Source organism: Dipodomys spectabilis, unplaced genomic scaffold (assembly GCF_019054845.1).
Source record: "Dipodomys spectabilis isolate Male_0828 unplaced genomic scaffold, ASM1905484v1 ptg000187l, whole genome shotgun sequence".
Taxonomy (NCBI): Eukaryota; Metazoa; Chordata; class Mammalia; order Rodentia; family Heteromyidae; genus Dipodomys; species Dipodomys spectabilis.
The window spans coordinates 458,970-702,827 of record NW_024870864.1 but is presented as its reverse complement, the minus strand read 5'-3'; the positions used below and the strand labels follow the sequence as shown (position 1 = coordinate 702,827).

The window sequence follows — 243,858 nt, the reverse complement described above, 5'->3', positions numbered from 1 at the left end:
CCAGAGAGGGCTGGAAGGTGGCTCAGTGGTAGGGTGCTTGCCTTGCATGCATGAGGCCTTGGGTTTGATTCCTCAGTACCACATAAGCAGAAAAAGCTGGAAGTAGCGCTGTGGTTCAAGTGGTAGAGCATGCACCTTGAGCTGAAGAGCTCAGGTACAGTGAGTGCCCTGGCCCAGAGTTCAATCCTCACAACCCCTTCAAAAAAAAAAAAAACTGAGAATATTAGTTGGAGATATTTTTCTTTCCAAGTTTTATTCCCTACAGAAGTCTACAAAATTATGTATTGAATAAAAACATAGCCAATATGCAAAATTCCTTTTTATTTTTATTGCTAAAAAAGTAATTAGAATGCTTACTTAACAAATCTTCAGCAGTTATTTAACAAATCACTAGATAGGTGATGTGTTTAGCAGGAAGATTTTCAGTCATTAAAAAAATAATAATCCTGATTTTTAAAAAAAGCAAAAACACTTTGCCGCCCAGCTGGCCTTGGGTCACAGTTCTGTTCAGCTTCCCAAGGAGCTAGAATTACAGGGTGAGCTATAAGCTCATAAGTTTTGAGGAATACTGATAGGGTATTATATAGGATATCCCTTATCTGCAATTTGTGTGATGTTTTTGTCATGATTAAACTAGATATAGATTTGAGGAGGAAGGTAGAGTACCATTTTTCATCCATGTTATCCTTGATCATCTGGCTGAGGTAATGTAGGTCAGTTTTCTCTAGTGTAAAGTTGCTTTTATCTCTTCTCCCATGGTTCTCATTGGAATAAAGACATATGTGAGGCCCATGCTTAAGGAATTGGTCCCATTGATTTTTTTATACAAACTTGCAAAACTGATTCAGCAGGGAAAATAGTCTTTTCTGGAAGACTTGGGTGTCCCTATGCTACTTAAAGCTTTAAAATTGGATATCCTTGAGCAAAGAACAATCTTTTTTTTGGGGGGGGTCCGGTCGTGGGGCCTGAACTCTGGGCCTGAGCTCTGTCCCTCAGCTCTTCAGCTCAAGGCTAGCGCTCTACCACTTGAGCCACAGCCCCACAAAGAAGAATCTTGATTCATACCCCATACAAAAACATGCAGAACTTTGCCAGGAGTCAGTGGCTCAAGAGGTTGGGATCAAAGTTCATAGTTTGACTCCAGCCTAAGGAAAACTGTCCACTAGACTCTTACCTCCAATTAACCAGCAAAAAGCTGAGCTAGAGACATGGTGCAAATAGAGAACTCCAGCTGAAGCAAGAAAGCTGAGCAAAAGCTGGGCATCCATGGTGCATGCCTGTAATTCCAGCTATTCAGGAGGCTGAGATCTGAGAATTACAGTTCAAAGCCAGCAGGAAAGTCCATGAGACTCTTATCTCCAATTAACTACAGAAAGGAAAGTCTGTGAGACCCTTATTCCCCAATTAACCACCAAAAAAGTCAGAAGTGGAGCTGTGGCTCAAGTGGTAGAGTGCTACCCTTGAGTAAAAAGAGCTCAGGGACAATGCCCAGGTCTTCAGTTCAAGACCAGGACTGGCACGCGGGGGAGGGGGGGGGGAAGGGTGTAGGAGAGTGCTGAAGAAGGTTGGTCTGATCAAGGCCTTGAACATGTCAAAATGAAACCCAGTTTTACAACTAATTGATGCTAATAAAAAAATTTTACCAACTAGCCACTTAGATTTTTAAACTAATCACACAAGACAGTAAGATGAATTATAAACTAGTAAGTAAAAATGTATAATAAGGATTCTGTTATATGTAATGACATTGAGTTTGAACACATATGAGTTATTGTCTCAATGTTGTTTGTCTGTTTTTTGTTGGTTTGGCAGCTTGAACTCTGGGCCTGGGCTCTGTCCCTTAGCTCTTCAGCTCAAGGCACGCACTCTACCACTTGAGCCACAATGCCACTTCCGGTTTTCTGGTGGCTTATTGGAGATAAGACTCTCACAAACTTTTCTGCCCGGGCTGGCTTTGAACTGTGATCTTTGGATCTCAGCCTCCTGAGTGGCTAGGATTACAGACATGAGCCACTAGTGCCCAGCTTGTCTCGGTATTTTTATATGCTTATTGAAGCACAATGTTATCCATAATTCCATCAAAATAAGGCTTTGTGAGTTCTAAAGTTTGCGCTCTACTTCTTAACTTTGTTGGCCTTTTTTTTTTTCTTTTGTCAGTCATGGAGCTTGAACTCAGGATCTGGCCGCTGTCCCTGAGCTCTTTTTGCTCAAGGGTAGTACTCTACCAGTTTGAGCCACAGCTCTACTTCTGTGTTTCAGAGGTTAATTGGAGATGAGTCTCATGAGGAATTTCATGCCTGAGTGGGCTTCATACCGTGATTCGCAGACATCAACCTCCTGAGTAGCTAAGACACTGAGTAGTTAAGATTAATGCCTGGCTAATTTTGTTGGCTTTTGAGCTAGCGTCTAAAGCCTGCTCCATCCTCCAGTACAAGTAAATAACTGTGTGCTCCCACAGTATCCACTTACATAAGAAGGTCGTACCTGTGCTTCACTCCAGAAGTACAGTTCTGATGCTTCTTCCAATGTTGTGCTTGAGCAAGCTAAGAACCAAAAGTTGAGCAAGAGAGCTACCTAAAAGTACAAAGATTTCCTTCACTGGACACTGTTGACTCATGCCTATAATCTTAGCTGCTTAGGAGACTAAGATCTAAGGATCATGGTTCAAAGCCAGACTGGGTAGGAAAGTCTTTGAGACTCATTTCATCATGGTAAAAAATACACCACCCCCATTTCCTAACAAACTGTAATGCTTAGTTAGATCCTGTATTTATCATATGTCTTCTACTACCTCGAAAGGATTCATTTACAACCACTATATCACTTTCCACTTCCCTTAAGAAAGTACAAAATGTCAACAATGACCTTGTATACATCTTTAGTGGTAAGGTCTTATTTCTAATGGCATAAGTTACTAAACAATTTTACTTCAGTACATTTTCAGCCTGCTGAATGGAGCATCTTTCAAGAGTGAAAAAAAAAAAAAGATAAAAAATCTACTGAAGGAAACAACATTATTTCACTATCACATTCACTGTGCTGAGTGAGTTCTTTTAATTGTTTCATTTCATTTTGCAACAACTACAAAAGCTTCATTTTGCTGTGAGGATTAAGTCCAGCAGGCCTAGCATTAGCCTGAGCTGTTATGCCAAAGTTCCTGTGTGACACTAACCCCCAGCCAAGCACGTAAGGCAAACCCATTTTTAATGTTACTTTTAATCATGGGTCTGAGGAGATTCAGGGAGAATTCTGTACAGTCTTCTGCAGCAAACAATGACACAGATGGTATATACCTGGCCTAGTGAGACTCACAGAGCTCTTTTATTATGCCTTAGAAGAATGTCTATCATCAAAGTGTCATAATCCCCACTGACCTCCATTTGGGCTTCCTGTTCATCGACTATTCCTAATCCCAGAGAGAAAGTGCATCTAGTCACATTCCTTACAGGTAGGAGGACATGAGCTACACTGGGCCTTCTGGCCCTTACCATGAGTAGCCTTTGATTGTTGTGCATGTTCCTCCATTACTGCTGTTTGCTATATTATATTCTTTTCCTGTAACCAATTGGATTTTGGAGAATATTCAAAGGTAGAACTCTCTTTAACTCCCATTGCACAGTTGTACCACGGCAATTGTACTCAATTCAATATTCCAAATAGATGGCCTTGCCTATAGTCTACCACCAAGGGCTAGTCACTGCACTCTCCTCAGATGGCTCAGCATATTGAATGAAGTCTCTTCTAGGCACCATTTAAATTGTTCAAGAAGCTATGAGATGCTTACATTTCCCTTACAACTTTGAGCATTCAAAATTGACTTTGTTTTCCAGTTTGGAGCTGGAACTCAAGGCCTCATACTTGCTAGGTGGGAACTCTACCACTTGAACTATGCCTCCAGCCCTTGAGTTGATGCTCTTCTTGTTACCATCCCAGTTTCCCAGCAAACCAAGAATTTGGCACTTATAAGCATTTCCCACATGTTACTCAGCATTCTAACATGAGAACAAGAGATAAGGTCACATTTCAGTGTCATTAATATGGTACAAACCCACCAAGATCATGACAGAGATAAAGTGAAGGGAGCAACATAATGCAGGCACTGAAATCTTCATGGAAAAGAAGGAGCTATGCAGAGATCTGAGTGGTTGCATCAGGTAGATTCAAATGCAGAGAATTCAGGGGAAAAGGTAGCAAGGAAAACCTCATTCCAGGCTCAGAGACAGAAGTGAATGTGAGTGTGAGAAGTGTGATTCACCAGAGGAAAATCAGGGTAGAGTTACTAGAGGATGATTGCATGGACCTTGGGGAGTAAGGAGGAGACAGATCTTGAGTGTCACTAGGCTCCATGAAATAAGAAGCCCCTGGTGAGGATGCTGTGTGAAGTCCTAGGGATACATTCTAGGTATCTGCTTAATACCTGAAATCCAGCAGATACCCAGCTTATTTGTGCACAATGGGAAATGAGGGACTTGCTCTCTAGCACACTGTCATTCCAATACTATCCTGAAGCCAATCCAGATATCTAAACACTGGGTAGTCAGTGGGACCTATATAATGAAAGGCAAAAGTATTACAGGACATTGCTATGACAAGGCTAAAAGGGAGAAGGAGACAGTGACTCACAGGACAAAGAGCAGAATGTGGATGTAGAATGGGTCAGTGAAGAGTGTGTCTGATCATTTCATGCCTTCAGCCTTCAGCTGGAAGTCTTTTGTTTTTTTTTGGGTCCGGTCGTGGGGCCTGAACTCTGGGCCTGGGCCCTGTCCCTCAGCTCTTCAGCTCAAGGCTGGCGCTCTACCACTTGAGCCACAGCGCCACTTCCAGCTTTTTTCTTTTTGCTTATGTGGTACTGAGGAATCGAACCCAGGGCCTCAGGCATGCAAGGCAAGCACTCTACCACTGAGCCACCTTCCCAGCCCTCAGCTGGAAGTCTTAAGTCCTCACCCTAATATGTTTAACATGATCTGTGCAGAGACCAATGGCAACCATGATACTACTTTACTTACATCGAATCAGTGAAGTTAATCTTCCTTAGCCCTGGATGAACACCACTACTGGCCTTAACACTCCCTCTTTTTCTTAGATAATAACCAGGAGGAACTCTTATTGAAACACACAGGTCCCTGACTCAGGGAACACAATGGGCAGACTGTTGAAGATTCACAAATGTAGCCTCTTGGGTGGAGGCGGTAAACATGGAAGTGGTTGTACAATGAGGTTTAGTTCTTTTCTTTCTCTTCAAATTCTCTTCACATGTTTTGCTCACTGGAGTAATCAGGACATTGCATTTGTCATTCCATTTGTATGCATGGCAAGTGTGAAATTAAAACAATAGAGCTAATATCTTGTGTTTGAGTTGTTAGCATTTGTAAAGGTTTGAAATCATAGTTACAAGCTAGGCACTGGTGGCTTATGTCTGTAATCCTAGCTGCTAAGCGAGAACTGGAGGATCATAGTTCAGAGGGTTTCATATCTCTCCCTGGCATAAAAGTCCAAGAGATGTCATCTTCAAAATAACCAGCAAAAAAGCCTAGGTTGGAGTCATGACAAGTGGTAGAGTGCCAACTGTAAGCAAGCCAGCTGAACAAATAGGTCCCAAGTTTCAACCTCCGTACTGACAAAAGCAAAAACATAGCTGCCAATTCTTTGACACTTCTTTTATGAAGCACTTGAGTGATTCCTTCCCATGAGTATAGGTTGTACTGGTATCCGCCAAGAGAGTATAGTGAAGCAGAGCCACAAATGAGGCCACAAAGTTTCCACCTTGTACACAGGGATTTCTGTTCTCAGGGTCCTAAGCTTCAATCTAAGCTTCAATCCTTTAGATCCTCTCCAAATTACCCCAGTGTAGGTGGTAGCTATGTGTGTGGCCAAATCTTTAGAACAAGTCTAGGCCAACATTGGAAAGACTATACCATAGGGTTTTATGAGCCATACAGACTTTGTGACAACTCAGCTTTGCTGTTGTAGCACAAATTCATCCATGTGTGATGCAGAAACAAATGGCTGTGTTAGAATAACACAAATTTGTAAAGACAAGGCACAGAACACAGCAAGCTACAGTTTGCTGACACTAGGTGCCAGCCATTTGAAGGTCTCAGGCAGAGATTAGGAACAATGTCAATTCTTCTCCCCTATGCTCTGTTCAAATCTCTGGACCTCAGTATCCTGGAATAAAAAAAAAAAATGGCCAAAGCTTTAGTCCATTTATGTTTGGGGTGGCATGACACACAGCAACAGAGAACTAGAACAGTTTTGTACAAGGCAGACTTCACTAAGAAAACGAGAGCCAGGTACTGGTGTCTCATATATGATCTCAGAAGGCTGAGGGCTAAGGAACACAGCTCCAAGCCATCCCCAGCAGGAATGTCTATGAGTCTTATCTCAAATTAACCACCAAAAAACCAGAAGTGGAGCTGTGGCTCCAGGGACTAGTGCCTAGGCCCTAAGTTCAAGTCCCAGTACTGGCACAAAAAAGTGCCTGTGGTCTCAGCTACTCTGGAGGCTGAAGCAGGGGCTCCCTTGAGCCCACGACTAAGCAACACAGCAATATTCTCTCTAAAAAATCAAAGTACAGCCACTCTCATAATTCTAGTTACTAGGGAGTCTGAGATCAGCCCAAGTTCCTTGGCTCTTAAGCCGAGAGGAAGCAGAAGTCACTGAGGAGTGAGAATTTGGGAAATTCATTATTGTTTAGTGTTTGTTTATTTTGGCAGTGTTACGGCTTGAACTCAGGGCCTTGCATTTATTTGCTAGGTAGATGCTCTATCACTGAGCCAGACCCTTTTACACACTGGTTTTACATACACACATACTCACACATATGCTAAGATCATACAAATATGATTATACATATTATACATATTCTAGATGAGCTTAGTTTTTTTTTTTTTTGGGTCCGGTCATGGGGCCTGAACTCTGGGCCTGGGCGCTGTCCCTCAGCTCTTCAGCTCAAGGCTAGTGCTCTACCACTTGAGCCACAGCACCACTTCCAGCTTTTTTCTTTTTGCTTATGTGGTGCTGAGGAATCGAACCCAGGACCTCAGGCATGCAAGGCAAGCGCTCTACCACTGAGCCACCTTCTCAGCCCATCTAGATGAGCTTAGTTTTTGCTGGGTGCAGTGCATTTAGGAAGCTGACAGGTGCAAATGTCACTGTGTGCAGCTATTGGTCTTACAAACTGTCCCCAAACCACACCCCCTCCCCCACCTCCCTCACACTTGGACTGGCATCCCCCTACCTCAGCCTCTCAAGCAGCTAGGATTACAGATCTGAGTGTCCCCAATCTGTCTTTGCTTTGTTGTTGTTGTCGTTGTTGTTGTTTTCTGCCAGTTGTGGGCTTGAACTCTGGACGTGGACACTAGCTCAAGGCTAGTGCTCTACCACTTGAGGCACAACTCCACTTCTGGCTTTTTGTGGTTAATTAGAAATAAGAATCTCACAGCCTTTCCTGCCTGGGTTGGGTTGGAACCACGATCTTCAAATCTCAGCCTCCTGAATAGCTAGGATTACAGGAGAGAGCCACTGGAGCCCGCCTCTGTCCTTATTTTGAAATTAGGATCTGGCTAAACGTTTGCCCATGGAGTTGAGATTACAGATACAGCAAAAAGGATGGTAGTCCAGTCCTGCCAGATCAAACAAGGAAGATCCTGACTGAAAACTAACAAAAGCAAAAAGGGCCGGAGGGGTGGCTCTCCGGGTGAGGCTGCGCTTGCGAATGTGAGGGCGTAAGTTCAAACCCCCACTCACCAGCAAAACAAACAAGACACCACATTCTTGGTAAAAAAGTTTCCTTTTAAAAATACTTTGTTACATGGAAGGCACTGTTGCAACTGCTACCGAGAGTGGCTTCTTGTCCCGTCCGCACTCGCGCTCTCGGGCACACTTCATAGCTACCTCCTCGCCAGCTCCTCCTCGCCCAGCACTTTTTCCTCGACCCCCTTATGGGGACGCCGCAGAGTTCCTCCCCAGAACCCGCTGGGCTGGGGGCTGGCAGCTCTGCGATGCCAGGGCCAGTGTGGCCCCTCGCAGGCCGGGAGGCCGCGCTCCGCTCGGGCCGCTGCCTCCGTGGCCAGCCCCTCCGGGAGCAGAGCTGCCCGGTCTTTCCGGCCCACGGAGCCGCGATGGCTGGCACCGCGGCGCCCAGGCGGCTGGACCTCGGAACGGGTCTGGGGCTGCGTCCTGCCCTCTCCTCTCCCCCGCTCTCCTCGTGCCCACCAGGGAGGGACGCCAGGCCCGCCAGGGGCGCCCGACGACCCTGCCAGCGCCCCGCCTCCAGCCCGCCCTCCCTCCTTTCCCACTCCCTCGCGGGCCCTTCAGTGCCCGCGCCCCTTCCCCACCGCGCGGCCCCCGCCAGAGGCCTCCCTAGCCTGCAGCCCCCTCCCCTCGGTTTCCTGCCCGCCCTCACCGGCCCCCTCTGGCTGAACCCAGGCTCCCCGCCGCCCGCCCCCTCACCTCCTCCACTCCCTCCCTTCCAGCGCCCCCGGGGCCCGGCTCCTCCCCGGCCCACCCCTCCCCGGCCCCTCCTCCAGCTCCCTTCCTTTCCTTCCCCCCCCCCGCCCCTCCTCCTTCCCGCCCCTTCCCGCCCCGACCTGCTCAGTGCCGCCGGGACTCGGCCCCCGGCCCGCCCCTTCCAGCCCTCCGCGTCTGGATCTGCGACGGCTCGGCCGCCGCGGCGCCGCTGTCCCGGCCGCCGGCCCGGGCTGCTGTGCTGGCGCTGTGCTGTGCTGTGCTGCGCTTGGCCGGCCGCTGGGCTCGTCTGGGACGTGCTCCGTCGGTCCGGAGAGAACCTGCAGATCCGCAGCTCCACCATGGGGCTGGCCCCGCCACGGCTGCTGTTGGGGCTCCTTCTCCCCGCGCTGTGGAGTGGAGGTGAGTGCCTCCCGCTCCGGGCCAGGCCGGGGTCCGAGGGCCCGCAGCCACCGAGGGGGATCGCGGGCACCCGGCGCGCACCGCTGCTGGCCAGCTTGCGTTCACCTCTCCCCCACTTACCTACCCATGCCTACCGGTCACGGAGCGGGCGAACCCAGCCAACTACGGATCGCAGCTCTCCCGCGAGCCCTCGACTGCCCCGAGGGCTCCCGGTCCGGACCGTGGGTGCAGGCTTCGTGGGTCCCTCATGAGTGGCACAGGCGCGCGGCAAGTCCACCAGCTCCGGGCTGTACGGAAAGTAGGGCGCAGGTCTGGTCCAGAACGCGCCAAGAACTTCCTCCTAGACAGCCTTGCCCGGGTGGACCCCTCTCTAGGGTTTCTTGGAGCCCCAGATTTGAGTCTCCCTTGGGACCCATGCGCCAAGGAAGAGCAGGCTTCGAGGTAGAGATCTGCCCAGGTTGGGCGTGCGACTGGGGCGGGAGGCGTCCCGGCCGCTCCCACTGGGCACTTAGGGGCAGGTTTGGCCCTCTCCTTTGAAGGAACCCCAAGGGAGTATGGATACCTGGGGGGAGCGGAGCGTGTTTCTTTCCCGTTGCGGTAGGACAGAATCTAGTATGCCAGGGCAGGGCGCGTCTAGGTTTAGTCTGATTCTGCCAAGTGCAGTGACTAGTAGTAAGAAGCCTGGACTGGTCAGTGCCGGCCAGGAAGGTTTCTCTGTGTTTGCTGGGGAGGGCTGTTTCAAGTATGATCCATGGTGTGCTTCTTGAAGAGGCTGGAGGAAACTCATGAGGTGTTAATGATAACTGGAGGACATGGGGACCCCGAATAAAGTCATCTCAATGACTCTCCCTCCTCTAAAAGGTTCCATGTCCATTTAGAGTGGGGCTTTTAACTTTTGCTCATAATTGATTGAAGTTAGGGTCTGGCCAAATGTTTGCCCATTGTAGTTGAGATTACAGATACAGCAGAAAGGATGGTAGGCCAGCCTTGCCAGATCAAACAGGGAAGATCCTGACTGAAAAATAATAAAAGCACAAAGATGTCTTTTTTTGGGGAGGTTGGGGGGGGGGTCAGTCGTAGGCTTTGAACTCTTGGCCTAGGCACTGTCCTTCAGCTCAAGGTGGGCATTCTACCACTTGAGCCACAGCGCAACTTCCGGTTTCCTGAGTGGTTTATTGGAGATGAGAGTCATGGAATTTTCTGCCTGGGCTGGCTTTGAACCGAGATCCTCAGATCTTAGCCTCCTGAATAGCTAGAATTACAGGCGTTAGCCACCAGCGCCCAGCTAAAAGATGTCTTTTTAAGAATACCTGAAAGTTCAGTTTATAGTCAGTCTTCACATATTTCCATCGTTTTGTGTGTGTGTGTGTGTGTGTGTGTGTGTGTGTGTGAGAGAGAGAGAGAGAGAGAGAGAATCCACGGCTCTACTTTGGTGTTTTGGTAATCGAGATCAGAGCCTCACAGACTTTAATGCCATGGCTGCTTTTGAACTTTGATCCTCCTTTTTGTTTTAAATATTTTATTTTTTAAAAAAATATTTTATTTTCTTGTAAAGATGCTGTACAGAGAGGTTACAGCTACATCAGTAAGGTAATGAGTACATTTCTTGTAGAGCATTGTTACCTCTGCCTTTGTTTTTCTCCTGCTATCCCTTTCCTACCCCACCTCCCCCACCCACTCCTCTCCCCACCCCCCCAAGATCTCAGCCTTGAGTAGTTAGAATTACACTGTAAACCATCCCTGGCCTGCTTGTTTTCTTTTACTTTTTCTTTTGAAAAAATTGGAAAAAACGAAAAAATTCTCATAGTGCATTTTCTGTTTTGCACATTGGATTACGTGATAAATTTACAATTTGAGACAACATAGCGATTGAAAACAAACATCAAGAGGAAAAACAGCAAAGAGCTCAAAAAAAAAAAAAAACAAACCCCAAAAAACAAACCAGCAAAGAACTCCGATAGTCCTGGTCTCCTGTTCTTCATAACTTCCCTCCCTAAAATCCTCAAGAAATTCTTAGCAATTCTGCCAGATCCAGTCTTCTAATCTGTAAATCTGGTATATTTTGCCACAAGTATTAGCTGGCTATAAATAGTCGGGCATTGAATGTAGTAAACATGGGAAAACAGTGACAGGAACAATAGCTTTTGGGGTTGAACTTGCGGGCTGTCTCTGAGCTTTTCTGTTCAAGGCTAGCACTCTACCCCTTGAGCCACAACTCCTTTTCTGGCTTTTATTTGGTAGTTTATTGGAGATGAGAGGTTCATGAACTTTCCTGCCCAGGCTGACTTTGAACCACAATCCTCGAATTTTAGCTTCTGAGTAGGTAGTATTACAGGTGTGAGCCACCACCTCCTGGCTAAATTGCATGTTTTATTTTCTGAATTTTGAAAGCTGTAATTAGGAACTAGTTGATCATCAGCATTAGCCAGATAAGTATATGTCTTTTGAAATCTACTCAGCAGGAAGAATGAAGTTTCTCCAAGTTTTCTTTGCTTTTAACATTGAAGTGTACCAGTGAGATATCTTCAATATCCTAGCTTACTTTGTGAAAAACTGAAAGGATGGGATTGTTGTTTGGTTCTGAGGATTGAACCCAGGGTCTGGGCATGTTATGTTAAATTCTCTGTCACTTGGCTATAACCCCAGGATGAGTTAAATAGCAGGATTAGAAATGAGGGTAGTGTAGAAAATAGAGTGCAATGGAAATTAGAGTGTCCAGTGTTAATATTTTCATATTGCTTATCATGGTTCTTTGTGGTTTTCTGACCAGAGAGAAGAAAGTGAAGGTATGACTACATACAAAGTCTACATTGTAAAGAAATAGATAAACTGTTAAAGTGTAAGCATTGTTTTGACAGAAGAATTACACACACGCGCACGTGCACGCACACACACACACACACATAATTTAACAAAGGCATGGACTCCGAATCACTGCTCAGCCAAGGTTATTTCAAAACTTTCCCTTCCTGCCTTTCTGCTCAGTTTCTGATGGGGGCACCAGTGAGCAGCAAAAGTTGGCTGAGGGTGGCTCTAGGAAGGACCAGGGAGAGGAAAGAGAAATACAAATGTTGGTAGAAGTGAAGTCATCCTAAGAACTCAACTAGTGAGTTAGATGTGTGAACCCTCAGAACACATTTAGCTTTTAAAATTGTCCAAATAATTTTAACTGTATCTTTCAAATTGATAACTGTAATATATTCCAGTATGTTGTAAACATTCTTCCAGGGAGAACTTTTAATTTTTTTTAAATTTTTGCTTTTGCAACCTTTACAGTGGTCTTAAGTGATTTGGGGGAATAAGCAGAGTATATTTGATGAACTAATGAATTTTTAAAGGTCTTAAAAGTAACCAGGCACATAGTAATCAAAACAGCTTGGTACTGGCACAAGAACAGACCTCAGGACCAATGGAATAGGATTGAAAACCCAGAAATGAACCTAAAGACCAATAGCCATCTAATCTTCGATAAGGGAGCTAAAAAAATAGAATGGAAGAAAGACAGCCTCTTCAGTAAATGGTGCTGGCAAAATTGGTTTACTACTTGTAGAAAACTAAAGCTAGATCCTTAAATATCACCGTGCACCAGAATCAACTCCAAATGGATCAAAGACCTCGGAGTCAAAGCAGACAGTCTGAAAACATTACAGGATGGAATAGGAGAAACCCTAGGTCTCCTTGGCACGCCCAAATTTTCTTAATAAAACACAACGAATCAAAGAAAGGTTGGACAAATGGGATTGCATAAAATTGCAGAGCTTCTGCATGGCAAAGGACATAGCTAGTAAGGTCAATAGAAAGCCCACAAATTGGGAGATCTTCACTAGCCATACAATGGACAAGGGTCTCATATCTAAAATATACCTGGAACTCAAAAAATTAAATCCCCAACAACAAATCTTCAAAGAAACAACTGCCCAATAAATAAGTGGGCTAAAGACTTAAAGAGAAACTTCTCTGAAGAGGAAAGAAGGATGGCCAATAGACACATGAAGAAATGCTCAACCTCCCTAGCCATAAAAGAAATGCAAATCAAAACAACATTGAGATTCCACCTCACCCCAGTTAGAATGGCTAGAATCAAGAACTCTAATAACAACAGATACTGGAGGGGATGTGGACAGAAGGGAACCTTACTGCATTGTTAGTAGGAGTGTAAACTTGTTAAACCACTTTGGAAAGCAGTATGGAGGTTCCTCAAAAGTCCACATAGAGCTCCCCTATGACCCAGCAATCCCACTTTTGAGCATTTACCCAAATGATCACAAACAAGACCACACTAAAGCTACCAGCACAACTATATTTATTGCAGCATTATTTACCATAGCTAAGATATGGAACCAATCCAGATGCCCCTCAGTAGATGCATGGATCAAGAAAATGTGGTATATATACACAATGGAATTCTATGCCTCCATCAAAAAGAATGCCATTACCCCATTTGTTAGGAAAGACTTGGAAACAATTATATTAAGTGAAGTAAGTCAGGCCCCAAAAAACATAGGTCCCATGGTTTCCCTTATTTGCAATAACTAGTACATGTCTGAGTCAAGCAGAAAAGGTCAGATAAGTTGATGTTAGGGAAATGAACCCCAAGATAACTATTCAAATGTTTTTTTTTTCATGCGATTGTTTTTAATATATTTATAAGATGATTTCTTTGTTGCTTCGTATGTCCCTCCCCCATGGTATAACCCCTGCTTTCACTGTATTTGATGTTGGTATAATTTGTGGAGGGGAAAGGAAAAAACAAATCATTTAAATAGGGATACAGGTGGACCCATTGCAACAATGAGATGTATAAGTCGTTATGTTGAAAAACAAAGTTTACAACTTTGGTGGAGGGGGGAGGTTTGGGTGGGGGGGGGGCGGAGGGGGGATGGGAAGGGATGGGAAGGGGAAACAAAGGAGGAGGCAACAATGCTTGATAAGAAATACACTCATTCTCTGGCCCATGTAATTGTAATCCCTCTGTGTACAGTATTTTCACAATCAAAAAAAACAATGTAGCCAGGCATTAGTGGCTCATGCCTGTAATCCTAACTACTCAGGAGGCTGAGATCTGAGGATTGCAGTTGGAAGAAAGCAAGAGAAGGAAAGTCAATGATTCTTATCTCCAATTAACCACCAGAAAAACAATAGTGGTGTTGTGGCTCAAAGTAGTAGAGTGCACCTTGAGCAAAAGAGCTGGGATACAGCGCCTGAGTTTAAGCCCCACAACCACCCCCCCAAAAAAAAATGTGTAAAGTTTTTAAGATGTTTCTTGGAGCACTTTTTTTGTTCTGTTTTGCGTTGTTTTGTTTTTTGTTGGTCATGGGGCCTGAACTCTGGGGCTGGGCGCTGTCCCTCAGCTCAAGCCTAGTACTCTACCACTTGAGCCACAGTGCCACTTCCAGTCTTTTCTGCTTATGTGGTGCTGAAGAATCGAATCCAGGGCCTCTTGCAAGCAGGGCAAGCACTCTACCACTAAGCCACCTTCCCAGCCCTGGAGCACTTTTTTTTTTAAATGAGTAAAACCATGTTTTAAATCATATTTTAAGAAATAATTTCTAGAGCCAGGCACCAGTGGCTTACTCTTGTAATCCTAGTTACTCAGGAAGCTGAGATCTGAGGATCACAGTTCAAAGCCAGCCTGGGCAGGAAAGTCTATGAGAGAGACTCTTATCTCCAGTTAATCCCCAGAAGACTGAAAGTGGTGCTGTGGCTCAAGTGGTAGAGGGCTCACGTTGAGCTGAAATGCTCAGGGACGGCGCCCAGCCCCAGAGTTCAAGCCCCACAATTGACAAAAAAGAAAAAGAAAATTCTAGATAAAACTGGGAGAAGGGCCAGTGATTTACTAGTGCCTGTGACTTGGGAACAGACTGCCAGGTTAAAAAAAAGAAAAAAAGTGGAGCCAGAGCCTTGAACACATGTGCCAGAATAACGTTTTTGATAATGAATGTGATTATATTGTCCTCTTGTGAAGCATCCTCTATTAGCTTTCCTTTCCTTACCAGATTTTTCAGACTCACAGGGCCTCCCCCACCCTCTTTGATTCATTTTTAGTCATTTTCCCCCTTGTTCCTGCCACCTGCATGCTTTCTTTCTCATGCTGGAACAGCTTTGGCAGTCCCCATTTCTCTGGCTCTACTCTCTCCCTCAAATCTCAGTATGCTAAGTTCCCTTTCTTTCTTTGGGCTTCAGCTGAGATGTTCTTCTGGGAACACTCCTACCACAGCAGCAATCCTCTTCACCCCCTCATTTAATTTCTACTTTCTTTTTATTTTCCTTGTTTCAGTTCTGGAGTTTGAATTAGGGCCTCATTGCTTACTCAACTGATACTCTACCACTTGAGTCATGCCTCCAGCCCTGCTTTGTTCTGGTCCTGGGATTTGAACTCAGGACCTAGGTGCTGTCCCTGAACTTTTGTGCTCTACTACTTGAGCCACAGCTCCACTTCTGGTACTTTTGGTAGCTAATTAGAGATAAGAATCTCATGGAATTTCTTGCCTAGGGTGGCTTCAAACATTGAACCTCAGATCTCAGTCTCTAAGTAGTTATGATTACAGGCATGAGCCACCCAGCTCCCAGCTTCAGCCCTGCTTTTTTTTTTTTTTGGGTCCGGTAGTGGGGCCTGAACTCTGAGCCTGGGCGCTGTCCCTCAGCTCTTCAGCTCAAGGCTAGCACTCTACCACTTGAGCCACAGCGCCACTTCCGGCTTTTTTCTTTTTTCTTATGTGGTGCTGAGGAATCGAACCCAGGGCCTCGAGCATGCAAGGCAAGCACTCTACCACTGAGCCACCTTCCCAGCCCCAGCCCTGCTTTTTGATGGTTGTGTTGGAGACAGTATCTCAGGGACTTTTCTGCCCAAGCTGACTTCAAACTGTGATACTCCTGATCTCAGCCACTAAAGTAACTAGGATCACAGGCATAATGCCACCCAGTCTCCTCCTTACCTTACTTTAAAAAAATTTTTTTCCCCTCACTGTTCCCCAATAAGCAGTAAACTTAGGATGGCAGGGGCATTGTCCCCTATACTTATATTGGCCTTTACAAGTCATTCAGAGGCTTAGTGAGTATGTGAGAATAGGGTAAAAGAATCATGCTGGGCTGGGAATGTTGTCCACTAACACAGCCTTGCCTAGCATGTGCAAAGCACTAGTTTAATTTCCACAACCCTGCTCTCTCCCAAAAGAATTAAGCCCCTGTACAGGTGCGCATACACACACACACAGACACACACACACACACACACACACACACACACACCCGTCGTCGTCGTCATCATCATCATCATCATCATCATCATCATCATCATCATCATCATCATCATCACCATCACCATCAGGTGTTTGTTTCCTGCATCTTCCTTCTGGCTTTTCCAGAAGCAGACTTGTTGGACCTCTCATCCTGTGCCACCTCCACCACCAAATGATTTAATTCCTGGAAAAGTTAGGATTTTTGTTTTAAAGGTGGGGAGGTGGAGAGTGAGAGATGTGGGGAGAGGGAAAGAGAGATTGTACTGAATGCAAGGCCTGCCTTTTTTTTTTTTTTTTAACTCCTCAAGGCTAACACTCTACTACTGGAGCTAGAGATCCACTTCCTGCTTTTTTGCTGGCTAATTGGGGATTAGAATCTTGCAGACTTTCCTGCCTAGGCTGGCTTTGAATTTGGATCCTCAAATAAAGATTTACAGGCATGAGCCACTAGCAGCTGGCTAAAATATTTTTGAACAGTGTTAACCTCATTTATATTTTCCTAGTTATTCTAATTTGGAAAAAAATGGAAGCCTGATTTTATATAAATAATTAAAAATACTTTTAGAGTCTTAATTCTCATTTTCTTCTTGGGGGAAAAGGCACTGATTCCCTTCTTTCCTTCATTCCTTCCTTCCCTCCCTCTTTCTTTCTTCTTTCTTCCTCTTTCTCTCCTTTCTCACGCTTTCTCTCCTTTCTCTCTCCTTCCCTCCCTCCCTCCCTTCCTTCCTTCCTTCTTTCTTTCTTTCGCATGTTAAAATAAAATAAGTCCTGTAAAACCATCCAAAAACTACATAAATCGATAAGCTCCTAGGTTTAACAGCTCCTTGTCCAGGAACAGGTTGACTTTAACCCATGACTCCTACAGTTTAATCTTAATCCAAAGCATCTGGCTCCAGATTGCTCTTCATGGAAGAAGTTAATTATTATAAAAACTACAGAAAAAAAATAGTGTTCCGTTAGTATGCCTTCTTGGTTTTTGGAGCTACTGTTTTATCAAACAGCTCCAAAAATTTCATAAACCTGTTAGGAATGATGAATGGAGCCAGTGACACCTGATTCCTACATAATCACTAGCCATGATTACTGATTTAATTGTGGAGGTAATGGATCTTTTTTTTTTTTGTTAGACAGAGCGTTGTGTGCAGGGTTCTTTTCTCACTAAGTGTATCCTAATTAAAAACCTTCATAATACTTTTGTGAAGGGACTGTGGGACATCCTCCTTTAAGTGCCAAAGTCCTTTGCTCCTAGGATTTTGTTGCTCAGTAGTCTGTCAGCAAAACCGACTCAGATCCTGTCCAGTTCCTAGATGAGACTGGCACTGGACCTTCCCTCCCCACCCCATACTTTCCCCTGTGGAGTGCAGGCTTGACGGTGTATAGGAATAGCTTCCTGACATGTGCCTCTAAGGAAGGCATAAAAATGAGATCCAGTTCATATTCAGTTTTTCCCAACTCTGCTCACAAATGGGGGTACATTTTGGTTTATTTTGGTTTCATTTAAGCTTTTTGAGTGGTAGCCTCTAGGTTATTCTCCTTTTTACCAGCTCAAACTTGGCTTTCCAAATAAAGTCTTTTGGTGTGTGTGTGTGTGTGTGTGTGTGTGTGTGTCTGTCTGTCTGTCTGTCTGTCTGTCTGTCTGTCGCACCGATCCTGTTGCTTGAATTCAGGGCCTTGGCACTGTCTCTGAGCTTGTTTTTGCTCAAGGCTAAAGCTCTACCACTTGAGCCTCAGTTCCACTACTGGATTTTTAAAATGGGAGATAAGAGTCTCACCTTTCCAGCCTGGGGTTGGCTTTGAACTGCTATACTTAAGTCTCAGACTCCTGAGTAGCTAAGATTACAGATGTGAGCCACCAGAGCCCAGTTGAACCACTATTATTTTAACGAGTGATAAGTTCTTCACCCCAGCAGGTACCCAAATTCCCCATGTTGGATAATACCCAACAGCTTTTGGCAGCAGATCCAGTGGTTGTGGCCTCATGTGAGATTGCAATGTCCTGGTCACCTCCTTGGGTTTCAGTGTTTTAAAGTCAGAAAGGAGGAAAGGATGATTATGTCTTGAACATTTCATTGAGAAATTACGTTCAGCTCTGAACTGTGTGATTCCCTCCTTGTCCATTTCATCTGTCACCAGTACCTCTTTCAACTCCACAGTAAAATGGATTTCCATGAAGTCCTGAAGGTGGCCTTGTGGGTGAGGGCACACTGGCCGAGAAAGGAAAAGAGAAAACAGATGTTGCCTTTACATTAGAACAAAAGTCATATATGTGAAGTTTTACACCAAAAGCTAATTCTACTTGGGAATTCCACTTGGAGAAAGGCATTTAATTTCCTAAGCTTGGTGTTATTGGTTTTTGTTTTTAGTTCAGTACAGAGACTGAACTCAAGGCTTTATTGCTTAGTTTGCTTGCTCATGGCTGGTACTCTGCCTTCTGAGCCACACTTCCAGCCCTGCTTTTTGTTGGTTAGTTGGAGATGGATCCTCAGAGAATTTTCTGCTCATGTTGGCTTCAAATCAAGATCTGTGAGATATTAGTCATCTGAGTATCTAGGATTGCAGGTAAGAGCCACCAAGACCTGGCTAGATGTTAGATTTTTGTGCAATCTTGCAGGATTGAGTTTCTCTTTGTACCTGGTCAATATAGTCCAGATTTTTCTTAGTTGCTTCCTTCAAAGGAGCTGTCTAGCATCTGTGAATGAGCCACAAACAGCAAGATCTGGTCAACACAGGGCTAGTATCCTGCCCAGCCAACCCCAAGAGGGTCTGGTGCTCAGCACTTAGGTTTTAGGTTGGTCCTTAATCAGGCAAATGTTTGGGGCTTTAGTTACCTCAATATTCAGGGACAGTAAACATCTTGGAATGTGCCTTAGCTGTGGTCTCTCCTCACATTAAATATACAAAGGAAGCCTTGTTTATTTTGGAGAAGGGGTTGTTTAGCTGTTTTAAGCCATGGGGATATTTTGTTAAAGCTATGAGTGGCAAATAGGCGTGACTATGGTTTTGAAAATGGTCATTTTTGTAAGTAAGAACAAGCTGTCTTCATAGGGAATATTAGGATGAGATTCACATTGGCTGGAAGTTTCTCATCCAGTGCTGCTTAGTGAACTCTCTGGGAGGTGATAAATATGCATGGCCTTTCCCTCTTCCTCCCCCTCAGCTGCCAGTTTCTGGAGTATGGTTTTCCATTTGTGTAGTGAGTTTGTGCAATGAATAGCAGGCTGGTGCCCTCCACACAGGAAGTGAAGCTAGTCTGTAAGCCTTTTTTTGCAATCCTGCCACATTATTTGAGAATGCATGGATGAAAACAATCTTCTTTGAAAAATTGAAACAAAAAGAAAGGAAGCTCATTAGCTTTAGCTTAAAAAAAGTGACCACTTTGGGAGTGCAAAGATAGTTTTCATCTCCATTTTGATTTTAACCTAGTGGGACACCTGGGATGTGTTGCTCGCTTTGTAATAGGTACTTAACCACTGCTTTTGTTGAGAAGCACTGACACCTTACTTGAGCCTATAAAGTAACTAAAAGCAAGATAAAAGTTAGGCATCCTGGCCTTTACTTTGCATATGTCCTTTGCCCTGAACCATTCTCTCCTGCAGCCGCTTTGCAGCCATCTTTGAACCCAGGAAGGACCAGGTCACCTGCCAGGCATCAATAAAGACCAGATCTGAGACTTAACCAACCCACTGCCAAGGCCACTGCCAGCCATCCTGGATCATCTAAACACCACCAATGACTAGGCCTGTTTGTCAGTTACTAATACCTCTTCCAGGCCATCAGTTCTTCCTCCCATAGGAGGAACATTTACTATAGCAAATGTGGGTTCAGGGAAGAGGGAGGGCTGAAGTGCTTTCTTCCTTTGGTACAATAAATTCCTTTTCTGCCCTTCCATGTTACTCACCTTTTATTTGGTGTATTGGGGAGAGAGGCTACACCTGACCTGTGAAAGCCAGGAGTTTGGGCCTAGGCCTAAATCTCCTGTAGCAATCTTTCCAAAATTTGAAGTTCCCATTTGTCAAGTAGGAGAGCAGATAACTAAATTTAAGTCTAGGGAGACAATTACACTACCTAAAGGGGCAAGAAGTGGTAGGACACTTTTTCACAATAAGGTTCTAGACACAGGGTCCTGACTCTTGATATGAACAACCTTAGGCAACAGCCTAGAACTGAGGACAGAGACTAAGTACAGGGTAGTGTATGTATGTGTGTGCGTGTGTGCTCAATAAGAAATAAATATCTCATGGACTTTTATCCTCAAACTGGTTTTGAAATTTGATTTTCAGATCTCAGCCTCTTGAGTAGGTAGGATTATTGGTGTGAGCCACCAGTGCCCAGCTCAGAGTGTGTCTTGAAAAATGATTTGTGCCAATGGATTCTTTGTTATTGGTAACTTGCATTCCCTGCTGCCTCTGCAGTCTGTTCTTGTAATAAAGTATTCATTCCAGCTTTATCTGGAGTTGTCTGAAGTATAGAGGTGTCCTTCTGAGAATGTAACCAGTTCTGGGCCATAGGCCCAACTGCAGGGGTTCCACATATCAGGTCCAACCACTTGCCCGATATATAAAATAAAGAGATGAATAGTTGCAAAGGGCAGAAAAAAAAGGATAATTATGGGCAAAGTAAGTATTTCAACCCATCTTCAGGGTACAAACATAAGTTTTAGGTTTAAGTAGAGAAAGAATAATTGGGGTGTAGTAGAAAAGTATGCATTATTATTAAATAGTCTTGGGCAAAGTGTTGATCACTTCGTCTAGTTTGCCCAAGGCCCCAGGTTCAGTTTCTAGTACTGTAATGACCCCAGTTCTGATTGATATTTAGAAGAAGTTGTTCTGTTGTCATTTGAGGGGAGCAATCTGGTCAGGATAAGCAAGTCATGGTTAACTTATGATCGTCTGTCCTGTCAAGACTCTGTTGTTCCTTTCCTTGAGGGTAATTTCTGTCTCTAATAGTAAAGTTATTATCCATCAGTCCTGTACTCCCTGGAACCCAAGATGATTGTGGAAGAGATGACTCAGAGTAAAGCAGACAGATACAAATGGAGGCAGAGATGCCAAGCCTTTATCCTGCTTTTAGTTACCCTTGTGACATTTGCAGGTCTCAGTGAGAAGTAAATGTTTTCAGCAAAAGCAATCCTCAGGGTCTGAGGAGAAGGATGCTATTTTTTAATTTTTGTTTTTTGCCAGTCATGGGGCTTGAACTCAGGGTCTGGACACTGTCTCTGAGCTTCTTTTTTTTTTTTTTTTTTGGGTCCGGTCGTGGGGCCTGAACTCTGGGCCTGGGCGCTGTCCCTCAGCTCTTCAGCTCAAGGCTAGCACTCTACCACTTGAGCCACAGCGCCACTTCCAGCTTTTTTCTTTTTGCTTATGTGGCGCTGAGGAATCAAACCCAGGGCCTCATGCATGCAAGGCAAGCACTCTACCACTGAGCCACCTTCCTAGCCCTTTGAGCTTCTTTTGCTCAAGTCTAGCACTCTACCACTGAGCCACCTTCCCAGCCCAGGATGCTATTTATAAAAAACAACAACAAAAAAAAACAAAAAACACAATTTATCTATACTATGATAGAATTTTATATGTGAGGATTTTAAATGACTATTTTGTGCCAGGTAAAGTAAGTCATACCTGTAATGCCAGCTATGCCAGAGGCATAAATAGGATTGTGGTCTCAGGGAGGCCCAGGCCAAATCACAAGACCCTGTCTGACAAATAACTAAAGCAAAAAGATCTGAGTGTGGGACTCAAGTAGAGTTGTGAGTTCAAACTCCAGTCCTGCCAAAAACTAAAAAATTAAAAAAGTATTTTGTGATATAAATGATAGAATATAAACTTATTGAATGTTTTGACTTTTTGTGTTTTGTTTTTGCCACTTCTGGGGCTTCAAATCTGGGCCTGGGTGCTGTCCCTGAGCCTCTTTGTGCTCAAGGCTAGCTCTCTATCACTTGAGCCTCAGCACCACTTCTGGCTTTTTTGAGTAGTTATTTGGACTTCTCTGCCTGGGCTGGCTTCAAACCACAATCCTCAGATCTCAGCCTCCTAGTAGCTAGGATTACAGATGTGAGCTACTGAAGCCTTGCCCAGGCTGGCTTTGAGCCATGATCCTCAAATCTCAGCCTCCTGAGTAGCTAGGATTACAGGCTTGAGCCACCGGCACTCTGCTTTTTTTGTTTTAATTTGTTGCTTTATTTTGTTTTGTTTGTAACACTGGAGATTGGACCTGGGCCTTTGGCTTGTTGGCAAGCATTGTACTCCTGAGCTATGCCCAAAGCATAAAAGATTCCACAGGGTTCTTAATAAGCATGCTTTAGGTCCACCTATGGAGACTTAATAATCCAAACAACCAGACTTTGCCTGGAGCCTATGGACTTGAGAGTATAGGCTTGCTCTGTGTGAGCTCTTCTGCCTCATATCTCTAATTATACTCTAAAGGGCCCATGTGTGTCTGACAGAATTCTCCTCAGCTTCCTGTCTTCATTGGTCTACCCTCCTCCCCTTGACCTCCCTCCCACACCTTTCAAGTGCCAGCTCCTGGTTTTCTTTTGGTTGAAACATGGGTTCGTTTTCTAAGAAATTACGCCACTTGAATTTTCCATAACTCAGTTAATACATTTGTATACATTTGCATACAACCCTGTATATGTTTACTTGTGCATTTATACATTTGTTTTATTTTTTAGTTTACACCTGTAAGAGAAAATAGGCATCATTTGTTACTCTAGACCTGACTTACTTTACTTAATGTAAATTTTTTCCAGGTCCATCCATTTCTTAGCAAATGATGTAACATCATTCTTCTTAAGCCATTATTTCTTTTTCTTTTCCATATTTTTTTCTGCCTGTCCTGGGGCTTGAACTCAGGGCCTAAGCTCTGTCCCTGACCTTTTATGCTCAAGGCTAGTACTCTTCCACTTGAACCATACCTCCCATTTCCATTTCTTTTGGTAGTTAATTGGAGATGAGTCTAGGATTTCCTGTCTAAGCTGGCTTCAAACCATGATCCTTAGATCTCAACCACCTGAGTAGTTAGGATTATAGGCCTGAGCTACTGGTGCCAGACCTAAGCCACTGTTTCTTTATGTGTTCTTCTAGCCTTGCTTTCATTCTCCTCTTCTTCCAGGACCTCAGTGGTATGAATATTAAATCCAACGGATCCCAGATACTTAAGTTCTTTCCCATACTGACTTTCTCCTCCCATTGAACCCATCCATTAAATATATTTTTTATTTTGGTTATTACATTTTTCAGTTCTAAAATTTTCCTTTCATTCTTTCCCCCCTCTTCCCTTTTCCCTCCTTCCTTTGCTTCTACTCTCTTCTCTTTTCTCTGTCTCTCCTTCTCTTTCTTACTTTTTGGTTAATGGGTTGGTTTTTGGAAACAGTCTCACTATGTCACCCAAGCCTGGAAATCAATATCCTCCTTCCTCAGCCTTCCCAGTGCTGGAGTTGTTGTTGTTGTTGTTGTTCTTCTTCTTCCTCCTCCTCCTCCTCCTCTCCTCCTCCTCCTCCTCCTCTTCTTCTTCTTCTCCTCCCTCCTCTTCCTTTCCTTCCTCTTCCTCCTCCTCCTCTTCTTTTTTTTTCTTCTTCTTCCTCTTCTTTCTCTTCTTCCTCCTCTTTCTTCTCCTTCTCCTTCTTTTCTTTTGGTCATAGGGCTTGAAATCAGGGCCTAGGCACTGTCCTTGAGTTCTTTTGCTCTAGGCTAGCACTCTTATCACTTTGAGCCACAGTGCCTCATTTGTTTTCTAATGGTTAATTGGAGATGAGAGTCTCACAGGGACTTTTCTGCCCTGGCTGCCTTTGAACCATGATCCTCAGATCTCAGCCTTCTGAGTAGCTAGGATTACAGGCCTTGGTGCTGGCTGTAGTTCTTTCTTTACTTACACCTTTTTTTTTTTGGTCGGCCGTGGGGCTTGAACTCTGAGCCTGGGCGCTGTCCCTCAGCTCTTCAGCTCAAGGCGAGCGCTCTACCACTTGAGCTACAGTGCCACTTCCGGTTTTCTGGTGGTCTATTGGAGATAGGAGTCTCACGGTCTCTCCTGCCCGGGCTGGCTTTGAACTGCGATCCTCAGATCTCAGCCTCCTGAGTAGCTAGTATTACAGGCGTGAGCCACCAGCGCCCACCACCTTTTTCTTCTTTTTTTTTTTTTTAACTGAGGCTATTATTTTCATGTTTGTAACTGTGTTGAATTTTTTTTTTTTTTTTTGCTAGTCCTTGGACTTGAACCTTGCTTAGGCACTGTCTCTGAGCTCCTTTTGCACAAGGCAAGTGTTCTACCACTTGATCCATAGTGCCACTTCTGGGTGTGTGTGTGTGTGTGAGTGTGCATGTGTGTGTGTTGTTGTTGTTGTTGGTTTTGAGTAGTTATTTTGGAGGTAAGAATCTGATGGACTTCTCTGTCTGGACTGGCTTTGAACTGTGATTTTCAGATCTCAGCCTCCTGAGTAGCTAGGATTACAGGTGTGAGCCACTGGTGCCTGGCTTTGACAATTTTTATTGTTGTTGTTGTTTTTAAATCATTATGTCTTTGATAGTTTCCTTTCCTTTCTTTTCCTTTCCTTATTCCTTTTCTTTCTTTCCCTCCCTCCTTTCCTACCTTCCTTTATTCCTTCCTTCCCCCCCCTCCTCTTCTTCCACCTCTTCCTCCCTCTCCTCCTCCTGCCTCCCCCGCCCGCTGCCACCGCAGCCACAGTACTGGGGTTTGCAATCAGTGTCTCATACTTGCTTGCCTTTCTTGCTCAGTGGGCACTCTATCACTAGAGCTACGCCTTCAGCCCGGCTTTTTGCTGTTAATTAGAGATGGAGTCCAGTGGACTTTTCTGCCCTACCTGGCTTTGAACTGCAGTTCTCTGTCTTTTAGCTTCCTGAATAGCTAGAATTATAAGAGCCTAACAACTTTGAAAACTTAATTTTCAAATAATTCTGTCATCTTGATATTGCCATTTCTTTTGATTTGAGATTTTTGTCTATGTGTGTGAAATCTAAATATTTGGGGTGTTCTGAGACTCTGGGTCTAATTTAAACCTGCATCTTCACCTGTCCCCTCTGAATTGCTCCAACTGGAGAAGGGATGAAGGGATGCTGCCTTGTGATTGACCATTGGAGATAGAACTTTGCATCATTCACTCAGCTTCCACTGACATGGGAGTCTGTAGGGTCCCTCCTGCTGCTGGTTGGAGGCAAAGTAGGAAGTCCATCTCCCTAGCAGGCCTCACTGACACTTCCTGGGCAGGGCAGGGACTTTTCATTTCTGTCCCACAGTTTCCCACCAGGCCTCTATTGACACTAAGGGAAGGGAAGTTAGTGGTGAGACCTGCTGCTTGACAATGGAAGTGTTCACTCTCTGAAGCCTCAGATTCCACCCTTGGGCTACAGAAGGCTGCTTCTTTGCTCTGGTGGAGGTGGAGGCTCTGCAGGTGGTCCTTGCTAGGTTAGTCCGACCCTGGTGGTTACTATCCAGCGGGGGCAGTTGTGGCAGATCCCGGTAAGATTACAAGCCAAGGTCCACATCCTGCCAGTGCTGGGTAGGGATGGGGTCATTGGTTCTTCTAGAAGTTGGTTCTTCTGGAGTAGAGCAGTCTATTATTTAAGTTTTCTGTCTGCCCCTTCCTAGGTCTTTTAGAGAGGGTAGGCTTTTGTTTGGGCTTTTTATTGGGCTTTTGGAGAGCTGTTCATTCACTTTTCTAGGTTACTGGCTTCTTCAGTTCCAAGATTGGAATGTATGGGGGGAAAACAATTCTTGGTTCTTAAGGTCCTTAGCTAGTCTGTTCCTTCTTTTCAGAGGTTTCTTTTCCTTTTCTTTTTTAAAATTGAAGTAAAGTATATGTAACATCAAATAATTTACCATCTTAACTGTGTTTAAATGTATACTTCATTGGTTTTAAATACTTTCATAATGTTGTGCAATTGTCACCACTGTCAACCTCCAGAACATAAAACTGAAACTCTGCCTCGGTTAAATGCTTTCCCATCCCCTGAACCCAGGCCCTAGCAACCACCATGCTATTTTTTGGACTCTTTGGTTGTATATGTGTATTTGTTTGCCAGTACTAGGATTTGAATTCAGGACCTCAAGGTCATCAAGCTTGCTTGTTCAAAAAGTGCTCTACCACGTGATCCATGCCTCCAGCCCGGCTTTCTGCTAGTTACGTTGAAAACAGAATATAAACAAACTTTTCTGCCAGGACTCTAGTTAAATCATGATTCTCTGAATCTCAACTTTCCCAGTAGCTAGGATTATAGGTGTGAGCTACCAGCACCCAGGGTCTCTTTGGTTTTGACTATGACGTCTTTTGACATTTAATTTTTTTTATATAATACCCGCCTTTTAAAGTATACTTAATGAGAAAAATAGTGAAAAGTATATGTCTTCTGCTTTCGGAGAGAATTCTTTGCCCTCTGTCACTTAAAAAAAGATTTTAGCAAACCATTTGTTGCTAAGGGATTAGTCTTTCAAAGGTAGTCATATTTTATAAGGAAATACTTACTTCCTTAAAAGAATGGTTTTTTGTTAATAATGCAGGTATTGGTGGTCTATATGTTTGAAAGTGGCATGATGGAGGCTTTAAACTTGGATTCTCAGAGACTCTCAGAAGAGACTTTCTTATATAGCCACATCTGGGTCTTGGGGGAAATCAACCCTAGACACCCCCTCACTAGTAGGGGGAAGGTGGTGGAGGATGCTTCATGACCTTGGCTAGAAAGCATTGCCTCAGAGTCTCTTTGCAACACTTGGCAGGCTGACAAAGGGGAAAGCGAAGGAAAACCCTTGGTTAAGTAAATACTCTGTGTTCATATTTCTCTGTGAGGGGTTGAATGGGCTAACTCAGCATAATCGGTTCCATATGTCTGGTATTGCTGATCCAGGCATCACTAGTTGCATTTCTGAAACAAGTCAGATCAGATGCTCCATGTTTTGGAAATAATAGCTGGGTTTTGTTGTTGTTGTTGTTTTTGCATGTTTGCACCCACCAAACTCTTTAGTGTTCTGCCTATAACTCTCAGCTCTGGTCTGGAGATTGAGTCTTGGATGATAAGTGATTTACATGAGATCGCCTTGCCACTGCATGACTAAGCTGGGGTCAAACCATGTTCCTGTGGCTCTATAGTAGTTGTTCTCATCATGTTCCTTCTTCAGGCCCTTACCTCCCAAGTCACACAGAAATGTAAGCCTTTTTCAGGGAATCCATGTCAAAAAATGGGAGACTCTCACCAGATATGGTAGCTCAGCTACTTGGGAGCTGGCAGTAAGGAGTGTTGCAGTTTGATGGCAGCCGAGCAAAATGTTAGCAAGACCTAATTTCAACGAATAGTTGGGTATGGGGGACATGCCTGTGATCCTAGCTACATGAAAACTTGTGTAGAAAGATCATGGGCCTGGCCAGCCAGAATACAAATCCAAGACCCTATCCCCCAAATAACTAAAACAGAAAGAGTTGGGCTGTAGTTCCAGTGGTAGAATATATGCCTAGTAAGTGTGAGGTCCTGAGTTGGAATCTTAGTACTGCTCCCCCTTCAAAACAAAAAGTAGGAGTCAGATTAAAGGCATCATCTAAACCTTTGGGAGCTCTTGCTGAGGAGTATGATCAAGGCCAAGGGGAGAGGCACATTGCTCCTTCTTTAGCCAAAAGGAATGTGTGGAAGCAGGGACAGCAGGGGTGTCACCTCAATAAGCCAGCTCTCAGGGAGGTCAGTAGCTTGCGTGGCGTGCTAGTGTTAAAAAATGTATGGCTCTGGTGTCTGAAATGAATAGACACACAAGAGTTACTGGAGATTTCCTCAAGGCATTTTACTTTTTCGCAAAAGGGTACAGACAGGCACACCATGTAGGGCAGTTTGCTGTTTTTTATCCCAATCCAAACTGTTGCTCCTCCTTGTTAAGGAATTAGGTTCACATTCTAAGTACAATTAATTACCAAGGTTAGAAAAGGGGCCATTCTCTAATTCCTATCAAAGGCTTTTTTTATTTCTTCTCATCACCTCTGGCTGGGAGGAGGACAGTTGGAGGGGGTTGATGTGGTCAGTGGAAAGCTCCCACTAACATTCCTTTTAACTCCACTGATAAATATTTCTCTTTTTAACAAACAACACACACTTGGTAAATACAGTTTATTGTTTTAACTCCTTCAACACAAGACATACCTCCCTAACTAACATGGCTAGCTGATCACAAGTGTAAGAGGATCGGACACATCCATCCTAGGGGACCATGCAGAGTCAGGCAGGCACAGGAGAAAGATTATTATAAGGTTTATTAGAGGAGCCATATTTCCCCCAAGAGGGAGCAGATAGCCTCCATCCCCATCCAGGTAGCAGGAGGGTGGGTCTGAGGGACAAGGAAGTGAGGTAGATGGAAAAGGCTAGTTTTTCCTCACATCGGGGTCTTCATTTGCCCCTTCTGATTCACTCTCATGCTCTAGGTCCAGAAGGCTGACCTGTGGCCCTAATAGTCAGCAATGAACTCTTTGGAGCTCTGGCTTCAGATAGCTTTTTATGCCACATGATCATGTGTATCTGAAATTTAAATGTCAAGTGATATTCTAGTTTTCACCTGGCAACCCTGTGCTGACTGTGGCCCTGGTGAAAAATCTTCCCTTACCAACGCAACACTTTCTAGGCTACTGCTTTGCTTTCCCACTGTGTTCATCTCTGGGCTTTCCCTGGTATGGGGGACTTCTTGTATGGCAGCTGGGAGTGCTTGGGGCAAGTATGGCTCCTGACTACTTAACTCCTCTGTCATTGTTCTAAGCCCCTGCTTTCTGCTCAGTTCTATCCACTGCTTACACAAGGCCAAGGTCTTCTTGTCAGGTGTTGCTAGCTACACATGTACACAAAGGCAGCCCACAGGGCTCATTTACCCCACAATGGCCTTTTCTTCCTTTAGCTTTTTCCAAGTATATTGCCTTAAGTTAATGATTACCATGCACTGTTTAGGACTGCTTGAGTAGGTCAAGTGATTATTGCTGAAATATTATACTTTTTTTTCTCAGTGTCTATCATCTAGAAATTGTTGTGTTTGCATAAAGAAAAAGCTTCCCTAGGTAGACAAATAATGTTCATGCCCTTAGATAATGTAGTAGGGAATTTAAAGATGAAATATAATATTTGATTTAGGTTATATAGAAATTAGAAGTTCCTGCTTATTAATAATGGATAATTTGGGAATATAAATGTAACTGTGCTTTTGTAAATTGTAAAACCGAACTGTAGCCACCACCAAAGTGTTCTACCTTTGCCCCTAGATAGGACTTGTATACTGACTAACCACCTCTTTTAGCTTCTGTAACTCTGCTACTTTTGTTTGTTTATTTGTTTTTGTCGGTAGTGGGGCCTGAACCCTGGGCCTGGGCGCTGACTCTCAGCTCTTCAGCTCAAGGCTAGAATGCTAGCTCAAGGCTAGCGTTCTACTCAGGATGCTGAGATCTGAGGATCACAGTTTAAACCAGGAAGGAAAGTTTGTGAGACTCTTATCTCCAGTTAACCACCAAAAGCTGAAAGTTGAGCTGTGATTCAAGTGGCAGAGTCCCAAGCCTTGAGCAAAAAAATTAAGAAATAGTGCCTTGGGCCCTGAATTCAGGCTCTATCAGGAAAAGAAAAAGAAAAAAGATCAAAAGAGCCTATGTTAAGAAAGACGGTCTGAAACCATCCCTGGAGAGACTTAATTCCTAATAGCTGAGAGGCCTTTGACATGACAAACCCAAAGCACACTTCCATTCCCATTCCAAAGCACGCTCCAGTTTCATCATTCTGCATGCCTTAGCTCTGATGGACATCACTAGTCTCAGTCCTCACCACCACAAGAGCTGGTGTCAGAAATTGCTAGGGGTCAGAGAAAAGAAATTATAGTCATCCTGGCCAGTGTATGTTGTGTGCTAGTGGGACTGGTTCATGTCAGCCCCTGAGTCCAAGGCTCTCTTCCCTTTGGGGGCTCAGAAAAGTTATAGAGATTCTTGGGGTTGTGTCTGAGGCAACAAAGGACTGGGTAGCCTTTGGCTATCCGGATACAGAACTGCTGGCTAACCACTATGCTGTATTCACCTCACCTCCTGCTGCCCTCACAGTGTGCTCAAATTGCTCATGGATTTAGGGATGGGATGCACTGGTTCATCCTGTGTGTGTGTGTGTGTGTGTGTGTGTGTGTGTGTGTGTGTGTGTGTGTGTGTGTGTGTGTGTATTATATTTAAATTAATCAATTAAAATTTGTGTGTGTGTTGGTTATAGGAATTGAACTCAGAACCTTGCTTTCTTCCTTGGCTTTTTTGCTCAAGGCCGGTATTCTATTACTTGAGCCACAAGCCCATTTCCAGTATTTTGGTGGCTAATGGGAGCTAAGACTCTCATGGACTTTTCTGCCTGGGCTCACTTCAAACCAAGATTTCAAATCTCAGCCTTCTGAGTGCTAGGATTACAGACATGAGCAACTAGCACCTGGCTAGAAAAAAAGCTCTTTACTGGCATCTCTCTAATTGACCAATTTTGAATCTAAGAGTCTGACTTCCCCAAACCCCCAAATGCGTGACATACAGCTAGCTGTATGCAGAGCAAAGGTGCCTATACCACATGCCAGTTGTCCTGCCGCTGTCCCCCTCCCAGTCACACAATGCCCTTTTCTGGACTGCTCTCTTCCCAGTATACCCTGTAGAATGCTGCACACATCTCAACCCCATTCCATAGATGTTCAGCTCCACACCATGCAGCGTGCTGGGTTCAGAAATGCTCCCTAGAGCTGCTGAGTAAGCAGAAAATGTGTTCAGAAAAACAAGGCACAATATCCCTGATTTATGCTAATTATGGTCCATGGCCTGTTCCTGTGCTGAGCTCAGGGAGAAGATGGTAGTGGCAAAATCCTTGATTTTAGGAAGTCAACAGTTGGAATTTATTCAAGGCTGATTGGTGATTGGAAATATTCAGATTCAGGACAGAGAATACCAACTTTGGGACTGAGTGGAACTGGTGCTCTACTACTTGAACTATGTCCATTTTTGCTTTACTTATTTTTCAGGTAGTATCTCTTGCTTTTCCCTGGGTCATCCTGGGCCATGATCTTTCTATTTATGCCTTGTATTGGGATGACAGGTGTATGCTACCACACCTGGCTTTTATGGTTACTTCTGACCTTTGCCTCCAGAATAGCTAGGATTACCAGCATGAGCCAATGCACTCTGCCTAGCAGCTTCTTTTAACTGGGTAAGCCAGAGGCTGCTTTGGCTGAACTTGCTATAACACATTACTCATCCCACTTAAGCTGCTTGTCCAGTCCCCACAATGGAACAACCTTGGGAGAAGTGGGAGAAATGACTTCTTATGCATTCCACCCAAATTACAGCCAGAAGCAGTCAACTTTTCCACATGTAGAAAGGACCATGTTCAGGTAAAGTCTCTGATGTGGGCTTTTAATATGTCTTTCAAACAGACTAACCATTCTTTGAAAATTGTCTCCTGAAATGGCCATCATCTAATAAGCCACCTTCATTATCAAAAGGTTGATGAGAACATGTTCATGTCAATTAGAAAGGCTTGTAGCTGGGCACTAGGGGCTCATGCCTGTAATCCTAGCTACTCAGGAGATGGAGATCTGAGGATTGCACTTCAAAGCCAGCCAGGCCAGGAAAATACGTGAGACTCTTATCCCCAATTAACTGACAAAAAAGAAAGAAAGAAAGAGAAGGAAGGAAGGAAGGAAGGAAGGAAAGAAAGAAAGAGAAGGAAGGAAGGAGGGAAAGAAAGAAAGAAAGGAAGGAAGGAAGAAAGAAAGAAAGAAGCCAAAAAGAAAAAAGAAAAAAAAAGCCATAAAAGGAGCTGTGGCTCAGGCAGTAAAGCACTAGCTTTGAATGAAGAAGCTAAGGGATAGTCCTATGCCTTAAGTTCAAGCCCCAGAACCAGCACATAAATAAAGAAATAAATAAAGTTTACTATACTGCTGAATCTTTTTGTCTGATTTCATCCTTTACCATCACACCCCAAGAAATAATTCTAAAAGTGTTCCCCATCTGTAGAAGGGAAGGAGTGGTGGTTAGAGAAAGCATTATAATGCCAAAATTGCTGGAATAACAACAATTTATCACCTTAAGATAAGTTCTCTAACATATTTTCATAACACACATACCCCAAACCTCAAAATGGCATGTCGTCCTCTGCCAAAGCACCCAGAGGGCCCTGCAGTCTCAGCCACTAAGGCCTTGGGACAAGGAAAAGCAGTGAAGTAAATCTCTTACCAGCTACCATGCATTCATCCTTACTCCTTAAGGAGGCAGAACCTAAAGAGAGGACCCATTACAGAACCCGCCCGGGAGGGAATGGTTCTGGAGTGGGAAACAGCCGTGCTGTGAGGTTCTTATGATCTGGAGCAATGGCCAGAGTGGAGGGATAGAAATATGTTATCTATGCCCCAAAGTGGGATTGCTGGGTCATAGGGGAGCTCTATGTGGAGTCTTTTGAGGAACCTCCATACTGCTCTCCAGAGTGGTTGAACAAGTTTACACTCCCACCAACAATGCAGTAAGGGTCCCTTCTGTCCACATCCCTTCCAGCATCTGTTGTTATTAGAGTTCTTGATTATAGCCATTCTAACTGGGGTGAGGTGGAATTTCAATGTTGTTTTGATTTGCATTTCTTTTATGGCTAGAGAAGTTGAGCATTTCTTCATGTGTCTATTGGCCATTCTTTTTTTTTTTTTTTGTCGGTCATGGGGCTTGAACTCTGGTCCCTCAGCTCTTCAGCTCAAGGCGAGCGCTCTACCACTTGAGCTACAGCGCCACTTCCGGTTTTCTAGTGGTTTATTGGAGATAGGAGTCTCATGGTCTCTCCTGCCTGGGCTGGCTTTGAACCGCGATTCTCAGATCTCAGCCTCCTGAGTAGCTAGGATTACAGGCGTGAGCCACCAGCACCCGGCTTCTATTGGCCATTCTTATTTCCTCTTCAAAGAAGTCTCTCTTTAAGTCTTTAGTTCACTTATTAATTGGGCAGTTGTTTCTTTGAGGATTTGTTGTTAGGAGATTTAATTTTTTGAGTTTTAAGTATATTTAGATATGAGGCCCTTGTCCGTTATATGGCTAATAAAGATCTTCTCCCAATCCGTGGGCTTTCTATTGATCTTGCTAGCTATATCCTTTGCCTTGCAGAAGCTCTTCAGTTTCACGCAATCCCATTTGTCCAACCTTTCTTTGATTTGTTGTGTTTCTGGGTCTTTATTAAGAAAATTTTGGCCTGTGCCAGGAAGCCCTAGAATTTCTCCTATTCCTTCCTGTAATGTTTTCAGGGTTTCTGCTTTTACTTCAGGGTCTTTGCTCCATTTGGAGTTGATTCTGGTGCAGGGTGATATATAAGGATCTAGCTTTAGTTTTCTACAGTTGTCTAACCAGTTTTGCCAGCACCTGTTTACTGAAGAGTCTATCTTTCTTCCATTCTATTTTTTAGCTCCCTTATTGAAGATTAGGTGGCTGTAGGTCTGTGGATTCAATTCTGAGTCTTCAGTTCTATTCCATTGGCCCTCAGGTCTGTTTTTGTGCCAGTACCAAGCTGTTTTGATTACTATGGCTTTGTAGTAGAGTTTGAAATTTGGTATTGATATTCCTCCAGCGCTGTTCTTTCTGCTAAGGATTGTTTTTGCTGTACTAAAGCTACCAACACAACTATGTTTATCACAGCATTATTCACCATAGCTAATGTATGGACCAACCCAGATGCCCCTCAGTAGATGAATGGATCAAGAAAATGTGAGATAGATAGATAGATAGATAGATAGATAGATAGATAGATAGATAATAGATATGAATGCCTCCATCAGAAAGAATGGCACCACCTCCATTTGTTAGAAAATGGAAAGACTTGGAAAAAATTATATTAAGTGAAGTAAGCCAGACCGAAAGAAACATAGGTCCCATGGTTTCCCTTATTTGCAATAACTAGTATATGTCTAGGATAATCTTACCAGACAAGCAGAAAAGGTCAAAAGCTATGTACATATGATCATATAAGATGATGTGGCCAGGTGCTGGTGGCTCAAGCATGTAATCCTAGCTACTCAGGAGGCTGAGATCTGAGCAGCACGGTTCAAAGCCAGCCTAGGCAGGAAAGTCCGTGAGACTCTTATCTCCAATAAACCACTAGAAAACCCAGAAGTGGCGCTGTGGCTCAAGTGGTAGAGCACTCGCCTTGAGCTGAAGAGAGCAGGGACAGCACCCAGGCCCAGAGTTCAAGCCCCACACCCACAAAAAAAATGATAATGGGAAGTGAAATGAACCCCAAGATAGGGACACAAGAGGTTTTATCTTTGTTGCTGTTGTTTTTAATGTACTATGTGATTTTTTTTGTTTCTTTTGTATGTTCTTTCCCCAGGGTATAACCCCTGTTTTCACTGTATTTGATTCAGGTGCCCTGCATCTTGTATATACATTCTTTCTAATTTGGGGAGGGGAAGGGAAATAACAAAACGCTGAAACAAAGATATAGCTTGACCCATTGTAACAATGAGATGTACAAGACACTATGTTTAAAACAAACTTTATAACTTGGGTGGGGGGAAGGAGAAGTTGGAGAGATGGGGAGGGAAGGGATGGTAGGGGGAAAACAAAGGAGAGGGTAACAATGCTTGATAGGAAATGTACTCATTACTTATGTAACTGTAACCCCTCTGTACAGTATCTTTAAAATAAAAAAATTAAAAATAAATATGCTATCTAGAATGACATGTTAAGACAAATTTCCCAGATCCCCTTTCTTTTTTTCTTTGATCTCTATATCTCAATGGCCACTTAAGTCCTTTATTATATCAAAAATTTGTTATATTTCCTGAAATTCAAGTTAATTGGACATTCTGGGTTCTTATTTACTAACCTTTGCTTCGCTCTAAGCAGAAGCTATGCTGTCCTCTGCACATACACACACACTCACACTCACGAGCCTAGCAGAGTGTGACATACTGAGTAGGGCTGGGGGTCCCTCTGTACTAATCCATAGCATAAAGTGCCAGGCCTGTGTCTCTCTCCCATTAACGGCTCACTGACAACCTGTTTGAATAAATAACAACCAGCATAGAATGAATGCTCCATAATGGTGTTTAAAAAGGCTGAAAATACAACTGATGCGAGCCTCTATTTTTAGAAAGACTCGTGGGCCAGATGAAATAAGAAATATTCTGCAGTTCATTCCAGAAGGCAGGCATTTACTGAATGCTCCAAGTCTGGTAACATAAGCTACATTCATTTCCTTTTTTGAACCGTAGCAACTTTTTGAAAACTATTGACTAAATTCATGCCGTAGTATGTGCAGTAAGTGATCGTTTCCCACCTCTTGCATTTAATCACACAGTTGGACACATAATGCTTTTGAGCATAAATATTGCTAAATCCATATACCTAGTATGTACCTGAAACCCACTGGTGTTTTTTGGTGGAAAGCCCTTCTGTACCATCACCTTCCTGTAGAGTTGGGTATGAAGGACTTGGAATGAGTTACCATTAAAGAAAAAGAATTTTTTCTATGTAGGAGAAATTTTATTACTTTTTCTTTTCTTTTCTTTTCTTTTGCCAGTCATGGTGCCTGAACTTTGGGCCTGGGCGCTGTCCCTCAGCTCTTCACCTCAAGGCTAGCGCTCTACCACTTGGGCCACAGCACCACTTCCATCTTTTTCTGCTTATGTGGTGCTGAGGAATCGAACCCAGGGTCTCATGCATGCAAGACAAGCACTCTACCACTAGAGCCACCTTCCCAGCCCCGAAATTTTATTTCTTTAAAATTCCTTTTCTCTTATAATTAAATGTTTAAATTTTTGAGTTTTTAATTCTTTTTTGTTGTTATTATAAAGGTGATGTATAGACGGGTTACAGTTACATATGTCAGGTAATGAGTACAGGTAATGACCATCAACCCCTTCCCTGGTCTCTCCCAGTTTTTTCCTTCCATCCCCATCCGCAAGTTTGTTTATTTGTTTTTTGATCAGTCGTAGGTCTTGAACTCTGGGCCTGGGAGCTGTCCCTTAGCTCTTCAGCTCAAGGCTAGCGCTCTACCACTTGAGCCACAGCGCTACTTCCAGTTTTCTAGTAGTTAATTGGAGATGAGTCTCATGGGCTTTCCTTCCCAGGCTGGCTTTAAACTTCAATCATCAGATCTCAGCCTCCTAGCTAGGATTATAGGGGTGAGCCACCGGTGCCTGGCATCTCATCCACAAGTTTTATCGTTCATTTTCAACATAGTGTCCAGTGAGTGCCACTGCTACATTTGTTCTCTCTTTGTCCTTTCATTTCTGTGCCACTCTTTGCCTTCCCAAAGACAGATGAACAAACACACAAGACAAAAAGAAAAGAACAAAGAAAAAAACCCTCTTGTTTCCATTTCCTGAAACTCATTTTGATGAATATTATTTTATGTGATTGGAGGCATATGTACATTGAGCTTTTGTGTTCCTCCCCTATGAGTATCCTCCTTTGGTCTCACTGTGTAGATTTTGATTCTTTTATAGTGTTTAAAAATATTTCCAAGTAATTGTATAAAGGACTTTCAATTCAACATATTAGCTTATGACTAGGTTGTCACCTCTCCCATTGTTCTCTACCATGTGTCCCCATCCCATCATCCATCCCTCAAGTTACCTAGTTACATTTTTACATATGTACATTGAGTATTATGACTGTATTTGTTCCTCCTCCCTCTCTCCATTTTTCTGCCAAAAAATTTTTTTTGAGGGGTCTCACTTTGTAGTCCAGACTACCCATAAACCTGAGGTCTTCTTGCTTCATCCTCCTGAAGGCTGGGATTACAGACATGAGCCACATGCCTGGCTTATTGCCTGGGAACTCTTCAGAAGGAGACAAGTAAACCAAGAGTTTGGTAATGAGACTACATGACAAATGTGCATAATAAGAAGATTCTACTCATCCTTTCTGAGAGCACTGAGGATGCCTAAGAAGTAGAAACTCATCCTGGCCTAAGAAGTAGAAACTCTTCTTCATGATATGAGGACTAAACTCAGATGTTCTGTTTTGCAGTTATTGTTGAAGTGGAAGGAGAAACCAAGTTGCACCAACCATCCCCAGGACCTTTCCCAGGGAGCCTGCCAGTCAACCACAGGCCACTCCCCTTTCCTCTCTCCAGTGGAGACCAGCCTGCCTTGATGTCACCAATCCAGACACAAAGACCACATCCAGGACCCAAAGTTCTTCCCCAGGTGCCCTCTGCGGTCTCAAAGCTTCTCCCGCCTCTTGCATTTAATCACACAGTTGGACACATAATACTTTCTGAGCATAAAGATGTCAAGTTTAATTGCTCAATCAATATACCTAGTATATACCTGGAACCTACTGGTATTTTTTGGTGGAAAGACGGGAAGGAACTACTTGGAGCACATCATTCCATCACACAGTTTTATCCTGATGATGAAGGGACATCAATCATATCATCCTTCAGGTATGCGCTCTTGCTTCCTTTCTTTTTTACATGTTATTATGCTAATACTGCCCCAAAGCAAAAGCCTTCTAAGTAAAACACTAGCCTTGTTTGCTGTTAGGCATCCTGCTCCCTAGAGTGTGTAGATGAAAAGCTGTCTGTTGGTGTTGTGAACTTCCTTCAAGATGACCTGGGCTCCACTGTGTCTGTGGTAACAGAGCATGTGGAGTCTGGCCCTAATGGTCTCCAGTACAGCTCTCCTGAAGAGCCACACCAGTGAGCCCACCAGTGAGTGGAAAGGTGTTTTGGGCAAGAGGTGGGATGAGGAGAGATTGTTTTTATAGTGCTAGCTCTCAAACCCAGAGCCACTGAGCTATACTCCTAACCCAAGGGAAACATTTTTTTTTTCAAATTCTTTATTGTGATTAAGTTATTACATAGTTTCCCAAATTTCACAGTATTGTGGGATAGTGATGCTTAGTTAAAGTCACGAACACATTCTAACTTTCATGGGGCAAATTGTCTATCATGGTCAATAACATTTATGAGTTCTGTGAGCTTTGACGATACAGTTATTTCTTCCATATTGGGTGACATGTACATTTCTTTTGTTTTGCATAGCATCAGCTGTTCCTTCCTTCCCATCGCTGCCATTGAGTTGCTTAGTTCATTTTGATCAATGTCCAGTGCAGCTGACGGGTCCCGCTGTTGTATGTTTTTCCCTGATTCCCTCTAGTTCTGTGTCCTCCTCCTAGTTTCCCTCCTGTGTACACATATGTACCAAATACGTTATCAGCAGCATGGGGTTATTTAGTAGTGATTTGACTAGATCAGTGGAAGTCCTTTGTTTCTTAAACCTTGTTAATTTTGTCGTATCACCTTATATTTTGGATTTAACATCCACTTATCAGGGAGACCATGTGCCATTTGTCTCTTTGCTCTTGGCTTACCTTGCTCAACATGATTTCTTCTGGTCCCATCCATTTCCCTGCAAATGCCATTATTTTGTCCTTGCTAATGGTTGCATAAGATTCCATTCTGTATAGATACCACAATTTTTGGATCCATTCATCTGTAGTGGGATATCTGGTTGCTTCCATATCCTGGCTATTGTGAACAGTGCTGCAATAAACATGGAGGTGCATATGTCCTTGTATCCTGGTTCCTGTTGTTCAGGATAGATGCCTAGAAGTAGTATGGCTGGGTCATAAGGGAGGTCAATATTTAGCTTTCTGAGGACAAGGGAAACATTTTTAAGGACTATGAAAAATGCCAAAATCACCTGGTGGGTGTGGGGACTTTTTTTTTTTTTCTGGTCTTGGGGCTTAAACTCAGGGCCTGGACACTGTCCCTGAGCCTCTTTGTGCTCAAGGCTAGGACTCTACCACTTGAGCCACAGTGCCACTTCTGGATTTTTCTGAGTGGTTTATTGTAGATAAGAGTCTTACTGACTTTTCTGCCTATGCTGGTTTCAAACCACGATCCTCAGATCTTAGCCTCCTGAGTAGTTAGAATTATAGGCATAAGCCACTGTGGTGCCTGGCCAGATATGGGGACTTTTAAAGCAGTGCAGCCCTCCTAGCTTCCCCTTTTCTTCGTGTGTGTGTGTGTGTGTGTGTGTGTGTGTGTGTGTGTGTTGCAAACGTGCATGGGCACACGCTAGTACTAGGTTTCAGACTTAGGGCCTTGCCTCTTGCTTAGCTTTGTTGCTCTACTACTTGAGCCATAGCTCTACTACCCCTCTCAGGTTTTTATTTGCCTATAGCCTCTACACCTCCATATCTAACCCTTTCTTCTGCTTTCAGTTGTGGTACTGATGTAGCCCTCACGCATGGCAGGCATGAGGAAGGAGGAGCAGCTATCTATGGTCTGAGGAAATGACGTAGCCTTTCAGCCACCTGGGTAACCATTATAGTATTCTGCTTTGTTTTCCAAGAGTAAGGTTACTGAGTTAGTGGTGACAAGGAGTGGGCAAGGCAGGAAGTGTTTCTAGAATATTCCATTGCCCTCAAAGTTGAGTCATCTTGTTTCAGATACTTTAGAGAACTATTTTCTTCTCCCCACTACTCTTTCCTCTTAACCTGAGGTGGGTTTTATTTGCTTCCTTACCCCCTTTTTTGTTCTTTCTTGACATATTTATTTATTTAGGGCTGGCTTGAATTCAGGGCTCTAAACTCTCATTTGGCTTTTTCTGCTCATAGTTGGTGCTCTGCCACTTGATCCATAGCTTTCATCCAGCATATTGCTGGTTAGTTGGAAATAGAGCCTCTTGGACTTTTCTGCTTGGGCTCACTTTGAACCATGATCCTCAGATCTAATCCTCCTGAATAGCTAGAATTATAAGCATGTGTCACCAGCATCTGGCACCTTTATTAGCTTGTATGTATTAACAGGGTACAGTGTGATGTTTATATACATGTACACAGTGTGCACTGATCAAATCAGAGTAACCAGCATTTGCCTGTCCTTATCATACCTTTATATTTGGAGTCCTTGAGCTCCTTTTATGAAGATCTTCATAAAATATCGGATACGTTATTGTGAGCTGAGGCTATCCAGTATGCTGTGGAGCCCCAGATCTGAGGCTTTTGATCTCAGTACATTTGGTGCTGGAGAAGCAGCCCCCACCCTCTTCCTGGCCTCCATTCAGATGGACTTTTTTTAACCTGAAGGTTTGTTGGTTTTGTATTTCGTACCAGATCTTTGTGTATACAATTGTACAGATGGGTTGGCCTGTAATCAGTACCTCAAAATGAGGTCAGAGCCACTTGGAGTAAAAGCAAAAGCCTTCTCTGCAAAACCTCTACCCATGAATGGAGCCCTCTTTGATCTGGTCTGTTTTCACTTTTTCTGACCTGACATTTGGCACAATACCATACTCTGTCAAGCCTCTAGTAAATCATTTTATGTTTCCTTTTTAGAAAATGAATTTGCAGTCAGCACAGACCTAACAACCTCTACCATAGTTTGCTCTGTCAGAATTTGCTCTCTCTCTATTTCCTTGGGACATACTATTTATTCATTTATTTATTTTTCCTAGCCTGTAGTCTTGGTCACTGGGTAACCTCTCAGAGGGCAAAGAACAAACTTCCATGATTTCCCTGGGTAGATTTAACTATGCTGGGTCTATCAAGATGGCTGAGGCCCCTCAGGAGTTTTTGTCTATTGTTTTTTCCTGCATCTAATAAAGAATTTGATGCTGTACCTTTCTATAGGCACAACATCTAAGGAAAACAGTAAAATAATCATTTCATAACAAATGAATCAGGGGTCATTTAATGACAAAGAAATACATGGTCTCAGGTGTCACTTGGGTGAATTCAGCTGCCATCTAGGTCTGCTCTAAGGAACTTGTGTGTATGTGGGGGCGGGGGGGATGTTGGGTGTGGGTGTGCCAATAATGTGTAGGGGTGTGTGTGGGTTCCAATGGTGGAGCTTGAACTCGGCCCACATGCTGACCCTTAGCTTTTTTGTTCAGGGCTGGTGCTCTACCACTTGATCTATACCTCCAGTTCTGGCTTTTTGCTGGCTAATGGAGACATTAGCCTGTCTTGGCTGGCCTTGAACTTGGATCTTTAAATCTCAGCCTCCTAAGTAGCTAGGATCACAGATGTGAGTCCTTGACACCTGGAAGGGGCCATTTTAAAAGTTGGAGACTTGGTAAGCTTAGCATAATTGGGTTCTTATTTTGGATTTTTGTCTTTAGAGTTCAGAAGATGAGCTGGGTGATAGTTTGAGAACCTTAGAATAGAATTCATTCTTTTGTTTGTATTCAGCATATTGTACATGAACCCATTCTGAAAGAGAAATATCTAAACTCCAAATGAAGCCCAAGCAAATTTAGTAGTCAGAAGTCTTACAAATGAGAGATATTCACCTGAGTTTGGTAGCACTCAGAAAATATTAAATCCATCTTTACATTTTCTCCTTTTTTTTTCTGGCAACTGGGCATAAAGCTTGAACTCGGGGCTTTAAGCTTGTTTGGCTTACTTTCTCATGGCTGGTTCACTACCATTTTAGCCATGCCTCCCACGTAGCATTTTGTTGTCTAATTGCAGATGGTGTCTCACAGACTTTTCTGCCTGGACTGGCATTGAACCACAAGCCTGTAAGTCTCAGCATCTTCAATATCTAGGATTACAGGCTTGAGCCACTGGCACCCTATCTATTCGTCTACTTTATTAAGGAAATATTCAGATGGCACAGGAGTTTTCAGATGTGATTCAAGGAAGTAAATTATAGTGAAAGTAGCTGGGCGCTGGTGGCTCACACTTGTAATCCTAGCTACTCAGGAGGCTGAGATCTGAGGATCACAGTTCAAAGCCAGCCTGGGCATGAAAATCCATGAGACTCTTATCTCCAGTTAACCACCAGAAAACTGGAAGTGGCACTGTGGCTTAGGTGATAGAGCACTCACCTTTAGCTGAAGAGTTCAAGGATGGTATCTAGAGTTCAAGCCTCATGATAGACCAAAAAAAAAAAAAAAAGAATGTAAGTAGTTGTGGAGTTTCTGGCTAGAGAAGAAGATGCTAAAGACCCTAAAGTTGATGCCTTTTAGATAAAGACATTGAATGAGATGACTTGCCCAGAGTTATGATATAGGCAGCTAGATTTGCCCTACCTTAGTTCACAGGTCCTAAGGAAATCCATCTGTTCTCAGGACCAGTGAAAAAATAACAAATAGTTTTAGGCCTTTAACATATGCTGCTTACAACACCAAGTCTGGGAGAATCACAGTTTCAAGTCAATCAGAGTAAAAAGATACCCAGACACTGTCTCAACACACAGGCCTGGTATGGCTCACATTAGTGGTTCCAGCTACCTAGGAGACAAAGATAGGAAAACTGTTGTCCAGATTAGTCCAGGAAAAATGTGTCAGATTATCTGAAAAATAGCAAAAACAAAAACAGCTGGGGTATGGCTTTTATCTGAAAAATAGCAAAAACAAAAACAGCTGGGGTATGGCTTATGTGGTAGAATGCCTGCCTAGCAAGTATGGGGCCCTGAGTTCAAACCCCAGTACTATCCAAAACAAAAATACGTAAGTAAAACTATCATAACTTGAGGACCATCTATATTTAACTTTCTTGACTCATGCTCATGCCATGCTTCAGATCCCAAACTCCTCAGTGTCCAAATAAGGACTGATCATGTATGTGGTCTTAGGTCCTAGCTGAAGGTGGGTATGGTTTAGGAGGTGTCTTAGTGAACCAGAGCTTTTATTTCTGTTAGCCCCTTCTCCTGCCTTTCCCCACAACATCCCGGAGCTGTTGTTCTTCCTTTTGTTCTTCCTTCCCAAGGGAAGAAAGGGATGTGATAAATTATACTAAGAAAACTCTAGCTTTTATTGGTGGTATCATTTTAGATAAAAAGGAGAAGGGGTTTCCCCCTGAAAATCACAACAGTCAGACAGGTACACACTAGTTATAAGAAAGGCCAGCCCTGCTTCTTCCTGGAAAGCTATTATCTGTTGGACACATGAAGCTAACAGAATGACTGGTCATTGCGATAAGGATGACTGACTCGGTCTTATGGTGGCTGTGAAGAGAGTCAGCAGGAGACACAGACTCAAAGGTCAGAAGTGGCAAGGGTATGTTAGTATGCTTAGTTTTCTTCAGATCTTAAGTGTGATTTGGGTGAGGAGGGACCAGCATCAGGACTAGGAAGAAGCATAACTTCTGTCACAGAGGATTTCCACACTTGGCAGCCAAACTTCAAGATGAAACAGAGGGAGAAAGGATGGGAATGATGGGAGCTCACAGCCATTTACATACAAATCCCCTGTGGTCTGGAAACATGGAAGGAGATGTGGTATCATGTATGAGAATGTCCCTGAAAGGTTTTCTAAACTTCTGGGTGACTCACGCTTGTGTTTATAGCTATTTGGGAGGCTGAGACTGGAAGAATCATGGTTGGAGGCCAGCTGGGCAGAAAAGTTCATAGAACTTTTTCAAAATGTAGAGGTGCAGGCATGATGCACACCTGTTAGATTTGATAAAATAGAAAAACTAACATGTGGATTGTGCCCAAGCAATCCTAGCTACTTTGGAGACTAAGTTTGGGAAGATGTAGGCAGGAAGTGAGATCCTGTCTCAAAAACCAGGGCTAAATGCATGGGTTCATGGTAAAAGTACCTGCTAGCAAGCACAAGTACCGGAGTTCAAATCCCAGTACACTCTCCCCTCCCTATCCCCAAAAAGTTTTTTTTGAAGTACTTGGTCTTAGCTTATGTGTGTTAATTTTTAATGTTAATATGTGTATTTAGAAAATGCTAAACAAGTACGAAGAATGATAATAGCCCCAAGAAAACTTTTCTAAGGATTTGTAAATTTAACATTTTTGAAACAAATTAATAATCTATTACATGGATGATTATATATCTTATTCATAAATAGTAACATTCTTGTAATATCTTCTATTCATTGTATTTATTAACACATTGTGAACATTTTTCTATTATTAAAAGTCTTTTTTTTTTGGTCCAGTTGTGGGGCCTGAACTCTGGGCCTGGGCGCTGTCCCTCAGCTCTTCAGCTCAAAGGCTAGCGCTCTACCACTTGAGCCACAGTGCCACTTCCGGCTTTTTTCTTTTTGCTTATGTGGTGCTGAGGAATCGAACCCAGGGCCTCATGCATGCAAGGCAAGCGCTCTACCACTGAGCCACCTTCCCAGCCCTTAAAAGTCTTTAAAGCATATTTGTGGCTGTTATATGGCACTGCAATCTGCTGTTATGAAACAACAGAAATATAAAAGAATTAAAATAAAATTACAAAAGGAAAGCGTTTTTATAATTTTTATTGTGATTAAGTGATTGCATAAATTTCACACATTTCACAGTATTGTGAGATAATGATGCTTAGTTAAAGTCACAAACACATTCTAACCCTCATAAGATAAATTGTCATTATCGTGGTCTATAAAGTTTGTGAATTCTATGAGCTTTGATAATACAGCTATTTCTTCCACACCAGGTGATATGTATATTTCTTTCCTTTTGCTTAGTGTAAACTGTTCTCTCTTTCCCACTCATTCCCTTCCTCCTATCACTGCCCTTGAGTTGCTTAGTTCATTTTCATCAATGTCTAGTGCAGCTGATGGGCCCCTCTGTTGTATGTTTTCCCATTTCCCTCTGTTTCTGTGCCCTCCTCCTAGCTTCCCTCAGATGTGTATATATACCATTTATGTGGTCAGCTACATTGGGTCATTTAGAAATAGTATGACAAGATGAGTGGAGGTCCTTTGTTTCTTGAGTCTTATTTACTTTGTTGAATCTCCTTGCATTTTGGCTTTAGCATCTACATATCAAGGAGACCATATGCTGTTTGTCTCTTTGCTCTTAGCTTACCTCACTCAAAATGTTCTAGTTCCATCCATTTCCCTGCAAATGCCATTATTTTGTCCTTTCTAATGGCTGCATAATATTCCATTGTATATAGGTACAACAATTTTGGGAACCATTCATCTGTGGTGGGGCATCTAGGTTGTTTCCATATCCTAGCTATTGTGAACAGTGCTGCAATAAACATGGAGGTGCACGTGTCCTTGTATATTGGTTCCTGTTGTTCAGGGTAGATGCCTAGAAGTGGTATGACTGGGTCATAGGGGAGGTCTATTTTTAGCTTTCTGAGGTACCTCCAGTCTGGAAAGCATTTTTTTTAACCAGGTGCTAATGGTTTACATCTGTTGTCCTAGCTGCTTTGGAGGCTATGAAGGGAAGATTAGGGTTTGAGGCCAGTCTGGACAGAAAAGTTTCTGAAACTCCATCTCAACAGAGGGAAAATGGACATAGTGGCACAATCCTGTCATCCCAGCAACGATAGGAAGCCTAAAAGAGGTGGATTGTGGCCCAGGCATATGTGGGAAGCAATATCCAAAAAAAAAGAAAGAAAAAAGAGAAAGAAAGAAAGAGGGAAAGAAAGAAAGAAAAAAACAAAGAAAGAAGGAAAAGAAAGAAAGAGGTGAGGGAGGTAGGGGGAGAAAGAGAGAGGGAGAAAGAGAAACAGAAAGAAAAAGAGGGCACCCAGGGCAAAATGGCTGGAGGAATGTCTCTGTAGTAGAGTTCCTGACTAAAATGTATGAGGTCCTGAGTTCAAACCCCAGTACCTCTAAAAAAATGCTTTAAAAATGTCAAGGTTGAGAGTATAAATGGAAAGAAATTTCCACAGTTGCTCTTGAGATAGATCTATATTCTCTGACAATAATTTGCTCTGTTTTCCCCCATTTCCATTGATGTCTGGTATTATTGATATGGCCAGGACTCATCTTTCATTAATAGATGTAGAAAACACTAATGGCTGCTAATAGGTTGGTGTATTAATAGCTTGGGTCATACATAATGGCTCATGCCTGTGATTCAAGCTCCTCAGGAGGCAGAGAGCAGAAGAATCAAGGTCTGAGGACAGTCCAGGCAAAAAGTTAGTGAGATCCGATCTCAAGTGCAAACCCAGAAGTGCTGGCACAAGCCTGCCATCACAGCTACCCAGGAAGCAGTAGGTGGGTTGTGGTCCAGGTTGTCCCAGGCAAAATTTACAAGACCCTACCTGAAAAAAATAACAGCAGTAACAAGGGATAAGGCTGTGGCTCAGGTGGTAGTATACCTGCCTAGCAAGTATGAAGCCCTGACTTCAAACCTCAGTACTGCCAGAAATAAATAGCTTGTTGGCTAATACTAAAAGTCCTCACAGCCATTCTGTTTTCCTGGTCTAGAGCTGATTGGTGTGGACTCAGACTGATGAGCATTTGCCTATCTCCCTCTGTGGGACTTGATGGTGGGGCTGCCCTCCTCGGCTCTCCCTTAACCAATATCCCACTGCATCTACCTCCAACATCCTCTGGACATCCAAGCTCCAGGACATGGCTTGATCAAGGACTTGTCCTTAGACTTTTCAAAGGAGACTATAATTTCTGAGATATTATTAGCCCTAATATTTGGATAATGTGTAAAAATCCCATGGCTTTCTATGTCCTTCTCAGATAGAGCAGCCTAGAAAGGTAGTAACCTCAGACTTTGAGACTGGAAAGAACAACTCTCAAGTACAAGCAAAAATGGAAGTTCTTTGAAGCTGGCAGATTTGTTTATCAGGGGATTTATGAAGAAGGAAAAGAGGATTTGTTGTTTGTTTTCTGTTTAGTCTAGGGATTCTCAGAACTCACCTGATTCTGGCATAAGTGTCCATTGACTAAAGCCAGAATGATTTTACTTTCTCAGTTAACTTTCTCTGTCAAAATGTGAAGTTGAGTGCCTGGCTCATAGTAGAGTGCAAGGCTCTGGGTTCAATCCCTGATATTAGACAAGAAGGTGAGTTGTCAACTTGGTTCCCCCCAAATCCTTTGCCCATTGAGGACCCTATTTCTGAACAGGCCACTGCCATCATGAGATGCCTACAGGTTGTCACTGAATTTTGTGGTTCAAGGCTAGCACTGTACTACTGAGTCATGGCTCCAGTTTCAGCTTTTTGGTGGTTAATTGGAGATAAGAGGCTCATAGAACTTTCCTTCTTGGGTTGGCTTTGATCTACAACCTTTAGATCTGAGAAGCTTAAGATTACAGGCATGAGACTCCAGCACCCAGCTTCAGCCCTGTGTTTTGTGAGTTAATTGAAGTTGAAGTCTCAGACTTTGCTGCCTGGGCCGGTTTTGAACTGTGATCCTCTGGATCTCTTTGCCTCAAGGGTAGCTATTACAGATGTGAGCCACCAGCACTAGGCCTGTTAGTTATCTCACTTCTTTGGGTGGCTGTGAAACAAATTGGAATCATACATGAACAGCTAGCAGAAATCTAGAAAAGAACATGAGTTTTTTTAGCCAGACCATCTGTGGGCAAAGTACTTAATCACAGATGCCTGAAAGTTACTGACTTGCTACATTTTCCCAGCCTTGCTCTTAGCTCAAAGTTCCCTTTACTTGGTTATCCATTGAATCTTCCAGTACCAGCATTATTTGAGCGGTAGCTGGTGAAAACAGGGAGCTGATCAGTGGCTATTTTCATTTATATATTAAAAAGAGGTTTACATGTGGTAAACTACTTGTAATATGAAATTCACCACTTTAATATATATGGTTAAAATATATTGTATAAAATATAAACTATATATGGGCTAAAATGGTGAATATGTGTGTATGTGTACATATATATTTGTTTATATATGTTTTTGTATTGGTGTTGGGGCTTAAACTCAAGGCCTCTGGCTTGACTTTTTACTCAAGGCTGGTGTTCTACCATTTGAGCCACACCTCCATGTCCAGATTTTTGCTGGTTAGAGATATAAGTCTCTTGGACCAGTCTGTATAGACTGGTTTTGAACCACCATCTTCAGATCTTAGCCTCCTGAGTAGCTAGGATTACAAGCATGAGCCACCAGCACCCAGACAATTTAACCCTTTTTGATTGTACAGGACAGTGGTATTATATACATTCACACATGCATAGCTGTCATAGCCACATCTATAACTTTTTCATCTGTCCAAACTCTGATCCATGAAAGATTAACTTCCCATTCTTCCCTCTCCCTCGGCCCCTACTAGCTCTGTCATTATCCATCACTGGGAGTTTGACTGCCCTCAGTACCTCATGTAAGTAGAATAGTATGTACAGTATCTGTACACTCTCTTGAGCTGCACTGCTGTTTACCAGCCCATCCCAGCAGAACAGGCAAGCCCAGTGGATGCACAGTAGAGGGGTATAGACACAGGGGTACAGGCTTGTAGAATGACCTGGGCTAGCCTGGCCATGGCTGTTAGGGTTTTGCAGATGTCCTGGGCTAGCTCAACCAAGGCTGTAAGAGAGATGGGCTGCTACAGTGCCAACTTTGCAAGAACCAGGTGGTTCCTGTCTAGACACTAGCTGATTATGTAATTTTACTCAACCTCCATGCACCAGATGTTTGTATTGCACCCGAAATCTGATGAAATTTTTGTACCTTTTTTTTTTTTTGGTGGTTGTTATTTTGGCAGTGCTGGGGATAGAACCCAGGGCCTAGTATACCCTAGGCAACTGTTCTACCTTGAACCTCATCCTTAACCCCCTACCATTATATTTTTCAATTTAACTTTTGAACTAACATGCATTTATATGAAAAGGTTTCATTTTGATAATTCCACAGATACATGCAGTGTCCTCTGAACTAGTTTACCCCCTCTATTATATTTCCATACTCTGCCTCCCCTCCTCTCTTCTTTTCTCCTTTTTCAAACAGCACCTAGTGAGTTTCATTATGCTATTTGCTATCTATCTATATGTATATTATGTATACATAAATTATATATTCATGAATAAATATGTATACATGTGTACATATATGTAAATGTGTATACCTATATATGTGTAATACCCCCTCCTCTTCGCCCCTTTCCTTTCCCACTTTACACTCATGTCCATTATCATTTTAGGTCTAGATTCCACAAATGAGTGACATGTGATATTTGGCTTTTTTATCTTGTTTTGCCTCTATCTATCTATCTATCTATCTATCTATCTATCTATCTATCTATCTATCTATCTATCTATTTATTTTGGGGTCAGTTGTGGAGCCTAGATGCTATCCCTGAGCTCAAGGCTAATGTTCTAACACTTAGAGCCATAGCACCACTTCTGGTTTTCTGGTGGTTAATTGGAGATAAGTATAACACTGACCTTCCTGCCTGGGCTGGCTTTGAACTATGAGCCTCAGATCTCAGCCTCCTGAGTAGCTAGGATTACAGGCATGAGCCAACAGTAACCCTGCCTGTGCTTTTGCTTAATCTTGCTCAACATGATGGTCTACAGTGCAATTCATATTCCTGAAAATAACATAGTTTTATTCTTCTTTTTCTGAGTACCGCTACATTTATTCCTCCCTCTCTCCCTCCCTTCCCTCCCTCCCTCCATCCCGCTCTCTCCTCCCTCCCCCCTCCCCTCCCTCCCTCCCTCCCTCCCTCCCTCCCTCCCTCCCTCCCTCCTTTCTTTCTTTCTTTCTTTCTTTCTTTCTTTCTTTCTTTCTTTCTTTCTTTCTTTCTTTCTTTCTTTCTTTCTTTCTTTCTTTCTTTCTTTCTTTCTTTCTTTCTTTCTTTTTCTTTCCATTCCTGGGCTTGAACTCAGGGCCTGGGCACTGTCTCTGAGCTTTTTTTCTCAAAGTTAACACTGTACCACTTGAGCCACAGCTCCACTAACTTTTTGGTTGTTAATTGAAGATAAAAGTCTCAATAGACTTTCTTTCCTGGTCTGGCTTTGAACCATGACCATCAGATTTCAGCCATCTAAGTATCTAGGATTCCACTGATGCCCAGAAAGAAGACATTAGTTTTTAAAGTAGGGCAAATACCTAGTCACATAGTCACTGTGTAAAAACTTCACCCTCTACCTCAGCTTTCAGGCCCTTCCCTATGGGGAGCTAAGGTTATACATCTCTTAGGCATCCTTCCAGAAATATTCTATCTACATAAAATCCTTGGATGTTTGTGTGTGTCTGTCTGCAAGATGGGTGTGCTCATCTAATAAGATATTACTCATAGCTGTGGTTAAATGGTTAAATCAACACCTAGGCTTTGTGTGTGTGTGTGTGTGTGTGTGTGTGTGTGTGTGTGTGTGTGTGTGTGTCCATGTTCAGCTGAACTATGCACTATCACTATATTTTGCTTCTTCAATTGTTTTTTGCTTTCTCTTAATGCAAGAGTTTCCTTGCTTGCTGGCTTAGTTTTTCTAAGTATCAACCACATCCTCCCCGAACTCCGCAGGAAAACACTGAGCCCTTCTCTTACAGTGATGGAACTATCAAAGCTGTTTTCCTTCTGGAAGACGTGACCTGTTCCCCACATCCTGCTTCAGCCTATAGTGGCTTTCCCTCAGGTCCAGCCCAAACCCTTCCTCTTCGCTGTCATTCTGGGGACCCCTACACTTCTTCTGTCTCCTGGAACTCACCTTTCCCTCTTTCCCAGCTTTTCATCCCTCACTTTGGCATGGAGCCCTCTGTCCACTAACTTCTTGAGCTTCACATGTTGGAAAAGGCCCTTTTCAGCATCCTGACCTTGGAGTAGTTTGGTAGAATACAAGGAAAATAATTATCCTGTGATAATTTTGAAGCCATTCACATATTTCTTTTGATTCCCAGAATTACCCTTAGAAGTGTGATTCTGGTCCAATTCACTCCTAAAAGGTGTGCATTCCATCTCTCTGGAAATCTCTGTGATTTGCTTGGTCTTAGAGATGTAATCTTTCCCCGTGAAGCTCCGGGGTGGAGTTTTCTCTCCCACTGTGCTGCCCACTGCAGGTCCTTGCTAGGAAAGTCCAAAAGGTCTGTTCTAGAGCGATTCCCTCCTTTTCTTTTCTTTTTCTTTTTCCTCTTTTTTTTGGACAGTCCTGGGGCTTGAACACAGGGCCTGGGCACTGTCTCTGAGCTGCTTTGGCAAAAGGTTAGCACCACTTCCAGCCTTTTTTGTTTATGTGGCACTGAGGAATGGAACTCAGGGCTTCATGTCCTAGGCAAGCACTCTTACCACTAAGCCACATTACCAGCCCATTCCCCTCCTCTTCTTTCTATGGTCTGCTTTCCTAGAACTGACTTTGAATCTCCCATTTACTATTTTGAGTTCATAGCTTTTCCTCTTGAGTCTCCACAAAGAGGTGGTCACAGATTCTGCAGAGAAAAGATAGACTTAAGACATTTTCCTGTACAATAAGAGGACTATGGCAAATCTGAAATCAGCAGGTACTGGTTAGAGACCCAGGAAAGAGATAATGTAGCCTTGAGTTCTAAGGCAGTTTGGAGGCCAAATGTCCTCTTCCTCAGAGAACTTAACTTGCACTGATTAGATGAGGCTCATCCATGTTGGGGGGAAGGTGTAGTCAACTTTACTTAAAAGCTGCCAATTTCATGGTAGTGGTGTGTTTTGGATGGAAAATGCCTTTATAGCAATGTCTAGGTGGTGTTTGAACAACCAGTCAGGTTCCATGGCTGCCAGCATAGCATAGCAATAAGAAGTTGATGAGTCTTCTATTGCTGTTACATCAACTCAGGATGGTCACTATAAATATTTTTATGTATTTTTCCTTGAAGCATAACCAGTGTGCAGCGCTCGGACAATGGGTCATATATCTGTAAGACCAAAGTAAACAATGAAGAGATTGTGTCTGACCCCATCTATGTCGAAGTTCAAGGTAAGTCCAGAGGTCCTGTGACCTGAGAGCTGTTTGTTTTAGAGCCTGTGTTACATGTTTTGTGGGTGACAGTCAAGATTTTCCCTGTTTATAACTCTACAAACCTTGTAAATACATTTGACTGAAATTTTACAAGATGATCCTCCTTTTAGATAATAATGAAATTACTTCTGTTCTTAAAGTTTGAGCTCTATACTAGCACCATAGGTAAGATTAAAAGGGATCATGGCTGAGCACCAGTGGCTTGTGCCTGTAAGCCTAGCTTACTCAGGAGGCTGAGATCTGAGGATCTCAGTTCAAAGCCAGCTTGGGCAGGAAAATCCATCAGACTTTTATCTCCTCTTAACCACTAAAAAGCCAGAAGTGAAGCTGTGGCTCAAGTGATAGAGTGCTAGCATTAAGCAAAACACACACACACACACACACACACACACACACACACACACACACACACACACACACACACACACACACACACACCATGGACTTCCTTGTCTACAGTTACTTACAATTTGAAAAGAAAAAGTGAAAGACTTCTTGTGAAGCAAAGTATCAAACTGTGGCATTAGCCATCCAATCCGGTGGCATTACCTGCTATTCACCATCCTTTGCCATCTTGCAGTTGCAGAACACAGAAGGCTCAGTGTGTTCCCAGCTCAGCTTGGGGACTGCTTTGGTAGCTTAAACTCCTCACTAGTTTTCCCACATGTGTAATGGAGAGGAAACTCCATCACACAGATACCATGGCATCACACAGAGGTGGGTTGGGGGTTGGGAGGTGAGGAGCAATGAAGGACCTGACAGTGAGAAATGTGGGCTGAAGTGCCTATGAACCAGGCCTTGAGTTAGCTCCCTGAGTCTAGGGGTTTGCATGCTTGGTTTTGCTGTGACCTTAGGGCTTGTCAAAAAAAGAAAAGACTGTAAGGAGGAATGGCCTTGTTATTTTCCCAGGTGTTGCTCCTCATGCCCTGGATGCTGTCCTCCATGACATCTGCAGCCTTCTCCATGATGTTCCTGTCAGCTCAGCTATCCAGTTTCCTTCTTGTCTATTTTCTCTTGTCGAACTCCCACTGAAAGGCTTTATACCACCGATCCTTTTGTGAACCTAGCTTCGATACCCACCAGCACTGCAGGGGAACTGAAGGAGGAAGTCTGGGAGAAGGAGGCAGGAGTGGGAGAGTTGGGACACAGGAGCTATAGGAAGGGAGACCCTCCAAGGACTCCCTATTAGACCTTTGCTCTGGGCCCATCCAGGCTGGACAGCTTGTGCCCCACTTATATCAGCAGTAGCCAGAGGGAGAGAGGGAGGGAGGTTTGCTGCTAATCTGGACCTTTTACTTGCTAGGATCCCAGAAAAATAGCCAGGACAGGAACATGTTAAGTCCAAATAGAGTTTAGAAAAGCTCTGAAACAGGAAAAAAAGAGTCCTAATTCACATACTTCGCACATCATTCCTCCTGGAACCAGATCTGTGAGTTCCTAACCTCAAAAGAACACATTTGAAATGCTTGAGGACAGTCGGCTTGATTTGTTAAAAGTCTGTACACATGCCCCAAAGAAGTACTCACTGATTTTCTCTGAAACGTTCCCAAGCTTCCTTTTGGCCTGGGGTTTGTAACCACAGTAGGAATCTTTAGGATTATAACTGTGCAACATGACTCCTTCCGCTTTGAAAAACCTTCATCCCTACACAAGGTTACAGATGTGTGTGTGTGTGTGTGTGTGTGTGTGTGTGCGCGTGCGCACGCACATGAATACACTCGTGTGTGTGCATGTGCATCGAGGTTTGAACACAGGGTTTTGCGTATGCTAAGCACTTGCTTTACCACCAAGCCACACCCCTAGCCTAGTATACAGATTTTTAAAAATTCATTGTCACTCACCTAAAATCACATACCATAGATTGTCCCGAAAATTCAGGCAGATCTGTTACATGTCTTTGTTTTTCTTTTGTGCTCGTTTTGTTGAAATGTTGAGTCTGCCAACCAGTCTCAGATCTTCAAGACTCCCTTCTGGCAAAACCAGTTTTGAAACACCTTTTCTCTTTCTGGAAAGTGTCCTAGAAAGCCAGCTCAGGGTGGACTAGTAAGAATGAGTCTCTATACTTTTTACCTGACTTCATGAATGTGGAAGACTGGCCACTTTAGAACCAAGGTGATATTTAAAAAACACCCTCAGTGGCTTATGCCTGATTACCTTAGCTACTCAGGAGGTTGAGGTCTAAAGAATCAGAATTCAAGGCTAGCCCTGTCAGGAAAGTACTCAAGACTCTGTCTCAACAGGAAAAAGCTGGGTTGGTGGCATATGTCTGTCAGTCCAGCTATTATAGGAAGTATAAATGGGCAAAATCACAGACCATATTGCAAAAATGACCAGAGTGAAAAGGACTAGAGGCATGGCTTAAGTCACAAATCACCTGTCTAACAAATGTAAAGCCCAGAAGTCAAATCCAAGTACAGCCAGTTTGTTTGGGGTTTTTTGCTACCATATACTAGTCCCTTTCCATTCGCCCAAGCGACCTGCTTCTGGTTAAGGATCTGGGGCTTGCTGTAATGGAATCCTTTCTCTGCAGGACTTCCTCACTTTACTAAGCAGCCTGAGAGCATGAATGTCACCAGAAACACACCCTTCAACCTTTCCTGTCAGGCTGTGGGCCCACCTGAGCCTGTCAACATTTTCTGGATTCAAAACAGCAGCCGTGTTAATGAATGGCCTGAAAAATCCCCCTCCATCCTAACTGTTCCTGGTAAGTGCAAGCATTGTGCATATTCATTAAGTTGCTTCTCTAGCAGGGGAAGGAACCCGCTTGGTGAACATTGCTGTGAGCTACCAGCAGGTGTGGGAGAATGAAAATACAGTGTGGCAATTGAGAGCAAGAGACCAGGTAGATAGGAAAGCAGGTGGGACTCACAGGTGTGAGAATTTCTGGTCGAGTTGGCTGAGTGCCCTTCAATTGTGTGGACGGTTGAGTTGGCCACAGGACTAGAATCCTTGAGACCAGGTGGCTGGAGCCCTGCTTACCTCTCTCAAGGCAGCTGTGGTCTTGCCAGCTGGTCTTGTCAGGTCTGCACTTACAGAACCGCTAAGGTGAAGACCTCAGTGAAGTTGAATGGGTAGCAGGAAAGTCGATTGGTCATAGGGCACTGCTGTGGCAGGAAGTTTGTGAGTCACTGTGGGATTGTGGCTGAACTAGCATTTCACAGTCATCTTGACTTGCATCCAAATGAGAGTGTGATAGCTCTGTTCCTACACTCCTCCACCAGGATTTTGTCAACAATGCCACTGACACTTTCCACACTCTTAAAGCTGATGGCTTCCTGTACCTGCTCATCCAAGCACTCCTTGCAGCCCCACTCCCTCCCTCCTTCCTCTCCTTCTGCATTTGGCCACTGTTTAGGAAGATTCTAATCCAGGAGAACACAGCAGTGGAGTTTGGGAAACTCTATTTTGGCTTTCTTCTCTTTTGTCAGAGGAGGGTTTCTGAATGTCAGGTGCCTACCCTGCTTCTTTTCATGCTGAGATCCTCCTTCCTGGCAGAGTTCCTTGGCCGGCTTCACTATCAGCAGTGTGGTGATAACCTAGAACTCTCTATCTTCTGTCAAACCCTCTCTTTTTTCTGAGTCACAGGTTCAGGTTCATGTACCCAGCTGCCTCCTTGACATTTCTATTTGCTGAGGGCTTAGAAATCTTCCAGTGTAACTCCTAATTTCCCCCTAGCCTTGTGCCCACCCAGATTTCCCCTTCTTAGGAAATCATAGTTCTATTTGCCCCTACTTCCCTTCTTCATTTGTCACATTGAAAGTGTCAGCAGTTCTGAGTTGTGCTTCTGCAATACAGCCATTTCTGCAGTTGACCGTCAACTCCACACCATCCCCAGCCCTTGTCAACACTACTGCAGTAGTTTCCAGCTTTGTCCCTGCTTCTGTCCACCCCCCTCACCTGCAGAGGGCATCACTACTTGCTCAGAGCTCTCAGTAGCTTCCCATTACTGTCACTCACAGCCTTCCGTGGCTTGCCATTTGCTTCAAATGTCACCTACAGTCCTTCCTGCCTTTATCCATAGTCCCTGCAAGTTCTCCCACCCAACCCCATTTCACACCTCCTCTGTGTCTGTTAAACCAGTCACAGGATTCTTCTTTCTTCCGTCTCTTCCCAGAACCTTTGCGCTGCCTCTCCTATCAGCCTACTCTGTTCTTCCATCTGCCCTTTGTCCCGTAATACAACTGCTGGACAGAGGCCTTCTCTGATGGCTCCTTACTATTTTCTGTCCTCCCTAGCCCATTATTGGCTGCCAGTCACATATTCTGTGTGTTCCCTTCAGTGTACGTGGTACTGCCTGCGATCACTTGTTTACTGGCATGGTCTCCTAGTGTCTGCTCCAGATGTAAAGCTAGCTTTTCTCCTTCCTAAATAACTAGAATTCCCAATATGAGCCATGGGTGCCTAGTCAGAAAAGCCAATTTTTTTTTTTTTTAATAATAAGTAGGCACGCTGATTTATTAAAACAAAAACTTCTTTGAATTTTTTATAGTACTGAGATTTTTGAACTCAGGGCCTCACACATGCTAGGCAGGCTTCCTACCAATTGAGCCATAAACCATAGCTAGAAAAGCCTATTTTTAAAAGCTGAATGTGGTGACCAGTGCTTGTAATCCCACAACTTGGGAGGCAGAGGTAGAATGATTCAGAGTTGGAGGTCAACCTAGGCTTTCTAGCAAGATCCAATCGAATGAAAGAGAGACAGATGGAGACAGAGACAGAGACAGACAGACAGAAATGAGACAGAAAGGAGAGAGCCAGAAAAGAAAAAAGGAAAGGAAAAACCAACTTATTACTTGGAGGTAACACTGACATATGGTTAGATGCATGGAACATAAGTGAACAATTTGTCTTTGATAGGATACCCACATAGCTATCACCTCTGTCAAGAAAGCGGGCATTGCTATCACCTGGGAGGTTCCTTCTTGGTCCCTACCAGTCAGGCACACCTCTAGTAGACAGTGCTCTTGATATTTGTCGTTGTACACTGGTTTGGACCCTTCCTAAACTAGATAAATGGAATGTGAAGTACATGTGTATGTGGCTTCCCTTGCCCAGCATGATAAATTTTGGACATACTGGGATTTTAGTTAACTTAGGACCTCGTGCTTCCTAGACTGGCCCTCTAGCACACTTGAACCATTCACTCAGCCTTTTTGTTTGTTAATTAAAGATAAGACTCTCGCCTATTTGTCTGTCTGGATTTAGCTTCAAATCATAATCCTCCAGGTCTGAGCCTCCTGAGTAAGATTACAGGCATGAGCCACTGGTGCCTGACCAACATATGTTTGTTTTGTTATTGCTGATAGTTCTTTATTGAGTGAATGTGATATGTTTGTTTATACACTTACTTAGTGAACATTTGGGATGTTTTTGGGTGTTGGCTATTATGAGTGAAATAGCTATAAATATATGCATGTAAATCTAGTGACGTGTGTATGTGTGTGTGTGTGTGTGTGTGTGTGTGTGTGTGTGTGTAAACGTGAACATGCACGTGCCAGTTCTATGGCTTGAACTCAGAGTCTGGGTGGTGTCCCTGAGCTTTTGTGCTCAAGGCTAGCACTCTACCACTTGAGCTATAGCTCTACTTCTGGTTTTATTTTTGTTTGTTTGTTTGTTTTCTGTTTTTTGCTTTTTTTTTTAATGCCAGTCCTGGAGCTTGAACTCAGGATCTGAGCATCATCTCTTAGCTTCTTTGCTCAAAGCTAGTGCTCTACCACTTGAGCCACAGCTCCACTTGTGGTGTGTGTGTGTGTGTGTGTGTGTGTGTGTGTGTGTGTGTGTGTGTGTGTGTGTGTGTGTGTGTGTGTGTGTGTGTGTGTGTGTGTGTGTGTGTGTTTAATTGGAAATAGAGTCTTCTGGTTTTTTGGTGGTTACCTGGAGATAAGAGTCGCATAGACTTTCCTGCCCTGGCTGGCTTTGAACCAAAATCCTCAGCTCTCAGCCTCCTAAGTATCTAGGTTTAAGGCATGAGCTACCAGCCTCTGCTTGACATTTTTTTTTGTTTTTGTTGTTTTATTTTAATGTTATTGTCAAGGTGATGTACAGAGGAGTTACAGTTACATAAGTAAGGTAGTGAGTACATTTCTTGTCTAACTTGTTACCCCACCCTCATTTTTCTCCCTCTTTCCCTCTCCCCCATCCCCCCCCAAGCTGTACAGATCATTTCCAACATATTGTTTTGTGAGTATCGCTATTGCATAGGTTCTCCCTTTGTCTTCTGTCTCACCATTTTGTTGCTCCCCTTCACTTCCCTAGTTCAGATAAATGTCTATACAGTACCAAGTACCAAAAGCAACTACAGTAACAACAGGGGATAAACCATAGGGGAAAAATCACAAAAGAAAAAAAGAAATTATATAGTACATTAAGAACAACAACAACAAAGAAAAAACTCTTGGAGTTCATTTTGCTTAGCATCATCTTATATGGTCATAGGTACATAGCTATTGAGATATTCTGCTCATCTGCTAAGATTATCCTAGATGTATACTAATCATTACAAATAAGGGAAACCATGGGGCCTATGTTTCTTTGGGCCTGGCTTACTTCACTTAATATAATTTTTTCCAAGTCTTTCCATTTCCTAACAAATGGGGCAATGTCATTCTTTCTTATGGAGGCATAGAATTCCATTCATATACATACATATATATATATATATATATGTCTGTATGTATGTATCACCTTTTCTTGATCCATTCATCTACTGAGGGGCATCTGAGTTGGTTCCCTATCTTTGCTATGATGAATAATGCTGAGATAAACATAGTTGTGGGGGTAGCTTTAGTGTGGCTTTGTTTGTGGTTATTTGGATAAATGCCCAGAAGTGAAATTGCTGGGACATTTGTTTTTGTCTAAAATAAATATGCAGTAGAGGAATTCTGAGTCATTGATGTATGCTTCTTTTTTTCACCCCCACCCCCCAGTTCTATGGCTAAAACTCAGGAACTTGCACTCTTACTCTGCTTTTTCACTCACAGTTGGTACTCTATCACCTGAGCGCTGTTTCTAGTCTGGCATTTTGCTAGTTAAATTGGGACAAAGTCTCATGGACTTTTCTTCCTATGTTGGCTTTCAACCATAACCCAAAGACCTTAGCCTCCTGAGTAGCTACAATGGTAGTGTAAGCTGATGGCACCTAACTGTTTTCAAATGTGGTTTTACCAGGTTACATTGCCAGCCGTAGTAGGTGAGTCTAAGTTACTCCATCAACTCCTTGACAGTGTTGAATGTGGTCAGTCATTTCAACTTTAGATATCCTAGTATCCATCCTCATGAAGTGGAAGATGAGTATGCTGTAATTTGTATTTATTTCCCTAATGCCAGTTTTACATTATATTTAGAAAATATTTTAGCATCTTTTCTTATGTTTAAAAATTATTTTGATAGCCTTTTAGGTGAAGTGTCCTTTCAGATAATTTTCCCATAACAGTGTGTGTGTGTGTGTGTGTGTGTGTATGTGTGTGTGAGGGAATACAGGGAAGGTTAAAGAAACTTTAATCTATATTTATTTCAAAATTTAAAAAAGCTTTCTTGCCCTTTTAACTCTCAATTAGTTTAGCTAAATGTAATTACAGATTTTAGCTCTAATCATCTGCTGGTTATCTGAGATTTCAAATAGAACTCTTAGAGATGAAACGAAAGTTAAAATTTTTTATTTTACATAATTAATGGATACTTTTGATATATATTTTTTGCCAGTCCTGGGGCTTTAACTCAGGGACTTGGCACTGTCCCTGAACTTCTCTTACTCAAGCTAGCACACTATCACTTGAGCCATAGCACCACTTCCAGCCTTTTCTGTTTATGTGGTACTGGGGAACTGAACCCAGGGCTTCATGCATGCTACGTAAGCACTCTACCACCAAACCACCTTCCCAGCCCTGCTTTTTTTTAAAATATTTTTTAAAAGAAAAATTATCTTTAGGGGCTGGGGAGGTGGCTCAGTGGTAGAGCGCTTGCCTTGCATGCATGAGGCCCTGGGTTCGATTCCCCAGCACCACATAAGCAAAAAGAAAAAAGCTGGAAGTGGCGCTGTGGCTCAAGTGGTAGAGCGCTAGCCTTGAGCTAAAAGAGCTGAGGGACAGTGCCCAGGCCCAGAGTGTAGGCCCCAAGACCGGACCCCCCCCCAAAAAAAAAAAAAAAAAAAGAAAAGTTATCTTTAATTGTACAAAGGAGTTGCTTATAAAGCAGTTTATAAATAAAATATATTTTGATCAATGTCACCCTTTCGCTTTTGAGTTTTAAAATGTGAAATATTCAGAAAAGTATTTGACATCTTGTGTAGTTTGTAGTTATACAGAGAACACTGGTGTTCCATTTCCTCTAAGTTTTCCTACAACTATTTATATGTGTACATATGTGATTTTCCTTCAATTAGAATGATAACACACAGGCCAGTTAATTTCATCCTTTTTATTACATAATAGTCTGTGAATAAACCCACATCCATTGTAAAAACCTTTCAAGCCACAATGACAGGCCAAAACAAAACAGGAGAGAGTCTTTTTGTTCTCCATACTTTTGCTCCCTGTACAGAGGAAACTAACCTTCTCCACTACTCTGGCCCTTCTTGTCCTCCAAGCTTACTGGCATGTGTGTATACTCCAGGATCTTCTCACCACCTGCCACAGGCCTGCCTCACTGTGATGTCACACAGTGCCTTACTGAGTGGAGGGGCCCTACTGCTCTCCTGTTGATGAACAGTTGGCCTGCAATGAATTGTTGTTCTAAGTGATATTTGGACACACCCATTTTTATACTCATCTGCTTTTTTTATTCTTTTTTAACAATATTCCAGTTTAGCCAGGCTCTGGTAGCTCATGTCTGTAATCCTTGCTACTCTCATGAGGCTGAGATCTGAGGATCCAAGTATGAAGGCAGCCCATGCAGACAAATCCAAGAGACTTATCTCCAATTAACAAGCAAAAAGCTAGAAGTGAAGCTGTAGCTGACATAGAGTACCAGCCTTGAGCATGAGGCCCTGAGTTCAAACCCCAGTATTGGCACACACACACAAAAATTCTAATTGAAATGTATGTTATGTATCTATAATGTATACTAATGATTTGATATATGTACACATTGTGGAATAACTAAATTGAGCTACTAATATGTGAATTACCTCATGCACTTATTGTTTCTTATGGTAGACTATCTGTATTTAGAAGGAATGTTTATGGGGGAATTGGAAAACTTTTTCCTCCTGAAAGGGAAAAGCTGCCACACTTAACATTTTGATCCTTTCTAATCCTGTTCCAAGAAAACCAAATGACATATTTCAGTGTCCCCAGTTTCCCCAGTAGACAAGGGATAATATGTTCCTTGTGTCATGTACATGAAGAATTAAAGGTCTGACCTTTTTTCCAGTCTGATAACAAATACCCTTCTCTGTAAGAATGCAGTAGTTAGCTGGGCACTGGTGGCTCACACCTATAAGCCTAGCTACTTAGGAGGCTAAGATCTGAGACTCATGGTTCAAGTCCAGCCCAGGCAAGAAAGTCTGTGAGAATCTTATCTCCAATTAACTATCTGAGAACTGGAAGTGGAGCTGTGGCTCAAAGTGCCACAGGCCCCAAGTTCAAGTCCCATGACTGGTCCTTCCCCCCACAGTCCCTAAAAAAGCAATAGTTCCCTTTATCTGAAGTTTTGCTTTCTGTGTTTTCTGTTATCTGGCTCCCAAAATTTTAAATGGAAGAAAATTCTAGCAATAAGAGAACGTTCACAACTATATATTATTAGAGTTACTCAGTTTTATCATTAGTTATCATTACTGCTAATCTCTTATTATGCCTAGTTTATAAATTCAGTTTTATCATTGGTATATGTATTCAGGAAAAAACCACTGTGGCAGGATTTGGTACTATCTGTGGTTTCAGGCATCCAGGAAAGACATGGGAATGTATTGCCTGTGGTTAAGGGAGGATTACTGTATCTGCCCATTCTCTTCACGAGACCCCAGGGAAGGAACTGCAGATTCTTTGGTCAGATCTTTAGGGTTGAGCTCAGTGCTGGTATATGGGAAGTATAGAAATAACCCATAGGAGAGTGCTGACTGCAACATCTTCAAGAAATGCTAGCATCCAAAAGTGTGGGTACTCCCCTGGTCCAGGGACCACCATGGATCAGAAAGGAAATGGCAGTGGGAATTCTCATTAACATTTCATAGATATCAAGTAAGACTCAGCTTTCCTGGAACTTCCAGAGTGGAGACCAGTGTGTCTGTAAATGAAGAACTTTTATTGAAACTGCTGAGGTGACATTCAATACCTGCTTTCTAAATGACTGCCCATGTCTGCATTGGTCAAGCATTTGTCCCGCTTCTCTAAGATTTGAAACATGGGCTGCTGACTCTGGTTTTCTTAGTAACAGTGCTTTTGTTTCTTCTTCTTTAGAAAAATGTGCTTTAAAATTATTTTAAATTTAATTTTAGTTCTGGGTGCTCAGCCCTCAGGCTCTGTATATGTTAACCATGTTTTACCATATTCCTAGCCCTTATTTTTTTTTAGTTTATTTTTTATTGTGAAAATACTGTACAGAGGAGTTACAATTACATGGGCAAGATAATGAGTACATTTCTTATCAAGCATTGTAGCCTCCTCCTTTGTTTCCCCTTCCTAGCCCTTATTTTTAATAACATTCAAAATAACAAAATAGCATGCCAAATTTACCATTTCAATCAATTTAATTTTGATTTCTATTGTTACAACACAAAGTAACCTCAAGATGTAGCTGTCCTATTGCTTTGGCTCCTCCTAGCAGTGGGAAAAAGGCACCTCTGTTCCCTGCAGGGAAGGCCTGTGGAGGTAATAATGTTCTCAGGCCAGAAGCCTGGAATCTCTCTAGAACCTTTTCTCTTCCCCCACCCAACAGTCATCTACCAAGAGATGAGCTCATCTCTCCCTCTGCTTCTTTACTATCTGGCCTTAGTTCAGACTTTTTTTGGCTCAGTGCCAAGACTGTAGCTATCCCATCCTAACTGTGGTCCTGAGTTTCTTGTCCTTATATTCCCAGCAACCTGCCACCCACAGTGAGTCAATATCCACTTCATCAACAGAGAGACAGCTAAAGAACAGAGCTGGTCTTTATACAGGTTAAAATTTACCATTCTAACCCTGATGCTCCACATCCTTTTTTGTTTCTCCCCCCGCCTCACCTGCAGAGGTGCCTACTCTAGCAGCTCTATAAATGCCCTATCTTTTCTTAGCCAGGCATTTCCACATGTTATCTCTTCTGTCCAAGCTGCTTTCCTTGTGTGTTTTATCTGGCAAAGTTGTCTGTTCATCTTGAGACATTGGGCTCATAGCTCTTTTGTAAAAAACATTCCTAGTCACCCACTCTTTGTATACTCACAGCACCTCTTCCTCAACCCATGGTCAATCAAACCATAGCCATTTACATGTCAGACTTCTAAGAGGGGTTATTAACCCATGAGATTATTAAGTGTGAATTATTAATTAGCTCAGTCCCATCACCAAGTTTTGTGAATGAATGAATGAATGAATGAGTGACTGAACTAACAAAGGCATGAATTACTAACAATCCTTGGGTTTAAGGTCCTTTCACTGGACACAAGGACATAGTGAAGATGAAGTGACTTGTATTTGTAGAGTTACTTATGTATTTGAATGCATGTCTCTTTTCTCATATATATGTAGCCAGTTCAGTGAAAGTAATAAAACATTCAGACCCAAAGGGCTGAATGAGATCCTGAAAGAGCAGGGCATAGATCCCAGGCTACAGACCTGCCCACAGGGCTAGCGCCAGGTATGTGTGCACTTCTGTCAAGTCAGCTACTTGTTGACTGTTTCTAGGCATCTGAATTTTACTAACACTGAAAGAATCACATAACAATTTAGTTGTCTCTTCTTCATCTTGTGGAAGCTTTAGGTTGTTACCTGATCCCTGCCCAACAGGCTCATATTTGGGGTATAAGGTAGTGAGGCCATTCTGTCTTTAGCTACCTTTTTGCAAGGTGGGCTATGCTAAAGCAGCAGTCCCTCACCTGCTGAAGATATAAAGCAGTGAGTGCTGCATGAGCCAGATTCTATCTTAAAATTAACCTCCAGGTAAACTTTCCTTATCTCTTCTGAGAGAATGCCAAGCAGGAATGCCAAGAAGGAAGGCACTTTAAATAGCCCTGTTGGTTTGGACCACTTCGAGTAAGTATATATTGATGAATTTTTAAAAGTCATGTTCTCATTCTCTTTCTCCCCCTCTCCCTCTCTCCTTCTTCCCCTTCTCCCTTTCCCTTTCTTTCACTTCCCCTCTCCTCCTCCTGCTCCCTCTCTCGTTCTCTCTCTCCCTCTCTCATGCTCTCTCTCCCTCTTTCCCCCTTTCTCTTTCCTTCTTTCCTGTTCCCCCCCTTCCCATTTCCCTCTTCCTATTTCCCTCTTCCTCTCCCTCCACCCTAACTCAGGGCCTGGGCCCTGCCTTTTAATTTTTTCACTCAAAACTAATACTCTACTACTTGAGCTGCTGCTCCACTTCCAGCATCTCTGTGGTTAATTGCAGATAACAGTCACATGAACTTTCCTGCTTATGTTGGCTTCAAACCATGATCCTTAGATCTCAGCCTCCTGAGTTTCTAGGATTACAGATATTGAGCCACGGAGCCAGATATGCCTTTTCTCTTTTGATACAAGAACCCTTTCCACTGCACCCCAGACACTGTGATGTAAGAGTTGTATTTAAGAAACAGAAGCAAAAAGTTCTGTAAAGGTCATTTATTCTGAGTGAACAAAGCCAAAGCTAGTTGAAGTCACTTTCTCCAAGTGTCAGAATTACAGTGGTGAACAGATCAGGGTTTCTCGGGGGTTGGGTATAGGAGACAGGATGTAGCTGTGGGAGCAAGTGTGCGGGAACCTCTCTTTGATGATGGAGTTCTCCATCTACTAACCTCACCATCGTTCAAATGTCACAGAAGTACACACTCCCTCCCTTCCCCCAAAGGAAGCAAAGCAAAAGTTGATGAATTCTGGATATGTAATATACCTAAGTCACTTTCCTGGTTTTGGTCATTGTTATGTAAGATCTTTATCAATAGGGAAAGTAGGAGGAAGGTCGTACTTGAACTCTGTTATTTTTTGCAACTTCTTGTGAAACTAAAATTATTTCCAATTAAAATTTATTTTTTTTCCTTTAAAGAAGCATTCTTGGAGCTAGGGTATAACTCAATGTAGTGCTTGCCTTACATGTAGAATTCAGCTGTCTGTATCATAAAACAAGATCTGCAACTGGGAGAGAGTGAGGGAAGAGGTGACATTGTCCAGAAACACATGTATTTTGTTTTTGTTTTTGTTTTTTGTCGGTTGTGGGTTTTGAACTTCGAGTGTGGGCGCTGTCCCTGAGCTCCTTTGTTCAAGGCTTGCACTCTACCACTTTGAGCCATAGTACCACTTCTGGTTTTTAGGTAGTTGATTGGAGATTAGAATCTCACAGACTTTCCTACCTGGACTGGCTTTGAACCATGGTCCTCAGATCTCAGCCTCTTGAGTAGCTAGGATTACAAGCTTAACCACCAATGCCTGGTTGAAATGTACTCTTATTCTGACTTATATAACTATAACCCCTCTTTATAATAACATTTTTTAAAAAAGCCAGAATCTACAGCGCCAAAAATAAGTAAGTAAAAGAAGTACTTTGTCATGAAGAAAACCAAGTCTAAAAATTTGGAACAGAACCGTGAAAAGCTTTTGCTGGATTTAGTAGTGAGGTGGGGATGTGTAATAAGTTAGAGCTTAGTCTCTACCTAGTGCTATCTTGCTCTTTTATGTCTCTTGGCAAGCCACTTCACTTCTTTATATAAAATAAGGATAAAAGTCGTGTCTGTTTCACTGATGAAGTTTCAATGAAATAATGAATATAGAGCCCCAAGGATAGGGTAGCTTGACATGAATGATCAGCATTGGACCTGTTATAAATTTTTCATTTTTTTTAAATAGGTAGTAGTTACTAAGTCACTGTCTATTTTGAGCTACCTTTTTTTTTTTTTTTGGGGGGGGGTCCGGTCGTGGGGCCTGAACTCTGGGCCTGAGCTCTGTCCCTCAGCTCTTCAGCTCAAGGCTAGCGCTCTACCACTTGAGCCACAGCCCCACTTCCGGCTTTTCTTTTCTGCTTATGTGGTGCTGAGGAATCGAACTCAGGGCCTCAGGCATGCAAGGCAAGCGCTCTACCACTGAGCCACCTTCCCAGCCCCATTGAGCTACCTTTCTTAAACAGAGGTCGACTTGTGATTTTTCTGGTTATTTTTTCTTTATATTTAAAAATTTTATTGCTGGTACTAGGTCTTGGACTCAGGACCTGGGCACAATCCCTTAGCTTTTTCACTCAAAGTTGACACTTTAATACTTGAGCCATACTCTACTTTCCACTTTTTGCTGGTTAATTGGAGATAAAAAGAGTCTCATGGCTGTGCACCGGAATAATCCTAGCTACTCAGGAGGCTGAGATTTGAGGATTGTGGTTCAAAGCCAGCCTGGGCAGGAAAGTCCGTGCAACTCTTATCTCCAAATGACCACCAGAGCACCAGAAATGATGCTGTGGCTCAAGTGGTAGAATGCTCACTTTGAGCTAAAGAGCTCAGGGTCAGTGCTCAGACCCAGAGTTCAAACCCCAGGACCAAAAAAAAAAAAGTCTCATGGACTTTCTTGCCTTGAACCACAATCTTCAGCTCTTAGCCTCCTGAGTAGCTAGGATTACACCTGTACCTCTATCAGTAGTCACCCTGGATTATGACAGAAGTTAGTCCAAGCCAATACTTTCCTAAATCACTGCTCAAAAAAGGCACCAGGCACTGGGCACCATTGGCTCACACTTGTAATCCTAGCTACAAACTTAGAAGGCTGAGATCTGAGGATAGAGGTTTGAAGCCAGCCCAGGCAGAAAAGCCCCCATGAGACTCTTATCTCTAATTAACCACTCAAAAACCAGAAATGACACTGTGGCTCAAGTATTAGAGCCTTGAGCCCAAAGAGGTTCAGGGACAGTGCCCAGACCCTGAGGTCAAACTCCACAACCGACCAAAAATAAATAAAAACAATATTTATTTTATACAGAAATCACTTCTCAAATTTGAGTAAAGCTAGTTGTTTATTGGATGTCATTATGAACATTCCCTCTAATAACAATAACAATAATAATTTGAATTTATGCAAATCAGTTCACAATTCTCATAGTGCTTCCTCTAAAGAAAGCTTTGAATCACATAGCAAGCTTTGGTTTAGTTAGGCATTTTCCATACTCATTTTATAATCAGGAAAAATAATCTAAAGTGTTAAGAAACCTGCTTGCTCCAAGTCTGTTCTCCATTCAGCAGCTAGAACGATACTGAACACAATTCAAATCATGTCAGATCTCTGCTCAAAGTTCCAGGTTCCCACCCTAGTCTGGAAAAAAACAAAGCAACAAAGTAATCTCCAACCTTTTTTTTTTTTTTTTGGCTAATAGCCTCCTTAGTAACAAACTTGGCCCATTCTTTCACTCCAAGTCTTTTTTCTAGAAGTCATTTCTCTGTCTGTCTATCTGTCTGTCTCTTTTCTCTCTCTGTGTGTGTGTCTCTCTCTCTCTTTTTTCCCAGTCCTGGGGCTTGAACCCTTGAGGACCTGGCCACTGTCCCTGAGCTTTGTTTGCTCAAGGCTAGCACTCTATCACTTGAACCACAGTGCTGTAGAAGCCATTTCTCTAGGGATTACTTCTAACCCTTCTCCTTACTTAAAAATTACAACCTGTTTCCCCAAGTTTTTCTATCATGCTTGCTTATTGCCTTCTGACACAGCATTCAACTTACTTGTCAAGATTATTGTCCATTTATTGGATGAAAATGTGAATTGTCTAAGGGCATAGGCCTCTGGTTGCTGCACAGAGTTTGTGTATCCCAAGTTCCTGGCAAATGTCTGGCACACAGTGAGTGAGTGCTCTATATTGAATGCATGCATGCAGACCACATAGAAAGCTTGGAACTGATATACAACTTCATCTCTGTAGCATGTTCTTATTGTTACTTCCTCTGGTAGAAAGATGGACACTAGAATTTAAAAATGAAGGAGCAGTGAATGTATCTAGTGAATTTTCAGGCCTGTTTAGTTCAGAACTGTGCCCTTTGAAGCTACTCCCTCCCCAGTTACCATTGTCCTCCCCTCAAGAGAACATCCTGTTATCCAATGTCCCTCAAAAATATCTTTCAGATCTGTGTCACTGGCTATTTTTTTTTCATACTAGCAGAGGACTAAACAAAAGAGGCATGAATCATCACCCTGGAGCTGAGCTGAGAGGAACTTTTTACTATAGAGGGGTGGCCCAGGGGAGGGGGCCAGGCTAGCCAGTGTGGACTGTGAAGTATACCCCTGGGACCTGTGGCATTCAGGGTATAGTGGGAGGGAGGGTGGAGACTTTAGAAATGAAGGTGAGGGTGGATGTTTTTCTCCCTGGAAGCCACAAGCGTTTGGGCTGTAAGATACCTGGGTCTATTCCAGTCGGAGGTAATATATTGTTCATTCCCAGAGGGGAACACGCGAAAGAAAAGGAGCTGCTGGCTTCTCCCAGGATGCACATAGACAATCCAGGCTCATACACAAGTCTGTAGTCAGGAGGATAGTGCTATTAAACCAATAGTGTTTAACTGGAGAAAAAAAAAATCAATGGTAGCTCAGTGATAGAGTGTTTGCCAAGTATCAACCAGGCCCTTGATTTGTTCTGGGGGTGGGAAGGGGCATAAATAAGACTCTGTTGGACCTTATGTGCCTGTGTCATTTTGGAGAAGGTTCACTTTGGTTTGGATGGGTTTCCATTTCTTTCAGTAGGCATCCATTTGGCATTCTGGCCTCAACCACGTGACCAAGTGGGAAGTGGTCTAACAGGTCATGTGGCACTTGTGTGTGGGTGCTTGTGCCAGGACATTTGCTGAAAATTGTTTTTCTGACCTGGTGTACACTTTGGAAAGAAACACAGGGAGGAAAAATGACTTCCTTCTTGACCTCAAGTCATGTCCCATGACCAGTTTCATTTGAGCATCAATAAGCCCTCAGTGAGCCAGGATTACCCTCCTTTATGATACACAACTGCTCAGTGGGTCTCAATGAAACAAACCCCCTGCTGTGTTGCCAGGAAGCCTGCTTTTCTCCCCTTATCACCAGTTCAGTGTGGGTGGAGTTTGTCCCCAAGTGTTTACTGAGAGTTCTGATTAGAGTATTTGAAGTCAAATGATGGGCTTTAACCTCCAAATATCCCCCCCAACATACGTAGTTAATGACTCCCTGTAGCTTCTTGACATATCTTTTTTGTACCAAAGCTGATTATTCTAAATGAGAGTCAAGTTTTGCAAGTTCATCAGACCTGATCAAATGTCTTATGGGAACTCAGAAACTTAAAGCTTGGAAGTTATATTCCAGTGTGTAAAAGCAAGTGTCAGAGGCCTGACTTTGACATGGAGACCAGCAGACCATGAGTCCACACTGCAGCTTAGAGGGTCAGTCTCATAGAGGCCAGCAGACTGTGATCCCGCACTAGGTTAGAGAGTCAATGTCATGGAGCCCATCAGATCACAATCCCACACAGTAGCTGAGAAGGTCAGTATGTTGATCCTCATCCTCTGTGTATTTTCTCCATGTATCTTCTATTGTAAAATCGACACCTGACCAATACTATGCTAAGTCTTTTGCCACCCTTTTCCCTCTCACCTCTCCCTCTCTTTACAAAAAGAGTACTTTTCTTTCCCCCTTGGAAACACCATAGCATATCAGCTCTCAAAGGCTTTAGTCTCAGGATCCCTTTATAGTGTTAAAAATTGTTATGAACTAAATGTTTTTGTATGGAAAAAGTGAGTTTTTTTGTTTGTTTGTTTTGTCTAGTGCCAGGAGTTGAATTGAAAGCCTTAAGCTTGCTAGGCAAATGCTATACCACTGAACTACACCCATGCCCTTAAAAGAAAATCTTTTAGAACACACTAATACATAAGCACATATACTGTTGGCTAATCATATAACTTCTGGAAATTTTTCTGGTACATTCCATTATGTCTTAAGATATGGAGACTAGAAAGGAGAAATAACAACTTAGTATTATGAAAAGTGTTTTCATTTTGAGAACTAAGAGGATGTTGGAATCCTAAGGCATCTCTAGATCACATTTTGATAATGGCTGATGTTTTATATTGTCTGGAGTTTATATCGTGGAGGTTTCTAGACCACTACAATGACAGAAGTTTTGAAATGTTGTCCAGTAAAGCAGTTGTTCTTCCAATAAAATTGAGCATACTATATTTAATAATTACTCATGTTATCTTTAGTATCAGTTGTGTCCTAATTAATAATTATAAGTATAATCAATCCAGTTGAAGACGAAATTTCAGTTTCAATGAATACATATATATTTGTAGTTATGAGGTATCACTGAGCTTTGTTGTTGTTGTTTTTGATGTTGTAGATGGAACACCGTGCCTTATGAACACTAAGCATGCCCTTTACCACTGAGCTACATCCTATTTTAAGGTTAATAACTAATGAGTCTCCAACATTCACCTGTATACTATAGGATAAAACTCTCAGGGAGAAGTAGAAAATTAATGGTTGAAACCTATTCCTGAAGGCAGATTTCAGTGGCCATGTTGATGTCCACATATTCAAATTATGTTCTTTGCAGCTTTTCAAATTATGAAAAATTAGAATATGAATGAATAAAATATATAAGAGGCTACATCTATTTTCTACAATTCTTTGGAAAGAATATAAGCAGAGAATATAGACTCCTGAGTCAGAGTATTCCCAAGTACTCTTTATTTTTTTTATTTTTTTATTTTTTTGGGTCCAGTCGTGGGGCCTGAACGCTGGGCCTGGGCACTGTCCCTCAGCTCTTCAGCTCAAGGCTAGCGCTCTACCACTTGAGCCACAGCACCACTTCCGGCTTTTTTCTTTTTGCTTATGTGGTGCTGAGGAATGGAACCCAGGGCCTCAGGCATGCAAGGCAAGTGCTCTACCACTGAGCCACCTTCCCAGCCCCCCAAGTACTCTTTATTGATGTGGTAATGGGCTTGAGATGAATATTTCTCCTCTTGAAATAACACAGTGGTGAGGATCAGTTTCATCTTTTCCTTGGAAATGACCAAAATATGAAAAGATAGAGTTCCTATCTGAAATTTTACTATTTAGGATTTTCCTCCTGTCAGAAGGAAATACTCCTCATCTTGGAAAATTAAAACACCATGAAATAACTGTCATATTTTCAGTATAATGTTTTGTTTTGTTTTTTAGAGAAAGGAAAAGTCACCACAGAATCCTTAGACAGAGAGACATGGGTTTAGCTCTTCCTTGAGGTCCTATCTAGTCAGTAAAATCAGACACTAGAGAGAACTTCTGAGTGGAAAGTAACAGAAACTTATTAATTCTGATTTATTTTGTATGTATGCATGCACATTAACTCCTCAGGAGAAGTACTGATGTAAAAGGGAGCAGCTTTGCATTTTTTTCTTACATTTTCTCCCAGGCAAGACCCTGTGCCACACTGCGACCCCCTAGCCTCTGTCCTGAACAGCAGTGGCTGCTGCATCCACCCTAGAACAGCCTTTTACTGGCCTTTTTCTGCAACAGTTTTTCCCTTCCATTTTTCAAATATTTAATCACTCCATTAGTGACAAGCTTTAAATTTAAAAATAATCAGATGGAAAATTCCACACCCAAGTAGACAAATGGAAGAAAACAAAATAGCCCTTTCAAGTAAAAGCAAATTGGGATACATTTTCAAAACTGTTATGGCTTTAGCTTTATCATGTACCAGAGATATAGAAGTTTTCAGATTCCATGAAGTAGTATATCTAGCTATATTTTAAAAAATAACCTGCTAAATTTTGGAATCATTTCAGACTAAAAGAAAGCTGCAGAGATAGTATAGGGAAGTCTCATAAATCTACCTTCCCTATTATTAATACAGCATCTTATATAAGTATGAAATATTTGTTACAATTGATGTATTAATTCAGGTAGCCTGATACTAGTTCGGGTTCAAATTTATTATTTTTTTCCTCTTTTTATTATTATCTTCAAATAGTTGTACAAAGGGGTTTGGATTTAACATGTCCATTTATGTATACAATACATCTTGATCAGTTTCACAAACCCTTCCATCATTCTCCTGTAGGATATCACATTCAATTTAGTCATCTTTGTCTCCTTAGTCCTCTTTCTGTTTCACCTGACCTTGAGGGGTCTTGAAGATTGCTGGTCAGGTGTTTTGTAGAAAGTAACACAACTTGGACCTGCCTGATACTTTTTCATGATTAGACTGAGGTTTTCAGTCTAAAGAGGAAGACTATAGATGTCATTCTCATCACAGCACACTACGATGCATTCTGTCTACAGGATTGTCACTGTTAGCATGACCTGTAATGATCTGTCCCAAGTGTTCGTCAGTTTCTCCATTCTGAAGTTTTCCTTCTTTCCCCTCTCTCTACTGTATTCTTTGGAAGGACGTCACTATGTGCAGCCCACATTTAGAGAGAGGGGAGTTATGCTCCATTTCCTCAAGGAAGGGGTATCTAAGTAGACTATTGAAGTCCTTCTCTATGGGACATTTGACTATTTTCTCCTACTTAATTTAATTGTTATATTTTAAATAATCCATATTCATGGATATTTATTTTATACTTTGGGTTATAATTTAATGCTACTTTATTTTCTTGTTCAAATTGTAATCTTATCCATTGGGAGGTGTGTGTGTGTGTGTGTGTGTGTGTGTGCGTGCACGCACACGTGCGCGCGCGCGCGCACACACACACATGCACGCACGCGCTGGGCCTGGGACTTGAACTCGGGGCTTGGGTACTGTCCCTGTGCTCTTCAGCTAAAGGTGAGCGCTCTACCACTTGAGCACAGCACCACTTCCCTGGGCGCTATCCTTGAGCTTTTTTTTTGCCTAAGGCTAACACTCTACTATGTGAGCCATAACTCCTCTTCCAGTTATTTTGTTTGTTTGTTTTGGTGGCTAATTGGAGATAAGAGTCTTATGGCCTTTCCTGCCCAGACTGGCTCTGAACTGTGATCCTCAGATCTCAGCTTCATGTGTAGCTAGGATTATACTGTATGGGGGGGGGGGGTTCCTGGCGCCCAGCCCACTGGAGCTGTTTAGCTCAGTTCTGGGTATCTATATGATAAATCAAATTATTGTCTGTGTCTGTTTGTTGTGTGCTATGTTTGTGCCATACCTCACTCCACATTCATCTTACATCATTTATGCTCTGGTGAGAGTTCTCCATTTCTCCAAGGAGCTATGGTTATTTTTATTGGAGAATGATATTAGAAACCAAGAACTGGGTATTTTTTCTATTTAAAATTAATGAATGTTGTTTATTCTTATTGCTAAAATGCTTTCAAACCTCAAATGATTAAAAATCAATCTTTTTTTTAGTTAGTATAGTGCTTTAGTCATATAATAATTCCTTGTGAACCAATTGATTTTTACTATTAAAAAAGGATTCCTGGGCTGGGAAGGTGGCTCAGTGGTAGAGCACTTGCCTTGCATGCATGAGGCCCTGGGTTCGATTCCTCAGCACCACATAAGCAAAAAGAAAAAAGCCGGAAATGGTGCTGTGGCTCAAGTTGTAGAGCACTAGCCTTGAGCTGAAATGCTGAGGGACAGCGCCCAGGCCCAGAGTTCAGGTCCCACGATCGGCCTCCCCTCCTCCCCCCGCCAAAAAAAAGATTCATGGTCTAAGTCCTGGTGGCTCTGCCCTATAATCCTAGCTACTCAGGAAGTTGAGATCCAGAGGATCAAGATTTGATGCCATTTCAGGCAGAAAAGTCCATGAGACTCCATATCCAAAACAACCAAAAGCAGGCCTGGAGGTGTGACTCAAATGGTAAAGGAGCATAAATCAAATGAGTATGAGGCTCTGAATTCAAATTTCAGTGTACCAAAAGAAAAACAATTTCAACAGATTGTCTAAAATTTTTAAATCTTTGATATTCAGAGTGTCTTAGCATAATGCCATGATATGTACTGTGAGTCCAGGCAACAGATGACTAGATGAGCCTGACAGCTCCTTTTCTTGGTGTTGGGGTTGGTGGGTCCTGTTTCTGCTTATAGCAACTTAAGTGTGAACAATACTGCTTTATTGCCTAATATGTCAGCCTTTAGGATCTGAGCAAATGAAAGCAGCTGCCTTCTGAACCCAAGGCTGCCTTATTTTGGTACCTATGGTCCACCCCAGGTGTTTGCACATCTTTTAAATTAACTTTACATGTTTGGTCTGAAGCCATGAACTAAGAAGTTAAAGAAGGATAACCCACAGGCTTCTGGTTAGAAAGCAGCCTGTTTCTTTTCTGTGGGTCTCACGAATGTCCTTCTACTCCAGGTCTGACCGAGATGGCTGTCTTCAGTTGTGAGGCCCACAATGATAAAGGGCTGACTGTGTCTAAAGGCGTGCAGGTCAACATCAAAGGTAAGCAACAAGGCTGTGTCCCAGGTGTGTTCTGGGGGTGGAGGACACAATGAGTGCTTACCTTAGTCCAGGCTTTTCTACTGCTTTCTTTGTGACCTTGAACACGTCCCTTTATCTGTTGGGTTTCAGTGTTTGAAAACTGGAGACAATTATTGCTGAGACTTCATGAGAATTAACAAAACAAAAACAAAAAACACCTCACAACAGTGCATGACTTTTTAAGTCTTTGATACATATTAGCCAGTTTAGTACTGCTTAGTCCAGGAAGAAAATAAACTTTTTATGCTTGCTTTTGATCATTTGTGCCTATCATTCACCCTTTGAAGAGCTCTGAGGATGGAGTCACTTAGAGCTCGATCTTGGGAATGTGCTCTGTCCCTGAGTCACCAGGGTCTCATGCAAGTCTCTGTCAACTGTTGACTTAGAGGGGGTGGGGGTGGGGATCTGGGAGCAGAGAGATGGGCAGATTTGCTCTTTTGGGGAGAGAAGTAGCCCTGACCATCTTTCCCCTATATCCTCTCTTTCTTGTTCTCCCTGAGCTTGGATTTCACTAGGGCTAAGCTTGCTTGGCCTGAATTATAGTAATAAAATCAAAGGCCATGCTCCCCGAGGCTATTGAAGATGCTCTTATGCATCTACCTTGCCATTGTTCCTACTATGTAATCAAAGGTATTGACACCCAAAAGTTTAAAGAAAAGGAAAACCTGCAAGTAAATACTGTCTTATCTCTTTGAAGGTTATCTTGCTTGTTTTCAGAGAAATTCAAACACATTGTATGTGTTACTATTTGATACTAATTTAGGTATTGAGAAGTAAATATTGGGTTCATATTTTCTCCCTCTTATCCTTGGAGAGGCCAACAATGCATACTTAATAATGGTCAGAAGCTAGGCCTCTGTGCAACTACTTGAAGATAATAAAGTATTTTAAAAAATAATAAAGACTGGGGAGAGACAGAATAAGATTAAAAACTATGAATATAATTAAAGAAGGAGCTGATTTTTTTGGTTTCAGGATTCAACCTGTTAAAGATGATGAAAGGGGCTGGGGATGTGGTTTAGTGGTAAAATGCTTGCTGAGCATGCATGAAATCCTGGGTTCTATACCTCAGTACCACATAAACAGAAAAGGCTGGGGGTGGCACTGTGGCTCGAGTGGTAGAATGCTAGCCTTGAGCAAAAGAAACTCAGGGAGTGCCCAAGCCCTGAGTTCAAGCCCCAGGACTGCCTCCCCCACCGAAAGATTGTGCAGGGATATTTTCCTTTGTTTTCTTTTCCCTTTTGGCCAGTATTAGAGTTTGAACTCAGGGCTGTTGACTTGCTTGGCTTGCTCACTGTATTGATGTTGTACCATTTGAGCCATGCTTCCAGTCCAACTTTGCATCATTTAATTGGAAATGGAATCTCATGGACTTTTCTGTCCAGGCTGAGTAGCAAGTGTTACAGGTATGAATCACTAGTGCCTGGCTAACAGAGTATTTTCTAAACGTTCACTGGAATTTTTTTAAAATGAAAAACCAAAAGTGAATACTAGAGGAAGTATATAACTTCCTTCCTCTTTTACAAATCTCATTATTACAATTTGAAAAGATATGTTAGGAATTTCAGAAATTACTGAGTGGGTACAAATTTGTAAAATCCTTTTTCCTAGAACATAATAAACTTCTTAAAATTTAAAAATGTATAAAATGAGAAGCATTTGATTTTATATTTCACACACATATTTAAAATCCTGCTTCTAAAACTTGTTTTCAGCTTTTGTTTATTTTAAATTTTCTATCAGAGCAACCAAGATTCCCCTCATCTACACTGTTATTATTGTGACTTGTGTAGCCCAGTTTTGATATGGAAAAGGCAGATTCTTTAGGGAGGTTCTACAAATAATCTGCCTAGGAAACTGAGTGGAACAATACATTGACTGCAAGTATACTCACAAAATCACACTCCTCAACATGGGATCCAGTATGTGCTTAATGTAGTCCCAGCTCCTTTCTCCCCTTACCTCATTCTCTCCATCAGCACTTCACCACACCTGGCTGCATGTATTACCTCATTCCCACCACAGGCCCACAAAGCAGTACTACGCCTATCCTCCCTTTGTAAAGGAGAGAACTGATCAGACAGGCATGGAACTGTGCCCAGGGACCTACAGCTGGTTCCATGGTAAATCCGCCTCTCAGGTCCTCACAGGTGCTCTTAACAATCAGCTTGCTGTCCTTCGTGTGGACCACCAATGTCCTAGAGGCCTGGCAGACTTGGGCTCAAGTTCCTGTTCTACTGTTTATAACCTGTCTTCCTTCCTTTCTTTCTTCCTTCCTTCTTGTCTTTCTCTTTCCTTTCTTCCTTCCTTCCTTCCTTCCTTCCTTCCTTCCTTCCTTCCTTCCTTCCTTCCTTCCTTCCTTCCTTCCTTCCTTCCTTCCTTTCTTTCTTCCTTTCTTTCTTTCTTTCTGTCCACCTGTCTTGTCTTTTTCTTTCTTTCTCTCCTTCCTTCCTTCCTTCCTTCCATCTTTCCTTCTTTCTTCTTTTTCTTTGTGCTGGTCTTAGGGCTTGAATTTATGGCATGACCACTAGCCTTGAGCTTCTTGTGCTCAAGGCAAGTACTCTGCCACTTGATCCACAGCTCCACTTTCGGCTTTTTAAATATTTTATTAGAGATAAGAGTCTCATGGACTGTCCTGCCTGGGCTGGCTTTGAACTGCAATCCTCAGATCTCATCTTCCTGAGTAACTATGATTACAGGCATGAGTCACTGGCACCCAGCATCTCTCTATGATCTTTGACACACTTTTAACTTTCCTGTTCACTTCCCTCATATGTTAGGAGGGATTGTAAGACTGTCCAGTAAGGTCCAAGTAATATTCAAATGAAGAAAGTCCATGAAGTACCTGGCACACAGTAAGCCCAGAAAATGTTTGCCATCATTTCCTATGATAATTATTATGAGTAATTAAACTTAGTACAAAGAGGTAAGATTTTCCCAATGCAGCGCATTCTTGTATTCTAACTGATGGAGAAGTCTTTGTCCCACATGTGCCTAAAGGCATTGCACAGTCGTTATACTATATACTATATACACCTTTCCCAGCAGATGCAATTGGCTTTTGCTTTAACTGACTCACATGTCTTCTAGGCTTGGCAAGTCACACACACACACACACACACACACACACACACACACACACACACACACACACACACACACACACACACACACACACACACACACACACACACACACACACACACGCCCCAGTGACATGACTCTTTTGGGCACAGGATGAAATCTTATCTGTGGTAACTGAGTCTCCTGCTCTCTACAAGGGCAGAGTGAAGCTGTTCATCACTGCCCTTGTGCCCTCACAGAAGCGTCAAGAATGCTTACTGAGTGAAGGACATGGGTATCTCCATGTTCTTTTCTAGTTAAAAGGTCTCCTCACTTCATCAGAAAGCAGAAAAGTGGATCTGTGTTCCACTTCTCAGGTCCAAGCAGGACCATGCCATTGCTGAAAGTCTGCTCACAGGCTAATTACCCCCAAGCCTAAGTGGTCCTCTTGAAGGTGTGTCCTTCCTTTTGCTAATCTCAGAGTATATTGTGTTAATATGACCATTTGGTAGCTGTGGCCTCTCTTGATTTAAGCATGTGTGTTTGTTTTTATCTAGCAATTCCCTCTCCACCAACTGAAGTCTTCATCCACAACAGTACAGCACATAGCATTCTGATCTCCTGGGTCCCGGGGTTTGATGGCTACTCTCCATTTAAGAACTGCAGCATTCAGGTAATCCTCCAGGATGTAGAGGGAAGTTGTGGGTTGGTTCTTGATGGAGCTCCCTGGTTTTCTTTCCTTCCCAGGTCAGCCCTGAGTAGATGTCTCCACCTCCACTTTTGTCCAGAATCCCTTGTTCTCCCCAGGCATCATCTACCATCCTGCCCTGCCTCATGGTGCTTTGTCTACAATGTTGCTTCCTCCTATGCCTGGTCCGGGACTCAGCTAGAAGAGAAGCATGTTTCCAAGGGAGAATATCAGGAGACCAGGGAGAAGTAATTGGTAATCACAAAAACATCTCCCTAAATTTTAACTAGGAGTTCGGAAGGCCAGGGGCTCCCTAGTGTGGCTCTTCATTCAAGACATAAGTCACCTGTGACAGTAAATGTGGCACATTAGCCAGAAACCTGGAGATTTTAAGCCTGTAGGTTCTTTAGCCCTTCCTAACAACTACCTAAATTGGTATGAAACAGTGGTGAAATAACTATAGGTTAGTCAGCCTAAAATAATCCCTGTCATGATGTGAGATCTGTTCTCCTATTTCATCAAAGCACTAATACTACTGTTGAATGAGTGTCCTCAAGGTCCAGGGATATTGCCTATGTTATCTTACTTAGGACACACCAGCCCCACAGGCTCAGAGAGCTCACTCAGCCTGTGAGCAGCAGGCCTGCAGTTCAAACTGAGGAAGATCTGATGCCAACAGTAGAGCTGAGCACAACTGGCTTGCTGTATAGTCAGGAGAGACATGTTGTATAGAAGTGGGTTTCTAAACACCCAGAGATCATCCAAGGACAATGCAAATGTGTTCTGCCTTGTACTTAATCACATGGCAGGGATAAGAATTATTAGTTTCTCCAGTATCTTAGTCTTATTCATTAAAATGATAACTCAGTACAGGCCAGTCATGTCAAAATTGACTTAAGAGAAGTGACTTCCAAAGAATTTTGTGTTGACAAGATGTTTTTAATACCAACTAGAATGAATTTCTCTGCCCTTGGTGCCTCCTACTCTTTATCTAGCAGCTGTTCCTTCTCTGAGGAATAAAAACATGTATTATCCCCAAAATAGCCTTTACCCTCACCCTACCACCCCCACCCAGCCTTGCTTAATTATTACCCAACACTGCTTACAAACCTCCCAAGAACTCCAATCTCCCAAGTAAGATTTAGGAACTCTTCCTATCTCTACAATTCCTTACCAGGGATACTGTCTTAAAACAAAACAACAACACACCGACTCAGTGGAGCTTAGGAGGAAGCCCTGAACTGAAATTTCACAGGGCTTATAAAGGCAACAACCACAAAGTTACAGCAACCAGATGTGTTAACAGGACATTCTAGGGCGATAAGGGTTATAGGGGGTTATCAGATCATTTGGGCCAGGGCAATAAAGGGCAGGGGGTATCTGTGAAGTGAGGGGAGTTTGTGGCCACAGAAAACTCTGTCCTTGGGATTTATATGAGCTCTGGTTAACTTCAACACAGACAGGTTAGTTCCTGGAATTTATGTTTGCTCTGGGTCACTCATAATTTTAACATAAATGACAGAATGGCCGCTGCTTCAAAATGGAGTTACTTCAACTCTTCACAACCATCATCATCTGATTTTGTCTATATTTATAAGAGATACTGATGTGTCGTTTTCTTCCTACAGCTTTTTCTTTGGCATCATGTGCTGATGCCAAAGGTCCTTCTGCTTCTTTGAGGAAGTTATGGATGTATCAGTGAAACCATTCTGTCCTAGGCTTTTCTTTATAGGGTTTTAGTTTAATATTTATTTATTATATGGTAGTTTGTGTGTTTCTAGGACTTTGATCATTTCATCTAAGTGATCTAATTTGTTGGGTATACAACAAATTAGTCGTTATGTCACATAGTATCACATTATAACCGATCAATATCTTTTAGGTCTTGTTACATGCCAATTCAGAGCTCTGTAGCTAGGAACAACCAGGCTTGGAAGTAGTCTTTTGTATCTGAACATAATGAGCCAGCCTTTCTTAAAACTTTTACCAAGTGCTGAACTCTTCCAAGAGTCTAAGGGGCAGGGCACTCAGCGTCCTTCTCATGGGGAGTAGATAACTTCAGGAAGATTGAGGAAAAATATCACCAGCACTGCCATTTTGAGAGAGTAGACCTGGAAGGTGAAAGATGCTCACATATTAGCTGGCCAGGCACTGATGGCTCATGCCACCAGCTACTCAGGAGGCTGTGATCTGAGGATTATAGTTCAGAGCCAGTCCAGGCAGGAAAGTCTGTGAGGCTTGTATCTCCATTTAACCGCCAAAAAGCTGGAAGTGGAGCTGTGGCTTAAGAGGGAGAGCCTTCGGTAGAAAGACTAAAGAAGCCAGGCGCCAGTGGCTCACATCTGTAATCCTAGCTACTCTGGAGGCCCAGATCTGAGGATTGCTTTTCAAAGCCAGCCCAGGCAGGAAATTCTGTGGGACTCTTTATCTCCAGTAAACCACTCAAAAAAGCCAGAAGTGGCGTTGTAGCTCAAGTGATAGAGCACTTACCTTGAACAAAAGGAGCTCAGGGACAGTGCCCAGGCTCAGAATTCAAGCCCCAGGACTGGTTAAAAAAAAATTTTTTTTTAAAAAGCTAAAGAAAAAAGCACTCAAGTCCTGAGTTGAAAAATCTAAATAAATAAAATTAAGCTTCAGCTTCAGTGGCTGTGCTTTGGCACCTGAGATAAATTATCATCTTGGACCGCCAAATCAGAGGCTTCTGCTGCCCACTTTGGATCTGTGGTGGATGGGATTATTCAGTCCCTGCCCCACCAGCTAGCCCTGCCTGCCCACACCCATCCTCCTTTCCATTTCTGGTAGGATTACTAGCTTAGCAAATATGAATACAGGACATCCTGCTAAATTCCACAAGCGATCTTGTGCTTTATTCACACTGAAACTTTATGCTATTGATCTCAAATTCATATGCAGTTCAGCATCCTTTATTTTCTCAACAGTCCTGCTGGGGTTAGTTTCCATGGTTTTTAGAAGTTACATTTTTATATTCTGTTGATTGTGTCTTCCCACTCCTGAAGGAACCAAGAATGGTTTTGCCGTTCATTACAATTTTAAACTCTGACTGGGTAACAAATGAATGTTTTGGATGAGATTCAGGCCCATGTACTAGCAGGACACACCCTCTCGTTTCCTTTGGTCCTGATGTTAGTTCCTTTTTTTCACCCATTTTTGGGTCCCAGATTCCATTTCTATTTTTAACTTGCCATGTACTTCTTGCCATTTCATGCCCCCTTCTTCCCTGGGGTCCACAGAGAAGGACCAATATGGAAACCCCTTCTTCTAGGAACATACTGTCAAAAAGTGTCACTGTGCCTGGAAATGCCCTGGGTATGGCTCTGGAAATGGAATGGAGGCAGAGAGCCAACACCTTCCTCCTTAGTTTTAGTGGTTTGTCACCAGGAAGTAGTTGCATACTCCAGTGTGAAAGAACAAAAAGTCACTTCTGCCAACAGCCACCCCCGAGATAAGCACATGACCTTTATTTCTCCTCAGATGGCTTCTCAGGACCAACTGGTACCTTCCTGTCACCCACAGGGTCTGAGTCAGAGGTGGGACTCAGTCCTTACAACCATCATCATGGTATTTCCAGGAGATTGGGATTCTAAAATATTTATTTATGGCCTCTTGCTCTAAATTTCAAACATACATCTCAAAATAGCAACAATGGATATCCACATCCCTAAATGCATCCTCATAATTATTAAGAGAACTTTATTTTGTGGGTTGATGATTGCTTTGGGTTTCTTCTATTTTACCTAATATTATTCTACCTCCTATGATTTTGCGGGGGGATGGCAGTCTAGGGCTTGAATTCTAGGTCAGGGTGCTGTCCTTCAACTTTTTCAATCAAGGGTAGCATTCCCACTTGAGCTACAGATCCACTTCTGGCTTTTTGATGGTTAATTGGAGATAAGAGTCTCATAGACTTAACTGCCTAAGCTGGCTTCAAACTATAATTCTCAGATCTCAGTTTCCTGAGAAGCTAGGATTATAGGTGTGAGCCATCAATGCTTGAGTCCTCATTGTTGAATTTTTTTTGGGGGGACGCACATGTAGTGGGAAACCTGTTTTGCCAAGAATTTCTCTCATGCTAGACAAACAGATTTGGAGGGAGGTGTGGGGCGAGTCATGGAGGGAAAGAAGAGGAAATACATGTTTAAAGGAAATCTGGAGACAGGTTTGCTAGGTGAGATATGAACGACCCTTTCCTGTTTCTTCCCATTGTACCTAAATACCATAAAATGTACGCTATCTATGCATGCTTTTGTGTTGAATTCCTAGGGCAGCAGGGAGCAGTAAAGATACAGTACACACTACTAAAACTAGCCCCAAGGCAAGAGCATGACCCGGAGGTTAGGTAATGGGAAGAGCAGAGTTTTGCTGGAGACAGTGGCTTGTATTCCAGGCACATCTGTAAGCCACGCTACTAAGGAGGCCGAGGCAAAGAAGACTGCAAGTCTGAGGCCCATCTGGGCAACTTAGCTATTGAGTCCTGTCTCAAGATAAAGATTAAAAAAAGAGAGAGAGAGAACTGAAATGTAACTGAATTGTAGAGCACTTGTGTAGCATGCACCAGGCTCTGGGTTCAATCCTAATTACTGTACAAACAAAATAAAACATTAAAAGAATCATTCTCAGAATTGTGGTGGGCCTAAGAGAAGGCTACTTTATTTTGAGTACTTTATTTTAGAGCCACTTTAATTGTAAGCTACTTTACTGTCTAGTACCAGGTTATAAACATGTAATATTGTAATGATAATTTCTTGATCGTTACCTGTTGCAATGAGACCCCTTGTAGTCTAGACTGTGGTTGTCCCTGTACCATGAGTAACACACAGCAATACCCGTGAGAAACCATGTGTATCCTGACCGGAAGCAGGTCCTTCCCCTGCTACAGAGGAACTAAACACTGTGTGTCCGTGTCTGACATTCCCACCACCTTACTAATGCTGGCCTACATTTCACTCTTCATTTAGGTGAAGGAAGTAGATCCACTGAGTAATGGCTCAGTCATGGTTTTTAACACCTCAGCCTCACCACATCTGTATCACATCGAGCAGCTGCAGGCCCTGGCTAACTACAGCATTGGGATGTCCTGTATGAATGAAATAGGCTGGTCTGCAGTGAGCCCTTGGATTCCTGCCAGCACAACTGAAGGAGGTAATTCCTGAGGTCCACGATAAGTGTCCCCTCCAATGGCATAGGCTCAAACAAAGCTTTCCAGTAACCTGATTTGATGTGTTCACTTTGCTTATTTGGACTTCATGTCTGGAGGTACATTATATTGATGTGGCCAATAAAATAGGAAGATATTGGTAATTTAAAAAGATTTAGCTGCTGGGCACTGGTGGCTCATGCCTGACATCCTAGCTACTCAGTAGGCTGAGATCTGAGGATCGCAGTTCAAAGTCAGCCCAGGAAGGAAAGTCTGTGAGACTTTCCTTATCTCCAATTAACCATCAGAAAACTGGAAGTGGTGCTGTGGCTCAAGTGGTAGAGCGCTAGCCTTGAGCTGAAGAGCTGAGGGACAGCACCGAGGCCCATAGTTCAAGCCCCATGACCAACAAAAAAACAAACACAGAGTTCATGCCCATAACCAATAAAAAAAAAAATTTAGTACTGATATAGTTCAGTGGCTCAAGCCTATAATTCAGTTACTTGAGAGTCAGAGATCAGAGGCTCTTGGTTCAAAGCCAGCCCTAGCAATAAAATAAAATAAAATGAAAATGTTCACAAGACTTGATTTCAACCAATAGATCGGATGGTGGTATCTGCTTATGATTCTAAACTATGGGAAAAGCAGAGAGGCTGAATGCAGAAGCACACATCTGTCATCCCAAACTGTCATCCTAGTCATACAAGGAAGCACAAATATGAGGATCAAAGTCTAGGCTGGCTTGGACATAACCAATGCAAATAGGGTTGGAGATGTGGCTCAAGTGGTAGAGTACGTGAATTCAAACTTCAGTACCACTAAAAACTTATATATGCTATATAAAGGTAGCATTGTCTTCCTTCCTTCCTTCCTTCCTTCCTTCCTTCCTTCCTTCCTTCCTTCCTCCCTCCCTCCCTCCCTCCCTCCCTCCCTCCCTCCCTCTCCCTCTCTCTCTCTCTCTCTTTCTCTCTCACTCCCTCACTCCCCCCGCTTTCTTTCTTTCTTTTTTTTTTTTTTGCCAGTCCTAGTCCTTGAACTCTGGGCCCTGGGCACTGTCCTTAATCTCCTTTTGCTCACAGCTAGCACTCTACCAGTTGAGCTACAGTACCACTTTCTGCTTTTTCTGTGATTAGTTGGAGATAGAGTCTCAAAGACTTTCCTGCCCAGACTGGCTTTGAACTACAATCCTGAGATGTCAGCCTCCTGAGGAGCTAGGATTACAGGCATGAACCATGAGTGCCTGGCTAGCATTTTCTTTTATATAAGAAGATAGTAACACAATTTTTAAAACAATATTATTTTTAGTTAACAAAATCATGCATAAAAGTTACTACTGATAGCCAGGCACTGGTAGCTCATGCCTGTAATCCTAGCTACTCAGGAGGCTGACATCTGAGGATCACAATTAGAAGCCAGTCCAGGTAGCAAAGTCCATGAGACTCTTATTTCCAATTAACCACTAGAAAACTGGAAGTGGCATTGTGGCTCAAAGTGGTAGAGTGCTAGCCTTGAGTAAAGAAGCTCAGAGACAATGCCCAGGTCCTGAGTTCAAGCCCCATGAATACCACCAACAAAAAAAGTTATTACTCAAGAAAACAAATGATATAAGCATAGCTAACAGTCAATGAGTACCCACTATGAAACAGACACATTGTAGTAGTACTATTAGCTCTTTATCATATTACTCAGTGAAAAATTTGTTTATGTCTTTAAACTTGAAAGACTTTTCTATATGTTGCTTTTGATTTCACAGCTTTAAAAATAATACTTTTTTTAGGGGCTGGGAAGGTGGCTCAGTGGTAGAGCGCTTGCCTTGTATGCATGAGGCCCTGGGTTCGATTCCTCAGCACCACATAAGCAAAAAGAAAAAAGCTGGAAGTGACACTGTGGCTCAAGTGGTAGAGCGCTAGCCTTGAGCTGAAGAGCTGAGGGACAGCGCCCAGGCCCAGAGTTTAGGACCCACGACTGACAAAAATAAATAAATAAAATCCTTTTTTTAGCGACTTGAACTGTTTTCTGTAGGCATTAACTTCGGATTACCTAGCTTCTGTTTATTTCCAGTGCAGGACACTAGCTGTTTATATAGGCTCCTTCCTTCCCTTTTTCTATCTCTGGATAGTCAGCACTTCAGACTTCACGCACACGCGCGCACACATACACACACACACACACACATTTTATGAGGGAGAGATGCTAGAGATTGAACTCAAGGCCTCATGCTAAGCACATGCTCTACCACTGAGTTGTACCCTAGCTCCTATATTACTTTTCATTCCATTTACAGTCTTTACCTTTAAATTGGAGTATTTAGTCCATTAAAATGCCAGGTTATTGTACAAATGGGTAGATTGAAATCCATTGTGTTTTCTGTTGTTCCAACAGTCATTTGTTCCTTCCTTCTTCTGGGCTAATCAAATGTCTTTATGGTCCTCTTTTGTCATCTTCATTGGCTTATTAGATATCACAATTTCCTTGTTGTTTTTGTTGCCTTACAATTTGCAACAAACATATCAGTTTACTTTCAAGTAATTTATATCACTGCACAAATACAAACATCACCATAGTATAGAATTCTATTTTCTTCCTTGTGGTATTTTTCAGGTTGATGGCATACATATCATTTTAAAGAATGTTATAAATGTGTAATGTGTTATTATTTTATTTGGTCAGTAAACAAAACATACATTTACCCATGTAGACTGCCATTTCTGGTAATATTTGTTTTTTCACGTAGCTCCGTGTTTCATTTGGTATAATTTTGCTTCTTCTTAGGGGACACTTAATTATTTTTTATGGTAGGGATCTGCTAGTGGGAAATTTAGCTTCTGGATATCTAGGGAAGGAGGAATATTTATTTTGCCTTTGAAGTAAATATTTATTTTACTTTTGGCCTGTGAATGTGTGTACATGTACAACACACATGCACATTCATGACTAAACCCAGGGTTTTATGCATGCTAAGCATTCATTTGTACACTGAGCTATATCCTCACTTGGTATTGATTGATTGATTCATTCATTGATTGATTGATTACTAGTGGTATTGAGGATTGAACTAAAGAACTCACAATTTACTAGGAAAGCACTCTACTACCTTAGCCACTCTGACAATCCTTTTTCTTTTTTTCTCAGATAGAGTCTTCTGCTTTTCTTCAGATGGGTTTTAGACCACAATCCTTCTCCCTCCACTTTCTGACTGTGTGGCATTACAGGAATGAACCACAGATCTTTTTCAAAGATATTTTTACTGTATGTAGAATTCCAGATTCATAGTTATTTGTTCCTAACTTTTGGTACATTAAAAGTGTCTCTCCACCATCTTCTTGCTTGTATAATTTTCTATAGGAAATATGTATTTTGTTCTTTGTTCTTGTTTCTCCCCTTAACAATGATTTTGAGCACTTTTTTGGTGGTACTGGGGTTTTGAACCCAGGACCTCACAGTAGATATTCTCTGTACCACACTTCTGGCCATTGATTTTGTGTTGTTTGTGTTGTTTAATGATCTCCTTTTCTTATTTGAAATGAACTTCAACAGTAAAAGTTGACTCCTACATAATTCTCAATTGTAAACACTATAAATAGGGCTGGGACACAGTTCCGCTAGTGGTGCACAGTATAGTCCTTTGAGGTCTTACTGTTAACATTTGTAACACACCACTATAGTAATGCTTCATCGAGGGTCAGTTGCTACCCAATACTGAAACAAGACCATTCAATATGTTCTGCTCAATGCTCCTTGGATCAAAGGTTTATTCCAATTGGGTGGTGGAAATTGGCACTAACCCTAGCTTATGTAAGGCTAGAATCTTCAGAAAAAAAATCAGTTTCTAGGGACTCTGTTGTTTTACCTGGTTACATTTTGGGTTTACTCTGTTGTTTTCAATGAACTCATTCTCAGTTAGCTTCCAAGGAAAGTATGTATAAAAAGTAGATACAGCCAGGCATGTATCCGTAGTTCCAACGCTCAGGAGGTAACAGCAGGAAGATAACTTGAGCCCAGGAATTTGAGGGCAGCTTGGACAACATAGACCAATCTAACAAAGAAATAATAAAGACTAAAAATGAGAATATCTTTATTTCATACTGGATTGCATTCATTTTTCTAAATATTAAATTTGGGTTGGAAATTCTTTTCCCTCAGAAATTAAAGATACTGCTAATTTTTTGCTTCATGAGTTGCTGTCAAGAATTTGTGCTACTTTTCTATATAAATTGTTTCCTTCCTTCCTTCCTTCCTTCCTTCCTTCCTTCCTTCCTTCCTTCCTTCCTTCCTTCCTTCCTTCCTTCCTTCCTTCCTTCCTTCCTTCCTTCCTTCTTTCCTTTCTTGTGCTGGTCCTGGGGCTTGAACTCGGGGCCTGGGTACTGTCCTGAACTATTTTTTGCTCAAGGCTAGCATTCTACCACTAGAATCACAGTTCCACTTCCAACTATTTTGGGTGAGTAATTGGAGTTAGGAGTCTCATTGACTTTTCTGCCCAGGCTGGCTTCAAACTGAGATACTCAGATCTCAGCCTTCTGCATAGGTACATTACAGAAGTGAGCCAGCAGCACCTGGCTCAATTTTGGTTCTTTTAAATGATCTTTTCTCTTTAATTTCAGTTCTGTGATAAGCTATGATGTGCATTTATTTCAGTCATTCTCATAGGTATTGGCCCTGCTAATCTAGACATGCAAGTCCCTTGGTCCAAAGACTTTTCCTTCGACATTTATTCCTCTAATATTTTGTTTTGTTTCTTCCTCCCAAAATTATTTTAGATAAGTGTTAGACCTCTTCAGTTGCTTCCTCAATTTCCTCTTCTCAAATTGCCTTTTTTATTGTACCTGCTTAGAGATTCACTTGATTTATTTTCCACGTCTCCCATAAAATAGTTTATTTTATTCAACATATTGCTAATTTTAAAGGTTTGTTTTGTGGTACTGGGCCAAGCATATGAATGCCCTACTATGAGCTACATGCCTAATCCTGACTTCTTTTCCTTGGGCTATTTTTCCCAGTTCTGGGGGATGAGCTTTTCTGTTCATTATTGTTTGGACTTTCTCTAGCTTTCTCAAGCTGCCTACTCTGGCTCTGGCTCTTCCCATCCCTCTATCTTACATGCTTGACCTCTGACATTCATGAAGTCCCTCCCACACATAACTTTTCTGATTTCTGTCTTCTCCCATTGAAGAGTGAGTTGAGGTAGCACCCCAATTTGATTGGATCTCTGAGCATGGGTGGGGCCTGTAAGTTTCACTGCCTCATGATTGGGCAGTAAATTAAGTCAGATACTCCCCCAACTTTCAAAATTGGTTTTCCTCTATTCTGTAAATCCTCCCTTACATAGGAAGAATAAATCCTTCCTTACATAGGAAGAATATAAAGAAGTCTTCTGCCTCCCTGCCTCAGGAATAGGAACACATGTGGGTGCTGATGTTCTAACAGACTGATGGGAGTGGAGAGGTGCGGCAGAATCCTCCTCACTGGGGTACAGACTTGTACTTCTCCAGTCTTTGCTTTGTCTTCTCACTATGCCTTCACGTTCTAGTGGTGCCCTAAGATCGCTAGTTTTTCAACTCATAGAACAAAGTACTCATCTCCTGTAGACATTTCAGGGAGAACTTGCATGGTGTGTGAAGATTTGATTGAGGGTCCTCATAGGGCAGCTGCCTCACAACCAAACATTCAACCAGGTTTCCCACTTTTAGTCCTCATTTTGGTACCTGGCCTTCAGCTTCTGAGCCTCCCAGTGGTTCTTTGGGGGGAGAATCAGCTTGCTGAATTAACAGACCTTCATCTGCCTCTCAGCAGAGGGTTGAAACTGCTCCTTATCTGTTGACTCTTTTTTCCTTTTTCCTTTTGAGTTTATGTCTCTTAAATTCCTTACTGTCACAGTAGAGAGATTTGGAGACCTGCTGAGTCAGCTATGTTTATCCATGAATTCTACAATAGATTTGAAAGTGTATGTCTGAGTCCAAAGGTAACCCTTGGGCTATATGATATTCCTGTTAACTCATGATTACGTTTTCTGGAGTCAGTAGAAATGAAGTGCGTTCTAATTTTTTTTGTTTCAGACATATCAGGAATATATATAATTTAATCTTTATTCTTTCTTTATAAACACTGTTTTTATTTCTAAACTGATTAATACTGCAATTCTCCTTGTCTTATTGGATTTTTTCATATTAATACACATAATATGCCTAAGTTTTTCAGTGGGTGAGTAGCAAGTATTTTGTTGTGAAATGTAGAAACGTTTATAATTGCTGTGACATTACATTTATTCCTTTTTGTCACTATTATGCTACAATAATTGTATCTCCATCTATAGATTAAATTCTTAGAAATAAAGTACTTAAGTAATGAATGTATAGCTTAGTGGTAGAGAGCTTGCCTAGTATGTGCAAGGCCCTGAGTTCAATCTCTCGCACTAGAAAGAAAATACAAGTAGAGCAACAACAACAAAAAGCTGGTCAAACAACATAATGTTTTCAGTTTGAGTAGATATAGTCAAGATTCTCATTCCCAAAAGATGAAGTAATGATCTTGTTTCCTAAAATATTTTATACACACACACCACACAGTTGGCACTCCATTTTATGGGCTCAGTATCCTCAAATTCAACTGAGTATCAAAAATATTTGAAAAAACATATTTCATCTGCACAGATTTTTTTTCTTGCCATCCAGTGTAACAACTATCTTCACAGCATGTATTCTAACTCATCCAAAGATGATTTAAAGCACATGGAAAGAGGTAGGTAGGTTCTATGCAAATATTGCACCATTTTATTTGAGGACTTCCACATCCATGAGATCTATTTTTGTGGTGTCTCTGAAACCAGTCTTGTGTAGATACTGAAAGATGACTGTATAAACATTTTAATGTATAGATTGATTATTTCTGTTTAGTTCAGTAATCTGACTCTGAGTTTCATAATGACAGCCTCATTCTGTGCTCACCAGTGGTCCCTGCTTGCATACCTCAAATGTCACAGAACCAATGTCCAATTAGTCCTGTTGACTTCACACCTCTCCAGGATCTACTAGAAGACCCTGTTTTAGCTGTCAGCTTTGCTGCTTCAGGAATCCAGGAGCACCAGCCTCCTCCTTCTCTGCCTTTTTGTCCTTTGTATGTCCATTTCACAACGGTATCTTTTTTTTTTTTTTTTGGTTGGTCATGGGGCCTGAACTCTGAGCGCTGTCCCTCAGCTCTTCAGCTCAAGGCTAGCACTCTACCACCTGAGCCACAGTGTCACTTCTAGTTTTTTCTGCTTATGTGGTGCTGAGGAATCAAACCCAGGGCCTCATGCATGCAAGGCAAGCACTCTACCACTGAGCCACCTTCCCAGCCCCTTAACAACATATCTTAAGGCCTCAATATCCAGTGTCAAAACTCCTATAATGCTGGCACTAGTGGCTCAGGCCTGTAATTCTAGCTACTCAGGAGGCAGAGATCTGAGCATCATACTTCAAAGACAACCTGGGCAGGAAAGTCTTTGAGACTTATCTCTAATTATCAAAATGCCAGAAGTGGAGCTGTGGCTCAAGTAGTAGAGCACTGGCCTTGAACAAAATGAAGGAAAGAAAGAAAGAAAAAAAAAAGCCCGGGGTCAGTGCCCAAGTCCTGAGTTCAAGTTCCAGGACTGGCAAATGTACACACAAGAACCACCCAACCAGCAGGCACTAATGGCTCATGCCTGTAATCCTAGCTACTCAGGAGGCTGAGATCTGAGGATCGCAGTTCAAAGCCAGCCTGAGCAGGAAAGGCTGTGAAACTCTATCTCCAATAAACCACCAGAAATCCGGAAGTGGCACTGTGGCTCAAATGGTAGAGCATTTGCCTTGCGCTGAAGATCTGAGGGACAGCACTCAGACCCAGAGTTTAAGCCCCATGACCGACAAAAACAACAACAAAAACAAACAAACAACAACAAAAACCTCTTATGTTATCTCAGTGGTCCATCATTGAAAAGGAGGTGGGAATTTACTATAGTTTGGGTTTCATTTTCCATAGGACAGTTGAAAACTAAACACTGGAAAACTAAGATGAGAATGAATCTATGTGGGTGTCTCATCATTTTTCCCTTTTTTGCTTTGTTGTAGCTCCGTCATCTGCACCTTTAAATGTCACGGTGTTTCTGAATGAATCTAGTAATAAAGTGGCTGTCAGCTGGATGAAGCCCCCAATTAAGCGTCAGGATGGGGAACTGATGGGCTACCGGATCTCTCACATCTGGCAGAATGTGGGCACCTCTGTAAGTCTGAACCCTAAAAATATACTTAGTCATTTCCTTAACGATTTCACTCTATTCCAGAAGCTTTTATGTTATTATGAAGAGTTAGGGAAGGCACCATTCAGCAGGCATAGTATAAGAAAAACTTTGATTAGTTATCAGAATTAGTCCTCAGAATTCATCATCACAAAACCAGAAATAAAGGTATGGTTCAAGTGGTAGAGCACCTACTGTGAGGGGGGAAAATAACTGAACCAAGGGCATGAGGGCTTGAGTTCAAGCCCCTTTAGCAGCACACACACAAGAAAGAATGTACCAATTATCAAAGGGTTCATTTTGAACATGAGTTATGTTCTAGGTGGAACTGGGGTGCATCTGGATATCAGGTAGCTCCTGTTTTATACTTCAAGGTAGAAAGATCCCCTCTAATTCAAGAAGAGCATTCTAGTCTGAGTGCCAATTTCATCTCACAATAGCAACCAAAATGTAAGATTTCTGTGTGATAGAAGGGCTGTTTTCTTTACTAATAGTGTCCTTGCAATGGTCTAGTTAGGTGAGACTTCAGTCAAACCCAGAGAGACACATAAAGTTGAAAGACTACTGGTATGGTAGGAATGCAAGCCAGTTCAAAACAGGGTAGGCCATTGAGGGATGGAGTCTTGAGTGTAGTTGAATGAGCAGCTTCCAAAAGTTTCTCTTCCCACCTGGGTAAGGAAGAGAGTTGAGGACTTTGCTGTCCAGGCTGGCTTCAAATCTCAACTCTTAGATCTCAGCCTCCTGCGTAGCTAGGATTACAGGCGTGAGCCATTAGCACTGACTCAGAAAGTCAGTTTTCATAAGGATCCTCTTTGATCCAAGTTGTGCAGAGGGCACTAATGGTGAAAGCTGTAAGAGTGACTGGCCCAAGAGTCCAGTAAACTACAGGCCAGTAACACTCAGCTGTGCTGCTCTTCTTTTTGCTCTTTGTTCAGAATGGCCTCTTCCTCAGGGAAGACTGCATGAGCAGTTAGGACTGTGATCTCTCCAGTCACCTTCCTCCTTGCAGATGCAAAGTCATTCTAGCAAGGAGACCGTTAGCTTTGTATTCACTCTAGATTTTGTGTGTCATGATGATTTTGTGACAACAAAAGATGCGTGCCTTGTGTTACTTTGGGAATGTTGTGTGATGCTTCTAGTTCACAATCTGCACATGGAGGCGATAAAAACACTGAAAGAGCCTGAGAGAGGCCCAAACCCACACCAAAGTCAAGTGAGCAATGGTCTCAGCCTCTATCATTTTAAGTTCCAGAGCTTTCTTTGCCTTGCACTTCTGAGCCAGGCTTTATACTTGTAATCCTAGCTACTCAGAGGCTGAGAACTGAGGATCTGGTTCAAGTTTGTGAGTCTCTTAATCTCCAGGTAACCACCAAAAAGCCAGAAGTGAAGGTGTGGCTCAAGTGGTAGTGCACTAGCCTTAAGAGAAAAAAAAGCTCAGGGACAGCTCCCAGGCCCTGAGTTCAAGTCCCAATACCAACACACACACACACACACACACTCACACACACACACACACACACATCCTCCCAAAACACTGTTTTTTCTTTCTGTTTTTAGAAAACATTACTAAAACTACTTCTTTATTCAAGGCTGGGGAATTGAATAATTTTGAAAATTTCCATTTGTAGCTATAATATGAGTGTGTGTATATGTGTGTGAGTACACAATTTCATAACTTTCTTGGAAGTGGTCTTTGGGTGGTTTTTGCAGTTGCACTAAAAATGAGTGTGTGCCTTTGTTATCTCACTATTGTGCTACTTATTAAGAATTGTCTGATCTTTGATGTATAAACACCTTTTTTATCTTAAGGAAGATTTATGCTTTTTTTGTGGCCTTGTGGGGTTTTGAGTTTAATGCCCCACAGTTGCTAGGCTGGTGTTCTGTCATTTAAGCCACATCTCCAGCTCTGTTTTTCTTGATATACCTTGCCTTACAAAATAGAACTAAAACTCCAGAGTTGAGGAAAACATGCAAATTGGTTCTCTTTGAAGTTGGAGCCTTGAATTTGCTTCATAGGCATTTGTAACTCTGTGGATTCAGATATTGATTGGCCCAGCTATGCCATATAAACTAGCTGTAAAGTTTCTAATCGTGATTGGAATAGTCTTTTGATAAATGGAGCTAGAGTTTTCAACCCCAACCCCATTCCCATAAAGTATCAATGGACTTTCTATGAAAAAAAGTTCAATGAGCAAATAAATTTATAAAGTATTTCATATTAAATTCCTTTCTTGAAGACCTATAGCATACACTGGCCAGTTGAAGGCCCTGAAATGTTCTATAGTAAATACATCTTCACCTTCAATTACTCAACCTTTAGATGGGGATTGAGTTTATATATATGTGGTTTTTGATGCCATTCTTTTAAGATTATGGCTCTAAAGATGAATATGGTTCAATATGTGTTTGTAAAGAATACAGATTTTAGAAAGACCTCTCATGGCAGAGGTTATTATAGCCTTGAAGCAGTCTATCAGGCTGAGAATATAGCTCAGTGGTAAATGTTTGCCTAGAAAGCATGAATCCCTGGGTTTGATCCCCCACAACCCCACAAGTGACGTAGAACAACTTTTTAACACCCAGGGAAGCTGAACTGTACTGAAGGGTTCCTCAGACTTCAACTTCTACCTGCTAATGAGCTTGCCAATGGCCGCCAGTATGGAAGGGCTGCACCCACATGTTGACTTACACTCACTGTCTCTTCTTTTTCTCATCTTTCCCTCAGAGGAGAGCAGGGTATTCTAGCAGGTATCATTTAAGGCATGAGGGATAGTTAACGTTCTTTTGAGACAGGCCATTCAGCAATCCAAACCTCTTCTGAAATCTAAGTATTGATGAAAGAGGATACATGCAATGGAGGTATTTTCCATGAAGGAGTCAAATAAACTTTTGATTTGTTCATTAGATGGCCTGATGATTTTTTTCTTACGTACTTAGACCTGAAATATATTGCAAAGTGAGTCTGTAAGAAGGACAAATTAAGTGGAGGAAACCCAAACTGTAGCACATTGTTGAACACAGTCAAGGAACACTGGTTGATTGTTTACACTGTGCCAGATGGTTCAGAGAAACTCATGTAGAACATGTGGAAAAGAGAATTTTCAAAAGCAGGTGCTGCTTTTCACAATAGCTAGGATATGGAAACAACCCAGATGCCCCACCACAGATGAATGGATCCAAAAATTGTGATATCTATACACAATTGAATATTATGCAGCCATTAGAAATGACAAAATAATGGCATTTGCAGGGAAATGGATGGAGCTAGAAGGAATCATGTTGAGCGAGGTAAGCCAAGAGCAAAGAGACAAACAGTACATGGTCTCCCTGATAAGTGGATGCTAAATCCAAAATGTTAGGTGATACGACAAAACTAACAGGACTTAAGAAACAAAGAACTCCCACTCATCTGGTCGAACCACTACTAAATATCCCCATGCTGCTGATCACATGTATGGGGTATATGTGTACACCGTTATATGTTATAGACTGTGATAGACAATTTGCTCCAGGAAAGTTAGAATGAATTTGTGACTTTAAATGAGTATCATTATTCCACAATACTGTGAAATTCGGGAAATTATGTAATCACTTAATCACAATCAAAAAAAAAAAAAAAAGAACCCCAGGGAAGGTAGGGAGGGAAGGGATGGTAGGGGGAAAACAATGGAGGGGGTAACAATGCTCAATAGGAAGTGTACTCATTACCTTACTCATGTAACTGTAACCCTCTGTATAGTATCTTTACAATAAAAAATAAAAATAAAAAAAAGCAGGTGCTGGTGGTTCATGCCTGTAATTCTAGCTAGTCAGGAAGCTGGGGCGTCTCAGCTCAGATAGGAAAGTCTGTGAGACTGTTATCTCCAGTTAACTACCAAAAAGCCAGAAGTGGGCCTGTGGTAGTGAAAAAGCTTAAGGTAGCACCTAGGCCCTAAGTTTATACCCCAGTACTGGCATTTGCACACACATGAAAACATGTGTTTGCACGCACTCGCACACACACACACACACACACACACACACATGAACCCCCATTATACAACTAATTGATATCAGTAAAATAAACTAATTAAATAAATTTAAAAGAAATACCAACAAAATGACTAGAGATGTTGCGTAAGTGTGAGATCTTATATTAATCCCCAGTACCACAAACAAAGAAAAAGAAAGAAGAAAAAAATTAAGAAAATTTTGTTTATACTGAACATGTAAAAAATTCTTTTCTCAAGGATGAGTATGTTACTCAGTGGTAGAGTATGTGCTTAGCATGGGAAGGCACTGGTTTGGATCCGCAGCACCAGAAAACCATTGCATTATATAGAAAACTATAATATAAACATTTATAAACAATGTAACAACTACTTGCATTGTGTTATTATAAGTAATGAAAAGATGAGTTAGATACTGTGTTTGTGTGTTGGGGGAGTTGCTGAGGACTGAACTGGGGCCTCACATATGCTGTCACGTGCATTGCCACTGGGCTTCGTCCCAACCCCACAGCGGTTTCTGCAGAGGACTTTGCATAGATTCTGGTATCCAAGGGCGTAGTCCTAGAACCATTCCTACACAGATACTGCGGGAACAATGTAGTTTTTATTTCCAAATGAATAATTTTGTTTTTGTTAGGATTTTTGCTCATCTAGCCATGTAATTCTTTTCCAAATTTGAAGTTCATCTTATTTTGAGATGATTTCCCTCATAAATGATGTATTATATTTGAGTCTTTATAGGAATAAATTGGTATGTAAATACAGAAAGTCCAGTGTTCCTTGTCAGTCAGAAAATCTTGAACTTGAGGAGCTATCAGGCAGTAAATTGTGAAACTGGCATGTTATTTATCTTAGCGACAGACGTGAGTCATAACGGGGTATGGTCATGACCAGTGGTGTGCACTATCAAGTTAGCCTACCTTATGATTTTCTGTCTACCTCAAATTAAATACAGTATGACTAACTCATCACAAGGTGTTAGCCATAAATAAAATGCTTTATTTCTAGAAAAGATATTGCCAGGATATGTCTCCCAAGTTTTTAACTTCATTTCATTTTTTCCACTTAAAAAAAAATCACTAGCAAAGGCCAGGTGCTGGTGGCACATATCTCTAATACTTGCTACTCAGGAGTCTGAGATCTGAGGATGAAGGTTCAAAGCCAGCCCAAACAGGAAAGTCTGTGAAATCTTATCTGTAGTTAACCACCAAAAAGCCAGAAGTACAGCTGTGGCCCACGTGGCAGAACTCTAACCTTGAACAAAAAAGTTCAGGGACAGTACCTAGGCCTGAGTTCAAGCTCCGGGACTAGCACCAAAAAATTAATAATATTAATAATAATAATTATTATTATTTTATTATCACTAACAAATCTCAGGGTCTCAGGATCCAATTGGGTATGAACGGCTACATTTTTTAGGGTCATATTTCACCTTCCATGTTTTGTGTAGGACATTGATCACTTTCTCTTTAGAGTTTGAAATAGTCTCTGGATAGCCAACCCAGGGTCAGGAATGTTAGAACTGCTCCATCCTTGGAGCCGAGCTGTTTCTATCCTGTATCATATGCAGAAGTGACAGGTATGGGATCGAATGAGCAAGGAGTAATGTTATCACTAAAGTAGGCCTCTGCTGTTTATCCATGTTCTATGGTACCTGTGCTTCACATGATTTCATGTTTCTCCTCCCCCTATCTCCACTTTCCCCCAAGTTGTAAGGTTCATTTCCAGCATAATGTCTAGTGATTATTGTTGTTGCATTGTTTCATCCTTTGTCCTATTTCTGTGATTCCCCCTCCCTTCCCCAAATAAGATATGCTTATATACAAGAAAAAGGGTACTGAAATAAAAAAAACAGTGACCACAGGGAATAAACCAGAGCGGGGAAAATGAAAGAAAAATGAAATATCTGCAAACAATATACTAAAAAAAGAAAGAAAAACCTCTTCTTTCTAGAGCATGGAGTTAATTTTGATTAGCATCTTTGGTATGTGTGTGTCTGTCTGTCATGGGGCTTGAACTCTGGGCCTGGGTGCTGTCCCTCATCAGCTCTTCAGCTCAAAGCTAACGTCTACCACTTGAGCCACAGTGCCACTTCTGGTTTTCTGGTGGCTCAGTGGAGATGAGTCTCACGGATGTTCCTGCCCTGCTTTGAACCACGATACTCAGATATCAGCCTCCTGAGTAGCTAGGATTGCAGGCTTGAACCACCAGGACCTGACTCAGCATCATTTTATATGGACATATGTACATAGCTATTAAGCTATTATGATCCTCTGCTAGGACTATCCTAGGCATATACTAATTATTACAAATGAGGGAAACCATGGAGCCTATTATTTTTTCTAGAAAGAACAAGAACCCAGTTGCATTCATTCAAGGGCAGCTGGCCACTGGGGAGTGCAGAGGGACTTTCAGCATTGTTCTGAAGAAGTTGTTCAGATGGGAGTCTCAGGGTTCAACCTCGCCCTTGCCATCTGGAAGCATCCAATATGTAATCTCTGTCTTCTAGAAGCTTCTTTACTGACCACTGTAACTCCTGTGCCCTCAGGATCCTAGTTTGCTAAGGCTTAGTTGCTGGCAGCCCACCTTCCAGTTGCACTGGGTGAGGCTCGAGTAAGGAAGGAGCCCTGAGGAAATATGGCGACCACCCCCAGGGGCATGGGTGACTTTTCCCTGGAGTAACTGGGCAAGTAGGCAATGGAACCTATGCATCAGTAATTTGATTTATTTGATTTGATTTTTCTTCTGTCCTCAGAAAGAGCTCTCTCAAGAAGTTGGTGAGAATGACATCCAGGCTCAAATTTCTGTTCAAGTCTATAATGCCACATGCACAGTGAGAATTGCAGCCATCACCAAAGGGGGAATTGGGCCTTTCAGTGAGCCAGTGACAGTATTTATCCCTGCACCAGGTGAGTGGGGGCCCAACTGGCTGACAGAATGTGGCAGGCTGGGCAAGGCACAGACTGTTAAAGAGTACCCTGTGCAACAAATAGCAGCTGATTTTTAAAAAATGAAAAATAAACCAGGAGCCAGTGACTCATATCTGTTATCCTAGCTACTTGGTCATCTACAATTGAGAGAATTGTGGGCTGGGCCAGCCCAAGCAGAAAAGTCTACAAGATTCTATCTCGATGAAGGGAAATTGGGCATAGTGGCAGGGACCTGTCATCCTAGCAACTATAGGAAGCTTAAAGTGGGCAGATCATGGTCCAGATGTGCCCAGCAAAAGTAAAACACTATCTCAAGAAGAGCTACCATAACAAAGCGCTAGAGCTGTTGCTCAGCAATTGAGTCTCTACCAAGCAGGCACAAGACCATAAATTAAAAATTCAAAGTACTGCTCAGTGGCATAGTGCTTGCCTAGCAGGTGCAATGTTCTGAGTTCAGCCCTAGTACCAAAAACAAAACAAAACAAAGTACTGCCAAAAAAAAAAAAAAAAAAAAGGAAAAATAAAGACCAAAACTTTTTGCAATAATGCAAGGTTTTTTTTTAAATTATTGTTTGTTTGGTTTTTGTGTTTGTTATTGGTGTTAAATTGGTTTTTTTGGGGGGGGGTGTTGACAGTATTTTTAATTTAGGACCTCATGCTTGCTAAGCAGAGACTACCACTTGAATTAGACCACCCGTCTTTTTTTGTATTAGTTTTTTTTTAAAGAGAAAAGCTCTTTTAGCCAGATGCCAGTAGCTCACACCTGTAATCCTAGCTACTCAGGAGGCTGAGCTCTGAGAATGGTGGTTCAAAGCCAGCCCAGGCAGAAAAACCCATTAGACTCTTATCTTCAATTAACCACTCAAAAACTGGAAGTGGCACTATGGCTCATGTGGTAGAGCACTAGCCTCAAGCACAGAGAGGCTCAGGTACAGTGCCCAGACCCTAACTTCAAGCTCCCCCACCCCCGCCACCCCTAAAAAAGCACTTTTTATGCCTGGGCCAGCAATCTTCCTATTTGTGTTATTTTGTTTGTGGGGTAACAGCTGTATACCACGGTAACCAACCATTTTGCTTCCTTAGCTTAAGATGGCAAGCACGTGCCACTGTACACAGACAAAAGTCTCATGAACTTTTATGCTTGGGCTAGTCTCAAACCATCACCCTCTAATCTTCTGCCTCCCAAGTTGGTAAAAGTGTTTGATGGGATATTAGTCTTACAGAATCCCCAAGATTGTGAGTCCTCCTTCTATTACTCTTAATGGTAATAACTCACTCCCAAATTCTACTGTAATTTGAATTAAGTAGGCATGACTGAACTATGGATAGGCACTATGGCTAATCCTTAGCTCTCTATGACTGGCATTGTTTATTTGCTAATGTTTGTAGTGCTCTGTTTTTAGCAGTGCTGTTTGCCTTGTTTTTACTCATTCAACCTTTGGGTAATGTGCTTTGCAATTTGGTCTGCATAGAACATCAAGTACTCCCTACAGAAGCCATGGGCTAACTGCCCTGGCTAACTGAGCTAAATGCCCAGCCATGCATGCTGGCTTTGTATGGCCAGGAGCCTCTGTGGTGTCCCATGCGCTTCCCATGCTGTGCTGCTTCCATGGACCAGTAGAGCCACCTTTGTCCTGACTCTGATTTGCCCTCAGTTGCTGTTATACCATGTCATAAAACCCATAGGCTAGTATCTGTATCAGGCCTTTGTATCCAGTAGTTGACGAAATTGAGAGCAGATGATTGAGTTCCTGTTTGTTTGTTCCCAATGATTCTCAAAGTGCTGTCCCTTTTAGTGTCGAATTGGCACTAAATTACACCACTGTGCCAGTACTTGGGAAGCAGTTGTTACTGGTGATAGGGATATCCACAAGGTGTATCTTCCTAGAAGAAATTCAGACAGTGGGATTCTGATCTAAAAGGCACAGCTTAAAAACTCTAGAGTTTTTTCCCTTTCCCTCCCCAAATTAGAAACGTGTATATATAAGATGCAGGGCACTGGAATCAAATACAGTGAAAACGGGTTATACCATGGAGGAAGAACATACAAAAGAAACAAAAAAATCACATAGTACATTATGAGTACATTAAAAACAATAGCAAGAAAGAAAAAACCACTGATGACCCTGTCTTGGGATTCATTTCACTTAACATCATCTTATATGGTCATATATACATAATTTTTTTACCTTTTCTGCTTGTCCTCAACATATACTACTTATTGCAAATAAGGGAAACCATGGGACCTATGTTTCTCTGGGCCTGGCTTCTTCACTTAATATAAAATGCTTAAATAGGAATACAGGTTGACCCATTGTAACAATGCCATATACAAGACACTATGTTGAAAATGAACTTTACAACTTGGCGGGGGAAAGGAGGGAGGAATTGGGGAGGTGGGGAGGGAAGGGATGGTAGGGGAAAAACAAAGGAGGGGGTAACAATGTTCAAAAGGAAATGTACTCATTACCTTACTCATGTAACTGTAACCCCTCTGTACACTATTTTTACAATAAAAAAGTATTTTAAAAAACTCTAGAGTTTTTCATCTTAATACATAATAATAAACTCTAAAATTTTTTAAGCTTTACTATCACAGGCAGACCTTGCTTTGCACAAGCTTCAATATGTATAAATATCCATTTTCACAGTTTAAAGAACACAAGTTCCCCAACAGTGAGGCTCAAATTTTAGCTACCCTCATATGATCTAATACTGTATAAACCATGAACCCTACCATTTGCTCTTCAGACAAATCACCATGCATATAACAGATGTGAATCACCACTGACTAATCACAGTGTTTCTTTCAAACTCTGCTGGTGATTGGCTTCTGTGCCTTTGCCATTCAAACTCTGCACACACATCTAGCAAAAGCATATAGTGTCCCCGTCCAGTGATGAACCCACATGACTTTTACAGACAAGGGTAATTAAAGGGGGGAACTGGTGGACAAATATGAAAATTCAGCAAAGTTGTATCATAGTTGGATCAAAGTGCATTATATCGATATATGGAAATAATATCACAATGAAACAACAGAGAGAGAAAGAGTACAGCCAAGAAATGAAGTGATAGTATTGGAGGCATGGTTCAAGTGGTACAGTGCTTGCGTAGTTAACATGAGGCCCTGAGTTCAAACCTCAGTTACTCCCCACCACACACACACAAGATGGTGTTGGAAGTGAAATTTGAATTGCCTAATACACACAAAGCTTGGGTTCTATGCCTAGCACAAACAGATAGTGTTAATGTTTTTCAGGCTGTTTCTGTTTCTGTGGCTGGGGGAACTGTCAGCAGAAGGATTGGAAAGTATAAAAAGAAACTTGATTCTGTTGTAATTCTAGCCATCTAGAAGGGTAGTGCTGGGTATACCACAGAATGTGCTGGAAGAAAGTTGAACAAAAATAAAGGTTTGACTTTAAAAAAAAAAAAAAAGCAAAATTGGGCCCATATGGAAAGAATAAATTCTCCACTTGTAAAATTTGTGAAAGTTTTGTACAGTAACCAGGTCCTCACTATTGCCAGGGCTATGCCTACAGAAAGGACATCTGTGGTTAAAAAAAAAAAAAAAAAAGGTGCCACAAACTATAAGCAAACATCTGTCTAAATGTTCTGATAATGTTTCTGATTTTCTATGCTTTTTAGAGCACTAGCCAATGAGTGAAAGCATCAGGTAGAATTTGAGTCAGGGTCTCAGTAGTTAAAAAATAGCATAAGTAGTGGATTAAATGAAAAAATATTTTTATATGTTTTTTATTGTAAAAATACTGTATAGAGGGGTTACAGTTACATACGTAAGGTAATGAGTGCATTTTTTATCAGCATTGTTGCCTCCTCCTTTGTTTTCCCTTACCATCCCTTCCTTCCCCACCTCCCCAACTGCCCCCCACAAACTTGTAAACTTTGTTTTCAACATAATATCTTTTTTTTTAATCTACATATTCTTTCTTTATTTAGAATTAAAGATGTAACAGTCAAATGCACCAAGAAAAGTTCTGAATTAACCACAAATCCTGAAGCCGTTTTCTCTCTCCTGGGCCTGCACAACTTTCAGGAAAAAGGCACTAAAAATAGCACGCACTCATTGTATACATTCACACTTAGCGTTAAATTCACACAGAGTTAAATTCAACTTACATGAAGCTGATGTGTTTAAAGAATATAATTCTTTAATAATTTTCTTCATAAGGATTATAACTCTAGACATATTGATTCATTTTTCAGAATAATATATCTCCATGTTTTTCCAGCAATTACCTCAACTGATTCTTCCCCCACCAAAAAAAATAAAAGCTGCTCAGTGTATAAATTTTGGTGACCAAGTAAACAAATTTGCAGAAGGAAACTTGACCAGAAAAATTGTTTTACCCATTAGGTTACTCTATTAGTAGTTATGATTGCTCTTTATGATTCTGACACCAAAAAACATATTCTGTTTTTTTATTGTGAAAATACTGTACAGAGGGGTGGGTTACAATTACATAGGCAAGATAATGAGTACATTTCTTATCAAGCATTGTAGCCTCCTCCTTTGTTTCCCCTTCCCATCCCTTTGTATCCTCCCCCACCCCCACCCCCGGCCCCTCCACCAAAGTTGTAAAGTTCGTTTTTTGACATAAGGACTTGTACATCTCATTGTTGCAATGGGTCCTCCTGCATCCCTGTTTTAACGATTTGTTTTTTCCCTTCCCCTCCACATATACCAACATCATATATAGTGAGAGCAGGGGTTATACCATGGGGGAGGGCCATACAAAGCAACAAAGACAAAATCTTATAAATATGTTAGAAACAATCGCATGAAAGATCTCTTTCTCTCTCTCTCTCTCTCTCTCTCTCTCTCTCTCTCTCTCTCTCTCTCTCTCTCTTTTTGTCAGTAGCGGGGCTTGAGCTCTAGGCCTAGGAGCTGTCCCTGAGCAATTCAGCTCAAGGCTCATGCTCTACCACTTGAGCCATAGCGCCACTTCTAGTTTTCTGGTGTTTTGTTTTTTTTTTTATTGTGATTAAGTGATTACATACTTTCCCAAATTTCACAGTATTGTGGGATAGTGATGCTCATTTAAAGTCACAAACTCATTCTAACTTTCCTGGAGCAAATTGTCTATCACGGTCTATAACATATAACGGTGTACACATATACACCATACATGTGATCAGCAACATGGGGTTATTTAGTAGTGGTTAGACCAGATGAGTGGAAGTTCTTTGTTTCTTAAGTCCTTCAACATAGTATCTTGTACAACTCATTGTTGCAATGTCAACCTGTATCCCTATCCCTATTTAAGCATTTTGTTTTTTGAAAAAATATTTTTAGACTTCTGCAGGTGTGCATAAGCACATGGATGGGTGGATGGGTGTGCACGTGCGTGTACATGCGTACGCACATGTATGTACATGTGCTGATTCTGGGGCTTGAACTTTGGGTCTGGGCACTGTCTCTGAGCTTTTGTGCTCAAGGCTAACCCTGTACCACTTGAGCCACAGTTCCATTTCTGGCTTTTTGGTAATTAATTGGAGATGAGAATCTCATAGACTTTCCTGCCCGAGTTTACTTCAGTCATCCTCAAATCTCTTGAGTAGTTAGGATTACAGGCATGAGCCACTGGCACCTGGCTATTGTATGCACTGTTTATTTAACATTGTTTATATATCCCTTATCCCTTCTATCTGCTTTATTTATGGATATTGCAAGACTGAAAAGGAGGTTATTATTGGTGTTTTGCGGTCAACTTGGCATGCAGACTTAGAAGTCCTGTTCTGGTGCCCTGGTTCTTAGAATCAATAGCTTCTTAATTAGCCATAGTTTTACTGTATATTGAAATGTTGGAGACCATTATTACTGGATAGTTCCTTAGTCATTAGTCTAGCCCCCTCATAAGCAAGTTGTATTTCTGGTTCTTTCTTGCTCATCCTTTAAATCAAAATACCAATTCCTTTCATATTTGAATAAGAACACAAGTCACATGAATACACTGGATTTGGGGGAAAAAAACATGCATTATACATATTATCTTGAATTCAAATTGACATGAAAGTCAGGAGGACAGTGTGTCTCAGGCAGGGTTCATCCACGTTCTGTAATAAAATGAATCCTCACTCTTCAGGAAAACTCCACCTACCCAATTTCTCAGAGTTACCATACAACACTGAAAACAACAAAGACAAAATGTTGAAATTCCATCCATGCTTGGGAAAGAATATGACAATTCTCCAAGACATAGAAAAATGTATTTTTCCTGTGCCCTAACTTACATGACTAGAAGACAAACATTGCTCAAACTACTCTTTTTATTATTTTAAAAAAATTGATTGGTGGCATTTGTTAGGAAATCGAAAGGCTTGGAAAAAATTATATTAAGTGAAGTAAGCCAGGCCCAAAGAAACATAGGTCCCATGGTTTCCCTTATTTGCAATATCTAGTATATGTCTGAGTCAAGCAGAAAAGGTCAGATAAGGTGATGTTAGGGAAATGAACCCTAAGATATGTATTCAAATGTTTTTTTCTGTCATGCGATTGTTTCTAACACATTTATAAGATTATTTCTTTGTTGCTTTGTACGTCCCTCCCCCACAATATAACCCCTGCTTTCACTGTATTTGATGTCGGTATAATTTGTGGAAGGGAAGGGGAAAAACAAATCGTTTAAATAGGGATACAGGTGGGCCCAATGCAATAATGAGATGTACAAGTCGTTATGTTGAAAAATGAACTTTACAACTTTGGGGAAAAAAATAAAGAGAAATCTACTTTAAAAAAAAAAAACAACTTTGGTGTGAGGGGAGGGGGGATAGCGGGGAGGATTGGGTCGGGGTGGGGGGGGGGAGGATGGGAAGGGATGGGAAGGGGAAACAAAGGAGGAGGCCACAATGCTTGATAAGAAATGTACTCATGGGCTGGGAAGGTGGCTCAGTGGTAGAGCGCTTGCCTTGCATGCCTGGGCCCTGGCTTCGATTCCTCAGCACCACATAAGCAAAAAGATAAAAGCCAGAAGTGGTGCCTGGCTCAAGTGGTAGAGAGCTAGCCTTGAGCTGAAGAGCTGAGGGACAGCGCCCAGGCCCAGAGTTCGGGCCCCATGACCGGACCTCCCCTCCCCCCCAAAAAAAGAAAGAAATGTACTCATTATCTTGCCCAGGTAATTGTAACCCCTCTGTACAGTATTTTCAGAATAAAAAATAAAAATAAAAAAAAATTTATTTGTGGCAATGGAATTTGAATTCAGACCTTGTACTTGTTAGGTAAGCACTCTAGTGCTTGAGCTATACCCTAGGCCTTTTTTTTTGTTTTGCTGTTGGTTCTTTTTGTGGTTTGGTGTGTGTGTGTGTGTGTGTGTGTGTGTGTACGTGTACGTGTGTGTGTACGTGTGTGTGTGCGCGTGTGTGTGTACATACGTACATGTGCTGATTGATCTGGGGCTTGAATCAGGACTCTTTGCTCATGCTTGATTTTTTTATTCATGTCTGGTACTCTGCTACTTAAGCCATGTCTCCAACAGTAAAACAACTGATTCTTTTTTTTTTTTTTTTGGCTGGTCACGGGCCCTGTGCCTGGGCCCTTCAGCTCAAGGCCAGCGCTATACCACTAGAGCCACAGTGCCACTTCTGGCCTTTTCTGCTTATGTGGTGCTGAGGAATTGAACCCAGGGCCTCATGCATGCAAGGCAAGCACTCTACCACTGAGCCACCTTTCCAGCCCAAACAGCTGATTCTTACTCTAATGTTTTAAATTACAGTGTGTCAGTTGGACATGGCACATTCCTATAATTTCTGCACTGGGGAGGTTGATTCAGAGGTCCCAAGACTTTAAGACTAGTCTGTGATATATTATGAGACCTTCTCAAAAAAAAATTAAATATAAATATTTGTTTTTCTAATTGTTTTATTATATGTATATGCATTATATATACACATACAAATATTTGTTTTGCTAATTGTTTTATTTTCTTGTACATTTATAACCAAAATGATGAGAGTTCCTCATTATTTTTTTAAACTGAAAATGAAAAAGTTTATATATTTGTGGCATACAAAGTGAGGTTTTGACCAAGGTGTACATTATTGGAATGGTTTTAAAAAAGCCAGTTTCATTGATTATTGAGTTTCACAGTCTCAGCTTGTAAAAACTGTACTGCTTGCATTTGTTGATCACAAATCATGAAAGGATTGATGTTTTCAAAGTTTTTGACTATCTGTGCTTCTCAGTTACAACCCAGTGTTGCTTAGGCATTTCCTATCCTAAAGAAATGTTTAAAATTAGTTGGTTTTGCTGTTTTACCAGGTGGGGTCGATTATGCTCCCTCCTCAACTCCAGCTCCTGGCAACACAGAGCCTGTGCTGATTATCCTCGGCTGCTTTTGTGGAATTGTGTTGATTGCCTTAGTTTTATATATTTCTTTGGCTATCAGAAAAAGAATCCTGGAGACAAAATTTGGGTAAGTTTCCAGTTTAAAAATGTTGGTCCAGTAGAACTTATGTGGTTATTAGACTGAGGAGTATTGCTTTTCCTGGCTGTGGTCTTCACTATGATCTGTGGTGGGTTCTGTGTCTTGTAAACTCCTGGGATTAGGTAGCTTTCTTCCTTAGTTGCTATAAAGGCAGCGACAGTCAGAGTCACCCCTGCAAAGACACCTTTGACAGAGAAGAGGATTGATAGGCCTTCACTATTCAAACTTTTATTAGAAGCCTTCAAAATGACCCAGTTTTTTAAATAAACAAATTGAGAGTCCTTAGTTTGAAAATCTAAAATCCAAAGGCTCAAAAATCCGAGACTTTTAAAGAACTGAAATGATACCACACCATGAGACTTTGTTTCATATACACAGTTATCTATTATGTAAAATTACCTTTAAGATACTTATATAGGGTATCCATGAAATAGAAATGAATTTAATATTTAGACTTGGGTGCTATCCCCAAGATATCTCATTATGTATGTATGTTGTACGTATGTGTGTATATACATATATACATATATATCTGTGTGTGTGAAAATATTACAAAATCTAGTTGGGCATGATAGCTCACAACTGTAATCCCAATTACTTGGGAGACGATTGGGAGAATTGCAGTTCCAGCCCACCATAGGCAAAATGTTCACAAGAGTCCATCTCAAACAATTAAAAACGGAATGTGATGGCATGCACTTCTCATCAGAGCTACATGGAAAGCATAAATAGGAGGATTACTGTCCAGGTCAGCTTGGGCAAAAAGGAAGACCCTATTTGAAAGATTAACCAAAGGAAAAAGGAATTGGGACAGGGACATGGCTCAAGTGATAGAGCACCTACCTAGCAAGCATGAAGCCCTGAGTTCAAACCCCTGTGCCAAAAATAAAAGAAATCATTCCCAATTCTGAAAAAGTCTGAAATTTATAGCACTTCTGGCCCCCATCATTTCAGATAATAGATCCTCAATCTGTATATATAGACACAAATATAGGAATGAGATTCACCAATGAAACATTAACAACTCTGGTTAGTATTTTTCTAGATCACTAGGTTTTCATTTTTTATTTTCTTTTTTCCTACATTTAACACATTTCTGCTATGATCATTTATTTCTCTAGTAGAGAATACTTCATTTATTTTATTTTTTTTTTTTGGATGGTTGTAGAGCTTGAACTGGGGGTCTGGGCACTGTTCCTGAGCTTTTTTTTTTTTTTTTTTTGGTACTGGGGATCGAACCCAGGACGTTGCACTTGCTAGGCAAGCGCTTTGCCACTGAGCTACATCCCAGCCCTGTTCCTGAGCTTTTTTGCTCAAGGCTAGTGCTCTATTACTTTGTGCCACAGCTGTACTTCTGGTTTTTGAATGGTTAATTGGAGAAAAGCATCTTACAGACTTTCCTTCCTGGGCTAGCTTCGAACCATGATCCTCTGATCTCAGCCTTCTGAGTAGCTATGTTTAAGGCATGAACCACCAGCACCCAGCTAAGACTTCATACTTTAACATTGAAGTTGGGGCGGGGAGAGGCTCCTTTTCTTCTTTGATACACATCTTACTTTTCTAATAAAGCACTAGTTAAGTACCAGCACGAGAAGCAACCTATGAGAAAAGCTTTCTGGAACTTTCCACTTCAGCTCTGCAGTGAATTTGAATCTCCATGATACCCAGTTGAAGGTCATGGGGCAAAAGGAAGTGTTTTGTATGAGACAAACTAGTTTGGAATGAGAAAGAATGAGGGAGCATAGTTAGCTGTGGAGGTGACTAAGCAGCTGTCTTCCACTGCTCCACCTCTTGAGTAGGAATTGAGCATGAGGTCTGGAATCCAGGTATCACAACTTCAGCCCAGTGTCCTTCTGCTGCATGGAATCCCATACACACAGGGTCTTAGCATGAGCTGCTCATCCCAACTTCCCATGAGCACTGAAATGGGCTTAAGAGTGAAGACCACACTGCATTTACCGTTTCAGTCCTTAAACGTCTTAACTTATTGTTACAATATCTTCTTAAATAAAATTGAAGAGCAACTATTTTAAAGAAGCATAAAATATCTGGTAGACATCCTGAATATGACTAGGCTCCACGACTCACACCTGTAATCCCAGCTATTCCGAAGGAAGAGTTTAGGAGTGACAGTCCAAGGCCAGAAAGAGCAATGTGTGTGAAGGCCCTATGTGTAAGATATCACACACAAGGAAAGCACTGAAGTTAGGATGCCTGGACTCCAGGCCCAGTTCTTCTACATAGAGAAGCCTTTTTACTTTTCCAGGTTTCTTTGTCATTCCCTGAATCTGAATAGTTTCCAAGGTCACTCCCAGTTCTGATATCTATGATTGCAGCAATTAAGAGTAGTTAAGACTTTAAAGATGTCAGTGTTCTTAAGAATCATTAGTAATGTAGAGCTGAGATGACGTCATGGGTCAAGTGGTAAAGTGCTTGCCTAACAAGCTTGAGGACCTGAGTTCAACTTCTAATACTAACACACACACACACACACACACACACACACACACACACACTCCTCAAGAATTAGCAGCAACTGCCTTTGTATAATCAAGTGGAAATTCATGACTGAAACAATCATTATTACAGAATGGCCCACAAATATATTTGCTTGAGAACACCTAGAACACAGAGTTTATAAAGAGTAAGAAAGTGATGGCCTGAGCTCCTGTAGCCTGACACGGACTTCTATAATATGCAGCTCAGGCAATCCTGGAGGGGCAAGGGTTCCATAGTCTTTAGACACTTTTGCCAGGAGTAGCAGGATTGTCCTTCCCAGTCCCCAGATATTTAAGGCTTCTGTTGCTGCTTCTAAAGTTACACCTTGATTCCTTCCTGCCTTCTTTGAGAAAAGCGGAACCAATGCAACAGTGATATACACAAAACAGTTTGTTGGAAACGATCTGTACAACTTGAGGGTTGTGGGGAAGGAAAAGTAGGAGAAAACTGAGGGAGGGGATAACAAGGTTGACAAGAAATGTACTCATTACCTTACTTATATAACTGAAATCTCTCTGTACGTTATCTTGACAATAAAAGAAAAAAGGAGAGTAGCTTCCAATAAAGATTAAAATTTCAAAATGCAAAAAAAAAAAGAAATTTAATTTTTTATTTAAAATAATATATGTCATGAAAATACTTTGATCCTAGTTTTAAAATACTTTAAGATAAGCCAGATATAGTGGTAGACACCTATAATCCCAGCACTGGAGAAGCTCTAAGGCAGAAGACCAAGAATCCTAAGCCAACCTTGTCTTTAGAGCAAGACTCTGTATCAGAAGACAAAACAACAACAGCAACAACAAATCCAACCAAATAAACAAAATACTAGAATGAGGTCCCATTCTCTGATAGTGAGAAAACCTAGTAGATATTCAAAAGCATTTTGGGGAAAAAAGATTAAACTGTACTGACAGTGCTAAAGAAGACTACAGAGAGAGATATATTAAATATTAAAGCCTAGATATTGTCAAGAGATCAGTTTTCCTTATGAATTCAACATAATCACCACCAAAATTGGTGCTGGATTGTTGGTAAAACTCAAGTGATCAATGTTCAGTAGAAGCCAAAATAGTTTTGGAAAACACAAAAGTTTGCATGGGAGCTGAGCAGCAGTAGACCACACCTGTAATCCTAGCTACTCAGGTGGCTGAGACCTGGAAGATTATGGGTTGAAACCAGCCTGGGAGAAAAAATTGCAAAATCTCATCTCTAAAATAACCAGCAAAAAGCCAGGCTGGAGGCATGGCTCAATGGTAAAGTGCCAGCTGAGCAACCAAGTTGAATGAGAACAAAAGATCCTGAGTTCAACTACAGTAAACAAATGTTTGTATGCTGGGAACTTATCCTCTTCTACATAAAACGATTGTTGTTGTTACACCATGTAGGTTTTGGTACATCAAGACCTACAGAGAACTCAGTCTGTGGACAACACAAGATGTCCATTTCTATGTATGAATTGAATAGAAGGTCATGTTTGCATGTTCAAAAAAGGGGGGCACTGTTCAAAGCACCGAATAGAGGAAGAGGAACAAGACATATAGGGTCTGCCTTCATGGTTTGTAATCTCACAGCTGAGAAATACAGAAGAAAACATTCCATTTGAACCAGGTGCTGATGGCTCATGCCTGTAATCATAGCTACTCAGAAGGCTTAGATCTAAGAATCAAGGTTTGAAGCCAACCCTGGCAGGAAAGTCTATGACTCTTACCTCCAATTAACTAGCAAAAAGCCAGAGTGGAGTTGTGGCTCAAGTGCAAGCCTTGAACAAAAAAGCTAAGGAAGAGCACAGGCCCTGAGTTCAAGCTCCAGTAACAGTGCTTGCGCGCGCACGCACGCACACACACACACACAGCCCCTCCCTTGTCCCCTCTTATCAACATGTTACCATAGTAGAGTACATTTGTTACAATTAACAAATCACTACTGATACATTGTGGTTTGCTAAAATCTATACTATATCCAGTTTTCCTTATGTCCATTCTGTGGTTTGCGTTCCCATTCAGGATCCTACATTACAGCTAATTGTGTCTCCTTAGGCTCCTCTAGTGCTGGCAGTTTTTTAGAGCTTCCTTGTCTGTGATGGTCCTGACAGTTACAGAGGTTTCAGAGAACACTGGTCTGGTGTTTTGTAGGGATTTGGGATTTGGTAAGACTGGGATTGTGGGTAACTAAGAGGAAGAATGCAGAGGTTTATGTGCTTTTTCATTATGCATACCCAAGGGTACATATGAGCAAAACTATCTATTATTGTTACTGGTGACTTTCAGCACCTAAGTGTTTGCTGGGTTGCTCTGCCTGAAATTATGTTTTTCTCCCTTTGCATGCTTTTTTTTTTTTTGAAACAAGGCAGTATGAGCAACGTATGCTTAAAGGTAAGGATTTAGCATCCCCTTAGCCAACAGACACAATGTCTACATAAAATATTTGGAATAGTGCATATGACATTTGTCTTGTCATTTTCTGAATTGGTTCCACTTATTAAATCATATTTATATTTATACATGTTTTATACTCTTACTTTGTTGCTCAGATTGTTTGGCCATTGGAAACCTATCAGTTATATTATTTGATCTTTTCTTTCTTAACTTTGTTTAATTCTTTCCCGCCCTCCCCCCCTCCCTCCTCCCTCCCTCCCTTTCGCCCTCTCTCCCTCCCTCTCTGCCTTTCTTTTTTCTTTCAGAGGTGCTGGGGATGGAACCCAGAGCTTTGGACATGCTAGGCAAGCTCTCTGTCACTGAGCTACACTTTCAGCCCTATTCTCTGCTTTTGTGTGTGTGTGTGTGTGTGTGTGTGTGTGTGTGTGTGTGTGCTGGTATTAGGGCTTACACTCTAGGCCTTATGGTTCTCTTGCTCATACTTGGTGCTCTATCATATGGAGTCACATCTCCAGTTGACTTTTGGTTGGTTAAATGGAGGTAAGAGTCTCATGAACTTTTCTAACTAGCTCGCTTTGAACTGTGATCCTCCATGTCTCAGGCTTCTGAGTAGTTAGGATAATAGGTGGGAGCCACTGATAGTCAGGCTTTGCTCTGCTCTATATGATACCTGGACAGTCATTTGGTATTGCCAGGTAGTCTAGAATAGATATAAGGAAAGAAATGTATTTTTCCTAAGCAGGAAATACTCTTGCTACAGAAGATCCCTTTTAAAGGGGATGACTTAATCACCGTCTTGAGAAACCAGTACTGCCCTACAGCCTTATATTTTTTTAATTTAATTATTATTATTATTATTGCCAATCCTAGGGCTTGAACTCAGGGGCTAGGCACTGTCCCTGAGCCTTTTTGCTCAAGGCAAGTGTTCTACCACTTACGCCATAGGACCACTTTCAGTTTTTCTGCATAAGAGTCTCATAGACTTTCCTGCCCAAACTGACTTCAAACTTAGATCCTCAGATCTCAGCCTCCTGAGTAGCTAGTCGTGAGTCAAAGGCACCCAGCCATATTTTTATAGTTGTATATCTTTCTTTCTATCACCCAGGAGTGCATTCACAGAAGAGGATTCTGAGTTAGTTGTAAATTACATAGCAAAGAAATCCTTCAGTCGGCGAGCCATCGAACTCACCTGTAAGTTGACTTTTGTTTTACTTTTGACAAAAGTTAAAATAGTAGAGAACCAAAACAGAATAACCGTCAGAGAGGTTTCCAGCAAAAGCCAAGAGGTAAAAAAGAATGTATATTTTTAATATACAAAGTGTTTTCAGAAACTAGCAAACAGATCATCAGAAATTGCATGGACATCTGGGCTGGTTGGGTTACTGGAAGTTGGGAGTTGAAGCTGGGGTTGAGAAGCCAGAGGGAAGGGGGGAATCTTCTGGGTGTTAGGGGGTCAGGTAGAAGTCAGAGATTTAAAGGAAATGCAAAGCAATGGGCATAATCTCAATACTCCTTTCCTGTTTTCCAAAAAAACAGGAAATTATCACAGAGGACAATTTACCAACATACTTTGTAGCAATTATGTTTAAATTTTGCTGAATCAGGGAGTAGGGTCCCTTGGTTTGAAGGGTTGGGGAGGGAGTATAAACAGTTGATAGTGTTACTGATTAATGTCAGAAAGAGCCTAGAAAGAATGTGCTAATGTAATGAAATTCATGCTTGCCAAAGCAAAATAAAAAAGGAAGTAAGAATGAGGGAATGCAGCTGCTATGGAATAGTTTTACATTTTCTTTTCTAATTTCTAACTCTTTCTTTTGTCTCTGCTTTAAGTTGTGTTGTTTTGCTGATTCCAGGACTTTGTACTCAGCTTTCTGGCTTGACTGGTGCTCTATGACTTGAGCCACACCTCCAGCCTAGCTTTTTGCTGGTTATTTTGGAGATGGAGTCTTGTGGCCTTCTGCCTGGTCTGACTTTGAACCTTCATTTTTCAGAGTTTCAGCATCCTTAGTAGCTAGGATTATAGGCATGGACCACCAATATCCTGCCCATTTTAAAAATATTTTTGAGCTAGGTGCTGGTGGTTCACACCTGTAACCCTAGCTACTCAAGAGACTGAGATCTGAGGATCATGGTTCAAAGCCAGCCCAGGCAGAAAAGTCTGTGAGTCTCTTATCTCAAGTTAACCACTAAAAAGTTAGAAATGGAGCTGTGGCTCCAGCCTTGAGCAAAAATCTGAGACAGTGCCCTTAGTTCAAGCCCTAGGACTCCCACACATGTAAAACTAAGAATAAGCTGGGTGCCGGTGGCTCAAGCCTGTAATCCTAGCTACTCAGGAGTTTGAGATCCAAGGATCTCGGTTCAAAGCCAGCCTAGGCAAGAAGGTCTGTGAGACTCTTATCTCCAATAAACAAACCATGAGAAAACTGGAAGTGGCGCTGTAGCTCAAGTAGTAGAGTTCTCGCCTTCAGCTGAAGAGCTGAGGGACAGCGCCTAGGCCCAGAGTTCAAGCTTCACGACCGACTAAAAGAATATTTTTGAACTTTTTGTTTGTTTTGAGATTAAGCCTCACTGCTAACTTTCTCCTTGGGTTAGCCTTGAATTTAAGAATTTGCATACCAGGTACCTGGGATGACACATGCACCCCTTCTTGCTAGGCTTTTTCGAGAATTTAAAAAAAGCTGGGCACCAGTGGCTCACACCTATAATCCTAGTTACTCAGGAGGCTGAGATCTGAGGATTGCAGTTCAGAACCAGCCTGGGCAGGAATGTCCGTGAGACTCTTATCTCCAAGTAACCACAGAAAACTGGAAGTGGCACTGTGGCTCAAGTGGTAGAGCATTAGCCTTGAGCTGAAGAGCTCAGGGACAGCTCCCAGGCCCAGAGTTCAAGCCCCACAACTGACAAAAAAAAAAAGAAAAAATTTAAAGAAATTGTTCATTTAGGGGCTGAGAAGGTGGCTCAGTGGTAGAGTGCTTGCCTTGCATGCCTGAGGCCCTGGGTTCGATTCCTCAGCACCACATAGGCAAAAAGAAAAAAGCCGGAAGTGGCGCTGTGGCTCAAGTGGTAGAGCGCTAGCCTTGAGCTGAAGAGCTGAGGTACAGCGCCCAGGCCCAGAGTTCAGGCCCCATGACCGGACCCAAAAAAAAAAAAAAAGAAATTGTTCATTTAGACACTAGTTTTTGAGGATTCTGGGAGAAAGTCTAAAAACTAATTGTCCTTTTTAATTCACTTTTTATTCCTTTCAAAGGCTTGTTCATTTTCCCTCTCCAGGTCAATTGCTAATACTTATTATCACTGCTACATATCTATGATATAGCTATATATTATATGAAGTATTTTATTTTTATAGACAATCTGATTTCCCACTTTCCCAGCTTAGCCCTTCCTATGTCCTTATGATGAGGGGCCCATGTCACATGTAAGACGAGTCATGTGGTTCTTGAACCTCCTGGGGGGAGGTGGAGGGGGCATCTCAACCTCCTGAGTAGCTGGGATTACAGATGTTAGCCTCTAGTGCCTGGCCCAGATGGCTTTTCTGTATATCTACTTGGACCAGTTGGACTGGGCATGTGACTTGCTAGTGGGTCCCAGCAAGTCCTTATTGACTTATTTTCCTTCTTCTAAGTCAGAAGCAAAGCTCTTCTGCACAACCTGGCTGTTGCCCTGCTGCCCCGTGAGGATTGTGTTCTGATTGTTACAGTTGTTCACAAGTAGTCCTGCCCAGAGGGATTAATTTAATTTGCTTTAATCACTGTAGAATGAAGTATGGTATTTTATTACTGGTGTTTTGAGAGGAAAAATAGTGAGTATCAAATGTTAAAAAAAGTAACTATGAGAAGACATTAAACATAATCTTGATTATATTTAAATAATCCTAAATGTACCTTGTGACTCATTTTATAGTACATAGCTTGGGAGTCAGTGAGGAACTGAAAAATAAACTAGAAGATGTTGTGATTGACAGAAATCTTCTAATTCTTGGAAAAATTCTTGGTGAAGGTAAGCAGTTTAAAGTAATTATTTTTGCAATGTAAGGCATGAAGATAAACTGTTGACAGAATTTTTTCCCCCAGTCCTAGGGTTTGAACTCACAGTCTGGGCACTGTCCCTGAGCTTTTTTTCTCAAGGCTAGCACTCTCCCACTTGAGCCATACTTCTGGGTTTTTGCTGGTTAGTTGGAAATTAGTGCTTCGTGGACATTCCTGCCTGGGCAGGAATTCCTGAGAAGAATTTTTAAAATATGCATTTATTAAACTAAGTACCATTTTAATTTCAAGTTATTACATATAATTCTGTTTTATAACTTAACTTTATGGCCTCAGATTTGACATAAAAAATGGGATTCCCCAGGCCAGGACCCAGTGGCTCACACCTGTAATCCTAGCTACTCAGGAGGCTGAGATCTGAGGATCACAGTTTAAAGCCAGCCCTGGCAAGAAAGTCTGTGAGACTCTTATCTCCAATTAACTACCAAACAATGGAATTGGAGCTCTGGCTCAAATGGCAGAGGACTAGCATTGAGCAAAAGAGCTCATGGACAGTGCCTAGGCCCTTAGTTCAAAGCCCCAGGACTAGCAATCACACAATAAAAGAGAGAAATCTCCTCCCCCAGTTCCTACAATGCACAGTAGGCTTAGAAAATATTAGTGTCTATGTTTCCTTGAAAAGCATGCAACTCATTATTCAGTAAGCTTCAAATTTATTTTTTTTATTTATTTATTTTTTGATCAGTCGTGGGGCTTGAACTCTGGGCCTGGGCGCTGTCCCTCAGCTCTTCAGCTCAAGGCGAGTGCTCTACCACTTGAGCCACAGCGTAACTTCCAGTTTTTCTAGGGGTTTTTTGGAGATAAGAGTCTCATGGACTTTCCTGCCCAGGCTGTCTTTGAACAGCAATCCTCAGATCTCAGCCTCCTGAGTAGCTAGGATTACAGGCATGAACCACCGGCGCCTGGCTTCAAATTTATTTCTTTTGTTGATTATTTATGACACCTTCTTAATTACATAGAAACAAAAGTGAAAATAAGAATGTAACTTACTAAACTGTCCTTAGGATGTATGACAATGGTATTAGGAATTCCTGCTTGGGGCTAGGGTTTATTAATTGATAGAGTGCTTGCTTAATACACATGAAACCACCCTGGGTTCCATCACCAGCACTGAAAATAAAAATTTGTGCTTTTTGAATTTTACCCATGATCTCCTATAAGTGTTTTGGGTAAATTATTATTAATAATGCTTAATGAAGTGACAAATTAAGGTCAGAGCCACTCAAGTCCAGGGTAAGCAGGACCCTAGTGTATGACATACACTGCTGGTATGTGAGCGGAAGAGGCCTGGGCAGGCTGCACCTGGCTCTTATAGATTGAACCAGTCACCTCAGACCACATGGGAGCAGCAGGGCTATGGACAGGGAGAATGCACACTGCATCCATGTAGGTGTTGTTTGCCTCTGCAGGAGAATTTGGGTCTGTGATGGAAGGAAATCTGAAGCAGGAAGATGGGACCACTCAGAAAGTGGCTGTGAAGACCATGAAGTGTGAGTGATCAGCAGAGAACCCCACTCTTATGGGTGGGGTTTCAGCACTGGGTGCACTTGGACACTGGTGATAGTGTTCAGATCTTGGGTACTAAAGTTCAGAAGGAAATGTGGAATCCCTGTCACTGAGGGAAGTGGCTGAGTCAGCAACACCTTTCATTAGTGTAGATGTCTTACAACTGATAGATACATTACTGTTAAAGTCTTTAGTTGACATTGGAGTTCACTTTGATGTTATGTAGTTGTTATGTGTATAAATGACAGAATAGTTTCATGGAACTAAAACCTTCCTGTGTTTTTTTCTCCCCTTGCCCCTATTAGCCCTATTTATGTATCATCTATAGTTTTACCTTTTGCTGATATTTAGCTTTTGTTAGCTTGCTTTTTGAAACATAGTCTTTTTTTTTGGGGGGGGGGAGGGGTCCGGTCGTGGGGCCTGAACTCTGGGCCTGGGCGCTGTCCCTCAGCTCTTCAGCTCAAGGCTAGCACTCTACCATTTGAGCCACAGCGCCACTTCAGGCTTTGTTCTTTTTGCTTATGTGGTGCTAAGGATGAGGAATCGAACCCAGGGCCTCATGCATGCAAGGCAAGCGCTCTACCACTGAGCCACCTTCCCAGCCCCTTGAAACATAGTCTTAACTGTGTAGCTCAGGTGTGTCTGAAACTCAAGGTCCTGCTGCCTCAGCCTCCCAGGTGCTGGGATTACACATGGGCGCCACCATGCCCAGTGTGATTTTACTTTTAGAGAACACAGTTGCCATTGCCCATTCCTTCCCCTTAACTGAGTAAAATAATCATGCCTAATGTTTTCCATCTGCTTCTTCAGTGGACAATTTTTCTCAGCGGGAGATCGAGGAGTTTCTCAGTGAGGCAGCGTGCATGAAAGACTTCAACCACCCAAACGTCATCCGACTTCTAGGTACCTCAGGGAAATAAATGCGGAGAGTGGGATGCAGGGGCTTCGCTAATCCAGAATGCACCAAAGGGAAACATCTCTAGCCTAACTAAGTTTACACTTTGTATAAGCCCAAAGGAATTTACAACAATGGGGTTTTGTTTCGTATGTATTTTTAATCCAGAATACTTTCCCTTGTAGTTCAATTTTCTTTTTCGTGTGTGTGTGTGTGTGTGTGTGTGTGTGTGTGTGTGTGTGTGTGTGTTATTAAGAATTAAACCTGGGCCAGGTACCCATGGCTCATACCTCTAATCCTAGCTGCTCAGAAGCCTGAGATCTGAGGATTGTGGTTCCAAGCCAGCTTGGGCAGGAACATCTGTGCGAGTCTTATCACCAGTTAACCATCAAAAATCCGGAAGTGGTTCAAGTGGTAGAGTGCTAGCTTTGAGCACAAAAGCTCAGGGACAGCATCCAGGCCCTGAGTTTAAACCCCAGAATGGGGGAGTTTGGGAGAATTGAACTTGGGGCCTTATACTTGTTAGGCAAACACTCTATTACTTGAATCCTTTGTTTTGCTTTTCTGAGAGGGCCTTGTGCATACTTTTTTTTTTTTGTCCAAGCTGGCTTTAGACTAAAATCCTCCTACCTGTACTTCCTGGGATTATACACATGGACTGCTATGACTGACCTCTTATGGCTCTGTTTTCTGAAACTGATAATACAAATGAGTTTGTGTTTTTTGGACTGAGGTGGGCTCAAGGATGGTGAGAGTATCCTTAGATAACTGTAAATTAAGTTAGCCACCAGTGATTCAATGGCAAGACACCAGAGCTGGCCATGTGATAAGCTTTGTTATCTATCAGTCATACCAGTAGGATACATCTATACGAGTAGACATCTTTGCAGGGCACCGGTGGCTCACACCTGTAATCCTAGCTAATCAGGAAGCTGAGATCTGAAGGTCACAGTTCAAAGCCAGCCTGGGCAGGAAAGTCCGTGAGACTCTTATCTCCAATAAACCACTCAATAACCACTAGAAAACCAGAAGTGGCGCTGTGGCTCAAGCGGTAGAGCGCTCACCTTGAGCTGAAGAGCTGAGGGATAGTGCCCAAGCCCAGAGTTCAAGTCCCACGACTGACAAAAAAAAAAAAGAATAGACATCTTTGAGAAATAATATAACCACCCATTTGAAAGTACTGATTTATAATTGTGGTACATTGACAATTTTATGGACATGGCTTTGAAGATAAAAAACACAAAGGAAGTGAAGGTGAAGTTGAAGTGGGTACTAGGTAAAGGACACTATTTTTTTTTTTTTTTGGGTCCGGTCATGGGGCCTGAACTCTGGGCCTGGGCGCTATCCCTCAGCTCTTCAGCTCAAAGCTAGTGCTCTACCACTTGAGCCACAGTGCCACTTCCTGCTTTTTTGTTTTTGCTTATGTGGTGCTGAGGAATCGAACCCAGGGCCTTGAGCATGCAAGGCAAGCGCTCTACCACTGAGCCACCTTCCCAGCCCAAGAACACTATTTTAAGAGAAAGGAATGAGCTAGAAATAATGGAACTCTTTTTTCTGTCCGAGGACAAATTTTGATAAATTATTTGGGGCTCTTTCCCAGTTTTATATGATTGACACTATAAAGAGATTTGAAAAGTAGTACTTGGATACAATATCACATTAAAAAACAGCTGTTATATATTTGCAGCTATTGGCGGTAGCCAGACTGTGAGGACAATTGTACTTTGTAATTGCTTAGCAAAATGCCTGTGCTTTGCAGCTTAGGATCAGGTGACAGGCTACACTTCAGAATCCCAGGATAAATGATATTTTCACTTCTCTTTTGTATAACTTAGAATTTAGGACATGGGTTTTTTACCTGTAAATCCTAAATTATTTAAGAAATAGTTTCAAGTACCTTGTTGCATAGACTTTGTCATATGATTAACTATTTAATTGTCACAAGAAGCCAATGAGTTCAAATTCTAATGAGGTCACTCCCCTTCAGTTACACTCAGGCTAGCAAAACTTCTCACTTCCTAGCTGGCTGTCTTTGTGGTAGATTGACTATGAAAATCTCCCATGCAAAGCCAGGTCCTAATATGAAAAGAAAAACAAAAGGTCAAGTAGTGGAGGCTGTGTGAGTTGGATGTTCTAGAACACATCGTGTGTGTGTGTGTGTGTGTGTGTGTGTGTGTGTGTGTGTGTGTTAGGATGTTCTAGAACACATCGTGTGTGTGTGTGTGTGTGTGTGTGTGTGTGTGTGTGTGTGTGTGTTAGGAGCTTTTGCTTTTTTAAACTATTAACCTGGCAGCATATGGTTTCAATTTAGCCATGGGTCCTCCAGGGCATATTTGGTCACACATAACAAGGGCCCTTTGTAAATGCTTCTGTTTTTCATTTCAGGCGTGTGTATAGAAATGAGCTCTCAAGGCATCCCGAAGCCCATGGTGATTTTGCCCTTCATGAAGTATGGGGACTTACATACCTACTTACTATATTCCAGATTGGAGACAGGGCCAAAGGTAACAATCTTGTTGGGCCTCAAGATGTAACTTCACAGTGCCTAGGACCTTACTCACCCTTCCAGGGTAGCCCTAGCATCTGACTTTGGTGAGGAGGAGGAAAGGTTAATGACCTTTTACTGCTCACTGTGCATTCGAGGCTGAACTCTGGCTTCCACATCCCATCAGGCCTGCCTGTGTCTGTTATGGTAAGAGCAAGCTGGCTAGGCCTCTGGCTAGTGGCCAAAGCCTCACTGAATTGGGTACTAAAGGGACCAGGCACCCAGCCTGCATCTCTTGTCACTCCTGACCATGTGCTCCTGAGAGATCATTCATGGGGCCTGGGACATGGAAGGTGGTCTCCTAAAGTAACTTCTACACAATCCTTCATGTGCACCTCTCTGTTGAAGAAGTGTGTCTGTTTTTGGTGAATATATTAGGATAGCTTTAATCTTTTAAGATGAGTTGAAGTTAAATACAGGGAGCCAAGAGGCTATATAGTTGGTTCTTACAAACGTGTGTATGATTTCACTCATGTCATCCCGCAGTGGGAAAGGCAAAGCCTGGACAAGTTGGGATGTTGCTGTTGGAGCGATTGTAGACCATTTAGATAGCTCAGGACTGACTTCAGCGTTTGGACCCATAATAGAAGGAGACATAGCACAGGGGCCTCCTTCTTTATCTAAAAGGAAAACTGCAGCATCAGGTCTGACTTCCAGTTGATAGCTACATGGACTGTGAGCAGGCACTGAGAGCTGTGTCCACAAAAAATGCTGACCTGAGCCATCCACATGTTCTTCCTCTCACTTTTCTTTTCTATCTACTAGAGAGGGCAGCTTGCTGCAGAGTGCTGTGTGGCATACATGGGAATGGTGAGCAGCTGGCCTCTATCAGTAGTCACCCTGGCTTATGACAGAAGTTACACAAGGCTAACACTGCTCTGAACTACTGATCATAAAAAGCCCTAGTCTTGGAAGTAGAGCTGTGGCTCAAAGTGGTAGAGCACTAGCTTTGGGCAGAAGAGCTCAGGGACAGTAACTAAACCCTGAGTTCAAGCCCCACAACCGACAAGAAAAAAAAAAAAAACAGCACCAGTCACCTGGCACCAGTGGCTCACACCTATAATCCTAGCAACTCAGAAGGCTGAGATCTGTGGACCTTGGTTCAAAGCCAGCCCTGATAGCAAAGTCTATAAGACGCGTATCTCCAGTTAATCAGCCGAAATGGTGCTGTAGCTCGTGTTAGAGTACTAGCCTTGAGCAAAGGGAGCTTAGGGATAGCTTCCAGAGTTTAAGGCCTATGACCAGCAAAAAAAAAAAAAAAATCCTGAGAAGGAACTGTCCCTCTCAAACTACACCTGGATATTCTTTGCCACAAACCTTTCCTATATCCTTATATCCTTAGCTGATGCCAACAGCAGGTCTCTGTGCTTATAGAAGTGAAGTATAAAGACTTGTATACCTACTTACTATAATTCTAGAAGTGAAAGTTTCTACCTATTTCTAGAAGTAGAGATGTGACTCAAGTAGCAGAGCTTCAGCCTTGAGTTAAAAAGCCAAGAAAGAGTGAAAAGCTCTGAATTTAAACCCCAGAACCAGCACTAACCCCTAGTAAAAAAAGCATTCTTCTGTGGTTTTCTTCTAAAAATTGTGGTTTCACATTTCATATTTGAGTAGATGAACCATTTTCAGTTCATTTTTTTTTTAGTTTATTGCAATTTCTTTTTTTTTTAATTGTGAAAATACCGTAAAGAGGGGTTACAATTACATGGGCAAGGTAATGAGTACATTCCTTATCAAGCATTGTTGCCTCCTCCTTTGTTTCCCTTTCCCATCCCTTCCCACCTCCCACCTCCCTCACCCCTCATACTTCCCCCCCCCAAAGTTGTAAAGTTCGTTTTTGGACATAATGACTTATACATCTCATTGTTGCAATGAGTCCACCTGTATCCCTAGTTAAACGATTTGTTTTTTTCCCTTCCCCTCCACAAATTATGCCAACATCAAATATAGTGAAAGCAGGGGTATTTGAGTTCAGGGTTTACTGAGGTAGGGGGTTTCATCATTTGTGAAAAGTCTGTGAATTGCTCTTGTACCGTTGTCAAAAATCAGTTGGTGCCAAGCCCCAGTGGTTCACACCTGTAATCCTAGCTACTCAGGAGGCTGAGATCTACAAATCAAATTTGAAGCCAGCTAGGGCAAAAAAGTCTTTGAGACTCCTATCTCTCATCTGTAAAATGTTAGAAGTGGAGGCATGGTTCACGTGGTAGACTACCAGATATGAGCAGAAAAAGCCAAGCAAGATCTTGAGACAACCAAACCAAAACAAAACATGGTAGGAATGAAAATGGAAAATAAGAGAAGTATGCAGCCAAGCTAAGAATGAGCATCTGAGAACACACATGTTTCAGGAAAAGCAAATTATCACATGACAAAAACACGCAGAGGAAGGAGGAGAGCTAGGTGACAAAGCAAGGGAGATAAACTAGGCTTGGTCCTCAGGTTTACAGCAGGGAGGATGACTTCACCAGCATGTAATACCAATGCCAAGTCAAAATGTCCTTAAAGGATGTTTTCTGGCCCAGCACTGGTGGCTCATGCCTGGAATCTGAGGCTGAGGCCTAAGGATCACATGGTTCAAAGACAGCCTGGACAGGAAAGTCTGGGGGCTCTGATGTCCAACCCCACCACCAAAACACCAAAAATGGAGCTTTTTTTTTTTTTTTTTTTTACCACTTTAAGTGGTAAGCAGTAGCCTTGAGCAAAAAAGCTCAAGGACACCGCCCAGGCTCAAAGTTTAAGCCCCATGAACAACATCGACAAAGACATTTTTCTGCCCGGCTAGAGACGTCCAAGAGATTCTGTCTCCATAAGGCTGGAAGTATGGCTCAAGTGGAAGAGCCACACATGCAAGCTGAATAAGTGTGAGCCCTGAATTTTAACTTCAGTATCCTTACTACAAACAAACAAACGAAAAACCCGGAAAGCAAAGAGAAACTTGTCTCTTCCTTCTCCCTCTTCTTTCGTGGTCTGTCTTCCCCTCTCATGTTCCTAGAATAGTGGGGGGTGGAGGGTTATTTTTTGCTACGTAGGTTATGTCTTTGAATATTTGCCTATTTTTGGACATTTCCTATAAATAGAAGCATATAAATCAGTGGTCTCTTGTGACTGGCTTCTTTCACAGGGCATGTTTTCAAGGGTCTTTCTTGTTGTAGTATATATCAGTACCTTATTCTTTTGCATGGCCCAGTAAGATTCTATATTGTAACTATTCATCTGTCTGTTATGAATAATGTTCTGTGAACACTTGTATATAAATATTCATGTTTTAAGTTCTCTTCAGCATGTACCTAGCTATGTAATTGCTAGATCAAGTGATAACTCATTTTTAACTTTTGAGAAATGGCCAGATTTCTCTTTTTAAGTAACTACTCATTTATATTCTAACCAGCAATGTCTGAGCATTCCACTTTCTCTACAGTAGTCTCACCAACACTTCTGATTTCCTGACTTTGTTATAGCCCTACTAGCATGTATATGAAGTGCTATTTCGTTGTGATTTGGAGTTGGATCTCTCTAAAGACTAATAATGAGTATCATTTAATGTAGTTCTAGACCACATGTATGTCTTTTTTGGAAAAATATCTATTTGAATTTTTGCCAAATTTTAATGAGATTATTTATATTTTTATTATTGACCTATAAGAGCTTTGTATTTGTTCTAGGTACAAGTCCTGATCAAATCATAGTTTACAAATACTTTTTCCCATTCTGGGGGCTGTTTTCACTTTCTTAATAGTGAAACACAATGTTTGTTTTTGTTTTCTTTAGTTTTGTGCTCTTACTGGAGCTTGAACTTAGGGCTTTTGCTCAAGGTGAGCAGTCTACAACTTGAGCCACAGCTCCATTTCTGTCTTTTTGTGGGTAATTGGACATGACAATTTCATGGACTTTCTTGCCTGTGCTGGGTTCAAACTGCAATCCTCAGATCTCATCCATTTAAGAAACTAGGATTGTACTTATGAGCCACAGCATAAATGTTTTTTATTTATTTTATTTTATTTATTATTTTTTTGTTGGTCATGGGGCTTGAACTCTGGGCTTGGGCGCTGTCCCTCAGCCTTTAGCTCAAGGCGAGTGCTCTACCACTTGAGCTACAGCGCCACTTCCAGTTTTCTAGTGGTTTATTGGAGATAAGAGTCTCACAGTCTTTCCTGCCTGGGCTGACTTTGAACTGTGATCCTCAGATCTCAGCCTCCTGAGTAGCTAGGATTACATGCATAAGCCACCGTTGCCCGGCTCATAAATGTTTTTTATTGTGATGAATTATAGTTTATCTTGTTTTGGTTGCTTGGGATTTGACATTAACTCTAAGCAGCCTAATCTGAGATCACAAAGATTTACCTCTACATTTTCTTGTAATAATTTTATAGTTTGGGCTTTCACTTCAATTTTTTTCATCTATATTTTCATCATTTAATTTTTGTATATGGCTTAAGTTACAAATCCAGTTACTTCTTTCTCATGTGACTATTTAGTTGTCCTGAAGCCATTTGTTAAAAAAGACTTGACGTCCTTATTGACAGTTGACTTACCATACATAAGTTTATTCCTGGATTCCAGATTCTATTCCATTTACCTCCAGATCTGTCCTTATCCCTGTACCACAGTGTCTCTGTAGCAAGTCAGAGATCAGTAAATGTGATCCTTCCAACCTTGTTCTTTCTCAAGCTAACTTTATGTGTTCTGGGTTCTTGAGTATGAATTTTAGAATCAACTTGCTGATTTCTATGAAGAAAGCAGCTGGTATTTTGGTAGTGCTTATATTGAAGGTATAGTTCAATATGAGGAGTATTGTTTTCTTTTTTCTTTTTTTGTTTGTCATGGGGCCTGAATTACGGGCTCGGGCACTGTCCCTCACCCTTCAGCTCAAGGCCAGCGCTCTACCACTTGAACCACAGCCACTTCCAGCTTTTTTCTGTTTTTTGTATGTGGTGCTGAGGAATTGAACCCAGGGCCTCATGCATGCAAGGCAAGCAATCTACCACTGAGCCAACTTTCCAGCCTGAGGAGTATTGTTATTAGGAAGACAATATTGTCTTCCAATCTATGAAGAAAGGATATCTTTCCTGTATTTTGATCATTGTTGCTTTCAATATTTTGTGGCTTTAGAACATAAATTACACTTATCTTATTTTGATACTATCATAACCAGTTTTTTTTTCTGTTTCATGTTCACATTATCACTACGATATAGTTTATAAAGCCATCATTGTTTTTTATATGTGCATATCATTCACTGAAATCTTGTTGAACCCATTTATTAATTGTATCATACAATTTTTTTGTTCCAGTCCTGGGACTTGAACTCAGAGCCTTGGCACTGTCCTTGGGCTTTCTGGCTCAAGGTTAGTGCTTTACCACTTGAGCCTCAACTCTAGTACTGGCTTTTTTAGTAGTTTATTGAAGGTAAGAGTCAAATGGACTTTCCTGCTCAGGCTGGCTTCGAACCACAATCCTCAGATCTCAGCGTCCTAAGTAGCCAGGATTATAGGCCTGAGCTACTAGCACCTGTTGTCACCTAATTATTTTTAAATGATGTTTAGACACATTCCTGGTATAACATTGTTTTAGAAAAAAATAACATAAATGACTAGTATCTGATGCTTATTATACCTATCTAAATGGCAAAAGGGTTTGATATTTCTTAGGACTCAAATCCTTTGCTAGAAATTAGCATCCAGAAAACCAATACCCCAGATATTAGAGCAGAGGCCAAACTTTCATGCCTGATTTGGTTACACTTTTTACTAACTTATTACTTCAGGGTAAGGATAATTAAGGCATTGACTGTCTTTATGTATATTATATAATAGACACATATCTTAAAGAATATGAGTATAAGTGAATAGCACATTGGGGAATCATATTCTGTAGAGTATGAGCCATAGACAGACCCAATGCCTTGTGCATAGTTATCATGGATGGCATTTAAGGCTGCCAGGGACTTGTGTAAGCCCTTGAATATAGAGCACTGCCTGCATTCAAACATTTAATTATTATTTGCAGCTCTTCATTAGTCACCACCGTTCCCATGACCAATTCAAACAATGGCAGATTTTCTAAAACAGGAATCTACTTTGCTTTTTTTTTTTACAACATAAAGAAAATATTGTATCACTGAAAGTTACAGGAAGGGCCTATAAAAATGAAATAAAATTCTTTTTTCTTTTTCTTTTTTTGCCAGTCCTAGGGCTTGAACTCAGGACCTAGGCACTGTCCCTGAGCTTCTTTTGCTCAAGGCTAGCACTTTACCACTTGAGCCACAGCACCACTTCTGGCCTTTTCTGTTTATGTGGCACTGAGGAATGGAACTCAGGGCTTCATGCATGCTAAGCAAGCACTCTACCACTAAGGTGGCCTGAAATAAAAATTCTTTTTTTTTTTTTTGCCAGACCTTGAACTCTGGGACTGGATGTTGTCCCTGAGCTTCTTTTGCTCAAGGCTAGCATTCTACCACTTGAGCCACAGCACCACTTCCAGCTTTTTCTGTGATTAATTGGAGATAAGTCTCAGACATTCCTACTCAGACTGGCTTCAAGCTGTGATTCTCAGATCTCAGCCTCCTGAGTAGCTATGATTACAGGCATGAGTCACTGGCGCCAGGCTAAAAATTTTTTTTTTAATTTGAATTTTAATTTTTTTATTGTGAAAATACTGTACAGAGGGGTTACAATTACATGGGCAAGAAAATGAGTACATTTCTTATCAAGCATTGTAGCCTCCTCCTTTGTTTCCCCTTCCCATCCCTTCCCTTACCCCCCTACCCCCCAACCCGATCCTCCCTCCCCTGCCCCCCCACCCCCCCCACCCCTTAACCCCCTCACCCCCCCCCCCCCCCCGCCACCAAAGTTGTAAAGTTTGTTTTTCAACATATGGACTTGTACATCTCATTGTTGCAATGGGTCCACCTGTATCCCTATTTAAATGATTTGTTTTTTCTCTTCCCCTCCACAAATTAGACCAACATCAAATATAGTGAAAGCAGGGGTTATACCGTGGGGGAGGGACATATAAAGCAACAAAGAAATAATCTTATAAATATGTCAGAAACAATCGCATGAAAAAAAAACATTTGAATACTTATCTTGTGGTTCATTTCCCTAACATCAACTTAAATGCATATTTAAGAGGTCGGGGTAACCTGATTGCTATCTGCAGGAAGAAAAGTGTCTTCAAGACCAGATATGGTAACACACATGCTCCAGTAGCAGGAGGACTGTGCATTTGTGAGTTTCAAGCTGTATTCCATTGTGACTCTTAAAAAAAAATCAAGAAGCAAAAGAAAGAAACTGTCTTTCAGAACCTTTCAAACCAAGTACCTGTAGCTCAAGCCTATAATCCTAGCTACTTAAGAAGCTGAAATCAGCAAATAGATACTTGAAGCTAGTAGGAGAGAGAGACACACACAGAAAGAGAGAGAAAGAGAAACAGAGACAGAGACAGAGAAACAGAGAGAAGAGATTTGAGACTCTTAGATTCTTAGGTCCAGTTAGCCAGAAAAAAAATCTGGAACTGGAGAAATGGCTCAGTTTAAGCCCCAGTACTGACATTTTAAAAAATTACAATTTCAAAATAAAACGATAGCAGAAGTTGGATGCTAGTGGCTCACACCTGTAATCCTAGCTACTTAGGAGGCTGAAATCCGAGGATCGTAGTTCAAAGCCAGCCCCAGGAAGGAAAGTCTGTGAGACTCTGATCTCCACTTACCCACTAAAAAGCTGGAAGTGGGAACTGAGGCCTTGAGCAAAAAAGCTCAGGGACAGCAGCTAGGCCCTGAGTTCAAGCCCCAGGAACCAGCAAAAATAAATAAAAAATAAGTAAATGTTTTTAAAGCAGAAGGTTGGGAGAGTAGTTCAGGAGTAGAGGGTTTCCCCGAGTGAATGAGGCTCAGTTCTACCCCAGCATGACAAATAAGGATTTTTTTTTTTAATCAGCAGATATGGTACCTAATTGGAAACAACTCCCACTTAGTGGGCTTTTCACCTCTGAAACATCAGACTATCCCATCCCCACCATGCGTGCTCCGGCCCTCAATGAGTCGAGACCAGCCCTCTGTGCTCTCCTCTGCCTGCCAGCTGCAGCCCCACCTCCCTCAGGGAGGTCACCTCTTTCCTTGCCATATGTACAAAGATGCAGTGTTTCTGCAAATACTTGTAAAAAAAGGACAAAAGAATGCTGTAATCTCCAAGAAAGTTACATCCGTTTCTTTTTTTTATTCTTTTTGAAAAGTAGTATTGCTGTCAAATTGTATACCTGAAACCCCAGCCCTCAGGTGGCCAAGATAGGAGGATTTGGAGTTCAAGGCCAGCTTGGACTATGTAGCTCACCACTATTTGTGAGCTTAGTGATATGAAAGGAGCAGTTTAGTGAATGATACCATCTCTTGTTTTATCCCCTCATCTTAGTGAAATATACCATGCTTCCACCTCAGATAGAAATTGCATTCCATTTCCCTTTTCAAAGATGATCTTTCTTCCTGTTTCCTCCACCTCCCTAGCACATTCCTCTGCAGACATTACTCAAGTTCATGGTGGACATTGCCCTGGGAATGGAGTATCTGAGCAACAGGAATTTTCTCCATCGAGATTTAGCTGCTCGGAACTGCATGTAAGATTCTGGGGGTCCTGCAAGGTGGTGGGCCTCTCCTGATGTAATCTATGAGGAGATTGCCATGTTCTTGATTCGTTATGGTTTTCTGCTTGGAACTTTTCTCTGTCTCTGCTTCCAAGGTTCTGGTTGGCCTCCAAAACCCTCTTCAGTGATTACTTTTTTTAAAAAATATTTTCACTGGGGCTGGGAAGGTAGCTCAGCGGTAGAGTGCGTGCCTTGCAAGCATGAGGCCCTGGGTTCAATTCCTCAGCACCACATAAACAGAAAAAGCAGGAAGTGGCGCTGTGGCTCCAGTGGTAGAGCGCTAGCCTTGAGCTGAAGAGCTGAGGGACAGCGCCCAGACCCAGAGTACAGGCCCCATGACCGGCAATATATATATATATATATATATATATATATATATATATATATTTTCACTTTGTACTACATGAGAAGCACTAGGCAGGGTTTGAGCCCTTCCCTATACCACCAACTAGCTTTGGACCCAGAGAGTTTGTGAGCCAACTGCTTGTAATCATGACTCACATGGCATGACAAAGGTGAATAGTGGCTTACATCACCTTAATGACAATCATAAATGTTTATCCCTTCATTTTCCTAATGTTATGCTGTACCTGGCCTATCCAGAGGCTCTCCTTGAATAGCACCTGAGTGATCATTATATGAAAACTTCGGACTTGACTTTACCCCCTTCAACATGCTTCAGCAGAGCCATCATCTGCTATAAATCTTCCAAAACAATAACAAGCCAGACACAGTGTCTCACTCCTGTAATCCTAGCTACTCAGGAGGATTGAAGTTCAAGGCAAAAAGTTAGTGAAATCTCATCTCAACCAATAAAAAGGGTGTGATGGAACACATCTGACATCTCAGCTATGTGGGAAGTGTAACTAGGAGATTTGTGATCCATGCCAGCCTGAAAAAAATAATTAAAGCAAAAATGACTTGAGTGGGTCAAATAGTAGCTTGCCTGCCTAGCAAATGCAAGGCCCCAAATTGACCAATTGTAGTGCCACTTTAAAAAAAAATCAAAGAAGAGCTGGGTACTGGTGGTTCACACCTATAATCCTAGCTACTCAGGAGGCTGAGATCTGAGGATTGCAGTTCAAAGCCAGCTGGGGCAGGAAAGTCCATGAGACTCATCTCCAATTAACCACCAGAAACCCAGAAGTGGTGCTGTGGCTCAAGTAGTAGAGCACTAGCCTTGAGTGGAAGAGCTCAGGAACAGTGCCCAGGCCCAGAGTTCAAGCCCTAGGGACTGACGAAAAAAATTAAAGGAGGAAGATGGGGGAAGGAAGAAGGAAGGAAGTGAATTTGAGACAGAGACAAGTTAGTTACCTATTTCCCATTCTCCCTCTTTCTCTTCCTCCTCCCTATCCCTCCCCCTTGTTTTCTCCCTTCTTCTTGTCTATTTTAATAGGTTGTGATGTAAATGCAATTGTGTTTGCTTAAGTTTTCAGTTAATTCCTCAATTACCTACCTATCTTAGCAAAAAGTCCAGTCTCTCTCTCTTACATTGTAAACTTTTTCGCCTCTCTCAGACCTCATGTCCTCATCTCCCCAAGGACTTCCTTAGTCCACAGGACCAGTACACTTCCAAACATTAAGCAGGTTGGCCCCTGGACATGTCCAGGAGGAGCTGCTACTCCCTCCGCTCCAGCCATCCTCCCTCTTGATCCCTTCCAGTGTCTCCAGCCACTGTGTCTGGGTGCTCCTCCTAGGCCAGCTCCACACACTCTTCCAGTCCCCAGTGGCTCTTGCTTCTTTGGTTGGTTATCTTGAATGCATCCAGTCACATCAGATCTGGGTAAAGACATGGACTCTCTCCATACAGGTTGCGAGATGACATGACTGTCTGTGTGGCAGACTTTGGCCTCTCCAAGAAGATTTACAGTGGTGATTACTACCGCCAAGGCCGCATTGCTAAGATGCCTGTGAAGTGGATCGCCATAGAGAGCCTTGCAGACCGGGTCTACACAAGTAAAAGTGATGTGGTGTGTACACAGCTTTGATTTGGGTTCCCCAGGGCCAAGATGAGGGTGAGGCCTGTGGAATGACTGAGGGGGCTGGGATGTAGCTCAATGGTAGAATGCTTAGTAACTTATGTGAGGCCCTGAGTTCCATTCCCAATACCACACAGAAAAAGGAAGCTAAATACAGAGAAAAGGAGGGAAAGAAGGACAAAGAAAGAAAACTGAAGTCAGATGTGATGGCGCACACATGTAATCCCAGCTACTAAGGAGATTGAGATTTGAGGATTACAATTCATAACTAGCCCAGGCAAAAAAAATGAGTGAGATCCCTATCTCAAAACAAGATGAAGTGTGGTGGTGCATACCTGAGATCTTACTTCCAGTAGAAACTTTAGTGGAAGGGTCCAGGTCAGCCTGGGAAAAAATGAGATTCTACCTGAAAAACAAAGCAGAAAGAGCAGAGGGCACAAGTTGTAGAGCACTTGTCCAGCAAGCAGGAGGCCCTGTGTTTAAAAAAAAATGAATTAATTTAGGAGGAAAGAGACAGAATGAGAGAGGGGGAGGAAGGGAAGAATGGGAGGAGAGAGACAGAGAAAGGGAATGATGGAGAGAAAAAAGGAGAGGAGGGAGGGAGGAAGGAAGGCAGGAAGGAAGGAAGGAAGGAAAGAAGGAAAAGCAAAAGAAGGGGAGAGAGGAAAGAAGGAGAAAAGGCAGGCCAGTGTCACAAGACATTTTCTTTGGCAAGAAAATGAGATTGGAAGTATGCTCAGACTTCTGTTTCATTTGCAGTGTACTTTCATTCAAACAGAACAATACATTCATTCTGGTGAAGTGTCCTGACATTCAGAAGCTGTGTTTTGCCTAGGACTTACTGCCCACAGCTAGGATATTTCATATTCACATGAAGTTGAATGAGTTCATCTAATGGTTCTTTGGAACCCATCCACTATACAGAAGGTGCTGTGTCATTAGACCCTTGACCCAAGCTCCACTGTTGCCCCACAAAGAACATGAAGCAAGGTCGATGGGAGATGAGGCTTTAACTGCCCTTACATTTCCCAGAAGAGCTTGCATAAAAATGGGGGAACTATGACACTCCAACCCCACGTTGTTGCCATGTTGGGAGAGTAGTGGGTCTCAGATATAATTGCCATCTTTGTGTATAATCATCAGGGCTTTAAGGAAATGACATTTGCTAATGAAAAAGTCCATTCAACTTTTGTGGAAAGGCTTACATCCTAACATGTTTTGCTTTGTTCTCAGTGGGCATTTGGCGTGACCATGTGGGAAATCACAACACGGGGAATGACTCCCTATCCTGGAGTCCAGAACCATGAGATGTATGACTATCTTCTGCATGGCCACAGGCTGAAGCAGCCTGAGGACTGCCTGGATGAACTGTGAGTGAGGGTCTTGTGTCACTGGGCTTTGCATGGAGCAGCCACTGATTCTGTGCAAGCTTAGGGAAATGCGATCTTTGAAGGGATCTATTGTTAGCTTGGTAGGCATATGCAGAAGGGAGCACCTATAGATATCTCAGTCTGGCAGCCATTCCAGATGTCAAAGGTAATGTATACACATCTCCAGTGAGACCACTGGAACTAGACCAGAAGGTCCTAGTTCCATTGATGGGTCCTGTCAAGATAAGGCAATGGGACATGTTACCCAACTCTATAAACATCTCTGGAAATATGTCTATGAATAAATAATATTGTATAGGAGGGACTAGAATAATTTACTACCCTCTTTAGTTCTACTTATCCTTCTCTTCCTATATCACATTTCAAACACATAAGTCACATTGATGTCCTTCGTCAGGAGACTTAGGAATTTGAGTCACTAACTTTGAAATCAAAGTTTGAGGCTGGTCCTCAGAACTCAGTGTGTTTGTGCATGTGTGCACCAGTACTGGTTCTTGAACTGAAAGCCTCATGTTCTCTCCTAGCTTTTTCACTCAAGGTTGGCGCTACACCACTTAAGCCATACCTCTACTTCTGTTTTTTTGCCAGTTAATTGGAGGTAATACTCTTTTGGATTTGTTTGGCTAGGCTGGCTTTGAACCAGGGTCCTTAGATCTCAGACTCATGAATAGGTAGGATTGCAAATGTGAGCCATCTGTTCCTGGCTTGCTTGGGAGACAAGCTATTCTAACAGTGCAATTCCTTAACCCATAGCCATGGACACATGCTAATGGTACAACGTAGACCTAGAAATGTGTGTTCTAAAATGCTCCTGAGACAGTGCTCAGCTAAGTGTGAATGTTCTCAGCTCCTGCTACAGTATACATTCTGTCTCACTCTGTCCCTCTCTGTCTTCAATGCCAGGCTCTTTGGCAAAGAGATGTAGGTTTAAGGGTAAGACAGCTCAGGCTTTCCCTCCTGGCTAGCCATGTGTAACTTAGCCTCTCTATGCTTCATATTATCAGCCAGAAAAATAACATTGTCCCTACGTTCTTCAGAGAGCTGCAGTGAAGGTTAAAGAAGTGTCTGCAATGTTCAGCTGGTAGGAGTCATGCAGAGGAATGCTCATGCAATAACACTAAATGCAATAGCATCATTTCAGGTTGTTCTCCCCCAGCCATCTTTTTCAGAATGATATCTGTGAGAAGCTGTCTGTCGCCTGATTCCGTGAGCCTTCTTCTCAGTGTCTCCCATATAATGAAAGCCCTGGGCCTGGAGAGAGGCATTCTATTTTTTTTTTCTGCCAGTCCTAGGGCTTGAACTCAAAGCCTGGACACTGTCTCTGAGTTTCTTTTGCTCAAGGCTAGCACTCTACCACTTGAGCCACAAAGCTACTTTCAACTTTCTCTGTTTATGTGGTACTCTGTTTATGAACCGAGGGCTTCATGCAAGCTAGGAAAGCACTTTACCACTAAGCCACATTCCCAGCCTCAAAAGGGACATTCTTACCACACATAGCAAGAATACTGCTGGACCCTGGGCCTGTGCCAGCTCAGCCATGGTAGCACCATGCTGGGACACTGGTTGCAGAGCCTCAGGGCTGCCCTAAGCTATGTCCGCACTACCTTACATCGTGGAAAGGGCCTAGATCAGTTTGTATGCAGCCTCCTAGGTCCAAAAGCCAAACACAAATTTACTTTTGATCCAAGCCATTCTCTGCTTGATAATGGTTATTATTGTGGCTCACGATGTCTAACATTAAACCGAAACAAGCCCTGCAGATCCCATAACCACATTTTGAAATCCTAAATTAAATTAGCTCTAGGGGTTTCACAGTAGTTTTCTAAAAGGTTGTGTTAATGAAATGTTTGCTTCTGAAAAGAAGGTAGCCTTTCAGTCCAACAATATTGAATGAGAAAAGCTTCATTAACTTTCCCAGTGTGCCACCAGAGTTGACATTAGCTGTGATTAACGTGGGTCTCCCCAAAGTCTGAGCTGTGTCTCATTGTGGGTTTTGGATGTTTTACATGAAACCAAAATGAGGGAGTGCTGAGTCAGTGTTCTCTAAGAACAGAGAATAGTGGCAGAGTCAACCCCCGCCATGTGGCTGGGCAGCCAGGCAGATGCAAACAGCCATGATCCCCACACTCCTACTGGCTCTGTGCCCAGGGTTTGCGGACACAGATGTGGCCAGCAGGCCTTCTTCCTGGACCTGCTCTGACATCTGGATGCTGGTGAGCAGCAGTGTCATTCCATTCCTGAGGTATTTCCTTCCAAAAATGATACTCTGAGCTTCTTCTCATCTAGGATTGCTGTTTCTGCATAGTTAAGATGAATTCATTCCGTATTCAGTTGCTGTTTGTTTTTTTTAAGCAATGGTATGAAATATAATATTCATCATAGAGCCCTTTGTGCCCTGCTCTCCCAACCTGCCACTCAGAGGGTCATTTCTCTCACACATATCCCACCTTGGAGTGACCAGGTTGCAGGCCTGCTTTCTGTTTCCCAAGATGCCATTCTCTATGCTTCTGTCAACATCCCTGAGACATTTTCCCAATTAAGTTCATTACAGTCTCCTTCAGCCTCAGAGTCCTTCCCACCGGCTGGCCACCACAGTACATGGTCCTAGCACTTACTCAGTCTACCGGTACAACACAAGACTTAGCCTGCTCTTTGCTCCCTGGGCCCCATTAGGCTGCAGATATCCTTCCTCTTTTGTTTCCATCTCTGATGCTGGTAAACCATAGAAACCCATGGCTGGGTGGGGCCTGGGGTTGTCCTCTCCCACTCTCTCATCACAGTGGCATCATAGCAAACAAGTGAGTAAGCAGGTACAATGCAGATCCATTATTCTCCCTGCTCCTCACCACCAGGCACCCTAAACATTGTTAGGGTAACAATCAAAATGTACCTTTAAAATTGTAAGCTGAGTATAGCTCAGAGGTAGAGTGCATGCCTAGTATGCACAAGGCCCTGGGTTTGATCCCCAGCACTGTGCACTGTGGACAGATGATAGATAAATGGATGGTTGGTAGATAGCTAGATAGAAGATAGCTAGATAGATAGATAGATGATAGATAGATAGATAGATAGATAGATAGATAGATAGATAGATAGATAGATAGATAGATAGATAGATAGAATTATGTTCTTATTATAGAGTAATGGCAGGCTGACCCTGACTGTGAGGAGCCTAGCCCAGGCCCAGAGAGAAACTGGTTACAAGTGGCAGTGGACCAAGTAGCATTGCTACTTGGAACAAATCCTGTCTTTCCACAGCAAAGACATGTACACAGCTAATGGAAGGCAAGCAGCAGTTCTGGAAACAGACATACAGCTGTAATCTACCATCTCAGAGGCAGAACAAAACAGAAGCCTAAAAACTCTGGGTAACTTCATAAATCTATGCATTTGGTAAATTAATCTGATGACATTTTAAAAATTGTGGTAAAATAAATGTAACATAAAATGTATTAACCACTGATATACAGCTTAGTTGTATGCAATGCATTCATACTGTCCCTTAGCCATCACCACCATCCACCACCAGAACCCTTTTCATCGTAAGTAACTAAAACCCTGATCCCATCCAATATTCCCCTTCTCCCTCTATCCCTTTGCTTCTGACAGTTGTATCTTTTAAAAAAATTTCAATGGAATAACAAAAATGACCATGACAATGGCAGTTCCTAAGTTCACATTTTTTTCTATCCATAAAATTTAACGGTCATCCTGACTTTCTTTTATTTACAAGGTGCAGGACCTCTTGTTGATTGCCTCGGTTCATTATTATAAAATAACTTTTGTGCAACTAGGAAACAAATTTTGAGTCACCAGTGCCCGATTCATGCTCTGCTTGTGTTTTCTTCCTTCCCCTCCTTCCCTCTTTCCTCCCTCCCTCCCTCCCTTCCTCCCTCCCTTCCTTCCTTCCTTCCTTCTCTCCTTCCCTCCCTCCCTCCTTCCCTCCCTCCCCCCTCTCTTTCTTTCTTTCTTTTATTGAGTTTTTCTCCCATTTATTAAAATTGGGTTCTTTCTAGAGTATATTTTATCAAATTATCTATTTTTTTTCTTTTTTCCCTTTTTTTTTTTATTGTGAAAATACCATACAGAGGGGTTACAATTACATGGGCAAGATAATGAGTACATTTCTTATCAAGCATTGTAGCCTCCTCCTTTGTTTCCCCATACATCCCTTCCCCTCTCCACCCCCACACCCCCCTATCACTCCCAACCCCCCACCCAGCCAAAGTTGTAAAGTTCGTTTTTTCAACATAATGTCTTGTACATCTCATTGTTGTAATGGGTCCACCTGTAACTCTATTTAAATAGTTTGTTTTTTCCCTTCCCCTCCACAAATTATATCAACATCAAATACAGTAAAAGCAGGGCTTATACCCTGGGGTATAAGCAACAAAGAAATTATCTTATAAATATGTTGGAAATAATCGCAAAAAAGAAAAAAAATTTGAACCCTTATCCTGGGGTTCATTTTGCCTAATATCAACTTGTCTGACAGTTTCTGTTTATCTCAGACATATACTAGTTATTGCAACTAAGGGAAACCATGGGACCTGTATTTCTTTTTTTTTTAATTGTTGTGAAAATACCATACAGAGGGGTTACAATTACATGGGCAAGATAATGAGTACATTTCTTATCAAGCATTGCTGCCTCCTCCTTTGTTTCCCCTTCCCATCCCTTCCCATACCCCCCCCCACCCAAAGTTGTAAAGTTTGTTTTTCAACATAAGGACTTGTACATATCTTTGTTGCAATGGTTCCACCTGTATCTCTATTTAAATGATTAGTTTTTTCCCTTCCCTTCCACAAATCATACCAACATCAAATACAGTGAAAGCAGGGGTTATACCGTGGGTGAGGGACATACAAAGCATCAAAGAAATCATCTTACAAATATGTTAGAAACAATTGCATGAAAGAAAAAAAATTTGAATACTTATCTTGGGGTTCATTTCCCTAACATCAACTTATCTGACCTTTTCTGCTTGACTAAGACATACACCAGTTATTGCAAATAAGGGAAACCATGGGACCCATGTTTCTTTAGGCCTGGCTTACTTCACTTAATATAATTTTTTCCAAGTCTTTCCACTTCCTAACAAATGGGGCAATGTCATTCTTTCTGATGGAGGCATAGAATTCCATTGTGTATATATACCACATTTTCTTGATCCATTCATCTACTGAGGGGCATCTGGGTTGGTTCCATATCTTAGCTATGGTAAATAATGCTGCAATAAATATAGTTGTGCTGGTAGTTTTAGTGTGGTCTTGTTTGTGATCATTTGGGTAAATGCCCAAAAGTGGGATTGCTGGGTCATAGGGGAGCTCTATGTGGAGTCTTTTGAGGAACCTCCAATACTGCTTTCCAAAGTGGTTGAACAAGTTTACACTCCCACCAACAATGCAGTAAGGTTCCCTTCTGTCCACACCCCTCCAGCATCTGTTGTTATTAGAGTTCTTGATTATAGCCATTCTAAATGGGGTGAGGTGGTATCTCAATGTTGTTTTGATTTGCATTTCTTTTATGGCTAGGGAGGTTGAGCATTTCTTCATGTGTCTATTGACCATCCTTATTTCCTCTTCAGAGAAGTTTCTCTTTAGCCCACTTATTTATTGGGCAGTTGTTTCTTTGAGGATTTGTTGTTGGGGGATGTAATTTTTTGAGTTCCAGGTATATTTTAGATATGAGACCCTTGTCCGTTGTATGGCTAGTGAAGATCTTCTCCCAATATGTGGGCTTTCTATTGATCTTGCTAGCTGTGTCCTTTGCCATACAGAGGTTCTGCAATTTCATGCAATCCCATTTGTCCAACCTTTCTTTGATTTGTTGTGTTTCTGGGTCTCTATTAAGAAAATTTCAGCCTGTGCCAAGGAGACCTAGGGTTTCTCCTATTCCATCCTGTAATGTTTTCAGAGTGTCTGCTTTGACTTCGAGGTCTTTGATCCATTTGGAGTTGGTTCTGGTGCAGGGTGATAGATAAGGATCTAGCTTTAGTTTTCTACAAGTAGTTAACCAATTTTGCCAGCACCATTTACTGAAGAGGCTGTCTTTCTTCCATTCTATTATTTTAGCTCCCTTATCGAAGATTAGATGGCTATAGGTCTGTGGGCTCATTTCTGGGTTTCCCATTCTATTCCATTGGTCCCTTTCTTTTTTTGTGTGCCAGTCTTAGGGCTTGAACTCATGACCTGGGCACTGTCTCTTGAGATTTTTTTTTTTGCTCAAGGTTAGCACTTTACCACTTGAATCACAGCTCTATTGTTGTTGTTGATGTTGTTTGTTGTTTTTGGCAGCTAATTGGAGATAAGGGTATCACAAACTTTCTTGCTCTGGCAGGCTTCAAACCACTATCCTCAGATCTCAGCTATTGTGTATCTAGGATTACAGATGAGAGTCACCAGCACCTGGCTCATGTCGTTTTCTTATCTAGTGACATTAATACCAATTTCTCCACACAGGAAAGAATGAGATGGTATATCTCTGTTTCTGAGCCAGGTGGTTCTTGACTGTTCTTTCTGTTTTGTCATGTGCCTTTAAATGCATCTTCATTGTAATTCTTATTGACCTTGAACACTGGGAATTAATTTACCACCAAGAAGAGAAGGTTGTCCCCTATAGAACTTAGCAGACCTGCCCAATCTGAATCAGACTCCCCTCCCTCTCCTGCTATCACGTGGCCAGTGTACACTCTGTAACTTGCCTGGTCCACTTCATTATTCTACAAAGTGGTATGACAGGGCTGTTGGGAAGTACAGAAAGAGCAATACATAGTTTCCCCTCATTCTTACTGCTTCTATACTACCCCTAGTTGCCCCAAGGGCTCCATCTAACTCAGCTCTCTTAGTACCAAACCAGCTTGATGGTGTAGAACAGAGATTGGGAAACTCTTTTAAAATACCAAACCATAAGTATTTTGGGCTTTGAGCCCTTTGTAGCACCTGCTTAACACTGCCATTGGAGAAAAAAGGCATCATAGTCAACTCATAAACAAATAGGCATAGCTGTGTCCAATAAAGCTTTATTTACATAGAGGTAGTGGGCCAGATTTGGACCCAGGCCATAGTTGGCCAAGCATTATAGAAAGAAGAGGACTTTAAATGCTCTTTATTTGCAAAGGAATGTAAGATTGCCACATCCATGTTCTATTCTTGAATACAGAATAGTTTTCTTGTCAAATACCCATGAAGCATTTACAAATGTTGAGTAAGGATTGTACCACCCCCTTGAAAAACTATCTCAAAGCCAGGTGCTGGTGGCTCACACCTGTAGTCCTAGCTACTCAGGAGGCTGAGATCTGAGGATCATCACACAAAACCAGCCCAAGCAAGAAAGTCCATAAGACTCTTGTCTCCAGTTAACCACCAGAAAGCCAGAAGTGGAGCTATGATGCAAGTGGTAGAGAGCTAGCACTGAGGAAAAATGCTCAAGGAGAGATCCCAGGCCCTGAACTCAAGCCCAGGGACCAGCACACATTAAAAACAACAACAAAGAATCTCAGTAATTTTCATAAAGGGAAAAAATGCTGATTAAAATGTAATACTAGTGAAAGGTTAAATGAAGACCAAGCAGTGGGTGGTACTAAGGGGATGGGTGCTGTGGCAGGAGATGCTCATTTGTCTCTCACTCTCAGGTATGAGATCATGTACTCTTGCTGGAGCACCGATCCCTTGGACAGACCTACCTTTTCTATGCTGAGACTCCAGCTAGAAAAACTCTTGGAAAGTCTGCCTGATGTGGAGGACCAAGCGGCCATCATCTACATCAACACACAGCCTCTAGAAAATGATGAGGGCACTGCTGAGGGGCCGGCACTTGCTCACCTGGACATGAACATTGATCCTCACTCCATCATTGCTTCTTGCACTCCGAGTGGGACTATTAGCGTGGTCACAGCAGAAGTTCATGAGAGCAAAGCTCAAGAAGAAAGGTACATCATGAACGGGGGCAGTGAAGAATGGGAAGATCTGGCTTCTGCTCCCCCTGCTGTGCTCATGGTTGGAAAGGACAGTGTTTTATCAGAAGACAGACCTGTGAGGAATGGGGTTTCCTGGTCACACTGTAGCACACTGCCCTTGGGGAGCTCATCAGAGGATAAATTTTTGTTTGCTGATGACTCCTCAGAAGACTCAGAGGTCCCAATGTAAGACATTGCTGCCTGTCACCAAGTTGAGAGGAGACATTGCAAAACCAATTGAATTCTCCTTTTTGAGTAGACTTCAGTTGTGCCTCAGGTGCCTGGTATTTGTTGGTTTCTTTGTATTGTTTTTAACCAAGTAAACTCCATGATCGAGACCACCAGATGAATGTTGCCAAGTAAGTCGTCTTCAGAAATAATGTAAGAGGAAGCTGGGAATAGTGGTATATTGCTGTAATCACAGCACTCTGGAGTATCTGGCAGGAAGATTTGCAAGGTCTAAGCCCACTTGAGCTACATGACTAGAACCCGTCTCAGAAAACAACATATAATAGGGGCATGGCTCAATGGGAGAACACAAGCTTAATGTGTGTGAGGTCTGTGTTCCATCACCAGCACCACAAGAAATAAAAATATATAATATATATTTATTTAAAGAGAAAAAAATATATGTATATATGATGGAAAGAATCAAGCATGTTTTATTTTAATAAGACTACTTATTTTATGTCATTCTTTCTTGTAGATCTTACAATTTAAGCTTCAGCTATTCTTCAGTGCTAACAGGTCTACAGAGTTGTTTATTTTGGAAGTCCTTTTCTTTTGTGAAACTATTAAATGTAAAATACTTGTAAAATGAAATACCATATTTGACTTCACATCTGGTCTTCATGAGAAATGTCTTGTGCCCTCATGAATCATGGGTTTGATCAGAATAATTTTGTTAATGTTTCAAGTTTTATAACCAGTTAATGATTTGCTACAACTTCCTAATAAAACATGAATGAGGAAGCACGTGGTGAATTTACTTCACATGCGGAACAACAACTGGCCACCAACAACCCTGGGACATTTGCAAAGAGGTTCTCTTAATGGCTGGCCCTCACACTGCTTGTTCCTCCCATTCCTGCACTTTTTAGAGATAGAAAAAGAGTCCATAGATGAAGAAAAAGATAATAAAGGATTAAAGAACCTAATATCATTAGAAGGGGTTCAAATAAGCTATACAAGAGATTTTTTTTTTTTTTTGTCAGTTGTGGGGCTTGAACTCTGGGCCTGGGCGCTGTCCCTCAGCTCTTCAGCTCAAGGCAAGAGCTCTACCATTTGAGCTACAGTGCCACTTCTGGTTTTCTAGTGGTTTATTGGAGATAGGAGTCTCATTGTCTATCCTGCCCAGGCTGGCTTTGAACCGTGATCCTCAGATCTCAGCCTCCTGAGTAGCTAGGATTACAGGCGTGAGTCACCGGCGCCCGGCTTGTACAAGAGATTTTGATGGGTAGAACATGTTTCTGTTTGGGAAATGCCATTCAGAAGGTGGGCAAGACAAACAGTAGGGCACAGGCTCTACAGTTCCTATGCTGGCTCTTCCACTTCAAACAACCATTGTTGGTTGAGCCCTTGCCAATGTGTCAAACATTGTATATGAACTGTCCTGTTCAATCTGAGCATCATCATACCACTGTTCCAATGTCACCATGTCCAAGCCAGAAACCAAGGCTTGGAGAGATTGAGTGATTTTGCCAGTGGCCCCCAGTGTAGAGAACAGTAGAGCTTGAATTTAAAACATTTTATTAAGGCTATGATTTGGGAACTGACCTAGTCAGCATCACACTGCAGCAACAAAATTCCCAAGGGAATTAATTTATTAAAGAGAAGAGTTGTTTAGCTTACAATTTGGAGATTCTGATCCAAGATCAAGCTGTCGTTGATTGGGCCTCTAATGGGGATGGCAAATGGCACATGTTGGAGGAAGTGCTTTGAAATATTCTGCTTGAAAAGTCCTAAGAGTCTAGAAAGAGTCTGTATAACTATAAAAAAATTTTTTTCCAGCACTACATTTTATTAGTAAAAGGACAGAAAGAAGAATAGAAAAACGAAGGCACAGTTACATCGTATAAAGACATTGTTGAAAATTTTAATGGTTATATTAAAAAATCAGTAAAATATTTTTATTACCTGCTTGTTCAAAATTTCTTGTTGATAGTAACAGTAAACAATTGAAAGAACTTGTCGTGGTAGCTTATGACTGTAGTTGAAAGAGGAGGAACCCACACATCCATCCCAGGGGACCACACAGAGGCAGGCAGGCACAGGAGAAAAATTATTATAAGGTTTATTAGAGGAGCCATATTTCCCCCAAGAGGGAGCACATAGCCTCCATCCCCGTCCAGGTAGCAGGAGGGTCTGAGGGAAAAGGAAGTAGGTAGGTGGGAGTTCAGGTGGATCTGGGTGGAGAGTGGGAGAGGCCATCTGTATGGCGGGAACTCCAGGGATGGGAGGGCCCCCCCCCAATCTGGGTGGAGCTGAAGACCAAAGGTGAGCATAATACAAACAGTAGTCCCAGCTACTTGGGAAGCTGATTCGTGGCTCTTGAAATCTCACTGACAACCTTGCATCTACAGTGTTCTTAAACATATTTGAATGTTTAGAAGTTTGGAAAGAACTAACTTTGAAACCATCCAATCACTGGCAGACTCTTGTTGACAATATACTGAAAACAGCCTTTCCTGTGTTCTGTTGTATACACTCAAATGACTTTTATAAAAAGTGGCTTCTATGGGCAAAAAGTGGATGAGAAAAAACAGGAAGAAACAAGTCAGTCATTGTCTTCAGCTAAACTGGGAATAGGGTTGGAGAGTTCAAGAGGACAAGGAAATAAACAAATACCAGACATACTCGTGACCTACCGGTTGAAACTAGCTTGAACTGCTAAGAGATTTTCTTCTCTTTTTTGCTTTCTTGCTTTCCTGGCAGAGTAAGGGGAGAAGCAAGAACCAAAGCATCTCCTCTGAACAAGTCAAAGCACTCTGCTCTGTGAGCTGAGCTGCATAGGCACAGGCAGGGCTGGAAGGAGTATCCCTAAGCATTGTTGGGGCCGCTTGGCTTTTCCTAAGGCTGCATTTCCTCTGGGTTAGAGGGAAGATGGCACCCTCTTCTTAAGCCTTCCATGCAAAGAAAATGCAAGAGGTTTGAAAGAACCTCACACTAGAGGGAGGCTTTCCCAAGTTTGACTTGCCATTCCTTACACAGTGCAAACCTGTTTTCCTTGACTGTGTTATCGCCTCCATCCAAAATAATACAAACTCACTCAGAAAACAAAAGACAGGCTCAGGTTTAGTTCTGTGGTAGAATGTATGCTTAGCATGCATGAGGCCCTGGGTTTAATTCCCACCACACAAAATAATAACTGTATAATTTAATTTAAAAAGAGATTTGCCTTAACCAGTGTTGCATACAGTTGAGGTGTTTAAAAAAGTGAAGGACAATGGTTGTATTTCTCACCTCAAATGGCTTTAGGACTCAGGAGTAGACATGATCCTTCCTCCTTTGAATCATGTCCAACAGGTTACTGCTTGTAGAGCTTTGGTGGGGAGGCCCACTTGTGGTTATGGTAAGCAGTGGAGACAAGCAGTGAATATGCAGGACTTGGAGATATGTGGTTCAGTGTGCCACCTGGCCAGGGGAGATTCTGTCTCTGTCTTCATGTCCATTAGATTAAGCAGACGTTCCCTACCCAGGAAACAGGTCAAACTACCATCTCTCATCTTCCAGCCCAGACTAATTCTGGCAAGACAAGTGAATGTTAGCACCCACTGTAACCACCCCACTCAATGGCTGGAACTTCTGCTGAATCGATGGGAAAATAACGGATCCCCAAATAAACCAGCTACACCAGCACTTTGACTTCTCTAAAGATGCTTAGTTACTTCTGGTGATAAATGGGAAAACAGGAAGTTTTGTTGCCTTGAATGAACATTTTAGTAACACAAAATATTCCTATGTTTCAATCTAACTTTTCTCTCTTTTAAATAAGAATAGCAGCAGAACTACCAATGTTTAGCACGCATTTTTAACAAGCATATTTTTTTTTCTGCTAGTTGTGGGGCTTAACTCAGGGCCCTGAGCTTTTTTCATGCAAGGCTAGTGTTCTACCACTTGGAGCCACAGCGCCACTTTTGGTTTTCTGGTGGTTAACTGGAGATAAGAGTCTTTCCTACCTAGGATGGCTTTGAACTGCAATCCTCAGATCTCAGCTTCCTGAGTAGCTAGGATGACAGGTGTCACCCATTGGTGCTCAGCAACAAGCATAATTTTTTTAAAAGCATAATTGCTTAATGTATTTATATGTAAGCGTAATGATTTTTAGAAACTGTAACCCCAGTTATTAGAATAGCTTCATGTACTATTTATTTTTATTATATTTTATCTATTATCCCATTTTTAGAAATTTGAAAGAGAAACTTGAGAATATGAATTAGCCCTTTCTAGCCCTTTAGACTATGATAATTTTAATTAACTTATTGAGACTATAACTATAAAATCTAATTAATAGAATATCTTCAAGTAGCAGTCATAAGGGTACATGCTTTACTCTCCCACTTACAAATATTCAGAGAGAGGAAAACTGTTCTGGGCATTGGGATAAGTCACAGCCTTTTAAAGTGCATTCCCCAGAGGGCTCTGACTTGTGCATTTTGTTAAAATCTACCACTGTCACAGTGAAGCAGATCAGCCAAGTGTGCAGATGCTGTTTAGAGTAAGAAACCTTATAAGTAGTCATCAGTTACCTTTGTAGAAACAAGCTCTGAGACCTTGCCCAGCATGGCTTTCTTAAAGAGCCATAAGTTTGGGTTTGCAAACTAAATTCCATTATACCAATAAGCCTTAGCTTATATAGCAGTTCAAAGAAATTTAGGCTGATGCTTTGCCTTTAACATCTGCTAAAGGTTTGGGGTTTTTTTTGTTTGTTGTTGTTGTTCATGGTGGTTGTGGGGCTTGAACTGGGGGCCTGGGTACTGTCCCTGAGCTCTTTCACTTCTACCACTTTGAGTCACAGTGCCACTTTGTTCTGGTGGTTTATTAGAGATAAAGAGTCTCACAGACTTTTCTGCCTAGGCTAGCCTTAAACCCTGATCCTCAGATATCAGCCTCCTGAGTAGCTAGGGTTACAGGTGTGAGCGACTCGCACCAAGCTAAAATTTAACAATCAGTTTCTCCTGTATAAAATGTGTAACTTTCCAATTCTTTTCCTTTTTCTAGTTCAGAAGAGATTACCTCTAGTGATCTATCATCAAGTTCGCTGATTTACTTTCTTCTTCCGCCACTTCACATCTGACAATCGAGCCATTATTGTACTTTTTGTTTTATAGTAAAGTATTTGGTAAATCTAATATCTCAAACTTTGCAGGGACAGTCTCTATTAACTATATTTTTCCTGTGTACAGGGTAATTTTCATATTTCCATGAATGTTTCATATTTTTATTGAAACTGGATATTTATGGTCAGATATTATAGACACTCTTGATTCTAATATTCCATTCTCCCAAAAGTGGTTGCAATTGCTTTGCCTGGATTAATTCTGTAGGTTGTTTTTTTGTTTGTTTGTTTTGGTCATGGGGCTTGAACTCTGGGCTTGGGCGCTGTCCCTGTGCTCTTCAGCTCAAGGCTCGCACTCTACCACTTGAGCCACATCACCATTTCTGGTTTTCTGGTGGTTTATTGGAGATAAGAGTTTCATGGACTTTCCTGCCCAGGCTGGTTTTGATCCATGATCCTCAGATCTTAGCCTCCTCAGTAGCTAGGATTACAGGCGTGAGGCACCAGCGCCCAGTTTGTCGATTGTATTTTTAAACTTATGTTTTTTTAAATCCTATTTGTTTTCATTTTTAAGCCTGCTCTCAACAAGGCAGCCTTGGGTTAGCATAGCTTAGTACTAGCACAATGATTGGTCAGACATTGCACTTAAAACATCTTGTGCCAGTAAGCTTTCCAGTTTGTGACTTGTAGAATGTATTCCAAGTTCAAGAAGTTATTAGATAAGCCTGGCCTTCATTAAGTTACTTGTTTAGCCCAATGATGGATAGTTAAAGTGTGGAAAGATTAATTATTCCAATTTAAAGAAAGAAATTTTCAGAAGGGGTGCCATTGGCCAAAAAAAGAAATTACTCATTACCTGACTTTTGAAATGGTAACCCCTCTGTACAACACCTTAATAATAATAAAATTATTTTTCTAAAGTAATTATAAGGCTAGGTAGAAAAATAATATCCCCTGTTGAGCATATTGGTCCCTGTACAGGACAGATTTGGGAGAGTGAAGTATGGGAATCAGGAGCCAGGTGTTCAGAAATAAGCCTGTGAAGCTGGGTGCTGGAGGCACAGGCCTATAATTCTAGCTACTTAGGAGGTTGAGATCTGAGGATTGTGGTTCAAAGTCAGGCTAAGCAGGAAAGTCTGGGAGACTTTTTTTTTTAATCGGTCATGGGGCTTAAACTGTGGGACTGGGCATGTCCCCTGTCCCTCAGCTCTTTAGCTCAAGGCAAGCGCTCTACCACGTGGGCCACATCACCATTTCTGGTTTTCTGGTGGTTTATTGGAGATAAGAGTCTCATGGATTTTTCCTGCCCGGGCTGGCTTTGAACTGTGATCCTCAGCTCTCAGCCTTCTAAGAAGCTAGGATTACAGATGTGAGCTAACTGCGCCTGACTCTGGGAGACTTTTATCTCCACTAAGCTATCAAAAAGCCAGAAGTGGAAGTGTGCTTTAAGTGATAGAGTGTTAACCTTGAACCTAAAGGAGCTCAGGGACAGCACCCAGCCCTGAGTTCAAAACCCAGAACTGGCAATAAATAAATAAATAAATAAATAAATTCAGCCTTGATAACTGTTTCATTACCTGAAGTCCAGTATCAAAAACAAAACAAAACAAAAAACCAACATACAACTGTTCCATGCATTTTTGGTAGGATTGTTTATTGTTTTAGGAAGGAAGATAAGTTTGATCTCTATTACACCAGCTGGTAAAAGTCTCTAATGCACATATTACAGCCTGTTTATTAGAGAAAATTCAACCTTATAAATATGCAGAAGAGTTGAATTACTGCCTTGGTATGCACCTCTAGCCTTTAAAAAAAATGATCAACTAGTCGGGTGCCAGTGGCTCACACCTGTAAGCCTGGCCACTCTTGAGACTGAGAGCTGAAGATTGTGATTCAAAACCAGCCACCAGCCCAGCCTGGGCAAGAAAGTCTGTGAGTCTCTAATCTCCAATTTACCCCAGAAACAGGAAGTAGTGCTGTAGCTCAAACTGGTAAAGTGATGGCCTTGAGTGAAAAGCTCAGAGATAGCACCCAGTCCCCTGAGTTCAAAACCCATGACTGGGAAAAAAAAAAAAAGATCAACTGACTAGTCTTGTTTATCTCAGCCTACCTCTCTTCTGTCCTGCTTATATTGTTTTGTAGCAAACTCCAGACATCATGTAAATATTTCAAGTTAGGCTTCTCCAGAGGTCCCTGGCAGTGTCCTTCCTGCCTTTCCCTCCTGTGTATTTCAGTTGTCATGGCCTGCATATGTCTTGAGAGATTTCCTCAGTGTGGAAAAGCCACTATGCCTTGGATTACAGTCTAGGGTATTATACTCCCAGTGATAGCCCTCTACCAAGGAATAATGGATATGAGCACAGATATCTGTTCTTTGACCTTTGATGACATTGTCTTGATGAACCATGGCAAACTGAAAATTCCAAATGATGCATGCTTGTAATCCCGGAGCTCAGGAGGCAGAAGCAGGATCACAAGGTTCCGGTCAGCTGGAGCTACATAGTGAATTTCAGGCCAGAGATACATAGCAAGACTCTTTCAGAAATGCTTTTTGCTGGGTGCTGCTGGCTCCCACTTATAACCCTAGCTGAAATCTGAGAATTGTAGTTCAAAGCCAGCCTGGGCAAGAAAGTCTGTGAGATTCTTATCTCCAGTTAACTACCAAAAAGCCAGAAGTGGAGCTATGGCTCAAGTGGTAGAGCACTAGCCTAGAGCAAAAAAGAGACAGTGCCCTAACCTTGAATTCAAGCCCCCAGTACTGTAATCAAATAAAAATGTCTTTAATGTCATATTGCCTCAGCATCATTGTAAAGGGAAAAGTCACTCAGACTAGCCACAGTGAGGCTCTTCATCCCTTGTGAGAGGCAACTCTGTGCAGTGTCCCACACAGTTTTTTAAAAATTGTTTCCTGGTGGGACTCCATGTCACTTGCTTACAGTGGGAGATGACATGCTAATGGCTTCTTAACTGTGCCCCTCTGTTCCCTGTCACATTTGTGCACTGCCTGGGTCAGTTTGCTGAGACTGCCAAAACAAGATAGTATAAGACTGGGCTGGGAAGGTGGCTCAGTGGTAGAGTGCTTGCCTTGTATGCCTGAGGCCCTGGGTTCGATTCCTCAGCACCACATAAGGAAAAGCCGGAAGTGGCACTGTGGCTCAAGTGGTAGAGCGTTAGCCTTGAGCTGAAGAGCTGAGGGACAGCGCCCAGGCCCACAGTTCAGGCCCCATGACTGGACCCCCCCCCCCAAAAAAAAGACTGAGTACTTCCACAATAGAAATTTATTCCCCCACAGTCCTAGAAGCCATAAATCCCAAATCAAGGAGCTGACAGACAGGGTTGGTTTCTTCTGCCAGTCTCTCTCTCTCTGGCTGCCTTGGCTCTCCTATCAATACATGCCTGTGTCTTAAGCTTCTTTTTTACTAAGGACACCACCAGTCATGCTAGATTAGGGACTGCCCTAAAAACCTCATCTCTCCTTATCTCTTTCTTCAAATAATTCACATTTAAAATATTGAGAAGTTGGACTTCAAAATGTACATTTTAACCAGGTGTTGGTGCTCAGGAGGCTGAGATCTGAGGATCTTGGTTTGAAGTCAGCCTAGGCAGGAAAGTCTATGAGACTCTTATCTCCAATTAATCTCCAAAAATCCAGAAGTGGAACTGTGGCTAAGTGACATATATATATATATATATATATATATATATGCATATATATGTCACTTATAAATATATATATACACACACACATATATAAGTATATAATTCTTAGGGAGACATAATTTGTTTCTTACTTACTACTACCCTACTAGCATACTTTATATTTCCCAAATAGCTGTTTCCACTCAAATCATTATTTTAATGACTGCTTCTAAGAGAATCCAAGTGAAAGAAAATTTTAAGGGTTTTTAAAATTTGTTTTGAAAAACAGAAGAAAAATTACCTATGGAACATGCCTAATGCTCACATTTCAGGACCCAGCCTTTCTTGTACTATTAGCCCTTTGCTATGTGTCCCCTTATGATCATGGCAGGAACTATGTTGTAAAGATCTTCTTTTCCAAGCTGTTTTGGATAGGGAGATACCAGCTGATGCTTAATGTGCTTAACTAAGTGATGTTAATTCTAATCTTTCTCAGAAATGAAATTATCATAAAATACAAACAACAATAACAACTACGTAACAAAAGTAATGACTCTTCAGTATGACACCCTTGTTGAATCTATTAGTGGGAATCTGTAACTGTGTGATACCTAATGCTCAGTAAGATGAACATGGTTTTCTGAAATAATTTATAATGTTTTAATTACTCACTGTAGTGTGGGAATTTGTTACAAGGAACAAGTTGTAGGGAAGACAAGGGGAATATGGGAATCCTCTGTATATTCCCCACAAATTTGCTATGAACTTAGTGCTTGGAAAAATTAAGTTTTTAGACTTCAAGATAATTAGAGTTACATATAGCAAGTCTAATTGAAGTTAGTAGCTGAAAATTAGATTAAAAAGACCTGCAGGGAAGATGTAGGTTATATAAAGTATCATCAATCTGCTAGTGCCATCTATTGGTGACAATGGCTACTGTTCTATAAATAGTACTCTTGAATTTTGATGGTCTCTCTAAAGTACAAGGGTTCTTTATAAAGAGCATTATAACCAGTAAGACAATATGAAAAATATTGGTAGGGTATATAATTATAAGCTATATATAAATAAAAAATATAAAAAGGTCAATCTTCAAGTTTATATAAACCTCAAGATAAAACTGACTAACATCAGAGACGATTTGGAAGAAAGCCACTAGAAGTATGTGGAAAAGTAATTTATGTAATAATCTTACAAAATTTTCTCATATAATCCAAAGTAAAAATAATAATTCAAACTGGGCACCAGTGGCTCATGCATTTGTAATCCTAGCTACTCAGGAGGCAAGGGTCACTGTTCAAAGCCATCTAATCATGAAAGTCCATGAGACTCTTAGTTCTAATTAACGACAAAATTAAAAAAAAAAAAAAAAAAAAGAGCCAGAAGTGGATCTGTGGCTCAAGTGGTAGAGTACTATTCTTGAGTGCAAAAATTCAAGGACAGTGCCCAAGCCCTGAGTTCAAGCACCACAAAAAGCATAAATAATAAGTCAAATGTATAGTTCCTTTGAATTCTTCTTTTTTGTTTTTTGGGTCTGGTCGTGGTGCCTGAACTCTGGGCCTGGGTGCTGTCCTCAGCTCTTCAGCTCAAAGCTAGCGCTCTACCACTTGAGCCACAGCGCCACTTCTGGCTTTTTTCTTTTTGCTTATGTGGTACTGAGGAATCGAACCCAGGGCCTCAAGCATGCAAGGCAAGCGCTCTACCACTGAGCCACCTTCCCAGCCCTTAATTCTTTTTTTTTTTTTTAAAACAAGTATATTATTTTTTATTGTGAAAATACTGTACAGAGGGGTTACAATTACATGGGCAAGATATATAAGTACATTTCTTATCAAGCATTGTAGCCTCCTCCTTTGTTTCCCCTTCCCACCCCTTCCCATCCTCCCCCCAGACCCTCCTCCCCAAGCTCCTTTGAATTCTATCACTTTTTTCTCCCAAGTTTTCTTTCTTTTTTTTTTTTTTTTGTCGGTCATGAGGCTTGAACTCTGGGCTTGGGCACTGTCCCTGCGCTCTTCAGCTCAAGGCGAGCGCTCTATCACTTGAGCCACAGCACCACTTCTGGTTTTCTAGTGGTTTATTGAAGATAAGAGTCTCACAGACTTTTCTGCCTGGGCTGGCTTTGAACCGTGATCCTCAGATCTCAGCCTCCTGAATAGCTAGGATTACAGGCATGAGCCACTGGTGCCTGGCTTCTCCCAAGTTTTTTAAGTCTCATTTTGTTGCTTAAATAATTTTAATGATTTCTTCTTTCTCTCTTTCTTCTTTTCTCCAAACTCCTCTTTCTCATTCTTTTCTTCTTCTTGTTCTTCTTACTCCCCCCCCCCCCCGCCCCTTTTTGAGAAATGTCTATGTAGTTCATGCTGTCCTCAGGTCTTTTGATTTTCCTGCCTAAGCTTCCCAAGTATTGAAATTACAGGCATGTGATACCAAGCTTAGCCTCTTAATTTCTTTTATGTCGTAAATACTATGCTATTCTTAACTATGAAAATTATTGTAATATGCTTTCAAAAATTATAGTTGAGCCAAGTGCTGGTAGCTCACTCCTATAATTGTAACAATGCAGGAGGCTGAGATCTGAGAATCATGGTTCAAAGCTAGTCAAGGCCAGGAAAGTCTATGAGACTCTTGTCTCCAATTAACCACCAAAAAGCTAGAAGTGGAGCTGTAGCTTGAGTGGTAGAGTGCAAATCTTGAGCACAAAAGCTTAGGGCAGTGCCAAGGCCCTGAGTTCAGGCATTAGGACCCGCACACACACATAAGTAATTATAGTTGATACATGATACCTATTAGTGAAATGCGCTCCCTTCCCATAGCTTATTCACTCCTTCCCTTCTCCACAACTTAGCATGCTCCCTTCCTAGGCAACACTAGGCCCATGTAGTAAAGGCAGTAAATAAACAACTTCCAACCCTCTTTACCTTGGGATGGCACTTCTCTGGGGCAACAAGAGCCCCATAGAGTGACCTTCAGGTCTGCACAGCTGCGGGACCCCTTATCTACTATTTGGATAGCAGCCATAAATCCTAGTCCACCATGATGAAGCCTGTGGCCCACATGTCTACACCAGGGTCTCTGCCTCCTAGCCCCTTCGAGCCCCTCCTAAGCCTCCTAGGTTCTTTAGGTCACCTCAGACAATAGTCGGTGCTTCTTCTCACTTCTCCCTTGTGAGAAGGAGTCTTGCCAGCCCCCTTTCCCCACAATAAAACTTTCTTTGTTCTCTGTACCTGGATGTCTGCGTGGTTCTCTGGCTAAGCCTAATACTCTTTTCAGTTAATCTTTCAATACCCATATTTTTGATGTGCTGGAAGGCTTTTGTTTTGTATTTTCAAGTGATATGGATCAAACCCAGGTACTTCCACATGCTAGGCACCCTCCTAATTTTGCTGTTTTTTGTTGTTATTGTTTTTTTTTGTCAGTCATGGGGCTTGAACTCAGAGTTTGGGTGTGGGATCTACAATTTTGAGCCACAATGCTACTTCTGGTTTTCTGGTATTTGGAGATAAAAATCTTACAGACTTTCCTACCAGGCTGGCTTTGAACCTTGATGGTCAGAGCTCAGATTCCTGAGTAGCTAGGATTGTGACCATGCACCACTGGTGCCTGACTCTCCTAGTTGTTGTTGTTGTTTATAATTCATTATCCAGCCTCCCTTTCTGTTCCTCTTCCTAATACTTCCTAGCCTCTAGTGCCCACTATTATTCTATTTTTATGAGAAAACCTTTTTTAGCTCTACATAGGAGACCAATGTTATTTTTCTGTACCTGGCTTATTTCTCTAACACAATATCTTTTAGTTCCATCTGTGTTGCTGCAAAAGACAAGAGGAGGCTGGGTGTTAGGAAAATGGAGGGGAATGAAAAAGGAATAGACCAGACTCAATTGTCAACAGGCTAGGACTGTTTATTGCCAGCAAGGGACACAGACCTTCCTGGGGGTTTGGAGGTTTGCAAGGGACTGGATTTGGGGCCAGGTTTATAAGGGTCTTAAGGAAGCAGAAAATTTAAAAAATGGGCTATGGTCTCTTGGGGGCCAAGAGCGGCATCCTTGGCCAGGCCCAAAGTGGAATGCCCTGCCAGTGGCCAGCCTGTGAACAAGCAGGAACCTAGTGCTTTGCCTGCTCTGGAGGAATAAGGTGGGAGTCAATCCTTCACTGGGCACTGTCTGTTAGCTTTTTCACTCACTGCTGGTGCTCTACCACTTGGGCCACAGTCCCATTTCCAACTTTTTGGTAGTGAGAGACAAACATACTATGGACTTCCCTGCCCTGGTTGTATTCAAATTGTGATCCTTAGATCTAAGTCTCCCAAATAGCTAGGAATAGAGGCATGAGCTACCAGTACCCAGCTAAGACTTTGTTTTTATATTATTGTAATATCATTAACTGGTCATTCCATTGCTTACATACAGTTCTCAGATGATAGCAAGATCATCTCATTTCTAGTCATCTCATCCTTCTTGCTTCAAAAACGTTTTTTTACATTCAGCTTTTTTAAAAATAATTTTTATCCTGATTAAGTGATTACATAAATTTCACAGTATTGTGAGAATGATACTTAAAGTCATAAACACATTCTAACCTTCATGAGGCAAATTGTTATTATTGTGGTCTATAAAGTTTGTAAATTCTATGAGCTTTGGCAATACAACAGTTTGTTCCACATCAGGTGATATGTACATTTCTTTCCTCTTCAAAAACATTTTTATCTTTCTAATGTCATCAGACTTAAGCATCATCATCTTACCATAGCTTTGAAGTCCCTGTATACTTTGCTACTGTTTTAATATTTCCAATATTGCCACTCCCATCTCCCATCAAAACCTACAACCTGGAAGGTCTTTTCTTTCTCCACTTCTTGGCACAGATTGTTCTTTCTTAGCTAAAACACATTCAAATTTACCTTTCACACCCTTAACATTACTATAGTTCTTAACTGTCTTCTTCTTTTGCCACTTGACTTGCCATCTAAATCTCTAGAGGATGTTTCCATATGATCCTGTGAAACAGTTATTCCCACCAACGTAGAACTGATTGCAATGCTTACTGGAAAGAGCACACATGTACATGCAATCTCTAGTATATAGCAGGTCTTCAATAATTACTGGAGAGTGATTTGGGTGACTAAGGCAGCCTGGGTTTCTTGACTATAAATGCATCCTCTTTTACCTAAATGTTTATGTAGTATTCTATCAGCAGCCTCTTGAGCATTACTTACATTAGAGAATGAATGAGCTAATCCTTTTTTAAATTTTTTTTTATTGTAAAAATACTGTACAGAGGGGTTACAGTAATGAGTACATTTCCTATCAAGCATTGTTGCCTCCTCCTTTGTGTTTCCCCTACCATCCCTTTGGACAGCAGTACGAGGTTTTCAGTTTTCACAGTAGAAAATGTCAGGTAAGGTACCATGTAAGTAATCCCTGCTGAGCTTTAGGAATCAGAGCACTTTATTTGTTCTGAAAACTATTAACTGTCCTAAAAAGGTTAAATGCTCACAGCACAGGGCTCTGGGTTTAACTGACTCCCTTCTCAAGACGTTCTGGACACTTGCCATAGACTTCGTGAGAGCTTTGTTTCTCTACAAATGAGCATGGAGTCGGGCTGGTGCAGAAGATGCAAGAAACAGGAAAAAATTAGCCGGCCAGGCTCCACCTCCACCCTGACCTGCCTGAACCCATCCCGCCGGCGCGGCTAGTTGTACCCATTCCCGTGTCCGTGCTCCACTTCTTCGCTCAGACCCTCAACAACGTCGAGACTCCGGGGTACCATCCAGCCTCCCGCCTTCCCTCCCGCCCCCTCCACCCACTAGACTCCGCCTCCACACCCGGCCCCGCCTTTACATTCTGCCCCGCCCCCCTCGGCCCGCTAGGCTCCATCCCCACTTAGCTCCACCTTTACGCTTTCGTCCCGCCCACTGTCCACTAGACTCCGCCTCCACTCGGTTCCACCCACTACCCCATGAGGTCCGCCACCACGCTAGGCCCTTGCCTGGCCACGCCCCCTACCCTTATGTAGCCACTCTCCTCCACCCCCACCCACGCCCGCTTCCTCTAGTTTATTGCGGAGCCCCAGTTCTGAACCTCACTTCCGCGTTCAGGCCCGCGGCCCGGACCCGCACTGAGCCTCCCTGCAGGTTCAGGCCTCCAACTCCGGATCGAGGCCCAAGGCCCGCTTCCTCGACGTGGGCCCGCCTTCCGGGGGCGGAGCTACGCCAGGTGCAGGCCTGGGGCGTGGCTGGCGTCAGGAAGCTCCAGGTGTGGTTTCCGCACCAAGATGGCCGCCGCCTGCCGCGCCGGAGTCCGGCTGCGGCCCCGCCGCCTCTCCTTCGGGACCCCACTGCTGTGTGTCTCTCTTTGCTTCCTGTGCGGGGCCCCAGTGGCTGTGGACGCCGTCCCCGAGCTCGGGCTCTGGACCGAGTCTGTCAGTGACGTGAGTGGGGGTGGGGACCGAGCGTGACGTGTCCTGGGCTCTCGGGCCCTCGCGGGGTCGCCCACCCCACCCCACCCGGGGTCCCTGGTACACTCCCCGATTCTGGTGGCTGCAGTGGACGCGCTGGGCTTCTGGCAGCGTCAGGCTTGTGCATGGACGCCTTTCCCAAATGACGCTCTTTCCGTTTATGGGGTGCTCCATCCCGCAGTGGGGCGCGGGCGCTGAGCCGCGCGCTCAGGCCGGGTCACGGCCTGGCTGGTTCAGCCCGCGGGCCGCCAGCTCCGCGCCCCTCGCGGCAGGACCCGACCCGCGTCCCGCCGGGACGCAGCCGCAGGGCCAAGGCGAGGACGGGGGTTGCGGCGTCCTTTTAGAAAGCCCTTTATGAGGTTTGTGGTGTTAAGTAAACGGGGAGCGGCTCTCCGGTAGTCACTCCCACTGTTACTTTCCTCGGGGGTTCATGCATTTTTCTCTCCTGCTCCTTAGTGTCGGGGTTCTGTGTGGAGATGAGGTTGGGATATGGAGAAGGAGTGTTTAAAAGGCGAGTCTGGAGGCAGGGGTGGGTGGAAACTCTTAGTCAGGCCATGAGAGAACTTGACGTTCTGTAGTTAGTGGAGAGGATGTGGGAGGAAGGAATGCAAGGGTAAAATTATAGAAAGTATTGCAAAGAGACAGGAAGTCAGGAAGAAGCATTATCTTTTGTTTATGTGGGGTCAGATGATTCATCCAGTTCTGTTTAGATGAGTATATTCCATATGTATTGAAATGAAGTCCCAGTTCTAAAGTTAGAATTTCTTTCCCCAAACAAAATAATAATAATAATAAAATACTAAGACCTACAAATACTTCCTGCATCACAAAAGCTGTCCAATGTGTTGTTCAGACTCATTGCAGCCATTTATTTCTTGTATGATTCTAATGAGTTTGTGCCCTGTGTTGTGCATTAGTGATACAACCAGTACCCCTTCATTACTGAATTTTTCTGAATAATAAAAAGCTACATCTAGTGAACCACACATACAGTTTCTTGATGTGTCTATAGTGAATACAACTATAAGATACTCGAAGAGAATTAGCTACATGATACTGTTAGTGTGCTTGAGCTTATCTGTAAAGATGTTTGCCAGGTAGACTGGATGAGGAGAATTCAAAGTCCATGGGAGAAAATGACTGTTTTCCCCCTGCACAAGGAAGAGAGATTGGTCATATAATGTAATCAGGTTAACTTTATTCCTGTGTAACTGTGGCCAGCAGTGGTCTGTAAAAACCTTCTTTGCAAAAAAGTAAGTTGATTTTGTGTAAACTCTTCCCTCCTTCCCCCCCACTTCAACTTGTCAGACTTGCCCTTCAGAACAGGAAGAAAGTAGTGCTTTCCTTCATACTGCAAATCTGAAGAATGGTTCTTTTGGCTATAAAGTTTGTGAAGACTTTTGAGTATCACTTCATGCTCATTGACTAGACTGGTCATTGCTCTTACAAAGATAAATTTTAGACAAAGCCCCCTTTTCTCAAGAAGTTCATGAGTAGATGCTTTATGCATGGCAGCACACTTGGAATATTATAGATGCACCAAATTTGCCACTTAATACTGCTCTCTGTAGATTCCTGGCTGGTCTCAAAAATTTTTTTAAACAACAACAACAAAGGAGTGGCCCAGACACTGCTTGCTCATACCTATAATCTCAGGAGGCTGAGATCTGAGGATCTTAAAGCTAGTTCAGATACAGCGAAAAGCAGGGGTTTTACCGTGGGGGAGGGACATACAAAACAACAAAGAAATCATCTTATAAATATGTTAGAAACAATCGCATGAAAGTAAAAAACATTTGAGTGTACTTATCTTTGGGTTCATTTCACCTAACATCAACATATCTGACCTTTTCTGCATGTCTCAAACATATGCTAGTTATTACTGTATTTGATGTTGGTATAATTTGTGGAGGGGAAGGGAAAAAACAAATCGTTTAATTAGGGATACAGGTGGACCATTGCAACAATGAGATGTACAAGTCCTTATGTCGGAAAAAACGAACTTTACAACTTTGGGGGGGATACTGGTGGGAGGCAGGATATGGGAAGGGATAGGAAGGGGAAACAAAGGAGGAAACAAAATGCTTGATAAGAAATGTACTCATTATCTTGCCCATGTAATTGTAACTCCTCTGTATGGTATTTTCATAATAAAAAAATTTTTTTAAAAAAAGCTAGTTCAGAGCCATCCAGGAAAGGAAAGTCCGTGAGACTTTTATTTATTTATTTTTATTTTTTGGGGGGTTCAGTCGTGGGGCCTGAACTCTGGGCCTGGGCGCTGTCCCTCAGCTCTTCAGCTCAAGGCTAGCGCTCAAACCACTTGAGCCACAGCACCACTTCCGGCTTTTTTCTTTTTGCTTATGTGGTTCTGAGGAATCAAACCCAGGGCCTCATGCATGCAAGGCAAGTGCTCTACCACTGAGCCACCTTCCGAGCCACCTTCCCAGCCCCCCCTCCCCGGTGAGACTTTTATCTCCAATTACCTACCAGAAAATAGGAAATGGAGCTGTGACTCCAAGTGGTGGAGTACTAGCCTTGAGCACAAAAGCTCAGGGTCAGGGTTCAAGCCCCAGGACCAACCAAAAAAAAATGGAGAGGATTGGAACAGCAGCAGTGTGTGATAAATTTGTGGTACTTCTGCTGAGTGAAATGCAAAGTGTGAGAGGTAAATCACTCAGGTTTAGATAGTTTTCCATACCTGAGTTCCAACTTGAGCTGGAGACCAGGAGTTTCAAAAGTCCAGTACCTGCCTGGTTAAGGCAAATCATAATCTGAATAAAGATGGGTTCAGACTACAGATTCATGACTCTTGGAGTGAATAACCAACATGTGGATCCACTTTGTGAATATTCTAGGGCAGAATGGGCATGGAATTGTCAGTTCTCCTTTTTAAGTGAAACTGGAAACCATTTTTTTTGCGTTTTCAATTTTTAAAAATAATTTTTTATTGAGATTGAGTGATTTCACAAATTTCACAGTATTGTAGCATAGTGATACTTAAAGTCACACATACATTTTAACCTTCACATGGCAAATTGTCACTATCGTGGTCTATTAAGTTTGTGAATTCTATAAGCTTTGACAATACAGCCATTTCTTCCACATCGGGTGATATGTACACTTCTTTCCTTTTGCTTACTGTAAGCTGTTCCCTTTTTCCCTCTCATTCCCTCCCTCCCATCACTGCCCTTGAGTTGCTTAGTTCCTTTTTGTCAATGTCCTGTGTAGCTGATGGGCCCCCCTCTGTTGTATTTTTTCCCTGTTTCTCTCTGATTCTGTGCCTTCCTAGCTTCCCTCCGATGTGCATGTATATATATATATGTATATATATGCATATGTACACATATACCATTTATGAGGTCAAGAACATGGAGTTATTTAGAAATTGTATGACAAATTAAGTAGATATCTTTTGTTTCTTAAGTCCTGTTTACTTTGTCATATCTCCTTGCATTTTGGCTTTAGCATCCACATATCAGGGAGATGTGTGCTGTTTGTCTCTTTGCTCTTCACTTACCTCACTCAAAATGATATGCTCTGGTTCTATCCATTTCCCTGCAAATGCTATTATTTTACCCTTTCTAATGGCTGCATAATATTCCATTGTATATAGGTACCACAATTTTGGGATCCATTCATCTGTAGTGGGGCATCTGGGGTGTTTCCATATCTTGGCTATTGTGAACAGTGCAGCAATGAAAATGGAGGTGCATGTGTCCTTGTATCCTGGTTGCTGTTGTTCAGGGTAGATGCCTAAGAGTGGTATGACTGGGCCATAGGGGAAGTCTATATTTAGCTTTCTGAGGTACCTCCAGACTGTTTTCCAAAGTGGTTGTATTAGTGTACATTCCCACCAGCAATGTAATAGGGTACCTCTTTCTCCATATCCCTGCCAGTATTTGTCATTGGCTGAATTTAAGATTTGGGCCGTTCTGACTGGGGTAAGGTGATATCTCAGGGTTGTTGTGTTTTTTTTTTGTCGGTCGTGGGGCTTGAACTCTGGGCCTGGGCACTGTCCCTCAGCTCTTCAGCTCAAGGCGAGCGCTCTACCACTTGAGCTACAGCGCCACTTCCGGTTTTCTGGTGGTTTATTGGAGATAGGAGTCTCACGGTCTCTCCTGCCCGGGCTGGCTTTGAACCGCGATCCTCAGATCTCAGCCTCCTGAGTAGCTAGGATTACAGGCCTGAGCCACCAGCGCCCGGCTTTCAGGGTTGTTTTTATTTGCATTTCCTTTATATCCAGGGATGGTGAACATTTCCTCATGTGTTTCTTTGCCATTTTTATCTTTTCTTCTGAGAAGTCTCTAGTTCCCTTGTCCATTTAACAATTGGTTTGTTAGATTTGGAAGGATACGTTTCTTGAGTTCCATGTTTGTAATGGATATTAGGCCTTTGTCTGATATGTGGCTGGTAAATATTTTTTCCCAATTGGTTGGTTGTCCTTTTAGTTTGGCTTCTGTTTTTAGCTTTGTAGAAACTTTTTATTTTAAGGTAGTCCCATTTGTCGAGTCTTTCTCCAAGTTGTCTCTCTCCAAGTTGTGACCCTGGGACTCTGTTCAGGAAGTTCCTGCCTGTGCCTGTAAGTTCAAGTGTCTCTTCTACTCTGTCTTGCAGTAGTTTCAGAGTTTCAGGTTTAATGTTAAGGTGGAAACCTTTTTTTAAAATTATTGCGATAACTCAGGACTTTAAAAAATGCCATTGGGGCTAAGGTTGTATATAACTCAGAAATAAGAGTGTTTGCTTAGCATGTAAAGAGCGCTGTTTAAGCACTAGTACCAAGCAATGATGGTAGTAATAGTAATAACATCCCCCCTTGGGCCAGCATACCCCACTTATTGGTTGGACTAGGTCCTCAGACCACCAGTAGTATTTAGAGGTGTGAATGAGAGAGCCAGCCATTAAGGGAGAGGTGTTAAACATAACTGCTACTCACTTTGGCTGCTATCTCAGAGGAAATTATAGGATCAGGTATGAAGGCAGAAGTACCAGTTATGTTGTTGCAGAAGTCTAAATAGGAATGTTGAGAAGCTGAATTATGACAATGGAGGCAGTTTGGAGAGGACAAGCTATATTTGAGAAGTGCTTATAAAATAAAATATGCTTGACAGAAAAGGTCAGATAAGTTGATGATAAGGGAATGAACCCCAAGATAAGTATTCAAATTTTTTTGTTTTTTTTTTCCCTTCATGCAATTGTTTCTAACATATTTATAAGATAATTTCTATGTTGCTTTGTATGTCCCTCACCCACGGTATAACCCATGCTTTCTCTGTATTTGAGGTTAGTATAATTTGTGGAGGGGAAGGGAAAAAAATCGTTTAACTAGGGATACAGGTGGACCCATTGCAGCAATGAGATGTACAAGTCCTTATGTCAAAAAATGAACTTTACAACTTTGGTGGGGGGTGGGGGGAAAATAAGGTGGGTGGAGGGGGGAGTATGGGAAGGGATGGGAAGGGGAAACAAAGAGGAGGCAACAATGCTTGATAAGAAATGTACTTATTATATTGCCCATGTAATTGTAACTCCTCTGTACGGTATTCTCACAATAAAAAAATAAAAATAAAATAAAATATGCTTGATTGGGGCTGAGTAATGGAGAGGAAGGAGCCATGGCTAGACAACTAGATGGCTTCAGCTTTAGGTAGACTGTGGGAAGAATTGGTGAGAAGCAGAGAGGAATGTATATGGTTTCTGACAGGTCAGCCTGCCTTATCTATCAGTAGGTAGATGCATTTTAGGCAGTTGGGCTAAGGAGTTTATTGTTAGTGTTGAAACTACCAAAAGAGAGGGGGGAGAAGGTTTGGAATAGCAGCAGTGTGAGGAGAGAAGGATGAGATTACCAAGAAAGAGCAACCTGATGTTAGTTTTTTCTTGTTTTTAACTATTTGTTCATTTAATAGTGGAATAAGAGTGGTAGGGGATTGAGTTGAGGGCCTTATACATACTAGGCAGGTGCTTTATTACTGAACCTACCCAGGAAGGAGTTTATAGGCTTATAGGCTGGGTTTGGTAGGGTAAGAAAACTATGTAGGTGAAGAAAAAATATAAGAGAAAATTTGAATAAATTTTCAAGTTGATCAGGAAGGTCCTAGGAGAAGAAAGGCATATCATGCAATTTAGACGTGAAACATTTCTGGAGAGGCAAGAAGGCCTTGTATAGAGTCTATAGGAATTTGTTCATTTCAGTTACGGAGGTAGGTTATAACAGTTTGAAGAAGGATATAGTTTTTATCAAAGGAAAGTATGTTGACTTTGTTACCAACAGAGCAGTATTCAAGTGCACAGAATTCATGTTGCATCTGAGCAGCTTATTACAATGGCAGCAGCTCTTTGTGGGGCCTGAACTCTGGGCCTGTGCGCTATCCCTCAGATCTTCAGCGTAAGGCTAGCACCCTAACACTTGAGCCATAGCGCCACTTCTGGCTATTTCTGCTTATGTGGTCCTGTAGAAACCCAGGGCTTTATGCATGCAAAGCAAGCCCTTTCCCACTGAGCCACCTTCATGGCCCCCTGGTAGCAGCTCTTTCTTTGTGGCACCAACCCTGCTTGAGACCATTTAAGGAAGCGGCATTTATGATCCTCACACATGAACTGCAGAGAGTAAATACATTGGACAAGATTTTTAGCAATTGAACTGCACAATTGGATCTCCTTTTGGGTATGGGGGGAGAGGTTTCTAGGGATTGATAGTGCTTTAGCACCTGAGCCATGCCCCTAACCCTGGCTCTGCATTTTAAAAGCTGTTCACTCTAATCCAACAGAGTGCAAGGATTAAAGTTCTGAATTTAGTGAAAGAAACTATCTTAAACCAGAGAAAAAAATTAACAAAGTCTTTCTATATTTTTCATTTCAGAAATCAGGACCTTTGATATTTAGGAAAACTATGTTTAACTCTACTGAAATCAAGTTTTCTGGTGAGTATAATAGTATAATAAGCTACAACATTAATACATATTGTAAACAGATACATTAATGTAAACTGATATAACGTAGTATATAGTAAGCTAAGTGCTTTGTTTTTAAAGTGGTGCTAACATTATAGTTTTGCTTCAATCAAGATAGGGTTATATGCAAGAATAAATTTTTCTAATCTAATTCAGAAAATGTGATATGAATCTTTAAAAATTATAAGTAATGTCTGGTAAAGTAGGCTTTAGTAAAAATGTCTGAAATTTAACTTTAAGACCTAGACTTTAAAATAAAACTAGGTAAATTTCCTTTTGTGAATATATGGAATATAATGTTATGGTTGTGATAAAAACTTTCATGGTATTGAAAAATTTCTAAGTGTACATGATATCATAGTGTAAAATTTTCTAGACATTAGCATTTTAGTTAAAGTACTAGAGCTTATAGAAGTGAAAGTAAGTGTAGAGTGTTAGACTTATTAAAGTGAAAATAAGCGTTTTAGGTATGGCTCAAATGATAGAGTACCTGCCTAGCAAATGTAAGGCCCTGAGTTCAAATCACAGTACCACAAAAAAATAATAAAGTGAAAATATTTGCTTGGTACTATCTTTGCTCTGTAAACACTGATACACAGGTTACCAATGCTTTTTAATTTTTTAATGGACTAACATAAAAAATTATATTTCCTAGATACAATTCTTGTTTTTGTTTCTAGTATCTTGACTAGGAAAGTTGGTAGCCAGAGTTAAAGCCCCAGGATAAGGAGCAATTTTCATTGTAAACTGACCTCCCCAGGACCCAAAGTTATTCCTTTTCTCTTTCTTTTTTTTTCTCATGCTGTGGTCATCTGTTAGGGATGTTTCTACCATCAGCAGAGTCTTTCCTAAAGGAAGATGACAGCCAATAGCTAAAAGGCAGAGGTACTTTAGAAATGCTCTGTGATTTCATAGGTCGTCATGTTAAGAGGAAATTGAAGTCTTGGGTAGGTAAGGAATAATTTTGGTGTGTGTTTGCTTTAATGAATTCATGTCTTAAAAGCTTTAAAAGAATCTCTGCGTAGGACTGACAACCAGATATATGGGATAAACCAAAAGCAATGCAGACTACTGAAACACAAAATTTGATGTTATGAAATCATTGCATCAGGCCTCAGAGCAAAAGTGGAGCAGTATACTCTACTCTTAAAGGATTTAAGAGCAGACGCATAACATAGTTGAGATTTAGTGAGGCAAAAACTGGCTATGTCCAATAGCACTCAGGAGAGAGGTCTTCTTGAATCATAACTGCTTATGACCTGTAGCTGGAAGGTATGGAAGAAGCATCAACTTGTGCTGGTGCTGTGCTCACTGAGCAGCCTTCTTACCACATTGGGTTCCAGGAATGCATGCAGAAAGGAGAATTAATTTGATTATTACACATCTACTTTCTAGTTATTCACTATTAGTGAATGGGCATTGTAGTTTATAAATCTACATTGGTATTGTGGGGAACAGGTGAAATAAGGAATCTGTCTTCACAGGACCAGATTTAAGTGTCTTGAAAGCTAAAAACTGCCCTTGAATATATGTCCATGTTCATGCTGTTTTGGAAGATGAGACATTCTTTGGCTATTCAGTCAAGTAGACTCAATGTTGATACTTTATGAAAATACAAAGACCCTAAAACAATTTTGAAAAAAAAAAACAAGATCAAAGAGCTTTTACTATCTGATTTTAGAACTTAAATAAGCTGTAGAATTGTGACTGTGGCTGGGCGTGGTGGTGCGCCTGTAATCCCAGCTATTCGGAAGGCTGAGCCCGGAGGATCGCTTGAGTCCAAGAGTTCTGGGCTACAGTGCGCTATGCCGATCGGGTGTCCACACTAAGTTCAGCATCAATATGGTGACCTCCCGGGAGCGGGGGAACACCAGGTTGCCTAAGGAGGGGTGAACCGGCCCAGGTCAGAATTGTGACTGTGGTTCTGACATAGGAATAGACAGGTAGAACAATGAAACAGACTAGTAAGTGCAGAAACAAACTCAAAAGTATTGTTAACAGTCGATGCAAAAACCACTGGGGAAAAAATACATCTCAATCTTAATTCTTATCATGGACTTAGGCACTTTATTCCCACCTTCATCTCTTTCTTCTGGGGCTCCATATCCACATATTTTAGATCACTTGATATTGCTAGATGATATAGTTCTTTTACAATCTTGTTTGAACAGTTTCTTATGACAATCCTTTTATCTAGAGTAGCTTTTAATACAGGGCTAACTGTGATCTTTCTATGTCTTTCCTGAATGCTTAATGTATTTAATGAGACCTCCACTGACTAGTGAAAACTCAAACTATTGGAAACTATGAGAATTACTAGAGAATTACTGGACTTCTTCCTATGCATAAGCAGACTGCTTTTCAGCCAGATTTTCAAGGGTACTGCCATCCATGCAGCTTTCTCTTACTCTTTCTCAGTTCTTCCACCTCTATGTAGTTATCCAAGAGATTCTACCAGTCTTAGCCTTTTAGACTTCTATGTATGGGCTCAGTTTGGGGTGCCCTCTGTAAGGTAACTATCCTCTAAGATAATTCTGAATGATCCTTGCTTTCTGATACTCATGGCTATTAGAGCTAGTCTCAGTTATCAATAAACTGGTAGAGGTAGGGGCTGGGAAGATGGCTCAGTGGTAGAGCGCTTGCCTTGCATGCATGAGGCCCTGGGTTCGATTCCTCAGCACCATATAAACAAAAAGAAAAAAGCCGGAAGTGGTGCTGTGGCTCAAGTGATAGAGTGCTAGCCTTGAGCTGAAGAGCTGAGGGACAGCGCCCAGACCCAGAGTTCAGGCCCCATGACCGGACCCCCCCCCCCCCCCCAAAAAAAACCAAACAAACTGGTAGAGGTAGTGTTATATCCCTTCTGACCATAGATTATAGAAGTTGTTCTGTCCCTCCTTTGGTCTATCCTTGATTACTTGCTCATTGGAAGCCAGCTGCCATGTTTAAGGATATTCTAACAGACTTTTCTAACTTTTATACTTAACCTTTTTCTTTTTACTTTTTCCCCCTCCAGTACCAAGATTTGAACTCTAGTATTAAAACCCTTTCAGTCTGTGTCATCAAATCACCTAGAACTTGAAACCTTTGGTGGTACTTTGTGATAAACAAAGGCCAAATTCCTTGGCAAAGCATAAGACCATTCATGAATTTCTCTAGCATTCTTTTTAACTGTTAACTCTTCTCTTTTCCCCAATCAAAGTTGTAACCATATTGAGTTATCTTCAGATGGTCATACTCATGCCATGCTCACACTTAGCCTGGGTAATCTTTTTTTTTTTCTTTTTTGTCGGTCGTGGGGCTTGAACTCTGGGCCTGGGTGCTGTCCCTCAGCTCTTCAGCTCAAGGCGAGCGCTCTACCACTTGAGCTACAGCGCCACTTCCGGTTTTCTGGTGGTTTATTGGAGATAGGAGTCTCACGGTCTCTCCTGCCCGGGCTGGCTTTGAACCGCGGTCCTCAGATCTCAGCCTCCTGAGTAGCTAGGATTACAGGCGTGAGCCACCAGCGCCCGGCAGCCTGGGTAATCTTTCTACATGGCTGACTCTTGCTTTTTCCTCCTCCAGCTAGCCTGCCTTTAACGACTTTCATATTCTCCTAGACTACATTAAGAGCCCTGCTCAGTGCTCTCTTCATGCTCTATCTCAACCCCTTAATCTATTGAAAGTGCTTATAGGGAGCCCTACCCTCCCCAATACCTCTTAGGTCATGGACAGGAATTGTTCATGTTTACTATTATGTCACTTTCTGCTTCACAACTGGGGGCTCATTGAGTACATTTCGAATGAGGAAGAACAGTATTTAGACTGACATAGCTGTTATTTGCATATCAAGCTACTTGGTTGATTCCAACCTTGGACTTAAAAATGAATATAGCAACTTTTGATTAATAATTTAAATGATTTTATCTGTCATTGTCACATTAAAGTAGTCTATTTTAAATATGTTCTTAAATCCTTCAGTATGTATTAAACTATGTATATTAACGTAAAATGAAACTTCCTTTTTCTAAACAGTAAAGTCATTCAGTTGTTCTGGGCCGGTGAAGTTTACCATAGAGTGGCATTTGAAATATCATACCTGTCACAATGAATATCCTGAGCTGGAAGTAAGTAAAATGCAAATCTTCATTATTTCTCACACACACACACACACACACACACACACACACACACACACACACACACACACACACACACACACACACACAACACACACACACACACACACACACACACACACACACACACACACACACACACACACACCCCTACAAAGGAAAAATTCGAAATATAAAACCATAATATTCTGATGAGTAGTAGGTAGACAGGCAAGAAATAGAAGTGTTCTAGGTTAATTTAGAGACATTGTAGCTTCCTTATAATTATCTTTAAAAAATATTAGTGTGTAAATCAGCCTTTTTAGGGCCATTGGTAAAAGGATTATGGATTATATAAAAATAAAAATCAACCTAATTTAAGAAAGAATTTAAAATTTTTTTCATTCAGTAAATTAGTTAAAAGAATCTAAAACTTTAGTGAGGACAAGTAAATTTTGTGTGTTCTAGAGAGAGATGGGATGGGCAGAAGGAGAATGAGAGAAGAGGAAAAAGCTGGGCTGAGAAAGGTCTCCCCACCGTGGCTCAGAAGCCTGGCTCTTTCCTTCTGGAATATGCTGGCTTCCTTGTGTCACTCAATAGAGATGTTCTTTGATGATTTCATGATGGTACTTGGAATGGTTTCATGATTTTCAGCTTCCATGCTGAATAATGTATGAGTTTCCATATTTTATTACTATTATCTTTTCCTTTGAAGTAGGTGCTGTTTTCTTTGAATGTTGCTTTTTCCTCCCCCTAAGTATTTTATTCCTTCACAATAAATACTTTAATGCCATGTTCTAAACTGAGGAAGTTTAACACTAATACAATATGATTATCCAATATGCAGACTTTATTAACATCTGATCAGTTTACCATTTAAGCAGAGTTTGTTGTCTGGCACAGGATTTAATCTAGAATCACATTAAATGTCTTGTTTTTAGTTGTTGATAATTTCAGAGCATATACACCATTTATTTCCGTAGTGTCTCTTAATTTGAGCATTTTTGAGGTATTCTTACAATCAGATTCAAATTAATCACTTCTAGAGAAATTGTGCAGAATAGTACTTTGTCCCATTTTGGCCAGTGTTAATTCAATCAGTTGAGTTTTTACTATAAAGTTAGCTTTCTCTTTGTTAAAATTTGTGGTGTGTGTGTGTGTGTGTGTGTGTGTGTGTGTGTGTGTGTGTGTGTGTGTGTGTGTGTGTGTGTGTGTGTGTGTGTGTGTGTGTGTGTGTGTGTGTGTGTGTGTGTGTGTGTGTGTGTGTGTGTTTGTGTTTGCAAGTGTGTTTTGTGTACTGGGCCTGGGGTTTGAACTCAGGCCTGGTTGCTCTCTCTGAGCTTTTTTGCACAAGGCTAGCACTCTACCACTTGAGGCACAGCTCCACTTTCTGCTTTTTGGTGGTTAATTGGAGATAAGAAAATCTCAGACTTTCCTCCCTGGGCTGGTTCAAACCTCAGTCCTCAGATTTCATTTCCCTGAGCGACTAGAATTACAGGTATGAGTTACCAGCACCTGGCTGGGAAAAGACCTTTGAACCCCTAAAGAAATTGTTTTCTTTCTTTTTTTTTTCACTCAAAGCATTCGTTTGTTTTAGCATCCTTTCATAATTCTTGTTTGATAAATCAGTTGTTCCTGGAGTGATTGCTAAATGATGATTTTCTCATTTTGTGTGTGTGTGTGTGTATATATATATATATGTGTGTGTGGGTGTGTGTATATATATAACACGTATTGGTATATTGTACTACATGGATGAGCTTTCCCTTTTCAAAATCTTGTCTGTCAATCACCAATATGGATATTAATTTTTCCTTTATAATACATGTTATAATAGATTGCTACATTTATTCAGTCTATCCTCTGTTTGGTCTGTTAGAGCCAACTTAGTTGCTGCTATTAGGAACTTGATTCATTCTGGGATATATGGAGCCTCACATTGTTGGTGTGTAATCATTTTCCCTATTCTCATGGATTAGCTACTTGGCTGCATTAGTTTTGTAAAACCTCCCTAATATAGGATAAAGTGGAACAAGATGTTTGTTTTATTTTTCTGGGAACGAGTCCTTTGTTGGTCATACATTTTTGTTATTACTTGTTTTTTTTTTTGGGGGGGGGGGGGGTTGGGGGTTCCGGTCATGGGGCCTGAACTCTGGGCCTGGGTACTGTCTCTCAGCTCTTCAGCTCAAGGCTAGCACTCACTTGAGCCACAGTGCCACTTCTGGCTTTTTTTTTTCTGCTTATGTGGTGCTGAGGAATCGAACCCAGGGCCTCAAGCATGCAAGGCAAGTGCTCTACCACTGAGCCACCTTCCCAGCCCATTACTTGTTTTTTTTTTTTTTTTAATGTCGGCTGTAGGGCTTGAACTCTGGGCCTGGGCACTGTCCCTCAGCTCTTCAGCTCAAGGCGAGCACTCTACCACTTGAGCTACAGCGCCACTTCCGATTTTCTGGTGGTTTAATGGAGATAGGAGTCTCACGGTCTCTCCTGCCCGGGCTGGCTTTGAACCACGATCCTCAGATCTCAGCCTCCTGAGTAGCTAGGATTACAGGCGTGAGCCACCAGCGCCCGGCTCATTACTTGTTTTTTAAGATACAGTTTTACTATATCCCAGTCTGATCTTAAACGTGAGATCCTCCAGCTTCAGCCACCCAAATGCTAATTATATTCAAATTTTTTCCTCTCTGGTATTTTATTGTATATTTTCAAGTATTCCAAACTGAAATAACTCTTGGTATTAATTAGATACTAAGTTTTACTTATCTTCTGGGAAAAAAGATGTGGAAATATATTACAACATATAATTTTACCTTGGGCAGGAGATGTCTCAAAAACATGAACTGCATTTTGATGAAGATTTGTGTAGTTATTTCAAGAATATTGACTGTTGGACAACAAAAAATGAAAACTTAGATTGCAACAGTGATTTGCAAGTGTTTCCCTCATTACATGTGAGTATCTGTCTTCCTCTTGTTAGAATGGAGCTTAGTCCTGATGGGCATAGTGGCATATATTTATAATCCCAGATACTCAAGTAGCAAAGGCAGGAGGATCTTGAACTCAGAAGGTCAGCCCTTGTAGAAAGATAGACACTCTCTCAAAATGAAAACAAAAGGACTAGGAATGTGGCTCAAGTGGTAGAGTACCTACCTAGCAAGTAGGAGATCCTAGGTTCAATTCCCACAGCCACCAGGGGAAAAAAGTATTCACAGTAAATACAAATATGAACTTAAATAGTGCTTTATCCTATTTTGATAAAGAAAGGTACCTAGCTATTAACTCCTAGCTTTAGTTTTTATGTGTATAGTAAGTAAAATATTACTTAGTTTTTATGTGTATAGTAAGTAAAATATTATATATAATAAGTATATAGTAAGTAAAATATTTATGCCCTGTTCCTCTTGTTTTCATCTCTTTATTGAAACATTCTTTATGATCTGCTTTTTTTTTCTTTTTTTTTTTGTCAGTTGTGGGGCTTGAACTCTGGGCCTGGGCGCTGTTCCTGTGCTCTTCAGCTCAAGGCGAGCGCTCTACCGTTTGAGCCACAGCGCCACTTGCGGTTTTCTAGTGGTTTATTGGAGATAAGAGTCTCACGGACTTTCTTGCCTGGGCTGGCTTTGAACCGGGATCCTCAGATCTCAGCCTCCCGAGTAGCTAGGATTACAGGTGTGAGCCACCAGCACCTGGCTCTTATTTTTTTCTTATGTCCACTCTGCTCAGGCCTTAGTCCTTATCATCCTATTGCTTCAGCCATAGTCAAGGTCACTGATCTGTTCCTTTTACTAAAGGTCCTAATTTCTCAGCAGCAGTAACAGAACATTCCCTCCTTTTTTTTTTGGTTGGTGGTGGAGCTTGAACTCTGGGCCTCGGTACTGTCCCTCACCTCTTCAGCTCAAGGCTAGTGCTCTACTTGAGCCACAATGTCACTTCCAGTTTTCTGAGTAGTTAGATAAGAGTCTCACAGACTTTTCCTGACCGGGCTGGTTTGAACCGTGATCACCAGATCTCAGCCTCCTGAGTAGCTAGGATTACAGGCATGAGCCACCAGCGCCTGGCTACATTCCCTCCTTCTTTATGCCTTCCTCCTCTGAAGCATGTTAGGTTATAAATGTTATAAGCAATCAGCCCTGTAGGGAAGTTATGGTCTTTAACTTACATTTGTTCTGGACATTCCAAATGATTTCTTTTTTTTTTTTTTTTTGCTAGTCCTGGGCTTGCACTCTGTGTGACTGTTGTCCTTGAGCTGTTGAACTCAAGGTTAGCACTCTACTATTTGAACCTTGGCTCTGTTTCTGGCATTTTGGTGGTTAATTGGTGATAAGAGTCTCACAGACTTTCCTATAGGAAAATCTGGGCTGGCTTTGAACCACAATCCTCAGATCTTACCCTCCATTGTACCTAAGATTACAGGTTCCTGGCTTCCAAAATGATTTGTATAAAAGTGTAATAAATATGCAGGAAACTACACGTAAGAATACACCTTGTTGAGTTTTCAGTAACTGAGGATACCTTTATTAACCCAGATTAAGTATAAAACATTTTAACAACTAGATCCCCTTTTGATTTCCTAACACTTTCAGCCTAATAGTAATATTTCTTTTTATTTTATTTTATTTTTTCTTTTTATTGTGAAAATACTGTACAGAGGGGGTTACAATTACATGGGCAAGATAATGAGTACATTTCTTTTTTTTTTTTTTTTTTTTTGGGGGGGGGTCCGGTCGTGGGGCCTGAACTCTGGGCCTGGGCGCTGTCCCTCAGCTCTTCAGCTCAAGGCTAGCGCTTTACCACTTGAGCCACAGCGCCACTTCCGGCTTTTTTTTTTTCTTTTTGCTTATGTGGTGCTGAAGAATTGAACCCAGGGCCTCAGGCATGCAAGGCAAGCGCTCTACCACTGAGCCACCTTCCCAGCCCCATGAGTACATTTCTTATCAAGCATTGTAGCCTCCTCCTTTGTTTCCCCTTCCCATCCTTCCCCCACACACCCCCCCTCCCGCACCAAAGTTGTAAAGTTCATTTTCAACATAATGACAAGTACATCTCATTGTTGCAATGGGTCCACCTGTATCCCTATTTAAATGATTTGTTTTTCCCCTTCCCCTCTACAAATTATACCATCACATACAGTGAAAGCAGGGGTTATACCGTAGGGGAGGGACATACAAAGCAACAAAGAAATAATCTTATAAATGTGTTAGAAACAATTGCATGAAAGAAAAAAAAAACATTTGAATACATACCTTAGAGTCAGTAATATTTCTAATAGTAATCACACTGATAGGAAGTAATTTGGGGTTTTTTATGTTTTTGTTTTTTGTTTTTGTTGTTGCCAGTCCTGGGGCTTGAACTCAGGGACTGGGCACTGTCCTTGTTTCTTCATGCTCAAAGCTAGTGCTCTACCACTTGAGCCACAGCACCACGCCAGCCTTTTCTGAGAAGTTCATTGGAGATGAGTCTCTCACAGACTTTCCTGCCTGGGCTGGCTTTGAACCATGATCCTCAGATCTCAGCCTTCTGAGTAGCTAGGATTACCGACATGAACTACCAGCACCTGGCCAGGAAGTAATTTATATGGCAGAATTATCTTACTCATAATTAGAGTACAAGGACAGTTGTATTCTGATCTTTAACTTTCAAATCTTCATTTTTTAAATGTATTCGTATTAGAACTTTTCCCTCATTGAAATGAGCAATATAATTTTTTTTCCAGAATAAAGAACTAATGAGTGTGAGAAATATTTCAAACCAGGAAGGATCACTGGTAAGCTATTTTATTTGTATTTAAATTAAATGTTCACAATTTTTGTATGATTTAAAAAGTTGGCGCACAGATATTTAGAGAATCATAATTATGAAGCGTCCTATTTTAAATAGTATGCTTTCTTATAGGCGTCTATAAATTCTACTTACTTGTTTTTGTTTAAAACTTTTTAAAAAATATAAGATGAATTTCTGAGCAGCCTTTGTTTTTTTGTTTTTGTTTTTTTGTCAGTCATGGGGTTTGAACTCTGGGCCTGAGTGCTGTCCCTGAGCTCTTCAGCTCAAGGTGAGCACTCTACCACTTGATCCATAGCACCACTTCCGGTTTTCTGCTGGTTAATTGGAGATAAGAGTCTCAAGAACGTTCCTGCCCCAACTGGCTTTGAACCATGCTCCTCAGATCTCAGCCTCCTGAGTAGCTAGGATTACAGGTGTGAGCCACCAGCACCCGGCTCCAGCCTTTGTTTTTTAAAAAATATAATTTTATTGTTACTAAAGTATTCTACAGAGGAGTTACCATTTCATAAGTCAGGTAATGAGTACATTTCTTTTCCTGGACAATGTCACTCCTTCCTTTGCTTTCTCCGAGTTTCCCCCTCCCGTTTCTGTCCACAAGCTACATCCTTCTTTTCCACATAGTGTAATGAATAGCATGATTGCAGCCTTTCTTTCCTTGAAAAAAAAATTCTAGTTCTTGGTGTGCAAGGAAGCATTCTAATAGACTACTGTTATCGTTAAGGATGTAAGGATAGAGACAGTGAATGTAACATAATGGAAGAGGGAATTTGTGCTATTTTGAGAGATTACTGAAAGTCAGAAGATTGAGGTATGATCTCAGAAGGGTTAGAAGGTATTATGTGTATTTTGGTCTTGGGGCTTGAACTCAGCCTGAGTGTTGTTTCTGAGCTTTTTCTCTCAAGGCTAGTGCTCTACCACTTTGAGCCACAGCACCACTCCCAGTCTTTTGGTAGTTAATTGGAAATAAGAGTCTCATAGACTTTCCTGCCCAGGCTGGCTTCAAATTGTGATCCTCATATCTAGGATTATAAGCCACTGGCTCCTAGCTTGATGTTTGCTTTTGTATGTGGTTTTCTATCTCCTCTTTAGGGAGCCTAAAGAGAAGACTGATGATGGGGAGGAATCCACTCTTCAATGGCCAGGACAAACTGTGTCACATGGAGTAGGAGGAAAGAAAGAGGGGATAGAAAATGAGAAGGTGGGATGTGCCTAGTTTGGGCTGGCCTTGGGAAGATTCATTAACATAATGGGACAGTTTTATTCCCCTATGGGACTGCTAGAAATATAATACCTTAAGAAATTTGAGGATCTGGGAGCTGGTGGCTCATGCCTATAATCCTAGCTACACAGGAGGCTGAGTTCTGAGGGTTGCAGTTTAAAGTTAGCTGCAGCAGGAAAGTCCTTGAGACTCTTTTTTTTTTGGGGGGGGGGGTGTCCAGTCGTGGGGCCTAAACTCTGGGCCTGGACGCTGTCCCTCAGCTCTTCAGCTCAAGGCTAGCGCTCTACCACTTGAGCCACAGCGCCACTTCCGGCTTTTTTTTTTCTTTTTGCTTATGTGGTGCTAAGGAATTGAACCCAGGGCCTCAGGCATGCATGGCAAGCGCTCTACCACTGAGCCACTTTCCCAGCCCCTTGAGACTCTTACCTCCACAAAACTACTCAGAAAAAGCTGGAAGTGGCACTGTGCCTCAAGTTGTAGAGCTCTAGCCTTGAGCACAGAGAGGCTCAGGGACAGTGCCTAGGCCCTGAGTTCAAGCACCAGGACTGGCAAAAAAAAAAAAAAGGAAATTTGAGGGTTGTAGGAGTGGCTTGGTTGGTAGAGCACTAGCCAGTAAACCAAAGTGTCAGGTATGGAGTTTGAGTCTTGGTCTCACACTAAAAAAATATTTAAATGATTTAGCCTATATATAGTTGGCCTTCAGCACCAGCAAGTTCTACATCCATGGATTTTGCTTACATGGCTACAACCAACTGTAGATCAGAGTAGTAGGGAAACAGATTCTGTATTGAACCATGTATACTCATTTTTCTTGTCACTGCTACCTAAACAATACAGTATACCAACTCTTACACATCATTTATATTAAGTTAAAAGTAATCAGAGATGTTGTAAGCAACTCTGGATAAGCAAATACTCTGCCATAAGGGACTTAAGCATCCATTGATTTTTTTCATACCTATTTGATGAGGTGTGTTTGGCCTGGAACTAAGTTCCTCACTGATCCTGTAGTATGGATGTACTTAGACTCATTTCTCTCTTTCCTTTTTCTTTTTCCTTTTGTTGTTGTTGTTGTTATTGTTATTATTAGATAGGGTCTTGCTATGTTGCCCAGCCTAGCCTTCAACTTGAGATCCTCCTGCCTAGCCTCCTAAGTAACTATTCCCAGTCTCACTCATTTCTGACAATGTTATCAAATTTCCTCCTTCCTCAGCTGTTTTCCCCCCTTTTTTAGCCAGTACTGGGGCTTGAATTCAGGGAGTAAGCGCTATACCTGAGGGGTTTTTTTTCTACCACTTGAGCTATAGTTCCACTTCTAGCTCTTTGTGGTTAATTAGAAATAAGGGTCTCATGGACTTTCCTGCCCAGGCTGGCTTTGATCATAGATCTTAGCCTCCTGAATAGCTAGGATTATAGGGATGTGCCATCAGCTCCCAGCCCTCAACTCAATTATTGTAAAACATTTAAATAAAACCGAATGTTTCAAATCATTAGGATAAAATATATGAATAGTGATAATAGTAAAACATACAGTAGTAATATAGGGGGAACCTGTAGATATGTAAGAGGTGAGGAACACTGAACATGAGAACCTTTTTCTTCTGTCCCTTTGAATTGGGTAGGATGATAAGAAAAAAATGAAAGCAGTATCTATCCTTCCACTGCCTAGCATTCTTTAGTCTGTTTTTTCTATTTGTATTTTTTTTTATAAGTAACCCAAATGTGGCTCACTCTGTAATCCTAGCTACTCAAAAGACTGAGATCTGAGGATCATGGTTCAAAGCCAGCCTGGGCAGGAAAGTCTGTGACACTCCAGAATTGGAGCTGCGGCTCAAATGGTAGAGCCCTGGCCTTGAGCAAAAGAAGCTTAGGGACAGTGCCAGACAGGACAGGGACAGACCTGGAGATCAAGCCCCAGGACTGACACACACACATATACAAAAAAAAAAGAGTAACCCAATTCAGTTACCAAAAATTGCTCTAAAATGTGAACAAAGCTGGAAGTGTGGCTTAAATAGTAGAATGCTTGCCTATAAAGCACAAGACTGAGTTCACACCTCAGTACTGCCCCCCAAAAAATGAAGTGAGCAGTTGTGACTAGATCTTATATAGCAATTTATTTAAAATAACAGGATTTTCCCCATCATTTCAGGATGTTGTAGCCAAGACACAGAGGGATGGCTTTCATATCTTTATTGTTTCTATTAAAACGGACCAAACAACTGCCAGCTGGAATCTGAATGGTATGGCTAACCTACATGCATATTGCCGATGGTCTGCATTTTCTGTGTTCTGTGCTTTTTGTCCTTTATCTGAATTTTTTATTGTTTGTTAGAAGCATGTCTTTAAACATTGATTTATGTTGTAAATTTATTTTGAGGACTTAAAGCTTTATGCTTACCTAAATACTCATATTTCTTTCTTTTTTTCATCAATCCTAGGGCTTGAGCTCAGGGCCTGGGTGTTTTGCTCAAGGACAGTGTTCTACATTTAAGCCACAGCTCCACTTCCAGGTTTTTTTTGGCAGTTTAGTGGAGATAAGAGCCTCACAAAAAGAAAAGGAAAGAAAAAGAAAAAAGAGACTCACAGCCAGGCATCGGTGGCTCATACCTGTAATCCTAGCTACTTAGAAGGATCTTAGGATCACAGTTCAAAGCCATCCCAAGCAGGAACGTCTATGAGACTTATCCAATTAACTACCAAAAAGCTGGAGATGGCATTGTTTCTCAAAGTGGTAGAGCACTAGCCTTGAGCATAAGAGACAGTGCTTAGGCCCTAAGATCAAGCACCAGAACCAGCAAAAAAAAAATAGCTCACAGACTTTCCTGTCTGGACTGGCTTCAAACCATGATCCTTAGATCTCAGCCTCCTAAGTAGTTAGGAAAACAGGCATAAGCCACCAGCACTATCATTAATGGATTGGAAATGTTATTGTTAAGTGGAGAAAATTTTGAAAAATTTATTTCTTCAATTGAGAAAAAAACTTTGTGATTAAATTTTCAATTTCAGATTTTGCAGTGGAACATAAAATTTCTTATTTTGCTAATATGTAGAAATGTGTAGGCCACATCTTACTTGTATTTGAAGTGAATTATCTTCTCTGTTGAAAATGGCCATCAGGAGATTTAAAGATTTGAAATTATCTGTCTGTAGCTTAGTCAAGTAGCATGTCTCTCAGCTGTGGCTTCCGGTGTGTGTAGCTCTTCATCAATGTGCCTCATTAAGCCTTAGTTCCATAATATCTACAACAGTAGGCTCAATAAGCACTTTTCAAAGAGATGAATGCTTTCACAGATTCCAGAATTTGGCTGATGTTTTTCAGATGGCTTTCCACTGGGCCAACAGTAGCTATAAATAGTCTGTGACCATCTTAGCTATGTGCCTTACTGCTCTGATTCAGCCACTGTGGTCATGGAAGGGAAAATGATGCTTTGCCTTTGAGGAAGTGCTTAGGCCACTAGGGGGATTTAGGGACAGAAATTCTTGTGGTAAACAGGCTTTACTACAGAGGAGGCTTGGAGCAAGTGTACTGCAGGTCTCACAAAGGGAAGCTGCTGATGTTGGCTGCTCTGGAAGTGTGAAGTAGGTCTTTGTCAGGGGCCTTGCCATCATCCTGTTTGTTACCTAATTGTCTTAGACTGTTGTGTGCTGCCATAACAGACTGTATAATACTATGTAATGAAGAATTCAAATGTATTTTCTCACAGTTTTGGTAGGTTGCCTGCATCTTAGGGGTGCTATGTCTGTTTCCAGAATGATGCCCTGAACTCTGTCCTTACATTGCAGAAAGGATGGAAAAGCAAAAGAGGAAAAGTGCTGGGTCCTAATGGTGGCGTCTAACCCTCTAATGAGGCATTAATACATTCATGAGGAGTTCCTCAAAAGGCCCTACTTCTTTTTTGTGGTGCTGAGGATCAAACTTAGGGCTTCTTGTATATTAGACAGTGCTCTGCTAGCTACATCTCTAGCCTGAAGCCTTACTTGTCAGTACACCACTGTGGGGATTAAGGTTTTTTGTTTGTTTTTTAATTTTTTTGTGCCAGTCCTGGGGTTTGAACTCAGGGCCTTGGGCACTTTCCCTGAGCTTTTGTCCTCAAGGCTAGTACTTTACCACTTGAATCAGAGGTCTACCTATGGCTTTTTGGTAGTTAATTGGAGATGAGTCTCATGGACTTTCCTGCCCAAGCTGGCTTTAAACTGCTATCTTAAGATCTCAACCTCCCTAGAAGCTTGGATTACAGATGTGAGCCACTGCTGCCCAGTGGGATTAACTTCTTTAAAAAAAATTTTTTTTATGTTAGTCCTGGGGCTTGAACTCAGGGCCTGGATATTGTCCCTGAGCCTTTTTTTTTTTTTTTTTTTTTGGTGTTTAATTGGAGATAAAAGTCTTACAGACTTTCCTGCCAGGGCTGGCTTTGAACTGCGATCTTCAGATCTTAACTTTGTGAGAAGCTGCTTGATTATAGCCTGATGCCTATGATTCACCATCACCCAGCTTTGGTATTACGTTTTAACATACGAATTTTGGTAGCATCTAGACCATAGCACTGACTTGCATGCACCCTTTTCATTCTCAGGTTTTGTGTCTTTTCCACTGATAGGCAATTTTAGGTTCCCACTAATTAGTAAGGAGCTATTATTTACAAGGCTTGCTTGTCTTGCATTGGATTTGTCTTCTGAGACAAAACTGAAACCAGATATATGTGTTGTGTGCCCTGTCCCAAGTGTCATTGACAAAAATAAGGCCCTCCGAGACATCAGTGACCATCAGCTAGGTGACCATTCCGAGGTCTAGCCTGGTAATCAGCAGTACTTTGCATTTGTATTTGACACTTTTGTTTTTTGGGTTTTTTTTGTTTGTTTTTTTGTTGGTTACAGGGCTTGACCTCTGGGCCTAGGCACTGTCCCTGGTCTCTTCAGCTCAAGGCCTGCTCTACCACTTGAGCCACAGCGCCACTTCCGGTTTTCTGAGTGGTTAATTGGAGATAAGAGTCTCACAGACTTTCCTACCCAGGCTGGCTTTGGACTACAATCCTCAGATCTCAACCTCCTGAGTAGCTAGGATTACAGGCATAAGCCACTGGTGCCTGGCTTGTATTTGACACTGTTTTTCATAGTGACGTATGTAAAAGTGAAGGTATCTTGGTAAGATTATATGTGCACAGGTAAAAATTCAATATTTAATAGCACAGTTTGTCTCTGCGGAGCTTTCTGGAAAATAAGCTTATACTTAAAGACTTAAGAAGGATTAATTATTAATTAGCTCATTGTTCCTTTTCTGTCCCTTTCTGTTGCTGTCACTAGTTTCTCTTTCTATGATGGGGCCTCATGGATATATCTCTGCATCAGATTGGCCTCTAATGATTGTGAGTATTATTTGTATTTTTCCCCTTTTTAAAGTAATGAACTTTGTGTACTAAATAGGAAATTTAAAGCTTCTGAAGAGCTAGGTGTTAGAAAAATGGAGGAGAAAGAAACAGGCCAGTCTCAGTCTCAACAGGCTAGCTCTGTTTATTGAGGTATAGCGGCAACGCGTGGCAACCTTCCTGGGAATGGAGGTGGGGTTGGAGTTAGGCTTTTATGGGGTCTAATCAAGGAAACAGAAGTTATTGAAAAGGCTATTGTGGCTAGGGAGGTGGGGACTTTCAGTTAGGCTCACAATGGAATGTTGATGGCCAGACTTAGGTCAGATTGCCCTGCCTGTACATCAAGCATGTCCATGCATACCTGGGGTTTTGCCTGACTTGGAATAATAAGGTGGGAGGAGGGTCAACCCTTAATATTCCATCTTTTTTGGGTCCAGTTGTGGGGCCTGAACTTTGGGCCTAGGCGCTGTCCCTCAGCTCTTCAGCTCAAGGCTAGCGCTCTACCACTTGAGCCACAGCACCACTTCCAGCTTTTTTCTTTTTGCTTATATGGTGCTGAGGAATCGAACCCACGGCCTCAGGCATGCAAGGCAAGCACTCTACCACTGAGCCACCTTCCCAGTCCCTAATATTCCATCTTTAGATACATAAAAAGATTGGGCCAAGAGGGAAGAGGTAAATCATTTGCTGGGTAGTACTAATCCCTCAATATCTAATGCTTTGATATACCCTCTATATCTGGTTCTAGAGTGACTGGAATTGGATACTTAAATGTAGAAATGCCAACTTTCAAATGATCAGAAGATTTAATTGACTAGAATTTCTTCTCTTCCTGCAGTTTTATATGGTGATGTGTATTGTTTATATATTATATGGTGTGCTCTGGCTGACATGGTCTGCCTGTTACTGGAAAGATATATTAAGAATACAATTTTGGATTGCAGCTGTGATTTTCCTAGGAATGCTTGAAAAAGCAATTTTTTATACGGAATACCAAAACATCAACAGCACTGGATTGTCAAGTAAGTTTTGTCTCAAAAATGTAATAATAGTCCAAGAAGAGAGTGTCAGAATAGGACCCATTGGGACTAGCATATGTTCTCTTCATTTTCTGTTTTCCTTCTTATAATGTACCCTTCATTTTTCTTCCTAGAAAAATAAAATTCCCATTCTCTAAGGTTCAAAAATAACACAAGGTTCTGGGTAGGGATATTTCCAGTAAGGTCAGTCCCTTGAACAGCTCTCCTTTTCTTTTTTCAATCTTATTTTCCCTTTTTTGCTGAAAAAGAAAAGGAAGATAATTTGGCTCCAGTGCGTAAAATTCAGTGGTACTACCCAGGTGGACCATTCCTATAGTCTCCATGTGCTGTTGACCCTCCTTTCAGTCCTATAAGAACTTTATATATCCAGGGGATGCATCACCACTGTTCACACAGGGAGGACTACACATGTGTGCCCCAGACTGCTGCTAGAAATTAGATTGCAAAAAGGCCAGCGAAGTAAAGGTTCATTTCTACCACTGAAAGGGAGATAAGTTTAAAGGCTTGAAAATGCTTCAGAATATACTTGAGTGGTCAGTTGCAAATGATCTTGGTATAGATAGAATTATGTCCCTTATTTTATTTTTAGACATACTAGAAAGAAAAAGTGAATTTGAATATAAATAAAACTAATTTGTGGTCATGTGGATAATTGAAGTTCATGGGAATTTATTATACTGGTTTGTGTTGAAGATTTTCCCAAATAAAAAGATTAAAAGGGGATGTACAGAAGGATAAAGAAGGAAATGAAGGAGGGCTCAAGTGGTAGAATACCAGCATTGAATCAAAAGCCAAATGAGAGTGCAAGGCCCTGAGTTTAAGTCCCCGTACACACAGAGACACATCCACAGAGACATACGAAGGGGGTAAAGAAAGGGCCAAAGGTTGCATGCTAGAGGTATTACTACCACGTAAGTTTTATCAGGTGTGTGTTCACATTAGCTCTAAATCAGGTAATGATGGAGAGGTTGGGTCTGCTGATTAGGCTGAAGCATGGTTGAATGTCAGTGAAGGCAAGCTCATTTCTGTGAGCTATGATGATCTCTAGAGAGTGCAGAGGTGAGAGCAGCAAGCCTGAGATCCAGGAAAAGACTCCATCCTCAGGGAATCTATGTTCTCCATCTGAGATGGCATCAGAGGTTTGGAAGTGAAATCCCGTGGCTTTGAAAAATCCTGTCCTGTAAAAGTTGCACAAAAGTTGGCTGATACCTTTTTGATCTTCCCAAGAAGGAATTCTGTAAAATGAACTGCCTTGGCTCAGTATTGATCCTGGAAGGCTAGAAGTTAGAAAAACCATCAGAGCTGGGCGCCGGTGGCTCACGCCTGTAATCCTAGCTATTCAGGAGGCTGAGATCTGAGGATCATGCTTCAAAGCCAGCCCGGGCAGGAAAGTCCGTGAGACTCTTATCTCTAATAAACCACTAGAAAACCAGAAGTGGTGCTGTAGCTCAAGTGGTAGAGCGCTCGCCTTGAGCTGAAGAGCACAGGGACAGCGCCCAAGCCTAGAGTTCAAGCCCCATGACCGACCAAAAAACAAACAAAAAACATTAGAAGGACCAGAAGCACATCCATTCATAGTAGGCTGTGTTAGACTAATTCCTCTTATTGCTAGATTTGCAGTTAAGAAAATACAGCAAAAGTAGGATAGCTATATTTCTTTGATATTTGACAGGATGGGCACAACAGAGTACCAGAAGCTGAAATCTGGCTGAGTAACTAGTTCTGCAACCAATTTTTAAAATGTATCCATATGTAAAGAGTTCATGCAGTTAGCTAGCCACTCATCAGTCCTAACAGTTTAGACCTGTGCAGTCCATTCTGGTACCACGAGCCACCTACTATTAAAATTTTCAAATAAATTATTTAATAATTCATTCCCTAAGTTATGCTAGCTGTTGTTTAGGAGTCTGAAAAAGCACAAGTGGCCACAGGTTACTATATAAGATGGCACACATGCTGAATATGTCCATCTATAATTATAGAAAGTTCTTTTGGGTAGCACTGGTTTGAAGCAGTGGTTCTTTGTCCCTAGATGCATGCATATTGGCATTCCTTGAAGAATTTTAACACGTGCCAGGTGGCTCACACCTGTAAATTCTAGGAGGCCATAACAGAGGATCAAGGTTTAAAGCCAGCCCAGGCAGGAAAGACCATGAGACTCTTATCTCCAGTTATTTTTAAAAAAAAAAAAAAAAGCCAGTAGTGAAGCTGTGATTCAAGTGGTAGAGCATTAGCTTAGAGACAGACCAGTAACCAAAAAAACAAAAACAAAAAAAAGTTTAACACGTGATTCTTGTCAGTGATTCAGACAGAGGGGGTATCCCTAGCAATTAGGCCAGATTAGAAGCTTCCCAAGTAATCCTAATGTGCATCTAAAGTTGAGAACTATTGGGGTAGGAGGCATTTATGGGGTTTTTATTACAGATTTTAGCCCCTGTTGCCATTTTATCCTTGTGAGCCTGCTGGTTTTTTCAGCTTACACTTAATATGTACCTATATATATGGAGAGCTTCTCCTCAGTGTTTTAGATGTTGTGAAACTATCAGGAGTTACAGATAATAAGGGCCTAGAAAAGAATCATTTTTAAAAATAGAATTTTCTAACCTGAAGCTACATAGTGGGATACAGAGAGATTTGATATCTATCCTAAGTGGAAAGGTGAAATTTAGGGGGCATGATCTTGAACTTGGGTTGAAATGCAAATTGTAGGAATATTGATGGGAAAGTTTGAGAAAGGATTTGATGGCAGACAAACTCAAGATAGATGATAATAGGATATTCACCTCCAGTGGCTCCTGAAATCTTAGATTACTGAAGGAGCAGTCACTGAGCAGAAATTGGGAATCCTGCTTTGTGGGTTAGGCTATACCAGAAAGATTACATTCATGTTACTTCAGCAGAGGTATATACATCCAAGACCCAGAAGCTCAGGGATTTTAAAATATGGCCATTTCTGCCGGGTGCTGGTGGCTCACGCCTGTAATCCTAACTACTCAGGAGGCAGAGATCTGAGGATCACGGTTCATAGCTACTCTCGGCAGGAAAGTCCGTGAGACTCTTATCTCCAAAAATACCACCAGAAAACCTGAAGTGGCATGTCGCTCGAGAGGTAGAGCGTTAGCCTTGAGCTGAAGAGCTGAAGGACAGCACCCTGGCCCAGAGTTCAAACCCCACGACTGGAAAAAAAAAAATTCTCAACTTGTGTGATCTTAAACCCCTTCTTCATTTTACATTCTGCACTCCTTGGCAGAACTCACCCAGTGATTTCCTCCTAAACTCTTACATCCTATCAAGATGACTCTTTTGAGTCCATACATCTATAATCACCTACATTTTCTACTTAGTTTTTTATTTTTTAGTTGGTCGTGGGGCCTGAACTCTGGGCCTGGGCACTGTCCCTCAGCTCTTCAGCTCAGACTAGTGCTCTACCACTTGAGCCACAGCACAACTTCCAGCTTTTTCTGTTTACGTGGTGCTGAGGAATCAAACCCAGGGCCCCATGCATGCAAGGCAAGCATTCTACCACTGAGCCACTTTCCCAGCCCCATCACCTCCATTTTCTAACTGCTTTCCAACTTCTCAACCTCCATGAGAGACAGAAAGAACTCATTCTTTCTTCCCTGTTGCTTGACTGCGTGATGTACCCCAGACCTTCTGCTCTCTCAGATATTCCTTTTATAGGGTAGCATTGCCACTAAACTTTCTTGCTACCTTCTTTCCTTCCCCTTAGTCATTTGTCAGAGACTTAGGGTTTCTTGCAGACAAGAGTTGAAAGCCATATGAAATGAAAGCAATAGGTAAATTGGCAGCTTTTTTTTTTAAGTAAAGATAATAGGGAAATTTGTTAGAAGAGGAACTTGTAACAGAGAAAGAGAGCATGTAGCATGTACATGCCATGGAGAAGACAGGACTTTAGCCACAGCTGGTTTGATCCAGTATCTATTGCCTGTTTCTCTCCATCACTACTCTGATTGTCTGACCTGGGTTTCTGAAATACCCTCCTAAGCATTTCCCCCACTCTTAGTCTTATTTTCTCTAAGCCATTTTAGGTAGGACCATCTTAATAAAGTCATCTATTTTATTCCAGCAACTAGCAACCTTTTTCTATAAAGGTCATGTAATAAATATTCTTGGCTTTGAAGACCATATAGTATCCATTGTATTTAACTACTCAGCACTGCTGTTGTAGCATAAAAGCAGCCACAAACAACTGGTAAACAAATAGGCAATAAAACTTCATTTATAAAGTAGATACAGGGCCAGAATTAGTCCCTGGGCTGTAGTACTAATCCCCCCTTTATTCTTCGGTTTAGTATTACTGTCTTCCCATTACTGTTAACATCATAACAGACCCCAAGTCCCACATGAATAATCCCACCCTGTTGACCATGTTCTTGTCTTGACATCTGACATTGCTCTTTACGGCAGATATAACAAACTACATATTACAACATATATGCTTTTCCTCTTTTCTCCATGTTTTTGCATGGACCATTGCATTTGCTTTGCTCTTTCCTTTCCCCAAATATTTAGCTTCAATTTGGCCTTCAGTCCTGACTTAGGTGTCACTTTCAGTAAGTTTTTCAAGACCATCTTTCACCTCTTCCCCCTAGTCTTGAGATTACTTTACCCATCTCTTAACCATACTGAATTCTTACTTGGCCTAACCAGAGTACAAGGTCCATACAGAGTGGGATCAAAGTGTCTCTTTTACTTTTATATCTACACAGTAGGAACATAACAAATACGTTTGTTATATCACACAAGCTAGGTAAGCTTCTTAACACTAATGTGAGCATTTTAGATGAATAGGTATCAAAGGCTTCCTGGAGAAAGGAGAACTGCAAAGGACATTAGGGCTTTCAAATGAACAGCAAGAAGAGGGATGCAGTTCTGTTTATCATGAAGGCGAAGAATAAAAACGTTGTTAGGAGAAAGCTTTCCCCGGTAGAGCTGGTCAGATGTGGAGTAAATTCTTCAAGGAGTGTGACTTTCTCTTTACATCAATTGGATTAAGTGGCTTTTAAATCTAACATAGTAGCCAATAGTGTGAGTTTAGAATCTAGTTACACGTAATTTGCATTGGTTGGAAGATCTCCATATGTATATACAGAAAATTATATTATTTTTCTTCTCCTCAGCCCAAGGTTTATTGATATTTGCGGAGTTGATATCTGCGGTTAAAAGGACATTGGCTCGTCTCCTTGTGATCATTGTGAGCTTGGGCTATGGCATTGTGAAGTAAGTATTAGTACATTGGAAAGATAACCAGGTCTCCTCCAGTTTAGTGATTCAGTAGGTCTGCATAATGACTTTTACGAAACTTGAAATTTCTTAATGTCATAATGCAAATGCCTAATAGATTTTTAAAGTTTTAATTTTATTGTCAAGGTAATGCACAGAGGGGTGATAGATAGTTAGATAAGTAAGGTAGTGAGTACATTTCTTGTTTCACTTGTTACTCCCTCCCTCATTTTTATCCCTCTTTAGGTTTTTATATTTTATATTACCTTAAAGGTTTTGAATTCTTGAAGTTGAAACCATTTTTGTTTTTTAGACAGTACATTTAAAAATGTTTAATTAAATACCATATCAGCAAGGTTTTCAAATAAAGCCTGCCTTTACTCACTGGGCACAAAAGTATGAGAACCTTTTGTCTTTACCCTCTTCCTTCTTTTCAGACCACTGTTCTTCACAAAGAGCTTCTGATTTCTAGAAGCTAAAGCCTTCAGACAAGACCGCTTTAAGACATAGAAATCATCCATGGACTTCCAGTTTCCCTGCTCAGCCTTCCTTCACTGTCTTTGTCCTTAGCACTTTATGGGTCTATGTGGCTGATCCTGAGCTCCCTTCCCCACCTTTCGTGCCCTCAACCTTCACCTCATCTCAACTGCTGATTCTTGTGTTTTTTCATAGTCTCAGTTTTAGATTATATATTTTTCATCTCTCATCCTCTATTTCCTTTATCTACTAGGTCAACCTCAGTTGTTTTTCACCCTGGTGTGGCCTCTGGTATTTGCCAAGAAGATCACCAAGTAGTCTGGAATAATGCTTCTCACTCACTCTTGATAAATCAGCTTTTTATCTACTTTGGGACTTACATCTCAGAGGAAAATTTGCCTGAGAACATTGGACCACACTGCCTAGCCTCACTCCATGGCTTTCTTCTTAATTCATGGCTTGACCTACTCCCATAATAATTGGTTTGGAACCATTTGCAGGAAGCTCCTACAACATGAGTTTTACTCCCTGGTGGCCATTCTCTCAGCTCGTTGCTTTTTCTGTCTTTAAAAGCAAAACCCTCCCTGAGCTTCATATATTCTGCTTCATTTCTCTTCCACCTGTGCAGCATTACTGTCTGTAACCTACTTTAGTGAATTCTTACTGTCTTTGCTTCATTGAAACTGCTCTTGTCAGCTCATCATGACCTCCCCTTACCTAGTTGTATGGACCTGCTCAACTTTGATCCAAGTGCCTGCTGGCAGCTTCAGTCATGGCACTTGGTTTTGCTTGGTTTCCAGCTCATTTAATATTATGCTCTCACATCACTGGCTACTCCTTCCCAGTCTCTAGTAAAACCCTCTTTGTCTTCTGAGCCCAAACCTTGGAGTGCCCCTGCCTGAGGCCTGAGGCCTCTGCTTTGTGATTTGTACTCCAAGGCCCTATCATACATATCCATGACTGTAACTTCAGAATATACCCAGAATGAGCCTTTCTCATCCTGTTTGCAGTCCTTACTGTCTTGTTTGCAGTTGCTACCCTGCTCAAGCCACTGGGCTTGAAGTGGTCCTGCCTGGACCACTTCAGTTGTCTTTTCACTAGTTTCCCTGCTTCTACCTTTGGTAGCCAAACACCAGTGTCTGAGATGATCCTTTAAAAATCAGTTCTCACTACTTCACTGCTCATTATTTTGTCCAATTTCTTTCTGTGATTATTCTATTGCTATTGTGACCACTTGCTCCATCCTGCTAACTTTCTAGTTCCTGTGAGCCCTTTCCCTGGGCAGGCAGGACTTGCCTTCTCATTTCCTTGAGGTCTTTATTATCATCTCCAAGGAGCTTGTCCTGTTCAGGATTTTCTAGCAATACATACCACCTGTCACTCCATTTTTGCCCTTTTTATAAGACCACTTGATATGTGATATGTGCATTGGTATTTATTGTCTGCTTCTTCTGCACCAAGATTTGAGTCCTATGGAGGCCTCTTGTTTAGTAATCTTTCTGTGCTTTATTAGCCTGGTTATGGACCCCAGGTTGTAGGGTTATAAAAGCAATAGGAGAGCAAGCTGGTGGGGAATGGCACAATGCATTTTACGAAGTGAGAACTTTTTTGCCGTTTGTGGTTCTGGTAATAAAGAATCAGCATTTAGAGTCAGCAAATGAGGTGAATAGCCTTAGCCATGAACTATGAGCATCAGTTTAATCTGTTTTACAATGACTGTTTTAAGTATGTTCTCAAAACCAATTTTTTCTTCAAATTACTCTGAGAAGTTTGTTTGTGCCAGTACTAGAGTATGAACTCAGGGTCTGGGTGCTGTCCTGAGCATTTTTGCTCAAGGCTGACACACTACCACTTGAGCCACAGCTCCACTTCTGGCTTTTTTTCTTTTTTTTTTTTTCCTGTGGTTAATTGGAGATAAGACTCTCACAGATTTTTCTGCCCAAGCTGGCCTCAAACCACAATCCTTAGATCCCAGCCTCCTGAATAGCTAGCATTATAGATGTGAGCCACTAGCACCTCAGCTGGCTTCAAATCACAATCCTCAGATCCTAGCCTCCCGAGTACCTAGGATTATAGACATGAATCACCAGCACCCAGCAAAAGAGAGTTATGTATTTTAAAATATATGTGTAAAAAAAACCAAGTGGAGCTATGTTTCAAGTGGTAGAGCAACAGCCTTAAACAAAACAAAACAAACTCAGCTCCAGGCCCTGAATTCAAGCCCAAGATTAGCACACAAAATAACTAACTAAATAAATAAATAGCTTTAAAATAAAATTATTTTGTTTATATATGTAAAACATATAAGTAAAACATTTTACTTAGATAAATACTGAGATTACATATATATATATATATATATATATATATATGCAATTCATATCATGTATCATCTGATTTCCCTTCTACTTCCAAATTGTTACTATAAAGCCATCTTTCCATTTTCATAACATTTTTCATTTTTGTTATTATATTTTTATTATCTTTAACTAGTTGTACAAAGAAGTTGCCATTCAATAAATCAGTTTATAAATACAATGTATGTTGAGTGACACCCCTTTCATCATTTTCCTCATCCTTCCCAAACCAATTCCTCCTCAATTTTCTTAATTTCATGGAACATACATTGAATATTATGACTACATTCTCTCCCCCTTCCTCTCTTTATTAGTCTATATTCCCTGCCCTTGACCTCAGTTTCCTGGTATTCATTTTCTTAATTTCTCCCCTGTAAATACCATACTTTAGTTAATATACAAACTCATATTTTAAGAGTCAGAAATGTAGTCTAGTGCTGCTGGCTCTCACACCTGTAATCCTAATTACTCAGGAGGCTGAAATCTGAGGATCCCAGTTTGAAACCAGCAAAGGCAAGAAAGTTCATGAAACTCTTATCCACAATTAATTACCAAAAAAGCCAGAAGTGGAACTTGGCTCAAATGGTGGAGGGCTATCTTTGAGCACAAATGCTCAGGGACAGTGCCCAGAACCTGAGTTCAAGACCCAGGACTGGTGCCAAAATTCAAAAATGTTATTTTAAGCTAGGTATAGTATTTCATGCCTATAATCTCAGTTACTCAGGAAGCAGAGATCAGAATGATCAAGGTTCAAGGCCTGAGGAAAAATCTCATGAGGCCCCATCTCAATCCAAAAGGGCTGGGACATAGTTCAAGTGACAGTGATGAGTACCTGACTAGAAAGCACAGAGGCCTAAATTCAAGCCCCAGTTCTGCCAAAAATAAGACAAGTAAATGCTACTTGTTATGTTCATTATATGTCTTGAACTTCAGCAAAGACCTTGGTGGTCTCAGATATTTTTCTTCCTAGGTATCTGTACAGGTTTGGGTCCTAGTGGAAGACCTGGTGCTCCCAGGCCTGATTCTCCTGGGAACACAGAGTACACTGACTCCTATGAAGAATCCCAGAGACATGAGTACACTGATTAGATTAGACAGGACCTTCTTTGGTACTGGAAATGTTGCCTTTTTTTTTTTTTTAAACTTAGTATGCATTCTAGTGATTCCTGTTTTGTCTGTGTCCTCTTATTCCCTCCAGGCCCCGTTTAGGAACAGTCATGCACCGAGTGGTTGGACTGGGACTGCTTTACTTGATCTTTGCAGCTATTGAAGGTGTAATGAGAGTCATTGGGGTAAAAACTGTATTAATTCCTCTATCATATCTTTTTGTTATTGGTGTGAAAGTGATTTTACTTTATAATTCTTGAAGTGATATTTTAAAGATAAAAATTTAAGGGAAAAGACCTAATATGAGCCTTATTCTGTGATATATTTCTCTTTTGTTTTAAAATACTTCCTGAAGGAAAAGGCTAGATAATATGTTCCTAAACTGAAATGATTGATTGTGACGGATATAGTCATATTGTCCCAGGATTAGCTCCATTCAGAAATGTGCATATTCTATTTTCTTTTTTTTTTTTTTTTGTCAGTCATGGGGCTTGAACTATGGGCCTGGGCGCTGTCCCTCAGCTTTTCAGCTCAAGGCAAGCACTCTACCACTTGAGCCATAGTGCCACTTAATTGGAGATAACAGTTTCACAGACTTTCCTACCTGGGTTGGCTTTGAACCGAAATCCTCAGATCTCAGCCTCCTGAGTAGCTGGGATTACAGGCATGAGCCTCTGGTGCCCGGCTGCATATTATTCTTTTAAAGAACATTGCTTCTCTCTTCAGAGAAACAGAGAAGGAGGGAGCTATCCCAAACTCATTCTACGAAGCCAATATCACACTCATCCCCAAACCAGGCAAAGACCCAACCAAAAAGGAGAATTACAGGCCAATCTCCTTGATGAACACAGATGCAAAGATCCTTAACAAGATTCTAGCTAACAGAATCCAGAAACACATAAAAAAAATAATACACTATGATCAGGTAGGCTTCATCCCAGAGACACAGGGATGGTTTAACATACGTAAGTCAATAAATGTAATCCAGCATATCAACAGAGCCAAGGTCAAGAATCACATGATTATCGCCACAGATGCAGAAAAGGCCTTTGATAAAATTCAACATTCATTCATGCTAAAAGCTCTGGAGAAAATAGGAATAGAAGGAACATTTCTAAAAACAATAAAAGCCATTTATGACAGACCAATAGCCAATATTATACTTAATGGGGAAAAGCTACAACCAATCCTCCTAAAAACAGGAACAAGGCAAGGATGTCCACTGTCTCCACTCCTCTTCAACATAGTCCTAGAACCCTTAGCCAGGGCAATAAGGCAAGAAAAAGACATTAAAGGGATCCGCATAGGGAAAGAAGAAGTGAAACTATCCCTTTTTGCAGACGACATGATACTATACCTCCACGATCCCAAAAACTCCATCCCCAAACTTTTAGAAATCATAAGTCACTTCGGCAAACTAGCAGGATACAAAATAAACCCACAAAAATCAGTTGCCTTCCTATACACTGATAACGCACAGGAAGAGAGGGAAATAAAGGGAGCAACCCCATTCACAATAACCTCCCAAAAAATAAAATATTTAGGAATTAACCTAACCAAAGATGTAAAAGAACTATTTAATGAGAACTATAAAAAGTTAAAGAAAGAAATTGCAGAAGACACTAGGAAATGGAAAGACCTCCCATGCTCCTGGATAGGCCGACTTAATATAGTAAAGATGGTGATACTTCCAAAACTAATATACAAATTCAATGCAATTCCTATTAAAATCCCAATGACGTACATCACTGAAATACAGAAAACAGTCCAAAAATTTATATGGAACAACAAAAGACCTAGAATAGCCAAAACAATTCTAGGGGATAAAGACAATATGGGAGGGCTATCCATGCCGAACTTCAAACTCTACTACAGAGCTATAATCACAAAGACAGCATGGTACTGGCACAAAAACAGACCCGAAGACCAATGGAACAGAATAGAAGATCCAGATATAAATCCACAGGCCTACAGCCAGCTGATATTCGACAAAGGAGCCAAAGACATACAATGGAAGAAACACAGCCTCTTCAACCGCTGGTGCTGGGAAAACTGGGCAGCCACATGCAGAAAACTAAAAGTGGACCCCAGCCTATCACCATGCACCAACATCAACTCAAAATGGATTAAAGACCTTAACATTAAACCTGAATCTCTGAAACTACTGCAGGACAGAGTAGGAGAGACACTTGAACTAATAGGCATAGGAAGGAACTTCCTGAACAGAGTCCCAGGGTCACAACAAGTTGGAGAGAGACTCGACAAATGGGACTACCTTAAAATAAAAAGCTTCTGCACAGCTAAATCTATCGCAACTAAGCTAGAAAGACAACCAACTAATTGGGAAAAAATATTTACCAGCAATATATCAGACAAGGGGTTAACATCCTGTATATACAGGGAACTCAAGAAACTAATCCCTCCCAAACCTAACAAACCAATTACTAAATGGGCAAGGGAACTAAAGAGGGACTTCTCAAATGAAGAAATAAAAATGGCAAAGAAACACATGAGGAAATGTTCATCATCCCTGGTGGTGAAGGAAATGCAAATAAAGACAACCCTGAGATACCACCTTACCCCAGTCAGAATGTCCCACATCCACAAATCAGCCAACGACAAATGCTGGAGGGGATGTGGAGAAAGAGGAACCCTATTACACTGCTGGTGGGAATGTACACTTATACAACCACTTTGGAAAGCAGTCTGGAGGGTCCTTAGAAAGCTAAAGATTGACCTCCCTTACGACCCAGTCATACCACTTCTAGGCATCTACCCTGAACAACAGGAACCAATATACAAGGACACGTGCACCTCCATGTTTATTGCAGCACTGTTCGCAATAGCTAGGATATGGAAACAACCTAGGTGCCCCACCACAGATGAATGGATCCAAAAATTGTGGTATCTATACACAATGGAATATTATGCAGCCATTAGAAATGACAAAATAATGGCATTTGCAGGGAAATGGATGGAGCTAGAAGGAATCATGTTGAGCGAGGTAAGCCAAGAACAAAGAGACAAACGGTACATGGTCTCCCTCATAAGTGGATGCTAAATCCAAAAGGTTAGGTGATACGACAAAACTAACAGGACTTAAGAAACAAAGAACTCCCGCTCATCTGGTTGAACCACTACTAAATATCCTCATGCTGCTGATCACAAATATGGTATATAACATGTGAACACTGTTATATATTACAGACTGTGGTAGACAATTTGCTCCAGGGAAGTTAGAATGAACTTGTGACTTTGAAATTATGTAATCATTTAATCACAATCAAAAAAAAAAAAAAAAAAGAACCTCGGGGAAGGGAGGGAGGGAGGGGATGGTAGGGGGAAAACAATGGAGGGGGTAACAATGTTCAAGAGGAAGTGTACTCATAACCTCACTCATGTAACTGTAACCCTCTGTATAGTAGCTTTACAATAAAAAAAAAAAAAAAAAAAAAAAAAAGAACATTGCTTCTGTCCTTACAATCTATTCATACCTTCCTTAATCTTGGATTTAAAAGCATATGTTCAAAACAGAAAGTTAAAAAGATTAAAAGTGAATCATAGCCTTCAGGCATGTAAACATTACATTTAATACTCTCACTTCCTGAGGACTTGCTATTTAGGGGATTCAGAAGACCCTACTATTAGAGTTGTCAGCAGGTAACATTCAGGTGAAGAAGATCTGGTAATATTAGCACCAATATTTTACTCTCTAGAGAAGCATTATTGTCAGTGAAGACCCCTAGATTCCTAGCTTTAGATTTTCTTAGTAAACAGTTGAGGATGGAATGATGAGGAACCTTTCTATAGCTAGGGATGGTAGTACACATCTGTCTGTAATCCCAGCTACTCAGAGATTAGGCAAAGATAGGAGGATCAAAATCCTAGGCCAGTCTGGGTAAAAAGCACAAAAACCTATCTGAAAAACAAACTAAGAAAAGCGAAAAGGATTGAGGTCATGGCTCATTTGGTAGAGTGTTTGCCTAGTAAGTGTTAGCCCTTGAATTCTGTTTTTAAAAACCCAAAAATTTATTGTATATTACTTGATTCAAAGAACCTTGTCATTTTACCCAGTGCCTTTTAGATTAGATTTATAAGTAAGGTAGTTAATCTGTATGCTTCCATATAAATTTATTTCACATCCCTTGATCTGACCCTTAAAGCAAGACATTTATTTAGTATTGTTGTAAAGCAGACCTTTTTCTATTGTTCTTGATACATCTTTCATGCTGTGTATTGTGTACCTGGTCATTTAATCTTTGAGCATATTTAATTTTACCTTTATAAAATGAAGAACCAAATACATAAACACACAAATGCATTTCATAATGAATCTTTGTTGAAAAGAAAATGGAAAAAATAAATGCCCCCCATATAAACGTAGCACATGCATTATAACTGTCTTAAATATCATTATCAGAGTAAATACCTAATTTCCAGTTTATGCCCTTCCACACAGCCCCCTTCCCTTATTTTGCTTTTTGCTTGATTTTTGGTATGTATGTCCCTTTACAATAAGTTCAGGGGAGGCTAGGAGTCCATTTAAGTACTAGCCCTGGCTTTAGGTGGTATGAAGAGGGAGGAGGTTGAAATGGCTCACCCAAGTGAGATGGGAGGCATAATGCTTTCTATTTGACAGTCTATAACAGTTTTACACTGTGATATAAGTAATAATTTTACTTAACATGAAGTAACTTGGAACAAGTTAACATTTGCTGTTGCCAAAACAGAAGTTTTGTGTACTAAACAAATGTCTTAAGAAATGAAATATTTACAAGTGGCACTGTGGCTCAAGTGGTAGAGTGCTAGCCTTGAGCACAGAGGCTCAGGGACAGCACCCAGGCTCTGAGTTCAAGCCCCACAACCGACAAACAAAAGAAAAAAGAAATGAAATATTAAAGTAATGAAATAAGCTAAATTGTGTTTCTTCATGACATCATAATTGCTATGCTGTAATGGAACTTACAGATTCAGATTTTTTTCCCCCAATTTTATTTTTCAGGGTTCTAAACACTTAGCTGTTGTTTTGGGAGACATTATTTTGGCAGTTATTGACTCCATTTTTGTATGGTTCATATCCTTTACTCTGTCCTTCAAAAATAGTTATTTGTATCATGAAAATCAGATTTTAAAAAATTTATAATAATGATAGAATGAAATATAAAATGATGATGTGTGAGTAGAGGGAAAAGAGACAGTGTTCTAGCATAAAAATCAGGGAAGACTTAACAGAGATAGCAACATTTAAACTGAGACAGGTAGGACAAATAGGAGCTTACTAGGAAGAGAATTGGGAGAAAGGCATTCTGGGGAAAATGGAGGAGAATGAACAGTTGGAAGCATGAAACTATAAAGGGATAGTGGCAGAATTCCAAGGAGAGCTTTCTTGGAGCCAAGAGAATCATGTACATGGGGCCACAAGGGAAAGTCCCTTCTGAAGGAAGAGCACAGAAAACAAATGAGGCTTCAAGTGAGTAGCATGGAGTAGCATGATGAACTCTATGGTTGAAAGAATCAGATGATAGAAGAAAATGACTTGAAAAAGAGATTAGAGGCAAGAAGTCTTACTAGACTAAGGAGTCATTTGCAGCTGTCTAAAGCAGAATGAGGGGTCAGAAATGGTGTAGGGAAAATGAGGAAAGTGTAATTGCTAGACATGTTGGAAATGGTTGCTCCATTGGGATTTCCAGGGGCAGCACTGCCATTCTTAAGCAATGAATTTAGAGGAGAGGCTATAATGGACTAGATTTGGATAACCTAGGGCTACGGCACTTAGATGAAAAATGGAGTTGGAAATTAAAGCCTTGGTTTGCAAGAGGGTTAGAATAGTTGATGAAGGTCAGGAGGAAGTTTTAACGGTGAAGAGGCTGGAGAACATATAGACTAGCCCATAGTGGTGCCTTATGGGGAGAAAGACCTATCTGGGAGGAACAGCTGGTTAAAGGAGCTGGAAGAGCCAGAAGCTGCCATAGTGGCAGAGAAAGAGTTGGGGAGATTAAGAGGTGATTGCCAACAGTGGCCAGTGCTTCAGAAAGCTGGTCTTGCCTAAGGCCAGAGGTCAAGATAGCCAGGAACAGAACAGATCTGTGAAGGTAGAGGGTCCCAGGCATGTTGGCAGCAGCAGGAGTTTCAGAGGCAAATGGCAACTGGGTCCTCCAGAGGCTTCTCAATGACTCATTGGTGGCACTAGTGAAAATGAAAAATTGTACAGAAAACGTGGCTTGGTTAGAACAGAATATAGATGTTCCCGAACATAATTTTTATGCTTCTTCTGTATGTGTCTTTATCAGAATTCTTTCCTATTAGATAGATTTCTTATCTGTGTCCTTTCATTTTCACTGTTTTTTGCTATCTTTATTGTTTGACATTGAATTTTCTTTTATGCTTTCCTTTATTCTTTTGTTGTTGTGTTGTTGGTTGTGGGGCTTGAACCCTTGGCCTGGGCACTATCCTTGAGCTCTTCAGCTCAAAGCGAGCATGCTTCCACTTGAGCCACAGCACCTCTTCTGGTATTCTGGTGGTTAATTGGAGATAAGAGTCTCACAGACTTCCCTGCGTGGGCTGGCTTTGAACCGTGATCCTCAGATCTCAGCCTCCTGAGTAGTTAGGATTGCAGGCGTGAGCCACCAGCACCTGGCCCTTTATTCTTTTACATTTTCTCATCTATGTGCCATACAGAAAGGGCCAGAGGGCTTGGACTTGCCTGAATATCCTCTCCATAGGAAAAGTCTCCATTTTTGCAGGCCTAGCAAATGCAGCACTGCCGCGGGACTTCTTAGAGTCCCATGTGGTTTGTTTTCTAAGCCTGACCTGTCCTGCCGCAGACCGGCTCTGTCGGGACAACGGAGAACACCTAGAGGAGGAACTGGAATAGGTGAGGAGATGGCAAACAGACAACTCACACACAAGAGGAGTGGATGCTGAGTGCGATTTAATGCAGAGGATAACAAACTTTTATAGCAAAAAGTCTCCATAAGAAAGGGCAAAAGGTTACACAATCTTGTTGCAGGGCTTCATTCTTGGGTGGTCACCAGCTGGTCGCCTGATAGGCACTTGTTTCCGACTTATCTCTAAGAAATACAATGGGTTTCGATGTTTGTCACCAATTAACTATTACCTATTTTTATAGAGGCCTTAACTGTCCCATAAGATCTTTCCTGTTCTTTAATAGTAAGCACCAAGGAAGCTTAGATCTAGCAAGTCTCTTAGTAAATAAAAGAGAGTAGCAGGAAATTCTTTCTCCTAAGTAGTTATCTCAGCAATTGCCATACATTCTTTCTGTTCTAGCCTCGCCTACAGCTTCTTGCAAATCTCTTACAAACAATTCCTTCTGCTGAAGTGATGTCGTGAAACCCCCAATACTTTTATATTTACTTATGACTTGTCTACTAGCCTCCATAAGAGGGGTTTCAGTGTAGCACTTAACTCTGGTGAGTTAGTCATATTTTTAAGACACTCATTAGATATTGGAGTCATCAACACTCTTAAGAAAGAGCTTTAAATAAAGGAACGTTGAGCATGAGTAAGTACAATGAGCAGCAGAAACAGTAAAAGATTAATAGGCACTCTTATACAGTGAAGAAAAGCATAAACACAACTTTCCCAGGGGTTTGCCAGCCTTTCCAGGAGTAGGCCTCTTTGAAGCCCTATTCTCCGAGGTAGACTTCGGTGAAGTCCCAATACTCAGAGATAGGTCTCTTTGAAGCCTCATTCTCAGGTCTGAAAGCTGGTTTCCCATGCTAAGCAGACTCCACTGGAGTAGGCGTGGCACTGTCCCTTTTTGCTTTTTTTCTTTTGGCAGCATTGGGGGTTGAACTCAGGACCTCACACTTGCTAGGCAGGTGCTCTCCTACTTGAGCCATACTTCCAGCCCCTTTTTCTATTGGTTATTTTCAATATAGTGTCTCATTTCCAGGCCAGCCTTGCCTGTGATCCTCCTCCTTATGTTACCCCATGTTGCTGGGAATGACAGGCATATGTCACTGCTCCCAGTCACTGTGTTTTTCCTATAGCTGGGATAATAGGTCACTGTGCTGGGCATTGCCAAGGCTAGCCTTAAACTGTGATTCCTAATCCCAAGTTGGTAGGATCACAGGCTTGAGCCACTGTGTCTAGCCCATGTATTCCTTAAAAAACTTATGAATTCCTAGTATCCTTCCAGTTAAAAAATTTTTTTTGATACTGGTGATTGAACCCAGGGCGATACACATGCTAGGCAAGTGCTATACCACTGAGCTACATTCCTAGGCACAAACAGAATTTTAATTTACTCTTCAGAGAAGTAGTTCTGAACTAAGATCCAAAATGAGAAAAGCCTTTGAAAAATCTGATGAAAATTGTAGAGCCTCCTTTTACAAAGCATACCTCACACAGGAGCCATTAAAATTTCCTGAATTAGGTCTGAGAATACGGCTTAGTAGTAGAATGATTTTCTAGCATGCATGAAATTCTGAGTTCGATTCTTCAGTACCACATAAACAGAAAAAGTTGGAAGCGGCTCTGTGGCTCAAGTGGTAGAGTGCTAGTGTTAAGCAAAAGAAGCTCAGGAACAGTGCGTAGGCCCAGAGTTCAAGCTGCAGGACTGGCAAATAAATAAATAAAATTCTGACTCATGCATGGGTCCATTCAGAATCTGAGAAGCATAGTTATAAATAATACCTGATTTTAAAAGTTAGTTCTGACTGAACTTGCTTTAAAAGCTTGCTGTATTTATATTCGCAGCTATTAGTTTAGATTTAGAGTCCAGCTTTACTGAATCAAATGATAGGTAAATAAATCTGCTCTTTCCAAAAGTAATATACTTCTTCGTGTAACCTTTCACTCTTCTACACTAGAAAATATGTAAAGATACCATGTAAGCAGTGCACCAGCTCTGTGCCGGGCTAAGTTCTGCTTCACTGCACAGCATGTTAGGGTACACACTGTCCTGAGGAAAGGACAAGAGGAGTGAACACACCTGGAATTGGGAGGGTAGAGGTTGATTCGAATCTCTAGATTTTACTGCCTTACTTTATTTCCTGTGTTTAGAAAGTGAGTCTAAGCAATCTATTCAATTTGGATTGTCTCTTCTTGCAAATTGTTTATTGCTTGAAATTTTGACCAGTAAAAAAATTAAATTAAATTTAAAAAATTTTTTGGAGCTGGGCACCGGTGGCTCATGCCTGTAGTCCTAGCTACTCAGGAGGCTGGGATCTGAGGATTGCAGTTCAAAGCCAGCCCAGGCAAGAAAGTCTGTGAAACTCTTATCTCCAGTAAACCACCAGAAAACCAGAAGTGGCGCTGTAGCTCAAGTGGTAGATCGCTACCCTTGAGCTGAAGAGCTGAGAGACAGCACTCAGGTCCAGAGTTCAAGCCCCACGACTGACCCAGTAATTGAGCTGTGTACACTTTGCACTTTGAAAGAATTTGTAGTATTCTTTGCCTTGGTGATTTGTAGATATGTATTTCAAAGATTTCTTTTTAAGTATCCTCATTGTAGTTCGTAGAAAAAACAGCCAGTGATACACTGCAGAAAATTCCAGAGGAGCTGCTCCATCTTCTCTACAATTCTTTGGCATCTGAATTCTCCCATTGTGTGGAAGCCTTAACTTTAGGACATGCCAGTACATAATGAGCCAAATTGGTGTGAGAAGATAAGGAAAGCACAATTTACTTAAAATAGTCATGTGATTTACTTAAAATAGTCATGAACTAGAAAGTAAAATTATCTTGTTTAGTGGGAGAAAGAAAATCTAGTTTCCATTTCCACTTGAACTTGAATTTGTGGGGTTTACCTTCAAGTTTTGTAAGTTTTGATTAAAGTAAAAAAAGTCCCATTTTCTGTAGGAAAACAAATCAAGTTTCTAAGTGATTACAAATGACAAGCAAAAAAATTTAAAAAAGGACTATTGTAGATATATAATTTGATAATGACCCTACCTTCTCTGACTTTAATAAATGTAATGTTTAAGTATAGCCAATCCTGTAAGAATCTTAACTCTATAATCAAGTATTAGAAAAATTAGCCTGGAAAATTCAAAGGCTGTAATGTTTGTCATGTCCCCACCCTTCCTGCTTATTTGTTGGTTTCTGTCTTTTTTGCTTTTTAATTTGTATTGCTGTTTTGCTACAGGCGAATGATTCTGATCTTGTTCTTCTGGCCAGCCTCCCCCTGTCTCTCCTTGACTCTGGCTTGTGCTGGTGGATATCCTTTCTTACTACAGTAGTTCCTGCCATTCTCTTCTCACTGCAACCCTGGGATGAAGCAAGCTTTTCTAATGCTTTTCTTTAAGAGGTTGGGGGTACAAGGGTGGAGGGGGGATGTGGGGGGGGGGGCAGGGGATGGCTTAAACATCACCTAACTTTGTAAGTATTTTATAAACAAACCTTAAGCAGTTTCCAAGATGTTTTTGATATTTTTATTTCTTTTTTTTTGTCTTGGGGTTTGTATGCTGGGCCTGGGCGCTGTCCCTCAGCTCTTCAGCTCAAGGCGAGTGCTCTACCACTGGAGCCACAGCGCCACTTCCAACTTTTTGGAATAAGAGGACTTTCCTGGGTGGCTTCAAAGCATGATCTTCAGGTCTAGCCTCCTAAGTAGCTAGTCTTACAGCTGTGAGACACCTGATGCCTGGCTGGCTGGAAATAAAGTCTTTCGGTTATTGAGGTATTTAGAGTTTAAAGTGGATATAAATATGCTACTTGCATTTTTTTTGCTCAACTCTGCTATTGTGTCTGCTCTGAAGAGGGGTTGCGTATGAGGGCAACCATCTCCCTAAATCCTGCTTCACTGCTAAGCTGAGGACTCAGTTTAAAAAAGTCCTTATGTTTCTTTATCTTAGCAATGTTGACTTTGACCTGAGCCCTGTGCTCCTGGAAAACAGAAATGGGAACTTTGTTCCTCTTCCCCACCCCGGCCCCATCTGTGTTTTGGGAACCCCCTATTGCAGAGAAATGCTTTTTCATACAAGACTTGGGTCAGACTACAAGATAACTCCCTAGCTTACCTAGATAAAGCCAGACCCAGACCCTCTAAATTTCCCCTTGTTCACTCATAAATGATTAATTGAATTCTGCATATCCACTGGCCAATCTGAACAAAAACTGACCTTCCCAAAGCCCTGAACTTTGACTCACTAACAGCTTGAACTGGCACACAACCTTCCATATGGTCCTCTCCTGAGAACCACAGATCTTAAGGAAAGACCTGGACAGTGTGTCCAGTTAGGCCACCCACTCCCCATTCCTGCTGCTTTTAGCCTTGTTTCTTGCTCTCTTGAAGCCCTTTTCTTGGGCTTTTGGGACTTGAAGATCTTACAGTTCTAGTATTCCTCTAATTGCAGGAATCTTCTCCCCACTACAATAATCTTCCTAATGAAATCTCTCCCCTGCTTAGTTCAGATTTGTTTTATTTGACATATTTCAGGTTTTTTTAATTTATAAAATGGAATTGATAGATAAATTGACTTCTTAATTATATAACCTAAGAATAGCCTAAAAGAAAGGGTAGAAAGAAGAAAGAAGGGGGAGAGGAAAAAAGGAAAGGAGAAGGAAGGAAGGAAGGAAGAGAGGGAAGGAGAATGGAAGTAAAAGAAGAAAGGAACGAAGCACAAGAGGCACAGGGCATAGGCAGGCAAGGAAGAAAGGAAAGGGAAGGAGGAAGGGTGGGAGGGAGCAAAGCACAAGAGGCACAGGGCAAACGCATGTGGTACTGCAACCTATCAGAAGTGTCTGAGCTGAGGAGCTCCGCTCAGCTGTGGTGCCCTGGGCTGCAGGAGCTTGCCTTTCCAGGAACCCATCACAGGTCTTCTTGCTTACATTGTTTTCCTTTGAACTTTGTTCACTTATTTCAGAAAAAAAAAGAATTATAAAGCAAACTCTGTGTAACATGAGTATCATGATTATGAATATTAGGATAATATTTTGTGTTTTTATTTGCTTAAATTTAAGGAGGTATAGTTGTGATTAATAACTTTGGAAATATATTAGAAGACCTCTTCTGTTTTTATAAACAGTTCATTATCATTGAAAATGTTTTTCCTTAACTCTTTTCACATTTTCATAAGTTTGGCACAGACTATGAAGACTCTAAGGCTAAGAAAGAACACAGTGAAGTTTTCATTGTATAGACACTTTACTAATACTCTTATATTTGCTGTACTTGGTAAGCTATTTATTTTTCTTACTATAATAATTATTTTAGGCTGGGAAGGTGGCTCAGTGGTAGAGTGCTTGCCTTGCATGCATGAACCCCTGGGTTCCATCCATCAGTACCACATACACAGAAAAAAGCTGAAATGCTGTGGCTCAAGTGGTAGAGCACTAGCCTTGAGCCAAAGAAGCTCAAGGGCAGTGCCCAGGCCCAGAGTTCAAGCTCCAGGACTGGCAAAAAAAAAAATTATTTTAGTGTTACATGTTGTTTTAAAGGTAACTTTGTGTCTTTCAGCCTCTATAGTGTTTATGGTGTGGACAACTAAGACATTTAGAATTGCAAAATGCCAGTCCGTAAGTAAAGTTTCCTATTAAGCCCTTGTCATTTTTAGTTATACTATTTTATTTTGTGGAATTTTCTTTTTAATATGGTAATTTTAGTAGAAATTTTCCTTTTTCTTTGAATTATTTTGCATAGAATTATCAAGCCTTTTGTTTCTTTTAAATGAATCTGAAAAAGATCATACTAAATTGCCATCTCCTATCATGTCTTTTTCCTCAACTTGTTTTCTTATATTTTGAAAAAGAATTCTCTTCTTACATAGTTTAAGAGGAAATGGATAGGGTAATAAATAGCTCAGAGGCAAGGCCATTGCCTAGCATCTACCAGGTCCTAGTATTTGATCTCCAGCATGCTGAACAAGAGAGGAAGAGAAGAGTTCTTCCGTCCCTTCCCACCCCACTGTAAGATTAGGTGATACTTTCCTCTCCCCTTCAAAGCATTGTTTCTCCTTGCCAGAGAGAACCAGAACCTTTGCACCTGTTAAGCATAACTCTACCCAAACAGGACCTTTGCACATGCTAAGCGTAACTCTACCCAAACAGGACTGACCCTTTTGTGTCTGACCTGTTTCTCTGATGTTACTCATCTTTGGCAGGTGTTCCCCATAGGTTCTCTATGAGGGAGAGCAAATACTTCTTGAGCTTAGAATAGGAAAACCCTCTTTTGTGGTTTACAATTCAGATTGTCACTAATTCTACATGAGTAATCAGAATTCTGAGCTGCTCTGTGTTTAGGACAGTTGAATGAAAAAGGAGGCAGAACCTTCTGGAAATTCCTCCCATTTTCTTATGTTTGTATTCTTAACTTGAAATTCTAAGTATACGTTTTAGATTTTTTTGTTTCCCAAATCTTTCTGTTAATTTTTTTTCTTGTAAAGGTTATACTTTTATGTATTCAAATTAATATGCAACCGTCTGAAAATGACACTTTTAGGGTGATCTAGCTTCTAATAGGTTTCCTTAATGAATGAATGCTGACATGTTCTTCACCTGGGATGAATTGTGAAGAACATTCAAATCTGTTAGAAGAGCATTCTGGTTTGGAATCACTGTCAGAATTTCTTCTTGAAGTATGGGTGCTTTGAGACTTAACCCTAAAATGTTATGGAAGTGAATGTATACAACATTAAACAGATCTTTAAAACTTGAATAATACAGACTTGTTTATTTGGTTAAGAAATATCTTTAGTGCTTGACATTATTTACTGTTTGAATGGAAATCTGGATGTCTGTCAAAAAATTAACTTTTCATGTTTAAATTATCCTCTAGGACTGGATGGAGCTCTGGGTTGATGATGCATTTTGGAGCTTCCTTTTTTCACTTATCCTTATTGTAATAATGTTTTTGTGGAGGCCATCGGCAAATAATCAAAGGTATTTAATTAACATTGGGAATTTAAGTTGGCAGGCATTTGTTGATTTTCTATAATGTCAAAAACACATTCATAAAAACTATGAGGAAGCATTTCTACTTTTAAGCAGAATATAGTCAAGTAAAGAGTAAAACCAAATGCAGCGCTGAATAAGAGATGCATAAAGCAGTACAGGGAAGGTGGAAAAGGGAAATCTTTAAGACAGGAGTAGAATAAGATTGAGCTGTGAAAGAATGCATGTTTTGGGGTTATTGAGAAAGTATAACATGGTATAGTATGGAGGCCAGTTTGGTTAGTACTACACATTGAGCATCCTTTATCCAAGATGCTTGGTATAGAAATGTTTTCAACTGAGAATTGTTTAGATTTTGGAGTATTGTTTAGGCTTTGGACTTTACTGGTTAAGCATCCCTAATTAAAAAATCTGAAATCCAAATGCAAGATCTTATTAAAAATATAACTAATACCAAAGAGTTTGGGAGGTAGTTGTAGAGTACAAGGCCCAGAGTTCAAGCCCCAATACCTCCAAAATAATAAAAATAAATGAAGTAGATTATTCTTATCATCTTATAGAGCTACCACACAATACTTGTTTTTCCTGTTTTGCTGGTACCTGCTTTTTAAACTCAGACCCTAATGTTCACGTGGCTTGCTTGTTCAGCTGGTACTCTGCCCCTCAGTGAGCCATTATACCCTGAGCCCAGCTTTTTGCCAGGTACTTTGGAGATGATGTTTCTCAGACTTTTCTGACTGGGATAGCTTAAACTGAGATCCTCCAGATCTCATCTTCATGAATAGTTAGGATTACAGGTATGAGCCAAGCCAGTGTTGCCCAGCATACCACATTGCTTTTAAAGGCACAGTATAACGTGAATGTAGCAACTTATAAAAGTGATCCCCAATTATTAGATGGTGTAAATGGACATCTATCTTGGCTTGTGAAGCAAAGACACCCATAAAATTAATAGGTAATTGAAAAATCGTGAGCCATTGCCCCAGGAAAGCCCTGTGAGACTCTTATCTCCAATTAACCACCAGAAAACCAGAAATGGCATTGTGGCTCAAAGTGGTAGAGCACTAGGGACAGCACTCAGGCCCTGAGTTCAAGCCTCATATCTGACAAAAAAAATTAATAGATATTTTAAAAAGACCTTTTAAGGGGCTGGGAAGGTGGCTCACTGGTAGAGTGCTTGCCTCGCATGCATGAGGCCCTTGGGTTAGATTCCTCAGCACCACGTAAGCAGAAAAAGCTGGAAGTGGTGCTGTGGCTCAAGTGGTAGAGCGCTAGCCTTGAGCTAAAGAACTGAGAGTGCCCAGGCCCAGAGTTCAGGCCCCACAACTGACCCCACCCCCCCCCCAAAAAAAAGACCTTTAATGAAGTTATATCTATTAACAATCAGTAGAGTTTTTGAGAGGAAGGTGTGGGTATAACTTAGTGGAAGTGGCTCCATCCGTGGGTTTTATTTTCACCGATTATTTTATTATTTTATTTTCCCTCTTTTATGAAGGGGAAAGCTAAAACATGGTGGGCAGGGAGGTGCACTTGTCTTGGAGAAAGAAGTACATCAGAAAGTTCCCTTGTATTTTGCAGACTTGCTTCTTAGATAGATTTTAACTGGTTTTGCTGTATCAACAGGATTTCAGAACTTCCTTTTCATAGTTTCTTCATAGTAATTCTAGCTAACTTGTGAGTAGCATATTTTTATTATTTTAATTTTTAAGAAACTTTAAAAAATGTAGATCTTTAAAATACATATAATGAGGGCTGGGAAGGTAGCTCAGTAGTAGAGTGCTTGCCTCCCATGCATGAGGCCCTGGGCTCAAGTGGTAGAATGCTAGCCTTGAGCTGAAGAGCTGAAGGACAGCACCCAGGCTTAGAGTTCAAGCCCATGACTGACAATAAATAAATAAATAAAATAAATATATAATGACCATTTTAGATATAGAATGAAAGCTGAGGGGATTCAACCACACTAGTGAACCTACTCCTTGTTTTTGTATAGATATGCATTCATGCCCTTAATAGATGATTCTGATGATGAAGTTGAAGAATTCATGGTAACATCTGAAAATTTAAGTGAGTGATATTTTTAAATTAAGTATTGTACATACTGTAATTGCAAGATTGTATATCTATGATACATGGTCATGTATGTCATTTAAAGTCTTTTCAAAAATATTTAAAGGCTTTTTTAACCATAGAAACCTTTATACTAATAACAAGACAAGTTAATAGTTAACATTTTGAGATTATAATGTAGTTTGAGCTCTGGTTACTCATTTGCTCTTAAAGTACTAAAGCAGGTAACTGCTTTTCCACAGGATGCTGTGGGTTGTCCTAGGCTGAGAGCCTGGAAAGTATTATATCTTCCAAGTGGTGATTGATGAATTTCTTCTTGATCTTTGAATTGTTTTTATACTTTCCTGGTCATTCCCAGAGCTTTTCTAATTATAGTTACATTGCTGTTTTTATTTCAGTCTTTGTTGTTATTGTTGTTGCTCATACTGGTATTTGAACTTGGGGCTTCTGCTTGCTCAGCTGGCACTTTACCACTGAGCCATGCTTTTAGCCCAGCTCTTTGCTACTTATTTTAGAGACAGTTTCCCAGACTTTTCTGCCTGACCCAGCTTGAAACTTCTATCCTCTGGATCTCAGCTTCCTGAGGTGCTAGGATTTCAGGCATGAACCATTGGTTCTTTCATTCTTTTAATTTCTACTTAACATTTTCTCATTTTAATTTTATTATAATATTCCAAGTAAGCATTTGTTAAGGCAACATAAGTATGTAACTTTTATTTTGAGGGTATTTTTTTCTGTTACATTTTGCCTTCCTTTTAATCTGGCTTCTCTTTGTTAGCTATATTACTTTTCATTTGTTTTGTACTGTCACTTATCTAAAATACCATGAACTTATGTTTAGGCCTACCCAGGCAGCAAAAATGGTTATGTAGTTAGTGTGTCTCTCTACTTTGTTTTCAACTTTTTTCATCTTAGTCTTATCTGCAATTAATTTTGTATGTTTTTCTGTCCTTATTAAAAGAAATCTGAAAAGTTTATTCATGATTAAGATATTAATCATGGACTATGTGAAAGTTCTGGCCTCCAGTAATAATGATAATTAGGTGAAGTGTATTGGACAGACTTTTTTTGTATTGGTAGCTAGTCTCAACAAGATACTGAAAAAAAACCACCATTTGAAGCATATAAAATTAGTGACCTATATATTCACCTTAAGAGTGAAAAAGTGAGATTAGAGTTTTTAAATGAAAGAAATGATGGAGTTAAATGCTGCAACAAAAAATACAATAGAGAAATTGAATAGAGTCAAAAACAGTTTCTTTAAAGGATTAGTAAGAATTCATTTGCTGCTACGTAGCCTAAGTGAGAAATAAAAACAATACAAGTACCAAAAGACAGATTTCTAATGTTGGAAATAATAGGACATTACTGCAATATAAAGGGGCATGTAAAGTAATACCATGAACAACTTGTTTAATAAGTTGCAATTGGATGAAGTAGCCACTGGGAGGCATACTTCCTAACCCGTTCATTAGGCCAGTACCACTTAGATGCCAAAATTTTCATAAAGACATTACAAGAAAAATATTACAGACTGATGTCATTAATGAATGGAAGCATAGAAATCATTTTAATATATTAGAAAATAAGACTTAGCAAAATATGGAAAGACTATCATCATCAAGAGGAATTTATCCCAAGGCTGCAAACCTGTTATAACTGTTTGAGAATCAAACTCAGTGTAAGTCAGCATATTCAAAAAGAAGAATGGCCAGTAGATGCATATAGAAAACAACTCAGCAAACCATAGAATGCTATGAAAAAACTTCCCAGCTGGAACTATCCTTAATAATGAACTAGTTACTGCTTTTTTTTTAAACCAAGATTGTACTTGCATGTGACTATAGTTAATAATTTATTAAAAATTTCAAAATAGAGGATTTTGAATGTTCCTGACACAAGGAAGTAATAGCTTGTTATGTAACCTGATTTGATCGTAATTTCATTAAATGCATGTATTGAAAAGTGTACTTTACCCCATAAATATGTACAATATATTACGTATCAAGTTTCTTAAAAACCTATTTACTTTTTCCACCTCTTTTCTGCATTTCCAGATGACAAATTAAAACCAGAACCCTGGCCAAAAGTCACCACTATTTTCCTGTAGAAAAAAGAACTTTTTCTTTTTTTGGGGGGGGGGGTCCGGTTGTGGGGCCTGAACTCTGGGCATGGGCCCTGTCCCTCAGCTCTACAGCTCAAGGCTAGCACTCTACCACTTGAGCCACAGTGCCACTCTCGGCTTTTTTCTTTTTGCTTATGTGGTGCTGAGGAATCAAACCTAGGGCCTCATGCATTGCAAGGCAAGCGCTCTACCACTGAGCCACCTTCCCAGCCCCAAAAGAACTTTTTCTTAATGGCTTATAAAATGTAACAGTAGAACCATACCATTTTGTAACTTTATACTGTTTCTCATTATAGCTGAAGGAATAAAATTAAGAGCCTCAAAAACTGTTTCCAATGGAACAGCTAAGCCTACTTCTGAAAACTTTGTGAGTACTGTGTTTTCTAATAGTCTTTATACCTCAGATCTGCCAGTGTCCTGTTTATCAGTTGTCATAAGAATATTAAGTATTGTTTTGTTTTATATTGCTCGGTATAAAAATACTGTTGCCACATTACAATACTAGTTTAACTTCTTAGTGTGATAAAGTGGTTTTTTAAAGCCTTTTTTTTTTTCCTTGTCAGTCATGGGGCTTGAACTCTGCTGTCCCTTAACTCTTCAGCTCAAGGCTAGCACTCTACCACTTGAGCCACAACGCTACTTCTGGTTTTGGGAGGTTAATTGGAGAGAGGAGTCGCATAGGGACTTTTCTGCCTGGGCTGGCTTCAAACTGTGATCCTCAGATCTCAGTCTCCTGACTAGTAAGGATTACAGACATAAGCCACTGGCACCAGCTTGTAATTCTGTAAAATATGTTCTTTGACTTGTTTTATGATAACTAAAGTTTTTTGAAATATTATTATGGTTTTAGTTACCTGGTGGCAAAGCCATAGGTAACCTGTATTTCTGTAATCTGGACATATGGAATCCCAAGCTGTTGAATGAAACACTAGTGCAAAATTCCATAAAATTCTTACAAATGTATAAACGATTACCTTCCTGTGCAGAAAATGTCTATGAACATAAATGAATTTCATTGTTTAGAGTTGGGTCCTCTCTCTAAGGTAACTTAAAGTTCAGTATTTGTAAACATTTCATGGGAATGATTTTTATTAAAAAAAAATCCTAAGTAGGAAGATCGGAGTCTGAGGCTAGCCCTGGACCAAAAAAAAAGCAGCAAAGTAATGCCTGATGCTAAAAGAGATGGTAAACCCTGACTTCAAACACCAAGACTGAAAAAAAAAAACTTGAACAAACTAGTAATAATGTGAAGAAAAAAAAATTAATACAAGACAATATCTTGCTAGTTCTTCTATTTCTTGTCTTTATATATTTATATAGTTTCTCAGGACACAAAACAAATTAACAAACTAAAATAAAACCTCTATGCATTTAGGTAAAGCCAAGCAATACAGAAATCTGAAATCAGTTTCTGGTTTGTCAATAATTGGGCATAATTTCTGTATGGTATATGTTCGAATTTTTTTAGGATATGTGTATCAACTAAAAGATGTCATATGCATTTGAGTTTAAATACTTAGGTTTCACATTCCATTAGGAAATTGCACATTTAGATGATATTAATTACATGCTAAATATGAATATATTTCTACAGGATGAAGATCTGAAATGGGTGGAAGAAAATATTCCCTCTTCATTCACAGATGTGTAAATATCCTCTTTTAAAGTATAAACTTCAGGCTGTGGTTTAAAGGGATAGTCCTTTGTCATGTGGTTTTTCAAAGCTCACTTCTCCGTATGTTTTTATATGCTCTCCCCACCCATGAACAGCTGATGTACTTCTTACCAATCTACCAAAGCCTTCACAGAAAGCAGAGTCCTGGCGGAGGCTCTTTCCCCTGTATCATTATCAACAATGATGTTAATACTCAGATCTCTGTCAAACGCCAGCCTTTTCTCCCCTACAGTTTTCAAGATCCTTTTGCTGTTGTTTTAATTTTCTGTTATGGAAAAGTTCGAACATTTACAACTTTAAAAAAATGAACAACATATAAACACCATATCTTACATTGTACGGTAGCTTTTAAAGGCGTGTCAGCATAGGAAATAGAGTTCATTGGAATCTTCTCTGTGAATTTGGAACTTCAAGGTCCTCCTTATCTGTGTCCTGTTCCATGCAAATTCCAGACAGATGTTTCACAGTGAAGGCAAAAAGAGCCAACTATGATAACTTTCCATACATCAGTCCTTACTTTCCACTAGTTTGGCTTCTGTTTAGACAGTTCTGTCTAGTATGTTTAGTATGATAATCCTTTTGCTTGCGTTGTTTCCTTTGTATTTCTTCTAGTACAAGTGTGCCTGAAATGAGCCTGACAATCTATGGTTAAACAAGTTTCGTTTGAGTTGTTTTTGTTTTGTTTTGTTTTTAGTTAGTCATGGGGCTTGAACTCTGGGCCTGGGCACTGTCTCTGAGATCTTCAGCTCAAGGCTAGCACTTTACCACTTAAGCTGCAGCGCCACTTCTGGTTTTATGGTGGTTAATGAGAGATAAGAGTCTGCCCAGACTGGCTATGAACTGCAGTCCTCAGATCTCAGCCTCCTAAGTAGCTAGGATTATAGCCATAAGCCACCAGTGCCGGCTTGTTTGAGTTTTTGAAAGTTGTTTTTGGTGGGGTGTAAAATTTGTGGTAGATAGTTGTTTTTTTTTTTCAACATAACGAAGAATGTCATTTGACTAGCTCCTGTTTGTTGGAGTTTGAGAAAAAGTCTTCTTTGACATCCTATATTTATGTGGTGAATTTGTTTTCATTTCTTTTTTTATCATTTTATCTTTTCAATTTTATGATGATTTTGGATAGGGTGCACAAACATTCTTATTTCTCTTGCCATATACCTAGAAGTGGAATTGCTACATTATGTAATTTTTAACCTTCTAGGGGATTGTTAAGGATTTCCAAGTAACTGCTTTATTTTATATTCCTGTCAGTAAGATATGAGAGTTCCAGCTTCTCCATGTCTCTGCCAGCGCTTGTTATTGACTCCCTTTTTATGTTATCTCTGTCAATGGCTATGAAGCATTCTCTCATTGTGGTTTTGATGAGCTAATCATTGAACTAAGTTGGTTGAGTGACTGGTATTAGCTGAAATCCATGCCTAGAACTGATACTAATCATACGTTTTTCCAATCAGCAGAAAAGGAAAATTTGTGTATGTTTTCCCTCTTTTTTTAGCATTTCTTCTTTCCTTCCTGTATTTCTCAGCTAAGTACTTCCTCCCATAGATCATTCTTTATTGTTTCTTGTTATATGGGTTTACTAACAACATATTTTCTCAGTTTTATGATAGGGAAAGTATATTTATATTGTCTTCCTTTTTAAAGGAGAGTACTATGGATATAGAAACTTAACTAACTTAGATACTCAGCACATCTTTCATGACCTTCATGACTTTGACACACACTTTTGTTTCAGGCTCTCCTCCATAAAGCTCCATTGCAGGCTGAGGCTACACTAAGCTCATTGAATATTTTTAAATCTGGTTTTTATTTGTATTACCATTCCTCAAAAGTTTGTTTTATTTCTTTCTCTCTCTTTTTCTTTTTCTCGCGTTGTTTCACACATGCTAGAGAGTACACACATCCTAAATAGGTATGTTGCTCCCAAATTGAAAAATAAATACAAAAATGGTAATATCCTAAATCTCCTATTGCCTTCCCAGAAAGGGAGCCCACTTTCTCAAAGATCCTGTTGACACAATGCTTTTTTTTTTTTTTTTTTTTTTGGTTGGTTGTAGGGCTTGAACTCTGGGGCTGAGCTCTGTCCCTTAGATCTTCAGCTCTTGGCGAGCACCTACCACTTGAGCCACAGTGCCACTTCAGGTTTTCTGGTGATTAATTGGAGATAAGAGTCTCACAAACTTTCCTGACTGGGCTGGCTTTGAACCTTGATCCTCAGATCTCAGCTTCCTGAGTAGCTAGGATTACAGGTATGAGCCACCAGCACCCGGCTGACACTCAGAACTTTTAACTATAGGTTCTGTCAGGTTTTAAAACATTATCCCTCAAGGGCTGGTAAGGTGGCTCAGTGGTAAAGTGCTTGCCTTGCATGCATGAGGCCCTGGGTTCGATTCCTCAGCACCACATAAGCAGAAAAAGCCAGAAGTGGCATTGTGACTCAAGTGGTAGAGTGCTAGCCTTAAGCTGAAGAGCTGAGGGACAGTGTCCAGGCCCAGAGCTAAAGCCCCATGACTGACAAAACAAAAAAACAACAGCAACAAAAAAAACTTTATCCCTCAACCACTCATCTGTTTTTTTGTCTGTATAGTTTTTAATTGTGTAACTCTTCCACAATTTGATCCCATTTGGCATTACTCTTAAGCACTCTCACTTTTTTCTTTTAGGGCCCTTCCAGTATTAGTGGATTCAGATGAGGTAACACATTTTTACTTATCTACTTAGAACTGTTATTTTTATTTTCAAAAGTAGAAATGTATTTCAGAAAGAAATTCTGAAAGATTTTTAAAAAATTATTGGTTGAAGAAATAGAAGGATGCTATGAATCGATGCATTCTGGTAAAGATTAAAGGATTTCTGTATCAACTATTCATTTGAAACAGAAGCAAGATAAATGCTTGTTGGTGTGAAAGAAAAGAACTTTTCTGAGTTTTTTAATGTGTGATTTTTCTAATATTTTGTATATAGGATAAGAGGATTTATTTAATTTAATTAATTAATTAATTGAGTCAGTCATAGGGCTTGAACTCAGGGCTGAGGTACTGTTCCTGAGTTTTTTTTTGCTCAAGGCTAAAATTCTACCACTTTGAGCCACCGCGCCACTTCCAGTTTTTCTAGTGGTTCATTGGAGATGAGAGTCTTAACTTTCCTGCTTGGGCTGGCTTCAAACTGCAGTCCTCAGATCTCCGCCTCCTGAATAGCTAGGATTATTATAGGTGTGAACCACCAGTGCCCAAGAAGAGAATATTTTAATGTGGCAGCTTAATCTTTGATACTCTGATATTTTATGAGCTTAGTATATGAAGTTTTTCTCACTTGGATTTACTGAACAAATTTGTTTGGATTTAGGCAAGTTTGTGGAAGCAAGGTCAGTTACAGGGCAAGTGTACACCCAAGCAGGGTGAAGTGTGAAGTGTAGCAATGAAGGGATAAAAACATGGAACATCAGCTCATATGATGGAAGAGAAGAGAGGGAGAGTAGGCAGCAGTAGCAATGTTGTAATGTCTTGGTGGATGTAAGATATAAGGAGAGCAGGGCATGGTGTGGTAAAAGATGAGGAAAGCAAGTTTTGCATCTGGGTCCTGATTTAAACACAGCAGAATGAAAAGGTTTAGGAAGGCCACGCTCCACAACAGTTAAACTTCAAGATTTATGATTCTCTAAATTCATGTGCTACAGAATTATTTTTAAAGGATTATTTAAAATACTCATTTGATAAATAATTGATTTATAGTTTTAAAAACATTAATTCAGTGAGATGAGCTAAGCCTGAGAAGTCCATTTTAGCTCAGTTTCTGCCTCTCCCTGAAGAGCTAAAACTTGGCATGTTTTCCAGGTAGCAGAAATTGAAAATTCTCTGACCTTCTCCGAATAATTGATTACATTATTAGAGAGGGTCTGTTGCATGGTTTTTTATTTTCTGCATTGTATACTTTCTCGTAACTATGGCTATTGAAAAAATTAAATTGTGATTTTTGCAAGAGCAAATGATTTTGTTAGAGTTGGCTATATCATCAATATCTTAACACAAATTTTTTCACTTTCAGGAAATTATGACCAGATCTGAAATAGCTGAAAAAATGTTCTCTTCAGAAAAGATAATGTGATTGGAACCTGTGTAATTGAAACTCAGTTAATGGTAAAGGATCACCTTTCGTGAAGACTGAAAGAGAGCTTTGTTGTGATATAATGTAATAAGTTCTCACTGTGTTAGTTATCTTGGAAGTCTTTGTATTAAACTGAAGAATTCAAGTGGGAAGATTTTTTTATTGTTGCCATAAAGCCAACTTTTAAATGTCAGCTTAATTTCTTTTACCTGGATTTGGAAATAATCTGAGAAAAGTATTATGACACTGAGATATGCACAAATACTTGTTAGGTGGCAGTGACAGGAATATGGATTTGGGTCTTCTTTTCTCTGGAAAATATGACTATTTCAGATTTGTTTAAATTATATAAACACTCCTATTTTTTCTTCTCATTTTTGAGATAATGTATTTTTGAGGTGTATTGTCTCCATCTTGTAGATTTATAGTTACTAGATTCAATGATAATTTTTTTGACTTTTATGCTAAAGTGATTTTGGATGATAAGGCATGATTTTTATGTGTTTCATTTTGCCTTTAAAAAATTTTTTTTGTCTGCACAAAGCTCTTATTTGGAAATATCACCGTGCACATGAAATCATGGAGTTAGATCTTCCCTGAGCTCAGGGAATACAAGTACACAAGGAGAAAAGTCTTGAGGGTCAGTTCCAAAAATGTGCTCTGCCATTGTTCCCTTCCTCAGGCCTCCAGTACACATACTGCTGCTAACTGTAGGGCAGTTGATGGACCCCAGGCCACATGGTTCCCTAGTGCACTTTCTACCCCCAGGGAGCTGGCAGCCCCATTCCTGGTGATCCTCCTAGGAAGCACTTGTATTGTTTACATTATCTTAGCATTTTCTAAATCATAATAAAAAGATAATTTAACTTCAGAGGATTTCATAATTATTTTGTAATCAATTAATCTTCAACTATGTTTTATACCTTATTTTGTTAGCGTTTGTATTGTATGATTTGAGATTTATCTTTCAATCTCTTTAAAATGTACACTGTTCTAGACTTGAAAGGCAATTGAATGTAGCATGATGAAAATGTGAATGTTTTGCTGCTTTCATAACCAAAGATGAGGGGCTGGCAGACATTTAGACTAGTAATGAAAGGCAGACTTCTGGATGTCTTTTCTGTGAAGATCTAACCTTGTGAATTGAGAATAACTTCAGAGAACTTTGATTGTAAAAACATGAACATCCTAAACAAGATTAATAATGTATAATTATTTTTATTCTGAAGCTGCAGAACAATTTTTTCTTTTTCTTTCCAAAGTCTGCTTTCTGGAATTATTTTATTTCAGAGAGGTTATTAAAGAATAGGGTTTTTTGTTTTGCTTTGCTTGTTTTTTTTTTTTTTAAACTGGTAATGTCTCTTGAAAGATGTTTGCATTTGTGATTTCAGTACTTAAAATTTGGAAAGTGATAAACATCCTGGTAAGCATCACAAAGAAAGGCCTGGTTATCAGGATGCCATTCCTTACCTCACTGCCTTCCTCAGTGGTGGGCGCCCTCCCCTGTGCGTTCCAGCATGTTGTTCCTTCTGCCTTTTAGTGTGCTTGTTTCAGGAAGCTGAAAGTGAGGAGCCTTTTTTGTTTGATTTGGTTTGGAGACAAAGTTTCATTATGTAGCCCAATCTGCCTTTGACTCAATAGTTTTCCTGTCTGCCTCCCAAGTGCAAGGGTTATAGGCATATACAACCCAAGCGTATCTTAATGTTTTTATCTAATACTTTACCCTGGTTTGAGACAATTGGTCCCAATTCATGAGTCTAGTTGAATATTAAAATACCGAATGCATAGCTAACAGCCTGTGGGTTCTGTATATTGAGTGGGTGGGAATAGGGAGCTGATTACCAGAATGACAGTAGGTTAAAGTGTCTCTGCATAATCTCAGTAGTGTTTATCAACACACTTCTTCCTACAGCTGGAAAAGCCAGTGATGCTGCTGACACATTGGTGGCTATGGGCTGAAATGCAAACTTTTCCTTCATCCAAAGAAAGCCTCCTCAGAAGCATTTTTAGAAGAGTATTGCTGTATCTGTCACTTTTAGTGAGAATTGTGTCATCTCTGGATGTCTGATAACCTGAACTGAGTATTCCTACGAGGGCCTGCTTAGCCCCTGCAAATAAGCAGGAGGCACCCTGGCACCATTACCACAGCTCCTGTTGAGGCTAGCAGGTACCCTGTCCTCCCAGGCCCACTGCACAGCACCTGTCTCATCTGCTTGGAGTCCCAGTCTGGTTGTCAGCACCTCGCAGGTACTCATATCAACTGACTTCTAGTGATGAAAGGGTCTCAGGATAAGGTCCAGTTTCATGTGTTTCTGGACAGAATTCTCAGTTCTTTTGTTACATCATTCATAGGTATATTTGATGTGAAATTTGCTTAAGAAGAACCTTTCATGGTTTGAATTAGCTTAGTATTTAAATACTAGATACCAGAATGGGAAACATTCGACCGACCCATGGGCCATATCAAGCCTTCGAAGTCATTTAGTCTGGTCCTGCCCAGCAAGATTCAAAGTTCAATAAATCTAGTTTTTTCCATAGCACATAAGCATTGATACCAGCTAACATCATATGCCAAATGAAGAAAAAGGCTCTGCACCCCTGATTTAGAGGCTAGTCAATTTAGTTTATTGCGATAAATAGGAAGAAAAAAAAGGGCTGGGAAGGTGGCTCAGTGGTAGAGCGCTTGCCTTGCATGCATGAGGCCCTGGGTTCAATTCCTCAGCACCACATAAGCAAAAAAAGACGAAGTGGGACTGTGGCTCAAGTGGTAGAATGTTAGCCTTGAAGAGCTGAGGGACAGCACCCAGGCCCCACAACAGACAAAAAAAAAAAAAAAGATGAATGTCTGTCTTAAGCCTGAGGTTATAGAATGTCCCCATACTGATTCTATAAAGGAAATAATTTTTTATATCTTTGCTATCTTTCCCATCTGTATTACAGCATATCATGTTCTCACTATAAAGTCTGAAAGTATAAAAATGTACATAGAGGGTTAATTTTTATATTCTCCTTTTGGGAAGAGGTTTGCATCTATTGCCTTAGCTATTCACGACTAAAGTCAAGAGACCCTGAACTAGTTTTTGTCTCTCATTCCAGCACTGTGTCTTGTGATTGGCATGCAGGAAGACAATATGAAGCACCTTATACCTATTATAAGAGAGAAATTTAGCATATTGTTCAAGTTGAGCAAATGAAAATGTATATATGTGACAAAACTAGATTTTTAAGGAAATGTACATTATAATTTAGGAACTAAATACTACTAAAACTAATTTAGGCCAGGCACTGGTGGCTCACACCTATAATCCTAGTTACTCAGGAGGCTGGGATCTTAGGATCATGGTTCAAAACCAGCCTGGTCAGGAAAGTCCATGAGACTCTTCAGTTAACCACCAGAAAACTGGAAGTGGTGCTGTGGCTCAAGTGGTAGAGGGCTCGCATTGAGCCGAAGAGCTCAATGGACAATGCCCAGGCCCAGGGTTCAAGCCCTACAACTGAAAATAAAGAAAGTTAGTGGCTGGGAATGTGGCTTAGAGGTAGAGTGCTTACTTAGCATGTATGAAGCCCTGGATTCAATTCCTCAGTACCACATAAACAGAAAAAGCCAGAAGTGGCACGGTGGCTCAAGTGGTAGAGTGCTAGCTTTGTGCAAAAGAAGCTCAGGGACACTGTCCAGGCCCTGAGTTCAAGCCCCAGAACTGGGAAAAAAAAGAAAAACTAATTTAGAATCAGTAGAATATCACTTGTTTAAGGTGGAACTTTAGAGGTTGGAAAGTTGTATTTTTTTATTTGAAAGGATTAAATTATTTTATAAATTGGAAGAAGTTTCTTCCAATTTTTGCTTGAAAACTTGGTGTATCTTTGTGCCTTAATATTTGTTCTTTTAGTAAAATGCTTTCTGAAGTTTGGGATGACTGATTAAAATCTATCATGGAAATAGACTTCAGTTGATGGCAGTACATAAAATTTTAACAAGAATTTTTCCAACTAATCGTAGAAAATGTGGGTAAGTATGGTGCTGCACATCTGTTACCCAAGCACTCCAGTGCTGAAGGGTGATTTTTAAATTCAAAGCCAGCCTGGCCTGCCTGGGAAATTCAAGGCTAGCTTGACCAACATAAAAAGAACCTGCCTCAAAACATAGACTCAAAACAAAATGTGTATCCAAAACAAGTGAAATAAGCCAGGCACCAGTGGCTCACATCTGAGATCTGAGGATTGTGGCTCCAAGTCAGCCCTGGAAAGGAAAGTCTGTGAGACTTTTCTGTCCAATTAACCACATAAAACCTGAAAGTGGCCGTGTGGCTGTAAGTGGGGGAGCACTAATCTTGAGGAAAATTGCTCAGGGATAGCACCCAGGGTCTAGTGACTTAAGGCAAATTGCCCTTAGGTGGTAGTTTATAGCTGGCTGGCCTTAGGCTGAAGTTAGATGTAAATGATTTTGATAATATTTCTTCAGAATTGCTTCTGAGAGTAAAAATCTATGGTGAAAGTTTATGTACAGAAAATACTTCCAAAAAGTCACCCAGCAGGTGGTGCCAAAGTAATGTCTCAGAAGAGTTCTAACGTTAACTCTCTCCATAATCCTTGCCTTTAAAATATATAAATGTGCTTTATTTACCAGATGTCATGAGCCAAATTTGGATATGAAAGAAAGACTTAAAAATAAAACATTCTAAATTTTAAAGTGTTAAGCTTAAAAAAAAAAAATGTTTAAGTGTCAGAGATGTGGCTTCCTGGCAGAGCACATGCCTAGCATGTACAAGGTCCTGGGCTTGGGCTCCAGAGCCACACATAGAATGTTTAAAAACATGCTGCGAGATGATGACTGCATGTGAAGATAAAATAGACTTTGTGTGTTTTGCTTACCTCTTACTGTATCCTTACATGTGGCTGTTGTTTCCTATTAGCCTCTAAACTCTTGTCTCTGTGGAAGGTTATAATTCTGGTTCTTGTTTATTGATTTTATAAATGGAGATCTCGGGGTAGAATGGAGTCCAGGGAGGTAGCAACAGTATGTGTTTTGTCTCACCACTACTGGAAGTACCGAAAATAAAATATTCCATAAATTTTGTCTTGCTTTTTTTGAAAAAGAAAATTGGGGCATTCACATATCTATATCCAAGAATTATACTAAGAGGAGAGTGAGGTGGGCATTGGTGCCTCACACCTGTAATAATAGCTGTTCAAGAGGCTGATAGCTGAGGATTGCAATTTGAAGCAGCCTGAGTAGGAAAGCCCCTGAAACTCATCTCAAATTAACTACCCAAAAACCAGAAGTGAAGCTGTTACTCAAGTAGTAGAATACAATCCTTGAGCAAAAAAAAGCTCAGGGATGGTGCTCAGGCCCTGAGTTCAAACCCCAGGACTGGTACCAAAAAGAAAAAATTGACCTTTTCACTGCTTATAAACCGCCTTTTGAAATAGTGAATTTATGCTTATAAAATATAATTGTAAGGGCTGGGAAGGTGGCTCAGTGGTAGAGTCCTTGCCTAGCATGCGTGAGGCTCTGGATTCGATTCCTCATTACCACATAAACAGAAAAGGCCATAAGTGGCACTGTGGCTCAAGTGGTAGAGCACTACTAGCTTTGAGCTGAGGGACAGTGCCCAGAGTTCAAGCCCACGACTGACCAGGGGAGGTGGGGGATAGATAGATAGATAGATAGATAGATAGATAGATAGATAGATAGATAGATAGATAGATAGATAGATAGATAGATAGATATAATTGTGAGCTTAAAGTTCTGATAATGAACAGAGGAAGATCAATTCTTCCCACAGAGAGGATAACTGGACAAAATTAGAATGCCATCTACTTGAAGATAATCAAATGAGACAAAACCCAGAGCATTTGAAGGGAACTCAGTACATGGATGAAGACTGCATGGGGTGAGTTTTACCTAGATGACAGACACAAAACCTATGATTCTGCTAACCTGAAGAACTGGAAGAGAGATCAGAAGAACAATGTTGGCTGGAAAATAAAAACAATCCTGAAGCAAAGTGCTATGGACAGTGCAAGCCATTCCCCCTAGAGGACTGTGTTAACAATCTGACCCCACATGATGCTGTGAGGAGCTTTGGGAAGGTGATTAGGTCATGAATGGAGTGAATGCCCTTAAGAGAGTACTCTCTCACTTCTGCCATGTGAGGACACAGAAAACAGCTGCCTATGAATCAAAAACAAGGCATAAGCAATGTCTGACAGCTCCTTTATCTTTTTGTTTTTGTCAGTCCTGGGGCTTGAACTCAGGGCCTGGACACTGTCCCTGAGCTTTTGCTCAAGGATAGCACTGTACCACTTGAGCCACAGCGCCACTTCTGGCCTCTGTTTATGTGGTACTAAGGAATTGAACCCAGGGCTTCATACATGCTAGGCAAGCACTCTACCACTAAGCCACATTCCCAGCCCTAGCCCCTTTCATCTTGATCCCAGCCTCCAGAGCTCTTTTATTAAAGTAACTCCCAAATACTAAAATAGAGCCAGAAGATAAACTCTACTTAAAACTGCCCAAGTCACTGGCTCCCCCTGAGGTCGGCAGGTACAGGCAACCCATGTATCTGTCTCAAGTTAAAGAAGAACTGGGAGCTGAGGATGTCGCGCAGCAGTAGAGTTCTGCTAATAAAATTTGGAACTTGATTCCGACTACGTAAAACTGCTTATTTTAACAAGAACAAGAAATGGGGAGGGAGGGTAGTATCACAGAAAATTATAGGTGGGACTATCTGAAAGTTTACCCTATCATTTAAAAACAAGGGGGTGAAACAAACAAAAAAGAAACTGCAACAGTTTTTTTTTTAACACCTGTACCAAACCTCTGAAGAAGCATTTACTCAAGAAAAATGACTGAATCTTGGTAACAATATGTGATGTTTGCCTTATTCTGGCCTCTTAGTCAATGTGTGTGTGTCCATGAAAAACAACACTAGTTCCCAATACTGGAGAGAGAAAAATGGACTTGAATTTTTTTTCAAAGCTTCATTTCCAAAGAATTGTTTTAGGTTGAGTATTCATTATCTAAATGCTTGAAACCAGAAGTATTTCAGTATTTTTTAATTATTGGAATATTTGCATATACATAATGAAATATCTTGGAGATAGGACCCAAGTCTAAATGCAAAATTCACCCATATATAAGCTTTAAACAAACCCAAAGCCTAGATAGGTAGGTAGGTAGATAGATAGATAGATATAGAGATGGATATAAAGTACCAGCAGTTTGGCTGTGACCCCTCATGAGGTCAAATGTGTAATTTCCTACTTGTGTCAGCACTCAAAACATTTTAGATTTTTGGACATTTTGGATTCTAGATTTTCAGATTGGGGATGCTTGACTTGCATATGACCTGTGTGGTGTTTACCTAGAAGACCCACTAGAAAGAGTTGTCTCCATTTGACCTGAAGCAGTGCTTTCCTGGTGCTAAAAAGCCTCTTCCCAGTGAATGCTTACATAAAACACTAACAAACACATGCTTTAAATGTACCTGCAGGGCTGGGAAGGTGGCTCAGTGGTAGAGCGCTTGCCTTGCATGCATGAGGTCCTGGGTTTGATGCCTCAGCATCACATAAGCAAAAAGAACAGAGCCGGAAGTGGCGCTGTGGCTCAAGTGGTAGAGCGTTAGCCTTGAGCTGAAGAGCTGAGGGACAGCGCCCAGGCCCAGAGTTCAGGCCCCATGACCGGACCCCCCCCCCCAAAAAAAAATGTACCTGCAGCAGCTGAGTGCTGGTGGCTCATGCCTGTAATCCTAACTCTTGTAGGGGTTGAGATCTGAGGATGGAAGCCAGCCCAGACAGGAATGCCTGTGACATTCTTACCTCCAATTAATTACCCAAAAAGCCAGAAGTGGAGCAATGGCTCACATGATAGAGTACTTGCCTTAAGGGAACAGTGGCCAGGCCCTGAGTTCAAGCCTGAGGACTGGCCAAAAAGAAAAAAAGTATGTTTTGATATGAGCCCCATCATATACAAAAGCACCTTGGCAAAGACTGGGAGATCTACTGACTTGAGTTTTAGAAACTCTCTAAGAGTTGATTGACCACCCAATTACAGTAGAGAATTCAGTGACCACATATTATATTATCAAAAATGGCAACTTTACAGAATTGCCGCAAGTCACTAAACCACTATGAAGTATCAGTGACAACGAATACAGGGAACGGGGGAGAATCTGACTTTGAGAGTTATTACATTGTCCAGTTTTCTAAAAAGATTATGACACCTGAAGAAACCAAATATGATCTATAAATAAGGGGGTAAAGCAATCAAGAAAAAAATATTCCTCAGAAAGATTGTAGGGCTCTTCTACAAAAGACCAGACTCCTGAGACAGAAACTTGAAATGATCTATTAAAATATTTTCAACAGGCAAAAAGAAGTCATGAACAAAAGTATGTAAATGGTATCTCAGTATTGGTAAAGAGGGAGTGATTACAAAAACAAACCAAATGGAAATTCCAAGGTTGAAAAGTGCAATAACTGAAATGAAAAATAGACTGGAGAAGATTTGAGTGCACAGAAGGAATAACTAGTGGCTTGAATATAGGTCAACTGAGATTACTCAGTCTGAGGAAAAAGAAGAAATAATGAAGAAAAGTCCACAGAACCACAGGGGAATGGGCCAGTTTCAAACATATCGAAACACATATGGGTATATTGTCCATCACAGTGACAAGATGCTTGACAATGTACAGAGGGAAAGATTAGCTCACAGTTTCAGAGGATCTAGTCTATAGTCCTTGGTTCTGGGCCTATAGCAAGAAAGAACCTGGTGGCTTCAGGAAGATGCAGAGAAAGCTACTCACCTTAATGACAGACAAGAAGCAGAGACACCAGGCAGGCACAGTGGCTCATGCCTATAATCCTAGCTACTCAGGAGGCTGAGCTCTGAGGATCTCAGGTCGAAGCCAGCCCAGGCAGGAAAGTCTTTGAGACTCATCAATAATTAATCATCAAAAAGTTGGAAGTAGAGCTGTGGCTCAAGTGGGTAGAGCACTAGCCTCGAGCATAAAAGCTCAGGGATAGCACCTTCACCCAGATTTCAAGCCCAGGACAGGCAAAAAAAAAAAAAGATGAGAGAAGGGTTTGGGGACCAGATATGACCTTCAACTACTTCCTCCAACTAGGCTTCATCTCTTAAAGTTACCACTCCCAAAATAGTATGGCCAGTTGGAAACAGATCCATGAGCCTGTGGGGTACGTTTCACATTCAAACCATAATAGAGTAACAAAGAGAAGAGGAAGCCAGTGAAAAGCATTTGAGTAAATAATGAATTAAAACTCAGATCTGATGAAAACATTACTCTTCACAATCTAGATGCTCAATTAACTCCAGGTAAGAGAGCCACACTGAAATACATCATAATCAAATGGTGAAAAGCAAACCAAAGATAAATATAGAATTTTGAAAGTAGCAAGAGAGAAACACTTTATAGGAGGGCCACAATAAGATTAGTAATCGAAGCCTGGCACTGGTGGTTCACACCTGTTATCCTAGCTATTCAGAAGAGATCTGGGGATCCCGGTTGGAAGCCAGCCTTGGCAGTAAAGTCCATGAGATTCTTTCTTACTTCCCATTAACTATGGAAAAAGCTGAAAGTGACGCTGTGGCTTAAGTGGTAGAATGTAAGCCTTGAACATAAAAGCTCAGGGACAGCATGTAGGCCCTGAGTTCAAGCCCCAGGACCAACACACACAAAAAAAGATAAAAGATTAGTAATCGAGGGGAGGTGGTGATGTGCATCCAGTAGTAAGCATTAATAATGTCTTTCATCTTTGAGTGGATCTACAATGGCTTCAGCAGTGTGCTCCAGTTCCTAGGACTCTAAATCTGGGAAACTTGTGTTCTTGGGCTTGGACAATGTGGGCAAAACTACTCTTCTTCACATACTCAAAGATGACAGATTGGGCCAGCATGTTCCAACACTACATCCAACATCAGAAGAACTGACAATTGCTGGAATGACGTTTACAACTTTTGATCTTGGTGGGCATGAGCAAGCTTGTCGGGTTTGGAAAAATTATCTTCCAGCAATTAATGGGATTGTCTTTCTGGTGGACTGTTCAGATCATTCTTGCCTCATGGAATCCAAAGTTGAGCTTAATGCTTTAATGACTGATGCAACAATATCCAACGTGCCAATCCTTATCTTGGGAAACAAAATTGACAGGTCAGATGCTATCAGTGAAGAAAAGCTACATGAGATATTTGGACTTTATCTTTATCGACAGACCACAGGAAAGGGAAATGTGACTCTGAAGGAACTGAATGCATGCCCCATGGAAGTGTTCATGTGCAGTGTACTCAAGAGACAAGGCTACGCAAGGGCGTTCGCTGGCTTTCCCAGTACATTGACTGATACTTGGACAGTGAAAATAAAAGAGTTTTATTTCTCTAGACTGATCCTAAAAAAAAAAAAAAAAAAGATTAGTAATTGATTTCAGAAACCACAAGGCAAGACACATGTATCAACACATTGAAAGACAAGAAATCAGTCAGCCAAGACAGCCAGACCAACTGTTCATCAAACATGAAGAAATTGCATATCAGTGGCACAGGCCTGTAATTCTAGCTACTAAAGAAAGCTGAGATCTGAGGGTTGCATGAAGCTAGCCACCAAAAAGCCAGAAGTGGAGCTCTGTCTCAAGTGGTAGAGAAATAGCCAAGACAGCAAAAAGGCTTTGATTTCAAGCCCCAAGCCCAGGACAACAACAAAAAATAAAGTCCCATCTTTTTTTGTGTGTTTGTATGCTGCTACTGGGGTTTTGATTCTGTTCCTTAGCTTTTTTTTTTTTTTTTTAATTCTGTTCCTTAGCTTTTTCACTCAAGGCTGGTGCTCTACTACTGAGCACCATTTTCAGCTTCTTGGTGGTTAATTGGAGATATGAGTCTCACGAACTTTCCTGCCCTGGCTGGAGTAGCCTCTGGAGTAGCTAAGATTACAAGAGTGAGTGAGCCATAGGCAAAAACACATCTTAAATGAAAATGGAGATAAATTGTGGGAATCTGTGAATGCTGAGCTGTGAGGTCTCATAGAGACTTGGAATGTCATTCTCTGACTCTCAGAAAGCTGGGAGATAGATCAATCACTCCTAGCATTACAGAGACCTAAGAATCTACCCTAAATGTGAGTTAATCAGAACTCAAACTTTCTTGGACCTTGGAGTTAGATAAAGGTTTCTTATACAAATGGTAGCTGTTTGCTGCTTGCCTCCCTTCCTAAGATAAAGTCATCAACTCATCCTAGGATTGTTTCACATGCTGGTGTCTGTAACTTTAAAGAGATTGCTACCTTACTTTCTGCACATGCTCCCCTATCCCAAAATCAATAAACACCCTGTTACCAGGACCTTGGGGTGTCTGTTGCTGGTGAGAGGCATAGGCCCCTGGTGCCTCAAAACCAGTTTTAAAATCCGGTTTCCATTATTGCCTTGATCCTGGTCATGGTGGGTTAAGGCACTTACAGTGGTTTGCAACAATAAATATTGCAAGAAACATTCCCTATGAGAAATACTAAAAGGATTTGGATGGCTCATACCATAATCCTAACTACTCAAAAGGCTGTGATTTGAGAATTGAAGTTAAAAGCCAGCCTAGGCAGACAAACCTGAGGGACAGTTACTTCCAATTAACTGGCAAAAAGCCAGAAGTGAAGGCATGTTCAAGAAGTACAGTAGGTCCTGAGTTCAAACTGGAGTTCAAATTCCAGTACCCATACAAAAACAAACCAAAAAAGAAAGAAAGAAAACTACAGGGAGTTCTCAGGGCTGGAATGAAAGCGTGCTCAGCATCATCTTGAAGAAATAAATAGAAACAGTAAAAGTGATTATGTAGGCAAAAGAAAAAAAATGCCAATCCTGGGGCTTGAACTCAGCCCAAGCACTGTCCCTGAGCTTTTTATGCCCAAGACTAGTGCTCTGCCACTTTGAGCCCCAGCTCTATTTCTGGCTTTTTGGTGGTTTCTTGGAGATAGGAATCTCATGGACTTCCTTGCCTGTGCTGGCTTTGAATCATGATTATTAGATCTCAGCCTCCTGAGGAGTTAGGATTACAAGCATAAATCACCAGTTCCTGGCATAGCTAAATATTTTTAAAGTATGAATTGATTATTAATTTTTAGCAGTACTAAGTATGGTTTGAACTTAGGGCCTCACACATGTTAGGATGGCACTATTATCACTTGAGCTATGCCTCCAGGCCTGTTTTTTGCTTGTTCTTTTTTTTTTTTTTGTCAGTTGCGGGGCTTGAAACTCTGGGCTTGGGCGCTGTCCTTCAGCTCTTCAACTCAAGGCTAGCGTTCTACATTTGAGCCACAGCACCACTTTGGTTTTCTGGTGGTTTATTGGAGATAAGAGTCTCACAGTCTTTCCTGCCCAGGCTGACTTTGAACCATGATCCTCAGATCTCAGCCTCCTGATAGCTAGGATTACAGTCGTGGGACAGGGGCTGGGAATGTGGCTTCGTGGTAGGGTGCTCACCTAGCATGCATGAAGCCCTGGGTTTGATTCCTCAGTACCATATAAACAAAAAAAGCTGGAAGTGGCACTGTGGCTCAAGTGGTAGAATGCTAGCCTTGAGCAAAAAAAGCTCAGGGACAGTGCCCAGGCCCTGAGTTCAAGCTCCGGACTGGCAAAAAAATAAAAGAAATAAAAAAGCAAGGGACATAAACTATACAGGGAACAAAAGTTTAACATAGTATTCAAATAAGTTGGCATTTGTTGGAACAAAATTGGTGCAAGTTCAGGGTAACCACCAAGAAAACTATTCAAAGGGCTGGAACCTGAGCAGGTGGTAGAGCACCTGGCAAACCAATGCAAAGCCCTAAGTTCAGAAAAAGGAAAAGAAAACAACTCAAAATATGCAGTAGTTGAGCTGGGAAGGTGGCTCAGTGGTAGAGTGCTTGTCTTGCATGCATGAGGCCCTGGGTTCAATTCCTCAGCACCACATAAGCAAAAAGAAAAAGTGGTGCTGAGGCTCAAGTGTTAGAGCGCTAGCCTTGAGGTGAAGAGCTGAGGGACAGTGCCCAGGCCCAGAGTTGAGGCCCCATGACCGGACCCCCCCCAATAAAAAAAATGCAGTAGTTAAAATTATAAACTATTGAACATTTTTGAATGCAACAGAAAATAAGAACAAAGACATATAGGAAACAAACAGAAAAATAAGAAAGGAATATTAAACTATAATGAACAAAGCCTTGTCAATAGGATCTTAATTACTTAACATCATTAAGATGGAATACATCCTCTTCAAGCAGGAAAGCGCTACCCTTGAGCTGAAGAGCTCAAGTTCAAGCCCCACGACTGACAAAAAAAAAAAAGTTGCTGGGAAGATGGAATATATCCTCAAACTGATCTGCAGATTCAACAGAATACTTGTCAGAATCCTAGCTTTCTTTTTGGTAGAAATTGAGAAGCTGAGTTGTAAAAATTTTATAAAACCCAGGTAGTTAGCCCCTAGAGATAGTAAATGACTTGTGAATATACCTTTGATATGCAAAATCACCAATCCTGAGCCAATGTTTCTGCCCCTTCTTTACAGGCTCCAGCTCTTTTTATCCAGGAAACTGCCCAAATCACCACGGAAACCAGGCATTTAGGTAACTCCCTCAAAACCCAGACCCCACCAAAACTATTCCAGCTATCCAGCTCTAACCTTCTTAACTTGGCCTGGTTTTGAAAAACAAAAAGATAAATAAAAGCAATAAAAATTCTCTCTCTTACCCCCTCCCCCCCTCACTCGTTTACCCCACCCCCACTCCCACCTGCTCATCTCACCTCATCATTTTCTTTGTGCCCCTGTGTGGTATACCATGCCTCCTGTTCTATGATACTATAAGTATAACAAAAACTTCTAGGCTGAGCACTGTGTCTCATGTCTGTAATCCCAGCTTTTTGTGAGGCAGAGATAGAGGATAGTGGTTCCAAGCACACCCAAACAAAAAGTTAGCTAGCTGTCATTAGCCAATTAAGTTGCTCCTAGCTATGCTGAAGGTATAAGTAAAAGGAGTGTGGTTCAGATTAACCCTCACAAAAACAAGAGACCCTATCTGAAAAACAAGTGAAGAAAAAAAGGGCTAGGAGCATTGCTTAAGTAGTAGAACACCTAAGTTGTGAGCACAAGGCCGAGTTCTACAAAAAAACCCCATACTACAAAAAAAAAATGGAGAGAAGGAAAGAAGGAAGGGAGGGAGGGAGAGAGAGAAGGAGAAAAAAGAAAGAAAGAAAGAAAGGAAGGAAGGAAGGAAGGAAAGAAGGAAGGAAGGAAGGAAGGAAGGAAGGAAGGGAGGGAGGGAAGGAAGGAAGAGAGAGAAAGAAAGAAAGAAAGAAAAGAAAGAAAGAAAAGAAAAGGAAGGAAGGAAGGTAATAGGAAGGAAGGAAAAGAAAGAAAAGCCAAGGATGTGAATAGAAGGCAATATTATTCTTCCAAAAGCCAGCAATTCCATAATAACAGACTCTAAGATAATGAAATAAATAATCTCAGAAAAAAGAATGATTAGAATTAAAGAGATAGGAATAAGCGCCTGAGTGAATTTTAAGATTAGACAAACAACCAAATGACACAAAAGACAATGCGGGATATGAAGAACATTCAATAAAATTATAGTAACTTGAAAATTTTGGAATTCTGGAAATGAAAATTTCAAAAAGCCAAATTTTTAAAAGTTGAAAGCTCTCCCAATAGATTAAGTTGAAGAGAGACTATTGGGGCTTGAAGTCAGAATAGATGAAATAGAACTTGCAAATAATCGTAAGAAAAAATAATATCTGTGGATCACGGACAAGCTAAAGGCACAGCAAACATGTTCAATACAACAGTAGCAGAAAAGCCTCCAAATCCTCAGAAAAAGATGATCATTCAGGTAAAGGACAGAAAAGAGCAGAAAAGAAACCCTCCTCATCATATTGCAGTTAAAATATTGGGTATACAAAACAAGGAAAACATTGAAAGCTGCAAGAGGGAAGCAACAGGTCAACCTACCAGAATAACAGCAGATTTCTCAATAGAAGCTCTAAAAGGAATAAGACATGGAATGATGGATTTCAAATCCTGAAAGAAAATGATTGCAAAACTGTCATTTATAATTGAAGGAGAAATAAAAACTATCCCTAATAAACAAAAACTGAGGGAATTCATGACCATTAAGCTAGCACTTCAGGAGCTACATAAAGGATTCCTAGCCAGAGGAGGGGCAAATGAACACAATAATGTAAATGTAGGAAAGAATAAATCTCACTGGGCAAGAAGATAAGCAAATGAGGATTAAAAAAGAATCACACATTTCAGAAACAAAGTGACAGGAATTACTACTGGCCTTTCAATAATAACTTGGAATGTTAATGGTTTCAGTGATCTAATCACAATATCCAAGTTGGTGGATTAAAAAACAAATATCCAAGAAATGCAACTTGGTGGCAAAAACAAATAAATAAATGATAAAGGGAACAACCCTTTATCATCAAAATGATACTGTAATTGAAATGATATTATAATTTTAATCCATCAGAAAGATACTATAATTCTAAACATATATGCATTGAAGTCATATACATAATAAAAGCAAAGACTGGCTCCATCACAAAGATAATTAGTGACTTTAATACTGACCAACATACCAAAAAAATCAACGAAGAAACTTCAGAATTAAACACTATAGATCAAATGGATTTAACAGACATCTAAAGAATATTTGAAGCTGGGTGCCAATGGCTCATACCTGTATTCCTAGCTACTCAGGAGAATGAGATCTGAGGATCATGGTTCAAAGACAGCCCTGGCAGGAAAATCCATGAGATGCTTATCCCCAATTAACCACTATAAAACCAGAAGTGGCGCTGTGGCTCAAGTGGTAGAGTACTCGCCTTGAGCTGAAGATCTCAGGGACAGTGCCCAGGCCCAGAGTTCAAGCTCCACAACTGACAAAAAAAAAAAAAAAAAAAAAGAATATTTGACCCAACAGCCACAAAACACATTCATAGCAGTACATAGAATTTTCTCCAAAATCATATGTACATGTAGAAGAATAAAACTGGATTTTTACCCTAAACAAAGATGAACTCAAAGGGTTGGAGGTGTTACTCAAGTGGTAGAGAACCTGTCTAGCAAGCATGAGGCCCTAACTCCAAACTACAGTACTGCCAAAAAAATTGTAGAATCCTGGCTCCTACAAATATATTTCTTGCAAATATATCCACTGACTCAGATAAAAAGGGCAAGGAATCTTTATTAGCTGTATGGTGACTTCACCCTACTTTTCAGGTAGTAAAGCATAGCAATCAGGCTCTCTCACAGCATGGCTTATATAGGGAAGAAGCCAATGAGCAGGTGGCAGTATATGTAACAGAGCCACACATAGGTAGCAATGTATGTGACAGAAACAGTCAATAATCACAAATAGCAATTTCCAGTAAACAAGGCAATAAGTCAGAAAGGAAGACAACATTCTGGATTTTTCCTTTGTTAGGAGTTTAACTGATGTCTACCAAAACACATCCCAAGTTTCCTATTTACACACACAAAAAAAATACATTTCAAACACATTTCACACATTCTAAGCTTCTTGTTTACTAACTCTAAGGCCAAAGCACCTTCCTGGTTTCTGGGCATTTCCTGAATTCTGTTATTTACCACATTTCAGTAAGTTGATATTTAAGTTGTTTAACCTGGAGTTTCTCTCTACAAAGAGGTCTGCCTCAAATGCTATTTTTAATAATCAATAATTTTGTTCTGTCTGATTTTGCACTTTAGAAAATAAAGGAATGTGCTGGGTGCCGGGGGCTCACACCTGTAATCCTAGCTACTAAGAAGGCTGAGATCTGAGGATCATGGTTCAAAGCCAACCCGGGCAGGAAAGTCTGTGAGACTCTTATTTCCAATAAACCACCAGAAAACTGGAAGTGGCACTGTGGCTCAAGTGGTAGAATGCTAGCCTTGAGCTGAAGAGCTGAGGGACAGTGCCCAGGCCCAGAGTTCAAGCTCCACAACCAACAAAAAATAAAATAAAAATAAAATAAAGGAATGATGCTGGTATATAATAGAGATAGCTGCACGGCCATATATATTACACCAATGTTCACAACAGCCAACTCATGAAATCAGTATACATGCCATCACTGGATGAATGGATTTAAAAATTTAGCTAGACTCTGGTAATTCACACCTGTTATTCTAGCCACTCAGACTGAGATCAGAGGACTAAGGTTTAAAGCCAGCTCAAGAAGACCAGTCTTTGAGACTCCATCTCCAATTAAACAGCAAAATTCTGGACTGAAAGCAGGGCACCAGTAGCTCATGCCTATAATCCTAGTTTGAAGTCAGTGTAGTCAGAAAAGTGTGAAACTTTTATCTCTGATTAAACACACACACGTGCATACGTGCATGTGCACACACACACACACACACACACACACACACACACACACACACACACACACAATGCCCAAAGTGGAGCTGTGGCTCAAGTGGTAAAGTGCTAGCCTTGAGCAAAAAAAAGCTCAAGGAAGCCAGGTGACAGTGGCTCACCCCTGTAATCCTAGCTACTCAGGGGGCTAGATCTGAGGATTGCAGTTCAAAGCCAGCCCAGGCTGGAAACTCCATGAGACTCTCTAATAAACCACCAGAAAACTGGAAGTTGCGCTGTCGCTCAAGTGGTAGAGCATTAGGCTTGAGCTGAAGAGCTGAGGGATAGCACCCAGGGCCAGAGTTCAAGCCCCACGACCAACAAAAACAAAAGCTCAGGGACAGCACCCAGGCACTGAGTTCAAGACTCAGGCCTAGAAAAAATTCTGGACTGGAGGTATGGCTCAAGTGGTAAAATACCATCTTTGAGCAAGCAAGTCTGCTCAGACCAGTCATGTCAAGCTGTTTTCTGAGGGAAGTTCATAGAAGACTGAGGAAGACTCCCTCCCTCCCTCCCTCCCCTTTCTCCTTTCTCTCTCTCTCTCTCTCTCTCTCTCTCTCTCTCTCTCTCTCTCTTTCTCTCTCTCTCTCTAGCTGGGACCAGGTGGACAGTCTGTACCAGAAATCTGGGAGACTGAAGCAGCCCAGGCTCTCAACCAGTGCATTTCTTTATACAGTTTTTGCACAGGAAAGGGCAAAGAAAGGTCAAGATATGCGTGTTAAGCAGCATTCAGCAGGCGCCAACAGCTTTAGTCATATGGAAAACAGAAGGCCTCCAGTTAGAGATAGCTGAGCTCAATATCTAGTTTAATTAAGATGAGAGAAACATCCTGGTCAATAAGCTGTTGCTGCTTCAGGACATGGACAGAGGTGAGAAGGCTCAGGACTGTTGTCCTGAGGGCTGTCTGGCTTCCAACATTGTTGAGCAAGACTATAAGCCCTGAGTTTAAGCCACAGTACTGACACCTAAAATATTGTGGCATATTATACAGATGGAGTATTATTCAGCCGTAAAGAAGAATGAAATTATGCCGTTTGCAGGGAAATAGATGGAGTTGGAGATTATCATGTTAAGGGAATAAGCCAGACTCAAAAGATGATCACGTTTTCTCTCATATGTGAAACTGAAACCTAAAAATGTGACATAAATATAAAAGCTGGGCTGTTTGAGGGGAGAACCTGTGGGAGGAGAGAAAACAGAAGAAGAGGGAATATGATGTATGTATGAAAGTAGAATAATGAAGCCTATTAAGATTACAGAAAGAGGGTGGGTAAGGCATAAATAAGGAAGGGGCTGAATATGATAAAGTACATCCTATGCATGTTTAGAAGAATCACAATGAAACTCCTTTGTATAATGAACATACTCTACGTGAAAACCCTAAAACCTTCTTTCAGAGTAATTATTTTCATGTGGGTAGGTATTTTCATGTTGGGTAGGTATCCTACCCAACTAACACAAATTCCAGGACCATTGACATAAAGATATGATTTTAGATCTGATTTCAAACCCAGAATGGCTAGCCCTTGATGGGGAACCTGGAGGGGGGTCCCCAAGACCCAGCCTGTGTCGCACTCTTGAGGGCACAGCAAAAGGTTGGGCTATTGAGACCAATTTTCTAGCCTATAAGGCATTTGGACTTGAGTAGGACAATATCTGAAGAGCAAAGGAGACATCTCAAGGGAGTGTCCCAGCTCACCTGTGACTGGTGGCACCCCACTGTAACCAGAAACTTGGGCAGGGAGTCTGGGGAGGACATGGGGTGTGGTCCCATAGGACATAGGGAGTAGAGTCTCATAAGACGTGGAAGGTTTGGCCACGTAGACCTAAAAGGGGAGGTATCTGGTGCGTGTTCAGAGGTTAGGGATGGAAGGTGCCCCTCTCCATCCCCAGTGCCTCTTCCAGAGTCAGGGTCAGAGTCCTCAATTTAGGCAATCCCAAAATGGGAAATGACTGGCCAAGGAGGCATAGGAACCCGCTGGCATGGGGCCAGATCTACACAGACAAACTGCAGAGGGCTTGTAGAACAGTCAGTCACTTACCAGACGTAGAGAGGAGATGGTATGGTAGATGCATAGCCAGCAATAGTGAAGGCAAGAAGTCCAAGGTGGGGTTCCTCCAGCTTCCAGCACTTTTGTCTGAGGAGGGAAAGTCAAGGAGGAGTATTAGAGTATTAACTCTCAGAGAAAAAGAGGAAGGAATCTAATGACTCCTGACTCTGTGCCCTCCTGGATTCTGCGCGCCAGATGTAAGGGTTGCCAAAAGGAAACTCCCATGTGGTACAGAAGTACTCAGGGACAGTGCCCACACCTTGAGTTCAAACCCGGTGACTGACCAACACCTAGACCCCGGAGACCCAGCCAGTCCGAGGAACAAGGGACCATGGAGAGGAGTAAGAAGAGATGATGTCACATCCTAAATGGAACCATTTTGTGCCTGCCCTTTCAAAATTAACCAGAGTTGGGAGATCAAGAGAAATAGTTAATGAGCATGCTTAATGTTCATACCTGCCTTTTAACTCAATAGGAACTTAAAATGAGCCTTAGACTCAGGATGGTTAGCCTTGGAAGCTTCCTGGATCTCCTATCCATATTCTGTAATCCAGACATCTACCAAGACTTCCTGTTGGGTCCCTTAACCAGTTCAATCCAGCCACAGCCTCTGACTGATTTTTATTTTATTTGCCAGACTTGGGGCTTGAACTCAGGGCCTGTGCTCTGTTCCTGAGCCTCTCCTGTGTTCAAGCTAGCATTCTACCACTTGAGCCACAGTGCCACTTCCCACTTTTTCTGTTTATATGGTACTGAGGAATTGTATGTAGGGGCTTCATGCATGCGAGGCAAGCACTCTACCTCTGACAGATTATTCTTAACCAGTCTACCACGCTCTCTCTCCCCTACCCAGTTACCAGATGTTAGAAGTAGCTAGGGACATTTTCCAGATTCTTACCAGAATGGCAATCTTCCCTTTCAGCTCTGCAAACTTGGAAGCAATGTGACAGTGTGACAATCCAACACAGAGGCCCATTGATTTGGCCTGGATGGTTCAAAATAATCACCTAAGCAGTGAAGCCAGCAGCTTCTATAGTTGGGTCATTCTTGCTGTCACCAGCAATGCTGCCACGTTCTTGACATTGAGTCTCACATTGTCCCCAGGAAGAGCTTCACTCAAAGCTTCATGATGCATTTCCACACAATTCACTTCATTGTGACATTGGCAGGAGCAAGCCAGGTTTGGGAACACCAGTCTTCACTTGGCCCACACGGATGGTTCCAATACCACCAATTTTGTAAGCATCCTGAAGGGGCAGGTACAAAGGCTTGTCAGTGGGACGAGTTGGTGGCAGGATGCAATCCAAAGCCTCTAGCAAGGTGGTTCCACTGGCACTGCCATCCTTATGGGTGATTTCCCATCGCTTGAACCAAGGCATAGTGGAACTTGGCTCCCGCATATTGTCACCATTGCAACCAGAAATTTGCACAAATGCTACTGTGTCAGGGTTGTAGCCAATTTTCTTACTGTAGGTGCTGATTTCCTTAATGATTTCCTTGTATTTCTTCTGTCTGTAGGGTAGCTCAGTGGAATCCATTTTGTTAACACTGACGATGAGCTATTTCATACCCAGTGAGTAAGACAGAGGGCATGCTCATGGGTCTTCCCATTCATGGAGATGTGAACTTCACCTTCACCAACACTAGCAGCAACAATCAGAACAGCAGTCTGCTTGGGATGTGCCGGTCATCATGTTCTTGATAAAGTCTCTGTGTCCTGGGACATCAACGATGATCATACAATACTTGCTGGTCTCAGATTTCCACAAGGAGATGTCAATGGTGATAACCACGCTCACACTCAGCTTTCAGTTTATCTAAGACTCAGGCTTGTCTCAAACTAATCATACTCTGCCTCATCCTCCTCATTGATAACTGATGTGCATCACCATGGCCTGCTTTTTCTGTTTATGTGGTACTGAGGAATTAAACCCAGGCCTTCACTCATGCCAAGTAAGCATTCTACCACTAAGCCACATTCCAAGGCCCCTTATATCCTCTGTGGGAGGTGCAGGGGTGGAGGGAGTTCATATCCCCATTTCAATGACTGACCTCTCCCAGATTGAGAAGTGACAGGAATCATACTCCCAACACCCTAATAATTATAGCAAAGAGTTTAAATACCTCATTCAGGTGAAGTGACAGGAATCATACTCCCAACACCCTAATAATTATAGCAAAGAGTTTAAATACCTCATTCAGGTCTATGACCTCACTTGGCATGACTTATATGCAATCCTGTCCTCCACCCTTACCCCCACCCCCAACCCCCAGGAAAAGGAAAGGTTTGGGTTGCAGCCCAGGCACATGCCGATGAAACCCATTACCTAGACAATACCTTCTCAGTAAGGGTGACAGCTGTGCCCAGGGAAGAGTCCCATTGGGATTACCAAAACCATGTTCCAGAGGGGAAACAAAAATAGGATGGTAAGCTGCTGGTGGCACCTGCAGAAGGCAGCCTGCCTTGTGATCAGCCATAATAAACTAGAGGAGGTTACCCAGAAACCATTAAACCCAGCCACATTTCTTGATGGCCTCATGGTGGCACTCCAGCGTTATACTAAGCTGATCCCAGATCAAAGGTAGGTATAGTGGTGTGTGTGTGTGTGTGTGTGTGTGTGTGTGTGTGTGTGTGTGTGTGTGTGTGTGTGTGTGTGTGTGTTGAAAAAGGATGAGGATGGCTCTCAAACCCTCCAACAAGATCTGGCGAGCATGGCTTTTAAGGTTTTCAACAACCAGAAGGAACAGAAAAATGTCACTAAGGCTGCCCATGATAGGAAAAAAAAAATGCCTGCTTCTGGCTGCTACCCTCCAGGCTCCTCAAAGAAGAGGCACCCAACACACACCACCCAAATCATGCTTTAAGTGTGGCAAGAAAAGCTAGGCAAGAGCTTGCCCTACTCCACGACCACTGCCTGGACACTGGGGAGTTAACTGTCTCTCCTTGTCTCTATAAGGTGGGCCAGACCCTCCAGCACACCACCGCGCCACCTCCCCCCCCCCACACACACACAGGGAGGAGCCCAACTTATCCAAGATACTTGGCTTGGCAATGGAAGACTGATGGTGCCCAGGGCTGCTGAATCCCACAAACATCACAATGGAGGAGCCCAGTGTATCTCTTCAGGCTGCGGACAAACTACTTGTATCCTTTCTTTTGAATATGGGAGCCATTCTGGCCTGTCTTTTCCCTCCCAGATCTCCATGGTGGGTGCAGACAAGCTTCCTACTTGCTCTGCAACTAACAGACTGGTCCCACGAGGAATAGATATCTTTGCTTTTTCACATTCCTTTATCATCTTATCCCCCTATCCCATACCTCTTCTAGGGAGGGATTTACTCTCTAAATTCCCATGTCTCCTTCAACTCATCAAGGCCCCTTTCCTTCTCCCCCAGTTTTGGTGGGAATCAAGTCTTTCTCAAGACCCTTAATCTGCCTGGTTATATCCTTAGTGGACTTAGTGGACAGCCCCTTATCAGGTCCTGCTGACCACTACCACTGCAGTTAAGCGTGGACAGCCACAGTGGTTTCTTCTGTCAAGAGTAGAAAAGGGGCTGGGTGCTGGTGGCTCACGCCTGTAATCCTAGCTACTCAGGAAGCTGAGATCTGAGGATCACAGTTCAAAGCCAGCCCAGGCAGGAAAGTCCGTGAGACTCTTATCTCCAATTAACCACCAGAAAACTGGAAGTGCCACTGTGGTTCAAGAGGTAGACAGTTTGCCTTGAGTTGAAGAGTGCAAGGACAATACCCAAGCCCAGAGTTCAAGCCCCATGACTGACAAAAAAAAAAAAAGAGTAAAAAAGTGGGGCTGGGAATGTGGCTTAATGGTAGAGTGCTTGCTTAGCATGCATGAAGCCCTGGGGATGATTCCTCAGTACCATATACACAGAAAAAGTCTGAAGTAGCACTGTGGCTCAAGTGGTAGAGTGCTAGCCTTGAGCAAAAGAAGTTCAGGAACAGAGTACAGGCCCTGAGTTCAAGCCCCAGGATTGGCAAAAAACAAAAAAAAGAGTAAAAAGGCTTCTACTCCTGCCCCTTCTATACCGATGATGCTCCAAGGTACACCTGCTCTTCTTTCCACTTCACAAGCCCCTGCCTGGTAAGACTTCTTTCAGATTTCATCTAAAGACACATGTGCATATTCACCACCAAGGAACTGTTAAGCACTGCCTTCTCCTGGACCGGAGAACATCTCTGCCTTCTACCCCTAATGTCGACGCCCTTTGTCAGCAGAAGTAGCCAGAAAGAGTTGGCGCCCCTTTATAACTATCAAAAGGTCTGCCTGGGAGAAATGTCCCTTTCCTTGGCTCTCTCCCCAAGCACCTTACAAGTCCCCACCCAGCACCTGTAACCTAGGCAACTGGCATGCCTGGGGCAGTGGGAGGACCCCAGGCTCTGAGGTTATTTCCCAGCCTTTGAGGTCATTCTCTGCTTTCACTGTCGCCACATTCCCTCCCCTGTCCTCCCCTATATAATCTCTCTCCTCCTTCCATAATCCCTCTTGCTCTGCCCTACTTCGTCTGGTGCTGCTGGCGGTTTACTCTCTCCCTCTCTCAATAAACTCTCTTCCCTTGAACCGTGTAGGAGTTTCCTTACGGCAACCCTTACAGTGACCATGTATTTGAGTGAGTTTCTTGGGGAAGCCTTTCAGTTATGTGTTGGATAATATCTTGAAGCATTCTGACTTTGATTTTCCCAACCATAAATGGGAGTACTCACAGGGCCCCTTCACCAGCTTGTCAGGAGGACTATGAAAACACCTGTGCATAGCAAAGGGGTAGGGCTGTGAGAGGCGATCCTGTAGTGTTGCTCCCTTATTCTACTGCCTGCAGGAAGGACCATCAGTCAGTATGGCCGATGTCCCTTTAACGGAGCATCTCCTTTATGCCAAACATCATGCTGGCACTTGCTATTTTGAAATCTCATTGTAATGGCTAAATACTTTTGTTTCCAGTGTATAAATGAGGGAAAGTTGAGCTGCAAATGAGGGTAGGAGAGCTGAAGGTAGCACAGGTGGTAGCACAGGTGGGCTAAGGTTTGGCCCAGGCTTGTCTGACTTCCCAAGCTATGTAACAACATATACCACCTTGTTCTTTCCGGAGGCCTTCGGACTTCCATGAGAAATATCACGTATGGAGTTTCAGTTTCTCTCCCTTTGGCAGATATTAACTGATGTGTAATCTTCAATTATGTCAGAGTGAAATCTACTTTTCTCCAGGCCTTATCCGATACAGTTGGAAAAGGTTTTCTGGGGGTGGGGGGAGGGGCAGTTTCTTCTGGTTGTCCTGACATCATTCATGAGCAGACAATCTCTTCAGTGTTCAATGAAAGGCTGCATAGCTTTGTTGGTTAAAGCTCAGATATACTGTGAAACCATAATGTAGTCCCTGGCTCAGGGCCATGCTTGGCCCTGGGTAAATATTTGTGTAATGAATGAATTGAATGAAGTCACTGCCCTCCTGCAGAGTGATTCCCCCTTGTTCCTCCCCCTCCCCACTTTTCCTGGGTCAGGCTAACACGCTGGGCTTTGTTCCTGGGACCCTTGGTAGGTGCTTCATTTAGGGGCACAGCTTGATGTAGGGCACAGGAATGGAACTGACAGGAAGATTACACCATAGGTGAATCAAGAAGCCCATGAACCAAAAGAGCAAGCAACATGGTGTGGGGAACCCCAAGGGGCCCATGGGAACCCTTACTGTTTCAGACTGAATGTTGCCTTTGCTTGGGTGTTCAGCCTAGATTTCTGTAGCAAATCTTCCCCTCTGGCTTTGCATTCCCACATTATAGGAAGAATGGACTACCTCAGAGCACCCATCCAGGATGCCACAGGTCGCCCTGCCTGAAACCTTCACAGCTATGTTTTTTTAGATGTGCTGATCCCATCAAGCCAATCTCCCAATGCTCCAGACATTCTTCTGGAAACTGGAGAGGAAACAGAAGGAACAAAGTTGCTGATAGGCCCATTCAAAGGTGAAGTTTCAGAGTCCTAGTTGTGGAGCTCCCAGCTTATTTTCACAGGCTGTCTGCGTTCTGGCAGCCTTGGCACGTCCCAGGCTGTGGAGGGGCTGCTCCAGTTCCTGCAGATCCAGGGTAGTTGAGGACAAAGAGAGAGAGAAGGGGTCAGGTCTTGGAGGTTAATTCAGACCAGACACGAGCACTGAACGGAGGCAGCAGCCATAGGGAAAAGGTAATAAATGGAAATTAGTAAATGAGAATGAGAACAAAAATCCATGTTCAAACACTTGAAAAATGAAAGGGGTGGGTGGAGATCAGTAGAAAGAACGGGAATAAAAGGCAGGGAAGAGATGCCCATTTTCCTGTAAATAAAACTCTTAAACTTGTAAGACTGTGGACACATGTAGCATCCTAACAGTGAAAGGGAGACAGAATCAAATGGTCTGCCCTGGAAGCAAAACCTTCTGAGAGAAGGTTTTGAAATTTCCAGTCTTGGCCAGTCCCTTCACCATCTTTTGCTCCCCCCCCCCCCCCCCCCCCCCCCGCCATTCCCCCCACTTGCTTTCTGGGAAATCAGGAGTGTCTTCCATCTTTGTGAGTCTGAGGATGGGCTGGAGGAGAGAAGGTTTTCTTACATCTGCTCATTGTCCACTTCCCAGCATGCAACTAGAACCCAGCTGAGAGCACTTGGCCTTCCAGAGAAGCCACATAGCCAAAAGGTGAGGTAAAGCACAGACTAAACAGCCATACCAAATAGAATGAAACCTTTCATTCACAGGAGGAGACCAGGGCCAGGGAATGGGTCCTGGGCTTTGGCATAGACAACAAATAATGTGGGAGATGGAGGCAGAAACTCACCATCTCAGCCAGCCATTGAGGTTCATGTCTGTAATCCTAGCTTTCAGGATGCTGTGCAAAAGAATGGCAGTGTGAGGCCAACCTAGGCCACACAGCAAGCCCCTGTCTCAAAATAAACAGACCCTCAACAACAAAAAGAAAACTGCCACCCACTGTCCCATCCTTTCTACTTGGACAGGGACAAGCAGTGTTCTGATTAAGACATTCAACTTCTCCTGATCAGATAGGATCAAGGGGGAAATCAGTAGGCTTTCCTAGGAACCCAACCCTTGGGTGACCAGCCTGCACCATGACCTATGCTTTCCAGGGGACTGCCTGGCACCCCAACAACCCCAGTTCATATATTGAAAAACTAACCCCTAAGGCAATGGTGTGAAGAGTGTGGTCTCTGGAAGATTATTAGGTCATGAAGGTACAGTTTTCTCAAAAGATCCACCCAGAGAGCTTGTCTACCTGCCCACCATAGAAGTTTGAAAGAAGCTGACATCACTGTCCATGGACCAGGAAATTGGCTCTTACCAATAAATTTAGTGTCTGGCGTCTTGATCTGGGACTTTTGGCTTCCAGACTTGTGATGAATACAATTGTTATAATTCTATCATTTGTAAGCCAGCCAAGCCATGGTACTTCCAATGGAAAGCAGCTTCTCAGTCTAGTCTGTAGTCTTCTGAACTCTGCTTTGTGGTCTGAGTGAGTGTCCATGGAGTGAAATGTGAACGAGCCCCAAAGTAGCTTTGGGGCTTGACACGACTCGGTGTGTACAGGGACATGGGCAACATTGCCTTCAGAAAACTTGCTTCCGGTAAAAGTTAAATTGTATTCTCCAAGAGGTTTGGTCTTAGACATCTGGTTTTGGGCAGCCCCTGGGTGCAGGAAAGCATCTGGTCTTTCCTTGCAGCATTACCTGATGCTATTAGCAAGGTTCTACAACCCAGCATGGGTTTAAAATTGATTTTCATATTCCTTTTGAGAAGACACTGTTAGGAGGAGAACACTGTGCCTGTGTGCTTTTTTTTTTTTTTTTGTCAGTTGTGGGGGCCTGAACTCTGGGCCTGGGCGCTGTCCCTCAGCTCTTCATCTCAAGGCTAACGCTCTACCACTTGAGCCAGGCTTTTTCTGCTTATGTGGTGCTGAGGAATCGAACCCAGGGCCTCATGCATGTGAAGCAAGCACTCTACCACTGAGCCACCTTCCCAGCCCCCCGTGTGTGTGCGCTCTTAATACCCATCCCAACACACACACACACACACACACACACACACACACACACACACACACACACACACCTTAGTCTAAATCATTAAATCATGCCAAGCTTAGGAAACCATCTCCTGGCCATACGGACCATGTCCATGAATGGAGAACGCGTCTTTGTGTAGGCTTTGAAGTAGGACAGACTTAAGTTCCCATCTTCCCTCGGTCACTTGTCACCGGTCCATGGGAAGCTAGTGGCCCCTGGTGGGAAATGAGGGCAGTAGACAAATGGAGCAGGCAGCATGGACTCCAGGTCACCGGCATCTCTCCGGGGCACCGGCCTCCCTGCCCCTGCCAGGGCCTTGAGGATGCCCGCGCCGGTCCCCGTCCTCGTGGTCGTGGTCGGCGTGGCGCCGGCCTCCTCCGGGAGCGGGAGCGGCGCGGGTTGGGCGCGCTCCCGGGCGCATTCCTAGCTGGGCAGCCCCTCCTTCCCCGGCCTTGGCCCAGGGGCTGGCGCCTCCCCGCGGGGCCGGACGGCCTCCTGCCGGCGGCGGCCGACTCTGGGAGCCGCGGGGGCTCCGGGGTGGGACTTGACGTGCCGTCGCGCACCTGGCCCCGGACTGTGGCGGGCAGCGCTGCGGGCTGGGCGGCGCCGATCCCCGCGGGCCGGAGGCCGTGCTCTCGCGCGCCTCCCTCCTCCCGGCCCGCCCGGCCGGCGCCCCGCACTCGCAGACGCGCCTGCAGCGTCGCTGGAACGACTCTGCCAGGACACCCGGAGTGACAAGCCCTTCCCCAGCAGCAAAGCTCCCATGGCAAAGATGGTGCCCGGCTCTTGGAGCGCGCTCCTCCTGCTGGTGCTCCTCGTCTGCTCCAAGTCGTGGGCGGCCCAGGTCAGTGTCCTTGCACCCCACTCTCTCGTCCCACCCGTGAGGCGGCCACGCCGAGACCCGAAGATCGGGGTCTTGGACTTGGATGGTTGGCTTGGAGGCTTGGGCTGGGGCTCAGCGTTTAAAGAGGAATTACAGTACACGGTCAGAGGCATTGCGGGTGTAGTTGGGAAGTTTGTGCAAAAGCGTGGGCATCGCTGGCAGCGGGAGGAAATCCAGGGAGCGCTGAGACACTGTGTCTTTTGTGGGTTTCCGGAGAGCCCCAGGCCACCTGGTTTAGCTGGAGAATGTCCCTGCCCTCCAACCTCCAGCATTTACATTTCTAAGCGACATCTTCTTAATCACACCTCGAACACACAGAACTCACAGAACTCACAGAACTCAGCAGCTGCTAGCATTTCCCGGGTACAGGGGTTTGGGAGAATTGATTTTGAGGCAGCTTCATCCTGAACCTGGAAAACTCACCCAGACAAGCAGCTTGCTGTCTGTTTTTCTTTTCCCTTCTCTTTTTTACTATTCATATGTGTTCAAATCTTCATTTACTTGGTCAGATTCATTTACACACAAGCCATTAAGAATTGATTTAATGGGCTGGGAATGTAGCTTAGTGGTAGAGTGATTCCTTAGCATGCATGAAGCCCTGGGTTTGATTCCTCAATACCACATACACAGAAAAAGCCTGAAGTGGCACTGTGGCACAAGTGGTAGAGTGCTAGCCTTAAGCACAGAGAGGCTCAGGGACAATGCTCAGGCCCTGAGTTCAAGCCCCAGGACTGGCGCGCGCGCACGCGCACACACACACACACACACACACACACACACACACACACACACACACACTTGATTTAACAACTTAAGAACTTGGAATTGCCAAGTTCAGAGCTACCATCCATCACACTTGGCAGTGAGGAACTCCTCTCCTTGAAGTCTTCCCCACCCCAGCTACCCCAACAGCCCCCCAGCTACCCCAACAATGCCAGCATGAGTGTCTCCTGTGTGTTAGAACTCTTGATAGGTCTTCCAGGTGCTTGTTTCTCAGAACAAGGAGGTGGGAAGGGGGGGTGTTGTCGCCCCCATTGTGTCGGTGGGAGGGTTGAAATCCAGAGAGAGTGACTTTCTAAGGCCATAGAGCCAAGAGGGAATGGTATAAACGTCGTAGTCTTCTGTTGAGCTCCTGTCTGCAGGCATCTGTTTATATTGCCTGCACTGGGACTAAATTTCTGGGCCAGGGATGACTGCCTTCAGTCTCCTAGAAGCTATCTCAGTGCAGGAAGGGATTCCAGAGGGAGAACTTTCTTCAGACCAAAGATGATCATAATTCAGAAGGTGAGAAAGGAGAATTGCAGGAAGCCACCAAGCAGACAGTGACAGAAGCCCAGTTTGGAGCCATAATGAACATACCCTCCAGGGCAATGAGAACTCTCACCAATTTTGCAGATAATACAAGCATCAATGGGAGAAGTATTTTACACACAGAAGGTACTTCCCCAAGCCAGCTCCCCTGTCCTGGCTGTGGAGGAACAGGGCAGGCATATGCTCAGAGAAGCTCAGCAATGTGGCCCTTGCCATCACTTGATCTTAGCTGCTCAGACCCTCTGGAATAGGGCAGGTGCCTGTCACCTAAGGTTGCTCAGAAAACAGTTGAGATAAGGAGAGTTGCATGCATGTTCTGCAGAGGCAGAAGTGAGTGCTCCCCAGTTCTGCTTCCAGGAGATCAGGATCTAATCCCTGGCCCCCTGCATCCAGGCTTCTCAGACTCCTTACCTGGAAACCTTGCTTTCCTTATCTGCAAAGCTCCTATCGCAGGTAAAGGAAAAGGGAACAAAATGCTGGGTGCCTGTAGTTCATACCTGTAATTCTAGCTGCACAAGAAGCTAAGATCTGAGGATCACACTTTGAGTTCCAATCCCATGTGCGTGTGTGTGCAAAAAGGATTGTCTCTAGACGGTCATTTCAAAATTAAAATGAAACTGTCCTTACACAGCCCTAGGTGATGGGGCTCCCAGATTCCTACTCCACGCCAGCCCCAGTCTGGGGGGGGCCCTAAGGCCTTCACATTTGTTGGCACAAATCTTCCCCAGTTCCTCATCTTTGAGTTGGCTGCTCAGATAAGTATCTCGCTTCAAGGGCCTTTGACCACCCCCACCCCCACTCTAAACAGGTCCCCTCCCTGCCCCTGTTTTTCCTCTTGTGCTCTGATGGACCCTGGCATGGGATTGACCGTTACT

The 243,858-nt window shown here is 41.7% G+C and overlaps 3 protein-coding genes, 1 long non-coding RNA gene, 1 other non-coding gene and 2 pseudogenes across 6 annotated transcripts; 5 read left to right on the top strand and 2 right to left on the bottom strand.

Annotated features, from left to right (window-relative positions):
* The first annotated feature begins 7,813 nt into the window (after window positions 1-7,813).
* Window positions 7,814-8,368, top strand: LOC122121212 (proline-rich protein HaeIII subfamily 1-like). Its single transcript, XM_042695353.1, has one exon. The coding sequence runs from the start codon at window positions 7,814-7,816 to the stop codon at window positions 8,366-8,368; it is 555 nt and encodes a 184-aa protein (XP_042551287.1).
* A 323-nt stretch (window positions 8,369-8,691) lies between these two features.
* On the top strand, window positions 8,692-141,436 carry Mertk (MER proto-oncogene, tyrosine kinase). Its single transcript, XM_042695402.1, has 19 exons — window positions 8,692-8,871; window positions 37,081-37,498; window positions 51,507-51,607; window positions 54,180-54,353; window positions 73,989-74,075; window positions 77,735-77,850; window positions 82,842-83,025; window positions 91,105-91,256; window positions 98,016-98,169; window positions 106,469-106,622; window positions 112,617-112,702; window positions 115,415-115,510; window positions 116,967-117,047; window positions 117,874-117,966; window positions 120,344-120,462; window positions 129,001-129,110; window positions 130,948-131,107; window positions 132,350-132,486; window positions 140,141-141,436. The coding sequence occupies exons 1-19, from the start codon at window positions 8,811-8,813 to the stop codon at window positions 140,652-140,654; spliced, it is 2,997 nt and encodes a 998-aa protein (XP_042551336.1). The 5' UTR covers window positions 8,692-8,810; the 3' UTR covers window positions 140,655-141,436.
* Window positions 59,583-59,651, top strand: Trnaa-ugc. Its single transcript has one exon. It is a non-coding gene; the product is annotated as a tRNA-Ala (tRNA).
* A 14,196-nt stretch (window positions 141,437-155,632) lies between the features above and the next one.
* Window positions 155,633-214,159, top strand: Tmem87b (transmembrane protein 87B). 2 transcript variants are annotated; one of them, XM_042695467.1, is made up of 19 exons: window positions 155,633-155,807; window positions 162,691-162,751; window positions 166,793-166,884; window positions 169,695-169,826; window positions 172,586-172,636; window positions 176,025-176,115; window positions 179,177-179,238; window positions 180,077-180,260; window positions 185,420-185,519; window positions 189,555-189,648; window positions 199,575-199,646; window positions 201,494-201,602; window positions 201,885-201,943; window positions 203,202-203,305; window positions 205,308-205,381; window positions 207,806-207,876; window positions 209,104-209,156; window positions 211,848-211,878; window positions 213,229-214,159. In XM_042695467.1, exons 1-19 carry the CDS (start codon window positions 155,652-155,654, stop codon window positions 213,286-213,288), a joined length of 1,656 nt encoding a protein of 551 aa, XP_042551401.1. In that variant the 5' UTR covers window positions 155,633-155,651; the 3' UTR covers window positions 213,289-214,159. The 2 variants fall into 2 exon arrangements, with proteins under 2 accessions (XP_042551401.1, XP_042551400.1); XM_042695466.1 differs by lacking the exon at window positions 199,575-199,646 and adding an exon at window positions 194,466-194,537 and having other exon boundaries at window positions 155,635-155,807.
* An 8,306-nt stretch (window positions 214,160-222,465) lies between these two features.
* Window positions 222,466-232,814, bottom strand: LOC122121329. The gene is made up of 3 exons (XR_006149922.1): window positions 232,727-232,814; window positions 223,802-223,804; window positions 222,466-222,476 (listed from the first exon to the last, which is right to left on the bottom strand). It is a non-coding gene; the product is annotated as an uncharacterized LOC122121329 (long non-coding RNA).
* LOC122121328 lies at window positions 223,040-223,646 on the top strand (annotated as a pseudogene).
* Window positions 232,815-233,598: 784 nt separating the features above from the next.
* Window positions 233,599-234,559, bottom strand: LOC122121211 (annotated as a pseudogene).
* Window positions 234,560-243,858: the final 9,299 nt, after the last annotated feature.

Excerpts from the sequence above, each read along its gene's own strand:
- LOC122121212 (XM_042695353.1), top strand. The coding sequence starts at position 7,814 with ATGGAAGGCACTGTTGCAACTGCTACCGAGAGTGGCTTCTTGTCCCGT.
- Mertk (XM_042695402.1), top strand. The coding sequence starts at position 8,811 with ATGGGGCTGGCCCCGCCACGGCTGCTGTTGGGGCTCCTTCTCCCCGCG. Across the intron at positions 8,872-37,080 it reads CCCCGCGCTGTGGAGTGGAG|TTATTGTTGAAGTGGAAGGA; the intron begins GTGAGTGCCTCC and ends TCTGTTTTGCAG. Across the intron at positions 120,463-129,000 it reads GATTGGAGACAGGGCCAAAG|CACATTCCTCTGCAGACATT; the intron begins GTAACAATCTTG and ends CCACCTCCCTAG.
- Tmem87b (XM_042695467.1), top strand. The coding sequence starts at position 155,652 with ATGGCCGCCGCCTGCCGCGCCGGAGTCCGGCTGCGGCCCCGCCGCCTC. Across the intron at positions 166,885-169,694 it reads ATGAATATCCTGAGCTGGAA|GAGATGTCTCAAAAACATGA; the intron begins GTAAGTAAAATG and ends TACCTTGGGCAG. Across the intron at positions 199,647-201,493 it reads ACTCTGGCTTGTGCTGGTGG|ATTTTCATAAGTTTGGCACA; the intron begins ATATCCTTTCTT and ends AACTCTTTTCAC.